Here is a 285,976-nt window from a genome sequence, read left to right on the forward strand (position 1 = left end):
GGTGTACATGGGTCTGTGTGCATGAGTGTGTGTACATGTGTACATGATTGTGTATGCATGAGTGTGGTGTACACGTGTGCATGTGTGTACATGTTTACATGTGTGCATGAGTGTGGTGTACATGTGTGCATGCATGTGTGCATGTTTACGTATGTGCATGCGTGTGTGCATGTGTGCATGAGTGTGTGTTTGGGGTGGGACTGTGCACTTCTTCCTCAGCTTGGCTTTGAAGCTGCCACCAAATCAGCAGTCCCTGTCCGCACTGTGTCCCTGCATGTAAAGTGCTTTGCAAATACGACTTCAAACCTCCCTCTCTTCCCAGTCAGCCCCCCCCAAGTCCCCTGTGGAAACCCACAGTAGCTGCATGGGCCCGCCAGGTTAGATGAGGTGGCAAGTGTCTGGCACTGGCCCATGGGGATGCCAGTGCGATTGAGCCCTGTCCGTCTGCATTGGGGAGGGCTGGCAGTTCTGCTGGTTCTGTCCACCCAGGAGCCCAGACATGGCCGAAACGTGTGGTTTGGGCACAGCCGGCCTCAAACTCTGCTCCACTGCACGTGGCTGCTCCACTTCAGAGCGCATAGTGACCAGAAAGAAAAGAATGACAGCAGTAGCCCCTCACACGTGTGCGGCACTTTGGGGTTGCGAAGCCTGGTCATGTGCAGTCAGAGCCACTGACTGCTCAGCTCTCCTCTGAGCAGTTTACAAGCTCATCCATGTGACGTTCACACCAGCAGCATCGTCAGCTCTTTCTGGGCCCTTTCAGCCAAAGACAGCAAGGGAGTGGGCCCTGCTGCCCTCCAGGCTGGGTGCTGTGTGGGAAGGGCTGGTGGCAGGGTCAGCCAAGGGGTGGACAGACCTGCGCCGGCCTTTGGGGCATGTGCTCAGCTGTCCTCCAGGGAGCTGCCCTCAGCGGTCTGAGGCTCCTAGTGGCCATGGCGAGGGCTGAGGATTTTCCTCAGAAGGTGTAAGAGTGACCGGGGTAGAAAGACAACCGTCTATGAGTGAGCTGGATGGCCAAGGCAGGCGCAAAAGAGGGAAGGACCTCAAGCATCTGCATGTCAGGCTGGGGGAGGGAGGGAACCTGCCTTTGCACCGCCCGCCCCCAGGAGAATCCTTCTGCAGCTTTGATTGTCCCAAGTTTAGTGTGGGATCCCTGGCTGTGCATGTTAGGGGTTGGCTGGTATAGCATACTTAAGACCTTCTGAGGATTTGCTCCATCGCCTTGTCTTTCTTCATGGGTTTCCTCAGCTCCCCTGGCCTGGGGGTGTCACAGTGCATGGCCTGGCCAGGTCCCAGGCAGTGGTGGAGGGCTGGTAATTGGGAGAGGTGCTACTGGGAACTGTCTGGGAGCCAGATTCCCAGCTCGGGGTCCCTGCTATAGCAAAGGGGTTTCCTCCTTAATGTACATTTTAATGGTTTGTTTATCAACATTTACATTCTTGTATTTTCACCTTAAGATTCTCCTCATGGGTCTTTGATGGCAGGAGTCAAACACCAATAAAGTAGAAAGAGCACAATTGCAAACCAATGACATAGATGGACCCTAATAAAATTGGGGGCCCCTAGTAAATAAGGGTGTGGCAGGCTGAACTAAACCTGTGCCCTCACCCTCTGTGTTACAAAGCTGTTCTACTCATCAGATGTCTGTGTGTTTAAATCTTCTCCACGGACACAGCTGGACATGCTTATTTATGTCAACAGAAAGTTTCACCTGACCCTAATCAAAGAAGAAGCAGGAATTAGGAGTGCATTTCAGACCATTAGATACATGCAGGCAAAGCAGGGGTGTCTACTCACCCCCACATTCAGCCACACAACTTGGGGCACATTCTTCTGGCAGGAGTCAAAAGCCTTGTGTTTCCGCCCAGGCTCTTCCTGCTGCCAGAGTGGAGGGAGAGAGGGTGGCCCAAACACAGGAGTTCTCACTGTAGAGCCTCAGTGGTGCCTCGGCCCATGGAGGCGGGCTGGGATTTTCACCCACCCAAAGTTCTGGAAACAACAGGAAAGTCAGATGACCCCAGTTATGGCTGCTCCTGCGAAGTGTGAGCAGATGTGCTTCTTTTCAGAGACCAAAAAGAAGGCAATACCCCCTCCTGTTTATGCAAAATGTTAGAAGCCTTGCACATAAAGAAAGCTAAAAGTGGGGCTGCTCGCTGGCAGTGGGGAGGGCCCCAGAGCCTGACAAGTGCCTAGAGGCCTGGGGCTGGCTGGAGCAGCTTTCTCCCTCCCTTCCTCTGTCTCTCTTTCTCTCTCTCCCTCCCGCCCTCTCTCACTCCCTCCTTCCCTCTCTGTATCTGTCCCTCTGCCTCTCTACTTCTTCCTGCATATCTATCTTGGATACCCTGTCCACATCCACCTTTCCTTCTGCAGCACATTTCCAGCATTACCATCATCCGAGGGCACCTCAGAGGTCTGGTTGGCCATAGCTTTGTTCCCTGTGGGACCTGCCCATGGTGGCTTAGGAGCTGTTCCTTCAGCAAGTGGCTTCGGGGGCTGGCACGGGAGGGGACCCCTTGATTGCCCTGCCTAATCGCAGTCAGATGCCTCAGCAGCTGGTGAAACAGATCAGGTGCTATCTTTTGTTTCTGACATCACAGCCAGACACCTGTGTGCATAGACTGGTGTACCTGCCTTGGACTTCACTGCACCACTCTGCCTGTCACGGAATCAGCTCTGCGCTCAGAGACCCAGCCCTGTCTCCCCAGGCAGCTTTCTGTGAGGACAGTGGGGCAGTGCTGGGAAGGAAGGCAGGCTGGTGAGACTTTAGGGGCTGCCTGGGGGTGTGGTCCTATGCAGAGGGCTTCTGCCTCAGTGTTTTGTGTGTGTGTGTGGGCATTTTAGTGGCAATGCCCTGTTCCCCACTGGGTAAACTGTGTCCTCATGTTTTAGAGGAGCAAAAGGGGTGATTGTGACAACAATGTGAGTTCTCACTGTGGCAGACCAACGTGGGGTGAGGTCCTGCAGAAAGCCAGCAGGTACCCTGTACCCCACAGCAGACCTCTCCCTATAGCAGGGCAGAGGCGGCCCTCTGCAGTTGGGGTGCTGGGTGCCGCGTGCCAGGGAGCCTGGGGGAGGCCTACACACCTGGGAAGACATGACACTAATTACCACTGGGACTGTTTCTGCACACAACTATTTTCCCGGCCCTCTTATGCCATCTATTACGGAGCCAAAAAGGCTCCTGCCCCACCCCTCCAGATGCTCCAGCCTGTGGTAACTGACCACCTCCAGTTCCCTGGTGTGTGTGTGTGATAATAGGCAGGCCTGCTCTATGAGACTTCTCAGGGCTTGATCTGACATCATTCCAAGCAGATAATTATGAGGCTCCTTCCTTCCCCCGCTCCCTGCATCCCCCAACAAGACACCATGGAGTTATTTATAAACGCGGGCCGCTGGATGCACTTCTCCCAGGAAGGGCTGCAGTGACAGCGGTGAACGCACAGGCTCCCATGGCGCTCATGGAGGAGAAGTGCACAACCGGGTGGTGGAGCCTGGAGGCGGGTCGGTCCTGACGGGGCGGAGCACAGGCCCGCTGCGCCCGGCCCAGCTGCTGCTGCGCGGCCCGCAGTCCGGCTTTCAGAGATCTGCTCGTTTAGGATAACTCGCCCGCACACGCGGGCTGTCGTGTGTGTCAAGGGCGGAGGCTGGAGATGAGCTGCTTTTTTTCCTCCGAGGCTTGGCAGGAACTGGAAATAATTGAAAGTTGTTACGGTCCAACATGCTGTCCCGGAAACACTATCATTACTTTCCTAATGACTAACTGTGTCTTTCAGGAGATGAAGGCAGCTGAGAGGCCTCGGGCTCCTGGAGAGGACCAGGACGTAGGAGGCGGGCAGCCTGTAATCTGCGGGGAGGGTACTGAAGGCCCTTTGCCTGTGCCCCCGCCCTGCACTCTGGCCTTGGGAATGGAGAGCCAGGGTCCCTCTGGCCTCTTTGCCTGCAGAGTCAAACGAGGCTGACAGCCAGACACCAAGTGTGGACACTGCCGATCCGTGGTCTCTGAGTCAAGGCCTACGGAAAACGCTGCCACCATCCCTTCTTCTCTTTCCAGCATCGTGTTCCGTGTCCCCACTCTGGGACCTCCCAACCAGGGCCTCTGCCTCCCTCTGTGACTACAGCCCCCTCCCTACCCCCAGAGCTGTCATCTAGAGCAGCCGTTAGCCAAGTCTCCCTGCTTGGAATGTGGCAGGTGCCACCCACTGCTGGGACGGTTCCTGTAGCCCCTGCTGCTGCCTTCGAGGTCACCTCACCCTCAGCTCCTTCTTACCCTCCAGCCCGGGCCCTTTCTTTTTTAAAGATTGTCTTTGAATTACACAAGTTACATGTGAAGACAAAGGAGCAGGCAGCTCTTTGTGACCTCTCCCCACCCCCATGTCTTTCCCCATCTGGTGTGGATCTTCCAGAACTTTCTCTCTGGGTGTTGCCCAGTCTCACCTGCCTCTGGGTGCTGGGGTTCCCTGTATACTGCGGGTGAGGCTCTAGTACTAGGCCCTTTCTAATACTTTCAAAAAAAGGTCTTGTGTAGATGCCTGACCACTGCACTGTACACCTGAAGCTGAAGCTGAAGAATAATGAATGTCAAGTATAATTTTATATACGTATGGTCACAGGATGTGGAGGACAGCATAGAGAATAGAGTCAGTGGAATTGTAACAGTTACGTATATACCATGTCAGAGCGGTAGTAGGTTGGGGGAGGGCGGTTATCACTTTGTGAGGGGTGTAAACATCTATCACATTGCTTTGTACACCCGAAACTAATTAAAAAAAAAAGAGGTCATAATGGTGAGCTTTGAGTGGGTGGGCTTCCTGCCCCTCTCCTTCTGCCCTTCACCAACCACGAAGCTGTAGGTTCTTAGAGGAGAGGCTGGGGACATGCCTCCTGTCCCCCGCCCCCCAGGAGCAAACGGTGCCAACAGGCCCTGAGTCGGACTGCTTGCGGGGGACACAGCTATTCCCAGGTCCTCCCCAAGCCCTAATCTGGTGGCCCTTGCTCCGAGGCCCAGGAGGCAGAGGAAACCTGGGCACCGTCCGGGGGTCCGGGGTCGCGCGGGACCGACATCACGGGACTCCGCCGGGTCCGCTGTCCTGCCCCCTAGAGACTCCCGAGGTTCCGAGAAATCCGCGGTGCTTGTGACCTGGCTAGTGCCATCGATGTTGGAGTGGAAGAAGTAATCCTCGCTGAGAATAGGCCACGATGCACAAACGGGACACGAGGGTTCCGTGCCACGAAATGACCGGAAAAGAAACAAGACAGCAGAAGGCAGTGCAGGAGGTGTGGAGAAAGGGTTATGACACGAAGCACGCGGACATGGTCTGTCCCCGAGGACAGTCCAGCTCTTCAGTCTTCCTGGGTCCACCGTCCTCGGGTCACCTGCGAACATCTGTGCGCAAGGCCACCTTCTTCCTGGGTCCGCCAGGCGGGCAGGCGGGCATACGCCGGACACACGGATTCCGGGGCGTGGAAGGAAGAAGGGCCACCTGCGAGGTGCCGGGGGCGTTAGGGCTCAGCCCCTGAGGGGCAGGGGCGGTGGCCGGTAAAGGGGACCCGGACGAGGTGTAGGGACCAGGTCCAGAGGCCGGCATGACTGACTGCCTTACTGAGTACCCAAGGGCCCCGGCCTGCGGGAAAGGAGCATGCAGGCGCCGCGCCCGGGCAGGTCCAGGTTCACACCGCGGGTCCGAGCCTTGGACTGCCCAGGCCGAGACCGCCCAGAGACCCGCCCCTTCCAAATCCGGAGGCCCACCCCGGGCCGCTCTCCGGGATAGCGGACCGCCTCCTACCCTGCCCGAATGTGTGGTCTGGCCCCACCCCTACTTGTGGTCCCGCCCCACCCCCGCCCCAGGCCTCTCCCCGCTCCTCCCCATTTACGGCCCCGCCCCGCCCCGCCCCGAGACCAGCCCTCCCAAGACCCCTCCTCCGCCCCGCCCCAAATTTCCGTCACGCCCCCATCGCTATTCGCCCCATCCAACCCCCGCCCCCGGGACGCTAATTGGTTGCTTTCGTTAGAGCTTTCCGGGCTCCGATAGGTCGTCCCCGTCGCCGTTCCGCCATTCGATTGGCCCGCGGCGCCCGCTTTCGCGTGCCCTGCACTTTGGTGGGGGCGGGGCCAGGGGCAGCGGGCGGTGCGGGATTGGCCGGCCGCACAGAGGGGGTGGGCCCACGCAGCGCGCTGCGCCTCGGCTGGAGCGCGAGGAGCCGCTAACGCCGCCTCAGTCGCCTGAGTCGCTCCGGTCTCCTCAGACTCGGTCACTTCAGGCTCCGCCGTCGCCGCCGGGATCTCCGCGTCCCCACCGCCGACCCCGCCCCGGCCTCCCACCCGCCGGCCCGGGCACGGTCTCTGGTGAGTGAGTGGTCGCGGGCCGGGGGCGGGGTCCAGCCGGGGGCGGGAGGCGGCGGCCGCCAACTTTGCCCGCGGGGCTCGCGGGCGGGGGCGCTCGTCTGGCGCCGGCCGAGCCCCCGAGAGGCCCCGGCCAACTCGGGCGGCGGCTGCGCGCCGGGGGCGGGGTCGGGCCCGGGGCCCCGGGGCGCCGGCCGGTGACGGGCGCTGCCGGCCGCGCGGCGCCCCAGCCCCGAAGTTGTCGCCGGCGGTGCCTCCGGGGCCGGGCGCGCTCGGGGAGGACGGCCCGCGTCTGGCCCTGGGCCGGGGTGCCCGGGGTGCCCGGGGTGTCCGCGCCTTGGCTGCCACGCGGGGGGCCGGGGCTGCCTCCGCACGCGCGCGGCCACCGAGCGCGCCCCCGGCCCCGGGGCGTCGTGGACTGCCCGCTCCGGCCTCGCGCGTGGGCCCCCCGTGCCGGGGCGGGGCGCGTTCCGGGGGCCGCGCTCGCTCCCCCTCCGGGGCACTAGTTCCTCGTCCTGTTGGGGGCGGGTCGCGCGTGCCTCGCGCCGTTCCCACGCGTGTCGTGCTCCGGAGCGCTGTTCCGGGAAAGTTGGCGTCTTCTGCTTGCCCGGGGGCCTTGCTGACTGTTTCCTTCCTCCCGGGAGGTGCGTTGCTCACGGGACAGACCGGAGCGGCACCGAAAGGCCTCCACGGTGCGCGGGGCTCTCCCCGCCGTCCCGCCCCCAGGCAGCCCGGCCGATGAGGACTCGCGGAGGCCGGCCGCCGAAGCAACGCCAGGCCCGCAGGCTCCTGGAGACCCGCCCGCGCGTGCACGGTCCTCGGCTCCCACGGGCCTGGGCACCGGCCCTCCCACGTCCTCTCACCCGCCCTTCCGGGATTTGACTTCTGGGGGAGAACTGCAGCCCCGTCTGGTCTTGGGACCTGGCTCGGCTGTGGGAGCCAAAGGAACGTGCAGGGCAGCGTCCCTGCAACAGCCGGGATTCCGTCCCGAGCTCTGCAGCAAGCCGTCATCGTGAAGCGTCTCCGAGACGCCAGCTTCCGTCCAAAGACACAGTTTGCACAACAGGGGCGCTCCGCAGGGCTTGGTGGCCAGGTCCCCAAAGACTTCATTGATCCTCACACTGGAGGAGCTGGAACACTGTGGATGGTGTGTTCAGACGCGGAAATGCATCGGAAACAGAGGGGTCTTCATAGATAAATGCGGTCACTGACCCACTGATGGCGGTCACCTTCAGGCCCGCTGGCTTTCACGTGCATGCGGGCGCTGTTGCTTTTGCAGCGCAGCTTCATTGCAAGTGTTTTAAAATTTATGTAACTTCACGTATTTTCTTAGTTAATACTCAATATTATAAAGTTGTGGAAAGTTTGGATGGTAAAAAAGGTGAAAAAAAAATCTATAAGTGAAAAGCTTGGGCACCCTGTTTAGAATTCAGGGCTTTGTGACTGGCGTTGCCACAGGTGGTACTGGTTATGGGTGACATTGCACCTGAGAACATCGCTTTTCTAGTTATCGTTATTAATACTGACAGAGAAAATGAACAGCTTATGGTGACAGTTTTTAGGTATTTAGGAGAAGATTTCAACATATGTTCGTTTTTAAACATTTCGATGTTTAAAAAGCAGCTGTCTTTTTCCTTGTTGTTAGAGGGAGACTCAGAGCAAGCTGCGTTTATACTCGCGAAGTCCCCTGAGGTCCTTGAAACAATCGAGCCATTCAAGGCTGGACACTATGTTTCAGTTTCAACAATTTCATGTCCTTGACCTGCATAGTCAGTTTCTGGACCCATAGCCCTTCTCGGTGGCAGAGTCATTCCTAATTGCGCAGAAATCTCAGGGCTTTATTGTAAATGTGATTACTGAAGGAGATTTTGGTAGATGGAAGTTGTATATGTCTTTGGTGAAGAAGGCTGGTCCTTTGGGCCACAACAAAGAAAAATACCTGCTCGTGTATTAGGACACCCCAAATTTAAACATTAGAATGAATACTGTAGATTTTGGGGCGGCTCTGAAGTCTCTTACGCCCGGTGGCAGGGACTCTGACAGGGAAGTGGTGGGTCCACTGTCCATGGTGCTGAATATTTCATCTTTTTTTTGTCTTCAAATTTTCTTTCCAGTGTGAGAGTGGTTTTTGGAATGTGTTTTAAAATGAATCTCAGAATTCAAACTATTAAAGAAAAGTTGAACTGGGAGTTCTGTTGAACCTGAAAGGAAGTGTGCATTTTAAAAACTCAAGCCGTGTTATTGTCTTTTTTTTTTTTTAATGGATAATGGTGCCAACTCAGCATTCCCTTTCCCTTGCTTTGTCTCCTCCCTAGCTGGGAATTTTCTTGCAAGAGTATGAACATCAAGTAACAAACCACTGAAATTAAATGAGACTCTGTTTGATTAACAACCATCCTCATATAAAAATGTTGCTTTATTGTAATACGTAGATGTATACCTATTTGTGCATAGAAGCAATTTCTTTTTCCCTAAATGGAGTTGATTGTAGCACCCCTCACGTCACCGGCATGGTACTTCCCAGCCTTCCTGGAGAAGGACCGGAACCCCTGACGAGTATGTGGTGGGGTTGTGGGCAGCTGCCAGGCGTTCCCTCCTCATAGAAGTAATCTACTCTTCTCTAATTCTGAGAACATGTTTGTAAATCATGTTAGATAAGTCCTTTATTTCTCTTGAGGTTAATTTTGCCTGTTGCTTTAGAACTGCCCCCAGGTTAGCAGTAGAAATAATGGGTGTTACTTGTGGCACAGAGATTCTTCCATGTGATAGTAGATTGTGCATCAAACTAAGCAGTGGATTGTTGAAGTGTTTTGTTATAAGCATTTCAACTAGTTCTTTGGCCCCATCGGTTGTACACTTAACCCAGGTTCCCCTTTGACATCTGTTTTGTTGAGAGAAACCCAGGGCAGCTTCCTTCTGCCTCCTTCCACCTCAGAAACACTCTCTGAGGGCCTGCTGTTTGCCAGGCCCTGTGATATGATCTGGGAACCCACAGGAGAATGAAGCAGGATTCTTTTTTTTTTTTTTTTAAATTAGTTTCAGGTGCACAAAACAATGTAATAGACATTTATCATTTATATCCCTCACACAGTGACAACCCCCCTCCCCCCATTCACTACTCCTCTGACATCGCACACAGCCATTACATTTCCGCTGTCTCTGTTCCTAATGCTGCACTCCGCTTCTTGTAAATACATATGTATATATGTATATATATGTGTATATATATGTATACATATATATGTAAAATTGTAGTTGACATGGAGCAGGATTCTTATCATTGAAGGACTCACCACTTTGGACTGAGGAAAGGACATGTAAATGGATGGTGACAGGGGGCCACGCTCAGTGCTGCAATTGGGGTACACAGAAAGCTGGGTTAGTGTGTTGAGGAGGGGTGATTCATTTAGGCTGGGAATCAAGAGAAGACTTCAGAGAGGAGGTGGCCTTTGGGCTGAGCCCCGGAGGATGAATTGTAATTATTTGGGCATGGATGGGTATAAATTGATTTGAAAAAGATAAGATGGTTGTTGTAACTGGAGAATGGTGTGTGGTGGTGCTGAGGCTGGAGGTGTAGGGGTATGGGGCTCCACTAGAAGTGTGTGTAGGGGGGATAGTTGAGAAGAAGTTGTGTGGTATACAAAATAATGGCCTTCTAAAGCGCCCACATCCTACTCCCCAGAACCTGTGAATATGTTATATTACCTGGCAAAGAGGATTGAAGGTAGCACATGGAATGAAGGTTGCTAATTAGCTGATTTTAAAATAAAGAGATTCTCCTGCATTGCTTTGGTGGGCCCAAAGTAATCACAGGGTCCTGAAGTGTGGAAGAGGGAGGCAGAAGAGGCAGTGTTCTAGTGATGCGAAATGAGGAAGATTTCCCATCAGTGCTGGCTTTGAAAATGAAAGGGGTCATGAGCCAAGGAGTGCAGGCAGCCTCCTGAAGCTAGAAAGGACGAGAAAATGGGTTTTCCCCAGAGCCTCCGGAAAGGAGCGCAGCCCTACCGACCCCTGGCTATAGCTCAGTGAGACCTGCATCTGACCTCTCATGTCCAGAGCTGTAAGGTCATTCATGTGTGCTGTGTTAAGCCACTAAATTGTGGAACTTTGTTAGAGCAGCCACAGAATGCAAGGTTGAGACTCTACTCTAGGGAGTGTTAGCTGGGGAAGTTTAAGGAGGGAATGACTTGATCAGGCTGGCTGCAGAAGATAACCTGATTCAGCGGCTGTTTGGGAGGAGGTTGCCCCAGGTAAGCACAATTCTGATCCCCAGTTTCATCTGGCAAGACTGGCATGTGATACTGTCTCACCTGGCCTGTGTGCTGCTTGCAGTCTTCCTCCCGGCAGCCTGCTCAGCCTCCCTGCTAATTCCTCGTCCCACTGGCCTACCTGCCTCTGTGCTGGGCACTCAGGAGACAGTGGACCTGGTGAACGTCTGCACGTGGGATTGTGGGGGCACAGGGAGGCACAGGGAGGCACAGTTCCAACCGCAGAGCTGTCGTCAGAGAATTTTCCGAGGGTTTGTCATCCTTGCTGATCCTTTATGTGTTCAGATGTTGTAATTGTTGTCAGTCTAGGAGATATGAACTGTCTCACTCACTGTTTTAATTTGCATTTCCTTAATTACTAGTGAGTTTGAAGACTTCTTATCCATTTGGGTTTCCTCTGCTATAAATTGTGTTCTTATATTTTGTCAATTTGTTGCTGGGGTTGTCCTTTTAACAGCTTTTTAGAAGTTCTTTATGTATTCTGGATTCTATTTGTACCCTATTTTTATCCTTTGAAAATGCTGTTTCGGTGAACAGATGTTTAATTTTAATGTAGTTATTTATCAATCTTTTCCTTATAGTTTGTAGTTATTAAGTCTTATTTAAGAAATCCTTTGTTACCACAAGGTTACCATAAGATGATAGCCTTCTCCTTAAAAAAAAATGTTTGAATATTTGCTTTTAATATTCTACTTTGAACTTATTTTTCTGTGAGGTGTGAGGTAGAGGTATAATTTTAGAATTTTCCAAATGCATAACCCGTTGTGCCAGTGCCGGCACTGAGTGCTGTCCTTCCCCAGTGATCTTCTGCGTTACCTTTGAAACATACCAGATGTCCCAGCTGTGTGGATCTGTTTCTAATTTCTCCTTGTAAATAACGATAACGTCGTTTCTTCCTTCCTAGTCCTTAAATCTTTGTTTATCTGTTTATTTATTTTCTCTCTCCCTTTGTTTGGACCACTAGACAAAGTTGTGATAGGCTATCCTAATAGTGATTTTTAAAAATCATTACTAGATTTTGAATTTTATCAAATGGTTTTCTGTATCTATTTATATTTAGATGATTTTATGTTTTTTAAACTGTGACTGAGATGAAATATTTTAATCTTTTAATTTTAAGCCATCATTGATTTCTCAGATTAAACTGCACTTTGTCATGATGTACTATATTTAATAATTATATGGGATCCAATATGGTAATGTTTCATTTAGGATTTTGGTACATATGCTCATTAGAAGTATTGGCCAATACTAATCCTTTCTTGTATTGTTCTTATTCAGATCTAATATCAAGGTGATACTTCATTATCTTTGTAATTGTTTCTGAAAAGGAGGGATTTTTGTTCCTTGCAAGTTTTGCAAAATTGCTTCTTAAATGTCCTAGATCTGGGTCCTTTTAGAACATGGAGTCTCTTGCACCAGCAATTAATCGCTTTAGAAGGGTTGCTGGTCCATTCCGCTCACATTTTTGGCCAGAAGCAGTCATTCTGGCTACTCCTAGTTTCAAATGGGGCAGGGAGGTGAGGTCTTCTATGTCCGGGAAGTTTAGGACAACTGGATACTGGTAGATATTACTAATATTTACCACACTATGGAGGCTACTTGATGACAGTGCTACAGAATTAGCCAAAACTCACACTGTGTTTCTCTCTAGGTCTTGTTTGTAGATATTGCAAGTTATTGGTCATCAAGAGACCAATGAAAAAGTGAAGTTAGACATCATATCGGTTTGTGTTTGTTGTGAACAAACTGTCCTTACTTTCTCTAGAACTCACCGTGAGTATTTCTGCCTCTCTACCTCTCCTTATTGCAGAAGCGAAGTCTCATTTTCTCTTTCCTTCCCACTGATCTGTCTTGATCATCCTTCAGGGCTGGCACAGGACATGTTGAAATTCGCTGTCAGCTCTGATCCGTGGTGAACTCTTCAGTTTGTACATTACTATACCGCCTCAGCAGGGCAGAGAGCAGGGTTCAGTTGTGTTTGGATGGGTTGATCAGAAGAAGAGTCTTCAGATCCACGTGCAAGCTTTCTTCCCTCCTTTGCTTGGGCTCTGCAGTAGGAAGCTAGATATCGTGGAGAGACTGTGAAGGTGGCCCCACCATGATCCCCACCTCCTCGTATCCATGCGCTTGCTGATTCCCTTCCTTTGAAGTGGGACCTGTGACTTGCTTCAAACCAATGGAATATAGCAAAAGTGATGAGATGTCACTTCTGTGATTATGTTACATTATATACAATTTCATCGTGCTAGAAACTTATTTAGAGACTCTCTTAGCTGGCTTGAGTAAGTGGCTATATTGGGGAAGCCCACACAGGAAGAACTGCAGGTGGCCTCTAGGAGCTGAGGGTGGCATGGGGGGACAACCAGCAGGAAGCAGGGGCCCTCATTCCTGACTACAGCAAGGAAACAGCTTATGCCAGTAACCTGAGTGAGGTGGAAGTGGATTCTTCTGCAAATGAGCCTTCAGATGAGAGCACAGCGACTATAGCCTTGTGAGACCCTTAGCAGGGTACCAGTTAAACCTGCTCAGACCCCTGACCCCCAGAAACTGTGAGACAACAAATGTGTATTGTTTTAAGTTCCTAAGTTTCTGACGGTTTGTTATGCTGCTGTAGAAAACTAATGTCAGGTCTCTACTTACCTCCCAGTTACCCTCATTAGAAGTGGGTTTGGGTTGATGAAGGGTGTTTAAAAACTTTTTTCCTGTATATAAAATAATACAAATATTTGGTGTAGAAAAATTGGAGCAAGCCGAAAGTATAAAGGACAAAAGGAACATTCTCCATAATCTTGCCACACAAAGATAGCCAATACTTTTTTTCTACTTTTATGTGTATGTGATATCCATATCCTATGGGATTCAGTCCATAACGTGTTTTATGAACAACATTTTCCTTTGTACGAGATCTCGAGCATGTCCTGTCATATTCTTGCCACAATATGGTTTTGAAGGGCTGTATACTATTCCAGTGGTTGTCCCAGTTTGTTGAACCACTTCGCTGAGCTGGACACTTAGGATGCGTTCAAGTATTTACCAGTATAAATAACGCTTTGATCAATGTCCTATGTAACAGTCAGTGTGTGTGTCACTGATTATTTCTGAAGCATAAATTGCTAAAGACAGAATTATTAGGTTAAAGCTTGTAGATGTCTTTAAGCCTTTTGATATTTAACCATCCAGCATTCCAGTGTTTCTAAAAAATAATATAAAACTCAAACGTCTGTTTCTGTAACTCACCAGGTTGGGATAGGACAGAACTATTGATTTTTGAGCATTTAGGTTTCTGTTTTCTTAACCCTGTTTGCAAAGTGCTCTTAAATTATTCATTAAAGTGCAATATGGATTCTATTTATAGACATGTTTGTGTATGAGATTGCTCCCTTAATGTCTGGGCAAAAAGCCTATGAATTGCTATTATCACATCTCTGTCTTTGCAAATCCTTTCTGCTCCTCCCCACCCTTTCTTTGTTCTCAACCAAATGGAGACACTGAGACACATAAGGTCTTGTAGCCTTGTGATTACTCGGATGAACTAGCGGTGCAGCGGCTAGCCCTTGTTCTTCTTGTCACTCACTCACTAGTTGACTTCATAAAAATTAGAGAGCAGCTGAATGTGAATTAATTCAAAAATATTTTAAATTTCTAAAATAAAGATTATCATAAAAATCTTTAATTCTACCACCCACAGATGACCATTATATAACTATAACTTGTTCATACTAGTTTCTTCCTGTAATAGGTTGATTAGATTCCAATGACTAATATTTTGTTTGGGATTTTTGCATCTATGTCTGAGTGAAATTGGCCCATAATTTTCCTTTCCTGTAGCTGTTCTCTCTCTAATTTGAGGTGAATACTTAATTTATTAATTTGTAGCTTTCCTCTTTTACTAACCTGTGCATTTAAGGTGATACATTTCTTTGTAAATAATGCTTTAACTGTGTCATACAGAGTTTGATTTGAGGTGTTTTCATTAGTGTTTAATATATGCTGTACCCTGAAGTGCCGCCTAACAGCCATAGGTTGAAGCCCGAACCCCACTGTGGTGGGACTTGGAGAGGGGCCTTTGGGAAGTGACGAGGTTTAGATGAGGTGAGTGTGAGGCCCTTATAATGGGGTTAGTGCCTTATAAGAAGAGACCAGAGTGCTTGCTTTCTTTCTCTACCATGTGGGGATCCAGCAAGGAGGCGGCCATCTATCCGCAAGCTAGGAAGCGGGCCCTCACCAGATCCGCCCTGCTGGCGCCCTGATCGCGGCCTGCCAGTCCCCGGAACTTCGAGAAAGAAATGTCTGTTGCACATAAGCCACCCAGGCTGTGGTGTTTGTTACCGCAGCCCGAACAGACTGTGACAGTGTATTTTCTGCTTTACGTTATGAATTTTTCTTTGATTTGTAGGTCATTTAGAAGAATATTTTGAAATTTCCAAACATATGCATATTGTCTTATTATATTCTTCTCCAGCACAATTCCGCTGCCCAGAGATCTTGGTCTTTGTGATTTTAATCCTTTGAAATGTGCTGCTGTGCCTTATAACCCAGAATATGGACTCTCAGATGTTCTCCGGTGCTTGAAAAAATTAGATGCAGTGTGCTGTATCATCCTCTCACTTGATAAGCATATTACTCACATCTTCTGTTTTCTTACTACTGTTTTGGTCTGGTTGTTACATCCATTACTAAGATACACAGATTCCTTATGATTATGGATTTGTGTGATTTCTCCCTGTAGTTCTGTCAATTTTTATTTATATGCTTTGAGACCATGGTTTTAGGGGCATGGAAATTTACAATTGTTTTATCTTCCTGATAAATTGAGACTTTAATTATTATGAGTGGTTCCCTTTATCTCTAGAAATGAACCTCTGCTTTGTGGTACAATATGTCTGATGCTAATAATGCCATTTGCCTTATATCTTTGTTTTTTATCACTTTACTTGTGACCTTACTATATCCTTAAACTTTAGATATGTCTCTTGCAAAGACAATGCTGTTAGATTTTTGTCACCCAGTCTGATAATCTTTGTCTTCTAATTGGAACATTCAACTCGTTTACATTGAATGTAATTACTAACCTATTTGAATTTAACTCTACAATCTTATTATATATTTGTCTTGTCCCACATTTTCTGTGTTTATTTTTCTCTCTTTTCTCATATTATTTTAAACTAGTATCACGATTCTTAAAAAAACCATTCTACTTTTCCACTCTCCCCAGTACATTGGAGATTATATTCTATTTTTCTTTCCGTGGTTACCATGTGAATTAGACAGTGTATTATTAACTTATCCGGATAACCTGTACCTTCCTCCTGGGCCATGCAGAGATCATAGTTTCTTACAATACTTCAACGCCATTCACCCCCTCCAGATTTATATGTGCTTGTTCTTGTGTATCTTAGTTCTGTGTGCTCTTTTTAACAGTGTTATTATTTACCATCATACGAGTTCGTTTAGATTCATTTACACTCTTACTTGTTCTTTGCTCCCTGACACTTGTACCTTCATTCTGGGGTCGCTTCCCTCCTGCCCACAGGACCTTCTTTAGACATTCCTGTATTGCAGGTCAGCTGCTGGTAGACACTCCCTATTTTTTTCTTCCTGTAAGTATTTTGATTTCACTTTTACTCTTTTAAAAATTATTTCAATTAATGTTTTTTGGAATATAATTTATATGCCATAAAATTCACCCTTTTAAAGGTTATGGTTTTTGGTATATTTAAAAGGTTGTGCATCGATCATTAATATCTAATTCCACAACATTTTCATCACCTTAAAAAGAAACCTCATACCTGCTAACAGTAACACCTCACTCCTCCCTTCCTCTCGTCCCTCCCTGGCCAGCATTAATCAACTTTCTTTTCTCTAAGGCTTTTTCTATTATGGACATTTCATACAGATGGAGTCGTAAATATGTGGCGTTTTGTGTCTGGCTTCTTTCCTTAGTAGAATATTTTCAAGGTTCATTGATGGCTGAATCATATTACATTGTCCATACATTACATTTTCTTTATTCATTCATCAGTAGGTAGACATTTGAGTTTTTTCCACTTTTTTGGTTAATATGAGTAAAGTGCCATGAATAGTTACGTGCAGTTTTTTTTTAATGCGTACATGTTTTTAGTTCTCTGGGCATACACTTGAGTGGCATTGCTGGGTCATCTAGTAGTTCTCTGTTTAACTTTTTGAGTAACTGGCAAACTGTTTTCCACAGAGGCTGTATGTACCATTTCACATTCCCACCAGCAATGTACGAGGGTTCCAATTTCTGTACCTCTTCACCAACACTTGTCATTCTTTAGTGTTTGGTTCTAGCCATCCTGGTGGGTGTGAAGTGCTATCACATTGTGGTTTTGATTAGCATTTCCCTAACGTCTGATTCTGTTGAACAACTCTTTGCATGCTTATTGGCCATTTATGTCATCTTTGGTGAAGTGTCTATTTAAATCTTTTGGACATTTTTGAATTGGATTGTTTGTCTTTTTATTCATTTGTAAGAGGTCTTGATATATTGTTTACTAATCCTTTATCAGAGATATAATTTGCAAATATTTCCTCTCCAACTGTGAATTGTCTTTTCACTTTCTTGGTAGTGCCCTTTGATTCTTAACAAAAGGTTTTAATTTTGATGTAGTCCAGTAGCTATTTTTTCTCTTGTTGCGTGTGCTTTAGGTGTCATTTAAGACAACAATGTCTAATCTCAGGTCACAAAGATTCACATTTGTGTTTTATTCTAAGGGTTTTATAGATTTAGCTCTTGAATTTAGGTCTTTGATACATTTTAATTTTTACATATAGTGTGAAGGAAGAGTTTTACTGTATTCTTCTGCAAGTGGCTATCCAGTTGTCCTAGCATCATTTGTTGAAAAGACCATTTCCTTCTCAAATGGTCTTAGCACCTTTGTTGAAAATCAGTTTTGACCATGAAATACGGGTTTATTTCTGGCCCCTCATTTCTATTCCATTGATCTGTATGTCTGATCCCTGTATGACAGAACCACATAGTCTTGATTAGTGGAGCTTTGTGTTAAGTTTTGAAATTGGGAAGGGTGAGTCCTCCATCTTTGTTCTTCTTATTTAAGATTGTTTGAGCTGTTCCTGGTTTCTTAACATTTTCATATGATTTTTAGGATTAGTTTGTCAATTTCTGCATGAAAGGCAGCTGGAATTTTGATGGAGATTGCACTGAATGTTTAGACCAATTTGGGAGTATTACCATTTTCACAATATGAAGTCTTCCAATCCATGAGCATAGGATTTATTAGCTGTAATAGTTTGTAGTTTGTTGTTTTTTCAATTAAAAAAAAATTTTTATTGGGGAATACTGGGGAACAGTGTGTTTCTCCAGGGCCCATCAGCTCCAAGTCATTGTCCTTCAACCTAGTTGTGGAGGGCGCAGCTCAGCTCCAAGTCCAGTTGCCGTTTTCAATCTTTAGTTGCAGAGGGTGCAGCCCACCATCCCATGTGAGAATTGAACCGGCAACCTTGTAGTTCAGAGCTGTGCTCTAACTGAGCCGTCTGGCCGCTCCTCCGGCAGCTCAGTGGTAGCTGGTTGTCTTCAGTCTAGTTGTGGAGGGTGCAGCCCAGTGGCCCATGTGGGAATCGAACCGGCAACCCTGTTCAGAGCTTGTGTTCTAACCAACTGAGCCATCTGGCCACTCCAGCTGTAATAGTTTTTAATGGATTCCTGAAGGTTTTCTATGTACTGTATAAGATTATATCATCTGCATATATAGATAATTTTACTTCTTCCTTTTTGATCTGCATGCCTGTTATTTCTATTTCTTGTGTAATCGCCATGGTTATAATCTCCAGTACAGCATTGAATTGTTCTGGCAAGGCTGGATGTCCTTGTCTTGTTCCTGATCTTAGTGGGGGGAGGTTTCAGTCTTTCACCATGAATTATGTTGTTATCTGTGGGTTTTTGTAGAGGAAGTTCCCTTCTATTTTTATTTTGTTGAATGTTTTTATCATGAAATGGTGTTTTTGTGGTCAGATGCTTTTTCTGCATCTATTGGGATGAATGTGTGGCTTTTGTCCTTTATTTTATTAATGTCGTACATTACATTGACTGTTTTGTGTGTGTTGAACCAACCTTGCATTCCTTGGATAAATCCCATTTGGTCATGGTGGATAATTCTTTTTTTGCCCCCCTTTGATATCTCTGCTCTTTTTTTTTAATTAAAATTTATTGGGGTGACAATGGTTGGAAAAATTACATAGGTTTCAAGAGTACAAGTCTGTAATCCGTCATCTGTATATCACATTGTGTGTTCACTGTCATGGTGGATAATTGTTTTTATATATTGTTGGATTCAGTTTGTTAGTGTTTTGTTGAGGATTTTGCACCTGTATTCTTAAGACATATTGGTCTATCTTTTTTTTTTCTTGTGATATTCTTGTCTGGTGTTGATATTGGTAATACTGACCTTAGAATGAATAAGATAGTGTCCTTTTCAGTTTTTTGGAAGAGTCTGTGAAAAAGCACGTTAATTCTTCTTGAATGTTTGGTACAATTCACTAGTGGACTTTTTCTTGTGGGAAGTTTTTCAGTTACTAGCTCAATATCTTTATTTATTTCAGGTCTATTCAAATTTTTCATTTCTTGTTGAATGAGTTTTGATAGTTTGTATCTTCCTAGGAATTTGTCCTTTTCACCTAGGTTATCTAATTTGTCGGCTTCAGGATTTTTATTTGGTTCCTTTTTATAATTTCTACTGGGGGAGCCAAAAAATATACATACACATGACTTGTATTCAACTTTTGTTATCTGTATATGTTGAGTATTACAATTTTAATACAGTTTTTCCCTTTCTTAAAATGTGTATACTTTTTTTTACACTCTCTGTATATTAATCTTTTTTTTTTAAAGATTTTTTTTTTATTGGGGAGGGAACAGGACTTTATTGGGGAACAGTGTGTACTTCCAGGACTTTTTTCCAAGTCAAGTTGTTGTCCTTTCAGTCTTAGTTGTGGAGGGTGCAGCTCAGCTCCAGGTCCAGTTGCCATTTCTAGTTGCAGGAGGCACAGCCCACTATCCCTTGTGGGACTTGAGGAATTGAACCAGCAACCTTGTGGTTGAGAGGACGCGCTCCAACCAACTGAGCCATCCGGGAGCTCAGCAGCAGCTCAGCTCAAGGTGCCGTGTTCAATCTTAATTGCAGGGGCCAGAGCCCACCATCCCTTGCAGGACTCAAGGAGTTGAACTGGCAACCTTGTGGTTGAGAGCCCACTGGCCCATGTGGGAATCGAACTGGCAGCCTTCAGAGTTAGGGGCACGGAGCTCTAACCGCCTGAGCCACCGGGCCGGCCCCAATAATCGTTATTTAGTGAGACATTGTCATACTTTCCTTTAATCCTTTAGACATGATTTCCTTTAGTTTTAGTTTTTTGAACATATTTAAAATATGTTATATGAGGTGTGATAAAAATATACAGTGAATGCTGCTGCCGAGTGCCATCCAGCAGAAAGGCAGTGATCTTCAATATGAGAAGTGGCACATTGAATCTTAGTGACAGTGTGTGACAAGTTTCAACTTGTTCAGCGCAGTCAGTTGGGTGTGAACTATGGTTGAGAGAAGGTGTGTTTTAAAATTTGCTGTAAATCATGCTCCATCATGACAATGCCCCGTGTCCCTTCTGGTACGGCAATTTCTGTCGAATAAAAACATCACTGTGTGTCCTCATCCACCTTACTCCCTGGATCTGGCACGTGTGACTTCTGGCCCTTCCCTGAAGTCAAAATGACTGTGAAAAGTAAACGTTTTGAATCGATTCAGGACATCGATTCAGGACACGACAGCACAACTAAAGACACTCACGAAAGAGGACTTCCAGAACTACTTCGGAAAGTGGCAAGAATGATGGGATAGTGTGTTCGAAGCAAGGGGGAGTATTTTGAGGGGGATTAATGACAATGTGTCTTTTAGTGTACTATTTTTTTTTAAATTTAAACATTCACTAAATTTTGATCACACCTTGTAGTCTTTGTAAGTCCAACGTAGAGCTTCGTCAGGGACTATCTATTGATTGCTTTTTTCCTGTGTATGAGTCATACTTTCTTGTTTTTTGTGCATCACAATGATTTGTTAAAAACTGAACATTTAAATAATATAGTGGCAACTCTGAATATCCATTTCTCCTTTCTCCCCTGGGATTTTTTTTGTGTGCTGCTGCTTGTTTTAGTAATTTTTATTTGTTTAGTGACTTTCCTGAACTAACTGTAAAGTCTGTATTCTTTGTCATGTGTTTCCACTGAGGTCTCTGATTGGCTAGCTAATGATTGGACAGAGATTCCCTTAAATGCCTGGCATCAGTGAGTGTCCCAGTCTTTCCCACGGGGCTTTGTGTATACTGGGGTGTACCTCAGCTGTAATCAGGCAGTTTACAGCTCTGTCTCAGCCTCACGTCCTGTGTGTGCACAGTCCGAGAGTCAGTGCGTGGGAACTCTCACAGCTTCTCAGATCTTTCCTGGGTGTTCACGCAGCCTCGCGTGTATGCATATGCGGCCTTCCTGATCCTAGGAAAATGTTCGAGTTTTCAAATCCCCTGCAGACACTGCATCCCCCAGCTTTTCCTTTTAAGCTTTTGGGTCAATGTGTTTATTATTTACCTCAACTGTTGTCTGCTGTCTCAGGTGGCTACAAAATTAAATAGCTGCTTCTAACGTTTTGACATAAACCTGTGAGAAATAAGCTCTTTTGCACTTGGTAAGCTCTGACTCAGATAAAATAAAGTGGAACCCATCAGCTGTGTCAAATAATGACAGTTATCTGGGAGTAAGGCTTTGTTGGAGTTCCAACCTCCTTCTGCCCCTTTCTGTGGCTGCCAGGCTTCTGGGTGTCACTATGATTGCAGGTGTTGGTTTTCAGGACTACTGTAGAGTTGAGGTGGAACTGGGGTAGTGGGGTGGAGGGGGGGTAATAGAGCAAGTTAAAATACCACGAATTTCTTCTTTTTGTGGAGATTCTACTGTTTTTCTTTAACAAATGCTCACCGGATTGCTGCAAGCCTTTGGTTAAACTCCCAGATTTCTGAAAAAGTTGAGTCTGACAATTTTTGCTATTTTTTCATTGCTTTTACAGAAGACGGAATTTTGGAAGTAGTTAGTTTGCTATTTTCACTGACATCACCTTCTCACCTTTATTTTTAAAAGAATTTTTCCTGTTTGTTGAATTTTATGTTGGCATTATTTTCTTTTTGCACATTGGAGGTCTATTTCCAGATGTCTGGCTTTTATTTTTCCTGTTCAGAAGTCAGTAGGTACTGTACCTGCTGCTCCTCTGGAGGTAATCCAGGTGTTTCCTCTTGCTTCTAGAGGATTTTCTCATTGTTCTGGGTTCTGTAGTGTCAGAGGCCTCCTCCCTAAGGTCTGTTGGCTTCTTGTATCGAAGGCACAGCTCTCACCAGCCTGGAAAATGTCCTGCCATTGTCTCTGCTTCAGCTTTCCCCTTCTTTCCTTCCAGGACTCTAATTAAAGGTGTTTTAGATTTCCAGCCCTATATTCTTATGCCCTCTCTTTTGTATTTCCCAGATTTTGGTTTCTCCACGCTTTTAGTTGGAGTATTTTCTTCTGACTTAGTTTCCAGTTCACCAGTCCTCCCTTCAGTAGCACCTAATCTGCTTTGAAACCTGTTCACGATTTTTTTACTTTTCATTTCTAGATTTTAAAAAAATGTAAAACTGTTACTTTTTATAGCTTCTAATCTCTCCTTTATGTTTTTGACCATAGCAAGTGTAGGGTTTTTTTGTTTTTCCATTTTTTAATTGCAGTAAAATACATTTAACATCTTAACCACTTAAAAACGTAGCTTAGTGGTATTACGTACATTCATAATGTTGTACAGCCCTCCCCATCATCGTCTTCATAGCTCTTTCACCTTATAAAACTGAAACTCTCTATTTAACAATAATTTCCCATTCTCCCTTTTCTCCAGCCCCTGGAAACCAACATTTTACTTTCTCTCTCTGATTTTGTCTCCTTTATAAGTACCTCATATTAGTGAAATCATACAGTGTTTGTTTTTTTGCGACTGGCTTATTTCACGTAGCATAATGTCCTCCAGGTTCATCCGTGTCATAGTATGTCAGAAATCTTTCCTTTTTAAGGCCTAATAATACCCCATTGTGTGGATATAGTACATTTGCTTATGTATTCACCCATCAGTGATCAGTGGACGCCTGGGTGGCTTCCACATTTCAGCTCTTGTGAATAATGCTGTTATGAACATGGCTGTACAAATATCTCTTCAAGACCCTATTTCAGTTCTATTGGGTGTATACCCAGAAGTGGGATTGCTGGGTCATATGGTATTTCATATTTAAGTTTTTGAGGAACTGCCATATTCTTTTCCACAGAACATAGTGTTTTTTATTGTGGTAAAATGTATATAAAATAGACTTCACCATTTTAAGTGTACAGTTCAGTGGTATTGAGCACATTCACATAGGCCAGCCATCACGACCATTGTCTCCAGAGCTTTTCTTATCTTGCTGATTGAAACTGTCCTCGTTAAGCAATAAGTCCTCCCTTAGTCCCCTGGCACCACCATCTACTTTCTGTCTCTGTGAATATGACAACCCTAGATAACTCTCGTAAGTGGAATCACGCACAGTATTTGTCCTTCTGTGACTGGCTTATTTCACTGAGCATAATGTCCTCCAGGTTCATCCACGTAGTAGCATATGCCAGAATTTCCTCCCTTTTAAGTCTGAATAATATTCCCCGGTGTGCAGCCCACATTCTGTTTATCCGTTCATCTGTCCGTGGACACTTGGGTGGCTTCCACCCTTTGGCTGTAGTGAATCATGCTGCTTAGAATATGGGTGTACAAATATCTGTTTGAGTCCCTGCTTTCGCTTGTTTTGGGCATATACCCAGAAGTGGAATTGCTGGGTCACATGGCGATTCTGTGTTTAATTGTTTGAGGCACCACCGTACCGTTTCCCATGGCAGTGGCCCCATTTTACCTTCCCACCGATAGTGTACCCAGATTCCAGTTTCTCCATGTCCCCCCAGCGCTGGTTATTTTTCTGTTTCTTTGATACTGGCCCTGCTAATGGGCATGAAGTGGTACTTGACGGTGATTTTGGTGAACATTTCTTTTATGATCAGTAATGTTGAGCATTTTTAATGTTTTTATTGGCCATTGGTTTATCTTCTTTATAAAAATGCCTATTCAAATCTTGGCCATTTTTTTATGGGGTTGTTTGTTTTGTGTTATTGCAAGTATAGTTTCTTTTATGGTCTGTGTTGGGTAATCCTAACTTCTCGTGTCTTTCTGGGTCTGTTTTGTTTCCTGTGATTTCTACTGTTTCTTGCTCATGGTGCTAGACATTGTACTTGCGAATTATTCTGAGGAATAATTTGAGAACTAGGACGATTGTCTCTGTTTCTAGTCAGGGTAGCTGAAGGCATGGCACAGAATGGGAGAGAAGCCATCATCTAATCTGTGTGTACAGCTGCGCCTGCGTTTCCATCGAGGGGGTCTTCATGGGCTTGTGCTTCTCACAATGCTTTCAGCCTTCCGTCAGACTCTCGGGGTGCAGAAGGAGTGGCGTTTCCTACTAGGTGAGTCCCATGTTTCTGGACTGTCGCTAGATACTTTCCCGTCTCTCTCAAGTCAGCGAGTTCTGGCCTCCGCTCACTTCTTTCTGTAGCGCCCGGTTAAGTATAGCAGGCAGCCGTCGCCCAGACTGTAGGCACCCCTTCTCTCCTCTCCCTGAGCTGGGGGCTGGGCGTGAGTGTGGGCTGCCTTCAGGTGAGCCCTGGAGATGCTGGGCAACGCATCAAATAAGGCTTCCTTGTTACCAGCTGCCTGGCGAGGCCTGACTGTGGTATCGCCCCTCTTCAAAGAATCCATTCTGTCTTAACTCATCTCTGTGGAAATGTGTATTTAATGATAGAGAAGTTAAAAGAAGGAAAAACCTGATCTAAACTCTTTCCTTGGGAATTATTTGACCCATTTTCTATTTCTCTTTCTCCCCCACTTGGAAATGAAGCTGTGCATTCGTGGCAGCTTTCTGGGCGGGCGTTACAAGGGCATGGCATGGTAGTCCATCTTTCTTGTTTGTAGCTTTGCTCACTCGGGGAAATCAAGCCTTTTCTGATTTCCTTCAAGAAGGAAAAATAAAACACTTCAATTTTTCAGGGAGTAAGTTGGGATATAAATAAGATAAATGAAATCGGCGAAGAAAACCATTTTGAGTCTGAGTTGCAGTGTGACGCAGAAGACTCCAGGGCACCCCTCTGGGCCCGGTGGCAGGCGGGGCCGGGGCCGCGGCGCAGGGTCCGTTCCTTGCTCTGAGTCTGTGTCTGCTTTGAAGAAAGGAGGGTATGAGAGCACTGTATTTCCTTTCAGGATATGGGCCTGTATTTCTCTTGGGGCCATTGTGGAAGCGAAATGAGGTGATAGATACGCAAACACGCTCAGTGGTAAAGCTCTCTGGTAGATAAGGCATTATTATTTCATCCTGAAGTGCTCGTGGGGATTAATAATTTATGTAGCACACTAACTTCATCCTTTGAGGCCAGTGCTCCTACTGTACAGTGCCGAAGCCAGCACTGGGGACTTCCAGCCTCACAGGGAAGGGGCCAGTGAGCACGTCCCTCTGCGAGTGTTACTGAGCCGGGGGCTTTTTCCGTGTTCTGAGCTATGTTCATAATTACCCTCCAAGCACATAGGAAACAGTCCGGGGTGGCAGCCCTTCGTAGGGTGCAGGTGACAGTCACCTGCACTGTGACAATGAGTAATCAATCGCCTGTAAGACTTTGTGTGCCAGCCTGGCAGTTGGAGTTTTCTTGGAATTTTAAACACGGGAGATTCTGTAATAGAACCATGTTTCTTACTAAGGTCTTCCAGAACCTTTTTTGATCGAACTGTTGCGTGAATTTTCTAGACTTGATGAATTACCTCCTTAATTAAATAGCTAACAATGATGCAGATTGTTTACATACTGAGAAATTGTTCATCTTAAGATACTTTTCTAGGTCTATTTAGGAGGTGGACAGTTTTGGTTTAATGGTCAGAGTCGTGTGTTATCCGTGTGAGTAGCATGGAGGTGATACTGAGAGAAGGTGGAATAGCTGCTCTTGTCTCAGGGCATAGGGATGACTCGTGCGCCACTGGCCCCTGCAGGGCCGTGTGACTCTCACTTTGGCTGCCTCTCTTCTCCGTCCTGCGGCTCCTGAAGCTGGGCTCCAGCCCCCACCTGGCACCTCACGCCCTCTGGCACACTTGGGACCCAGGAGCCTTTGGTTTTGGACACACAGAACCAGTCATTTCTGTTTCCCTTGCTCTGGGCACTACGACATCTCATGGGCACAGCTCCTGGGCCGACAGGGGTGCCATGGAACCAGTGCAGTGTCCCCACTGCCTGGCATTCTGCAACAAGGTCCCAAGAGACTCTCCCCTCTGCAGACCAGAGCCTGGCTGAGGCGGGGCCCTGTGCTCTCCTGGACTAGCTGAGGGTGGCCTAGCTTCAGGCCTCCGTCCCCTCGGGCCCAGCAGTAAACGCACGAAGCAGCAGGCACGAAGCAGCAGGCTGTGGGGTCAGTACGGTGAGTGTGCACCGTGCTGCGTCACTGCTCTGCCTCTTGCTGGGGCCTGTCTGCCGCTGACAGGTCTTGTTCGGGCCGGCGTGCCCCACAGACAGGCCCGGCGTAGCTGGTCCACCAGGGGGCCCGCGGGTGAGGCCCCAGCGCTAGGACCTGCAGTGCCCGTTCGGCCAAGGACCAGACTGGAATGTGGAGCTCGAAGGAGTCACAGTTCCTGCGCCAGAGGGAGGACCAGCTGACACGTGGTCACAGGGCTCTCAGTTACGGGCCGGTAGTGGTCGAGCTCAGGCGAGGCCGGCACACGTGTTGCTTCTCAGCTCTCACCCCCGGTACACCCTGGGCGCTGGTCTGCGGGCCTTCAGAGGCCCGAAGCCTTTGCAGGGCTTGGGGAAATCACAGTATTTCCATGATGCTCCTGAGGCATCCCTTTTTCCTGGGTTGGCGTTTGAGCTGATGATGCAAAGGCGAGTGGGTGGCAGCACTGCCGACCCCTCCCTCCTGTTGTCTTGGTGGCCTTCACCGCCACCCTGTCGCCTACGAAAGCCAACATCATTTAACAATGTCCTGGAGGAGGCAATAAGAATAATTAGCTCTGTTAAATTTTGACCCTTGAATGCATGTCTTTTTAATATTCTGAGAGACAGAATTGGAAGTTCGCATCCTGCACGTCTGCGGGTGGAGTTGCAACAGTGTTTTGAGGAAGCGCACTTGTGCTTTTTTGGGATTCGGAGCTGAACTCGCTCCTCTTCTCATAAAACACTACTCTTACTTCAAAGAGTAACTGACTGGCAAGCCATGGTTATTCGGACTCGTGGTTTCGGCAGGCAACGTCTGAAAATTGAACTAAGTGAGCTGTCACTTCAAAGGAAATAATTGCCTATATTTGTTTCAACTGACAAAATTTGAATTTTTAGTCAAAACTTAGACTTTTGGAAAACTCGTACCTGCCATGGTGAGCTTGACAGCTTCCCAATACTTAGATGTTTTGGATGCTCTCAGGTGATATTAACAAACACGAGCTTTTGACATCGTACACTGAAATGTAACATTTGGGAGAGCCGCATAACTCAGTGAACCACTGCTTTCCAGGTGAAATGCATGATGTTACAACAATCGTGATGAGCAAAATACCTGTTCAAGTGCAAGCCTGACAGGTGATGGGTTTGAATGTGATACAGCCGTCCACGTTCACCAGGAGGGCTCCGGATCCCACGTTGCGCTTACCCTTCAAGAAATGACCGCTTGTCGGGTTTGATGTCTGCGTTTCTCAGAGGAGGATATCCACAATGATCTGATAACCCTACTAAAACGCTCCCCCTGTCTCCAGCCACGTGTCCGTGTGAGGGTGGGTTTCCTAAACATACTTTCACCAAAACAACAATCACAGACTGAATACAGAAACAGACGTAAGAGTCCAGCTGTTGCGCAGTAATCCTGACATTAAAGAGTTCCAGACGTTCTTCTCACTAACTTATTTTTATTTTGGAAAATATGGTTATTTTTATAAAAGTGTTGTTTTTGTTATTATGTCATGGGTTTATTATTCATTGTAAACAAATTACTGAATAATTATGAAATATCTATGTTAATTTCAAGTATTGTCAATCTTAATAGATAGAACCCACTTAAGAATAATTTAAGGAAATGAAAGGGGTCCTGAGTTGAAAAGTTTGAGGACTGCTGGTCTAGTGTCACATGATACTGTGGTGCTTGAGTGGAAACACAGGTGGTTTTCGTGAAGAACCTTGGAAAACCGATTTGGTGAGCTGTCACCAAACACTGAGTCAGAGAGAAGACTGAGTTATCTGTTTTTAGGTGAATGCTAACAGGAAAGTAGGTTCAACGGAAAGACTGACATTGGAAGGAAATTGCCTGAGGGATTTATTTCAACTTCAGTATTGTAAATAAGTTTAGAAATTGATGTCAGAATTTGACATCGGCTCAAAAGCCCTGCAGGTGGTTCTGCTGTGTGAGGAGCTTGACCCCGACCGCTGTGTTACTGGCAGCGTCTGTCAGCATCACTAGTGGGGTGTAGACCTCTGAGCTGAACGTCAAGTCGGAGAGCGGAGGTGCTGCAGATGGCTTTACTGTCCTAAGGGATTGTTTCCAGTAGTTTCTGAGGGAGAGAAGGCTGGTAGGACAAGCCCACGACTGAAAAGCTGCCTAGGAAGATACAGTGCGCCCTCCTTATCTGCGGGTTCTGCAGCAGCGGATTCAGCCATCCGTGGATCGGAAGTGTTTAAAAAGTCATGCTGCTGTTGCCGTGCGCTGTGATCAGACCCACGATGCTGCGTCAGTACTGAACAGGTACAGACTTTTTTCCTGTCGTTATGCCCTAAACAACCCAGTGCAACGACTGCTGACACAGCGTTTATCGCGTATCAGGTGTCATCAGTACCCTGGAGGTGATTTCAAGTACCCGGGAGGGTGTGTGTGGGTTACCTGCCAGCAGCTCCCCGTTTAATAGAAGGACATGAGTGTCTGTGGACATTGGTCCCCTCGGCGAGCCCTGGAGCCCGTGCCCCGCAGATACTGAAGGACGACTGTAACACAGGAGGCCGAAAGTTGTGGCTGACCTGGGGGCAGAGGAGGAGGGCATGAGCCTGGCTGGTCCAGAGCCCCGGCAGCTCAGACCCCTGGGCAGGGTGTCACTCATGCTGCTGTTCGGAAGCAGAGCATGTTGGCTGGCTCAGTCGAGCTTACTGGGGGCCAGTGGGGGAACAAAGGTGAAGAAGGGTGTCTCTCAGACCAGCGAGGCCTCTGTCGCTGGACTTGGCGTGCGCAGAGCAGGGACACAAGCCACCTGTATGCAGAGGGAGCACCCTGTGCTGGCCCTGCTTGACCTCAGCGCCTCTCCCTGGGCAGGACTGTGGGCTGGTGGCCGTGCTCTGCGTGGAAGGGACAGTGAAAAGGGCTGGTGGCCGTGCTCTGCGTGGAAGGGACAGTGAAATGGGCTGGTGGCCGTGCTCTGCGTGGAAGGGACAGTGAAAAGGGCTGGTGGCCGTGCTCTGTGTGGAAGGGACAGTGAAGCGGGCTGGTGGCCGTGCTCTGCGTGGAATGGACCTTGCAGTTGCTTCTGAGGGCAGGCAGGTACACGCAGGCTGATAGCTGCAGATCCCTTCAGTTCCCCGGTCGTCCTGAGGAAACAGGTTAAACGTCAGGTGGGTTTAGAACTCATTACCTGTAATGTGTTAACCGTGATTGAACCTTTACAAAAAGCCAGGAACGGCAGCCCTTAGGGCATCGTTGCCCTTGGAATATTAGTGATCTCAGTGTCTCCTGCCTAGGATCACAAGCGCCTGCAGGGGCCACACTGCTGCTGTCTGCGTGGGTCTTGCTCCTGTTCCTTGCGGGTAGAAAGGAAGTCAGAAACGTGCTTCTTTCCCGTTTTGACAAGCTGCACGTGCCTGTGTCTCTCTGGAAACTGGGTGCCAGTGAGGGCGCTGTTAGTGACCAGCAGGAAGAGGTGTGGGTGGTTGAGACCTGGCCGGACGGAGGGGAGGGCGGGCAGAGGGAACGTGGGCTTACCTGTAAGTGCCATCGTCACCTCTTGCTGGTTAAGTTACTCACAGCAGTCTCCAGAAGGAAAGAATAATGGAAATGTGGGAAATGATGTGGGCTTGTTAGCCCTCGGTGAGTTGGGAGCATGCCTGCCTGGGGGCTGATTTTCTGACGCCCTCAGAGGGGTGCAGTAGGTGGTTTGGGCCAGTGTGGGTACCCTCTGACACCTCCGTTTCCTTCATGTTTGGATATTGTCCTCGGTTTGTGGCCCGTATTTGAATTGTGCCATACGGTGCAGAGCTGTGGCACATGACGGTAACAACAAGCTAGCAGGTCTTTTAATAGCACAGCTCCCAGAAACAGAATCACCTGTTTCATAGCCTGATGGTGCCGACAATTGCTCCGGAGGATTCTGAATGGCTGGTAGGACACTGGACAGGCACTGAAGTGCTCCTCACCCCCCGCCGTGAGGCATGACTGGCTGAGAACACAGCCCCACTTCAGAACCGCTGCTGGGACTGGGCCGGAATCATCCGTCACCACACATTAAACTCAGGTTGCATCAGAATGAAGGATGGCCACGCCAGAATCTTCTCCTTGATTCTGGGAAACTTAGTCATTTGTTCTCTGAGTCAGCTTCACGGCGGGTAATGTCACATCACATTCTTTTGGGGCTGGGCCAGGAACCAGCATGCTTGCCAGCTCTTCGCGATGAGCTCATCAGCCTCTCGGCTCCCACATTCCTGGCCAGGAGCTGCCCTGAAATTAATGCTGTCACTGCAGCAGCCCTGAGCCCTCACCAAGATTGCTCTTTCTTTTCCTGTGTCTGTCATGTGCTGGCCCTTGCTGTCACCAGGCGAAGCCTAAACCTTCTCCTTCAGGAAGCCTTCCCAGGCTGAGGCTCTGAGATGTGATGCTAGGAATTCAACCCAACCCACTGTTGCCTGAAAAGCCTTGTCCCGGGACTGCTGAGGATGTAAACACAGGTGAGCGACGGCCCTGCCCACAGGGAGCAGGTAGCTCCCAGGGCAGGGGACAAGGCAGGAACACCTTAAAGTGTGTGCAGCGGGCATCAGAAGAGCAGAGGGAGGGCGCGGAGCTCCGCAGAGGGAGAGAGGAGGCCCGGAGAGGACGGGCGTTCAGCTTGCCCTTGGATTCTGTGCAGTAGGGCTGGCACGGAGTAAGTGTGTCTGAAAAATGCGATTGACTAGGTTTTCCATCACCAACAAGGATGTGCTCGGGGAAAAGAAAGGGTTGCAGCTCAGTGCGTGCAGACGTGGCAAGCACACTGGCCAGGATGGAGGGGTATTGATGGAAGAGGAAAGGCAGTTAGAACCACAGAGCTCGATTCCGCGCAGAGTTCTTCCTGTAGCGCTGTCCCCGTTACCCAGAGGCGGGACTCGCCTAAGTCTCGCTCCCCCCACAGACCCTCTGACCAACTGTTTGCTCCGGTCTGGCCACTCTGTATCGCTGTGTGATGGGAATGGCTGTGGTCCTTTGTTTGCTAAGTAGTCAAATAGAAAAAAGGTCATCTCCACATCTCCCAGATGAGGCGACAGGCTCAGATGCTTGGGAGGCAATGTGGGGAGGGCAGCCAGGCGACGTGGGTCCCTGCTGGTGGGTACACGATGTCTGAGCCTGGTGACGTCCACTCTGCCTCCTGCGGCCACAGGACGGAGGAAACAGCTCTGGCTTTCATGGAAATCAGTAGTACACGTCTGATTAACAACGAGGCATGGCTGCATTTCTGTCTGACGAGGAAGCCACTGCAAGTAGGGCTTTTTAGAGTGTTCAGTGTGACAAAGGGAAAAAGTTAAAAAAATCAATAGGGTGTTTTCAACGAGTTTGTGCCAGAGCAGGAGTTCAAAGAGACGTTGAGAGGAGTTTGGATTTATAGCTGTGGGACTGTGACGGGCCTTAACCAAGACAGGCCTGGGAGGGCGTGGGAGGAGCCCTCCGTCTGAGGGGGTTACCCCCGTGAGTGCAGCAGCCCTGCCCTTGAACTTCCGCTTCCCGGGAAAGGGCTTCAGGCCTGGCCCACCACAGCGGTCCTGGCAGGATTACGGCCCTTCCCCTTCCGGCTTTGTTTACAGCCCACGTGGCTGGTCCTGTCCCAGCGCTCACCTGTAGCCCCAGGTGCCTGCTGCTCCAGCTGTTCTCCTCACATGGGCACTTGGGACATTTCCAGCTCGGGGCTCCTCAGATGAAGCTGCTCTGACTTTGGACCCTGATGTCCTTTGGCTGACGTGTACACACATTTCTCCGTATATCCAGGGAGGAATGGCGTCACAGGCCTGGTGTGTACTTGCTTTAAGCACATAATTGCCAGACAGTTTTTAACGTGGTTGACCCAGTTTGCAAATTACCCCGCAAATGCACGAGAATTGAGTTTCGAGAATTGAGTTTCTCTTAGTGTCTCCAGCACTTGCTGGTTTCTGTCTTTTTCACGTTTGCCTTTCTGGAGGTTGTGTGTTTTTAATGTGCATTTTACTGAGAATGTGTGTTTTTTTCCACACCAGCAAGCAATTCACTGACACCGGTAGGATCTTGGTTCTGACGCCAGCTTCCTGGGGTGAGCTTCAGACCCAGATCCCACAGGCTAAGGGTTCAGTCCCACAAGACTGCCCCCCCCCTTCAGATGCCAACCGCAAGTCCAGGTGGTCCCTGTGCTTCTGACATACTGCCTATAAATTGGATGGTCCCAGAGCCCCCCTCTTTGGGTTCAGTTAGTTTGCTGGAGTGGCTCACAGAACTCAGAGAAACATTTACGTACATTTACCAGTTTATTAGAGAGGAGAACATACAGGACATTGATGAACAGCCAGATGGAAGAGGTGCACAGGGCAAGGGGTGGGGGAAGGGGTGGGGGAAGGGGTGGGGAGCTTCCGTGTGCTCTGGGTGCACCAGTCCCCCTGAATCTCCAAGTGTTCACCCACGTGGAAGCCCCACAAAGCTGGTCCCTTTGGGTTGTGAGGGGGGCTGCATTACCTAGGCATGATTGATTACATCATTGGCTATTGGTGATTGAACTCAAACTCCACCCCTTCCCCTCCCCAGAGGTCTGGGGGTGGGGCTAAAGGTCCAACCCTCTAATCACAGGGGTGATTCGCCCTACCCTGAGGTCACCTAGCACCTTTCCCAAGTCACATCAGGAAATCCCAAGGCTTTTAGGATCCCTGTGCCTGGAAAAGGCAGTGTCTTGAGGTTTACTTCAAGTATACAAATCTTGGACATACTTGGTTAAATTTATCCCCTCAAATGTTTCATGTTTTTTGATACTGTTATAAATAGTAGTTTTAAAAGATTTTTCAATACTTACCTGGCAGGGGAGATACCCTGATCACCAAGGTAGTTTTCCCAGGGCGAGGCTTGTCCATTGTACTCCGGATGCGCCGACCCCTGCGATTTCCCCAAATGTGGGAAACTCGACTGCATAATTTGTGGTGGTGGGGGACTGCGCGCGCGCTCTCCCCTATCAATTAAAAAAAAAGATTTTTTAGCTAGTGTAATTTGTTTTTGTATATTGAACTTATATCCTCAATTTAGCTGATGTCATTTATTAGTTTTAATAACCTTTGCCCCATGACCTTGTCATATGCAAATATAGTTTTACTCACTCCTTTCTAATATGTGTGCCTTTTAAAATTTTTTTCACCTTATTGTCTAGAACCTCTAGAATACTAGTGAGTAGAAGTGGTGAGACTGAGTCTTCTTGCCGTTCTTTATCTTGTGGGCAAGACATTCAGTCATCCACCATTAATTGTATGTTAACTGTAGATTTTTCATAGATCCCTTTATCAGCTTGAGGAAATTCCCTTCTTTTTCTTGTTTCCTAATTTTTTTTTTTAAATCATGAATATGTACTGAATTTTGTCAAGTGCTTTTCTTGTATTTATTGAGACAACCATAGGTTATTTTTCCTTTGTTTTGTTAATTTTTTGAACTGCATTTATTGATTTGAATGTGAAACCAATCTTGCACTCCCCAGGCTGAACTCTGCTTGGTCCTGATGGATGTTTTTACCTATTTACCTGTCTATCCATCTATCTGTCTGCCTGCCTACCTAGTATCTACCTATCTTCTATCTTCCTGACTTTGAGTTCCTGATACTTTTGAAAGGACTGTTATTTATATCTAGGATCATGAGGGAAGTTATTCAGTCATTTTCTCCTTGTACCTTTGATTTGGTTTTGTGATGGAATAAAGCTGGTTGCACTAAATGTACTGGGCAGTGTTCCCTCCTCTAGTTTCTGAAAGAATTTGTGTCAGATTGCATTATATTTTTCTTAAATTTTTTATAGAATTTATCCAGCCCCTAAGTTTTCTTTATGGGAAGATTTTAAATTAAGAATTTAGCTTTTTAACACTTTTCAGATTTTTGTGTTCTGAATTTTACACAGTGAAATTTGTGTTTTGTGAGGTATTGATTTTTTCTTGTTATCAAGTTTAGTGACATAAGGTTTTTCTTTACATTGATCGTTACCCTTATCATTATTGTGTGATTTATAATGATGCCTTTTTTTTTTACTATGGAGATTTGTAACTTATATTTTTTCTCTTTTCTTGATCAATCTAGCTAGCCGTTAATCAATTTTATTGACTTTTCAAATATATATAGATTTTACTTTCAATCTATAGATTTTCTCTCTTTCTCTCTTTTTTTGGTCCTTTCTTTTTACCGATTTTCATTCTTTATTGTTTTCCTTCTACTTATTTTGGATATACTTTGCTGGTCTTTTTCTAGCTCCTTAAGGTAAAAGCGGATTGATTTTGTTTTTGTTTTTTCATTATTGATATTAGCATTTAGACCTATAAATTTCCCTCTAAGGGTTTATAGCTTTATGCCACATATATTTAAATCTTTTTTTTTGAAATAATTACAAACCCATCAGGAGTTGCAAAAATGTAGAAAATCCCAAGGAATCTACAAAAAAAACCCCACCAAAACTGGAATTAATAAGTGAGTTTAGCAAAGTTGCACAATTCAAAATAAACACAAAAATTAGTTTGATTTTTGCAGATTAAAAATACCATACAATCCCCCCAAAATAAACACAAAAGCATGTAGGTGTAAATCTAACAAAATATTTATAGGACTTTTATGCTGAAAACTACAAAATCCTGATGAGAGAAATCAAAGTAGACCTAAATAAGTGGAAAGACGTACCATGTTCAGGGATTAGAAAATTCAACATAGTAAAAATGTCGCTTCTCCCCAAATTATTATATCAGGTTAATGCAATTTCTGTTAAAATCACAGCAAAAACTTTTATAGGCATAGACAAGCCGATTCTAAAATAAATGTGGAAAACAAAGGAACCAGAATAGCTAAAACAATTTTGAAAGTGAAGAATAAAGGGAGAGGAATCAGTGCACCTAATTTCAAGATTTTATATCCACAGTAATAAGACTGTGGTATTGTCAGAAGGGTAGACACAGTGGAGGGAACAGTGTGGGAACCTAGTATAGAAAGTAGTGTGGGGATTCGCAGCAATATGCCCACATGATTTTTGAGAAATTATCTTCTCAAATGATTTTGAGAATTGCAAAAGCAATTCAGTGGTGGAAAGTTAGCCTTTCTAGCAAATGGTCCTGGAGTAGTCAAACATTCATAGGCAAGAAATGGACCTTAATCTGCCTTGCACCTGATACAAAAATTAACTGAAAGTGATGACAAATTCAAATCTACTAGAGAGAATAAATGTTTCAGGGCAAAGACTGGACAAAGTTCTCAGACTTTACACCAAACAACAACGTAAGAGGAAAACTAATAATTTGGACTTCATCATTATTAGAAACTTTTTCTCAAGAACCCGTTAAGACGATGAAAAGAAAAGCTACAGGCTGGGAGAAATAATTTGCAAATCACTTGTCTAAGAAAATACTGGTAATGAAAATACACAAAGAACCATCAAAACTAACCCCCCACCACACACACACACAAAAAAACAAACAAACAAAAATATACCGAGCGGCCAGATAGCTCAGCTTGTTAGAGCACGAGTTCTCAACAAGGTTGCCGGTTCAACTCCCGCATGGGATGGTGGGCTGTGCCCCCTGCAACTAAGATTGAATACGGCGACTGGACTTGGAGCTGAGCTGCGCCCTCCACAACTAGATTGAAGGACACCGACTTGGAGCTGATGGGTCCTGGAGAAACACTGTTCCCCAGTATTCCCCAATTAAATGTATTTAAAAAACAAAACAAAACAGTTCAACTGGAAACTGCACAAAGACACGAAGAGACATTTCATTGAAGAGAAGCTACAGGTGGTGGATAAATTCATGAAAAGGTACTCAGCATCATTGCCACTTAGGGAATGCCAATGAAAACCACAATGAGATGGCACTACACACATGGCAGTATCGCTGTGACGAAAAACTAGTGACACCAGCAAAGGCTGGCAGGGTGCACGGGCGGGCTATCACACGTAGGGGATGCAAAATGCAGTGGCCACTCTGGAACCGGCTTGCCAGATTCTTATAGAATTGGACTTGTAGCTACCACACAACCCAGCAATGTGACCTGGGTATTCATCGCGGAGAAATGAAAACTGTTCACACAAACGCTATTCAGGATGTTCATTGGGGGTTTATATGAAACAGCCCCAAACTGGGAATAGTTCAGATGCTCCTCAGTGGCTGGACAGCTGGACTGTGGCCCCCCATGGCATGGGACACTGCGTGGTGACACGAAGGAACACACTACTAACACACGCAGCGACAGACTCGGGTCAGGCTCCGGGGAATCAGCCGGGTGACAAAAACCAGTCCCCGAAGGCTACACATGGGGTGGCCATCATGTGACATTGTTGAAACGAGGAAATGGCAGGAACAGAGGACAGGTGAGTGGTTGCTGGGCTTAAGGGGGGTGGTTGTGGTGGAGGGAGAGACCCACGGGTCCTTGTCGGGTGGAAGGAGATCCCTGTGCTCAGTGTCTGGTGGGGTAACATGCTGTACATTTGCAAGATGCCGCCATCGGGGAAACGTGGGAGATCGCGGTCTTTCCACAGCTGTGTGTGTCTACAGTTATCTCCAAATCAAAAGTTTACTTAAAAATAGGCTGATCAGCCATCCTTCCGTCCAGAAACGTTCAGGGTCTCCCTTTGTCCCTCCTACTTTCAGGCTACGAGCTGCACTCGACTCACCTCCTGCCACTCGCCCTGGCTGACTTTTAACCACATCGTCATCCTAGCTCTTCCTCTAACACCGAGCACATCTTCCACACTGCACCTCATTTCACTGCCCCTTTTAGTTTGGTTTCCAGAAAACTCAGATTTTGAGACCGACAGTTTTTAATTCCAATTGATGGGCACCCACCAGTGGCAGGCCCATTCTAGCCGCTTGGGTGATGTCAGTGGATAGAGCAGGTAGAGACCTGGCAGGCGGGGGGCCTTCCAGCCTGTTGGGGAGACAGGCAGCATGAGCAGGAAGTGTGGTAAAGGAGCAGCTTGTGATGGCGGGTGTGCAGGGTAGGCAGGCTGCCCTCATTGAGCAGGTGCCATCTGAGGACAGACGTGGAGCCGGTGAGGGCGTTAGATGCCTGGCTGCCTGGGGAGGACCGCGGGGGGGCGGGTACAGTAGGGGGGTGCTGGTGCAGTGGAGCCTCCTGGAGGTGATGGCGGCTGGGCCCGGGGCAAATGGGCAGGGATGGGGTGAGCTTGTCTTGGGCTTCGTAGGCTGGGGGAGAATTTGACTTTTACTCTGCAGGAAGCAGGGAGCCATTGCAGGGTTTTGAGCAGAACAGTGACATGAGTGGACTTAGGCTGTCACAGGACGACCCTGCCTGCTCTCTGGGGTCAAGGATAGAAGGAGGAGCCTGTTAGGCGGTCATCCCGTTAACCTGGAAAGCTTGGTGGGCTGTGCGTGGCTGGGCGCACTCAGGAACATAGACGTGGGTCGGGGGAAGCAGAGTCATCGCGGGTGACACCTGGCCTGGCGGCCTGGATGGTGGCATGTGGTGTGCAGGGGTGGGATGGGGAAGCCCTCAGCGCCCAGCATGGGTGTCACCCTGGAGGCAGGAGCAGGTGCCTGCGCTTGAATTGGGATGGCGAGCGAGGACTAGGACATGGAGATGGAGGTTCTGGACGCTGTGCATTGAGGGGGTGGGCAGGGCTTCTGAAAGGGGTACAGACACCCGAAGACTCAGCACTGAGGCTGGGCCCTCCCATGTCGAGGGGCCAAGAGAAGACACGCTTCCATAGGAGCGAGTGAGAAGGGCAGCGGTCAGGCTGTGGGGAGGGAAGGGAGTGTTGAGCAGGGTGAGGAGGGGCTTGTGGCTGGGGGAGGGGCAGGCAGAGCCGTCCTGGAGTAAGAGGAGGAGGCAGCCATGATTGTTCACTTGTCCACACTGCAAAACAAAGTGTGGGCACGTGGTGGGGGTTGGCAGCGGAAGCGGGACCAAGAGCAGGAGCTCTTAAAATGCAGGACGTACTGGCTGTATGTGCTGTGCTCAGCCAGCTTGCTGCGAGCCCGGGGCGGCAGTGACTTCTCTGCCCGCACTTCCTCCGACACAGGCGCCCAGAGGGGCTGGGGGGAGAGCTGTCTGCAGCCAACGAGGTAATCGGATACGGGGAGAAGGTAGACATGGAGACATAAAACACTGTCTAAATGAAGGGCAATCGTATTTAAAGTAATTTGAAGATTGACAGGAAATTCATAAAGGGAATATGGACTTCCATCTACCACCGCGGGAGATGGCCTGTCCACAGCGTCCTGACCTCTGGAAGAGCAGACGTGGCTGCTGGCAGAGTGCCAAAACATGGAAATGCGAAATGCAATTGAATAATCTCTCCTAAATCAATTCTGTGAGCCAGCTGACCCAGGGGGGATGAGATGCGGGGCAGGCCCGACGCGGAGGGCTCCTGTTTGCTGCGTGTGTCATGACAGTTGATTGGGGGACAACCACATGCTGCTTCCCTTGGTTTCTGGGGGCCTGTGTGGTGCTCTTCAGCCAGCCTCCGCCAGGCCGTGTTAGGTAAACGTCTCTGGTTTTGGCTGGAGGGGGCTGTGGCAGGCCCAGCAGGAAGGTCCCTGCCGACCCCCCGTTGGTACCTGGGGCTGCCATCTGCGCAGCCTGGGTCTACACTTTGCGTCCCAAGTGTGAATCATTCCTGTGTCTTCATCCCTCCCAGTACCAGCCAGTGCTGTGACTGACCGCGAGCCCAGCACGGACATTGCCTGAGTCCCACGAATGTCAACTCAGGGCTCACTTTTGCTCGGCAAGGTTCTCTGTGGGAATCTTGGACTTTGCACTGGCACAGCAGGACGCATCTTGGGGGTACGGGGGTAAGGGACCACCAGGGCCTCACCACCCACGTGCCCACGGAGACTTGTCCTGAGCTCCCCCTGCTGGCCCGTCCCCTCGTGCATGCGGAGACAGGAGCCTGTCCTGCGCCTGAGGGAGCTCGGCACTTGGTGGCTTTGCTTTTTCCTGAGATTCCTAGGATGACTGAGCATGTTTCCCCTGGCTGCAACTTTTCAAGGCATTTCAGGTCTTTTTTGGCTGTGAGGTTGGCAGAGGAAATGCCCGCCAGTGTGGACCTACGCTGGTGACATCTGGGCACGTATGGTGCCACAAGTCAGGCGTCTGAACGTGTTTTCTGTAAAGGTCCACACAGTACATATTTTAGGTATGTGAGCACACATGACCTCTCTTATCTATATATATTTTTTCTCAACCCTTTAAAATCACAGAAACCGTTCTTAGCTCACAGACCTATGAAAACCACTGTTGTGCCCTGAGCCCTGCACTAGTCCGGGAGGCAGGAGTGAAATGTTGGCCGGACTGTAGGTTCAGCAGTTTGATCCACTTAGAGGTGGGAGAGGACAGAGGGCGTCTAGTGTTGGGACGGACTCGCTTTTGTGCGCGTGCGTTTATGTAGTGTGAGCGCCAGCCGGTCTTGGAAAGGACCTTCGTCTTCTTAGACTTCCACCACTCAGGACCCCTAGTCGCCAAGCGGTCCCTTGCGCCATCACTTAGCAGTGCTGTGGTTTAGAAAATACCCCCGTAGCTGCAGATGCCGGTGGTGATGAGCCCCGGACCCTGTAGCCCCTTCTCCTGGAGCCGCGCTACTCCACCCCAACTGCACTTGAGAGTCACCTGGGGCTTTTGGCGAGCAGCTGCGCCAGGTCCCCAGTCTGCAGTCCAGGGGGCAGGCTGACCCTCTGTGCTCTGCTGCCTGGGTTCCAGGTGGGCTGCTTTCTGGCAGCCAGAGCCCAGCTCAGTGGCGTGTGGTAGAGGGCCTTACTGCCACTGGTGCACTCTGCCTTTCCCTCCCCACGCCCACTGGCTCCCGCCCCTCCGCCCCCCATGCAGGAAATGCTCCAGGATGAGGAAAGATTTGGGCTTAATCAGCAAGAGCTGGTTCAGTTAACACAGGTCCCGGATGGCAAGAGAGCCCTTTCATCCGCTTAGATGGAGGCCCAAACCGGCTGAGGGAGGTGGCGCGGGGCCACGGGGCGAGGGCTGAGCTCGCCAGCTTTCCGGGCATGTCAGGAAACGGCAGTGGCTTCCTCTTCTCCTCCTTATTCAGTGAGACTATTCCAGTTCCTGGTGGCTCTTACATCTAGGAACTGGGTATTTGCTTCTGTAAAAAGTCAATAGTTATCTCTGCTGACTTTGATCAAACAGTACGAAGTGCTTAGAAGGAGGTTGGTGAGAAGATGGCAGGGAGCCTCATGGTTCTGAGGCTTGTCAGCACACTTATTTTTTCTTTTTACAACTCTTATTTCCAGGCCCTCGGAGCCAGTCTCTGTTTACTCTTCATACTGACTGAGTGTGCACACACGTTATTAATAGCAGGATTGGGGAGGAAAGAATGCTTTCTAGTCTGGAGTCGTCCCTAACAGAAACCTTGCAATTGAAATATGTTTGGTCTCTAGGGATCGAGACCCGTGCTTCTCCAGCTTTAGTGTGCACGTGAATTACTGGGACTCTAAAACTGCAGCTTCTGACCCAGGAGTGACGCCAGGGACTCTGCATCTCCAGTGAGCATTCCGGCCCTGTTTTGAGAGTCTGTGGGCCATGGCACACGGTCCACCTCCGAGGCATTATCAGGCTGATCCTAGAGGGCAGTTGGACCGTACAGGTTGTATTATTAGGAGCATGGCATACAGATGGTGGAGGTGACAGTTCTCCTCAGTGTGCTGCATACTTGTTGTTAGGCTCCTGGGGAGGGAGTCAGAGAGTGGGGCTGTCGCTGGCATGTGCAGACAGGTCTCCAGTGTCAGGAGCGGGGCGCTGATCCACCTGCCCGGCCACGGTGCTGAGTACTCACTCACCTGTGCTGCCCTGTGACTGCTCATGCAGCCCCGGGAAGCAGGTGGCTCACACGCGAGGAGGACACTGAGGTTTAGAAGAGTCACAAGGTCGTTCCAGTGGTAATTGTGCCTCGACCCAGCTCAGACTTTTCTGACTGCCGTGCAGGATCAAGGAAGGCCAGTCCCAGTCGGGAAAGGCTGTGCCCGGGAGGAGGCGCCGGCAGTGCCCTGCCCTCCTAACCCCCTTCCCGATCCCCCCGGTGCTACGAGTGCGTGCTGTTGGAAAGGCTCAGATTTGGAAGAAAGATTGGACTGGTTCTGTGTGACAGCAGACACTCAGGATCGCAGTGTCACGTGAGGGAGGGCATTGGGTTACCCTGAGGTGGGGCAAGCGGGGATGGGGCTCAGGCTGCGGCAGTGTTCCACGAGGCCGGGACCACCTTGTGGGAGGAGGGGGCAGAGGGAGGCTGGCCGACAGGAGTCCCCAGGCCTGGGCAGTTAGGTTAGATGACTTCTAAAAACCCCTTCCAATTCTCTGGGGAGACTTTGGGACCCTTTGGGAGTCCTTTGGGACCCTGATGGTCTCTGACTTTCCAAATCTTCCAGGGACCCGGTTTTTGATCAAGAAGCCTGGGAGGGGAACACCACTGTTTTTGCTGCTTGATGTTGTGGAGCCACTTTTGGAAACTGAAAGGGTCCTCCTAATATTCTGGAAGTAAAGTGAGAGGGATCACTTGCAGATCATTGCTTTATCTAAGTAATGTTTCTATCATGAAGGTAGAAAAATAAAATCAGTGTCTCGTTTATGTTAGAAAGAGAAAGCCAGCAACTGTAGCTGATGGGCGGGGGGCGGTTTAATACGGTAAAGGGTTAATCCTTCAAAGGTTCAGGCGATACTTTTAGGGAGTTAACGTCCAGGATCTAATGGTGTATTGATGACTGAGCTGCATGTGGTTCTGTAAAAGCTTTTAGACCCTGGCTCTGTTTCAGGGGCACAGATTCACCATGGCTCCTGATCTTTCTCCATGTAGGAAGAATCGTTGTTCCCCTGGGAACATTTGCAGTGTTCACAGAACTGTCCACCTGACCGGCAGGCTCTGCTCATCGCTGGGCAAAGCCCTGGCTGGCAGGCCACCTCGCTGTGCCCTGGCTGTGTGCAGAGGCCAGGGGGCTCAAGCAGGACCTGGCCTGAGAGGGACACACTGGCCCAGCCTCAGTGCCTGGCGGGCCGGAGTTCAGAGACTGGCCCCCTGCGTGCCATCCACACAGCTGGTGGACAAAGCACTTAGCCTTTCTGGGCATCAGTTTCCACATCTGGAAAATGGAACTACTAGTCCGTCTTGCTGAGTTGGTGTGAGGAGAGTGGCCATGCTCACGAAGCACCTAGCGTGTCGTGTCAGAAGGGCTCAGCAAAGGGGGTAGACGGCTGCTGAGGGGTGACTAGCAAGTGTGAAGACATTTTCTCATGTCCAGAACTGGGAGTCTGTCTTCTAGAATATTCAGTTTCCCATGCTGAAATTCAGTGTAAGAATTAGAAATATTGAGGCAAAACTGACACTTGGTTCTGCTTTTATTATGAAAGCAGATGACACATCTGAGTCTGCGGGAAAACACTTTGCCTCTTAGATGGTCCACAAGTTACATGGCGCCCCAACAGGAAGCCCTGGGGCATTTCCTGTGAACTTAGACCTTCTAGCACGGACACCTTCACTCAGGCTCTGCCATATCGACATCTGAACATGCATCGTCGTGTTTCTGGACTTGGCAGCGCTCTGAGGAAGGCGCTCTTTACGCACTGTGAACAGGCCACTGAGGACCTGGTGACTTTGCTCGGTTTTTCCTTTAACTGTTGGTTTTCTTATAAAATAAGCTTTTTATTTTAGCACAGTTTTAGATTCACAGAATTATTGTAAAGATAGTACAGAGAATCTCTGTATACCTCACACCCAGTTTCACATTTGTCATAATTAACGGATAGATGTTCATACATTACTATTAATTGAAGTTTATCCTTTAGATTTCCTTAGTGTTTTTCTAATGTTTCTGTCCCAGAATCACATCTTTTTAGGTTCCTTTGGGTTGTAATAGTTTATTAGACTTCGTTTTTGATGACCTTGACTATTCTGAGGACTAGTGGTCAGGTATTTTGTAGTGTGCCCCTGCGTAAAAATTTACCTGAGGTTTTGCTCATGAATAGACTGGGCGTGTAGGTTGACGGGAGGGAGGCCACAGCGGTCACGTGCGTTCCCATCACACATCAAGGCTCCGTCTCATCACCATGACCGTCCTTGGTGCTGACCGGGGCCCCAGCAGAAGGGAGTCTGTCCAGCCCCTCCACTCCACACCACTTTTCCCCGTCCTCTGTGGCCGGAGGTCACCCTGCACAGCCCACACCTAGGGGGACGGTGTGCCCCTCCCGGAGGACGGGGCGGCCACAGAAGGCACGTGGAGTGTCTGCACGGGAGTTTCCTCTTCTCCCCACGGACTCGTCAGTCGTTCATTCACGTCTGTGTGACGCGTGGATGTTGATTTTAGACCTGGGGCGGGACCTGCTGCAGCTTCCGTCATGGGAGGCTTTCAGTTGACTCCTGTAACTCTTTGACGCCCCCCATCAGCCTGGGGCATTTTGTTTGTGAGTGTTTAGCACTTTCCTACTTCCTGGCCCCACAAGCTGCTCCAGGCTCATTTGCATATTCCCTGCCCTTTCCCAGAATCTGTCACTTCTCCAAGGAGCCTGGTTCCTCTCAGGGAAGAAAGGTGTTCGAGAACGGAAGAAAGGTGGGCGCCGGTGTGTGTGTGATTTGCTGCCGGGTGGTGTTGCTTCCAGGAGCTCTCAGCTGACAGAGCGGGGAGCCGTGTGTGCGTGCGCGCCTGTGTCTACACACATCCCTCCGTGCTCCTGTATGCGGCTGTCGGTATCTACGCTGAGCCAAGCTGGAGCCACCGCACAGGGACCATCCAGCCTCCTGCCCTTGCTACGTGCAGCCTCCCCTCCCACAGGAGACACCTGGCCCGTCGCCATCCGCTCCCTCAGGTGCTCGGGTCCTGCGTCACAGGCACAGCTCACGTCTTGCGCAGTCCCTCTTGCCTTTGCTCTTACAGAATCTGCTCATCTCCGGGTGACTCGGGGCAGCACCCCGCCCGCCCGTCTCCCCACGTTGTGTCCTGCATTTGTAACCCGTTCCATCCTGAGCGTCCCCTGGCATCTAAGTGACCTTTTAAAAAGTTGCGGACACTAAGGTTTGCTTTTGTGCTTTAACGTTCTTTGGCTTCTGAGAAATGCTTACTGTGTTACTGTCACCATCGCCATAAAACTCCCTTGGGCTGCACCCTGTCAGCCCCTCCCCCGAGCCCAGGTAACCACTGACCTGTTTGCCATCTGCACCTTTTCCAGAATGTCATGCAGCTGGAGTCATACAGTATGCAGCTTTCTTATTCGCTTCTCGTACTCAGCAATGTGTATTTAAGATTCATTGGGAGTGTTTTGTGGTCTGGTAGCTCCTTCCTTTTATTGCTGAGTTCCATTGTGTGAACATGCCAGTTTATCCGCTCACGTATTGAAGGACATCTTGGTCGCTTCCAGTCTTTGGCAGTTATGAATAAAACTGCTGTAAACATTTGTGTGCGGGTTTTGTTTGGGCATTACGTTTTCAACTCATTTGGGCAAATGCCAGGGAGCAAATGCTGGATCGTGGTAAGGCTTGTTTAGTTTTGTAGGAAGCTGTCAGAGTGGCTGCTCCATTTTCCATTCCCATTAGAAATGGACGAGAGTGACGTCCTGCTGCCCTGAGCCCGTGTCAGCATTCGGTGTTGTCGGTGTTTCGAATCTAGTCAGTGTGTAGTTGTAGCTCGTTTAACTTGCACTTCCCGAAATTCCCAAATGTTCAACTTTGCTGTGGTTTTCATTTGGCAAGCCGGTTTGGAAGACTGACTCTCCTGTATCTCTTTCAAGTCAGCCTTTTCTTTTCCGAATGACTTGTCTCCGAGTCTTCCCTTGACAGCATAAGTACTGGTGTGGGGCCTGCGTCTTAGCTGGAGCTGTTTTCTGGATCTCCATCTATGTGCACACGTTTTTAGTGAGGGTTGTTTTGCTGTCACTTATGTGTCACCTCCCCGCAACCCCTGGGCATCTGGGGATAAATGGGTCACCTAGACTTTAGGAAGTTACTCTAGTAGTGATGTGATTTCAGGTTCAGCATGTCCCCACGGGGCTGAAGTTGTCCTTGGCAACCTATTATCTTCTGATAAAGCCGGAGGGAGCCAGTCCTTCCGCCGCAGTCTGGTCCTCTGGCCTTGGCCTGCGCTCGGCTCTCCGGCTCCACCGCCACCTCTCCTGCTTTGTACCCTATGTTCCCACCAGACTGGGCTGAGCTCCTGAGCTGGTTCTTGTGTCCCGTCCGTCGGCACCGCCCCTCTGCAGACTCTGCGTGGCCAGTCGTGCCCTCAGGGCCGGGCACAAACATGGCCCAGCCAGGAGGAAGCCGTGTCTCCTTGTCCATACTGTACACTTGTTTACCGTACGAGGCAGAGGGTGACGAATTTGCCCTGCCTGGCATTACGGCGGTCGGCACGCAGCTCTCTCCTAAGTGTGGGCCCCTGGGGGCTGTGCCCACCCTGTGGACTCCTGTTCTGCGTGGGCTCTGGAGGCAGGACCGTGTTGGCGTGCTGCCGTGCCAGCTGTGCCAGGAGGGCGCACGGGGGGAGGGTCTGCATGAACCCAGTTTGTGGGCTCTGCCTGATGAAGATGACGGAGAGAGTGACAGTGCAGATATGCACTTGGGTGGCTTCTCCCCCACCCTGACGTGGCCCAGCCAGCCCCAGCCCACAGTTCTCCTGGGGGCACAGGTGGAGATGTGCCCTTCTGAGTCATACGCAGGTTGCTTTTTTCAGGGCCTGCTCTGTCTGCTTCCGAGAGGGGCTCCTCTCACCTGGCCGTCTGGCTCAGCCTCTGGTTTCTGTTCGCCTCCTGCATGTAGTGGTGGCCTCCTTGTTGGCTTAGGGAAGGGGGCCTGTCACCAGGACAGCTGGGGGTGGGACGTGCACAGAGCGCTCGATCAAACTCCTACTGTGTTTGTACTTTGTCTCAATTTGGGGGGTTTGTTTCTTCCCTTTGCTTTGTCGTTCGCCCCAAAGGGCTGGTGGTCTCCGCACATCGCCTGGAATGCACTGGACGATCCTGTGGCCGATGGTGCCTGCTCCTCCCTCGGGGCTCTCATCTCCCCCCCCCACCCCCGTCTGTTCTGATGATCCCCACCCCGGGTGGGCCTCTCCCATCAGCACTGGACAGGTTTGTCTTTTTGCCTGTTTGTGCTCTCTAGTCGATGCCAGGCTGACAAGCATCTTGGATGTAACAGGTCCAAAACTGGAGTCTTGAGCTTCCCGTTGAAACTCCATGGCCTAGTTGCTAAGGCCAGCAGCCTCAGAGCTACGCCCTCCCACTCCTGTCTTCAGCCCTGCGCCACCAGCCCTCCAGGAGGTCCCGTGTCTCCGGGCACCCAGCGAGCTGAGGAAGTCTTAAGATTGGACTTAAACAATACAAGATCCACTCAGCTGCTTTCAGTAATATTATTTGGGAGCGTGTCTGACAAGAAATATAAAGTAAATATGCTAGGCAGTTAACACCTGCAACCAAACTGGCATAGCTCTGTTAATACCAGATGAATGCATATACACACGAAGCTTTTTGATGTAAAATATACTTTCTATCTGATGAGAAAATGGTCATGATAAAGATAGAATAATTCAGAATTTATGTATACATACACAGTATCTCAACCTCAAAATGTATAGAAAAATGGGGTGATTTACAAGGAGAAATGAATAAATCTGCAGTCATATGGGTTATTTTAATTCCTTTCTCAGGAATTGATAGATCATATACAAACACATGAGTAAAATACACAAGATTTGAACCAGCTCTCTCTCTTGGTCATATTAAAAAAAAAAATGCAGCTGACTAGGGAATACATATTCTCTTGAAGCATGTGAAACATTTTCAAAATCTGACCTTGTATTTGGTCACAAAGTCAGTCTAATTCAGACCATGCCCTCTGACCCAGTGAAGTTGAGTGAGAAATCAACGATAAAAGCACAAAGTAGGAAAGTTTATATATTTGACATAAAAAAAGAAACACCCCACTAAAAATCATTCTAATTAAAGAGGAAGTCACAACGGAAAAACCTAGAACTGACTGACTAACAATGTAAATTAAGGCTTGTCAATTGCGGCGGTGTTTGAGGGCAAATTTATATCCTCGGAGTTAGGTATTTGAAAAGAATAAAGGCTCAAAATTGGTCAGGTAAGTCTCCACGTTAAGTTAGGAGAGCAAAAGAAAGCAGAAGGAAGGAAATTACAAATGTAATAACAGAAATCTGTGAAACGGGGAAGAGAGAAAATAGAAGTAGTAAAATAAAAGGCTGGTTCTTTGTAAAGAAAAACAACATTGTCAAACCTTTAGTAAGATTGATCAAAAAATAAAAAGAAGACGTAAACAGTGTTAGCTCTATTTTGTTAAGGATGTGAACAATCGATATTTAAAGATGACGTTTGTCAGTTAAGCTCAAAACCAGATCCTGTCAGGGCTTCTCATGGGTTTTGAGAAGCTGATCCTAAAATACAGATGAACAGTAAGGGACCAAAATAGGAAGTAATTTTGAAAAAAGGAGACTTGCCCTTTCAGATGTCAAAGCTTATAGAGGTGTGATATTTAGGATTTGTACTGTTGGCCTAGGGACAGACAAATATGACAGTGCAACAGAATTAGGGACCACACCCCCCCCCACACACACCCATACCCACAACCCCCCCACACCCATACCCCTATCTACACCCATCCACCGATACACCCCCCGGCCCTCTGCCCCCCAAAACACCCACACTCACACATAGGAATTCATAACTCTGGAGATTGCATTACATGTCCACAGGGAATAGACCTTTTGGTAAATATTGCTGGGATAATCTTCTACCCATAAGGTAAGGAAAGTTAGGTCCTCACCTACTGCTTCATATGTGAGAATGAATTCTAGATAGGATAAAACCCTGAGTGTGAAAGGCAAAACTACAACTTGCAGAAGAAAGACTATCAAAGGACCGAAGAATGTCAGTCTTTGGCATTGGGTCTTTGACAAGGCTGTCTGGGTGCAGGTGAGTCTCTTAAACCAGGCACAAGAAGCACAAACTGTAAGGGAAAGCACTGCTTTATTTGACTATATTAAACAGCAAAATCATCTGTATGGTAGGTAATATTTATAGAAGTGAAAGACAGACTACAGACAAGAGGATACATTTGAAAGTCATAGACTAGATCTAGAGATCTGTAAAAAGGCCGAGTGAAATGAGGAAACCAGAAAGGTTATAAATGTATGAAAACCGGTCGATTTTTCCTATTAATCCGTGAACCATGGATTTAAACAATGAGAGACCGTTCCATATTTATCAGATTGGCAAGCATGAAGTCAGTTAATAGGTATCGGTGAGGTGTGGGACAGTGGAAACCCTTACTCCTTGCTCTCGGACCCTGATTGGTGTAACCGTAAGTGAAGTTGATAATGGGCCTGTCATGTGAGCCGTCAGTGCCGTTCTCAGGCATTTGCTGAGGAAGAACTCACAGAGCCTGAGGGGTGTGGTGCAGCAGTGTTTGTGATGGCAGCGCAGTGGAAACGGCCTCGCTGGCCTCAGTACGGGAGCCCGGACACTGGTTTTACTCATATAGTCGAAAACCATTCAGCACTAGAATTAATGAATTAGATCGATGCGTTTCAAGATGCGTAAATCTCATTAAAAACCAAGTTGGGAAAGTGTGGGCGCGTGTGGTGTTGTCGTTGGGCCTCACGTAGCCAGTGGTGGTGTACTCACTTATGTGTGGAGGACGGCGCGTCTTTCCCTGCCATCATTACCTACCTGTGGGGCACTGGGGTACGGGCGCAGTCCTTACGGACTGTTAATGGAGACCAGAGGCAAATAAAGCAAAATGTGACAACTGCTTAGTCTTCACGGTACGACTTCCATACTATAAAATTCACCCCATGAAAGTGTGGAACCGAGTGGGTTTTGGTGACGTCACAGCGGTGCAGAACCCAACTGGAAGCCCCCCAGCCATTAGCAGTCCCTCCCACTCTCCCCCCGCCCCTGGCTGCATTAGTCCACTTTCAGTCTCTATGGATTTGCCCATTCTGGACGTTTTATATAAACGGAATCAAACAATGTGTGGCATTTCGTGCCTGGTGTTTTTCACTTACCAGCACGTTCCTGAGGTTCATGTACGTTGCGGCATGTGTCAGGGCGTCATCCCTTTTACGGCTGAATGATATTCCATTGCACGGTGGACTGCGTTACTTTATCCATTCATTCTTTGACGGTCATTTGGGTTGTTTCTACTGTTTAGCTGTTATGAACAATGCTGTTAGGAACATTTGTGTACAGGCTTTTGAGTGGATTTCTATTTCCAATTCTCTTGGGTAAACAGGTGGAATTACTGGGTCACAAGGCAACAATATGTTTAATTTTTTGAGAAACTGCCAGTGTGTACCCAAATGGCTGCACCATTTAGCATTCCCACCAGCACTGCGTGAGGGTTCCGCTTTCCGGACGTGCTCATCAGCATGCGTAACATTGTTGGTCTTCTTGATTCTCGCCGTCCTGATGGGTGCGAAGTGCCGTGTTACTGTGGTTGTGATTTGCGTTTCCCTGGTGACTGGTGCCATTGAGCACCTTCATGTGCTCACTGGACTTTTGTGAGCATCCCTGGGGAAATGCGAATTCAGATCCTTTGCCCATTGTTTGAGTTATTTGTCTTTTTATAGTTGAGTTACAAGAATTCTTGCATGCCAGGTCCTTATCAGATTGGTAGAAATTTTCTCCCATTCTGTGGGTTGTCTTTTCACTTTCTTGGTAGTGTCCTTTGAAACCCTGAAGTTTTGAATGTTCTTGAGGTCCAATATACATTTTTTCCCCGTTTGTCACTTGTGCTTTTGGTATGACATCTAAAAAACCATTGCCTAATCAATCCAAGGTAATGTCTTCACGTTTTTCACGTTTTCTTCTAAGAGCTCAATAGTTTTAGCTCCTACATTTGGGCCTTTGATCCATCTTGAAATAATTTTTGTACATGATGTCAAGCAGCGATCCACATGTGTTCTTTTGCATGTGGGTATCCAATTGTCCCAGCACGGTTTGTTGAAACAGTCTGTCTCCATGGAATTGTTTTGGCACCTTAATCACACGAGCCGTTGACTAAGTGTAGGGATTTATTTGTCAGTTTGTGATTCTCTTCTGTCAAAATAGTTAAATCTGTATCGATATCTGTGTCTATTCAGATTCTCTATTTCTTCTGGTTTCTGTAGTTTGCATTTATTTCTAGGGATTCGTTCATTTCATCTAACTTATCTAATTTGTTGATATAAAATTCTTAAGACTTATTCTTAAGACTTCCTTATAATCCTTTTTATTTCTGCAAGGTTGGCAGTAATATTTCCTCTTTCATTTCTAATTTTAGTAATTGAGTCTTCTCAATTCTTCAAAATTCTGTTTTTCTTAGTCTAGGTGAAGATGTCAATTCTGTTGATCTTTTCAAAGAACGCCCTTTTGGTTTGTTTTTCTATTCTCTGTTTCACTCCTTTTTGCTGTAGGATTTGTTATTTCCTTCCTCTGCTTACTTTGAGTTTAGTTTTCTCTTGGTTCTCTAGTTTCTTAAGGTGGAAGTTGAGGTGATTGAATTGGGCTCTGTCTTCTTTTTTAATCAGGTGTTCCCAGCTTTCCAGTGTCGCCTGCCCCTTCCAAGGCCAGTGGGACAGCACTGGCGCTGGGAGGAGGGGCTGGGAGGAGGCGAGTTAAAACCCACATGCTGACTGTTCTCACCAAGATCCAGTTGCTTTTCTTGAATAAATAAATGATCCATGGATCACTGCAGGCCTCTGATTAATTTTCAGTTTTTAAAAAGTTCATTATGAACGTTTTACCATTGTTCTCATTGCTTTATTGGAGGAGTGAGCTGTCATTGGTTATGATTCTGCCATTCCCAGTGATGTCATCTACCTACCATGTTTTATAATTACAACTTTTCTAAAAATGAATGTGACTGCAACAGGATACTTTATGGAAATTGGTTGCTACTTCTAAATGTCACGAGGAAACACAGTGTATCAGAGTAGCAGCACGGCTGCTTATCCCATTTGCTATCAGAACATCCTGGAGCACTGCAGACATCAAAGCAATGTGGTAACGGTGCTGAGACAGACAGACAGCTCAGCAGAGCCAACTAGAGAATCTGGAATGTGACTCCTAAAAGGCGGAGCCGTGGGGAGAAGTGTGGGTCCCATCCGGCTGGGGGGCACACGACCCACACAGAGCACAGCCTGTCTGTGGGAGTTGCTCCCTTGTATCTAGCTGCCTTCACAGTTTCTCACCTTGAAGTGGGGTCGACTTTGCCCCCCAATTGGGGGCGTGCTGTGGAGCTGAGTGACCGGAGGCTGTGGGAGGGGGTGACGTGTGCCCCGCCTTTGGGTGTCCACGCGAAGGGGAGGGGCAGCCAGTGACTTAGGGTGGCCGGTGTGCCATGGTCGGGAGGGAGAGGTGAGCAGACACCTCTCAGGGCAGAACACGCTGCTCAGTGTTTGTGCTGTGACTTCTCCATTGTGACATGAAACCGGGAAAGGGGAGAAGGTCAGAGTTCCAAATTGCTGTAGGGAGGGTCACTGCACAGCAAATGCAGAGGCCAGTGAGGGACATGGGGCGCGTGCTGGACATCTCCCCATGGGTCAGAACCAGAACCCAGCCCAGGGAGCGTCCCCCAGGCTTTGTGCCAGAGGAATGCTTGCTGTTTGGATGGTATTTAGGGCTCAGTATGTTAAGTAGGCATTGTAATCAAATGCGAAACAATTGAAGCAGTTAGAAGTTATTCTTTAAAATACATTAGCAGTAAAGGCCTGTAGAAATATAACGATTACACAGTTTGTTATTACATGTCAATCTTAGAGAATATATGCAGAATAAAAACCTTAGAGAGTAAACCTTAGAGAATATATGACTTCTCCAGCACTGTTCCTTCCCCTCGCGGGGTTACAGTGGCCCCCAGAGACTACCTGCGCCCCAGCGCAGAGGGGCGCTCCAGGCTGGAAGGCGAAGCTCTGCACTTCAGATGAGCCAGGTGGGCGGATGGGCGGCGTGGTCATGATTTGGGCCCTGTTTCATTCTCTGTTGTGCCAGCCGCCCGCAGCTGGGCGGGGCCCTGCGGCACTGCCCCAGACGCCTGCGGGCACTTGCTTTCTGCTCAGAACTCTATCTCAGGCCCTCTGCTTTCTCCTGCCTCAGGTCATGGAAACAGCAGCTTGGCAAAGGTGTGCGTGTGCGCTCGTGAGAAAAGCAGTATGGGAGGCTAAAAGCTTGGCTCGGGGCTGCACATGTTTGTGGTGGCCTCTGTGTCAGTGAGAGGACCAGAGACAAACCTCTCGTGGCCCTGAGTTCACAGGGATTTCCTCCCACTTTAATTAGATTGTTATTAGGGCCGTTGAACATGTCTTATTCTAATATAAAAACACCTGAATTGGTTCTTTTCTACAATATATTTACGTGTGTTTGTTGAGCCTTTGGCCAGAAATTAATTTTGCGTCCTCCTTTCCTACTATCCTCATGTGTTTCATGGGCTGTCACCTGGTGACTTCACTGGTGGGTACTGAGCAGGCAGGTCACCAAAGGAACACGAGTACCAGCAGGCGGAGGAGACGCGAACTTCATTGCTACTGAATAATGCATCCCGTCGTTCTGGGACCGTCTCCTTGGCGTATATTTTGAGAAGGTTCAGCATAGGAGTTTGGCAAGGAATCAGGGAGATTGGACTCTCACATGGCAGAGAGTGACTGGAGGGAGATGAGGTTCTGGAAGGCTCTTTGTCCTGGTGGATCAGAAGCTTTAGAAATAATCAGGCATTTGGGCTGAAAATTCTACTCTTTAGAACTTTTCTTCAGGAAAATAGAGGTAACCACTAAATTTACATACACAGAATGTTCATGGCGTCATGAATTCAAATCATTAGCAGTTGGAAGCAATCCGGATACCTGGTAGAGGGTTCCGGAAGGCAGTGACCGCTTTCACAGCCAGTGGAGTGTTAGGCGGAATGGTTCCCAGTGCAGCAACCCACCCAGCACGTGAGGTCAAAGTGCACATATGTGATACCAAACCCAGGCAGGTGTGTGCGTTTCAAAGGCCTTTGAAGGAGGTATTATACAACCAAAGGCTTATGGTGTCTCTTTCTGAGAGCTGGAATCACCACTAGTATTTGTTTACACACACTCTGAGTTTTCTCAGTTTTCTTAACTGAACATACATCACTTTTATTCTCATAGGAGAAAAAACACATTTTTCTTGTAATTAGAGAAGAATTACGTGAAAATTAGTCTGATCTTTGATATGCAGAAGCAATTTTCTAAACAAAGACAATGTAAGTAATTTCAAATAATAGATAAGTTTGATTTTCATAGGTAAATTTCTTTGAATATCAGTAAATGTTAGTAAAAGGCTAAAACTTTGCTGTTATGGACATTTTCTGCAACCATTACAGACATGGATATATTGCATTGTTTTGAAAGAAAGCACATGTGATTGATCTCATTTTGTTTTAAAAAATAGGTAAATGTTACAGTGAGAAACTACTAGAAGAAAACACACTGATGCTGTCAGTACTTCTGTCTGGGAATTGGAGTTGCTTCTAAATATATTTCTTGCACTTTTCTGTACCTCCCAAACTGTACACCAGGAGCAGGCTGTGCTCTGCAATCACGGGACACGCACTCGTCGTCCCCGGGAGCAGGGGCTGAGCACCCAGCCTGTGCGGGGCTGCCCCTCCGCCCCCCGGCAGCCTGCTCTCGGCGTCCCAGGGCAGGGTGCGCACAGCCAGTGTCCACCGCTGATGGAGAACCGCTTGTGTCTGAGGAGTTGTCCAGTAGGCGTGTGGTGGGCAACCTCGGTGCCCTGTGAGAGGCCAGCCAGGTTTCCTGGGTCCGATTCTGCTGCGAGAGTGATCCACTCGGAAAACCGAGAAGGTGAAAATAGTGAAGTTTAAAATTTTAATTTAATAAGTCCCAGTGCTGAGATGGATACAAAAATCCTTTTATAAATGATTGTAAATTGATAGTGAATAAAGGATTTTATAATTTAATAATAAAAATTAAACAGTGTAATTTCAAAGGACTGAAACACTGGTGTCCTATCTGCAACCACTCACAGAGTGTGACCTGTCTAAGTAGGAAGTGAAACTGTGTCCCCTCTGGGCCGTGTGCGCAGGACCTTGAGCTTCCGGGCGGAGGAAACTCGCTCCGTGCGTGTGGGAGGATGGAGGGCAGCCGGCAGGTCAGGCGTGGCTCCTGGGGCTGTGTTCCCTGGCCTTGTTGCCATGTCCCCACCACACAGATTGGCCTCGAGATGGTACTTTTTGAGGAATGAAGCAGTCCAGCTCCTTTCCCGCTGTGGCCATTACTGAGAATGTGATTTCATAGAGACACTACTACACGGGGGTGGGGGGTTGTGGTTTGTGTGGGGCTGGAGCTGGGTCCTCCTTGCCCGCCCTCCCCCCACAGAAGCTCTCGGGAACTCTGCGGGCGCTGCACAGCTCTGACTTCACTCCACGCAGGCTGAGTTCAGGAGACACTTGGTCCCCCAGGGCGGGAGGCATTTGGAGTCCAGGCTGGCCTCCTGCAGTCACAGGTCGCGGTGGCCTGTTTTGTTTTGGGCTAAAACCATGGTATTTGCTTTTCTTCCTTGGTTGAGGTCTATCAAAGTGTGAGCGCCCATTTAGCTCACATGGGGCCCCCAGGGCAGATGCCCCCGAGCTGCCTTTGTGAGTGTGCCCGCTGGGCAACCAGTGCCACCCGTCATCATGAAGTGGTCTTAGAAAGTCTTGGGCCAGCACGTTCCGTGTGTGGCCCCCGCCACTGCCCGGCTCCCTGCAGGTCTCTGCTTGTTTGTTCTCTCCCGACAGAGGAGCCCCGGAAACCAAGACTTCGTGTTGGAAGGAAAGAGACGCTCCAGTGGAGCCCTTGGGGTGCCAGCCCTGCCCCTGCCCAGCAGGTGGGCAGCCCCTTCTGTAAGAGAATGCCTCAGTGTAAGTGCCAGGATGACAAGGGCGGCTGGCACCTGTGTGGCTCTGTGTAGGTGGCTGGGTGGGGCAGGGCCCCGGGGCTGGGACAGCTGCCTCAGTGGGGTCCAGAGGAAAACACTCCCCTTTGCCGGCTGCCGGCAGTTTGCAGGCTGTTGGGACACGGGCTGGGGAGTCTGGGGGTCTGAGAGCGGTGATGGGAGGACAGCGCTGGCCCTGAGAAGGGTGGGAGGGCATCTGTTCCGGTCACTCTGGCTGCTGTACTAGAAGATTCCTCTGCGCCTGGAAGCAGGGAAGTTACAGGGAGTGGCTCAAACCAGAGCGAGACTATCAGTTCACGGGCGCTGCGTTCACGAAAGGGATCAACTCGTGTGGTCATTTTCTCCTTTCTAGTCTATGCTTCCCAAGTGTCTTCCCAGTGGTAAAATCTATGGCGAGTGTGGTTACAACACAATGCTGCGGTGTCGCACTCAAACCCATGACTGCGGAGCCTGGCGGAGTGGCCAGCGGCAGCTGTCACCTGGGACACGTGAGCACGCAGCGCCCGGGGTGGGGGCCGGCTCAGCAGAGTCCGGAGTGTGCTTTTCCTGAGGAGTTGAAGTACAAGCCTCCTGTGGGGACAGGGACTTCTCCTTTCCCATCTCCCGTTACTGCGTCCTGTGAATATTGAAGAGAGAGTCCGCCGCACGCGGGTGGGCCTCCCAGCCACCTTTCCTTACAGCTCTGTGACCCCTCCTGGGAGTCCTGCCACTCAGGGACAGGGTCCCCTTGGTGCAGCTGTTTGTCCATTTGTCTCTTCGAGCGGCCACCTGTCCAACAGGTGCTGCGGATCCGCCTCCCACCCAGCGCTTTTCTAGGCGTGGAGGGGGTGGCAGGGCACAGTCTCTACCACCATGTGGCTCATTTCTAGTGGGGGGCAAGAGACCAAAACAGGGCATGGCTTAAAAACACAAGCCAGCACGTGACAACTGGATTAGAACAGAAAGACTGACAAAAAGGGTGAGGGGAGACTCCTGGCAGGTGGTCCAGGGAGACCTTTCTGAGAAGGTGGCTGTAGAGCTGGTGGCCACACACTGTGTCACCAGCTGGAGCAGCGGTGGCTGGAACAGACCCCAGGTGGAGTAGAAAGCGGGAGGCAGCTGGCAGGTGGGGAAGGGGTGGGTGGGACGCGCAAGAGAGCTGTGTCACCCTCCCACCGAGAGTTTGGGTGTCATCTTTATGCTCTGGGGTGTCAAGTCCCATTCCGACCGTTTCGTGAAGCTCACTGGCTACAGCCTGCAGGGGAGCACATGGTAGACTGAGGTGGGGGTGGTGGTCAGAGCTCAGGGACTCGCTGGAGGAGCGTCAAAGAGGTGGGCTGAAGAGGGGAGCCAGGGGCCTGAGTAGCTCAGACAGGGTGACCTGGAGGGTCAGGATTGGGGTGGGAGGAGTCAGGACTGGCCTTGGACTTGTGGTGTAGACATCCAGGTGGCTTGGTCAGGGGGGTATACGGCCGGGATAGGAAGGTCGCCTTGGGGAATTAGCAGGAAAAAAGAGTATTTATGGCTGTAGCCTGGGTGGACTCACCTAGGGAAGTGAGTGTGGTCAGTGGGGAGGAGCCGAGGACCCAGGGCCACCCCCAAACCTGTGGCACAAGCCGCCTGTGGCCCCGGCGCTCCTGCCCAGGTCCTACTGTGCTCGTGGGCTTGGCGGTGTCCACACACTCACGTCCCCCCAGGCCTGTACTTGCTCCCATCAGTGCATTGCCCGCCCCAGACCTGCACTTGCTCCCATCAGTGCATCTCCCCCCAGGCCCGCACTTGCTCCCATCAGTGCATCGCCCCCCAGGCGCGCACTTGCTCCCATCAGTGCATCGCCCCCCAAGCCCACACTTGCTCCCATCAGTGCATCTCCCCCCAGGCCCGCACTTGCTCCCATCAGTGCATCTCCCCCCAGGCCCGCACTTGCTCCCATCAGTGCATCTCCCCCCAGGCCCGCACTTGCTCCCCTCAGTGCATTGCCCCCCCAGGCCCGCACTTGCTCCCATCAGTGCATCGCCCCCCCCAGGCCCGCACTTGCTCCCATTAGTGCATCGCCCCCCAGGCCCGCAGTTGCTCCCATCAGTGCATCTCCCCCCTCAGGCCTGCACTTGCTCCCATTAGTGCATCGCCCCCCAGGCCCACACTTGCTCCCATCAGTGCATCGCCCCCCCCAGGCCCGCACTTGCTCCCATCAGTGCATCGCCCCCCCCAGGCCCGCACTTGCTCCCATCAGTGCATCGCACCCCCAGGCCCGCACTTGCTCCCATCAGTGCATCGCCCCCCAGGCCCGCACTTGCTCCCATCAGTGCATCGCCCCCCAGGCCCGCACTTGCTCCCATCAGTGCATCGCCCCCCCCAGGCCCGCACTTGCTCCCATCAGTGCATCGCCCCCCAGGCCCGCAATTGCTCCCATCAGTGCATCGCCCCCCAGGCCCGCACTTGCTCCCATCAGTGCATCGCCCCCCAGGCCTGCACTTGCTCCCATCAGTGCATCGCCCCCCCAGGCCCGCACTTGCTCCCATCAGTGCATCGCCCCCCAGGCCCGCACTTGCTCCCATCAGTGCATCGCCCCCCCCAGGCCCGCACTTGCTCCCATCAGTGCATCGCCCCCCCAGGCCCGCACTTGCTCCCATCAGTGCATCGCCCCCCAGGCCAGCACTTGCTCCCATCAGTGCATCTCCCCCCAGGCCCGCACTTGCTCCCATCAGTGCATGCCCCCCCCCCCCCGCGCCCCCATTTGCTCCCATCAGTACATCATCCCCCCAAGCCCGCACTTGCTCCCATCAGTGAATCGCCCCCCCAGGCCCGCACTTGCTCCCATCAGTGCATTGCCCCCCCAGGCCCGCACTTGCTCCCATCAGTGCATTGCCCCCCCAGGCCCGCACTTGCTCCCATCAGTGCATCACTAGCTGCCAGCTGCAGGGAGCACCGGAGCTGACCTGCCCTCCCTGGCCCTGCCCATTGCACAGCTTGGCTGTGGCTGCAGCTGCGGCTTACATTTATGTCTCCCTCTTGGAGGTTTGTGTGTCTTAGATTTCTTCCACCATGGCATTCAGGGTCGGGGATGGTGTCTCCTTGCCCCACCCACACTCCACTCTTGGGCGGGGCTCTGGCCTCTTTCTGTGCTAATTATTTGCCTGCCATCCCTATGTTTCCTTTGGTGAAGTACTAGATGAAACATTTGCTCATTTTAAAAATTAGGGTGTTTCTGAGTTTTGACAGTTCTTTATACATTCTGGAGAGTCCTTTATGGGGCACTTGTTTCGCAAATATTTTCTCCCAGTGTGTAGCTTAACTTTTCATTTTTGTATCTTTTGAAGATCAGAAGTTTTAAATTTTGATAACATTCAACGTATCAAGTTTTTTCTTATATACATCATGTCTTGTATCATACTTAAGAATTTTTTGTGAAACTGGAGGTCTGTAAGATTTTCTCTTATTCTTTCTTTGGGAAGTTTTGTAGTTTTGGCAATTACATTTAAGTCGGTGTTTTATTTTGAACTAAATTTATATAGGAGTTGAAGAAAATGTCAAGGGTTTTTTTTTTGTTGTTTTTTTTTTTTTTTGGTATATGGTGTCTAGTTGTTCCAGTACCATTTGTTGGAAAGGTTATCATTTCCCCTTTCAATTATGTTGGAACCTTTGTCAAAAATCAATTGACCATGTATGTGTATATGTTTTTAAGGGTACCTAGGACTTGATTTAATCAGAAACGGTGAGACCTGCACACACGGAAAGGACTGTCATGAAGGAAGAAGTGTGTCCTCACAGGTCCCTAGAAAGAGAAGGCAGGCCACCTGATGCAGGCTGCACGGGAAGCACCAGGGTGGGTCAGGAGGCAGAGGTCTGAGCACCGGGGGCAAGAGGTTAATTGTGGGTCAGCAGGTTTGGATGGGCAGGCTCTGGGACAGAGGGGCTGTCCCTGATTGGTTCCTGGCCCTGTGTGACCGGGGCAGGAGGACAGTGGCCCAGAGCTAGGGCCCGTAGAGGAGGGGGGTGGGCTGTGGGCTCTGATTGGTGGGTTTGCATGTTAAAGGAGCCCCCTCCCAGAGGGGGGGCATTGTTTATCTTCTCTCTAAGAATTGGCTGACTCTAGGACAGCCCTCCAGGGTCCTGAAGGCCCAGGTGTCCGAGCAAGAGAACACAGAAAATAAAGACACACTCAACAAAGTGTGGACTATTTTTGGGTCTTTTCTGATGCTTTGATCAATTTGTTTATGACTAGCTTCATCATGAAATAAGACAGTGTAAGTTCTTGCACCTTGTTCTCTATTTCAGGGTTGTTTTGTCTGTTTTAATCCCTTTGTGTCTCCACACACATTTCAGAATCCACTTTGCCTGCTCTGCTTTGACTAGATTGCCGTGGACCCACGGATCACCTTGGCGCGGTGGGCATTCTGCTGCCTAGTGCCGAGAGGGGCATCCTGGCTTCGCCCTGGTCTTAGGGGTCAGCGTCCGTCCTGCACCCTGTGCATGTCAGCGGTGTGTGTGAACCCGAGGTCCTTCATCTGGTTCAGAAAATGCGCTTATAGTCCAAGTTTGCCCAGATAGTTTTTCATGAGTGATACTGAATTTTATCAAATGCTTTTTCTGCATCTATTGAGATGATCATATAGTTTTTCCTTTTTAGTCTGTTTATATGGTCCATCCATGTAAAAATAAATTACATTGATTTCTAAAAAAAACATTAAGCCAATTGTATTGCTTGTCGAAATCCACTGTCATGATTTTTTTATACTGTAGGGCTTGATATGCTAAAATTTAAGAATTTTTTATGTTTGCATCTGTATTTATGAAGAATATTGGTGTATTTACTTCTAGTGTCTTTTTGTGGTTTTGGTATCAAGTTTAATGTTTGCTTCCTAGACTCAGTTGGGGAAGTGTTCTCTTATACTCAATTTTCAGAACAAGTTAGTAAGGAGTCGGTATTATTTTCTTCCTTGAATATTTGGTAGAATTCACCATCGAAGCCATTTGGATTGGTGCTTTTAATCATGGGAACGTGTTTAGCTTGAATCCAATTTTTTGAAATGATATATGGTTATCTAATTCTTCTTGAGTTTTGATAGCTTGATTCTTCTAAGAATTTGTTTCATCTAAGTTGTTAAATTTACTGCCATGTAATAGTTTCTAGCATTCCCTTATATTTTATTATTTATTTTTTATTGAAGTAAAATTTACATAACACCCAATTAATCATTTTAACACGTGCAAATTCAGTGGCATTCACAGTGTTGTGCAACCACCACTCAGTTTCAGAATTTTTAAAAACTCACCCCAGAAGAACACTCCACATCCATTAAGTAGTCACTCTCCATCTCTCCCTTTCCCCATCACATGGACACCGCTCACCTGCTTTCTGTCTCTGTGGATTTACCTATTCTGGATATTTCATTTAAATGGAATCATGTGGTAAGGTGACCTTTTGTATCTGGCTTTTTTCACTTAGCACAATGTTTTCAAGATTTATCTGAGTTGTAGTGTGTGTCAGCACTTCATTCCTTTTTATTACTGCAGATTATTCCATTTATAGCTGTATTACAATTTGTTTATCCAGTCATCCGTTAATGGGCATTTATTTGGTTGTTTACACCTTTTGGCTATTGTGAATAGTGCTGCTGTGAACAAGCATCTGATTGATTCCGGTTTCATTTATTTTGGGTATATACCTAGGAGTGGAGTTGCTGAGTCATAGGGTAATTTGATGTCTCACTTTCTGAGGAACTGGCAGACTTTTGCACAGAGGTTGCACGATTTTACATTCATACCAGTAATGTATGAGGTCCCTGTTTCTCCACATCCTCATGTTACCTGTGATCTTTTATTTATAGCCACTTTAATAGGTGTAAACTGGTATCGCTTCATGGTTTGACTTCTTTTTAATGTCCTTTGTATCCATAGTAACATTCTATTTATAATTATTGATACTGGTAATTTGTGTTGTCTCCCTTTTTTTCCTGATCAGTATGGCTAGATGTTTATGAAAGAACAAACTTTTGGTTTCATTAATTTTCTGGTTTTTCTTATTGCTTTCCAGCAATAGATTTCTACTCTTTATTTCTTCTGCTGTCTTTGGGCTTAATTTGCCCTTTTTTCTTTATAGTTCTGTAGAGTAGAAGCTTAGGTTATTGATTTGAGATCTTTTTTCCCCCAACCTAGGCATTTTAGTGCTATAAATTGCCCTGATAGTACTGCTTTTGCTGCATTCCACACATTTTGATACCTTGTGCTTTCATTTTTACTCAGGTCAAAAGCTTTCTAATTTCCATTGTGATTTCTTCTCTGACCCATGTGTTATTTAAAAGTGTGCTATTTATTTTCATGTAGTTGGAGAATTTTCAAGGTATTTTCCTGTTATTGACTTCTAATTGAATTCAGTTGTGGTCAGGAAACATTTTCTGATTTAAATCTTTTAAGTTTTATTGGAACTTTTTTTAATGCCTTAGATGTAGTCTTTAACAATATTCCATAATCACTTGAAAAGAATATATATTGTGCTGTTATTGTGTAGAGTGCTCTATAAATGTCATTTAAGTCATGTGGGTGATAGTGTTGTTTGAGTTTCCTGTATCCTTTACTGACCTTCTCTTTAATTAGTTTGACACCTTCATTATTATGTAATGCTCTTTTAAAACTTCTGATAATATTCTTTGCCCTGAAACCGACATTTTTTCTGATGTTAATATAGCCATTCCAACTTTCTTTTGATTACGGTTTGCATGGTATATATTTTTCCATCCTTTTTCTTCAAACCTATTTGTATGTTTATATTTCAAGTGGGTTTGTTATAAATAATATATAATGGGGTCCTTTTTTTAATCCAATCATAAAATCTATTTCAATTAGGATGTTTATACCATTTATATTTAATGTCATTATTGATATGATATGCTGTTGGTTTTCTATGTGTCCCATTTGTTATTAGATCCTCTTTTCCTGCCTAATTTTGGATTGAGTATGTTTAATGATCAGTTTTATCACCTTTACTAGCTTATTGGTTATCACTTTGTTTTTAGAGATTGTTTTGGGATTCATTGTATATGTCCTTACTTATCACTGTCTGTCTTCAAGTAATATTATACTGGTTTACTTGCAGCATAGAACCTAACAACATTAACTTCTACCTCACTTCTCCTGGCCTTTATGCTGTTGTGTTGTCAAGCCATTTTACTTCTACATTGTTATAAACCCCACAAGACATTTATTTATGCTTTAGTCTGTTACCTCTTAAAAATTAATAAAAGAGGCATTTCTATTTATTCATGAATTTTCTGTTTCCAGTGCTTTTTATTTCTTTTGTAGATCAAGATTTCCTTATATCATTTTCCTTTTGTATGTTGGACTTAGTTTAATGTTATTTGTATGGTAGTTCAGGTGTGTTAATGATGAATTATTTCAGCTTTTGTTAGTTGGAACAAGTCATTTTGCCTATGTGTTTGAAAGTTATTTTCACTTCTGTGGTATTTCAGGTTGACAGTTTTTCCTTTATTACTTTAGAGATGTAATTTCATGAACTTCTGCCTTGCATTGTTTCTGAAAAGCCCCCTACCCAAGGTGCCTGTGCTTGTCCCTCTGTGTATGTTTCTTTTTGCTCTGACTGCGGTTGAGATTTTTCTCTTTGGGTAAATCGATTATGGTGTGCCTTGCTTTAATTTCCTTCATGTTTTCTTCTGAAGCTCAGGGATTATTGACCTCCTTGGATCTATGGGTTCATAATTTTCATCAATTTTTGAAAAATGTTTATCATTCTTTCCTTTTTTTTTTTTTTTTAACCAGGCCTCAGACCCAATTTCTTTAAATATGTTTTTATCTCATTCTGCCCTCCCCTGTAAGTCTTCAATTTCACATAAATTTCTTTCTTTCTTTTAGAGGAAGAGTGGCTCTTTCCTTCTCAGGTTCATTTTTTTTTCTTTTTTTTATTTGGGGAAGGGGAACAGGACTTTTTTTTTTTCTATTGGGGAATAGTGTGTACTTCCAGTACTTTTTCCAAGTCTAGTTGTCCTTTCAATCTTAGTTGTGGAGGGCGCAGCTCAGCTCCAGGTCCAGTTGCCATTGCTAGTTGCAAGGGGCGGAGCCCACCATCCCTTGCAGGAGTCGAGGAGTCAAACCGGCAACCTTGTCGTTGAGCCTGCGCTCCAACCAACTGAACCATGTGGGAATCAAAGCAGCAGCCTTTGGCATTAGGAGCATGGAGCTCCAACCGCCTGAGCCCCCCGGGCCGGCCCCCTCAGGTTCATTTTGGACACGTTCTGTCTGAGAGATTGTTTTGCCTGCACGTTGACTCATCTTCCCTTTTGTAGTGTCTGATGTAACAGTAATCCTGTCCAGTGCCTGTTCATCTCTAGGGGTTTGATTTGGGTCTTTGTAAATGCTTTTCATGTCTCTCCTTAGCATGTTATGCTTTCCGCTCTTCTCTTAAACATATACAGTGCATTTACAACAGCTGTTTTAGGGACCTTGTGTACTAATTATTTCCATGTGTAATATCTGGATCTTTTTCTTACTGATCAACTATTCTCATTATGAGATACATTTTCATGCTTTCTTTGCATACCTGGTAATTTTTGAATATATGGAAGACATTGTGAAATTTATGTCGTTGGGTTCTGTATTCTTTTACATATTTTAAACTTTCTGTTTGGAATGCTTTTAAGTTTGCTGGAAAGTTTAGATTCTTTGGTGGGTTGTTGTTAAATGTTGTTAGACAGTTACCAGTTTACTCCACCAGTTTTCTACTTACGTGGCCCTGCTGTAGTCCCAAGAGGTTGGCGCAGCAGCCCATGTCATAAGGTTCCCTGGCCAGTTGTTGGGCATGAACCGTTCCTAGAGACAGGGACCGACAGCCACCGGTGTCTGTTTCTTGCTCTTGGCCCTTTCTGGCGGCAGGTATATGCTCACTCACACGTGCTGGTCCGGTCCAGATGAAGACTCAGGTGGCCCCCCCACCCCACCCCTTCCCAGGTCTCTGGAACATTCCGCTGTGGCTCTCTCCTTTCTGCCCTCTGCCTGGCTCATTCCAGCTGCTGTTGCCTTCCTGAATCTCAACCCCGTTTCCTCATCTCAGGCCTCCTCTGGCTTTCCTGGATTCCCCCTTCCTGCACTATAGCCTGGAACTCTCCCCATACTGCAGGCTGGGCGATCAGGATGTGTCACATTGTTTCTTTCCCTCGGGGGTCACTGTCCAACCGAACACACTGTCTCAGGTCTTTTGTCTGTTTTTTCACTGTTTGATGTGGGAGAGTCAATCCGATCCCTTCCTTTCTGTCAGATGGAAGTGGACATCCTCCTGTGGTGGTTTCTGACACCCCTCGCCTTTAGTGCTCATGCACAGAGGCCGTGGGCTCCTGCAGACGGCGCTGGCGGCGCTGACCTGCCTCTGACGTCTTTGCCTGGCAGGGCTCCTCGGCCCTGTGTGCTAAGCAAAGCTCTGTTCAGGTTGGGGCTGAGGCCAGACCTAACCAGTCTTCTCCACCATTCCCCACAGATTGAAACGCTTTGCGAATCCCCTGCCCCAGACCTCTGCGGCTTTAGGGCTGTGGGTCAGGGTTTAGGGGAGTCTGGGACTTGGAGCGCTTATCGCTGTCTCTGAAGTTCCAGACTCAGTTTCGAGTCTCACCACTTTTTGAGGAATTCTTTCTTTGGGAGACTGCCTTTGACCCTCCAAGTAACTGATTTATGATTACATTTTTAAATCCATGACTTTGGTTTGATAAAATCTGGTATCTAAGGTGACAGGTCATTCTTTGTGTTGTCTACCTATGACAGTTACAATTTCTCTAAGCCGCTTACAGGGCTCTCGAGCGACCTTTAGGTGGCCCCAGGGAAGCAGCGCCTCTTACAGCTGGTACCCAGCTCAAGTCTTTAAACCGAGTGATTCTTTCTACAGCCGTCGATGTTTAAAGTCTTGCTTGTGTATGAAGCCACATGTCTTGCTGCCCCTCCTTGTGGCCTGGTTTTGTCACACAAGGGACCTGTTAAAGGTCAGTGTGCAACAAGAGTGTCAGTGCTATGCACGATTTCCCTCTGGTTTCTGTGGAACCAAGATTTAAAGATTCCTCCTTTCCTATTAACCTTTCTTCCGAGTCAGCCTGACCACTGTCCGCAGGGGCCCGAGGGCCGTGAGTGTGCACTGAGCAGACGCTCGCGTTGTTTGCCCGCTGCTCCTGCACGTCCCATGAGCTCGGCAGTGATGAGTGTGCACTGCGGCCGCGCTGTGCCACAGGACACCTCTTTTGTGGCTGTTACTCCAGTTTTGCAAAGCCACCTTGAAAGGATTCCTTTTACGTTCATCCTGAGGGTGTCTTCGTTTTCTCCAAGTCACAAGCACTACTGCCTACGGTGTCAGCCGTGCCGTGGGCAGCGCTCAGGTGGTCACAGCAGCAGCTCAGGTTCACGGAGCGCCTGGCTGTCGGCCGTGATGGTCAGGACGCCTCGCTCCGCGGCGGTGTCCACGCGCGGGGAGGTGACGTCACTGCTTGGCAGCGGTGACACGGTGGCGTGGTCCGGCCTGCGGCCTCCGGGGCCGGAAAGCGGCTTCCCGGTGGGCGCGTGGTGGCGCGTGGTGCGTGACGCGGAGGGCGCGTGGTGGCGCGTGGTGCGTGACGCGGTGGGCGCGTGGTGGCGCGTGGTGCGTGACGCGGTGGGCGCGTGGTGGCGCGTGGTGCGTGACGTGGTGGGCGTGCGGTGGCGCGCGGTGCGTGACGCGGTGGGCGCGTGGTGGCGCGCGGTGCGTGACGTGGTGGGCGCGCGGTGGCGCGCGGTGCGTGACGCGGTGGGTGCGCGGTGGCGCGTGGTGCGTGACGCGGTGGGCGCGTGGTGGCGCGTGGTGCGTGACGTGGTGGGCGCGTGGTGGCGCGCGGTGCATAACGCGGTGGGTGTGCGGTGGCGCGTGGTGCGTGACGTGGTGGGCGCGTGGTGGCGCGCGGTGCGTGACGCGGTGGGCGCGTGGTGGCGCGTGGTGCGTGACGTGGTGGGCGCGTGGTGCATAACGCGGTGGGTGTGCGGTGGCGCGTGGTGCGTGACGTGGTGGGCGCGTGGTGGCGCGGTGCGTGACGTGGTGGGTGTGCGGTGGCGCGCGGTGCGTGACGCGGTGGGCGCGTGGTGGCGCGTGGTGCGTGACGTGGTGGGCGCGTGGTGGCGCGCGGTGCGTGACGCGGTGGGCGGGTGGGCGCGTGGTGCGTGACGCGGTGGGCGCGTGGTGGCGCGTGGTGCGTGACGCGGTGGCGCGCGGTGGCCGGCGGTGACAGCCGCCTAGTGGCGGACGCCTCCATGTGCTTCCGGATGGGGGACGAGCGGGAGCTGCGTGTTGGGGGGGGTCCAGAACTGAGCGTCTGCCCTTCGCCGTGGTCCTGACGGCCCCGTGTGGCCGCCGTGGGGAGCCACGCAGGCCCAGCGCACTGGCTTCCACAGCCACGTGGGCAGCCCAGCGGGAGAGCTGGCGGCGGGACGCGTGCGGGACGTGTGGGCTGGTGGGTCGGCGGCCTCCCGGGCGGCGGACGGGAGGGTCCTCGCCTGACAGACGGCGTGGGGGACGGGACGTCGTCCGCTCTCCAGGCCGCAGGTCCTCGCTGGTGCCGGCGACGCCGCGCTGTCCTGGGGTCCCGTGGGGCCTCCGAAACAGGACTGTGAGGAGCGGCTCCGCGTGGCAGGCGCTGGCGTGTGCTGCGGAGGAGACGGCGCGAGGCTGTGGGAGCGCTGCGTGGGGTTCCGCGTGGACAGCCTTGCGGAGCTGCGCGCCAGCGGCCCGGCGGCACGAGGCCAGCGCGGCAGGAGGTGAGGTCCCAGGGCAGCGGGACAGCCGGGCCTGGAGGGTGAGCCCGAGGCCCGCGGGCTGGTCCTGTGCTGGGCCGGGGCGGGGCGGGCAGCCCGGCGCTGTTTTCTGTCTGCGTGGGGTTGTTTGTCCCAACTCGCTGTTACACAGAGGTCACCCAAATCCGTCCTGGCGTGGGGCCAGTGTTGTAATTGTGCAAATCTCCATCCGGTTTTCCCAGAGCCGGACGGACCGGCCTCTGGAACTCAGGCCTATAAACGAGGCCTTGTGAGCTGGGCCTCTCCCCTAGGCTTCGGTGTTGTCCAGATGCGTCCTCCTGGCTGCAGTTCTGGGGCTGAACCGGGTCTGGGCTGCAGCCACCGGGTCTGGGCTGCAGCCACCGGGTCTGGGCTGCAGCCACCGGGTCTGGGCTGCAGCCACCGGGTCTGGGGTGCAGCCACCGGGTCTGGGCTGCAGCCACCGGGTCTGGGCTGCAGCCACCGGGTCTGGGCTGCAGCCACCGGGTCGGCGCTGCACTCTGCGGGCCCCGTGCCAGGGAGACAGAGACAAGCCGTGCGTGTGGGCCACCGAGACCGCTGTTCGGAGGGCTGCAGCGGGGATCTGGGAATCCCTGAGGCTCGGCTCGGTGCAGGCCGCCAGCTTCTTAGAGGGCGCCTGTGGCTGCTTCTGCAGGTGGGGACGGAGGGAGCTGTTAGGAGCACTGAGCTGCTGGGAACAGAAATGGCTCTGCTTCCCTTAGCAGTCTTGGTTGAGCCCTGCAGTGTCTTCCCTTGGGATGCCCCCGGGAGAGAGAGTGGGGGTGTGACGAGCAAGAACAGAGCTCATCTCCAGTGGATGGTGCCCAGGGGAAGTGGTAGTTTTGGAAGGACTTGGATTTCATTTGCACGTCTTGAGAGCTTTCCACACTTCCTTAGACGGAGATGAAGGGCGGCCCAACATAGGGAACCCAAGACGGCCTCCAGCCTCTGTGCGGGGCCTGGCTGGACCCAGCTGGGTATGTTTGGCACAGGGGACTCCAGGCTCTGACAGCTGGTTGGTGGAGCAGCCCACCCCGGGCCCAGCTCAGGACTGGCCTTCGACTACACCGAGACAGGAAATTAAGAGACAAAAATAACAGAACTTGGTTGAAACTTGTACTTACTTGGAGGTCTTTTTATTCTTTGGAATACTGAATTGGTTATTTGCTTTTCACAGTTTTTCCCCCGTCTGTTTCAGTAAGGTAACAGCTTTCACTAGAGAATTGGAAAATTCAGAAAGTATGAAACAGGACTTTAAAACTCACCTAGAGTGAGTAGGGACGGGACATGCAGAGCTCCCTGACCAGGCTCCTCGTCAGGGACCTTCCTGCTGTGTCCTCCTTGGTGACGTCTCAGCCCACAGCCGCACGTCACAGGCAGCCCTGTGATCACATTCTCACAAACGCCTGGGCTCCTTCCTGTGGTTGAGTCTGCTGGGCACAGTCGCAGCACGGCTCTTCCAGGGGACCACGCAGCCCCTGCCATCCCGGCCACACCTCCCTTGGGGGGTGGTGGCTTTATCTGAGGCCATTCTGGTACATCTCCTCTCCCTTTCTCAGATCCCAGTCTCAGCTGACCACCACGGGCTCGTCCCGCTCCCTTGGAGCTTCCAGGGTGGCCCCCTGCTTGCTCAGGGACTTGCTTCTGCTCCTGTGGGCCATCTCCCCTGGGCTTCAGTTTCTTCTTCCTGGCAAATCGCTTCTGTTAGCGTCCAAGTTGACTCAATAGTTCTCATCTTAAAAAATTTCTCCCTTGATATTCCGCCAAAATGGCAGATTAAATTCACCGTGACCTTGCTTCTTTTAAAAACCCACGAAAAAGGTACAAGCCACTAATAGGTTGAGAAATGACAGAATGTGGGAAGCACACAGATGAGCAGAGGGACCTTGCAGATCTGAAACACGGAAAGCGAAGAGCCGTGTGTGTGTGTGTGTGGGGGGGGGGGTGGAGAAGGTAAATGCATTGCAGCCGGTCTTGCCCCCACGTCTCAGGAATGATGTTTCCACATATCCCAGAAATTGGGGCGGGGAGTCAGTAAAGATCGGCTGAAACAGGAAATGGGTGGAAAGCCTGTTGACAAGTAGTCAGCTGCCCAGCTCCCCGCCCTGCCAGCCTGCAGCCCCTTCGCAGCCTGACTGAAGACTGCAGGTTCCTCCCCTGTGGGGTGGGGGGTCCAGGAGCCTGCTGGCACAGCAGAGGGGACTGTCCTAAACAGGAAGTAGGGCCAGCCCCTGCCCTGTTGGACCCAGAGCACTGGAAGCCTGGGATGGACCTTGGATGTGAGTGAAGGGTGCCGGCCTGGGAGCAGGGAGAAGTGGCCCAGAAGGGGCTCCTGGGCTGTTCCCTGCTGTGTTTGGGGGATCCCTGCTGTAAGCACGCAGCCTGCAGAGTGCTCAGGACACACATGCCTGGAGCTGGTCCTGGTCCAAGAAGGGGGTGCACCAGGAGGAACGAACCGGGTCCCAGAGCTCTGCGTGCACCCGATACTGGTGGAGGGAAGGAGGGAAGCGTAACACTGAGAGGACCAGAGCGGGCAGAGGGGCAGGAGGGGAACGTGGGCTGTCATAGGGGAGGTTAGCCCCTGACTGGAGCGGAGGGCTGGGGAGGCTAGAGCACGGCGAGCCTGGGAAGTAGGAGTGTGCAGACAAAGGGCAAAGAGGGTGAAAGAACCCGTAGGGGTGCCTGTGGGAGGGGACCGTTTCCACCTAAGCTCGTGGAATTCTTTGACGTTTAAAACGTACATTGATGATTTTCTTAAAAACAAAATGAAGAGGTTGTACAGCAAATACTGTTTTACCAAAAAATAAAATTACGGAAGGCAGGGTCCCGCCTGCGATGGCCAAGCTTGGCTGTGCGCCATCTGGTCCTTTCCAGAGGGACTTCCTTCGCACCACTGCGCACCACTCGGCCAGCTTGGGGGCCTCTGCCCCCCCAGTCTGTGGGAAGTGTCCCCCCCAGCTCGAGAACACTGTAGCTTTAGTCCATAGAGCGACCCCTTCCTGTGGTGTGTTCCTTTTCAGGTCCCCCAGGTTTGTTGTGTGTCATCTCCTCCTGCATGCGCCACCCCCCACCCCCCAGTGTGAGTCGCTCCACCACTGTCACAGCCCACCTTGCTGTATGGCTGGTGCACGGGTATCTGGGGACCATGGCACGGCTGCAGACATTTCGGTCTGTTTCACTCCAGCCTGTGTCAGGGAGTAAGATGCCTACACACTCTGTGCCCTGCTTTTAAACTGCATGCTGTGCTGCAAAATGTTCCACGTTTCCCGGGTGAAAATAGAATACCATTGTCTAAAGGTTGCATAGTTTCCGCTGTATGGATGTAGGTATTTATTAAATCATTCCCTTTTTGTTTTGCAATTTGTGTTTTTCTCAGCTGTTGCTAATACGGGTAGTGGAGAGGCGGGCGTCCTTGTGCTCAAGTCAGCCTCCCGTCTCCGTGAGGCGGACGCCGTGTTCGTCCATGTGGAGTTCCTGGGTCAGAGCACGTGGGTGTTAGAAGCGGCATAACGTGTAACCGCCAGACTGACCTCACGATGGCCAGCTGAGACCAGATGAGGTGCCTGTGTTCTGTATCCCCGAGAGCACTGGAAACAGAACAGTGGACAGCTTTCCTTAGGGTCAGTCTTTTCCTTACTTGTGAAACAGTCCAGTTTTATTGAAGACATTGTGCTTTTAATTCCATGGCACATATTTTCCCCAGTCGACTCATTCACCTTTTAGTCTGCTGTTGGCGTTTGGGGCAGTTACATCAATATTGTCCTTTGTGATGTCCTCTTCTGTGTGTTCACCTGCAGAAACCTTCCCTATCGTGAAGTGTGGGTAGTCGCTTACATTTCCTTTCTGCTTTAACTTTTTGTATTGACCTGTGTAATCCGTTTAGGATTTATTAATAATTTGATATATGCTGTTAGGTGAAGATGTAAGTTATTTTTTCTTCTAATTATGAAAAACACTATTTGTTGAAAAATACTTTATTTTCCTAGTGATTTATGCTGCTACGTTTATCCTATATGTGCATCTTACATGAATATATTGTATATATGGTGTCTGTTTCTAAAGTCTCTAATTGATCTGTTTCTTCTTGTGCTGGTACAACTATTTTAATTATTTTAGTTTTATGGTATATTTATTTGCTAACCTTATTTAAAAATATTTTGGCTATAGCTGGCTACTCATTTTCTAGATGAAATTTAGAATAATTTTTAAGTTAAAAAAGTTAATCAGATTGGAATTTCATTTCAGATGGATCAGATTTATAATTTAAATTGTAAACAGCTGAAATTTTAACAATAATGAATTTTTAGTGTAGAAAGATACTATTTCTCCATTTAGTATGTTATTAGCTTTCAGTTACATTTTATAGCTTTCATGCTATAGGTACATTTTCTCTTTTGAATTCATTTGCTACTTATTTATGTTATCTGGTTACTGTAATTGGGACTTTCCCTATTACATTTCTTAAATATTTAAGAGTGTGTACAGGAGAGCTGTCAATTTTTATGCATTTGGACCTGCCTGCCGTTAAAATGCTTTTAGTTGCTGTAGGTTTCAGGTTGGGTTTTGACTTCTTCCGCACTCGATCCAAATGCTTTCACCAGGAAGCGTGCTTGCTGTCTGGTGAGTGCTCTTCTTCTAGTAACAGAAGTCGTCTTCTAGTGCTAGTCTCGTAAGTTGTTTGATGTTTTTACTAAAGGAGTTCAGTGCTGCTATTACAATAGTCACGTGATATTCGCCTTTCATCTCCTGATAGAGAATTCCATTGATGAAATTCTAAGTGTTGATTCTTGGAATAAATCCTATTAGTTCTTCGTTGATGCTTTTTAATAGTCTTCCAATTGTAATACCCTCCCAATATTTCATTTAAACTGGGGTAAGGGTTAGTAATAGAATTAGGGCTGGAGTTCAGGTTAGGGCCAGGGTGGGGTTAGTGTGAGGGGTAGGGTTAGGGCTGAGGTGGGTGATACTGCCCTATACGTTCGTTATTTTCCCTGATTTTTAATTTATTTCGGTGTCATGTAAATGATAGCATGCTTCTATAATACGATTTGAGAAACTTTCCCTATTTTTGTATCCTTTAACACATTTTTTGTCTTCTGTTTAGGAAAGCAAATGTTGTTGGTCTAACATAGGATGGAATTTCTCTATCAAAGCCTCTAAGCCTGGAGCCTACTTTGGAGACAGAGTTTTGATGCCTGTGCAGTTTCTATCATGGGTATTGATCTTAACCATCGACATTTTTTCCCTTAGAAAATAGTCCATTTCAGGGACGTTTTCAGGTCCATGGGTACAGATGTTGTGCTCTTACACTTTTTCAGTCTTTTCCTTCTCTCTTGTTGTGTTCTCTTCATTTCTAATACTTAGTTCATCTTTTTAGTCAGATTATCAAATTTGTCTTCATTTTGCACTTAGTTATGTTTTATTATTTAATAGCTGTTAGTCATACTGATTATAATTTTGTTTACAGTTTAATTTGTCATCTAATGCGCATTGTCTTCTTTTCCTTCCTTCAGGGTTATACTGTTATCTCTCTAGTCTCTTGAATTGTTCTTTGGGACATTTTAACTTGTTTTCTACTGAATGCATCTGGCTCTCAATTTTCTTTTAAAGAACTTGAAACTCCACCTGTTGGTTTTGGTGTAACCTGTTCTCATTCAACTGCTTGTCATTCCCAGTCTTTGTTCTAAAATGTTCTACGTGATTTTCCTCTGTTGAGGAAGACTGTGCTTTCTTTTGTTGCTAAGTTTCCGCTCTTATAGCTTCACATTCAGAGAACGTGGCCTCTCTGGCTCAGTGAGGGTGAGCACAGGGAGCCTGTGAAGCTGTGCTTATCACATAGGAGCGGTGACCCAAGCCTGGCCAGGGGCTGGGGGCCTGTAGAGGAGGACACCGCATCAGTCATGAGGGTGAGGGTGGTTCGAGAGCGACACCCAGGGAGCGTCACACCTGGGCCCCTGGGAGAGGGTAAGAATGCATGCAGTGGGAAGAGATCTGCAGTTTGGGAGCAGATTCACTTCTGTGTAGGGTCTCAGGGAGCGTGTCCCACGGGCTTTTGGATCCCTGCACGGAGTGGGGGGCGGGGGTAGCTAGAGATGCGAAGAGCTGCATGTGCCGACCCCATAGCCCTGTCACCGGGCTGCACTAGGGAGAGGTCAAGCTCCCGAAACACGGTTGTTTTCATTAGGTTAAGTTTGTCTCTTGGACATACAGCCCTGGCTCTGGGTGGCCTGCCTTTCTGTGCGGTTCTGACAGTCTGTTGGCATGACCTCTGGTAGACCAAATGCACATGCGTTCCCTGTGGAAGTGGAGATGCCATATGGAGAGCAAACGACAGCAGTTCACGGATGTGAAACTCAAGTTATGCCAACTTGTGTCATGGTATGCAGACCACTGCCACCAACTGTGTTACACAGACCACTGCACGCCGACGGCGTTACGTAAGACCCTTGTATACCAATATGTGACATGGTTGCCCCTGGCTTCCCTGTGGCTGGGCCATGCCATCTCCTGGGTGGCCCTGTGCTCAATCCCAGCTGTTGTCATGAAGGAGGGAGAAGGGATTTGGGGACAGCTAGCTGTCTCCCCCAGGGACAGAACACGCATGCAAAGCTTGTTGTCACTGTACTTCAGGGTGAGGGAGGGGATGAGCGGGAGGGCTGTTGTTTGAAAGATAGGGGTGGAGGTAGGTGTTACCCATGCTGTTGGGCAAGGAAGTGACAGACTTGGGGTGATACTGCTTCTCGTACCACCTGAGGGAGCACTACCAGGGCCCTGGCCTCCTGCCAGCACCGTACTGGCAGCAGAGCTGGCATCTCACTGCCACCCCACCCCCCAGGATACCATCTCATTGTTATAATGTGGGCCCAGGACTAGGAAGGAGAGTAAAGGTGTGGAGGTTGTGGCCTCAGGAGAGGAGGACACTTTTACCTCCTCTCCATAGAGCGGTGGTGACGTGCAGGTGGCATTGGTGCCCTCCTGAAGGTCGGCCGTCTCACCCTTCATTATACACTGTGCTCACTGTGGTCCTGGGCCCCGTTGTGCAGCTCCGAGAGAGCCGAGCGCCCAGCTGCCCGGGCCACACCATGCCACAGGGCCCACAGCGCCTGGCTCTTCAGCCCTACTCCTCTAGCTCCCCCGAGTTGAGTGACATTTGTTATGGGCATTTGTCTTTCTTTGTCTCTTCCCTTTTGCAGGGACGTGGGAGCATGCTGTGCTCCCAGAGGTTTAGACCGTCCTGCAGCCTGGCAGGAAGGGGCTGGTCGCTTCCCACCACATGACTCATTCTGTCCTCCCCTGCTGCCGCTGCCAGGCTGTCTGGTGGCCCCACGCGCCGAGACAGTGATGGATCTGAGAATTGCGTCACTGCTCTGTGGTAGCCAGGGAGGGTGTGCGGGGGTGGGGAATGCGTCCCCTCCCGGAGACAGTCAGACAAGCCCCAGCCAGCCTGTCTGTGCACTGCCAGTCAGGACCGGTGACTGCAGTAGAGCGGTTGGGGCGCCCCAGCCTGGACGGCTGCGAGCCACCTTATGTCCTCCCTGGGCTGTCACGGGCCCAGGATGCGCTGCGTCTGCCTGAGCCAACTCAGTAGTCTGCTAACGTCAGGCCTCCGTTTCTTTCTCCAGAAGTCCAGTGGCACTTCCGGTTGCACCATTCAATTAGTGCCTACCTCGTGCCACCTTGGGTCCCGTTGCTTGTATTGTGGAGGCCGCCTCAACTTGGGTATGAGGGCGACAGTGACACTCCAGCCACACCGAGGTGGAAAGGGGCATTCGGTGTGGCGTGACCTTTCCGGCGCTCTGGCTGTTTCGCTCTTTCAGGGCACAAGACTAACCGTACAGCTTCATTCACCCCGTAACTGAGGAAATGTGCCCGCTTTGAGCACGTTGTGAGCCACTTACCCCACTGAATTTGCAGGGCCTGGGCCTCAGCCCAGGGCCAGCAGCGCTGGTCGCAGCTGGAGCGCTGCTGTTGTCACCAGCCCCTTGTATGCGTTTGGCAGAGAATGAGCAGAAATCATGGGAGGAGAACTTTCTGGTATGAGCCCCGCGGAACCAGCGGGTCCAGAGCCGCATTCTGCTTCCGGCTCTTGCCCAGTCACCCAGTAACCGTGGCTCGGCCCTTCCCGTGTGCGGCTGCCGCATCTGAGCCCGGGTCTCCCGACTGTCCTGCGCCCCGAGGGCAGGCTCCTGTGTATGGTCCTGGAGGGCCGGGCGTCGGGGTGTTTCCAGGAGTAAAGGTGTGGCCCTCTGGGAAGGCAGTCTCCCGTGGCTGTCTGTGCTCCCGCCCCATTCCTCTCTCAGTCCCACATTTCCAGGGTCTTCGATGATCCTGCTTTATCAACAAGGAAATTGAAGTCAGCACCAGAGCAGAGTCAAGTCGGGAGCTCCCGCACTGCTCTTAGCCCTTTCGCTTCCTTCCTGTTACATTGTACCAAGTTCAGATTTCAAGTGCTCGAGGCCGAATTCCCTTCCAGGAAACTGGATCACTTCCCACGTTCACAGCAGTTTCGCAGAGGGCCTGTTTCCGCGTGCCCTGGGTAACAGCGTGCATCGTTGCAAAGTGCTTTTTTCCTTCTCCAGGTTGAGAAGGGAGGGAAGTGCAGTAAGACGAGGACTGGAGGTGTCCGTTGGCTTTGGCAGGCTGCGCGGGAGCCCAGTTCAGTATTGTGGGAAGACAGTGGACTGCACGGGCCTGTGGGCGCCGTTCTGTTCACGGGTGTGAACGTGGGGATCTGGCAGAGAGCTGCTGTTTGTGCGGTAGGAGCAATGTGAGTATGTTTACGACCGGAAGAGGCTGTTAGCAAAGAGACAAAGGTTGAAGAGTGAAGCGACTGAGTGTGGGACACGCTTGGACGTCGGTGTCCGAGGAGTACGCAAAGTTTGGAGCAGAGGACGTAGCCTGCTGTGCGCTGAGCCGGCCCTTCTCCTGCTCTTCCGTCCTCGCTGACCCGCGCGCGCCCTCTGTCCTCCGTGTCTCCACTGCCCAGTGGTGGGCCTCTGGGGCAGGGGGTGGCCTGCAGTGGCCTGTGCCTTTGGTCTCCTTCAGTCTGGACCGTGTTCGCAGCCTATCTGTCACTTTTATGACATCGATGTTGTGAAGAATACGGTCCCTCCCTTCCATTGGTTCCTCATGCTGAGGTTCCAGTTGTGCGTTCCTGGCTGGACCCGCTGTGTGTGTGTGTGTGTGTGTGTGTGAGATGGGCCGCCTCAGGGCCTCATGTCGGGACACACAGAACGTCCGTCTGCCCGTTGGGGACGTGGAGCTGTTTGCTCGGCCAAGGACTTGCCTAGTCGCCCAGCCCCAGCCCTGCACACATGCCTGTCAGCGCCTGGCACCTGCTATGAGCAGGTCCCCCGTTTGTTTTCTTATGTTATCACTGGGTTGCACGGACTCCTGGTGTTGCCTTCACCGCTCTTCTACTTTGTAATTCCTCACTGTTCTCAGTGGCTTTGGTGCTCATGTTGTCCCCGGTCTGCGGCAGCCCTCCACTGTGTCTCCTGGCCCTGTGTGGGTCCCTGTCACTTCATTCCCGCTCCGTTCCTGTCTAGGTCCTGCCTCAGTCTGTTCTGGCTGCGGTCCCGAATGCCACAGACTGGGTGGCTTATCCGCAAGGGACAGTTCTGTCTCCGCATTCTGCGGCTGGCAGGCCACCATCAGGGCGCCAGCAGGGGGCATCTGGCCTAGCTCGCGGATAGATGGCTGCCTTCTCCCCTAGCCCTCCCGTGGTGTGGAGAGCCGGAGCTCTGTGGGTCCCTTTGCTAAGGGCAGAATCCCACCAGGAGGCCTCCAGCTTTGTGGCCTAACCAGCTCCCAAAGGCCCCGCCTCCTAATGCCATCACGTTGGGGGCTAGGTTTCAACACAGGAATTGGAGGGGGACGCAGACATTCAATTCATAGCACCCTTCTTTCCTCCTTCCCTCTCTCCCTTTCTTCCTTTTCTTCTCTCTTACTGTTTTTTTAAAAATTTTTATTTTTAACCTTTCCTGTATCATGTTTCAGGCTCATCTTGACCTAACCTGCCCAGCTGTGGAATCAGCATTTCTTTGAAGAGTTCTGCTTCCTTATGGTAGGGAAATGTTACGACACCCCAAAATCAAGGTAGTTAGGTATGCTGGTTGCTACCCTGGTGTCTTTGCTTCTAGCCCCTGTCCATGGTCAGAGATGGGAAATCTGTGCGGTTCCCCTGCGTGGGTTCCCTGAGTTTGTCGTCAGTCCCCGTGATGCGGGGTGCTTAGCAGTGGACCTTGATCTGCAGTTGCAAACAGCTGTGAGGACAGCCTGGCCTACATGTATTTCCCTGGTGTGTCTTCTGGGCCAACCCCCAGGATTCAGTGGGACGTGCATGTGTCATTCGCTAGGTATTTTCAGATGCCCCCTCAGCAGTTGTCGCATCCCCCATGCCCGCCCCCAGCAACACAGCTGCTTTCGCACTGCGGCCTCACCTGCCTCCGGAGTGTGTTCTTAAGGTCGTCGGTTTTTGCCAAAATGACGAGAGGAGAGCAGGGATAGCTCAATGTGGTTTTAATTTGCATTTCTTTTTCTATGCATGAAATGGAATGTCTTTTCCTAGGTTTAGACACAGGTTTCTATCATTTTTCATATCTTTTGTTTATTTTAATATAGGATTTTTGGTCTTTTATTGCCTGAATTTTAAAAAGTTTGGTGTTTTTTTATGTTTCGTTTTTTGCTTTGCATATTAGGATTACTATTTTTTTTCCTGTGACACGTGCAAATATTTTCTTTGTTTTATTATTTGTCATAAATATTTTTGCATGCCAAACAGTTTTATTTTTTATAAAGTCAAATTTATCTATCTTTTATTGCATCTGGATTATTTAGTCATGGTTAGCTAGCCTTTTTCTACACTCAGATTAAAGAGAAAACCACTCATGTTTTGTCTTAGTACTTTCGTAATTGTAATGAATGACGAGCTGGAGAAAACAAAGGAGTACACACACACAAGTTTAAAAGGTTTTAGTGTATATATATATATATATATTACTATTGATCAAACTCACCTGGCTAAATGTACAAAGGTAACAGGGTGCACCCAAACCCAGTAATAAATTCTGTAGGATGGCAGCTATTACCGTAGGTGCCAAAAGCTCATCACACCGCGGGGAACAACACTGAGCAGCCCTCACCAGGCCACAGCTGGGGATCAGGGCGCCCCCTGATACTGCAGGCTGCACACAAGGTCCCCATCAAGGCACTTAAGACTGAACTATACACGTTAATAACTATGTTATGTCAGAGAAGCTCACCAAACCGTGGGGAACAACACTGGAGAGGTCGGGAACCAGCCGTCCCTCACCAGGTCTGCGGCTGGAAGTCAGGGCGTCGTGTTGTAAGCTGCGTGTTGTATACGAGTTTCCAAAATGTTAGACTGATGAAGACTCACCAATGACAAGTGACAAAATGACACTGCCAACTGAGGTCTGTCTTACATATTTTCTTAGATGTACCCTAGAGCCAAGCTCCTTGTCCCTGCCGCCCCCTCAGGGAATGGCCAGTTCCGGGAGGGTTTGGCAGTTACTGTGATAAAAATACTATATGTGGCTGAAGGGCCCGTTCATTCTGACAATGCGTACTGGTCTCGCCTGGGTCCATCGGCCTAAGGCCTTCCAAAGCCTGGCAACGTGCCTGTCACGTTACTCTATGATATAACTTGGTTCCTTCTTCACCTCACCTACTGATGGTGAAGCAGACAGAAAGCAACACCATCCCATATCTCTCCTGCCGGGAATGAGATGAGGGAGAATTTTCTTGACCCTAAGCTAACCATCACCTCACATGAGGGAAAAACAACAGCACCCCATGTGAGGGAACAAAAAGCTGACAAAAGTCAACATCAGCCAATGAAGGAGAATTTTATTAACCTAACATCTTTCTAGCCTAACATCTTTCCCACGATAGTTTAATTTTCGGTTTAATTTTTAACTAAAATTTTCAATGTTGAGTTTTCATTTTCCTATTAATTTCTGTTTTCATTTTTTCCTTTTGCTTTTCAGGGTTCATTTCGCCGGTCTTTTTCTAATTTATATTGGATGTTTGCTCGTTGATATTCAGCTTTCTTTTCATATAATAAGCATTGGAAGTTAAATATTTCCTTCTAATGTAGAGCTTGTTCAGGCTCACACATGTAGATACCTAGTACTCTTATTATCCTTCACTCATAAACGTCTGTTTCCACTGTGATCTCTTTTTTGAGTTAGGAGTTATTTAGGAGTTTCAGTTCCAAACACACCAAGTTTAAAAAACATGTTACGTCAAAAATGTACTTACATTTATATGTACAGTATTTTCAAATATTTAATTTCTTGGTCACCACATTTTCTGCAAGGTGGTCTGTGTGTGTGGTTTTTGACAAGCAGGTGGCTGGCTGTGTGCGGCCAAGCGTCCCTAACTGTTCTGTGGTTCAGAGTGGAACATGCCTCCTGGTTTGGAGTATAAACTCTCATGTGTGTAGGGACACCTGGTGATCTTGTTTAAAGCTTTTCTGTCCTTACAGATATGTTTCTCTGACACATCGCTCTCTGTGACAGTTGTGTTCAAACCAGCCTGTGCGATTGTGGATTTGTCTGTTTTCTTATATTGCTGTTCATTTGTGCCTTACATAAAATGTTGGGGCTTTGTTTTGGGTACATGTAAGTCTGGAATTGTTGTGTCTTGCTAATAAGTTGAATCCTTTTTTCTTATGTGCTGTGGTCTGTATGTGGTAATGCTTTTTTGCCTTAAAGTAAAATTTTCTGATGTGTTTGCCCAGGATATATTTTTCTTCCCCTTTCTCTCAGTCTCTCTGTATCTGTATGCTGTAGATGTATCTAATGGCATTTTGTTTTATCCTCTCTCACAGTTTTTGTCTTTGAAAGACTGGAGCATTCAGTTTACTTCCATTTGCTTTAATCACTTATAGATTTGGACTCCTTCCTACAATCTTACTTTGGCCTTTCTGTTTAGCTCAACTTTCTTATGTTTATGTTTCCTTTTCTCATTTTTTGATTAACTAATGATTTTTTTCCTCATTCAGTTTTCTCCTTCATTGTATAAACGTGGTTTCCGTTGTTTTCCTGTTGGTCAAACACGTAGACTCGCTTTATCGGTGTCTAGAGTCAGTATTTAGCGATGTCCCAAATGATACTGTGTTTCCCTGAAAATAAGACCTAGCTGGACAATCAGCTCTAAGGCATCTTTTGGAGCAAAAAGTAATATAAGACCGGTGTTGTATTGTATTGTATTATATTATACCTGGTCTTATAGTAAAATAATACCGGGTCTTATATTAATGTTTGCTCCAAAGACGCATTAGAGCTGGTTGTCTGGCGAGGTCTTTTTTTTGGGGAAACATGGTAGGAGATCTCCCAATGCTGCACCCCTGGGTACCGCCTGTGGCCTCTGGCCCCCACTGCTGTGGAGAAGCCACCTTTCAGCCTGAATGATGCGCATGTCAAGGAATTTAAAACCCCTGTTACCTGTAAGATGCCCGTTGTGCTGGTGCTGTTTTACCATGTATCTAGGTCACTGCATTGTCTGCAGTTTTCTCTATATTTGTCTTGCTTGGGATTCTTCATATTTTTTTTTCGCATTGTTTATTGAGGAATGATTTATGTAGTATAAAATTCATTCTTTTTAGGGATATAATTTTATGAGTTTTGATAAACGTGCAGATATTAGCTGTCAACAAATCATGGTACAGAATACTTCACCACCCCACCAAGTTCCCTCATGCCCCTTCTCCCTGGCCCTCGCGCCCCTGACGAAAACCCCCTGACAGTCCAGTTATTGTAACTGGGTGCTGCTCCCTCAGTGTCCGGACGTGGACTCACTGTGCAGGTGCGAGTCCGCCTTCACCTCCCTGTCATGCTTTGAGATGCGCCCTATTGCAGTCGAGGGACATTTAATGAATGCACATAGTGGTTATTCATTTACCAATTGAAGAAAATACGGAGTTTTTATAGTTTTAGAGATTATAACTAAAACTGCTGTAAGCTTTCCTCATTTTTCATAGATAAATACCTAGATCATCTGATAAGTCTGTGTTTAATTCTGTAAGCAACTACCAAGTTGTTTTCCAAAGTGACGGCACGATTTGCACACCTACCATTTGCAGGCCCACTGCATACCCACTGTGTGCACACCCACCAATTACACGCTCAGAGCCATGTGTGAAATCCCGTTGCTCTTAGAATGGCTTGCACTTGAGGTCAGTTGTGAAATTGTGTTCTTTCTGGTGGGTGTGCAGTGTCACCTCGTAGTTGCCCTTTGCATTTTCCTGATGACTAATGACATTGAACATTTTTTCCTGTGTTTCTTTGCCATGTTTGTCTTCTTGGTGAAGCATCTGTTCGAGTATTTTGCCTATTACAAGTTTTGTACTATTTGTGTTCTTATTGAGTTGTGAGTGTTTGTTACACACTTGGGATACCAGTCACTTATCAGATAAGTGTTTTTCAAATATTTTATCCTAGAGTGTGGCTTAAATATTAATTTTCTTAACAGTGTCTTTCAAAAAAGCAGAAGTGTTTACCCTTAATAAAGTAAAACTTGTCAGTTTTTTTCTTTTATGGTTTGTGCTCTGTGTCCTAGCCAAGAATTCTACATTTTCTCCAAGTTCCCAAACATTATTTCCTATGTTTTCTTCTAGAAATTGGATAGATTAGGTTTTATATTTTGGTCTCTGATCCGTTTATTTTGCCTCTGATCCATTTTGAGCTAATTCTTTACAATACACGTTATGGGGACCATGCCCCTGTGGATGTAATTTCAACATTGTTTATTAAAAGACCATTATTTTCCCATTGATTATTTTTGTTTCGTATTCAGTCAACCACATATGGCTGCATCTCTTTCTGGACTCATATGTTTATTTGTTCTGTATGCCTTTCTCACCAGTTCTGCAGGATTCGGGTTACTGTGGCTTTAGAATCAGCCTTGAAATGAGGTAGGATGAGTCCTGCAATGTTGGTCTTCTTTTTCAAAATTGTTTTCCTGCTCTGAGTCCTTTTCCATATAAGAGGTAGAATCAGCGTGTCAATTTCTACAAGAGACTGTTGGGGTTTTGCTTGAAATTGTGTTGGATCTTTATAGACTAATTTGGGGATAATTGGCGTCTCTTTTGTTACTATTTGTATTGCTATCAAGTTCACATATCATAACATGCACTATTTTAAAGTGTAATTCAGTGGTTTTCAATATATTCACAGGCGTATGCAACCATCACCACTATTTACAGAACATTTTCATTACCTGAGAGGGAACCCCGTACCCATTTGCAGCCACCCATTCCTCCCAAACCCCAGCCCCTGGCAACCACTAATCTGCTTTCTGTCCCTCTGGATCTGCGTATTTGGGACATTTCACATAAATGGAATCATGTAATACTTCACATTTCGTGTCTGGCTTCTTTCACCTGCTATGTTTTCAGGTCCATCTCTATTATAGCATGTATCAGTCCTTCATTTCTTTTTTTGTGGCTGAGTAATAGTCCGTTATATGTCTATGCCATGTGCTTTATCCATGCATCAACTGGTGGGCGTTTGAGTTGTTTCCACTTTTTTGGGGGGGAGGGGAACAGGACTTTATTGGGGAACAGTGTGTACTTCCAGGATTCTTTCCAAATCAAGTTGTTGTCCTTTCAGTCTTAGTTGTGGAGGGCACAGCTCAGCTCCAGGTCCAGTTGCCATTGCTAGTTGCAGGGGGCACAGCCCACCATCCCTTGCGGGAGTCGAACCGGCAACCTTGTGGTTGAGAGGATGTGCTCCAACCAACTGAGCCACCTGTTCGCCCCTGTTTCTACTTTTTGGCTATTACGAATATTCATGTACAAGTTTTTGTATGAATATGTTTTAATTTATGTTGGGTTTATTCTTAGGAGTAGAGTTGTAGAATCATATGGTAAATCTGTGTTTCACTTTTTGAGGAAATGCCTAACTATTTTTCAAAGTGGCTGGAACATTTTATATTCCCACCAGCAGTGTTTGGGTGTTCTGATTTCTCAGTATCACTTGCTATTTTCTGGGTTGTTTTGGTTGTTATTTGTTTGTTTTGATTCTAGCTATCCTAGTGGTGGGGGGGAAGTGGTATTGATTGGCATTTCTCTATTGACTAATGATGCTGAGCATCTTTCCAGGGGCTTATTGGCTGTTCCTGTGACTTCTCTGGAGGAATGTCTGTTCATATTCCTTGCCCACTTTTTAAATAGGATGTCTTTTTATTGTTGAGTTAAGGAATCTGTACATACTCTGGATACTATTCCCTTAGACATATAATTGATATAAGCTTTCTTCCATTATTTGGATTATCTATTCACTTTCTTGGTAGCGTGCTTATAGTTCTTATATTTAGGTCTGTGACCCATTTTGAGTCAATTTTTGTATATGGTCTGAATCAAGGGTCCAAATTCATTCTCTTGCACGTGGACATCAAGCTCTCCCAGCACCACTTGTTAGAAACCTGTTCTTTTTCCATTGAATGGTCTTGGCAACCTAGTTGAAATTTACTTGACCACAGTTGTATGGGTTTATTTCTGGACTCTCAGTTCTCTATCTGTATGAATATCCTTAGCTAGTACCACACAGTCTAGAATGCTGTAGATTTTGTAGTAGGATTTAAAATTGGCAAGTGTGAGTCCTTCATTGTGGTTCTTTTTCAAGTTTGTTTTGGCTTTTTTTTTTTCAATTCCATATGAATTTTAGGGTCACCTTGCCCATTTATATAAAAAAGGGCAGATAGACATTTGACAATGATTGCCTTGAATCTGTAGATAAATTTGGGAAATACTGCGTTGTTAAAAATATGAAGTCTTTCAGTCTAGGACCGCAGATGTCTTTACATTTATTAAGGTCGTCAATAATTTCTTTCAATGATATTTTGTAGTTTTCACAGGGCAAGTCATGCATTTTTGTTAAACTTATTCCTAAGTATTTTATTATTTTTCCTGGTATTGTAAATGTAATTGTTTTCTTAATTTCAGTTTGAATTTTTCTTGCTATTGTGTCTAAATGCAACTGATTTTTGTATATCGATCTTGTATCTTGCCACCTTACTAAACTTATTAGCTCTGGTATTTATTTATTCATTGCAGATTCCAATCCATATGCTCTTCATTTCTTTCACTTCCTTTATCACATTTACCCAGTATGATGGTGATTAGAGATGGTGAGAATGGCCATCTTCCCCTTGCTTCTGATCCTGGAGGGGAAAGCATTCAGTCTCTCAGCGTTAAATGTGATGATAGCTGTAGGTTTCATAGATGCTGTTCACCAGGTTAAGGAAGATGCTGAGAATCTGGATCATGAATGCTTGTTGAATTTTGTCAGTTTCTTTTTCTACATCTATTGAAGTAATGGGCTTTCACTTTTAATCTATAAAAATGGTAAATTACATTGGCCGTTTTCAAGTGTCGAACTAACATTACTGGGTTAAATCCTACTTAGTTATGATGTATTATATAAAAAGGGATTTTTGTTAGGGGTGTTTGCATGTGTATTCATGAGGGATTTGGGTCTGTAGTTTTCTTTCCTTGAAATGGCTTTCTGTGGTTTTGCTGTTAAGGTAATTTTGACCTTATAAAGTGAGTGGGGAAGAGTTCCCTTCTTTTTCATTTTTAGGAGGGGATTGTATAGAATCGACATTTTTGTCTTTCTTAATTGTTTATAGAATTTTCCAGTAAAGCCAGTGAATGTGCTTTGTTCGACAGTTTTAAACTGTCAGTTTAATTTCTTTAATTGTTACAAGATTCTTCATTTCTTTGTGTGGATCCAGGTTTCCGTTTGATATTATAATCCTTCTGCTGGAGAAGCTTCCTTCTCTGGTCAAGTATTACCTCTGCCACATGGCCTTCTTCACAAACCCAATTCCATTGTGTCAGACTTTCTTACTCCACACTTCTCATCACTTCTTTTCACCATCTTTCCATGTTTTTTTTTGCTATTATATAATCTGTGGTAATCATCTACAATGCAGCACCGAGAGACAAAGCAATATGGACAGTGAAAGAGAGAATAGGAGACTTGGAGAGAGATTGGAAAGGCAGGATGGGGCTCACCGGTGCCCCAGAGGAGAAGGGAGAAGACGGGGTAGGAGTGATATTTGAAGGATAATGGCTAACAGTTTTCCAGAGTTGATAAAGCCCCCATTGTACAGTTTCAAAAACCCTAATAAATCCCAGTTCAGTGCAGTGAAATGTATCTGTGTCTAGCCATACTATGGTCAATCTCCAGGATGTTAAAGACAAGTAAAGGATCTCAACAGAGAAAAAACATTGTCCGAAGAAGGAACAGTAGTCCATCAGATGGCTTTCAACTGCACCAATGGAAGAACAGGAGGATGGTTGGATCTTCCACGTGGTGGGAGAAGAGAAGTCACCCAGTATTCTGTACTTCATGGGTAAATCTTCCAGGAACATGGGCAAAATAAACGCATTTCATACAAAGAAAAACAGATAATTTGATACTTATAGACATTTCTAAAGAATCTATTTCGGGAGGAAAGAAAGTTGTCGCATATGGAAGTTGTAAGATTTAAGAAATTAAAAACAGAAAATTGTATGCATGTGAGTTAATCCAAACACACATTTAATGTTTAAAGCAATGAGGCAAATGTCTTCCGGGGTTTACAACAACCAGTGGAACTAAAATACACGAGCACAGTGTCATGTCCGTGGGGAGGGGGTAGATTTCCACAGATTTAAGACCTCGCGGTTGCCTGGGTGAGGTATAAAGACATTGGCCTCTGAAAAGTTAGGGATGCAAGTGATTGTGTTTAGTCTGAGAAGTAAAAAACAAATGTGTAAAGAAGTGGACAGGAAATCTAAGAGAAGGCCAGAAAGGAGACTTATAAGAAAATGGAAAACAACATACGATGGTGCCTAAGTCCAGATCTGTCAGAAATTTCTACAAACATTAATGGTCTACAGGCATTAAGTTCCACGGAAAGAATTGTGCTCACCACTCCATCGTCCCATCGATCGCGTCATCCTGCTGAAGTTGGGCAGCTCGCTCTTCATCCTGGGATTTTATAAATGTAACCAAAACGTTCACTGGAGCCTGTGTTCATTCCTTCTGGAAATTACGGACCTTTGGGTATCTTTTACACCTTCTTTCTCTTTTTTTTCACTCTGCACGTTGGAAAATTCCTTGACTTCTTCTCTGTCTTTCCACTTTGCTGTTCAACTGCATTCGTGTACCTTTATACTCGCATATGTGTTTTTGCTTTGAGAATATTTTGCCCTCTCCAGGTGTCTGCTTGTTTCTCTCTCATGTATGGGATGGATATCATGTCCATTATCTTGAACATATAAACTAATGCTATTGTTTGCTTTACGATTTCTCAGATGACCTTTCTTATTTTGCATTTGGTGTCTCTCTTTCATCACCTTGTTTTCTTCAAATATTGTTTCTTCGCTGGTGGGTGAGGTTTGCATTTTGAGAACGCCTGTCTGGTGACGAGGGTAGGAAGTGGGGGATGTGGCTAGCGAGTTTGCTGGGTGGCTTGCCCTGTGGGGATGTGTTGGGGCCGTGTCTCAAGGGGCGCAGGGGTGGCCGCCTCTGAGCGCCTGCTTTCACCTGGGGACACTGGTGCCCAGTCGGGACGTTGCTGCGCTCATAGCCCCCGTGGTTGGTCCTAACAGCAGCTCCCTGCCCCCCGTGCAGCTTGGGTCTGGTTTCCCCCATTTGCTTCCCTGAGGCAGTCCCTGGCTTCCTGACATAGGCTGGTCCTGTGGTTCTTTACCATCGTGTCCCAGGGATCCTCCCGTCTGCTCTCTGGCTGGTGGTGTTCTCTGTTGCTGGGTAACAAATGAACCCACACCTGAGTGGCTTAAAACCACAGATACGTATTATCTCATTGTTTTTGTGGGTCAGGAATTGAGCAGTGGCTTAGCTGGAGGTCCCGCTCAGGGTTTGTCATGAGGTTGGTGGATCTGTGTCGCCTGAAGGTTCACTGGGGCTGGAGGAGCTGCTCCCATGCGGGCTCCTGTGTGTCTTTGGGCAGGAGGTCGGTTCCCCACGTCAGGCCTGCCCACAGGGCTGCTGGAGTGTCCCTATGGCATGGCCTCTCTCTCCCCCGAAGTGAGTGATCCCAGAGAGGGAGCAAGGAGGAAGTCCCATCTTATGTCCTAATCAATGCCAGCGCACTAGCTACGTGTGTCACCAAGTACAGGTCCCTGAGGGGCAGGAGCTATGCTCTCATGACAGAACTGTGACGTAAGGGTGTCATAGACTCTGGACGTACCTGAAACCACCTCACTCTCACAAGGACTTCCTCCAGTGGGACCCCGGTCGGAAGCAAGGAGGTGGCCCTGGAGGTGCGTCTCCCCTGTGTCCCGGCAGAGCAGCCCCGTCACAAACCTTCAAAGCGTCAGCATGGGCCTGGGCTTTTCCATGCCTTAGAACTGGTGTGGTTCTTTTCATCATCTTTTGTTACGGGCTCCTGTCTAGGTAATGTGACCAAACGACAGTATGTGTCTCACTTCTTTCGTGCTTGCCTTTTTCTTGCTTATTACTGAGTTTGACACACATTGCTTAGAAGTTTCCAAACTGGGTGACTCTGGGACAGACAGCGCCCTCCCTCTAACGGACCGCTTAGCTGGCGAAACAGTAACCCGTGACGGCTTTTCTGATATTGGGGCAGTTCGGCCGAGTTCGTTGCACTGTGTGAAGTCCATTCCCGTTTGTGACTCAGCTGGCATTTGGACACTAACTTGTTCATCCACCATTCACTCAGCTTCGCTGGGTGCGCCACAAGGTTTCCCGACGGCCGGGGTTACCGGAGAGGACAGACGCTTCCGTGTTGGCGCTGTGATAACCACGATGTGTGGGGAGAGCCGTGAGGGTGTGCACACGTGGTTTGCCACTGTTTTCCTTTCATTTTTGCTCTGATGTCCTTTCTTCCTGTGAATCCTCTCTGCATAGAGTATTTGAAGGACAGATGGGTGGCAGGTGACAGAATTAACTGCAGAGAAAGTTTGGTGTCAGAGAGGAAGAGAAGGAAGGGATGTTCCCAGGTGCAGAGGGTGTGACAGTGTCAGGCCTCAGCCGTGGGCGGTGGGGGGCAGTCCCCCCCACCCGCACAGCATCCTGCTGGGACTTCCTGACCTCGGGAACCCCCGGACTGCTCTGCACGCGTGGGACATGTCTGTTAAATACAACCCCTTTTCGCCCTCCACCCGAGGCCTCCTGCAGGACACCCACTCTTTCCTCCCTGGTCATCATGCTCCTGGGGGCCGTGTCTGGTCACCGGCTCATTTTGGTCAGTTCCGCCTTGCTCGGATTTGCTCACTAACATGCTGGATTTTCTCTGCTCTAACAACCAGTTAGTTTAGTTCCTAAGCACACGATGTGTGTAACACTGTACGTGGCTTTCGTTATTGGAATAAGGGCAGAAAATAGCTTTTTATTAGGAGTGTAAAAGTCTGGCTCATAAGCCTCCTCCCCCTTTTTTGTCATTGAAATGATTGTTTCTGTAATGCAGAGTTTCTCGGATACCATTGAGCAGTAGCAGAACCAGCTGGCTGTCTGCTCGTTACCTCACGGGTGGCGGTGTGGGGGGTTCCCCCATTTCTGCCTGTGTCAGGTCATCTCACGGACGTTGGGAAGCCCCACGCGGAAACCCACCTGTAGGGGAGGCAGGGCAGCTGCGGGGCAGCGTCTTTTGGCCGTGGACGTGCCCGGCGGACAGGAGCCCGGGGACAGTTTGCTGGGTGGGGGCAGGCAGATGTGGTCAGTACGTGTGGGGGACACGGAGTCAGCCAGCTCAAGGGGATTTTCATGCTCTTCGTTTAAACAAAGTCACAGAAGGTAAAAGTGAGGCTTAAAATACGTTTTCTGTGCTGCCTTCTGGGGTTGGAGAGAGCGGTGTCACTGTTTTCTTTACCAAGTGATAATTACAAATGTGGGGACAGATGGAGCTTCCTGGGAGCGATGGGGTGTGCACACCCACTCGGGGCAGGGAGGAGGTGTGGCGAGTGTGGCCGGCTGGCTGGGACCGGGCCCTGGGGGCTTGGAGCTGCTGGTGGGCACGGCCTGGCCTGGCCGGAGCACCTCTGCCAGACGTGGCACGTGCCCGCGCAGGAGCCCCCAGCCCAGCGCAGCCGAGGACTGCAGGGAGGGGTGTGCTCCCCCAGAGGCCTGGGCTGCTCAGGCCTTCCTCCCGCGTCTCCACCTGCCATGCTGCTTGAGAGACTCGGCCTCGGCCCTCGCGGGGGGAATGCTGTGGAGGCCCCCAGCCGCCTCCTGGGTTTGGGGAGAAGCCAGAGGTGCCCGCGCCCTCCTGCACAGGCGCGCTCGGAGCTCACTCTGCCCGGGGCAGGTCTCCCTCCCAGTGAGCAGGAGGGGCTGATCGGAATGGGGCCCCTGCACCTGCCACCCTGTGTGACTGGGAGCAACTTGCCTAGTCTCTCCTGTGTGGGAGGCGGGGGCCGGGGTGGGGGCGGGTCAGGCAGCTCAGGCAGGTGCCTGGCCCAGAACCTGGCCTGCAAGGTGCCTTCAGTGCGGCCCCGCCCTCCCTGCCCAGGGCCACTGTCGTCACAGCAGGCCTTCCAAATAGAACAGGCAGTGTCCCAAGCCCTCTGGGACCTGGCTCTCCCTGGGGCCCCTCTGCGCGGCTCTGTGAGCGTCATCTGCTGGCAGCGTCCCGTGTGCCTGCGGCTCCGAGACCCACACGGGTGGCCCGCGTCTTGGCGCTGCGTGTGGCTGCGTGAGCAGTCAGCGCGCTGCTCCCTGTGAGTGCTGCTGCTGCTGCTGCGAGTTAGTGGTTAACCGGGGCAGGTCCCTCCCTTTCCGCCTGGCTTACCCACGTTTCCTGGTGACCTTGACCTGTTGTCCAGAGTTTCCATCCCCAGAGGCCCGCATGACAGTGCCTCCTGTACAGGCCGATGCCAGGTCCTGCAAGCTGCAGGAAGCTCTTATCATCTTACAGGAGTCCTTTTTAAAGAAGAGTTACGGGAAACATTTAGCACGCATGTCTTAACGTGCGTTTCATGGATGAGCTGACGCGCGTTCGAGATTTAATCAGCTTTCCAGATGCTGGCTGCAAAGATGTGTGTGTGCTTGGTATCCTGTGTGTAAAATAAGACGTGAGTGTGTGTGAGCTCCATGCATGTCCCTCGCATGCACGTGCACACACACTTCTAATAGGCACCCCAGCACGGGTCCATCGTGGGCCTGGCCATGCACAGCCTGTGCCCGATCAGTTTGGGGGAGCCATCTGAGTTATTTCTCTATCTTTAACGCTAAGTCAGAGGCCAACTGATTTTGCTTGAGTCTGGGATGGTCCACCCTCGAGTGGGACTGACCAGGCTGCATGACTGCATGCAGTGCTGGGTCCCTCCTGCTGCAGAGTTGTCTGCCAGGAGATGGTGGCCTTCTGGGCGTGGTGACGGGGCTGTACTCCAGGTAGGCAGAGCAGTCAGCGTGAGCAACTGCATGTCGCGGCGACTCCTCCAGGGTTTGTGGGGTGCCTCTGTGGGGCATGGGTGCTCGGTTCCAGCAGCAGCACCTGCACTCCAGGTGGGTATAAAGCAGGGAATGACTGGTCAGGTTCTTTTATTTTAGAACAACTGTGTTCCCGAAATGAAGAAGTTGGTAGAAAGAACAGCTTAAACTGGAAGGCCAGCACAGGTAGACGGGAAATGCCCAGGTTAGGCCCAGCTCCGCAGCTGGGACTCCAGCCGGCCTGCATCCCCAGGACGCTCCGCTGAGGTGCTGCGCTTAGGGTGTCTGCCACCCCGGCTGTCACAGGGCTGCCACTTCCACGCTGGTCACCAGTGTCTCCCTCACTTCTGGCCCAGGCACAGCTTCAGCCCTCTAGGGACTTGCATGGGGACCACGGAACTCCCTTGTCCAGAGTTAAGCAGTCCCCCCAGCGCGTCCCCCAGGCCTGCCCACCAGTGTTTCTGCCTCTGGCTTGCCTGTTCTTGACGCTCGCATGGGATTTCCTGTACGGTGCCTGGCTGCCTTCACGGAGCTCGTTTTCGGGGGTTTTCTGTATTGCAGCAGGTGTCAGAACTGCACTCCTTTTTCAGGTTGAGTGATGTTCCCGTGTGGAGACGCCCCGTGTGTTCATGTTCAGGTGCCCCCCCCGCGCCCCCCCCTGCTGACCAACTGGGGTTCTCCCCTTTGGCACCGAGAACCCTGCTCATGGATAGTCTCCTGCAGGCTTTGTTTGCACACCTGTTTTCACGTCTTTGGGGCCTATCCCTGGGGGAACTTCTGTGTCTCGTGGTAATTACGTGTCTCACTCACTGAGGAACCACTAGATGCTTTCCCAGCAGCTGCAGCACTTTCCTTGCCCAACGGGGCACTCTCTTCCAGTTTGGATAAATGGAGGACCTGGCGTGTGGGGGGTGGGAGGACGGCCCAGGATAAGACAGCCCTCCGGTGAGAGAGAGGTCTGTGTTGGCCTGTCACCAGAAGGCCGTTGCCAGGCCTCTGTGCCCTGCAGGCACGTCGGTGCCTTGCAGTCTGGGGCTCCCAGGGAGGAAGCTTGACCCTGCTGGGCTTTCTCGGGACGGGGGCGAGTGGCCCTCCAAGGGATGAGCAGCACCGGAGTTTAACGAGCTCCCGGGTTCAGGGTGTTCAGTTGTTTAATAAGGTGCCCATACTTTCCCGGCCCTGCTGCTACCCAGGTGTCCTTGCCAAGATGTGCCAGCTGTTGTCTTTCAGGCTTCTCCCTGACACCCTGGTGGGATCCTCTTCTCCCCTTTATAAGGGGGACCCCCAGGCCGAGCCCTGCGGAGAGCGATGCCTGCCCAGCCCTGTGGCTCCCTTATGTGCACACAGCCCTCCGCAGGGAGAAGGGTCCTGCCAGGGGGCCACCAGCTGCCAGGGCCGTGGCTATTCCTTGGCTTCGCTCTGACTGGCACTCAGCTGCTGAAGGCGTTTCAGTTACACCGCGCAAACCATTTGCAGAAGTCGTGTTATTAGCATCAGACTGGGATTTAATCGTGGGCTCTTAGGGGTGGCAGAGCAGATACATAAGAAGGGAGATTTATTCAAATTTTCCAGCATATCATTATCACATCCTGTGTGATAGCTTCCTGGTAATTCCACTTGACTGAGTCTAACACATCAGCACGACTTCTGTATACGTTGTGGAGATTTAAATTGGTTCAGCACAGGAAACACTCAGGCCGCGCAGACACTGCCCGAAGGGCTGATGGCCTCACCTCCTGGAAGCGCACATCCCGTTGCTGAGAGGACAGAGCAGGCAGAAGTGCACTGTGTGGACGGGCCGCCTCCTCCCCTATGCACAGCAGGCCACTGCCACCGCCCGCCTACTCGGTGTCACAACACCAGCACGGTCCTGTGTGAGCAGGAGTCTGCAGGAGGCAGCGGCGGGCTGTTCCAGAACAGGGGCGTCGGCACCCGTAGGCCCAGGGGTGCCTGGACTGACTTGGGCACAGTCTCCCTCTCTCCTTCACTCACCCCCACTAGCTCCTTGCATGTGCTCCCTGCTGCAGCCCCTTCCCCAGCTCCCCCTGCAGTGCTGTCCTGCGCGCTCTAACTGGAGTCCAGTGCACGTGCGTTTCCACTGCTGAGAGAGTTCTGAGACTGGCTTTTCGGTGGGGAGCTCCCAGAGCTGTGCTGGGGTTCAGGGGTTCAGGCACTGTGGGGCTGCTGTGTGGCCTCCCGGAACAGCCTCCGCGGGTTGCTACCCTGGAGTCCCCTGGAACCGCAGCTGTCTGTCCCCATCAACAGAGAGGGAACTGGCGCTTTGATGGCGGAAACCTCTCAAATGCCCCAAAATGCAGGTGCCCCAGTGGAATGCAGGTGGGCCCGGCTCTGGTCACCCCGTCACAAGTCCTCCCTCGTTCCCAGAGGCCTACATTTCCTTCACAGTTTGTCCAGACTTGACTTTGTCTCCAGCTGTTTTAAATTTGATTGTAACTTTGTTTCATGATGTCCTTATTTCTCTTTCCTTTCAGATGGCCAGTTTATGATTTTTTAATCTTGTTTCATGAGTTTTTGTTTTCTTTCTCTCTGAAAGCACATGGCAGTGTGCTGACTGAAACCACTCATGTCTCTCTTTGTACATATTTGTGAACATATGTTCTGCTTTGCCTTCTGCTGTGTTTTCTTTATGTGGCAGGATGTTTTCATGGCTTCTGTGTTTTTCTCCCTTGGCTCCTCCCTGAAGGGGCATCCTGGCCTGGTCCCCCTGGACCCCGAAGTGTGTGCGCACACGTGGTGATGCCCTCGGACTTGGAGCTGGGTGACAGTTCAGTTGGGCCGGGCCTCTTGTCACTTTGGAAACTAGCAGTCCAGGCAGGCTGCTGAGAGGAGGCTCCGCTGCGCCCCATTTGGCTGGGACCCGCATCTCCCACCTCCCCCAGCTCCCTTTGGGGCACTAGCAGGTCTTCAGAGGGACCTCGGGCTCCCAGCCGTCCATGCTGTCATATTGGTGCTCACGGCGCAGCCTCCACGTCTGTGGCCGTGAGTGGTTGCTTTTCCTGATTTCTTTGTTTGACTCGTTGGAAGTTTGGGCGATGGAGGGTGAAAAGCGTGTGCTCGGGCCAGCGGCCTTCCTTCCCCAGCCCTCCCGTCCTGGCTCAAAGCGCCTGCTCTCTCCTCGCCCTCAGCTGGGGGCTGCGTGGCCGCCGTCAACAGGACTGTGCCTTCCTCCCGACACTGCTGTCCTGTGGCCACTAACGAGGCTTTGGATTTTGTAACATGAAGCTTTTCCTGTGTTTGTGTCCAGTAGACGATGTCGTTTGAGGCCAGGATGGGCTACCTAACGTCCGCGCAGGATCCCTTCAGTGACGTGAATGAATTCCCTAACCTTTGGTGGGTGTTCAGTGAATCATAGAGGTTTGGGTTGACACGCAGCTTAATGCGCAGTGTGATGTGGTCAGTGAGAAAAAGTAAGTTTCAGCTGTGAGCGTGCTCTGAGCAGCATGGCGTCCCAAACCAGGCAGGGGCTGTGTCACTGGGACAGTGTGCCCATGACAACAGCCCTTGTGAGTGCAGCCTCCACCCACATGGGATTGGCCAGGTCACAAGCCCTGTGGCTTAAACCCTGCAGAGTGGGGGCGAGGCTGGGGCCGCGGGCCGGCCCGAGAGCAGGGCTGACAGCTGGGCTGTACGCAGCGTGACTGGAAGCCTGGTGGAAGCTAAGGGCTGCATCATGTGTCGTAATGGGTGAAAAGAACATGTGCATTCTAGAATTGGAAGATGCAGGCTCTGACACGAGAAAGGCATGGGCATGTGTAACCCCACAGAGCGCAGGCTTAGTGAGGGCAGCCGGGTTGTGCAGCGCGTCTGTACTGAAGCAGGGACAGAGGAGGCGGCCACGAAACGGTGTGAGCGGCCCGTGGACTGGAGGAGGGTCGACGGTGGGGCCAGAACAGCTCCGTAGATCAAGGCCAGGCGTGTTCCCAAAGCACTGGAAGTTACCCAGACTGGATTCGTGAGTCAGCTATCCGGCAGTGGATGAATGAAATGCGAGATAGCAAACAAGAAACACTGCTCACATCTGGGCACATCATTGTTTGGTGGCAATTAGAGACAGAGTCTTCAAAGCAGTGGGAATTCAGGGTGGCCCTGGCTCGGAGTGGGTTGCCACCCGTGGCCTGCGCACGTCTGCTCTGCTGGGCGAACGTTCTGGATCTTTCATAGTTTGTACTCGGACCAGGGAAATGCAGACAGTCCTCCCGTAGTGACTGTTCAGGCAGCCGCTTTTCTCCATAATCGTTCTTTAAAACTACACCAAATTTTAGAGAGCAACATCTTTTTCTCCCTTCTATACGATGACATTTTTAGCGCAAAACAAATTAAACAAACTACCGTATTTTGCTGTGTATCATGCGCACCCACGTTTTTGGCCCAAACTTTCAGGGAAAAAAATCTTTCATTTTAATTCAAAATTTTATTTGTTTACATTTAGGTACTTGTTTTTTGTATTATAAATGAATTTTAGTATTTATTTTTTGACATATTATGGTACAAGAAATTGCATGTACTGGTAACAAATTTATGATATTTACGCATCATAGGAGGCCAAGAACTCTTTGTTGTGGCAAGTTCGTCTTAAGTTCAAAAAAACTGATTATTATAGTCCAGGGTATTATTTTGCATATGGATATTATTGATTTCTAGAGTTACTCTTTTAACTCATAAGCATAAGTAAAAGAATTAAAAACATTTACGTAGGTACAGAATTAGTACTACCCATGTATAATGCACATCCTTACTTTTCTCTCACAAATTTGGGCAAAAAAACTGCATATTATACATGGCAAAATACAGTTTATAGAGTGATATATGGCCTTACGGTTTCCAAAAAGAGACACTTACCAGTTTCTTTCTTTCTTTCTTTCTTTCTTTCTTTCTTTTTTTTTTTTTTTTTTTTTTGTTTAAGATTTGATTGGGGAAGGGGAACAGGACTTTATTGGGGAACAGTGTGTACTTCCAGGGCTTTTCTCCAAGTTAAGTTGTTGTCCTTTCAATCTTAGTTGTGGAGGGTGCCGTTCAGCTTCAAGTTGTTGTCCTTTCAGTCTTAGTTGTGGAGGGCGCAGCTCAGCTCCAGGTCCAGTTGCCATTGCTAGTTGCAGGGGGCAGAGCCCACCATTCCTTGCGGGAGTTGAACCGGCAACCTTATGGTTGAGAGGATGCGCTCCAACCAACTGAGCCATCTGGGAGCTCAGCGGCAGCTCAGCTCAAGGTGCCCTGTTCAATCTTAGTTGCAGGGGCCGGAGCCCACCATCCCTTGAGGGACTCGAGGAATTGAACTGGCAAGTGGTTGAGAGCCCACTGGCCCATGTGGGAATCGAACCTGCAGCCTTCGGCCTTAGGAGCATGGAGCTCCAACCGCCTGAGCCACCGGGCCGGCCCCACTAATTTCTTGATATAATCTTTTCCACCAGGAACTATGGGACGAATGTCATTGTGAACAGCGTACACAATGGGTGAACACCACACAGTTTCATGTGACATCGTGTGAGGCATCTCCCATCACGCTGTTCTGTTGCAAGTCTCTCCGTGTGACGCTGTGCCGTCCCTTGTCATCACGGTGCCGTGCCGTGGATGTACTCAGAGTACAGAGTAACCCAAGCCTCAGACACACGTTGGTGAAGGAGATGACGGCGCAGGAAGCAGAGTGGCCACCAGAGGCGGGGCCCCTCCCCCGGCGCGCCCGCTGTGTTGGTCTCCTGAACGTCTACCACTTTCATAAGTTGGTTTTCACGGTTCAGTTGGTGGATTTTTCTACCCGTGAAAATTTTCTGGTTTCCTTTGCTTGGGACCGAACACATGATTTTCCGTTACAGCGAGTGGCTCCAGTTCTTCCTGTCTAGTAGACGGGTTTTCAGAACCAAATAATAGTCTGTGACAAGAAGGGGTTAAGCCCCATGAGTCCTTGGCAGACTTGTATTTGAGGCAGTCTAGTGGGTGTGTATTTACATCTATTTTTGGTTTTAATTTGCATGTCGTTGATCACTAAAGAGACTGAGCACCTTTTCTTGTGCTCATTGGCCACTTGGATCTCTTCTTTTGTGGAGTGCCTTCCTCAGTTTTTACCCGTTTTTCCGCTTGTGTCTAGTGTAGAGCAATGGGCTGCCCCACAGTGATTTTCGTGCTGGATGAGTGTAGCAACGCGTATGGAATCTTAGGAAAGAGGCATTTTCTCAGTCCTACATTGTCAAACACGTGAAGACCTGGGCAAAGCGATGCTCACGCACCTCCCGAAGAGACTCCTCGACGATGGATGGCACCAGGCTCCAGAGGAGCCAGGGCGCAGGGGTGACAGTTCCGAAAGACCGCACAGTGGACACGGAGTGTTGAGAACAGGGTGTGCGTGTCCCAGGAAGCAGCAGTACCAGACGTGACTGACGGAGGAGGGCGGCTGGGGGCAGGCAGGCAGAGGGGACCGAGGGCACCCTCCACCTGTGCTGTGCTCTTTCAGGCCACTGGACTGATACCCGGGGCATTGAAGGGCATCACTCGGGTGGGTCATCAGTAACAGAGCCAGAGCTGTGGGCCTCACCCCAGGTGTGTGTGTGTATGCTAGAGAATCCCAGACAAAGGCCACGGGCAGGCCTGGCCCACACACACGGCGTCCACATGGTCAGTTACCAGAGAGCTCAGCCCCACTAAGAATGTTGACAGTTTTAAACTCTTAACAGTTAAACCCACGAGGTCACCTTTCACCTTTCCATCTGTCAAGGATCAAAATATGGGGAGTGAATGTCGTGGGCAGTGGCTGCAGAGAGCACCGTGACCTTGATGGGCTGGGATTTGCAGAGAGCTGCCTGCAGGAGAGTCTGCTTCACGTCTCTGAGATTCACCTTGTGTAGTATTTCACTTGTCGTGCCGAGGTTCCCTGCATGTGCGGATTCAGGAACCACTGAGACGTGTCCTGGGCGGACCGCAGGCGTGTTGTGTGTCTCCTCCACGTGCAGGACACCCTGGGTGGCCCCCCAGGTGGGGACAGCAGTCATAGTGGGACAGAGTCTTCCTTTTCTTGGTTCCTTTCCATTTGTGCGTTTTGTACTTAAATATCTATCGTTTTGAAGAGCTATAGACACCCGTAAGACCAGGAAGAGTTTTATTAGTTATTACTGCTAAAAGGAGCTACGTGTGTTGCCAAGCTTAGACAGACTCATGGTTCATTACTATTATTTAATAACTGAGAAAACCTGAAACATGGGTGAAGTAATTCACCCTCCCTCCCCCCGCCTTTGGAGCATACAGAGCACAGAATGTTCTGGCATCATCACGGCTCCTGCGTAGAAGGGACACAGAATTACAGTCATTAAAATCCGTAAATAGCAACGTGTCCTGAATTTACCCGCAGCCTCTGAAGGATTCTCCAGCCTGCTCCCTGCACAGCAGCCCGCAGGGGTAGCGTGGGACCTGCCCACCTGGCGACCCTGACAGCTGCGCCCCCTGCCCCCACCAGCCTGACTCCTCCTCTGTAAAGATGGTGATATCGTACTTGCTCCCCATACTGGGTGTGGGAGCATGAATATGGAGGTGCTCGGAGGAGCAGTGCTTCCGATCGTCAGCCCCTAAAGACCGCGTGTCTTCCTACCCCGGCCTGTTTCTGGAAGCTAACTCGTCAGGCGTGGTAGGATAATGACTAGATCTCAAGTGTTAGCACCTGAGTGTTTTGGAAGTGTGGCCCTGCCACCCAGTCGAGCCCACTGAGAAGCCGCTCCCAGGACGGCAGGGCTGCCGGCCCTGGGTTCCTTGGTGACAGTGTGCACGGGCAGGGCCGCCTCTGTGAAAGGTGACAGGGCTGCTTGGCTGGGGTCCGCAGCACGCCTGGCAACAAAGCCGCCAGATTTCTAAGAACCTGTTTTTGTGTGAGTGAGGGCACGTGCTGTCCCCGCAGGAGCTGCATGGGACAGCTGTCGCTCCGAGGTGCAGCCGGGGTGTGCTGGCTGCGACGGAAGGTAAAGGTCTGAGCGACCAACGCACAGCAGGAGGGAGAGCACCTCGGGAGACAGTGGGGACACTGTGTGGGGCGTGACAGTCAGGGCAGTACTGTGACATGTGGGATTGTGTGACAGCTGCTGATGGACGCAAACCAAATTTCCAGTCTATGAGGTGTCCCGTGAGCCCCAGATGTGAGAATGATACGGCCCAGGAGCCGAATGGGGTTTCTAGTGTGCCATAACGTTGGCCTTGCTGAGTTTGTCAGGTAACGTGACACTTTTCCCTTGCTTTTTGGTAGATGGACAGTATCCTCACCCTCGGGGGAAGCAGGTGGGCTGGCAGGACAGGCGTCTACAGGCCGGGAGGAGGAGACACTCCCAGGTACTCTCGTCTACCCTGCTGGTGACCTGCCTGCCCGGCCCCCCCTTGCAGACAATACTCACCTGTGACCCCGGCCTTTCCCGCTCTGCCCACCTGCCCTGCCTGTGCCCCATCTCTGTGCCTGTTGGTTGACCCACCGCAGCCCAGACCTTGACCCCGTTCTCCCACCCGACTTGGGGCCTGGTCCTCACTTCCGGTTGCTGCCTTTGCTTGCCCACTTCTTTTGAGGTTCTTGACCCTGAATTGCTCTTGGCTCCCAGTAACCCCTGATAGAGTGAGTCCACCTGCTGGTGGTCACATTTGTTGGCTGCAGACCTGCTCCTCGTCTGTTCATTTCCTTTAACAGGGTGATGTGTAGTGACACGAGTACAGCCCTCGGGAGTGCCACCTGCAGTGTGGGTGCTGTTGCTCTGCGCCTGCGCGAATGTTGGCGCTGTCACCCACCACAACGGGTCTCTTCAGGTTGCAAAGAGTGGAGGGAACGAGACCTTCCGAGTCAGAAGTATTTCAGGAATAATTCTAAAGGAGGCTGGGAAAACTAACTGCTCTCAGATTCAGCTGATCCACTCAGCAGACAGATCAGACACATGCTGTGTGCTGGGTCCAGCAGCAAGCACAGTGACAGGCTCTGTCCCCAGAGACGGCCGCCAGAGGTGGACTGCACACCTGAGAAATCAGGTGATGAGCTCCGTGGAGAACGGGAAAGGGAACAGGAGTGAGTGCGTGCGTGTGCATGCAGTGGGGGTGGGGGGGTTGCCTGTGATCAGTAGGGCCACAGGGTGGTCCTCACCAAGAAGGTGATGTTTAAGTAAAGGAGAGAGTGAGTCATGGATGGAGAAGCATTCCCGGCAGAGGGAACAGCCGTGGGAGCGTGAGGCCCGCTGGAGAAGAGCCAGGGGCCATTGTGGCCTGCTGCTGAGCCCGGGGAGAGGCAGGCGGGCAGCTGCGGCCTCGTGAGAGCTGTCACTCAGCTGGGAGGGGAGGCGCCAGAGCTGGATTAGACTCTTGCCCAATTGCTCTGGCTTCTAGGTGGAGAAGAGACTCTCAGGGACCTAGGGTAGAGGAGGGCCCATTCGGGGCACTCTGGGGCCCAGGTGAGGTGCTGAGAGCAGCTCAGATCCGGACATGTTGGAAAGCAGAGGCAGTGTGAATTCCCGACCGTGGAAGTGATGTGAGGGACCAGGGTAGCGAGGGAGCGTCACAGGGGGAAGAGACCTGACAGGCAGGTCGGGGGCGGGGCCAGAGATCTGTGAGGGAAAAGCCGGGCTGAGCGGACAGCCTTGTCAGGGGCGACGGTGAGGTCTGAGTCCGTCCCTGCACAGGCTGGGGAGGGAGAACAGGGGTTCCTGCAGGTCGGCAGCGGCTTGAGTGTTTTCAGTGCCCTAAAATGAGAGCAAAAGAGGAAATGGGCAGCGGGGACAGGGTTGTGAGAGTTTGCTGCATGGGGGACGACAGCACTAGGGGCCAGGCCATTGGGAGCAGCCGTGGCTGTCTTCTGTGCTGATGTCACCGGCAGCGCTGTGGGGGGCATCCAGTGTGGCTGCAGGCCTGCAGCCATGGGTTCTGTCCCAGGAAGCCCTCCTGAGACAGGAATTGGAATGACATATACATCGTCCTCCGGAACTGCCAGTATCCGCACATCCTTTCCATCAAGCGGAAGGTGCCATCGTGTGGCCCACTTCCAGCCTGTGCCTTGCTGGGACATTCAGGAGTGGGGCCGGCAGCGGCGTGGTGGCCAGAGTGAGTGGAGGGCGTTTGCGTTATCTCCAGCGCCGGCCGCTGCCCGGGTGTAGGCGGGGGCTGGGCAGTTAGTTTTTCACAGGGTCGTTGGCTCTTGCCAAGCAAAGACGGAGCCGAGCACCCATGCAAAGGGCAATGCTGGTAACTCCCTCCGGTGCCATGCGGAGAGTGGAGCAGAAGGTCCCCAGGGAGGAGCGGGGGCAGCAGCAACAGCAGCTGGCCACACCTGACCTTCTTTTCATGTTGGCGGCGGTTGTAAATCAATCCCTTTCAAAGTAGAATACAAGTAAGAGTTTAAACAAATACTACTGCCTTTAGAGAACAGTACTTGGTCCCCATGGGAACTGCCAACCATGTAACTCCGTGGCACAGGGTACCTATAGACAACAGGGAAATTGTGGGTGCGTTCAGTCAGTACAGAGCACTGCAGGGTGGGCTCTGCTCCTCAGGGAGCGTATGTCTCATTTGTGCCTCGTCTGCTCTGAGCCCCACCTGTGCCCTGCACCAGCCGGGCAGTGCCTGCTAGCAGGCTGCCGCCGCCTCTTAGGGTCAGTCCTGCTGTCCTGTCGTCTGCACTGGGGCCCTTCCTGCCCTGTGCTCTGTGGGGCTGTCCTTCCCAGGGCCACGCTGGGGGTTCCATGCTGTGGTGTTGACAGGGATTTTATCGACCAGAACCGGTGCCATGAGGAGAGCAGTCACCTGTACAGAGCCCCCCAAAGACAGACGTTCTAAGACAGCAGCAACAGCAGAGACTTAGAGCATTCGTGGGATAGTGACAACTGCAGGCAGAGGATCAGACGTTCTGATCACGCATGGAGGGATAGAAACACGTAATGCGTGTGGAATCCAAACATCCCAGAACACACTGGAGATGCCTAGTGTGCTAAGAATGGGAATTCGCACACTCAGCTCAGGGTCAGTGGACACCAGAGTGGACTGGCAGCCCCTCGCACCCCCTGTAGTGTGCACAGCAAGCTCTGGGTGTGCCCACTGCCAGGTGCACTCAGGGCCAGGGCGGCCGGCGGGGTGTCCTGGCCAGCCACCAGCTTCAGAGATGTGCTGGGAGCTGCTCCAGAAAACAGATCTTGGCAGGGCAGTCTGAAGACCCCCACCTCTTCTCGGTAACACCGGAGGCAGACCAGAGAACGAGCTGGCTTCCATGGCAGGCAAATTCACCTGTCAAAAGCAGAGAGCTGTGGGTATAGCCAAGAGCAGTCACGGCTCTGAGCAGAAGCACCAAATGCGGAAAAGAAGATCCTCAGGATGAGTTCATGGCACGAAGAGAACTCACAAGAGAAAATATCGCTCCTTCAAAAAAACAACCAAAGGTTTTGAAAAGAAAAGTTAGTCAAAATGAAACATTCAGAATGGCTTGAATCACAGAACAGACAGAATGAAGACGGAATAGGTAATTGGGCAAATGAGCCAACGATTAGTCCCAAATGCAGACCTACAGGGTGAGGCCAGAGTGAGTTTGAGGAGCTCCATTTTCTGTTGTGTAAGAGTCTGAAAAGAAGAGAACATAGAATGCTGAGGAAGGATAATGAGAAGCTACTAGAAGGACCCTTCTCAGAGCATAGATGTCAGAGGGCTGCGTGTGGAGCAAGGGAGGTGAGAAACCACAACTGCCCAGAACATCGGGCCACGTTTAGGACACTACCAAACATGAGCAAACCCCGCAGTGGTCAGCGGGAGCAGTGAAGGCCTGGCTCGCAGTTGGCATCAGATTTCTCTATGACACATTTGTCTTCTAGAATTCATTGGATCAGCATTTTCAAAGTAGTTGGGGAAAAATGATTCCCAACCGGGACTTTTAGATACAGCCAGGCTCGAATTCACATCGAACGATCAAGGAAAGGTGTTTTCAGATACTCCAGGACTCAGAGGTTAGCAGCCTCATCCCAAAGATTCTGACAAAACTATGAAAGGACAGCTGTCTGTAAAGCGGAAATGTTTGGTTCCACTAATAATGGTGGGGAAAGAATCCTGTAATCCATGTAGCTAGTTCTAAAGAATTGTTGATGCATATTGGGGTGCAAATTCAAATAATGGCTGAAAAAATCTGATGTATGTACGTTTTCATAGTGGCGAGGAGGAGAAAAGTTCAAGTCCCCTAGTCTGTGGGTCTTTCCCGGGGAATGTGTATGTGCTGCTCCTACAGCCTACGGGTGTAACTGCAGTTAAACAGTGACGTTTTACAAGAAGTGCCTGTCAGGCACAGATGGTGGGTGCGCTTTCAATCTTGTACAGGAAAAACTCTGGAGCAAAGAAAACCTGACTAAGTCACCAAAGGTAGTGTAGAAGGGAAAAAAAATAGAAATCATAGAACTACGTAAGGGAAGACATCATATAGACATTATTCAAATACATGTTAAATGTCTATTTAAAGAGGCAAACTCGGATTGTCTTAAAAATGACACAGGAACAGAAAATTTATTCATGGGAAGAAGCGTACTAAGCAAATGCTAATCACTGGCAAGCAAGGTCATTTTCAAGGAAAAGATGAAAAGCATTAAATGGGACAAAGATCCTTCATTTTGATAACTTATAATCCTCTAAGAAGATAGGATATTCATGAACTTTATGTGCATAATTACATAGCTGTAAAATTTATGAAGGAAGAACTCAGAGGACAGGAAATGGACAAGTCCAGTACCATAATAGGAAACTTTAATTGAAAAATCAAGAACACAAAAAATGCAGATGGTTATGAAGGATTTGAATAGCATTCTTAACAAATTTTGTTCCCAACATAGAATATACTTTTCTTTCTCTTTTTCCCTCTTCTCTCTCCTTTCCTCCTTCCTATCTTTCTTCCTTTTTTTTAAACATACCAGGTCCATCCACCATGTTTTTTTCTATTGTTTTTTAATTTTTAAAATCCATTTACCATGTATTTGATTTTAAAAAAATCTTATTTTTCAACAGCAGAAGTCATTAAGTATAATAAAAATGGGAATTAACCACAAAATGATAACCAAAAAGACTTTATACTCCGTTGTATACTTGGAGATTTGGGGATGCTTTAAATAAAGCATAAACGGTTTAAAAAGTAATGAAAATGAGATAACACTGTATATCAAAACATGAAGGATGCTGCCAAAACAATTCTTAGGAGAAAATCAGAAAACCAGAAACACTGAAAACGAATGAACTGGCTCTGGACTCTAAATGTTAGACAGAGAATTTCAAAATAATTTAAGATAAAGTCGGAAACATTAATGAAGATAAAGTAGAGATGAAAACAGTAGCTCCTGAAAACTTGTTGCTGGTGTAATAAATTCTGGAAGAGGACCATGAAATCCTTAGACTGTCAGCAGCTTTGATCGGCTGGGGAGAAAAAGCAACACCGGAAAACCTGGCTGACCAGAAAGCAGCTGTGACTGCGGATGTGGAGGCTGTTCACTTTCAGAGGCTGCTGTTCACAACTCTGTGCAGAGAAATGGCAGAATCTAGATGAAATGATTAATTTTCTAGAAAAAGGTAAACCGACCAAATTGCCTCAGTATGATGTAGAAAGCCTAAATAACCCGTCACCATGGAAGTGGCAGATGGGCTCAGAGATCTGCAGTCCCCGTGCTACCAGCCGTGGTCCTGCAGGACATGGGACTGTGTCGTGTGCACGTTGTTTATGAGGACAGAAAAGACGGAAAGTCCCCATGCCATTTATGAGGTCAGCAGCCTTGTGACATCAAAATTGTGCAAGGAATCTTCAACTAATCTATAGAATACTCTGCTTTCTGAGAAGACGCGCCACCCAGAAATAAAATGTTAGCAGACTGAATTCGACAGTGCATTTCGTCTTAAATATATTTCTAACTTAAGGCGAGTTCTCTGTGTGGACGTCTTTCTGTCTTCTTTACGTGTCACGTTTCTTGAATTCTTCTCATTGCTTTTTCTTTTTGATTTTTAAAGGTTTTCTCTTCTTCCATTTTCCTCTGTTGTGTTTATCTGAACTTGTGTCTTCCAATTTAATCTTGGCATTGAAATATTTTTTTCTTTTGTTCCTGATTATTTCCTGAGTTCTATGACCTCATTCTTGCCTTTTTCTAATTCTGATTTATGTCTTTTTCATCTTCTGTGTTATTATCTTAATGCCTTTTAATCAATTTAAAGATATTAGATGATGGCTTTTCTATTTTTGTTCTCATGTGTGTTTATTGTCAGTAGGGATGTCATTTTGATTCATAATTTCTTTTCTCTTTTAAAAAACCTCGTATAGGCTTTGATTTCACATGAAAATTGTTTTCCTGAACTTAGTAGGGCAGCATGTTTTATAGTAGCATTTCTAATTTCACGGCTCTAAAATGCCCTCTCCTGTTATTTTTATGACGGGTTAAAATGAAGTTAGAGTGTGTCTGGTGGTGGGGTGAGGTGAACGGGTGGCCAGGAAATTGGGTAATAGTCTTGTATCGATGTGAAATGCTCTAGTTTTGGTCATTGTACTTTGTTTAGCTGGAAGTGCTTGGTTTTAGGAAACACACACTCAAGTATTTGGGGTTAAGGAGCATGACGTCTGCTACCAGTCTCAGGTGGTGCGGATCCATAGGGAGGATGAATGAGTGAGTGAGAGAGTGAATGAATGAATGAATACATGCACGGCAAACGGGCGGGCCTAAAGAGGAACAACTAAGGATATAGAGAAGTTCTTTGTATTGTTCACACCACTTTGCTCCAGATTTGAAATTAGATCACAATCAAAAGCTGTCCACTAATAAGTACTCCTCAGTGGGGAACGCCTTGGCTGTCCCCTCTCCTCCTCCTGATGGGCGTCCTGCCAGCCTGGGGAGGGGGCCTGCTCAGAGGGGCTCTCCGGGGTGCTGTAGTCCGGCTTTCTGTGTTAGTTTCTTCATGTTTTCCTCAAGCTGGAATTTTAATTAACTGCCCCAGAATATGGTAAATCTGATGAGAAAAGAACATGCAGCCACTTGGCATATCGTTAGGGTCCCGAGTGCAGGAGGGCGGTTGGCTTCTGGTGGCAGTGTTTCCTGTCGCTGAGCCTCATACTGGCACTACGGCCGCTTTTCTTCACTGTCAAGTGTAAGACAGCCATTGCCCACAGTTCCCCATGGCGCGTGGTGCCCACACGGAAGCAGCACTGACGGCTGGGTGGCAGGGAGGCCCCAGGGCAAGGGGTACAGCGCGGTGGGCTGGGCAGAGCCCCAAGGCTGGGCCGGGCGCTGGGCACTCAGCGGCTTCTCACACAGAGCCAGACGTCGCTGGGGCCGTGCCTGCTGGCTGGTGGGCTCTGAGCTCCATGGACCAGGTCTGTGAAGTGGCGATGACGTCTCCTCTAGGCACAGGCTACAGTAGGGGAAGAAACCCATCAAAACTGAAGAAGCTGCAGTTCCCACCGGCAGAGGGTGAAGTGGGTGGTGCGCCAGGCACATTGTGTGCTCGAGCCCCTGACACGGGGCTCAGGCCTGGTGCCCCGAACTATGCGCGTGATCGTGCCCGGAGGCCAGGCCTCTTCCACAGACACAGCCAGCCCTGGCCGCCTCCTGCCCGGCGCTCCGCTGCCCGTGGTGGCCGGCCCTCTGCCTGTGCTGCCGTGCACACAGCTGTGTTTCCGCCCGTGCGCCGCCTGGCCGGGTCCTGGCGTCCTTCTGGGACGTGGCGTGGGTGAACCCGGAAGTCCTGGCCCCGGCCCATTCTTGTCACCATGCCCACTGACCTGAGCCCGGAACGCTGTCCAGCTCAGCCCACGGCATGGCCTTCCTCACCCACTGTCTTTGTCACCCCCACCTGCAGAGGCCTCACCCTGGACGTCACTGCTGCAGGAGAGCTGTGTGGGCTGGAGCATATGTGACTCCAGCCTTTGTGGGCGCTCGCGCGGCCCGGCTCCTCTGTCCCCGTCTGGAGGATAGCTAGTGTCCCCGGCCAGCAGGCCGCAGTGTCCTCTCCATGGGAAAGGAGGTGACGGGCGAAGGGGCGTCGGCCCCGCTGGGGTCGCACACACACGCTCCACGTCCTCGCGGCATCTGCTCACCTGCGCGGTGTCACAGGGAGGTAGGTGACCCAGCCCTGGCAGTACGTCGTCACTGCATTGTGTTCACCTCTCCGACTTGACGGCCACACCTTTCCCAGCATCTGCCTGCAGTAGGCCACGCTGCTTGTGTGCATGCACGTTGTCTGCTTCCGGAAGGACTTTCCTTTGGAGGGATCCGAGACTGTGCGCTAATCAGGCCCCTCACTGCGTTCACTGATCCGCTGGTCCCTTACCTGGACAAGACGTTTGTCTCGTGGAACCAGAAGGGAAGCAACAAACCCACATGCTTATAACGCCGGCGATCTACCAGAGCTGAAAGTAATTGTATCATCGGACCCGATCGTGTTTGTAATTCTCGCCCTGTGTCCCTTCAGTGTGTCTGAGTGACGTTACTGAGCTGACCAGTTGCCCTGTGGCGCTGACCGTCCCTCTGCCAGCTCCCCTCCTGTGCCTTGAGGTGCCTCTAGGCAGGGGCCTCTTGCTGCTCGGTCCTCACAGGGCCCCACCCAGGACATGGCAGGCAGGCAGGCCGGCCGCACAGCCCCAGCTCTGGGCCAAGGAGGGCCGGGGCCCCTCCTTGCTGTTGTCTCGGAGCCATGGTCCTGTCCTCTGGGATCAGGATGAGCTTTCAAAACACAGACCAGCTCTGATGGCCTAATCTCCATTCCTTGCCTCTTCTTGGCTTAATAGTCCTGAAAGGTAATTACAAGTATCTGTATTGTCTCCTGGGCTGAGAGCTCGGCATGATGGGCCAGCCCTCAGGCCTGCGCAGGGCTTGGAGGGTGGGGTCAGCAGGGTGAGGGAAGGGGCCTGGAGCCTGAGTGATGTGGGCGGGTGTGGTGGGGGCGGAACCCGCTGGGGGACTGCTATTTTCTCCCCGGGCAGATCCCTGTGGCTTCAGAGGGAGCAGGACCCCGGGGCAGGGCTTCCGGGGAGCAGGCGGGGCATGAGAACACAGCAGAGGAAGGTCTGGAGGGCCAGGTGCCCACCACAGGGACACCTGCGTAAGCCACGTAAGGATAAAAGTTTTACCCTCCTCACGCTCTCAGGATCAGCTCCTTTGTTCCTTTTTCTTGTTTTCAGTAAAGAGTAAAATCTTCTGTCTGTATTGGACAGAATTATAATTTGAAATCAAGTCTTTAGTTTGTTGTGAAGATTTTTGTTCTGATTCTTTATTCCTTGAAAGTCCCTTGCAGAGCCCCTCAAAACGGCGACTGGGGCGCGTTTTCCTTTCCTGTAGCAGCCCTGCTGGCAGCCGAGGGGCAGAGCCGCCTTTCTCTGGGTGTGGTGACGGCACAGGGGTTTTTGTGCTTTTTGCTTGTGTGCTGGCCAGACTTTTCAAATAATCTTTTTATAAACTTTGCTTATGATTTTTCACTTACTTTGTTTTTCTTCTGTTATGTTTTTCTTTTATCGTTTGCCCCTCAGAACTGTTTGGCTGAGGACAAGAGTCGTGCTTTGTTGTTGCTTCCTGGTGTAGAAGTAGGGTGCTGCTGCCACCAACACCGTCCCGCAGGAGGTCGGGAGCCCTGGTTGGTTTTGTCCCAGGAGTGCCGGAAGCACAGTGCCAGCTGTCATCACTTGTCCCCAAGAGGTTCCATATGTATAGGACGGGAGGCCGGGGTTCTGGGGGTGAAGCTCAGTACTCGCTGGGCCAGACTCTGAGTTTCGCCCTCAAATCCCTCGGGCCAGCCGTGCCCGGTGTCCAGGTGTCAGCAGAGGAAGGGGTGGAGGGAGCCGCCGTCAGTCTCTGCCAGTGGCTGGCTGGGCTGCGTTCTCAGCTCTGGCTTTGGGGACACCCCCCATGCCCTGTGCCCGTGGCAGGGGAGGGTTTTGTCTTTGTGTGAAACCCCCCCGCCCAGCTGGATGGGTGATGGGCAGGGCAGGAAAGTACTTGGAAGAATGTGAGGGAGTGGGAGTAGCAAAAAGTAGGGTCACCCCCACCCACAGAGCTGGACCTTGGGAGGAAGCCAAGGTCAGGTGCCCCAGCCAGTCCCAGTGTGAGTACAGAGCACCCCCCCAAGCCACTGCCTCCTCCTGTGTCCTGCTTCCAGTGGCCCTCCCAGCCTTGTGGGGTCTCTTGGGGCAGCGTCGTGGAGAAGGACACACAGAGCTGGTGGCAGCTGAGCTGGGGACCTTGAAGGTAATGCTGCCTGCCTCCTCTTTGGTCTCCATGAGTGAGTGAGGGCATTTCCGTGGAGGTGGAGGTGACCTGGCAGGAAGGAGCAGCTCTTCCTGCTCCCGGCCCTGCCTGGTGCTCACGCGGGAGTGCTCAGGGGACCTGTTTCCAGAGACCCGACCCACCAGCAGAACGTGCACCCGGCACTGTTTGGCCGGGGCACCTTCAGAAACGGTGCAGTGAGTGCACTCCGCATACTCGGTTCCCTTCTTACCTCCTGCTCTTACTCTCGAATCATCCTGGGAGACTGAGGCCTGGCATTCTTCCCGTGTAGCCCTCTGCACGTTGCAGAGTACTTGGCAGCGCGGGGCGGGTGGTGGTGTTTTCTGTCCTTATTCAGAGTGAGGGGCTCAGGCTGACAGCTGAGTCTGGGGGTTAGCCCAGCGGTCTCTGCACAGCACACCCCAAGGGCTGGGGTCACAGACTGGAACCACCAAGCCCCAGGGGGTGTCCCCTCACCTCGAGAAGCTCCCCCAGGCAGTGCTGGTGGAGATGCTGAAGGAGCCACTTCTCAGCAAAGGAGGTGCCTCTGCCAGGGCCCTTCCCACCGCCACACTGAAGGGCAAAGGCCAGGCTGCCCGTTGGGGAACAGACCCAAAGCCAGCCCTCCAGGTGTGGTGGGCAGACTTCCAGGATGGCCCCCGAGACTTTCACCTGGTGTGCCAGCCTCGCTTAATCCCCCCTCCTGAGTGGGCGACACGTGGGACATGGCCTTGACTAGGTAGTGTTGCCTGGCAGAGGCATTTTGTAGATGACATTAAGGCTCTAGTTTGTGGTCTTGGAGTGGGTCAGAGGCTGGTGATCTGGGTGGCCTGACCCCGTCAACATGGGCGACAAGTCGGAGATGGAGGAAGCCAGAGATTGGCAGCCCGAGAGGCACTGGGGATGCTGGCAGCCATGGAGAGAGGACGTCAGTCCTGCAGCCACAGAGGGGAGCCTGGCCGGGGAGAGGCTGGGCTCCAGGTGGGCACGCAGCAGCCGCGGAGCCCCGCATGGCGGCCTTTGCCCTAGAGAGCCAGCTCCCCGTGTTGGCCTCGGTCCCCGGGGCTGTGAGCTGTGGGTGGGCGCGGTCGGAGCCCTGAGTGGTGCCCATTTCCTGTCCCGCCATAGAGAAGCTGAGCCGGGGACCTTGGAGGCGGGTTTGCAGGCGCAGCCCCAGCACACACGGCAGTGCCGCCCGCCGGCCCCTGGCCTCTGTTGCCTTTTGTTGTAAAAGGACCAGCCAGGTGTCTGAGGGCGTGAAAGGACCGGCCAGGTGTGTCAGGGTGCGACAGTCAGTTTCCCTGCTGCGGGGAAGTGTGGCTGCCCGTTAGCCCGCTTGGACACGTTGCATCTCACGGGTATCTGTCTGTTTCTGCAAAACAGCCACTGTATTTCCCATTTTACCGTTTGTTCTCCAACACTCTAGTTGATTTCGCTTCTCTGTGCTTCCAGGCGAGCGTTAGAGCCCCTCGGTCAGATCTGAAAACCGCAGTTGGGTTTGGGTTGGCCCGCCATCAAGATGGCGCATTTCTCTTGGGAGGGAGGGTCTTCCAGTTCAGGGAAGCGGCGGGCAGGGCTCGCGGCCCGGTTCCTCTCCAGGCAGGCGGTGCAGTTTGACGGTGTTCTTGTGAAGAGCTTACGCACTCCTTATTCCTGTCATCCTTGATCATTTTATATTTTGTATTCTTGGTTTCCATTGTAATTATTCCTGATAGATAGTAAAGATATTTATTTTTACCTCCTTACTTTATCTGCCATCAGTAAACTGTGTTCTGTTGGTTCTCATAAGTTGGGACATATTAGGTACCGAATCACATTATCACAAATAATAACTTTAATTCCTTTCTTTTTAAGTATCTGTGGCTCCTAGTTACCTTTAATGATTGGCCCAAAGTTTTAGAAAAACGCTGATCTGCAGCCTTGTCCGCATTTGGCCAGACTCCCACCTCGGGACACAGCTTATGCACCACCTGCCGAGTTTTCAAGTCCCTGAATTATTGGCTGTTCTGTTGCTCCTTTCTGAAAACCTTTCCTCTCGTGGCTGATGCCACACCAGCCCCGCCTTCCCCACCCCTGGGAATGCTCCTTCCTGGCCTCACGTGTGCTCTTTTTCTTGTCCGCCATTGAGTGGCGCAGTGTTACTCACCTGCTCTGCCAGGCTTTCCCCTCACAGGGATGTGGCGTGGGCACCTCTCTGCCGAGATGCGTTTGGCCCAGCCAACTGCCCTCCACAGGGTCTTCTTGGGCACCTAACAGGAGCCTGAGCCTGAACCTACCCCTGACCTCCAGTCTGCAGGCTCCACCAGCCCTCCAGGCCTGTCCCCAAGTGCCTCGCCCCCCCACACCCCCCACGTCCCAGCAGGAGCCCAGGGTCCTCAGTGTCCTCTGAGCACCTCCTTATGTCCTCAGAGGCTTGGCCTGTGTGCAGACTGGGTAAAGAAGGCCACTGATCAGGAAGGCAAAGGAATAATGGTCCTTGAAAATGAGGCAGAGGATTACTGGAGCCACAGAGGAGGAAATGCTGGCCGGTGTCCAGTGAGGGGCCCAGCCTCCCTCAGCCCCAGGAATGAAAAGGGGGACCGGGGAGGGGCCGCTTCATAATGTCGCTAGCAGATGTGGGCTGAAGATATGGAAGGGCAACCAGCATGCTGGGGGGGCCTTTGGTGCTGCTGGGGGAGCCAGGCCAGGCTCCCACCTGGGAAAGCAGCCTGGCTGTCTCCAGGGAGGTGGAGGATTGCTGTGTCCCCAGGACCCCGCAGCCCTGCTGCTTGGAATATACATGAGGAAAACGAGGCACCGTGCACGAGGAGACACATCTGAGCAGGTGCCTGTGCAAATATTCGGAAATGTCCAGTTTACATGGGACTAGATACAGCAGTCCCCCCCACCCATCAGGGGTCTCTCTTCCTGTGGTTTGTTATCATGGATTACCTGCAGTTAACCATAGTTCAAAAATATTAAATGGAAAATTCCAGAAATGAATAATTCCTGAGTTTTAAATTTGGTGCCGTTCTGAGTGCTCCATCCCACCTGGGACGTGAGTCAGCCCTTTGGTGTCTCCGTGCCGTAGATACTGGCTGCCCGTTAGCCACTTAGCCATCTTGTTGTCAGACTGACTGTGGGCACCGCAGAGCTTGTGTTCCCGTCACTCTTATTTTTCTGAACAGTGGCCCCAAAGCACAAGAGTAGTGGTGAGGGCAGTTCAGATGTGCCACAGAGAAGCCGTGCAGTGCTTCCCCAGTGTGACAAGGTGAAAGCTCTCGACTTAACGAGGAAAGGAAAAAGTTGGGTGCTGAGCGTGCTGAGATCTGTGGTAAGAATGAATCTTCTATCTGTGAAAATTGTGAAAAAGGAAAAAGAAACTCGTGCTAAATTTACTCTTGCATCTGAAACTGTAAAAGTTCCAGCCATGGTGTGTGATAAGTGCTTAGTTAAGATGGAGAAGGCATTCAGTTTGTGGGTGGAAAGCATGAGCAGAAAACGTGTTCTGGTTGATGGCAGCGTGTTGTTACAAAGCATTGAGCTTCTACAAGGACTTTAGCAAGGGACCCCCTGAAACGGGAGACACCAAGCCATGTACTCCCTGGAAGGGATTCAGGAGCAGGTATGGACTGGAAAGTATACAATTACTGGAGAGAGAGACCACATTCGCATAACTTTTATTACAGTATATTGTTATTGTTCTGTTTTACTATTAGTCGTTGGTCATCTCTTACTGTGCCTAGTTTGTATATTAAACTATAGGGATGTATGTGAAGGAAGAACCTAGTTAAATAGAGTTTGATACTATCTGGGTTTCAGGCGTCCACTGGGGCTTGGTAGGGGGTGCTGCGTATAAACACACAGCACACAGAGTGAAAACAGGCCCGCGCGCATCTGTGGGGTCCGTCCTGACAGAAGCAGCACTAGGACATGTGTGGTGTGACGCATTGGTGCCGAGGGGCTCACGCAGAAGCCAGCTGTGTGCGGGGTGGGGTGGGGCGAGAGAGAGAGGGAGCGAGAGGAGGCTGCTGGGCCAGGGCTCTTCAGTCTTGTGTTTCATCTGTTTGAAAACAGGCGGAAGCAATTAGAGCAATGGGAACATTTGTTGCTTCTTAGGGTCGCGTACACTGGTGTCATAATTTTTAGTGTTTCGGGGGTGAAATAGTTCACAGCGAGAAACCAAAGCTACTTTTTCATTCTGTAAATCCAAGGGCCCCTCTCGCAGAGGGAGCTGCCTTCCAACCCACCCCCACTCGGTGCCCAGATGTCCTCGGTCGTGAGGCTCAGAGCGACCCCACAGGGCGTGCGGGGCACCTGGGCAGGCACATGCCCTTCTCCTGTGGGGGGAGCAGTCACCGGGAACCCCCTGGGCCCCGCTCAGTCAGGCGTGGGCAGGCAGTGTCGGGGTCACCCAGCTGGCTGGCCCTCCTCCCTTCCTCAGAGGCCAGTCAGATCGGGGTCTCCAGAAGGTGCCTGAGGCCACCATGTCACCATGTTACCGAGAGAAGCATAGCGGCGTGCCCCTTCCTCTCTAAAAGATAGGCCCGCAGATTAGAGTTTCTCACTCTCCTTTCCTGTCTGCCGTCCACGTGAGTGTCGCTCTGAGCGGCACTCTGTCAAATGATTTTTCTTACATCTGTTAAAATGATAATGTTTTGCTATATCCTGTTAATGTGGTGAATTATATGGATAGATTTTCAAATGTGGAACCAATTTTGGGTTGCTGGTATAAATCCTACTTGGTCATGATTCTTGGATTTTTTTTTAACTGATGTTTTGGTGAGTTTTACACCTGATTGTCACAATAGATACTGGCCTGCAGCTTTCACTTTGCTCACATCCTTGTCAGATTTTAAAATCAGACTTCTGCTTGCTTTATGTGACGACTTTGGATTTATTCCCTCTTCCTCTGTTTTCCTCAAGCAGTTTGTGTGAGATTTGTGTCATCACTTCTGTACACGTTTGGCAGAATGTCCAGGGCCAGGAGTCTTTTTGGCGGGAAGGTGTTTTACAACAAATGCAGTTTTTTCAATATCTGTAAGGGCATTCAAATTCCTTTCATAGTTTGTGTCAGTTTTGGAAGTTGTGTTTTTTTTAAATTGTCCAGTTCATCTAAGTTGACATATATGTTGGGCTGATGTTGTTTGTCATAATATCTCACGCTATCATTTTGATACCTGTCGGGTCTGTAATGACAACTGACCTTTCATATTTGTCATTTGGGATTTTTCTTTTCTCTCTTTCTCTCTTTATCCAGGAGTTTTTCTCTTTTTTTATTATATTTCTAGATTACTGTTTTCCTTTCCTTTATTGTTGTCTATGTTTTCATTCATTTCCATTCATATTTGTCATTTCCTACTGTGTTCATTTCCTATAGCTGCCTTTAAATATTACCACAGACTCAGCGGTTCAAACAATACAACCGAACTACCTTCGAGTTCCGTAGCGCGGAATTCCAGCACAGTTCTCCCGGGGCTACCCTCGGGGGACGCAGGCCTCTGCCTTTCGGGAAACTCGGGGGGAGTCTGCTTCCTGGCCCATGCCGCCCCCCCACTTCCCGCCTCAGCAAGGCTGCTTGCCTCTTGGACCCTCCATCCAGCTTCCCTGTCCTTTCCACCCGGCTCAGAGACGTTCTTCCTTTAAAGGCTCCTGTGACCATACTGGCCCGCCCGCTAGTCCGCTAGGTAGTCTCCCATCTCAGGTCTGGAAGCTCAGTCACAGCTGCAGAGTCCCTTTGCCAGATGAGACCACATGTTCACAGGTCCCAGGGGCTACGGCAGGGGTGTCTTTGGGGCAGGGACGTCACTGTGCCTGCCACACCTGCCTTCTTTACTTGGGACTTAATGTGTTGTCTTTTTTCTAGCTTCCTAAGGTAGAAGCTATGTCATTGATTTTGGCCTTTTCCAATATAATCCCACATTTTTCTCCAAGCTCTGCTTTAGTTGCACCCCACAAATTCTGATGTGTAGTTTTTTTCAAAAGTCATTCTATTATCAAAATAGTTCTAATTTCTCTTACAATTTATTTCTTTGAACTGTGAGTTGTTTAGAAGGTATTGCTTAATTTTCTGGTATTTGGGAATTTCATGACACCTTTCTGTTGATTCTTTTTCTTTTCTTTTTTTTTAATTGAGGAATATTGGGAAACTGTTTTTCCAGGATGTCAAGTCGTTTTCAATCTAGTTGTGGAGGGCGCAGCTCACTGGCCCATGTGGGACTTGAACCGGCAACCTTGGTGTTAGGAGCACGTGGAGCACGCGCTCCAACCACTGAGCCAGCCAGCTGCCCACCAGCGGCTCAGCTCCAAGCTCTAGCCGTTGTTTTCAGTCTAGTGGGGGGCGCCATTCACTGGCCATGTGGGATATGAATGGTAACCTTGTTGTTAAAAGCTCACACTCGAACCAACTGAGCCATCCGGCCACCCTGATTATTTTTCATTTAATTCTATTGTGGCCACAGATACCCCTGTGTGGTTTCAGTCTTTCTGAATTCTTGTATCATTCTCTGGGCTAGAAGATGACTATAGTCTGCAGCATTTTCAGACTGGCTTCTGTCATTTAACATGACACGCTTTGTGTTCCTCTGTGTTTTTTCACAGCTTGATGGCTCATATTTTGTCACTGAATAATAGTCCATTGTCTGGCTGAGCTTTTTTAAAAAATGTATTCTAGCACGTTTTGTGGAAAGAATTCCAGGAGTTCTGTACACCTCTGCCACCCAGATTGTGGTCTCTAGGCTCTGTTTGTTTACTAACAGGGCACGTGTCTTGGAGATGTGATTTATTACACAATCAGAGAAATGTGCACGACGGGCCTGGAACAGCTGGTTTTGGCTAAGAGTAAGGTAGCTCACAGGACTGATGAGGTCATTTCAAAATCACACATGGGCCACCTTAACGGCTCTGGGTACCAGAGATGTGACATTGTGACCTCAAAAATAACTGGACTGACGTACAGCACATACATAATAATCCGTGAGTCCTAATGAATCTGCGTGACAAGAAGAGAAGTGTGGTGCTTCTGATAAACCTCCTCACTGTTTTAATCAACAGTAAGTAACAGGGAAAGAATCCATCACACATCCTTCTTTTTCTGCGAGACTGAGTTTCGAACAGTGGATGAGGCACAGTTCTTACTTACAGAAACGACTGGTCACAGAGAGACCACAGAGAGACCTCCAGCCCCTCGTCAACAACAGCACCAGGAGAGGGGGCCGCCTGCTCTGACCGTGGGAAGTTTACAGAAATTCTAGTCCAGGGGACGGACATTCAAAATCTGAGCGGGCTCTCAGCCAGATGTAGAATTTGGAAGATTCTAAGATGACTTGTATGTTCAACAAATAAAATGCATGTAAAAAGGGAGGGGGCAGCTCCAGAATAAAATGTCAGAAAAGCCATCTGGAAATCTGATTTAGTTATTACTGAGCAGAGCGACTGTGAAAAGGCATCTGTGGGGCAGCTGGAAACGTGAGCAGAGACTGGGTGTTAGGTGACATGGAAGAATCCTTCTTGATCTGGATATGTATGAGAACTGCATGGTGGTGACGAAAAGTCTCCAAGATTAAATGTGTACCTAGCATGTACGGGTGAAGTGGCTGCGGTGAGAACCTGCCAGCCAGGCCCCACGCGTGCGTCTCGGTTCAAGGCTGCTCTGGGTTCGTCTGGCTTCTCTCCTGGTGGCTTGCAGGAGCCCAGGACGAGCCGCTGGCAGGAACCTGTGTCCGGCCTCCTCGTCCGTGAAGGGCCTGCTGGCCTGAACGGGTCACACGACCAGGCCCAGGGCGGGCGGTGCAGGAGTGTCGGTCACGCCACTGCCCAGACCCACTGCTGTGCTGCGTGGGATTCCCTGGGGGGGGCACCTGGCACAAAGTGCCACAGATCACAGCAGAGCAAAAGACGCAGGAGGCGCCCCCAAGCTGAGCTGGCACATTCTGACGATCCTGGTACTTGGGGTACTGTGCCAGCAACTCTGTATTCGTTTTCCTCTGACTTCTAATCCGTCTGGCTGTGCGTGTTTAAGCTTGCTCTTCTGTGAGGACGTGTCCTCTGTGCCACTAGAAATCGCATCCTTGTTGGACTCATGACTGCCTCTGGTTTGGGCGGGTTGAAAACATGGCAGTCTGGTGTTCATTCGCTTATTTTTTACTCACTTGTTAATCTACCTATCCTCCACTTTCAGAGAGAAGGTTTAGACTGACTGTCAACCAGCCTAAGAGCAGGTGCTGGGAGGCTGCTTAATCGCCGATGTCCAGATTGACTGGCGATGACGTGAGACTTAAAGCGGACCAGTCACCAGCCACAGGTGCCGGGGATGGGAGTTGGGCACCATTCGGTGCTCCTGTAAGACGCAGGCAGGGAAGGGGGAGCGGCCAGCGCGGGGCCTCTGGAGCAGAGGGTGGAGGGGCGGGCGGGCCCCGGGCCTGCAGCCTGACTGGCGGCCTGTGCACCGTTAGCCTTGCACGCAGCCCCTACTCACCCTTGAGGCAGGTCACGTCACATGTCCGGGCTTATTTCCGGTCATAATAGCGACTGCTCATTTGAAGAGTTGCCGCGGACGAAGTGCGTGGCCCGGCGCCTGGCCAGGTGTGGGGCTGGCTGCAGTTGTCACAAGAGTTCCGTGCCCGCTCTTACAGTTGGACGCTGGGGGAACTCCAGCACGTTCAGCACAGCTGCCCGCCTCACGTCTCCCAAGGAGAGGAGAGAGGTCAGAGGAGTGCACGGCTAGCTTGCTGTGGTGACTGAGAGGTGGGACAGGCCTTGTGTCTTGGGACTTACAGGTGTGGGGGAATCTGAGCTGTGTTCTGAAGGATTTTAAGTTGAGGCACTAGCTTGAGTGAAGTGGACGAGGTCTGACAATTAGTTTGCGAACTTGCCACCGTGCGCTTCCATCAGCAGCACTGTACTAACAGCTCGGGAAGGTTTCATAACCTCGGTCTATCAGTGGCCCACAGCTGTGTTTGCGTTGCCGTGTGGCGGTGTCTTGCCGAGTGCTGTTCATTATTGTTGTTGCGTGTTTTTGTGTGCAGTTGCGAGAATGTCTGAGCTTGAATTAGAGCAGTGACCAAACATTAAATTTTTTGTTAAAGTTGACAAGAGTGGAAGTGAAATCAGTGACGTTAGTGCAAGTTTATGGGAATGATGCCATGAAGAAAACGCGGTATACAAATGTATTAAACGTTTTTCCGAGGGAAGACAACCCGTCACTGATGAAGAGAGGTCAGAGCAGCCAGTAATGAGCAGAACTGATGAAAACATTGCAAAAAATTTGTTGAATTGTGCAGCAAAGTTTTCGGCTGTGAGAAGCATAGTAGACCAAGTAAACGTCGATACAGAAAAATAAAAATCTTAACTGAAAACCTTGGTATGAGAAAAGTGTGTGCAAAAATGGTCCCGAAGGAGCTCAGCGATGAACAAAAGCAAAGGAGAGTCAAAGTTTGCCAGGTCCTTTTGGAGAGGCAAGACAATGTTTTGGGCCATGTTATCACTGGTGAAACATGGGTGTATCAATATAACCCTGAAACAAAACATCAAAGTGCACAATGGAAGTCAGCCAGTTCTCCATGGCCAAAAAAGTCCGTCAGTCCAAATCAAGAGTCAAAACGGTGTTGCTAACTGTTTTTGATATCATAGAAATTATTTATTATTAATTTGTTTCAACTGGACAGTTAACTGAGTTTACTATTTGGAAGTGTTGAAAAGGCTGCATGAAAAAGTTAGACGATCTGAACTTTTTGCCAACAATTCATGGCTCTTGCATCACGACAATGCACCTGCTCACACGGCACTGTCTGTGAGGGAGTTTTTAGCCAGTAAACAAATAACTGTATTGGGACACCTCCCTACTCACCTGATCTGGCCCCCAGTGACTTCTTCTTTACCTGAAGATAAAGGAAATATTGAAAGGAAGACATTTTGATGACATTCAGGACATCAGGCATAATACGATGACAGCTCTGATGGCCATTCCAGAAAAAGAGTTCCAAAATGGCTTTGAAGGGTGAACTAGGCGCTGGCGTTGGTGCATAGCTTCCCAAGAGGAGGACTTCGAAGGTGACCTTAGTGAAATTCAGCAGCGAGGTGTGGAGCACTTTCTGTAGGATGAGTTTGCGAACTTAATTGTCAGATGTCATATTCGTCAGTACTGCCGTATAACAAGTGACCTCAGGGTACAGCAGCTCACAGAAGCAAGGCTGGCTCATCGAGGCTTTAAGCGAGTCCTCCTTGTACTAGGAGCTGCTCGAGCCATGCTCTTGAGGGACTAGCAGGAGCAAAGAGAAAAATCCCACACTCACAGGCTTGTTGAAGCCTCTGCTGTCATCATGTCAGCCAGCATGCCAGTGGCCAAACACCATCAAGCCAGTGTCAGTGGGGCAGAGGAGAAAGTGCAGAGGAAAGGGGCGAGGGTTCAGGAGAGCTGGAGAATTGGTGACAGTGGTGCATGCATGTGTGGGGACAGGTCTGTAGTCCAGCATACCAAGGGACAGACTCTGTGAGCAGGACATGGTTCAGAGAGGCTAAGAGCAGGCGGCATGAAAGTGGGTGACAGGAAGAAGGTAGGTAGGGGACAGATGGTGCAGAGCCACGATGGGAGGTCTGACGTGACCACAAACATCAGAAGAAAGACCCACCACAGAGGGAAGGAAGCGGCCCAGCTACCTCTCGCTGCTTTAAAACGCACTCAACAGGGAGCAGTTTCAGTAACAGTGTATCTGTCCACGTTCCGAGCGTGGGCAGTTCTGAAGCCCCAGGCAGTGGACATTCGAGACGGCCGGTGGGCAGGACCCTGGCTGGTGCTGGCTGTTGGCTGGGAGTTCAGTGTCATGTGATAAGTCCTCACCAGGCCCTGGTCCTGCATTCATGAGGTGAGCAGTGCGGTGGTCGGCGTACGTACTCGCTGCCTCAGGATGTCCAGTTACTCCAGCATCATTTGTGGACAAGACTGTGCTGCCGGTACTTCGGTGCTTTTGCTCTTTTGTTCAGAAACATCTGGCGGCTGTTCTGTGGGCGTGTCTCTGGGTTCTCTGTTCTGTGCCGTCCACCTGCGTGTCTGTCCTAGCAGGTCCACACTGTCCTAATCGCTGTAGCCGCATGGAGAGTCTGAACAACAAAGTGATTTCTCCCACTTGGGGTTTTCAAAGTTCTTTTACCTATTCTAGTGTCTTTGCCTCTTTATGTACATTTTAGGGGAATCCTGTCTCTACAAAAATTATTACTGGGATTGGGGTAGGAAATGCATGAGACTCATAGATCCGTTTGGGGAGAAGTGACATTTTCGCTGTGCTGACTCTTCCATCCATGATCATGATGTGTCTCTACACTCATTTAGATCTTTTCTTTCTTTCGTCAGTGCCTGGTAGTTTGCAGCATATCAGTACTTGCATGTTTGTTAGACTCAACACCAAAGGATTTCACATTTTTAAGTGGGTTTAAATGGTATTGTGTTTTTGTTTCCATATGTTCAGTGCTTGTCTGTAGAAATACAATTGACTTTATATGTTGATCTTGTATCCTGTGACCTTCCTAACACTTACTGCTTATAAGAGACTTTTTGTAGATTTCATGGGATTTTCTACATGGACTATCCTGTCATCATCAAATAGAGCAGTTTTATTTCTTCTTTTACCATCTGTGTGCCTTTTATTTCCTTTTCTTGCCTTATTGCAATGGCCAGGGCTCCAGTGCTATGTTGGACAAGTGGTGTGAGCAGGACGTCCTTGCCTTTCTCCCGACCGAGGTGGGGGTGGAGGGGAGGAATGTTCAGTCTTTCACCTTTAAGTGGGATGTTAACTGTAAGTTTGTGTAGATGCTCTTTGTCCAGTTGAGGAAGTTCTTCTCTATTTCTAATTTGCTGAGAATTGTCATGAATGTGTGCTGGATTTTGTCAAATGCCGTGTTTCTCCCAAAATAAGACCTAGCCAGACATTCAGCTCTAATGCATCTTTTGGAGCAAAAATTCACGTAAGACCTGGTCTTATTTTACTATAAGTCTGAATATAACATAATATAATATAATATAACATAATATAATTAATATAATATTATATGACATAATATAATATATATAATATAACAATATAATTTACTATAATTCCGGGTCTTATTTTGATTTTTGCTGACACATTAGAGCTGATTGTCTGGCGAGGTCTTACCTTCGGGGAAACAGGGTGCTTCCCATACACCAGTTGGTACAATTATGTGACTTCTGCTTTGCTGTTAACATGATGGATCACATTGATGAATGTTTTGAGCAGTGAACCAGCCTTGCATCCCTGGTATAAATCCCATGTTATCATCATGTATGATTATATGTATACAGTTTTGGATTGTATTTGTTTATATTTTATTGAGGATTTTTGCATCTATGCCCATGAGGAATATTGGTCTGCAGTTTTCTTTTTACTTTCTACCTTTGTCTGGGTTTCTGATTAGGGTAATACTGGCCTCTGGAAATGAGTCAAATGGAGTTCCCTTGTCTTTTATTGTTTGGAAGAGATTGTATAGAATTGGTGTTAATTTCTTTAAACATTTGGTAGAATCTCCAGTAAAATCAGCTGGGCCTGAATATTCCTTTTTCGGGAGGTTTTTAAGCCAAGTTCAATTTCTTTAATGGGATAGGTTTATCCAAATAATCTATTTCATATTGGGTGAGTTATGATAGTTTGTAATTTTCAAGGAATTGGTGTATTTCTTCTGAGTTGTCAAATTTATGTGTGTAGAGTTGTTTGTAGCATTCTCTTGCTTGTCTTTTTAATGTCTGTGGATTCTGCAGTAACAGTCCTTGGGGCATTATAAATATTGGTACTGTGTCTTTTCTCTGTCAGTCTAGCTAGAAGTTTATCAATTTTGTTCAACTTTTCAAAGAATCAGCTTTTTTCCCCATTTATTTTCTCTACTGTTTTTCTGTTTTCAATTTCATTGATTTTTACTTTTATAGTCACTATATCATTCTTCTGCTTGATTTAGGGTTAGTTTGCTCTTCTTTTTCTAGTTTCTTAAGATGAGATCTTAGCTTCCACATTTGAGGCCATTTGTCTTTTCTAATTTAAGCACTTTGTTCTAAAATTTCCCTCTCAGTACTACTTTAGCTGCATACCACAAATTTTGATATATTGTATTTTTATTTTCATTCAGTTCAATGTACATTTTAAATTTTTCTTGAGGTTTTCTCTTGGCCAATGGATTACGTAGAAGTGTGTTATTAATTTCCTAGTGTTTAGAGACATTCCTGTTATCTTTCTGTTCTTGATTTCTAGTTTGATTTAATTGCAGTCAGAGAATGTACTCTGTGATTTTAATTCTTTTAAGCTTGTTGAGGTTAATTTCATGGCCCAGGGTATGGTCTGTCTTGTGAACAGTCCACGGATGCCTGGAAATAATGTGTTTCCACTGTTGTAGGGTAGAGTGTTCCACAAATGTGAAGCACCTCATTCTGGTGGATGGTCATGAGTTCTTCTGTATTGTTGGTGATTTTCTGTCTAGTTGTCCTAGCACTTGTTGAGAGTGGGGTGTTGAAGTCTCCAACTATAATTGTGGATTTGTCTGTTTCTCCTTTAGTTTAACTAGTTTTTACTTCATGAATTTTGTGGCTTTGTTGTTTGGTGCATACAGATTTAGCATTGCATGCTTTTCATGGAGAGACTTTCATGAACCATGTAGTGTCTTGATTGTGGAGTGAATTGAAGTATATTTTTTCTGACAGGACTTGAGAAAGAACACGTCTCTATTAGAATTCACATCGCCAGTATAACATGGAGCGCCATGAAGTGATGAGCAGACACACGCCTCTGCACCCACGGGGCTTAAGGGGTCTGCGTGCCTTCAGTTCCTGCAGCACGAAAATGATTTCTAAAGTGAAGGTAGAGACACACCAGAAGTCCTGTGAGTGTGTGCGTGGATTTGAAAAGCTGTGAGGACGTCGGCGTCGTGGCTGGGAGGGAGCTGCGGCTGGTACAGTGGAGTCACAGGACCCTTGGCACGGGTGCCACAGAGGATTACTCACCTGTCACCTGTCAGCCGGCCTCACAGGTGGCCTCCTGGCCATTCAGGTGGCAAGAGCTAACCTCCTAGGGCTCTGAGAGCCTGATGACCTAAGAGGAGAGCCCACATTGGGAGGGGACGATACCCAAGGGGGACTGCCGCCTGTGGCGTGTGGGTGCCTAGGGGTCCAGGGGGGTTTTGGAGGGGCCTTGCTTTCGTACCTGTCTAGACTTGGGTCCTGTCACATCTTGCCTCAGGGCCCAGGCCCGGCATGCTAGCAGCTTAAAGTAGTGAGCCCTCACCCTGTGACATGGGCGAAGAAGGCCCTGTCCTGGGTCCTTTCTGTGGCTGAGTGTTAGGGACACTTCCTACCCAGTGGATGGCACTGGGCCCTGGCTGCGCCAGTGTGTTTGGCTGGTATCTCTGGGGAAATGTTAATTTGAACGTTATCAGTGGGGTAAGAAAGACTGACAAAGAGCGTTTCCATATCATCAAGGTGTTTCATTTCCTTGTTGAATTATGTGGAATGTTGTCTTTGGAGACGGCCTGGCACATGGTAACGGTGAGCACAGATGTCCTGCTGGCCTTCCCATGGTCAGAGTGCGTCCTCATGCGTTACCTCCCTGCACGCTCGCCACAGACCTTGGCGGGAAGACGTCAGAAATGACCATTTTCCAGATAGGACACTGCTGCTCCTGGGGCCTCAGTGGAGGTTGGTGGGGCTCTGACCCTGCTCTGGGTGCCGAGTCCCCATTTCTTCCTGTCACCCCAGTGCTTTGGGGACGTTCTGGAAGCGCAGGGGCGTCTGCAGGTGTGGTGGGGCCATGAGGTGGCCTGTGGGCTCACTCGAGCTCAAACCCACCCTCATCTTGAGCATTTGCAGAAGCTGCGTTTGGAGAGCAGGTTCTGCGGCTCAGAGACATGTGCAGACCCCGCCGCGTGGGGGAGGGCTGCCTCGGGTGACCAGCTGCGCCCTCAGTCCTGGGGTCGTTTCTGTATGAGCACCCAGGGGCCGCTGTATGTGAGGGGAAGTGAAGGCGAGCTCGGTGGCTGGGTGGCCAGGTGGACATAAGCCTGACACCCAAGGGTTCAGTGAGCAGGAGCAGGTTTGTCACTGTCGTGTGACGGAAGCTCTTGGAGGCCAGGCCAGGGTGGCACCCAGACCCCAGGCCGGTCGCTGGGACATGGGCTTGGTGTGTCCTGGGTAACAAAGGGTGGAAGTCCTGAACGAAGGCTGTGGGTCCGACCCGAGAGGCCGCCGTCAGACAGGCTGACCGTGTTCTGCGTGGGGAGGTTCCGGGGCGGCTCGGAGGGCCTGCCTGTGGGCCGTGGCGCGCTGCTGCCACCCAGTGGCCACAGCCTTGCCACACAGTCAGCCCTCTTCCGCTCCCGCCGCTAGAAACACCCTGATGGGAAGTGTGGTGCCCGTCCTCGTCCTCCTCGTGGAGTTTGGGACATTCCTTTGGCCTCTTGGAGAGGACCCGATGGGAGGTCCCCACGCTGGCACGCACCACTTGCCCTTTGTCCCAGAGCCACTTCCTTTTGGACAAGGAGTCATGCTGCAGAGCTGGCAGGTCGCCCCGCAGGGCAGGCCAGCCATGGTTCTGGTGCTCGGGAAGCGCGGGCCTCCCTCCAGAAAGCGCCTGGCCCTCCTCCTCGCTCCTTCGGCTGCTCGCTGGCTGGGCTGGGCGCTGCCTGCGTCGCCCTCCTCCTCTGCTTCCCGCCGCCTTGTCCTGGGGCCTCGGGCCTGGTGGGCCTGGTGCGCCTGGTGCTCCCCTCCGCCTCATGTCGGAGCCTCACCTAGGGAGCACCTCGTCCTGTCAGCGCCCCGGGTCTGACTCCTGCCCGCTCACCCTGAGCTCCTTCTGCCTGTCAGGTCCTGCCCGTGCCAGGAGGGGCCAGTGGCTGCCCCCATGTACGCTTCCGGGGCTCACCTCCAGCTTCTTGTGCTCGCCCCGCACCCTGCCCCTCGCCACTCTCATCCATGGCTGGGCTGGCCCCTCGTGCACTTGACCTCTGCAGGACGTCTTGTGTCTGTGGAGCACCCCCAGCGCTCCAGACAACTCTTGTGACTGGTTTCTTCGTCACCACCATCACACACGCCACACGCCTGTGTGCGTTCACACGGGCACACCAGCCGGCAGCACGCCTGGTGGGTCCTCGTCCCTGGAGACGTCCGCCGTGTCGCGGAGCTGTGGTACCGCCTTACCCAGTGGCGCCCTGCTGACTTTCTTCACCTCTGCTTCTGCTGTCAGGGTGATCAGAGCCTCACAAAACAAGTTGGGAAGTATGTTCCTGTTTTCTCTAAAAGATTGTCTAGGGTGGTGGTCATTTTTCTGAAGATGTTGGTGAAAATTCTCCAGTGAAACCATCTGGGCCTGGAGATTTCTTTTCCTGGAGCTTTTCCGAACAGATGCAGTTTCTTGAATGACTACAGGGATATTGAGATGATCTGTTTCATTTTGACTGACTTGGGTAGTTTGTTGGCCATTCTTCGTATCTCCTGTTTCTTTGTGAAGTTTGTAGAGACTTCTTACAAATATGTTCATAAAGCCTCTTTGAAGCATTTTTACGATGGCTGCTTTATGCTTTAGAGTCCTTGCCAGAGAATTCTAACTTCTCTGCCCTCTCAGTCAGTGTTTAGCATTTGTGTGTTTGGATTTTCTTTGCTCTTTCATATTTCCTTCAGAGTTAACACCCAGAGTTTTTAGTTGTACTCACCAGAAAGAGCAGGGAGACTCACCAGAAAGAGCAGGGAGAAACACGTCTACGTCGTCTTGTCCAGAACCAGAAGCCCTCGTCTTCCTTAGATTACTAGTATCATCTGTACCTTCTCGATTATTCTTCTTGATCAGTGTCGTGAACGGGGTGTGTATCTTTACACCTTTTTTTTTAAGAACTAAATTTTATATTTGTTGATTTTCTCAATTGGCTTTGTTTCTTTTCTTAGTTTCTGATCTATTCTTTATTATTACCTTCTTTCTACTTTCTGTGGGTACTTTCTGTTATTTTTCTAACTTGTTAAATTGAATTTTTTCTACTCACTAATTTTTGGCCTTTCTCTATTTGTAATGTAGGCTTTTAAAAAGCTGTAATTTCCTGTGAGTTGTCTTGGAGCTGCTTGCCTCAGATTTAGGCATGTAGTCATTTTGTTACTGTTGTGGTCTGATTATTTTCTAATTCCATTATGTTGTTCCTGTCCATTTCTTATGGTGAAGCATTACAAAGAGATCTGTCCAGGGGAATTAGAAAGCTATCTTTTGCTGATGATTTCTAATGTAATTGCCTAGTGGGTGGAAAGCCTGCTCTGTTGGTTTCCTGTCTTTGACATTTGTTAAAACTTGCACCGTGAGCTAGGAGCTGCTGCCTCTGCTGTCTGAGAGCTGAAAGGGGATGAGCCGTTCAGCGGCAGGTGCGGTGTCCCGCACACACAACACCTCAGTTTTGTGTTGGTTCTGCGTCATTACGCTTTCACCAGGTTGCTTGTGTTAAAACATGATGTAGCATGCTTCGTGTTTTCTCAAAGCCCTCTCCTAGCCTGCTCTTCTGCAGATTTCCACCTGCCCCCATTCTTACGCTGGCCTAAAACACCCCAGCCAGCACGACCGCTCTTGCAGGAGGGCGTGGGGGAGCCAAGTGGGAGCAGGTAGGACAGCTCCCAGCTTCACGATCGTGTGAGGTGGAGCCGAGTAACCATGTGAGCTGCTCGTGCCCTGTGGGCATACACGTGCAACTGTGCGCATACACGTGCAACTGTGCGTCTGCCTGTGTGTGGAGTTTGCAGCTGAATGGGCTGTACCCAGGGGGGATTGTCATGTCCTTGGGGACACGTCCTTTGAAGCTGATTTGTTTTGGCAGCCTGTTCAGCAGACGTTGGAAACCATGGCTTCTGCTGTCCTGAGGGGCCAGGCAGCCAGGGAGGGCCAGACAGGAAGGAGCGCGTGGCCCCCTCAGCCTCTCGGCCTCCCTCCCTAACCGGACTGTGTCCTGATCAGAGAGCACCAGAGCCTGTTACTGGTGTCTAACTCCACGGGCTGTGGCGTGTCCCCGGCTCCCTGAAGTGTGTCGGTGATGCCAGAAGAAGCGGGTCATTGCATGAATGTGTCTGTCACATCACTGTACAGATTTCTGGTCTCATGTTCTTTACTAATTTAGTGACATATCAGGGCCACTTATGTTTAGTAAACTAGTTCCCTTTTTAGTTTCTAAAATGATGTAAATTGCCCGTAGGATCAAGTTCATTAATTTCTGCTTTGATTGCATTGTTATCAGAGGCTGCTGTCGGTACTATTTCCATTTTATGTGACTTACTGAGAACATAATTCTGTCTCTGGAATTCTGAGAGCCTCCTGGAGAAGGGGCAGGAGGTCTCATTCTTTGTTTTCTCCCGCGGGACACTGGTTTTCATTTCAGCACTGCACGGCCGTCAGCCCTGCTTGTTGTCATTCCCTGAGGGAAGCACCCCTTAGGACGGACCCTCCAGCTGTCCACCAAAGAGGAGGTGCTCGCCTCGTGACCACATGTGCACCAGGGCTTCTGGGGCGCTGGATGCTTCCTTCCAGGAAGTTGGAATTATGACTCTTGCTGACTGCCTGACCTCCACCTCCTACGTGCGGAGCCCCACGGCAGCATTCTAGAATGCGGGGATTGCGGGGTACGCCCCGCCGGTTTCCTGCCGCCTTCTCCTCAAGGCCAGAGTCCTTGGCTGATCGCAGCTGTCACCACTTCCCTGCCCACTGTCCAGAGGCCAGGGCAGTCGCTTCTGCTGACTTTTTAGTGCTTGTGAGTTTGTGCCTTTTCATCTGGTGTCATTTTAGTGCAGTTTCTGTAAGGTGGAGGTAAACATGGTAATTCTGCCACGTTTGTTGGGAGGTTTCTTCCATTGCTTTTTGAAACTTTTGAGTATTACTTTTGTTTTTACATTCAGTATAATTCACATACCATAAAACTCACACTTTGAAAGTGTGTGTTTTAGTGGTTTCTAGAATAGGCACAGAGCTGTGCAGCCAACACCACTGTCTAATTCCAGGGCACGTTCCTCGCCCCAGAAGGAACCTCATGTGCCCGTTCCCCCCGATCCTCGCAGCCCAGGAACTACTGCCCACCCCTCTCCTTCCCGTCTCTGGATTTGCCCGTCTAGCACATGTCACGTGAATGGGGACAGAAACTCCGTGCCTCTCTCTGTCTGGCTGCTTTCCCTCAGCATCGTGTTTTCTAGGCTCCTCCACGCTGCATCGATCAGGCCTTCATTCCTTTTCTGTGGCTGGGCCACTTATTGTTCATCCATTCATCAGATGCTGGGCATTTGGGTTGTTTCCACGTTTTGGCTGTTGTGAATCATGCTGCTGTGAACATGCGTGTGCGAGTTCCTGTGTGAACATAGGTCTTCAGTTCCACTTAGGGGTGGAATGGCTGGGTCACACGGTAACCCTCTCTTTAATTTTTGTGGAACTGCCAGGCTCTTTTCCAGAGCAGCTGTACCATTTCATATTTCCACCAGCAATATATGAGGGCTCCACTTTCTCCACATCTTGCTGACACGCTATTTTCTGCATCTTTTTCTCTCCCCTCCCCTTCCTGTCACTACTGCTGTTATTGCCATCCTAAGAGGGTGTGAGGTGGTATCTCCTTGTGGTTTTGATGTGCATTTTTCTGATGACTGATGACGCTGAGCTACTTTTCATGTGCTTATTGGCTGTTTGTGTGTCTTCCTTAGAGAAATATATATTCAAGTCCTTTGCACCTTTTTTTAATTGTTGAGTTGTGAGAGGTCTCTATGCAGTCTGGATAGCCGTCTCTTCTTAGGTATATGATTTGCAAATATTTTCTTCTATAGCTTATATTTTCACTTTCTTGTTAGTGCCCTTTGCTGCACAAAAGTTCTTAATTTTGAGGACGTCTAGTTCATCTATTTTTTTGTTTGTCGCCTGCGCTTTTCGGTGTCATAACGATGCAATCATTGCCAAATTCAATGTTATAAAGAGTTTTTGCAATGTTTTCTTCTAAGACTTTCGTAGTTTTAGCTCATAATAGGTCTTTAATTCATCTTGAGTTAATTTTTGTATGTGGTGGGAGGTAATACACCCACTCTTTTGCATGTGGGTGTCCAGTTTCCCAGCACCATTGTTGCAGACTGTTCCTTCCCCGTTGAATGGCCTTAGCTCCCTGTTACATGTTCTCCCATTGCTTTCCGGTGGATTCCCACTCGTTGACCTTAAGGCCTAACTCCACAGTCCGGGCCCCTCGGACCTTCCAAGCAGCCCATGTTGAACTTTTGAAGGCACTTGTGTGACTGTCCCCCAGGAGATGCTGTGTGCCCATGTGAGGAGGGAGTTTTACTCAGCGATATCTTTCATGGTTTTTCCTTCCATGTGGCATTTGCTCACGTAGTCCATTTTGATTCTCGGCGTATTATATGGATAATAAGAAAGTTCAGCTTGAAATAAACTCAGCCAGTTCTGTTGCTTGTTGCCTAAAGTGGTTACCCGAGCGACTCGGAGAAAGGCAAAGACATTCATTTCATAGAGGTTTCCCATGGTTTTTGGTGCTCAGACCTCCGAATTCCAAGTGTTGGGGTGCTGTTGTAAACAAGCCCTTTGCCATGTCTACAACAATAGTTTTAGGTGTCATAAATAAACGTCTGGGAGAGAGTAACACACAGCAAGAAGGGTCATGTCACGAAAATGGGTGCTCGTGACTGATGATTACATTTCCAATTTGAGAAACCAACATGAATTCAAAAAGTAAAAAGTCAGGAAATTTAGACCAAAGTGAAAATGGTGCTCTGGAAAAACACTAGATGGTACAGAAGATAGCTGTTTGGACAAAACGACTTAAAGGGAAGGGTTTCAATTAGATGATTACACCAGCTATGAAAGTGGAAAACCAGCAATGCATTTAAATTGACATATAATTTCATAAAGGTTATTTAAAATTTAGTACTAAATATTATAAGTAGCAAGTTAACTGTTTTATTTACAATCTTGAAAGTTTGTACAGTTTTACCAAAGAGCTTTTGGACCCGGCACTGGGGAGAACGGGCAGCGTCCCCAGGCGGGGCTCTCACTGGCTTTTCATCTCCTTGCCCGCACGTGTCTTGTGCTTGAATGCTGAAGACACGTGTGCTGCCCTGTTGAATCCAAGAAAGCCGTTGTGTTGAAGCTCGGTCCTGATGGACCGGCCATCCGTTTGTAAGCTCATGTCCCCTGTGTTTCTGTTTCAGGTGGGTGGGCGCCACAGCAGGCCTCCCGTGAATCAGCGCTTCGGGGATGCTCTAAGCTCCGACAAGTCTGAACGTTGGTGTCTATGAATCTGCTCTGACTCCTAGAGCCTGCTTATGGGGGAAGGTGAGTTGCTACAAAGGATCTTTTGTTTGCTCCTTTGTTTTGTTTTAACCAAGAGTGTATATGACAGTCAGCCTCACCCTCGACAATGATTCCGATGATTCCGCACGGTGCCGTCTGCATTTTACCCTCTTCAGTCTGTGACGTGGTGTCAGCTGGGGGTAGTGCCAGGGAGAGAGTGCCAGGGAGCAGTGCCGCGGAGAAAGGCAGTCGGCACCGTTTTGTGATGACATGGGAGCCCCGTGCCGTTGGCTCCTGAGAATCACGCTGCGTTGAGTTGGCGTTTGAAGGAGCTGGTCTGAGTTTGCAGGACAGGTCTACGGAAATGCTTTTCCATGGCTCTTTCCTTTGAATTTTTGAGGAGCGTGGGAACCCTAAGAACTGTTTCCCCCTAAGTGTTCCCCGTTTCTACCCCTCTAGACCTTTACTCTGCCCTTTTGTAAAACGTACTGGCTGGAGAAGCTGTTGTCAGTGGCTTTCCGGGTTCCCTGTCAGTGAGCACGAGGCGCTGTGCGCCTGCCTGGCCTGTGGACAGGCCTGCCATGTGTGCAGGGTGTACGTGTGGCTGTAGGAGTGTGTGTGCATGTGTGTGTACCTGTGTAGGCAGGTGTAGGAGTGTATGTGTGGGAACATGAGTGCACGTGTGCAGGGGCGTGTGCAGGAAACCGTGTGTGCACGTGTTCCGTGTGCCCCTTCGTGCTCCCCACCCTGACACCCGCGTGCTGCGCGCCGGCCTCTGCCAGGCTCTGAGCCTGCAGGACTGCCACTCTCCAGCCTCAGTTGCGTCCAGGTTGTCCGAGCGCGGTCTCCTGCGTCTTCTGTTAGGAGGGTGCTGCCACAGCTTCAGCGTCCACCGAGGGTGCTGCCCTCACCGGCGGCCACAACGGGGGCACGGAGCGCCTGCTGTCAGCTCTCTCACGCATAATCCAGATCACAGGCAAACTTCTGTAGCTCTGAGTTCACACGCCTCCCCAGGGGTTGTCAGAGAAATACTCGTATCTTTAAAGAGTCACCAGACTTCATAATAAGGGACACTGGCCCCCGGCGTGCCGACTGAATTGTTCGCCGTCCTCTGAGCACCAGCGCCTCACCTACCCTGCCCAGATGTTGTCTGCTGGTTTGGGCTCCACATTTGCAATCCCGTGGTGCTTGACCCAATTCCGTAAGCCCATGTCCTATGCTGTTTTGATCGTTGGTTTGTTCTTCCTTCCACAGAGAAGGTTAAAACCATTTGAACCTCCAGGAGTCTCTGTGGGCTGCATGTCACGTGAGGGCTGCGTCACAGCAGACATTGGGTCTGCTCTGGGCTGGAACGGGAGCTGAGGCAGCAGTGTTTTTCACATGACTGGCGCGTCCTCAGCTGTGGTCAAGAGCAAGGCCAGTTATGGAAACCAGAGCTGGGACTGACCAGGGTTCTTCGGTCACTTGGGAGGAGGGTCCGGGGGCACCCCCAGGCCAGGCTGCGGCTCACCCCAGGCAAGAGCCAAGGGGCCCCTGGCTGGGCTCCCTGCCCGCTCCCTCTCCCGGCCCCTCCCCCACACCTGCGCCAGGAGCCCTGCGTTGCTTTTCGGCCTCCCCTCTGCCTGGCACCCACGTGCCCAGTGGTCTGGGCGTCTGCCCCCATGTACAAGCCAGGACATGGCCACAGACAACCCACAGCTGTGGGCGAGGTGACCGAGCCCTGAAGTGCAGTGCATCCCAGGGAGCACGAGGCCACGAGCGCCAAGTGCTGGCTTCTGGGCGGCGCAGGGCTCCCCGGCCTCCCGCCCCCAAACTGCCCACGTCACGTCCTCACTTCTTGCCCTGGCCTTGGACTCGTAGCAGCGTTCAGCTCAGTGGCAGCTTGCCTCCCTGGATGCCACCATCCCCCCATTCTCTTCGGCCTCGGGGCCGTACTGCCTCATCTCCCTTGGGGTCCCTGCACCCTGCAGCACCTCATCTCCCTTGGGGTCCCTGCACCCTGCAGCACCTCCCTGCACCCTGCAGCACCTCCTCTTCAGCCGGTGACCGTGGTTCCTCGTGTCCCCCGTGTGCTGCTTCTTTTCCTCACCCCTTCAAGGGTTTGGCTCCTGCCTTGTCCCCTCTCTCTGCCTCCTTCTGCCTGCGCATGAGCAGGAAGCACACCCCTTGGCAGCTCGTTCCCTTGCAGTGACCACCCATCTCTGTCCCCTTGACCGCTGGCCTTGCTGTCACCACTTGCCCACCTTGCACCAGACCTGCCTTGTCAAGCCCACAGACCTGTGCTTGCCAGACCCTGCGGTCAGTGTCCTTCCTCCCCACGTTCTCTCAGGACATTTGATCCTGTCTGTCACTTGGTAGGCGAGCGTGGGCCCTCAATGACCCGGGCGTTACGCGTATGAGCAGCAGCCACAAGTGCCTGCTGCCCCTTCCTGAAGAATAGGACCGGGTCCTATGCTGAGAGCTGCTGGCAGGGGCAAACTGGCAACAGTGCCAGCCACAGCGGACGGGCCGGCTTCCCGTCCACCATTAGCACCCTCCCCCTGGACACTGACTGGTGACGTCCAAGCCTCTCGGCGCCGTCGGGCACCCATGACAGAGCCTCTCCGGGGAGGGGTCACACCCGGGGAGGGTGTGCAGCTGGCTGAGTATCTGCACTGTGGGTCAGAGCTTCCAGAGTGTGTGTGCTTTGACCCAGAAATTTTATCCATAGGCTTGTATTCCAGAGCGGGACAGGAAGAGGCACCCCGAAGTTTGTTGTTAAAACACTTTAATGGAACAGCTCAGAAGCTGGCACTCAAGCATGGCAGATTGGTTACATTTTTCTGTGCAGAAATGGGGGTTTGGTCACTATTATGTAGATTTAAATATACTGAGATAGAAAAACATTTTGGATGTAATGTGAAGTGAGAAAAACCGGACAATAATGGGTGATTAGGTCTTATTTTTGTTAAAAATACAGTAACACACACCTACTGGAAAAAAGTCTGAACAGTCACTGTCACTGGTCGTCTTTCTGGATAATTACGGGTTAATTTTTACACATTCTGTGCTTTTCTGTAAATAAGCGTCTAGTACTTGTATTACTTATTTTTTTCCTATAAGGAACCGTCAGGCTGACTCATCAGTGCAGCCTGCGTGAGCCCCTTTCTCTCTGCGCCTTTGCTGGCGTTAGAAAGCCGCTGCTTGTGCTGTGGTGCCGCAGGAGCCAGCTCGGTGCCCCCGGCAGCTCGCTCCCTGGCTTCCTGGCCAGCGGTGGCACTCTGCACCGTGTTTTTACTGTTCTCCGCTTGTGTTGTTGTTTACCGGCACCTACCTGATTTCACGTGAGGTGCTGAGGTCAGGGGGGCAACTCCATAAAAGTAGAGCTGAGGGCGACTTTCTTCTGCTTGGGGACAGAAGTGCCGGTGCTGGTGAGTGGGCCAGCGAGCATTGTGCACGTTTGTGCACGTCCTCTGGGGCTGCGGGGTCCTGCTCCACTCTTCCGTCCCTTGCTGTCCAGATCAGAGCCCTCACACCTGAGAGGTTGGCTGTCAAGGACGCATGGGCCCCCCCGTCGAAGCTTATGTGTGTGGCTGGCTTCTAGGGCTGGACCCCGAAGCTCCGGATCACAATGGCGAACTGGCAGTGGGGCCATTTCAGGCACCTCATCCTGGTGGGAGCAGTGTCCGCTGCATTCCCAGGACCGAGCCCGCCGTGCGTCGGGTGGCTCGTCCACAGGCAGGCAGCTGACAGCACAGTGACATTAAGAGCTGCACTTTGATCAGTACTGGCCCTCAGGTTCCCCCACCCACCCCTTCCTTTTCCAAGGGCTGCATGTCCCGCAGACATGCCGATTTGTGCAGTGGCCCCTTTTGGGGAAAGGACACATTGAAATGACAGCGCATACGTGCCAGGCGCACCCATCAACAGCACGAGGGGAGCTGGGCGAAAAGTAGGTCGCATGTGCCTGGTCCCATGTCACGAGGTTTCCAACCTGAGGCCAATGGGATTTGTAGCCTCCTTCGGTTTAGAACAAAACACCACTCTAATTCTCTCCTTAGCATTCCATCTTCTCTAAACGGGAGAGTGACCATCTGTCTGGTAGCCCCTTCCAACCGGCCCTGCCGGACCTCCATCCGCTTTGTTCTGAGGTAAGAGGTGCTGGGGGCTGGCCGAGCCTGCCCTGGCGAGGGGGACAGGCTGAGTCTGGGGTGGGGACAGGTCGTCGCAGTGCGCAGTGCTTTCTTGGGGACAGGAGAGTGGAAATGGTGTTGTGCTTACAGATTTAGACATTCAGGTGACGGCATTTACATTAGGCCCCTGTCTTAGAAATGTGCTTCCTTTCAAGGGTCAAGGTCAACTGTTAACCTATAATAGAAGTGTTACTATGGAAGAAAATGAACATTAACTTCTCAGATGTTTGTCGTCGGTGATGCTGGGGCAGGTGTGGGAATGTGATTCTCATCCACAGAAACGTGGGTCACCCGCGGGGCCCTGAGCGCCCAGCATGACTTTTGGTTGCCAATGTTGACCCGTCAGGTAAACGGGTGAGCTGCTGGCTTCCACTCGTGAATGCCACGTGTCAGGAGAAGGCTAATACTTGCGTATTATTACTGTATGGAGAACATGCCCTTTTGGACTTTGATACTTACTTAAGAAATAACATAATTCTTTTATCTTTGGGAAGGCCAGCGAACATGATTCCTTCTGGAAAAGCAGATGTGGAATGAACATATACTAGTTTAAACATGTTTGTAAAACTCACCTGCGTTTTGCAGCTTATAAATAACACGATCTCGTTTTTTGCCTGCCTTACAAATGATTAAGGTGTTCCGTGAGCTGTGGATCCTTCTGGTGAACATACTTTGAACAAGTAATGAGTAGAATATCAAATGTGGGCAGTATCTGTGCGGCGGGCTGCCCGCTGGGGCCGTATCTAGGCAGAGTCTGTGCGCCTGTTCAGATTTGCTGGGAAAATTGTTTCCAGGACCAAAGCCATAATGGAATTTGATTTCTGTTCTATTAGAAAACAGTCTTTTGCCCTTCATAGATAAAATATTTAATATTTGTATTTTAACTAGCTTTCCAGGAAACATGGGTCCATGGCCATGTTCACTGAAGTAAATGTAAACACTTCAGATTATAAATTATTTCGCATTTTAGAATAATTTCTTACCAAACTTCCCCTTTGGGAACAAAAGAAGCCTTTTTCTTTGTGAAAGTAATTCCTGTGGAGTGTTCCTTGCTTAGGTTCCAGTTCATTCCAATTGCAGCCTTTGCCTGAGTCTCATGACATTTCTAAAGGGCTCTCTCTCTCACCCACCTTCCAGTATGAAGAAAGGGAAATTTTTTTACCATTTCATTAGGATCGGACATTCGAAAATTTCAGTGTTTTTCACATTTATGATTATAAACATTTCTTTTATGCTTGGACAAAGTCCCCATGTATTTTGATACAATTTTTAACAGTCTATTCCTGTGGCACCTGGCATGTGACCCCGTGACAAGGATAATGTCACCACTCGGTCACCTTACGTGGTAGCCAAACTGAGACGCTCAGGCGTGACCACCATGCGTGTTCCTGTTAGTAAAAGCGTTGTTACACCCCACGTACTGCCCTGAGGGGATGAGAAACACTCTCCGGCCAGTGTCCTGGGATGTGGATTTCCCTGCCTATGAGAGCTGACTGGAGTTTTTCCAGAAGTAACATAAGGACCACGCTGCAGAGGCAGCTGGTAGGAGCCCTTTGCATTTCCCAGAGGAGCGTCCTAACACAAAGCAAGGGGCGTGTGTGCCGCCTGTCCCCAGTGCGCACGTCCTCCTCTCACACTGACCTGGCCGGGGAAACACCGGGCTGGCCTCCTAACAGCATGGCCGTCGCTTTTGGCCTTGAGTCCTCTGGGAACGGAAGGCCACACGATGGGAGTTGGGCCTGCCAACTTCCTGCAGGTGCCCTCTGACCTCGCCGCTCCCGTGTCCCTGGCTTGTGCAGTCTGTGTGAGGCCCCAGGCTCTACGTGAGAGCAGAAACCCAGCGGCTACAGCAGATCGTCTCCATGCGCGGAAGGTTTGCGGTCCCGAGCACCCCATGGCTGGGGCTCTTGAAGACGCATCTTCACTCTGGCTCAGGTGGGGGCCTCAGAGGCCAGTGCTGTGAGCGTGGCTGCCAGGCCGTTCCTCAGGCAGAGCTGGCACTGCGTGTGCCACACAGAGAGCACAGGGCTGCCTTCCCTGAGCGCCACTGCAGTGTTTCCTGAGGAGCACAGGGCAGTGGGTCTCCGGACGGTCCTAGACCATCCGTCCCACCTGAGAACTTGCCGGAAAGGCAGATTCTCAGCAACCCCACCCCAGAGGGCCCTGGTGGGGCGTGCTCTGTGACTTCCCAGACCTTCCAGGTGGTGCTGATGGCACGTGAGTGTGACAGCCCCTGGACTGGCTGCAAAGTGTACGGCGGGCGATGGTCACTGGCTCCGGGTGCAGTGGCGTGTGACCTCTGGCCACGGCGGGTGCAGGCTGCGCGAGTCCTAGCTGAGTGATTGCTCGTGCGCGTATCCGCTGACGATCTGTTAAGTCAGATGGGAGCGTGTGGTGCGGCCTGAGGGCTGGGTCTGTGTGTGCCTGCACACCCAGCGACACCCCTTCGCTAGGCAGTGCCCCTCCGCCCCACTGCCAAGCAGGAGGCTCAGGAAAAGCAAAAGGAAAGGGACCTGGTGAGACGGGGCCTGCTCGCGGGGGCTCAGGCGGCGAGAGGGAGCAGCGGGGAGAGGCCCAGGCGGCCGATGCCTCAGGGCTCGCTCGCCCGAGACGGGGTGAACACGGGCTATCTGCGGGGGGGCCAGGGGCTGTGTCTGGGCCCCCCCCAGGGGCCTGGCTGGGGGCAGGGGTCGAGCTCCGGAGACCGTGGGTGGCCAGCTCAGAAACCGGCTGCTCACGCCGCGTGTCCAGCCTGGGTTCAGGGGCTAAGTCCCCTGAGCATGCAGCCCCCACACCAAGGTGTGTGTATGTAGCAGGGGGTTGCCTTCATTGAAAACAATCCAACAGGCTCTAAAAGGGAAAAAAACTATGTAAAACACATCCTCCTGTGTGCGAGGTGGGTGCTGGCCGGGTGGGGAAGAGGCCTGGGGGAGGGGGCCTGGCCTTGTTCTGTGTCCTTTCCTACTAGTGCTACGTGCGGCACAACTCCGGGAGGGGAGAGTGCTCAGCAGTGGTGCGCCGGCAGCTAGTAGCCATTGAAAACACCCGATTTAGAGCCTCTGCTCACACCGAACACGAACACGGTGTATTTGAGACGGAGTAACGAGAATGCACAGAACCGAATGTGGAGTTTTTAAAAGTTTTTTGGGAAAGGGCAGTCCGTGCTGCCCACCTCCACCCCTGCTCTGGACGCCAGCACTCTGGGCCTCGGTGTGGGGACGCGGCAGCCGGATGACAGCAGCGTCTCTGGGCACAGCGCACGGTGCTGCCACGCTGGGGGCACAGCCCCGTGGACACACCTACAGGTCTTATGTGCAGAACAGGAGCAAACCGGGCGTCCCAGATGACAGAGCTGGGAAGCACCTTTAGGGGCAGTGAGGCATGGGGGGTGGAGCTCTGTGCCGTCCATGGGCGTGCGTGCTGTGCTGTGCGTCTGGACGTGCGCAGAGTGTCCGTGCGCAGACTTGTGAGACCGCATGTCCCCTTGCAGACGCAAGGTGCTCCTCAGCCGGTGAGACCCCATCGACAGGAGAAGGGGTCACCCCGTGGCCGCACCCCTGCCAGGGAGCCCCCATGGCAGTGTGGGACCCGCTAAGAGCCTGACTGTGCACTTGACAATCTAGTCACGGAACACACAGTGCGAGACGTTGGCAAAACGAGGCGGTCGGGTGTGTCTGGAAATGCTGAGAAGGAGCCCGCTGACTGCAGCTCCTGCCCCCGTGCTGGGGGTCTGGGCAGGGGTTCTGGGTCCTCTGTTCCCCTGTCCGCGCGTCTTTCGGAGCCTCTGGGGTCCTGTGTCCACCTGTGCGGTGTGTGAGGGGCCGTCCACTGCTGCCAGCACTTGCCTTTTAATTCTGTGCTTCCTCCTGCTTTTCAACAGCATCCTGCTGCTGCTACAGCCGCGTGTCTTACAAGCCGCCAGTCTGGGCGACTGAGCACTAACTGTCTTTCGCTTGCTGAGCTTGAAATTGCCCCTGAGCCTCTAGAGTGGCGTCTGGGAGTAGACAGCTGGCTCTAGCAGGCGACACCCTGGGTTCCAGAGCTCCCTGCCTCAGGCTGGGCTGGGGTCACTGCAGGGGCGCTGGCCTGTCCCCTGGCTGCGTCCACAGCGACTGTCTCCAGGACAGGTGCCTGGCTGGGCTTCTCCGAGCATCACCACCTTCCCCGCGCCCCTCCTGTCCCCGTCCCCCATGTGCAGATCCCAGCCCCTGGCGCTGAGGATCTGGGAGGCGTGCTGAGACGGTGACTGAGCGGGGTGGCGGGGAGCCTGGGCAGGTGGGGAGCCTCTCGGCCATGAACTTCAGGCCCCTCTGTAGCCAAGCCCCTTTGCCACAGGACCAGATCTCTCCGGATGTCCTCTTGGCCTCCGCCTTTGTAAGGCCCCCTCTGCGTCTTGGCGATGGCACTACCATCTGGGGGGTGTGGGGGTCACACACTGTCTGTACCTTCCTCCAACACACAAGTAAATGAAAACGAACCAAACCCATTGCAAGTAAATTAAATGTGTTGGCCGCTGCAAGGTTTTCGGATTAAGGGTCCATCAGGAGATTGAAGTCAGGGGATTAAATCTTATCTGGAGCGTCAGCTGGGAAAAGCATGCCCCTCCCCCACTAGTCAGTGCGGTCACTGCTGCGGGAAGGTCATGACCTCGCTGCTCCCCATCTCCTCTGCTGAGTCTGCTGGGACCTCTCCTGTGCCCAGGGCTCATCTTCAGCTCTCCCCTCCCTCCCCCAGGGTGTCTGGCAGAGGGAGGGGATCGCCTGGGGGCTCACACTGTGCCCAGGGCTTCTTCCTGCAGGGTGACACCTGACTACAAGTTCAAACCCTTTAGCGCAGTTGGGGGCACCTGGGAATGGGCCCACCACTGCCCCCTCGCTGTCCCCTGGCTCTTCCCACTCCTGCCTCGGCTTCCCTCCCAGGACACTGTCAGTGGGCAGGGCAGCTCGCACCCAAGAGGAGACAGGGTAGGGCCTTTGGCAGGGGGGCCGGGGGGGGCTTTAGCCCTGCCAGACCACAGGTTTGAGCGTCTTGGTTTCTGGAGCCTGTCTGTCCCCAGGCCCAGACTGACCTGTGTCCACGATGGGTCTTCATGGCCCCAGTCCATCCAGAAGGCGAGGCCCAGGCACCAGCCTTCACCCCGCTTTATCAAAGTTCACCCCAATTTATCAAAGCCGTTTTCACATGGTGCTGGGCCCAGTTCCCAAGTCATGGTAGTCTCAGCTTTTTAATCTGATTTTTTGTAGTCTTTAGGCTTGAATAAAAGGTCTTTTTAGTTTATCTAAATTGTCTTGCTTTTCCCCCCTGAATTTATTTTAATTTTCAGTTCTCTCGTGCTGTCTCTACCTTCTTAACCTTTATAAATTGTCCACTTTCAACTACTTGAATCACTTACTTTTTCTGTTCTCATTTTTATTCCCCTTAGAGTTACTCACATTTGTTGTCTTTATTTTTATTCTCCTTTTTTCTCAATTTTATTGTCCTTTATTTGGGAAGGTTCTTAATGGTTTTAGTTGCTTTAGCATCTATTTTTTTAAAAACTATTTTATTTCGAGCAGATGCCACTTGTCAGTGTCGTATAACATGATTATTCAGCTATTACTTCACTGAAAGACATGACCCGCTGGCCCAGGCCAGCCTGCTTCCCGACGCGGCCAAGAGTCTGTGGGATCTGCCTGTGCTGCCGTGGATCCGGTAGCACGAGGGCCCACGCCTCCAGGGGACCTGCCAGCAGGCAGCTGAACTGGAGCGTGTTGTACGGTCCCCACCTGTCACAACCGGACCCCACAGAAACACGTGTGACCTGCACACTCGATGCCTGTGCTGTGGGCAGTTGCACAAGGACCGGCTGGGCTGGGAGCAGTGTGGTCTGGCTGGAAGCTTCTGGGCCCTGCGGTCACAAGGCTGGACCACGAGGCCCTGGCCCCTGTGCATGTGGCAGGGTGGGCGGGGAGGCTGGGGCCTGGGCCGGGCTGCCTAGGGCTGCCAGCGCGTCCTCAGCCCTCCATGTGCTGGGCAAGCCACTCGCTGTCTGGCACTGCGTCCCAGCTGCATGCCGTCACTGGGCTGTTCTGTTGGCAGTGCTGCCACATCTCTGTGTCACGCTGCTCGTATTCTAGATGCCGAGATGACCCTGTGTCTCTTTTAGGAAAGAACCCCCTGACTCCAGAGGGGCTCTCACCTGTGCGTACCCCGTAAAGACACCCACCAAGGACAGGGCCCTGGGCCCATGCCTGGGAGGGCGGGCACCCGTGACGGGTCCCGGCCTCTGCTGCCTGCGCTGAGTCCCCTCACGTGAGAAGACCACTGCCGAGGTGCCTGAGCGCAGGAGGCCGGCCGCGTGCCTGCCTCAGCTGCCCTGACTGACTGGCAGACCCGGACGGTGGCCAGCCTCCTTGTGGCTACTCCTCGTGTGTGAGCTCTGGGCTCACTGTAGCACCCACAGCCCCACGTCTGCCAGAGGGACGGTCCCGGGCAACCCCTGGTCGCTGGCCTGCGCCTCTTGGCCAGGGAGCAAGGGGCGGTGGCCTCTGCAGTGCTGCACGGGGGCTGGGCGCATGCCCGAGGTGACCATGTTGGTCCTACTGCTATGTGAGCGCCTGGTGACACATTCCCAACACGCAGCAGCGCTTGGCCCCTCCGTGGGCGCGGGAGTGGATGCAAGCGAGATCAGGTCCATGCGGGGTCCACGCAGATGAGAGCGGCCCCGGCCTAGCCGGCTCCTTCATAGCCGGCCAGCCTTTGTTTCTCCTTAGAAATCTCATGTACTCAGCTCAGCTCAGCCTCCTTTGCTTTCCAAGCTAATGGCACAACACCCTTTCTTTCGTTATAGTATTTATCTACAATTCTGAGTCCCACATTTCTCTTGGCACAGATTACCATTTATGTTCCTTTGTTGTCATAAAAGCCAGAATTAAGAGCTCTCTGCATTCCCCACCCCACCCCCAGTCCAAAAGGGTCACAAGGACAGAGTCAAAATCAATGCTTTGCTTTTGGGGTGTAGACATCTTTACTCAAGACCTTTCTCCTCTCCCTACCTCACCTCACCTTACCTTACATCATCTCCCCTCCCTCACCCCTTCCCTCTTTTCACCCCTCACCTCCTTCCCTCCCCTCCCCCCTCTTTTTCCCCTCCCCTCTCCTCCCCTCCCCTCCCGTGGTGGCTGTGCAGTTTTATTAAGTGCCTCTCCAGCAGCTGTTGAAGCAGCACGTGAGTGCTCAGGGAAGGGCTCCCAAGCCTGCCCCGAGCTGTCCCAGTTCCCCACTTCCCAGCCGTGACCCCCGGCCCTGTGTGTGGGGGTATGCCTTCCTAGCAGGGCTGCGGGGGGGGGGGGACTGTACCTGGCACACGGTACTCACAGTGTCAGCGTTAGTTTTTGTTTCTTATTATTTGTGTGCTTGAGTTCCTCCGCTAATTGACTAATGATGTGGACAGAATTCCTGACATGAAATCACGCATGCATTGCAAAAACCACCCTCCTTACGGTCCTGTGTATTACACTCCTCAGACATGCTGATGCTGTTAGTGTCTGATCAGAGTCTTAGTTAGAATTTCTGCTCTGGAGCTGGGAGCACGGGCTCCAGTGGGCATGTGGCCGACCTCGGGGACCAGTGTGAGCGTGTGTGTGAGCAGTGGCTGAGCCTGGGGGTTTCGCGGTGAGGTCTGTGTTATGATGTGTGTCAGCGTCCTGGTGTCCAGCCTGTGACTGAAACCTGCATTCCCTCCTCTCTGATGACGGCAGCTGCCTTCAGGTGCATTCATCGGCCGCTTGGTGCCTGGCCAGCACTCTGCCCGCTTCTCCGTGGGCAGTCTACACCGAGGACTAAATGAAGGGCAGATATCCATGCCTACTCTCTAGGCCCCTTTTCTCTCCTAACAGATCTTCCTTGTAACGCGCTGCAGTATATCAGTCTTTTTGGAACGTGGAGATTTTCACGCCAGGTCAGTCTGTCCTGGTCCCACGTGATGCATAGTGTCCTGTCGTCTTGTCGCATAGACCCCCAGTCCACTGGAACTGATTTGGGGGTGGTCTCCATGGGGCAGGGCTCGGGGTCCCTTCCTGCACCTGCCAGCCCCTGACGAGCACCGCACGTGCCCTCATCTTTGTCTGCCTGTCCTGGCCTTAGTTGCTGGTCTGTTCCTGTGCCCCCGTCACGCGTACTGACTGCCCTCGCTGTCGGTAAATAGGTCTTCTCACTTGGTTCTTTCTCCCAGGCATGTCTTGGCTACGCTTGGTCTGAGGAGTTCTTTTTTTTTTTTTTTTAAAGATTTTATTGGGGAAGGGGAACAGGACTTTATTGGAGAGCAGTGTGTACTTCCAGGCCTTTTTTTTTTTTTCCAAGTCAAGTTGTTGTCCTTTCAATCCTAGTTGTGGAGGGCGCAGTTCAGCTTCAAGTCCAGTTGCCCCTGCTAGTTGCAGGGGGTGCAGCCCATGGGGAGTCCAACTGGCAACCTTGTGGTTGAGAAGACACGCTCCAACTGAGCCATTCGGGAGGCAGCTCAGCTCAAGGTGCCGTGTTCAATCTTAGTTGCGGGGGGCGCAGCCCACCATCCCTTTCCAGCAACCTTGTGGTTGAGAGCCCACTGGCCCATGTGGGAATCGAACCGGCAGCCTTCGGAGTTAGGAGCACAAGGAGCTCTAACCGCCTGAGCTACCGGGCCGGCCCCCCTGAGGGGTTCTTCACGTGCATTTTAAAACCACTTTGTCTGTGGGACTGAGTCTGCCGGTCCGTCTGGGCAGAGTTGGCATCTTCAGTTCCTAAGGGTCCAGGTCCACGGGCATGGTGCGTTTCTCTAATTCTTAGGCCTTCTTTAATGTCTCTTGAAGGTGTTTCACAGAGTTCTGATAGAGATTTTACCACCTTTCCTTACATCTGTCCCACCTCTGATTTTTTTTTGAGGTTCTTGTAAATTGAATCTTTTTTTAAAAATTATATCTTCTAGCTTTGCTGTATAAAGATGTATAATTCTGGTCCCCCTGCTAAGCCTGTCCCTTCTTATAATCATTTGGGGTCCCGAGTGCCTGATTCTGGGTCTTGAGTGCCCGATCCTGTCATCTGCACCCGTCTTTGCTGGCCTGTCGCTGTGTCATGGGGGCACTCGCCTGTGGACAGCTGGTGGGGGCCCTGAGATTTAGGGAGCGCAGACCCACAGTGGGTCTGTGCGTCCCCACACGGGAGTTTATAGGAGGCGGATGCAGTGCGGGAGCGTGTGGTCACAAAGTAAGTTACTAGACCCGGCGGCTGCCATCATAACCCTGACTCAGCAGCTCCTTTTCTCAGCATCTCCTAGCTCATTGGGGGCATCTCAGGAGTCACTGTCACGTGAGACCCACACAAGCCTCTGCGAGTGCAGCAGCGTCTGTCCCCGGGCTGCCCCTCCTCTGTTGTGCTGCCCGCCTAGCTCCCTCTGACACCCAGGGGCACCTACGGGCAGCGTGGTCGGCGAGTCGTCCTGCCCTCACCTGGCCCTGCGGTCGGGTAGCATGTTTCTGTGCCCGCTGTCCATCAGCTGCGTTGGGCCAGGACTCAACGATGCAGCGATGCAGCAGCAGGCCCCTTGGTGGGTGGCCCGTGTTTCTGCCATTCTCTCTGACTCTTGATGACTGGCCCACACCTGGCTTTCCCCTGTGGCCTCAGACGCCTTCCATCCAGGGCGAGGGCAGTGCAGTGGACACGGGGACCATGCCCCAGCCTCTCCCCTCTCGTCTTGTCGACGCCGACCCCATAAGAAGCTCTTGTTTGCTTCCTTCCAGTAGAGGGACTGTTGGGCACCGACTTGTCGGGAGCACGTGTCTGGGGCTGAGCTAGGGACGGTGGATTTCCAGCCTGGTAACTGGCAACTGTCCCGGCCTGCAGTCTGATTTCTCTACCAAACTGAGACCGCTGGGATGTGATGACCGTGCTCCGTCGTCCTGTCCCCCGGTGCCAGCCTCCTGGTAAGATCCGAGATCGGCCCGATGGTCCTCCTGTGGTTGGCCTCCCACTATGCCCACGGGTCCTCCAAAAGATACTGTGCATGCAGACAGACAGGGCCCTGCCGGGCACACGAGCTCGTCAGCACAGCAGCGGTGGGTATTAGAGCCAGGACCTGGCCTGGTCGCAGGAGACCCGCCTGTCTCCACAGCACAGCTGCTGCTCCTCTTGAATCCGTGTTTGCAGTAACTGAAAGGTCTGTAAAAGACACCTGTGACTTGGTCACACCCTGGACCCTGGGCACTCCCCAGAGCCAGGACTGGGGACGACTGCTCCTGCCAGAAGCAGGAAAGCTCCGTGGGGGGGCAGAGGGGGGCGCAGGCCGCTGGCTCCCCAGCCCCCTCACATCTGTGCATACAAGTGACAAGCCAGCAGGCTGTAGAGAAGGCTCACTGAGTCAGGCTGTGTAAGGCCTCGCGAGGTCTTGCCGTGCTAACCGAGACTGGCAAGGGCATGACAGGACAGAGCTGTCCCCTATCCTCCATGACCCCAAGGACACAGTGTGCATTGTGAAGCTCTGAGGGAGCGGGCGGAATGCAGCTAATGCGCTCTGGCAGTTTCTGCCACCCTGACCCCTGCAGCCTGATGGGGCACTGAGCTGTGAAACACGACAGAGCAGGTCTGGCTCGCCCTGAGGTTCCTGCCAAGCCGCGTCCCCCACAGCTGAGGGCTGGGGCGCAGCCCTGGCAGAGCACAGCTGAGGCCTGGGGCGCAGCCCTGGCAGAGCACAGCTGAGGGCTGGGGCGCAACCCTGGCAGAGCACAGCTGAGGCCTGGGGCGCAGCCCTGGCAAAGCACAGCTGAGGGCCTGGCAGAGCCCGCTGCAGCGATGTGGGCCTCGGACGGCACTTTGCTGGCAGGACTCCTGCTCCCTTCTCTGGGCGAGAAACCTCATGTCGGAGAGAACAGGCTGGAACACTTGCAGAGAGTGTGACGCTGTCAGAGATTTCATAGATAGTGGTAAAAATACTTGTACTTTAATACCCAAATCTGTTTACTCCCACCCCTACCCCCACCCCAGAAAAAGCCTCACAGCTTGGAAGTTACATGCCACTTTCAACCACAAGACTCTCCTTGAAGCCTGAAACAATGTCGTCCTTGGTTTTTGTTTGACTAGCATGGAAATAGAGTTTACCTGTCTGATTGTCAGGAGCTTGACTGGAGCTAGCCCGCTGGTCGTCATTCACTGTCACAGGCCCTGGCCCCCTGCAGTAGGACAGAGGGCACTTGGTATGTGAAAGTGCCAGGTATGTGCTGGGTGCTGCTCCCGGCTGCTGCTTACAGTGTTCGTTTATCTTACTAGAATTCTGTTGATTTGAATATTCTTTTCAAAAAAGAATGATTGGAAAATGTGTTTTATCAGAATTTCACTAAGTAGCGCTTATTGGTCATAAACAGATTTTGCCAGCTGAATCATTTTGGTGGTCAAAATGGAGTCAGCGCCCCTACAGCTTGCATTATAGTTCGTGGTGAAAGACCAGTGCCTCCTGCTAAAATTGTTAACCAGGACGTCTGCCCACCACTGCTGCTGAGCGGCGTGCTCCAACTTCCGGCCAGCTCAGGAGGACACGGAAGGAAATAAAAGGCAAACGGACTTGGAAGGAGGAAATAAGCCTGTCTCTATTTATAGATGACATGATTGTCATTGGAAATCCCATTATTATATTTAAAAAACCTCCTAGAACTAATAAGCAAGTTCATTTGTTTAAGAATGCGAGGTCAACACACAAAGAATAACACTATTCTATATACCATCAGTGAACAATCAGAAACCAGAATTCACAACAAAATCATTTACAGGAATTCCAAAAAGTTATATACTTGCTGTCCGTCTGGTAAAATATGCACAGAGTTTGTATGCTGAAAACTGCAAAGCACTGATGGGAGAAATCAGAGAAGACTGGAATGACAGACATCCTGTGTTCATACATTGGGCCACTGGGCATAATAAAGATGATAATGCTTCCCGAATAGTCTGTGGGTTCAGTGCAATTCCTTTCAAAATCCCAGCAGGGCTTTCTTTGTACATACAAGCAAGGTGACTTGAAGTTTACACTGAAACTCAAAGAAACTAGTTAACCCAAGAGGATTTTGAAAAAGAATAAAGTTGGAATAATTTTAAGACACAGTAGTGGAGACGGTGTGGTATTGGTACGTAGACAGGCACATGCATGAAACCAGAATACAGCCCAGGATTCACCTGCACAAGTGTGGACAACTGAATTTTGACAGAGGTAATAAAGCAATTTAATACAGAAAGGGCAGTCTTTTCTAGAAAGGATGTTGAAATAGTTGGATATCTATATGCAAAAAAAACCCCACAAAAACCAAAAACAAACAAACAAACAAAAAAACCCTTAACTTTATACTTTTACAAAAATTAACTCAATATTTAAATGTAAAATATAAAACTGTGAACTATTTAGTAGAAAATATAGGAGGAAGAGTTAAGCACATCTACAAGATAAGAGTTTCTTTTTAAAGCCATAAAAGTTAAAATTGATAAATAGCACTTCATCACAGAAACGTTTGCTCTGTGAAAGATCCTGTTAAGATCTGAAAAGACAAACCAGAGATTCAGAGAACATCTGTGACTCACATCCAACGAGGCCTGGACTTGCCATGTGTAGTAGGGAATTCTTTAAGCTCCACAGTCAGGAAACAGTCCAGTTAGCAAATGAACAAAAGACTGGGGCAGACACTTTTTCAAACAGGACGAGTGAGTGGGAAATGAGCCCATGAATACATGTTGGGCATCGGTAGCTGTGAGGAGAAAGCAAACGAAAGCACAGCAGACATCACTGCAGGCTGTTAGCCGGCTAGTGGGAACACTGACGACCCCGAGGCTTGGTGCAGAGCAGCACAGCCAACGTGTCTGCCCTGGTGAGGACGGGAGGTGGCAGCGTCTTACAAAGCTAAAGGCACACCTTGCCTCCAGCTCAGTACTCACAGTCCTGGGTATTTATTTATCCCAGAAAAATGAACACTTAGGCTCACACAAAGGTGTGTACTCTGTTGTCCCCAGCTGCCTTCATGTAACTGACAGACCTGGACTCCACCAGGTGTCCTGCCTGGTAGTCGGCCACACACATCGTGATGCAGCCATTCCGTGGAAGGCACCTGGGCCACAGAGAGGGGCACGCGTTTGTTCTGCGCCACAACTTGGTAGCTCTGAGAGCGCTATTACATTGAGTGACAAAAGCCACTTTCAAAGAATGAAACTGGACTGCTATCTGTCACCATGTACCAAAATTAATTCAAAATTGATCAATGACTTAAGCATAAGACCTGAAACAACAGGCTTCATAGAAGAAAACATAGGTAGAAAACATAGGTACTAAACTTATGGACTTTGGGTTCAAAGAGCATTTTATGAATTTGACTCCAAGGGCAAGGGAAGTAAAAGCTAAAATAAGTGAATGGGACTATATCAAACTTAAAAACTTCTGCCCAGCAGAAGAAACCATCGACAAAATGAAGAGGCAACCAACTGAATGGGAGAAGATTTCTGCGAACAGTGCCTCCGATAAGGGGCTGATATCCAAAATATACAAGGAACTCATACAAATCAACAACAAAAACACACACATCCCAATTGAAAAATGGGCAGAGGACCTGAAGAGACATTTCTCCAGAGAGGACATACAAATGGCAAATAGACGTATGAAAAAATGCTCAACATCACTAATCATCAGAGAAATGCAAATAAAACCACAATGAGATATCACCTCACCCCAATCAGAATGGCTGTCATCAACAAAACAAATAGTAACAAGTGTTGGAGAGGCTGTGGAGAAAAAGGAACCCTCATACACTGTTGGTGGGAATGCAGACTGGTGCAGCCGCTATGGAAGGCAGTGTGGAGGTTCCTCAAAAAATTACAAATAGAATTACCATATGACCCAGCAATCCCTCTCCTGGGTATCTACCCAAAATATCTGAAAACATTTATACATAAAGACACGTGTGCTCCAGTGTTCATTGCAGCTTTGTTTACAGTGGCCAAAACATGGAAACAACCAAAATGTCGTTCGATAGATGAATGGATCAAGAAGTTGTGGTACATATACACAATGGAATACTATTTGGCGGTAAGAAAAGATGATATAGGAACATTTGTGACAACATGGATGGATCTTGAGAGTATAATGCTAAACGAAATAAGTCAGACAGAAAAAGCAGAGAACCGTATGATTTCACTGACATGTGGTATATAAACCAAAAACAACAAAAGAACAAGACAAACAAATGAGAAACAAAAACTCATAGACACAGACAATAGTTTAGTGGTTACCAGAGGGTAAGGGGGTGAGGGGTGGGAGATGAGGGTAAGGGGGATCAAATACATGGTGATGGAAGGAGAACTGACTCTGGGTGGTGAACACACAATGGGATTTATAGACGATGTAATACAGAATTGTACACCCGAAATCTATGTAAATTTACTAACAATTGTCACCCCAATAAACTTTAAAGAAAAAAAATCCCATGTATTTGATTAGATTTATGTAAAGTTCTTGAATTGACAAAAGTGCAGTGATGCAGAACAAATCAGTGGTTGCCTGGCATTCAGGTTGGGGACAGTGAGTGACTACATGGGCTGCTCTTCACGGTGATCCTGCTGGTGCTGGTGGTTCCAGAAAGCTATACAGGTGATAAACAAACGAAGACGCATAGAGAACTGGTGCTGTTAACAGTGTACCGCCTACGTCAGTCACTGGTGCTGATCACGTCCCACAGCGAGCGTGTCAAGCGTACACAGAAACAGCATGGTTTTCACAAGTACTCAGGGGTCTACAGTTACTGCAAAATTGCACACACACCTATATGCACCATACATTAGAATCAATTATTAAATCTGAGAATATAAGAAAAGTAAATTGTGTAAACAGACCGATTCAAAGTGAGAGATTATCAGACTGGATTAAAAAAGCAAGGTCAATCTATGTGTAGTCAGCCAGACACCACCCTGAAAGCCAGTGCTATTAGCTGGTTAAAAGTGAAAGGACAGAAAAAGATACATCATGTGAACACTAGTCCAGAGCAAACCTGAGTGACTACTTGAATGTCAGATGACGTAGGCTCAGGACGAGGAAATTGACCAGGGATAAGGAAGGACACTGCATGCATCCAAAATGATCAGTTCACCAGGAAGACGTTTCAGCTCAAATGTACGTGTATCTATCAAATAACAGCTTTGAAATACGTGAAACAAAATCGGACAGAGGGAAAGAAGGAAAGGATGAACTCACAGGTTCCAGCTCCCCTCGCTCGGTCACTGATGGAACAAGAAGACGGAGAATCAGCAGGATGAGAAGTGATGAGGAGCACAGCCCCCGACTGGGTCCTTTAGGATGCTAACCTCACAGCAGAAAGGCCCTCGTGTGCACAGGCTGTTCACCGCGGGAGGCCATGGTCTGTGCAAGAAACTAAATGCCTCATGAAGTCAAAACAGCTGACATCATAAAACGCCTATTTCTGTCCAGTGTGGAAGTAAACTAGAAATCAGTAACCAAAGATAACTGGAAATTGTCCAAATACTTGCAAATCAAAACACACGCCTCTAAATCAGGTGCTGGTCAAAGAGGGGGTATCAAAGGAAATGAACTGTTTGAGCTCACACTTATAAATCTGTAAGATACAAGTAAATCAATGCCTCTAGTGAAATTTATACATGAAATGCTAGAATCTAACAGAGAAGATCTTCAAACAATAATCTAGGCTTCCACCATAAGGAACAAAAAGAAAAGGAGTAGAAAGAGCAAGCAGAGGTGAGGTACTAGTAAAATAAGACCAGAAACTAGAAACTGAAAACAGAACCAAGCCCTTTCTCGTTGGACCAGCTCAAATAAAGACAGGAAAACAGTCCCAAATTTCGAGAACTCAGAGAGAGTGGCAGTCGTTTGTTTTGCTTTATGAGGCGGGATTCGGTTCTTTTTTTCTCGATGTTTTCCTGCACCCTTTAACTGGCAAACAAGATGTGTTTCTTTTTTTTTTCTTTTTGGTTTAGGTGTACAAAGCTATGTAATAGACATTTATACCCCTCACAAAGTGAAATAAGTCAGTCGGAGAAAGACAAATACCACATGATTTCACTTATATGTGGACTCTAAAGAACCGACCAAACGAGCAAACTAAACAGAAGTAGTCTCAGAAGTGTAGAGAAAAAACGGACCTGTTCCTCTTTGAGTGTCTCCCACGCCCTCTGCTGGGAACTGGTGAGCTTGCAAATCAGACTGAGCTGGGAGGGAGAGGGGAGGGGATGGAGGGACGGCCTCCCGCTTGGAGGTGGGAACAGGTCCCCTTGTCCCTGCCCTGCCTGTGTCTCTGGCTCTGCCTGGCTAGCTGGGCCTTCTGTCCCGCAGGGATTCCCCTCTCACCCCAGTACACAGCAGGCCCCCAGCCCACCCTCAGTGACTGAGCGATGAGTGAGGAGACGAGTGGACTGGGAGCAATGCAATGTCATCTTGGGTGTCACCTGAGTGTCCGAGTCTGGAAATCGCTGGGTTCTGGTCCACAGTGGCTGTGGGAATGGAGGTGCGGCCGTGCTCAGTGTAGGTGCTCACGCAGTCTTTACAGCCATACTGAGTTTGGACTGCCCTCCTGAGCTCCAAACTGGGGTTTCAGTGTTGAATGAAGGCACTAAGCTGGTCCTCTGCCTACAGTGCGGCAGGGTCAGGGCTGTGGGGAGAACAGGGCCCAGGAGGAGGAGGCGCTGGCAGTTCCGGGGTACAGGTAGAGCTGGAGAACGCTGCCTGTCCCAGGGAGGGAGGCCAGTGGGACCACATGGGGTTTGGAAGAGCAGGTGGTGGGGGCAGCGTGTGGGGAAGGCTGGTTGAATTGCTTAGGCCATGGAGAGATGCCGGAGGGTTTTAGCAAGGGAAGAATAGCTCGATTTGAAGTTCGAAAGGTCACTGGTGATGGGAAGCAAGACGTACCTCCGACGTGTCCAAAGCGAGCCAGGGCCACAGAGTGTGGCTGTTGGGAGGCCGTGTCCTCTGAGCACTGTGTCCAGGCCCAGCGCGCACCACACAGCGCTGCTCTGTCTGCTCTGGAAAGAACAGCTGCAGAGTCTCAGCGTCTCCCGTGGGCCTGGGGCTCAGCTCCTACGGTGGGGCTGCGAGCCCTGTTTTCCTGTTTGGGAAGTTAGGAGGCACCGCCACATTCCCACCACAGACTGGGGCGAGGTGACGTCGGCCTGCGTGGTTCTTAAGAGTTGTGGGTACCCTTGTGTGTCCCCTAACACTCCATCCACACGCACAGGCCCTGCCTGTGCAGAACGGCCGACAGCACACGGAGTCCCCTGGCCAGACCTGCACAGAGGCCATGCCCTGTACTGCTGGGCCCCCAACTGACCTATGTCTCCCTGGGACAGGCTGAGGCCAAGTTGTTACTAGAGGTTCTCAAGGGACACGCCTGCCGCAGGTCCCCCACCCATCCAACCTAAAGAGGTGCCGGGAAACACCCATGTGTGAGACTGTGAGTGTGCACGTGTGAGTGGGTGAGTGAGGGCGGGGCTGAGTGAGTGGGTGTGCGCATGTACGAGTGGGTGAGTGCGAGTGGGTGAGGGCAGGCGTGGGCCTCTGGCAGCATCAAAGTAAGAACCTGGTCACAGTGCTTTCCCTCGGAGGGGCAGCTGATGCGGGCTCTCTGACTTGAATGTTTAAGTAATTTCCACATCTTCGTACAGTGTGAGGATGGTTATTTTGTTTTTGAATTATCAGAAGAAATATTTGGCTCCTTTACTCTCTCGTGAATTGCGAGTTGTCTGGTACAATCTCAGGTTTGTAGTGAGTGGCTGCTTTTTTAAAATAAAATTTTGTATTTCGGTAACTGTAGGTTCACATGCATTTGGAAAAACAGTACATTCCATGCACCTCGTTTCCCTCAATGGTGACATTTAGAAAACGACCAGGATGTTGACCCTGATACCAACAAGATCCAGAACATTCCATCCCCATGAGGTCCCAGTGCTGCCCTTTCATAGCCACAGGCATTTCCCTCCTGTCCCTGCCCCTCCCAACCCCTGGCAGCCACTAACCTGTCTTCCGTTTCTGTCATTTTCACATTTCAACAATGTCACACAATGGCCATACCGTGTGTTAAGTCTTGGGGACTGGCTTTTGTCACTTAGCCGATTCCCTGGAGACTACCCCGATTGTTGAGTGCATCAATAATTTGTCCTATTTTATGGCTGACTGGTGTTCCATCGTAAACCCTCCAACCTCCGCTCTGCTCTACACCATGTGGTCATGAGTCTCCCTGTCCCCCACTTCTCACCCCATCACCTCCCAAAGTGTGCAAGCCCTCCCTTTTTCCCCAGCCCACTGCCCCTCCCGATTTCTTTCACAGGACAAAAGCAGGCCCTGAGCACCCGGTCAGTGGGTTCTGTGGTCGTGGGTTCCTGTCACTGGCAGCCTACTGGGATTCCTGATGGATAGAGGCGGGAAAAAACTGGATGGGAATTAGGGCCAGAGGTTCCCCAGTGTGGCTTCACCCAGGAGGAATCTGGACAAGCTCAAAATGCAGTTTCTAGGGCCACCTGGGTCTCCTGGATGAGGCCGTAAGGGGCACACACCCCATCCAGGTGACTCCAATGCCTAGGCCTCCCTGCTCTGTCACAGGATGGCCAGGTGAGCCCCGGGCCACCAGGTGAGCCCCGGGATACCAGGTGAGCCCCAGGCCACCAGGTGAGCTCCAGGGTACCGGGGAGCACTGGGCAGGGCCTCCCCTCCCAGACTTGAATCATTCAGTTGCACCACCCTCCGAGGACAGGGTACCTGTGTGGCTGCTGTCCTGGAAGCGGTTCTGGGAGGCGGGTGACAGGCCTTCCTAGAGCTTCCCCAGGAGCCCTCATAGCCCCAGGTGCAGTTGCCTGAGCCTCATCCCAGAGGCTCCACATGGGGCAGGGCGTCCCCCATGTGAGCCCTGCGCTGTGGGCCGTCCTCCTGCTGCTCTGGCTGTCACTGTTACCATAGTTGATCTGTGGACAAGGCCATCCTGTTTGTCAGTCTTTGTAGGACAGCACACTGCGTACAGCTTACTAATTGCCAAGGATATGCTTGGTGAATTAACAAAGTCACTAATTACCAGTCGCCTCCATGCATTTATGGGTTCCTGGAGGAAGGGCGCAGTCTCTGGTCCTGGTGTTTGGCACCCAACTCTGGTCCTGGTGTTTGGCATGCCACATTTACAGAGGGCGGGGAGGGGCTATGCCATAATAGCCACAATTTTCCAGAATCGATAATAACTCTAAGGTCACATATCCAAGAAACTACGGGATGGTACATCACAATTAGACTGAGCAAAGGCAAAGCCAGTGATGAAGAGAAAAACCTTTAAATATGGTAGCGAAAGGCACACGACCTATGGCAGACCAGGGTGAGACTGGAGGGGACTTCTCGTTGGAAACAAGATGAGTGAGGGGTGAGGACAGAATCTTTCCAGGACCGTCGACCTAGAATTCACTACCCACCGAGGTAGCCTCACAACCGCAGAGAAAGGACAGGCTCTTCAGACAATCAAAAGCTGAGAGAATTCATCACCAGAAAACTTGCACTACCAAAAATATTAAGGGACATTCTTCAGGTAGAAGAAAAATTACAGCAGGTAATTTGAATCTCCACAGAGGAGTGAAAAGCTGCATGATAAGAATGAGACATTTTCTTATTAACTAAATCCCTTTAAAAGATAATCAACTGTTTAAGTGAAAAATGGTAATGTGTTAAAGGGCTTATAACAGGTAGGACTTACACGTGTGACAGTGACAGCTCAGGCTGAGCGCGGAAGCAGAGGCCGACTGCTGAGTGGCTCCTGTACTTTGTGAAGTGGCAGAGACCACTGGACATTGCACTGTAGTAAGTTCAACCTGAAAGCAACCACTGTGATGATGAAACAAAGAGTTACAACTAGTAAGTGGACAGAGACAGTCACGTGGCATCATAATATGATGCAGTTATTACAAAAGATGGCAGAGAAAAACCCATAGAAATGGGGACAAAGAACAGATGGTGAATACAGAAACTAGAACGATAAATTGAAACTCAGCCATCTCGGCAACCACTGTAAATGGTCAAAACAGCCACTTAAAAACCAGAGATTGTCAAATAAGATAAAAGGAAAGCAGGCCCAACTGTAGGCTGCCTACAGGAAACTCACTTTAACTACACAGGCACAAATAAAGTAAAAGGTGGAAGGAGATACACCATGCTGCCACTAACCAGAAGAAAACGGGTTGCTGTAGTAATAAAGTGACTTTCAGAACCAAGGGAATTACCAGAGGTGAAGACTGATCTTTCATAGTGAAAAGGAGTCGTGCACCGACAGATCACAGCAGTGCCAGATGTTCCGAGGCCAAGAACAGCTTCAAGATACACGAAGCAAAAGCTGGTAGAGTTGCAGGAGAAATGGCCACAGTGACGGTCTGAGATTTCAGCGTCCTGCCTGTGTTCCACAGAGTAAGTGGGCAGGCCCTCCCAGGACCCCAGGGCTGCGGGAGGCTCGGACAGCACAGCCCTCCAGCATGCTCTCGCGGATGCTTGTGGAACATTCCACCCTCACAAAGCATCACACTCACCAAGATGGACCCCATTCTGCTCTTTCAGCAGCTCTCCATAAATTTAAACACACTTTGAAGTAGCCCATGAATCAAAGAAGAAATCAAAAGGGAAATCTGAAAGCATTTTGAAATGAGTGAATAAAAGCACAAACACCAAATTGGATGCAGCCAAGACCATACGTAGAAATGCACAGAACGGAACTCCTATATTAGGCAAGAGGTAAGGTTTGAAATGGATGCCATCGGCTTCTTCCTGAAGACACTAGAAAAGGGCGCAACTTTAAACCCTGCGTCCATGCAGCAGGATCTACGAATGGGTGGGATGGGGGCAGAGGAGAGGGGTGTGGGCCTAAACACTTGGGTGGCAGACAGAGGGGTCACTGGGGAGACACGTGGGGCAGGAGTTCCACGGGTCGCATGTGGGGCCTGTGGGTTTCTGTTAGAGACCGGGGTGGCGGTGGGAGGCAGTCTGTGGGGGTCTCCGGGGCTGAGGAGTGTCCGTGGATTTGGTCAGCACAAAGCGGCATTTAAACTGCAGCCTGGGCGGGCAAGAAGGGAGGCCCCTGCCAGGACCTGTAGGAAGACCAGGCCTGCGTCTCGCCCCCTTCTCTCTCTTCTCTCAATTAATGAATTGAAAATATAATACGTCTCCAGCACTAAAGAGAACAGAAGGAGGTGAGAGAGATCGGCCCGTTTCTGGGACCCCTCTGACTTCTTGTGGGTGATTGTGACCACGGGAGTCCAGCAGCTGAATCCCCATGCATCCCGGGCAGCCGCTGCCCCTGAGGTGGGGGCGAGGCCCAGGTACGCCAGGGGTTCCCTGGGATGAGGGGCTGTCCTGGGGCCTGGTGGGACTGCCAGAGGACGACCCACGCCTGCTGAGAGCCCACGATCCTGGGGGAGCCACCTGCCCAGTGCCACTCACAGACTGAGGGTTCTTCAGGGTCAAGGGTGACTAACCCCTACCGAGGACTGCTTGTTCCCGCCGCCCTGCAGAGGGCTCTGGGTGCTCACGCTGGACCGGGGTGAAGGAAGGTGCTGGCCTGTGTGACTGAGGGCACTCGCTGACCCACTTTTTCCACGCAGCTGGACACGCTTACATAACAGCTGGCCACGGGGCCCTGCCGTCCCCCGACTTAGAGGAGATGCCCCCCACCCCCATGTGATCCAGTTCCTTGGTGCTGATAGCGGGGCTCAGCTTTACTGCGGTGGGAGGGAGACCCGCTCCCTGGGCCACCTGTCAGTCTGGGCCCTTCCTCCGGGCCCTCTGGGTGACAGATGCTCTCTGCCTGTGCTCCTCCATAGGCCACCAGCCCCCTGAGGCTGTTTACTCAACACTTCCGTGTGACAAGTGACATTTTTGCTTTAGATGTAACTGGCCCCTTTGGCTAGTGGCTACCGTACTGGGCTGAGAACATGAGGATACAAGGGCAATCTTTAAACCTCCATTTGCTGGGTACTGTGCCTTCGTGCTAGAATGCTTGTTACTCACATGTGTCGTTGTATTTTGAATAACTAGAACTAATAGTTTGTGTTGAACTTACCATAAATACTTTTATAAATGCGAGTGATTATTGCAGAAACGCAGTGGTAGCTGTCATTTTGCCCATGTCAGGAGTCACCTATCCTGGTCCTGTGTAGGTGTCCCCAAACGTCACACAGGTGATGGGATGCACTTTGATTCTGCTTTAGTTTCCTTTTAGCATGTTTTTCAGCAGAAATATCTTGATAAGAAAACCAGTTTTTTGCCCCCAAAACCTGTAAGTTAAAGGAGAAGGTTGCTTTTCTAACCTGTCGTCTCCTGTGTACAGACACAGCCTCTCACCTTTGCAGGGCGCGTCACAGGGCCAGTGGACAGACAGCCTGGGGGTTCATGGGGGCACACGCAGCTTCCATAGGACCTTTGTTCCTGACGACTTAGGCAGCCACGCTGGCACTGTGACATTGTCACTCATTAGTGAAGGGACTGAGTGTGGGCTGGTGTGCGGGCGGCTGTTACAGTGCCGGCCCGTGGGTCCTCTCCCGGCTCGCAAGGCCTCGTCCCTCATTGTCCCAGCAGCTCCGCACACTCTTGGGTGCACCTGGGCAGGTGGCGACTCCCGGAGGCCTCTCGTGGAACCCCTGGGCCCCCAGGTCACCTGGAACCTGCCTCCAGCCAGGCCTGTCTTGCCTTTCTGTCTAACAAAGACACTCCGCTGTCAGACCCTGGTGGCCCCACTCCCCGCCCTCTCCAGACTGGTGGGTGCCCTCCTCCCATGGGGTCCGCTTGTGCCCTTGTGCCCCCTCCTCTCTACTCTCTGCGGACCCGCAGCCCTGTAACATCCCAATACACATACCCCGCTCCCCGCCATGTCCCGCCCCCCATTTGTGCACGGCACAAGGGGGCTCCCGGAGACTGCCTACTTGCGCTCCCAGAAAGGCCACACAAACACGCACTCCCTTGTGACCCCTGTGACCCGTAGAGTGAAATAGCGCCTCCCAGTCCTAGAGTCAAGGTCTGGTACACCCCTGGCCACCCCCCATATCTGGCAGTTCTCCTAGATGTCTCCTTGGCTGGTCTGAGAGTCCCCTCCCCTCACTGTGCACTCGGCCTTCCCGTGGCCTCACTGGCGCCTGTCGTGTGAGGCTGCCCCATGCTCCGCTGCAGGGGTGACCTGTGCCTTGGAATCTAGCCCCAAGGAGGCCCTGGATCCTCCTGAGAAGGGACTTTGGCAGACCTGGGTGGGGGCTCGGACTCTGTCCTCCACCCTCCCCCTGTTGAGGCCAAGTGCCGTGGACCTGAGCCACCAGCGTGTACCCGGGCCACGTGGCACTGGTCCCCATGCTTGAGCTCACTGCCTGCCTCAGTCTGGGCTTGTGTCTCACAGCAGGGCCAGCGTTTTGCCTGGTAGACTGAGCACTGGACCTGCAGCAAGTCTGCCCCACACACCAGTGATGTGGGTATGTGAGGGAAGCTCCTGACGGGGAGGGGACGCTCAGCTCAGCGCGGCGGCAGTTTTGTTGATAGAGACTAAGTCCCCTTAGCAGTGAAGATTGCCAGGGAATGTCAGCAACGAAACGGGCATGCCAGCAGCTGAAATGGCCTTGATTTTCAGGGTGCGGGACTCATGGCGGGAGAGAATGGGAGGGACTGACCTCATAGCACAGCAGGCACGCTGGACGTGCACGAAGCCTGGGCTTACCCACTGGGTGACCTTCCTCTCCAGCAGCTGCGAGAGCATTCCCTGTTCCCCTACTTACAGAAGCGGGAGCTGAGGCAGAGAGCTGGATGACCTGCCAGGCTTTCCCCTGCCCCGCAGGTTGCTCCACTCATGCACTAGCCTCTCCCTGAGCCCCTGCCTCACCTCGCCAGCAGCCTCCACTCCCCCAGAATCCAGGACGTCCCCGTGTGTTGGTGTTCCTGTCAGCAGCAGCTATGCCTTCTCTTTGCAGGTGACGCCTTCTGGGCCCCATCTGTCCTTCCTCACGGCATCCTCAGCACCTTAAGCCACCACCCCCAACTGCATTTTGGGAGGAAGATGGAGTCCAAGGTCTCGGAAGGTGGCCTGAATGTGACCCTGACAATCCGCCTGCTGATGCATGGAAAGGTACAGAAGCTGAAGCCCTGCCTTTGTCACTGGGAGGAGGGAGGCAGGACATGGCCGCTCCTAGGGCCCTCATATTGTATATCGTTTCCTAAAACTCTAAGCAAGCTCAGGTGCAATGCAGCCTAAACATTTCTCCCAGAACCTTCGAGACTAAGTGACCGAACTGATACCCTATCACCGAGTACCTCAGAGTGTATTTCCCACGCGCTCCGAGGTACCTCAGAGTGTATTTCCCACACGCACCCAGGTACCTCAGAGTGTATTTCCCACGCGCACCGAGGGACCTCGGTGTATTTCCCACATGCTTGGTGTTCCACATCACCAAGTCAGGACACTGACGGAGATCCGTTGCGGTCTCCTGACCGCACCCCAGCCTCAGTCGCCTGTCCTCCCAGCACTGTCCTTCCTAACAGGTTACTCAGGGTGGGCTCACATTCCATGTCCTTGTCACATGTTTAGTCCCCTTGACCCTGGACGACTTGCTCTGGTCTTCCTTTGCCTTCCACCTTTGAAAGTTTCTGACCAGTTCTTTTTTAGAATGTTCGTTGTGTTGGCTTTTTCTGATACTTCCTCACCGTGGGCAGGAAAAGTCACAAAAGCTTTCCTACAGGTGGCCCAAATATCAGGGTGTCCCATTACCAATCACCTAGTTGATCTTCTAGTTGTCTCCACCCAGAGCTGCTGTCCCCCAGGGTTACTAGATGGTCATTGCCGGGGTGCTTAGACGCTGTGTAGATGTTCCATTTGTCACCAAGCTTTCAGTGCATGCATTCGTGTCTGTGGACTCAGTGTTTGCTGTTTTATCCATTTTATTCCCATTGTGTCGTTACTCATTTTGATGCTCGTTTTGTTCCTGACGTGGCCAATGGGGGCCCCTCCAGGCTGGCTCCTGTGTCCTTGTTTAGCTGGAAAGCAGCTGGCCGTTCTCCTTTGCTCGGCTGTCGGTCAGAGGCGGGGGTCGGCCATGGCAGGTGGGCACGGAGGCAGCCTGCAGCTGCAGGGCCTGCCTGCATACCCCTCCTGACCAGCTAGCTCCCCTTCCTTACTCACAACAGACAGTGTTTGGTCCTTCTGCTGTATGACGTCACCTTTCTGTGATTTTTTCCTCCAGGAAGTTGGAAGCATCATCGGGAAGGTGATTACTGAATGACCTCTCTGCCTCTGTCGGGGTCCCTGTGCTGGGGGTGTGCCCACGCACAGTGGCAGTGAGAACCCCAGAGGTATCCTGCATCTCGGGCCAACAGCATCCTGTTCACCAGCTCTGACAGCCTGGGAGGCCCCAGTAGTCACCTCTGCAGCCCCACCGCCCACTGTCCCAGTGGCCAGTCCTTCCTCCTGGGTGTGAGAGCCCAGACAGGGTTTCTTCCCTTGCACCCCTCTGAGCAGTCGTCCCCTCTGGCCAGTGAGGACTTTTGGTCTCCTTGTATTTCCTTTCAGAAATAGAAGGACCGTTCCCGCAGGGAAGTCACAGCCAATTTGGGAGCCCGTGACTGTGGGAGAGGCAGGGATGAGGCATCACCCTCCCGTTGGTTGCTTTGTGACTACCTTCGGGGTTCCAAGTGGTTCCTGTCCAATGGGGGCCTCTCCTGTGCTCAAGCCCAGCTCTTTGCATAAGTGCCTCTGGGGGCCGCCATGGTCCTGCCCGTGATGGCCATGGGGAGAGCTGGTTCATTCCCGTCTCCACACCGTAGAATAGGTGCCCTGGCCAAGTGTGCTGCCCAGGCAAGTGCCTGGGTCCCAGCCCTCCCACCCTCAGTGCCGTGGGCCCCTGGGCTCACATGCCAGGTGTGCTGAGGGCTCATTGGAGGCACAGCGTGTGTCAGGCTCCCGACAGCCTAGGGCGCTGGGGGGAGGTGGCTCCTCACACTGCACAGTGCCACTCCGAGCCCTCTGTGTGCCTGACCTGTCTCCCTGTTGTCTAAATCTTTATTCCAGAAAGGAGAGACTGTGAAAAAGATGCGTGAAGAGGTGAGTTGGGGTGTCCTCAGCAGCGTCCTGTGTCCTGCGGGTGGAAGGGCCTCCAGCGGCTCTGCGCTCGGACCAGCTGGGAGTCCTGCACAGGGAGTCAGGGCACCCCCATGCGGTCCCCTCAGTGGGCGCGGGGCACACAGTGGCACAGAGGCTTCTCCCCGGGCCAGCTGCCCTGGACCCGCTGGGTCCTCTCGTTAAAATTTCCCCGTAGAGGGCAGTCTAGGAGAGGGTTTCCTGTTGAGTGCCGAGGTCTGCACATCACGTGCCCCGGGACACATCTGCATTGGTTGTGTCGGGAGGAGAGCCAGCCTGTCACTGCCCCGCGGCTCTAATCCAGTGTCTGGGCTGTGCTCAACTCCCATGTAGAGTGGTGCCAGGATCAACATCTCAGAGGGAAACTGTCCAGAGAGAATCGTGACCATCACAGGCCCAACCGACGCCATCTTCAAGGCCTTCGCCATGATCGCCTACAAGTTTGAGGAGGTGAGATCACCACCAGAGATGGGTGGGGGGCCAGGTCACAGCCCATTCCACCAGGAATGCCTCAATTCCTGTCAGCTCCTGTTTCCCAGGACTCTCCACACCCCTCAGGCCAGCGTTGGGCCCGCCCACCTCGCTGCCCACCCCCCCAGCAGCTGGCTTGACCCCGGGTGGACCAGCTTGGCTTAGGAGTGAACAGATAGAGCACAGACACATGACCAGGTCCCCTCCGCTGGCACACATGCATGCGTATGCGTTTGTGTGTCTGCTGCAATTTTCAGAATCACATCTGTGTTTTTATGTGTTTTTAATTTTTTTGAAATTGCCAGAAATGATTTAGAGATGCATTTAGAATTTTTATTCAGAGGGTGATCAAGCTAGGGAATTATTTTTTCTGTCAAGAGTCCCCCTGTCTGTCCAAACCCCCCGTGCCCTGCCACGCCTGTGGACAAAGGTGAGGCCCTGTGTGTGGGCGCCCTCTGACTGGTGCCCTGCCCCGTGCATGGCAGTGCCATGGCCGCTGTGACACGTGTGTCAGTCACTGCTGTCCGTCCAGCCGTCCCTTCCTTGTCCTGAACCTGACCTGGTCTTCCAGCCTCTATGACCCCACCTGGCCACTGTGTCCCTTCTCTGCACGCTCGGCCGTCTGCCGGGGTGCGTGTACCTCGCTCCAGGCCACGTGCGTTTCTACGCTTGTCCTCCTCCCGTGGGCGTGGCCCCTGCCCCCCACAATCCCCGAGGCCTCTCGGAGCTCATCACACGACTTTCTCCCGGAGCCCCTCGCTCGCTCTCTTGGTGTCCAGACGGGCGTTGTCGGCCAACACGTGCCCCCTCCTCCCCCAGGACATCATCAACTCCATGAGCAACAGCCCCGCCACCAGCAAGCCCCCCGTGACACTGAGGCTGGTGGTCCCTGCCAGCCAGTGTGGGTCCCTGATCGGCAAAGGCGGCTCCAAGATCAAGGAGATCAGGGAGGTAACAGGACCCCCCGCCCATTGGGGGGAAAGGAGGTGCACGCGGAGGTCATGTGGCTCGAGGGTGAGGGGGCCCTGTGCACAGGGGGTTGGGTCCCTGCCCCCCGTTTCCTGGGAGAACACGAGCCATCCCAGCTGGGATGGGGCTGGCATGAGGTGCACCCTCGACAGCCACAGGTGCACTCATTTCAAGGAAAACCTGAGCCCTTCCAGCCCAGGAGGGTGATTCCTTCTCGTTTAGGCCCATCGAGAATCCATCTTTCTTTATGACCTAACCTCCACAGAGCGCATAGAGTTTCACGTGTCAGAAAGAAGTGACTCCCTTTCTGTCTTCTCTCCTGCAAATGCCGATTGCCGGTTAAAACGCTCCCTGGGCAGCCCTGTTTGTCCTGTGCCAGCTCTGTGCTGGGCAGACCCGCCCACAGGGCCTCCCCAAGGAACAGGTGGAGGGGGTGCCATGGGGTGACGTCCGGGTGGGCTTTCCCCAGCACACTGCCTTCCAGCACGCCTGCAAGCGAATCCGGAAGCGCAGCTCCAGCCTTGCGGCCTCCTGGTCCCTCTCCTATGCCCCTCCCAACTTCTGCTTTCTCCAGTCCACAGGTGCCCAGGTCCAGGTGGCCGGGGACATGCTGCCCAATTCCACGGAGCGGGCGGTGACCATCTCTGGGACCCCCGATGCCATCATCCAGTGTGTCAAGCAGATCTGTGTGGTCATGCTGGAGGTATGGTCTCTGCATCCGTGCTCGTGGCCGGCCTGCCCTCCCTCCACACTGACGGTGGCTTCTCAGTGTTGGTGGCGGTGAAGGCTTGGGTGCCTCAGCGAGGTCAGGGCCGTGTGGGGGCCAGGCATCGGGAGCGTGGCCCAAGGCCACCTGACTGGGAGCCATGCTGGGTGTCTGGGTTCCGTGGGAGGGAAAGGGCTGCTGCCTGCCACCTGCGGGTCTGTCGTCGTCACTGGGGAGCCAGGAGAGAGAATGTATGGGGAGACACGCGTCCCTGCCTTCATTTCTGGAACTGGATGTGGTGAGGGGCCTTTAGTAAATGGTTGGGCCTTAAAAACAGTGCAAGTCTGTGCTGAAGATAGGTCTGCCCAGGAGACGAGCCTGCGTGGAGAGGGGTCTGCGTGGAGATGGGGAAGGGAGGTGGTAGGCGACAGTGCTGGGCGGTCGAAGGCATCAGAGCCCCCCCTCCAGGAACAAAGGGCAAGACTTAGGAAGACCACTCGGAAATGGCCAAATTGTAAAGACAGAAGGAAACAAATGGATTAAAAACCGACAGAGAAGCAGAGATGGTACAGCTAAGCAAGGCGAAGAAGCCTCCTTTGAAATTTTTGGGGATGAAAGGCCCGAGATTTAAATTTCAACCAGTGCCCCAAGTACAGCCAGACGCGTTGAAGCTAGTTACTGGTCAGTAGTTACTGGTCTCTTTAGCTCAGATGAAGTGCTGCTGCCTCAAATGAAAGGTTCCAACAGCTGTGCTGGGGGCCCGGCCGCCTGGCCCCTGAGCCCACGGCTCTGCGCGAGTGACCTCCACGCAGTGCGAATGGAAGCCTCGCTGGGCAGCTGTGGCTTTACCCTTCTTTTTCACTTGACTTGGTGTTAAAACCCATGTCCTTCTCTTTAAAGAAATTTATGTCGTCTTATTTTCCTGAAGTACGATATTTTGTGAAGTCAAAAGTAGTTTCTTAGATGTTATTCTGAAGTTGCCCCAACCACTGGTCATGGTGCCAGTCGGCACTGGCCCACGTTCCCCTCCGCCCCCATCTGCTGGGACCCCAAAGGGCTGCATGGCAGATGGTGATGGGCCTGGGACTCTTGAGTGCTCCTGGATGCGTGGCAGCAGTGGGCACCTCAGGGTGGCCGAGAGATCTGAACGGTTCCCGTGGCAGGCGACGCAGCCCCCACCCACATCCTCCCACGCCCTCCCGTGATGTCCTCAGAACTCTTCCCACGGGGCGTTGTCTGCACCACGTTGGTGGCCAGACGGCCCCCAGAAGCAGGTCTGACCATCGTGGGCTTTCAGGGGCTGGCGCCCCCGGGGCCATGACTGGGACAGTCTCCTTCCTGACGGCCGCAGGCTCATGTGGATGATGAATGTGGAAGTACACGAGGCATATATGAATAAGCGTTGGGCTGAGGTGACGCCATGTTCATTGCTGTCACGAAGATCTCGTGGTCAGGAGCAGCTTTCCTACGTGAGAACAAGGATTCAGCGCAGCTGGGAACAGTCTGGTCCACGTCGAAGTGGAGAGTGACTGGGCAAATAGAGCAGAGGCCCTGGGGACTTTCAGGGGTGGCCGTGGGATAGGCCTCACACCCTTGAAGTCACGGCCAGGAGGGCTGAACCTCGGTGTCGGCGAGCCGGGCGGCCCTGTGGAGAGCCAGGCCTGGCCACGGCCTGCCCGGGAGGAGCGCGGATGGTGCCTGTGCTTAGGCATCCTGGCCTCTGTCGGGAAGCCGGGAGTCACAAGCCAGAGGCGGCAGGACAGGCCGGCAGCGCTCGCGGTGCCGGGATGGCAGATGCTGCCATCAGTGGGGTCTGAGGGCACCATGGAGTGAGGTGACAGGCTGAGGAGCATGCTGCCCGGCTCAGGGACAGGGCGGCAGCCAGACTGAGTTCTCGGCATGACACAGTGCAAGTGGTCACTCGTTCGCTCTCAGATTGGTCACAAGTTTTACTCGGTGAGCCCTGAGTCGGGTCTGAGATCATAGTGAACCCTGGTTTGCACAGAGACGTTTCTAGAGGCGCTCAAACATAACCCCAGACGTCAGCCAGGATCAGATCATAGGCCTTCTCAGCAGCCTTTCTGCTTTACAGCAAGGTCACACAGCCCGGCCAGGGTCACACAGCACAGCCAGGGTCACAGAGACCAAGGTCAGATAGCACGGCCAAGGTTGCGTAGTCTGCTCAAGGTCTCACAGTGTGACCTGGGCTGCAGAGTTGAAGCTGCTGCCCACTGCTGTCCCCATCTGGCTCTGTGTGTCTGAAGTCCCGCCCGACTGGCTGGGGCGGGGGCTGGGCTTGAATGGGCCGTGGCCTCCATAAAACCCAGCAGGGACGGCTGCCCTGGCCCCAACCCACTGACTCGGGGACTCCCAACTCAGTCGTTGGGCCTGGCCTGTGGCCTCTGCAACCAGGGAAAACCACCCAGCATCCCACCCCCCAGAGGACAAGGAGAGCCTGACTCTGACCAAGGGGTCAGGCTGACTTTATCAGAACCTGGAATGGGACAGTATCATTCACCAAAAGATAAGAATTCACACTTCTGGACACAGAATATTGAAAGGAAATTATAGTAAACCTCACTGTGACTGGAATATCTCATTTGGACTCGAAGCCACCTCGGGCTGACGTGTGTATAGTGACAGTGCCACAGTCTGTCCGTCTGTGCAGCGTGTGGGGTCATGTGCTCCCCTCTCACCCGTCCTGGGCACCATCCTGCTGTGTGACCGACGCCCATGCGGGGCGATCTGAGGCAGTGGTTACAAGGAGGAGAGAGGTGGCCCCCAGAGGGAACGGGGGGCGGGGGTGCTGAGGCGTGGTTCTCAGCAGGTGGTCCTCCGCCCTGGGGTGTCCCCCCAGCACTGCTGGCCTGGGGGACTGGGGTGGGCGGGGGTGCAGTAGGGGGCGGGCTCAGGAAGAGGCTGCCCACCCCTCACTACTGTCGCGCTGTGAGGCTGTCTAACCTTCTCTCTCCCTCTCCTGTCCCTTTTCCTAGTCCCCACCGAAAGGTGCCACCATTCCCTACCGCCCAAAGCCCGCCTCCACCCCTGTCATTTTTGCAGGTGGTCAGGTAAGAGCAGACCCGCTCGCGGCCTCCACTGCCAACCTCAGCCTTTTACTGCAGCCCCCGCCGCTGCCCGTTAGTGCACTCAGGTTTTCTCCCTTCTCACGTGCACGTCTCCCGCCCCTTGCACACTGGATGCAGAGCTCTCTCCGCCCACTGCCGGGGGGAGGAGGGGAGCATGGGCTGCTCGTGAGAGAGGCCGGGCTGGGTGGTGTCAGACAGGGCCCAGGTGGATGCCCTGGGTCCCAGCAAGTGTTCCCCTTGACCTGGCATGGGAGGACCTCGTTCCCTGCTCACCCAGGGCTGCCTGGGCCACGCCTGCCCAAATCTAGTTCTCCAGGGTTTTTAATTCCCATTTAGGTAGCAGGGCCCGGAGTATCCCAGGTGCCTGTTCGGGCTCCTGATGGAAGCAACCAGGACTGGAAGAGCTAGGGTCCCATTTTCCAGAAGCACATGCTCCTAGCGTCCCTTGGGTGAGTCCCAACCAATAGACAGCCTTTCTGTTCACGGCAGGCCGGGACATCCACTCGCCACACCTGTCGTTTTGGCTGGAGCCGCTACCCTCCTTTCTCTCCTACCAGGAAGGGGCCTGAGAGGCCAGCGGCCACAGAGAAATTTAGTCTGAGGCCAGCAGTTCACTTAGTAGGGCCTAGAGAGAGCAGAGTGGAGAAGCTGTGCCCCATTTCCTCACAAGTGCCACCTCCTGCCATGAGGTACCTGCCCCAGAGCATCCCACAGGAGCTTGGCCCGCCCCACCACCCCAGCGTCATGGAGCCGGGCAGATGGACTCTGCACGCACCCAGCCAGTGGTGCCTGGAGGAGCTCTGCGTCCAGTCGGCAGTGATGTGTGTCTTGTTCAAGGGAGAGTTAAGACAGACTTGCCACAGGGGACCCAGGTCGGGAGAATGGCCACGGCGTTTCACTTTATCACTAAAAAGAAAGAAAAGGGGCAAATAACACATTTGTCCATGCTTTTCTATACTATGGAAAGGAATCTTACCTGATCTTCGCCTTAACTTACATGTTAGGTAAAGGATGGGGCACTGTGGTCCCACGTCTTCAGTAGCATTTGAGGGACGCAGTGGCTCTGTGTGGCCTGCATGTTCCCCCGGCTTCCCTGTCTGACGCTGCGGCCCCAGGGGTTCCACACTTGGGGCATCTCTCCCACCAGACTCACGCTAAAGTCTCCCGACAGCCTGACTTTTGTCTTCACATCCGTACAGTAGCCCCAGGACATGGACACGTCCCCATGTGACAGGTTGGAAAGCAAGGCTGAGGCCGGGACCAGAGGACCCGCGGCCATGCCCCACTCTGCCGACCTGGGGGGTGGGGAGGCCAAGTCAGAGTCCCAGCCGACGCTGCTGAGAGCTCCGCTTCCTCTCCCACAGTTGTGGTTAGCTGGCACACTTACCTGTGTGCTCTCCACCCTGAGAGGGGACAAATCCATGACACCGTGCAGTCAAGTGTGGGACTTTGTTCCAAAGGGAGGCACGTTAATATTACCACAGATGGGGGCCTGGAAGCTGCGTGGTCAGCGCCCGCCATCAGCTCCTACCCTGGAAAGCAGGGCAGTTGGCCCACCGCTCAGTCACCATCATCATGGGCACCTGTCCCGAGGCTGTCACCAGGCTGTCAGCATCTTCACCCAGTGCCTGTGCCCTTGGGACAGTCTGGTCCAGCCAATGGCTGGTCTCGGTCATCTGTGAGAGGGGTGAGTCACAGGAGAATCACCGCTCCTGCGGGGAGCCGGGCAGAGGGCACAGGGCACACTCAGGACGAGGGTGTGGATGGGACCTGGCGTGGCAGCAAGCCTTCCAGCAGCCCGCATGACACGCCTCAAAGCCTCCCTGCAGGGACATGTGGCCGGAGAGGCTCACCCTGACTTTCCTCGGTGACGATGCTGTCCCTGTAGGTGGTCTGCCTGTGCTGGCAGCACGTGCCCCTGGAGGTCCGGGCCCCGGGCACAGCTCAGCCGTGGGTGCGGGCCGCCTGCTTCTCAGGGGGCTCAGATGGTGCAGGTTTCCTCCTCACACACCGTCTGCCTGCCTGCCAGCCTGCCTGCCTGCCCAGAGGGACTGTCAGGCAGCTGAGGACCACAGCCACCCAGCGAGTGAGAGATGAGTCAGCAACCGGAAGTGTCGGGCCAAGAGCTCCAGGACGCACATGCTGTCCACTCAGAAATGCAGGCTGCACGTCCGACCTATCACGGACCTGTCTGGCTCGGGGTGGGGGGAGGGCAGCATGTATCCAGAGCCTATCACCTTTGATGACGCATTGGAGCATGGCCCAGTGGCAAGTCCCCAAATCTGAAGGCGAGGTCTGGATGCAGCCTCTGTGGGCCCTGTGGAACAGTGCCTTGTCACCAGGACACCTGTCACATCTGATAAGATTTCCTTTCCTTCCTTGTGAGATGCCAGTGGGCAGGCTTAACCCAGACTGGGACCCCTCCTCCCGTGGTCCCTGGCCAGTGGCTGGTTGTTTAGGATGAAAACAGCAGACTCAAGCCCTGTGGTTGGCAGGACTGTGGTAACCATGCTTGGTTTGAGGGCCATAGGAGTAATTCGTGGACTGGCCTGAAGTTTCCCTGTCAATGCACAGGGGCCCCCCGTGTGTGGGCTTGGGTGGGTGTCAGCTGTCCACTTAGGATGTGACTTAGGGGTACCCCACACGGCTGGGTGCTGGAAGCCATGCCCCTGCACACGTTGCAGGCCTGGGGCTGGGGTGCGCTTACCACGTCACCGAGGCTGATGGCAAGTCTTTGGTCTTGACTCTTCCTTGACTCCGTGTGGTTTGTTTGTTGGCCATAAGTTTCTGGAAGCATCTTAGCTGATGGGTTGTTGAAGCAGGTAGGGGTGGGCGAGGCCTCTGCCTGTCAAGTGGGGTTTAGATAGTGTGGGTGGGAGAGGCAGCAGGGCCCACACTTGCTGTGACTGGTCCCGGTCACTGTCCCGGAGGCCAGTGAAACTGTGAAGCCACAATGGGGCCTCGGCACCCAGCTCGCCCCCCTGGGAGCTGTGCTGTGAGCTGCCCCCAGTCAGAACAGCCAGCCTGGCGTCAGGCTGGGTGACGGACGGGTCGATCCTGTGACTGATTTGGGTGCATTTCTTATTTAATTGTCTTTTGCAAAATTGGTTTGGGGGTCACCTTTTAAAGGTTTCTCTTTTGTTTGGTTTTCTTGGAGTAAATATTTTCTAAAAGTGTTTACTCTCTTGGTTGATTAAATTTTCAAAAGGTTAATACTTAGTGATTCTGTAACGGGGGTCAGAACATTCATAGGTAGTTTCTTTTAAGAAACTAGGGGAGTGGGAGTCGGAAGCATTGGGGGTGAGTCATTTCCCTCCCTCCCCGCTGACTTGGCCAGTCCCAGCTTCCTGCAGCCCTGGGAGGAAGTGGGGTGCAGCTCCCCAGCTCATCAGTCTGGTGGTAGCTCTGGCCAGCCCAGTGAGGGGTGCTGGCGAGGCTGGTGTCCTGGGAGGACTCCTTTCCTGCACAGCTGGGCAGTGGGGCTGCACTGTGGGAGGGGACAGCTGTAACCAGAGGGCCCGGGCCTGCTCACATCAGAGCCCCATCCAGGAGGGAGGCTTGCTGAGAGGAGGGCCCCCTTCGTGAGCTGACAGTCTCTCTCTCTCTAGGCCTACACGATCCAGGGACAGTACGCCATCCCGCACCCAGATGTGAGTTTTCACTTTGTCCCCTTCCCTCTTGTCACCTTTTACTATCTGCATGCTGCTGTGAACTGCTAAAATATTAATATTATGCAATAATATTAATACCGTCCTCTCAATGTTTCTGACCTCTGTCGTATCCATATGACCTTGAATAACCTTTAATCTCTTAGCACTAATTCTACTCACATGGAGGACTTGGCCTGATGTCAAATTGTTCCGACTGTTGCAGCAGTGGGGCTTTCCTCCACACACGGGGCCTTGGGCTGTGACCGCGGGACGGCCCTGTCCCCGGCGCCTGCCCACCTCATGGGCAGGAATCGCACAGAGCCTTCCATGCACCTGAGTGAGGAGAGTGCTGACAAGCAGGTCTAAGGGATCAGAAAGGGCCTTTGCATGACCGTGAGGCTCACTCTCCTCTTTCAGAGCCCAAGTAAAAACACGGTTCACACGTCTGTGAAAGCCAAGGGGACAAGCCTTGGTTTTCATTCTAGAGTTAGTGTGACAGCCATGAGGCATCCAGGGGACTGCTGGGACCTCTCCTGTGCTGCGTGAGAACAGAACGGCGGTTCGGTGGACGGGGATGTCCCAGAGCACTGCGGGGCCTGGGGTCCAGGGGACAACGTGCGACTCTCGGGGCCGAGGTAGATACAGGGCAGCGACATGAACACAGGGCTCTCTCCTTGGGGCTCAGGGCCACGAGTGCAGAGGCTGTGCTGGTTGGTCATGGGAAAATGGGGGGCAGGAGGAGAGGAGGGGAGGAAGCAGGAAGAGAAGAGGCCAGTGGGCGTGGTGCTGCTTTGCACAGCTGGGGCGAACCTGCAACTATGTCAGGAAGCCTCGTGCTTCTCTAACCCAGCTTTGCCTCCTCTGCTGAGAAAGCGTCTCCCAGCTGAGAGCCGAGACACCATTCCCTCAGGGAGGTGCCACCAGGCCTGGGTGCTTGGGTATCTTCTGCAGATTGTGTGCTTTGAAGTGGGCCGCTGAAGGGAGGGTTGTCTGAGTAGGATCCAAAGGCAGGACAAGAAGGCCCCGAGGTTACTTCATGCTAAACTGTGTGTGTCAGAAATGCGGACGTCAGCCCACTCGCACTGTAGAACAGAAATACTGATGGTTTTTCTCTTTTTGAAAAAAATCCTCATTAAGCAACACACATGGAAATCGGATGATAGAGGACGTGGTGAAGAGGAGCCCCTCCTCCCATCATGCCCTGGGCACACACCTGCCTGTCTTCACTGGGAAGCCGTCCTCTTGCCCAGAACACGTCGTTAGGGCTCCACGTGTTAAGTAGAAGCTGACGGGGGAGGGGGAGCACAGCTGGCCTGTGCCAGGCAGTTGGTGGGTGGCGCCCAGTTCTGTCCCCAGCTCACTGCAGTCCCCCCCACCCACCCAAGCCCACTGCTACAGCTGCCCACGGTCACTTCGGCCTCCCTCTGGCGGACAATGTGACACCGGCCCTGCTGGTAATTGCCCCCATACCCCATTCTGTTATTGGGGATGCTCGTCACCCTTCTATGAATTTATTTTAATCATATCTCTGGGAGGTGGGGGTGAACCCATTCTGCCTTCTCAAAAGAGCCACAGCAGCTCTGGGAAAATGCTGGTGTCTCGTACTCCCAGGTTGATGGCGTTGTCTGTGAAAATGAGAGCAGTGGGACTAAGACCCCAAGAGCGGGTGGGGTGGCCCCATAGCTCTGGCACATTTGGGAGCCCACACGGGTAATGCCTGGACCACATCCTCTTATAGCCCACGGGACTGAGGCACATGTTAGCACCTGGGGGAGGGCTGCCCGTCCCCACATGCAGGAACACTGGGCAGGGTGAACGCAGGTGGGGCTGGGGTGGCGGCACCGCGCTGGGCAGCTTCCATGGCTCCTAACGGGATGTCCAGAGTGGTGGGGACGGGAGATCAGCCTGGGGCCAACAGTCCGTGTTTCTGGGGTGACACAGCCTTCACTCTCTCCGGGACAGGGTGGCCTGTGCCTTCAGAAACGCGTGTATGCAGAAGCGGGTTCACAAGCCTGGTTCTTTGACCTTTTCGAAGCTGGAGAACTCGGCAGCTGCCTGGCCCTTAAGCATCAGTGAGTTGCCCCAGAGCAGCTGTAGGTCCATGGCCAGACCCACAGGCCCACCAGTGAGGAAGGGTTGAGGTCTCCGGGCGCCTCTGAGCTGGCACTGTCCCCAGCTGGCACTGTCACACACGTGCACGTGTGTGAGGATGTCGAATTCAGATTGGCTTGGAGGATAGATTTTGAATATCAGTCGGTTGTTTTACTCTTTCCATGTGATTCTCTCAGTTTGTCTTAAGAGTGGGTACTTTAGCAGGCTCTTTTCCAGATAGCTTAAACTAACATAACTTTCCATAAGTGCCTCGCTCGTTGCGCTTGGTAGAGATCTGAAGTACGTGGCTGTTTACTGTGAAGTGCTTTCTATGCGGATGGTCTGCTCTCTGGGCCACCATGGGGGAGGGGCAGCTGTCATGACCTGGCTGGCCAGCGGGAGCTCTCAGAAGTGCTGCTCCTGCAGGCACAACGAGTTGAAGGTGCTTAGATAACCCGTTCAAAATAAAAATAAAGTGACCTTTTGGGGACAGAGCTGATGATGGCCAGGAAGGCAATTTTTATCTGAGCCTCGAATTCAGTAGTAAGTTTTAAAGCTTCATTCCTGGGAACGCAAATAAAATAACTACAGGAAGCACTAGTTTATACTGTACATAGTGTAGCCACAGTTCTGACACGTGGTATGCAGCCACACTCGTCTTTCAGCAAACCAGACCTTACCTGAATCAGACCCAGACTATGAGAAAATACACTTCTTAGATCTGAGTGTTTCTTTATTAGAACTAAATTACACATATGTTTCTGTGCCCAACTTTAAAGAATGCTTTCGTTTGTCCTTAAGAATCATTGCCCAGGCCCACCAGTTTCCCTGCAGGTTCTAGCATGCCACCTGCATTGTTTTATCGGCTCCTCTGGAAGCTTACCGCTCTGCCCATTCCAGAGAGGCGTGGGGACTACTAACCGCTAGAGTGCTGGGGCGGCTGTCTGTCCGCTTCCATGGGTCCTCCCCAAGGGGTCAGGCAGAGTCTCAGACAAGAGAAAGGGGGGCCTGTGGTCGTGGGGGCAGAGGCGGACAGCTGCCAAGCCTGGACACAGTGCAGGAACCACCCAGTCTCTCTCTCACTGACATTTCTGCCACTAGTTAGGGTAGTGTGTAGGGTTTCCAGGTGGGAATTCGTGCCCATTCTCAGGAATTTTTTTCGCTTTTCCATTCCCGAATCCCGAGAAAAGTTGGTCAGGAAATCAGGAAAATCAGCTCCTTGAACCTAGGTGGGTGGCAGTGTCAGCTGTCACTTTGTGGAAACGATTCATCGTGGAGAACAGAAAACAGTTTATATCTTGGGATTCAGGAAAAGGAAAGCGAAAAAAAATTCTGAGAATGGGCGGGAATTCCCACCTGGAAACTCTAGTAGTGTGATTACACCAGTAAGTACTTGTTTTCTTCTGGAAGAAATTAGCCCACGTCAAGCATCCCCTCGTGTGTGATCTTTATTTCCAGTTTGCAGTTTCCACGTCACTTCCACTTAATACCCCCTGAAATAGAGGTGGTGCTGATGTGTGAAGTGACAGCAGCAGGATTTGTTGAGGTGACAAAGGACTGGCCATCCTTGCTTCCCTACCTGAGCCCTGCACTAGCGTGTGAGGTCGCTGCCGGCACCATCGTCCAGTTGTCACACCAGGAAGTGCCTTACATTAGCATGTGAGGTCGCTGCCAGCACCATCGTCTGCTTGTCACGCCAGGCATTAGAAACGTCAAGAGGTCCCTTGCCCAGAACTGAGGAGCCAGTGAATAAGGGAGCAGGCTCACTCCCCACGCCATTGCATTTGGTAGAGGGAGTTTAGAAACTAGCAGTCAGATGGGCGCCAGTGTCTGCCAGGAATCTCCTGTGGAGAGTCTGCAGTGGGAACTGCAGAAACGTGAGTCACAACAGAAGTGGAGAAGTCTGAGAATGTCATACGGTGACATCCTTGTGGGGCTGCTGGGCTGTGCAGCGCTTTGTGAACAGGAGGGGAGCCTCTTCCTTCATGTTTGTGGGACTTGGCGCAGAGGCTGCTCATCACGTTTCACAGGGACCGCATGGAAAAACAAGCCAGCACTGTGCTCCATATCCACCAACTGATGGCCACACATCTGGCTCCATTCTTTCCAGATTGAGTAGCTCTGAGTGAGAGAGGTGCCCCTGGCCCCATCTGCTGCCAGATCAGGGCTGCTGCAGTCATTGCCCTAAAACATGAGGTCCGGGTCAGTTGTCACCTTGGCTCAGTTAACTCTTCCTTTCTCTGTCCCCTTTCCCTGGGATTAGACAAATAGATCAGCACCCTCCTGCGGAGCCAGCCGTTCAGTGGTGGGGCTTCGGGTAGGCCGTTCCTCCCAGCCAACCCCTTTACAGTCAGAATTGGCATTTTCACAAGACGTGGGTGACCTGTTTGCACATGGGAGTCTGAGAAGCTGATGACAAGGACTGTGAAGGAAGAACACATTCCAGCTGGAGCCCCAGGAAGAGATTACAGAATGGAATGAGGAAGATTCTAAGAGATAACTACCAATAATTTTTCAAAGTTAATAAAAGAAACTGATCCTCACATTCAGAAATCCCCAAAAATTCCAAACAAGATAAATAAAAAGTCCACCTTAGAGAATTCAAAGCAAAATCACACAACACCAAAGACCAAAAGTAAATGTTCAAAGTAGTTAGAGATCAAAAGAATATTACAAAGAACAAGAGTGAGCGAATGAGTTGACTTGTCACCGGCAGCAGTGGGAGCCAGAAGATGGCATAATAAAAGTAAGTAATTGTCAACCTCAGATTCCACCTGAAAAGGGACCCTCCAAAGGCCTAAATATATTCAGACAAACAGCTGTGACAAACAGGCTTCTCACGGGTGCCCTTCTGGAGAAGGTAAATGATCCCAGAAGAAAGGCTAGAAAGGCAAGAAGGAATGGGAGCAAAGACAATTACCATTTCTTTCATTAACACAAGCACAAACTGTAAAGAAAATATTGATTTCGACTACCCTAAAATACAAGCATTTGGGTAAATGAAAACAAACTTTGTCCACAAAATCAGTGCCAAGGCTGTCTAATTTGTTGGATTAACATACCAGAACTAAATGGACAAAAATAGCCTATGTAATATTAAGATGGGCTGAGGGGAATTCAAACATTCTGTAGGTCATTGTATCATCACAAAACAGATAAAGATGTTGAATTTAGGCTTTAAATGTACATGTTAAAATTTCAAAGTGACTAATAGAAAAAAGTTCATTTATACGAGGCATGATCATAAAATATGGTGAATGTTTAAATAAAAAAATTTATTAGAGTAAAAGACACATTGCCATTAATGCTCCTCAGAAAACTCCCCCTCGCTTCAAACACACATTCTTGCCAGTGTCCTTGCCACTTTCTGAAGCAGTTCTGGAAGTCCTCTTTTGTGAGTATCTTTAGTTGCGCTGTCGTGACGGCCTCCATGTCCTGAATCGATTCAAAACGTTTACCTTTTATGGTCATTTTGACTTTGGGGAAGAGCCAGAAGTTGCATGGTGTCAGATCTGGTGAATAAGGTGGATGAGGACACATTGTAATGTTTTTATTTGACAGAAATAGCCGTACCAGAAGCAATGTGTGTGTGACACATTGCCTTTCTGTTGTGATCACAAAATACAGTGAATGCTGCTGCCAAGTGTCATTGAACTGAAAGGCAAGGATCTTCAATACAGGAAGCGGTGGGTTGAATCTTAGTAACAGTGTGACAAGTTTTAACTTGTTCAGTGCAGTCAGTTGGGTATGAGTTACCGTTGAGAGAAGGTGTATAGTAAAGTGTGCCATAAATCATCCTCCATAATGACAACACTCCGTGTCACACTTCACTTCTGGTACAGCAATTTCTGTCAAATAAGCACATTACGGTGTGTCCTCATCCACCTTATTCACCGAATCTGGCACCATGCGACTTCTGGCTCTTCCCTGAAGTCAAAATGATTCAGGACACTGAGGCAGCCACAGCAGCACAACTAAAGACACTCACGAAAGAAGACTTCCAGAACTGCTTCAGAAAGCGGCAAGAACGATGGGATAAGTATGTTCAAAGCGAGGGGGGAGGTATTCTGAGGGGGATTAATGACAATTATCTTCCACTGTAATAATTTTTTTTAAAACTTGAACATTCACCATATTGTTTGATCACACCTTGTATAAATCCTATAGAGGTACAGAGGGGAAGGTGAGTGAAGGGGGGAATTATTAACCATTACAAAAAAAAGGAAGGGAAAAGAAAACAAGAAAATCAGGACAATTTGAAGTGAAAAATAAAACGGCAGACATTAATCTGCATCTTGGGTAATTGTGATCAAAGTAGAAGAGCTTTTCCAGTTTAAAAAAAAACAAACATTTTTGTTTTATGTTTTGTTTTTTGTTTTGTTTTCAAGAGACACACCTAAAGAATAACCACCCAAATAAATTGAAAGAATAGAAAAAGCTATTCTAGGAAAATTCTAACCAAAAGAAACCCAATTTACAAATATTAATATCAGTGGGGGGAAAAACAAGACTGTAAGGCAAATTTTTTATTTCATCATTACACACTGATAAAAGGTTTAGTTCCCTAGAAGATACAACAATTAAAAATTTATATGCACCTAAAACATAGCTTCAAACATATATAAGAAAAACATTGACAAACCATAGAGAGAATTTGATAGTCATCATAGTGGCACCTTAACATACTACCTCTCTTTCAATAAAAGTCAAGTAGACAAGAATGAAGGAGATATTAACAGTACAATCAGTGAGACTGATGAGATTGACATATGTGGAACTCTACACCCAACACAGCTGTAGAATTCATGAAGACATTTACACAACTTGATCACAAGACTCTGTCTCAGAAAACTGGAATCGTATAGGCTGTACTTTTACCACAAAGCAGTTAAGCTGAAATGAATAACTGGAAGATGACTTTTAAGAAACATGTCTTTATTGGAAGTTGGAGATGAAAACACCAAAACAAATGGCGAGACATACCTTGTGTGTGGATAGGATCGTAATTATCTTAATTCTTCCCAAGTTGAAGTACAGATGCCGTACAATCGCAGTCAAAATCCTGACAAGCTGTTTTAATTTTTATGTGGAAGAGCCATGGCCAACGACCATCAGTGTATTTATGAAGAGGGTATGTGATGGGGTTTGTCCTCATGAGGAGGAGGCCAGAGGAAGGCTGTGTGAGCCAAGACACTGGTTTGGCTGCAAGGAGAGACCATGGACCAGTGGGTCTGAGCAGAGAGGCCGGGCTCTGACCCGTGTGGGTGAGGAAGCCTAGTTTGCGAGAGAGACGCCGGGACGATGGCCATCCACATGAAGAGATGGATCTTGACAGCGTAAACAGAAAACCACTCCGTGTGAGTCTAGTACTCCAACACCACAGATGCACTCAGCACTCTTAGAAGTCACAGTACGATGTCTCCGTACACAGCTCAGGGATGGCTTCTTAACAGGACATGGGCAGAAATAACATACTAATTAATGTTGACTACATTAGAATTTTCTGTTTCTCTGAAGATGCCATTAGCAGAATGGGGGACAGATCTTTTCAGCAGATGTAACTGAAATACATAAGGAGTTCTTGTAGCTCGACAAAAATCAACCCAATAGAAAAACGTCAAAGACACAAACAAGCATTTCACTGAAAGGAGACATGATTGACTGTCAGACTGCCATGGTGGTCTGTTCGCGCCTTGGAGAGGTAGCTGCATGGCGTGTTCATTTTGTGACAACTCATTGAGTTATTTACTTATGGGTACTTAGTTTCGGTAATTGTCTATGTTTAGCATTAGTCTATGTTCTTGTATTCCAACACAATGTTGAGTGGAAAAGGCAAGTTACAGAGAAATATGTAATAGGATACCTCCGCTGGTCGTACTTCCCCACCCCCATCCTCCTTTCTGCCTCCCATCCTCGTGATTTGTAGGCACTGGTGAGCACTGGAAGTCTGATTTTTTGATGGCAGAAATACCTCAAAAAGCAGGAATTCCCCTTAGTACTTGTCTTTTCCTCCTTTAAAAAATGTAGAAATTGAGTCCCAAAGAGGTGACATGCTTGACTAAGGGCAGAGGCAAGACGGGAGATGCCAGTTGATACCCGTCCATCCGCCCCCTCGCTGGACAGGTGTTTACCCAGGCACCACGGTGCAGGTCCTGCACTTCCCTGCATTCATGGGTGAGTGGGGATGAGGGTTTGTCTGCTGGTGTGGCCATTGCTTCGTAGAAAGCAGCCAGTGCATTGCAGGGGAACTCACTGCCTTCCCCGTGTGAGTGCAGCTACCCCACATGCACTGTGAGGCAGGTGGTGAGAGGTCCAGGGGCCTCTCAGCTCGCATCCTGTGCACGTTGGGGTGGGAAAGCCCCTGGCAGTTTCCATGACTGTTCACCCAGCTAATGTGGACAGCCCGACACAGCCTCCATTTGTGCTCACAGATTCCCCCACTGTGCAGATGGGGACTGGCAGCCCACAGAGACCAGCCAGACAGCTCTGTGGGGACAGAGCTGTCAGGGTTGGAGCCCACTCAGGCCGGTTCTCCCGCCTCCAGAGCTCCCCTCTCCCGCGCTGACCTGACCAATGCACAGCTGTGCACTCTTGGGGATGCAGGGTCTGCCCCCATGGGGTGCGTGCCAGCTGGGCAGCTGACAGGGTGAACTCAGGGACCAGGAGCAGAGAGCAGCCAGTCAGGGCTTCTTAGGCCTGCCGGTGCCAGCAGGCCTTACTGCACCAGGCCTCCCTGGGGAGGGGAGAGCCCCCAAGGGCTGGCCACGCAAAGGCCACGCTCCCCTCTGAGCACCCTGTCTGCATGGAAACCCCAGGGCTGGTCCGTGCATGCTGCGTGCCCGTCCTTGACCAGGCTGCCTGGTCGTCGCTCTACAGCTTCAGTGTGTTATCTCCAGAAGCGGTTTCCTCCGAACCCTGGGAACCTCACTACCTTAGACCCAGTCCCTCTCCCATGTGGGTGGGTCCAGAGCACAGCCCCCCAGGTGCCCGTGACTTCAAATGACGTGCCATGCACAGGGCTTGTGGCTGCCCGGCTCCAGGCCCACCACATGGTAGGCGGGGTTTGCAGGGTCAAGTTTGCAGCTCAAACCCCAGGAGGCCTCGAATGGGCTGGTGCACCCCACCCTCACGCTGCAGCACCCCTTTGGGTTCTCACTGTCTTTCTCCAAGGCGCCGCTGTGTCCTTTGCTAGGCCGCCCAGCCCCCTTTCCTGCAGCGTCCCTCGGCCTCCGCGCAGCACCCCCTTTTCCCCCTGAAGGCACAGGGTGTGTAGCCAAGTCTCACTGCTTGTCCCGTGTCGGTGTCTCCCAGGCACGCTCTGCTGACAACCTTGGTCAGGGACTTCATTGCCTATTTTCTCAGGTCACACTGTGCTCAGTCAGGTTAGGTCAAGGGGCAGCAGGTGGCTGTCAGCCCAGCCCCCGTGGTCTTGACCAGCACCCCCCCCCCACGCCACTCTCCACCTCTACCCCCGGGGGACTCAGAACTGAATCTGAGCCCAGGTCACCAGGTCACCTAACTTCCTTCCCTCTTCGGGACCCCAGGCACAGTGGCTGTGCCTGGAGTGGCCTTGTGGATGGAGCCTGGGATGAGCAGGCCCACCTGAGTGTGCAGGCCAGGAGGCCAGCCCGAGAGACGGGAGACACCTGGGCGGAGAGGGCTGCTTTTCGGCTGCTCGCAGCTTTCAGGAGGGAGGGAGGCGCGCATAGCTCTGATGCCGACCAGCCCAGGAACACAGACCCAGCACCCCAGCCAGCCGCTCGCACAGGGAAGGCTCCTCCAGGTTGTGACCAGCGCACCCCAGACTGGTCATGGCCCTGCTTTGGGCTGCAGCCATGGTCCTCACGCCTCCTCATACCGAGCCCCCGACCCGTGGAAGCAGGAAGAGGCTGAGATGACCGTCCAGCACACCCCAAACCCCTGTCCCCAGAGGCTGCTCCCACAGGGCTGGAGGACGAGGACAGGGCCTCTCTGGGGGCAGAGATGTTCCTCAGTGACCTGGACAGGGGCACTTGGTGTTTAGCTGGGCGCCCACTAACTTGTTAGGAGAGTGTGCCCGGCTCCCAGGAGGCCGACAGCAAGCCGCTCATCCATCATCGAGGGCTTGTCTGGAGGCGCTGGGACATCGGAAATCCCAGTGCACAGCCACTGCCTTGCCGAGACTTTCGTGGAGCCGCAGGAGCCCAGGTCCTGCGCGGTGGGCTAGGTGGATGGACGGTCAGATCCTCACATCCCCTGGGGATGCCAGCTTCACTCCGAGTGCCATACCTGCCAGCCTCCAGGAGCTCTGCTGAGGCCCCCATCCTCACCTGCTGAAGGGTCCCCAGGGGCTCTGGGAGCCACGCTGGGAGCATTCGGGCCAGCTTTCTGCTGGGAGATTGGGAGTTGAGGACATTTTCCGGAATGTGCTGTCCCACCCCCTGCGGCACCTGGAGGCTTGGACCCTGTGGGTGAGCCAGGCCTGAGGACGTCCAGCTTGGCATCACCAAAGGGTCCTGAGCATGTGACCAGCCACCTTTGGCCCCGGATGTGGCCAAGTGTCACCACTTTTACCTTTCTGTTACGTTTAGTTTTCCTTAAAGCAATGAGACTCAGATAAAATAACCAACTGTTTGTTAAAGGCACCCCAAAGTCTAGTGGCTGAGTGTGGGGGACAAGAAGACATGATGGGCATTCTGACACACGCCCTCCATAGACCCTTCCAGCACTGCTTTCTAGAATCCTGGCGGTGACAAGAGGCGGCGTGTGAGGCAGGGCTGGGCAGGCGAACTTTGCAGAAGAGCATTGCAGGGGTTCCCTACAGACGTACGCAAGCTCTGAGGACCGCGTGGCTGACACTCTTGGAAGCCCGGTCAGGCCTGTTCTGTGTCTTCCCCGACGGCCCGGCAGCCTCCTCACTGCTGCCCCCGCCCAGGCCCCTGTGACCGGGGAAGCCTGGCTGCTCAGACCTGGGAGCCGGGGCGAGCAGTACTGCGCCCGCCAACACGCCCATTGGTTGTCCAGGCCAAGTCCTTGAGTCTGCCGCGTCTGCCATGTGTCCGCATGGCCCCTTTACTCTGTGTGTACAAAGTTCTGTTACTGCCTTTTTAATTTGGTGTGACTTGTACTCAATGACAATAACCTTCTTAGCTCTCGTGTCCCTCCTACCCCAGCAGTTGACCAAGCTCCACCAGTTGGCCATGCAGCAATCCCCCATTCCTCCCCTCGGACAGACCACCCCCGCTTTCCCCGGTACGTACCCAGCTCCCTTCTCACCTCCTCTCTTCTCACCTGGGGACTTTTCTCTTTCTGAACTATCTTTATTCAGGGCAGTGAACAGAGCAGGTACAGCCTTAGTTAACACACGGGCGGGTGGCCTGTCTGTGTCCCCGAGGTGTGTCGTTGCCTCCCCACTGGCCATCTTGTGGAGGGACGTCTGCCCCTTGAAGCTGCGTGCCTGTTTTCCCTGCTCACACGTGTCCTGGGGGCTCTTCCTGCTGGACGCATCCCCGCCAGCCCTCACCTCTCCAGGAGAGAGAGCTCAGGCAAGCCGACGGGGCTGGCCTGCAGGAGGCCGGTGCCCGTCCCAGGAGTGACAACCACCCTGGATGGCACCTGCCTGCCCCTGGGAGCCAATAAGCCAGTCCTCAGCCCAGGGTGTAGCGGCCATCAACTCCCCACTTGGCACCAGACTGGTGGGCCTGAGTGCAGCTGTGTCTGGCCAGTGGGTTCTGTCTGATGGCAGTACTGCCTTGGCCGCTGTGGCCGGTGAGCCCGCCAGACGCTGGTCTGCCGCCGCCAGTCAGATTTTGAGCTTCCCTAGTTGAAGTGACCTTGCTTATCTCCTTGAGGGCAAAACATTAAATCTGTTTCTTCTTTGCTCTCCAGGAGAAAAGCTGCCTTTACACTCCTCCGAAGAAGCTCAAAATCTGATGGGCCAGCCCTCAGGTAAAACAAAGCGCTCTCAGGGGAGAGTCAGACCTGGGCTCCCGCATGACTGGTGGGAGGGGGGTGGCCGTGCCTCAGTGAGGGGACAGAGCCCACGGGCCAGCACCAGATCTGCGCCGTGGTCCCAGATGCTGCCCCGGTCACTACCAGGAGCGTGGTGGTGGGTCGTGGGCTCCAATGGGACGGAGATCAGAGCACGCTGCCCGTCATCCAAAGTCCCTGAACATGGCACAGCCACCGTCTGCTGTCATTGATTCCCGCTGGGGTGCAGCGTGTGGGGACCCACAGTGCGGCATTTCCCATGATGGGGGCAATCCCAGGATGTGTTTCCTGGGCGACAGGAGCACACCCTCACGGGAAAAGCCACTCTGGGTACCCCTCTGACCTGCATTAAAAAGGCGCTGGGACACCGCAGGCAGGCAGAGATGTGGGGATCCGTTACCCAGGCGTGGAGTGGTGAAGCCACCGGTTCCCTCTGAGAGTGGCCCCTTCGCTCTCCTGTCAGAGCAGAGCAAGGGGTGTCCAGTAAAGGGACACGGGGGGAGGAGCATTCCCAGTGGTGTTGGTTGTCACCCAGTGGGAGGCCCTGGGCCCCAGTGGCTGAGGCTGGAGGAGTCCGAGGACTTGCTCACCGGGGCTGGCGGGTGTGGAGGCTGAGGCGCCAGCTCTGACGCCCCGTGCACTGGCGATGGGCTCTGGCTCAGGGGCCTTTAATGAGTCACTGCAGGATAATGAACGAAAATTAGAGGAGGACATTTATAGAAGTTTCCAGTGTGAGCATGGACACTGACCCTTACAGGGATTATACCTGGTGGTACACAGGTGTCTGTCTGTACAGCTCCTTGCGGTCTGTAGTGCGATTCGTGTGGTTACCCAGTAATGGGTTCCTGGACATGACTTGGGGACCCCTGGGGCCCAGGCCACACACCCCCACCTGCCCCACCTGCTTGCACAGCCCCTCCCCCATGGCCTGCAGGCCTCAGACGTGGGACTTAACTCCCCGTGACTACCTCCTACCCCAGGGCCCCGTGGGACCTGAGTTCTTGCGTGCACGCACACATAGACACACGCACACGTCCCACCACCGCAGCAGGTCTAGCTGGGCCGTGAGGACAGGCAGTAGTGGTTTGACGGGACCCTGGAGGACAGTGGTCTCGTTGCTGCCGACCCAGGTTCGGGTGGTGTCGGGAGCATTGTCTGTCCCGGAGTGTGGGGTGTCATCACCCAGACAGACGTTCGCCACTGGGCTCAGGGCCCTAACACAGGAAGCTGAGTTTAAAAGGACGTGCCTTCACATTCTTAGTTCCATTTAGCTTCCCTCCTTCAGAATACACCACGTAGGGCGAGTGTGACTCGGGCCAGCTTGTCAGGGGCTCCTGTGCGGGGCTCAGACAGGACTGAGGAAATTCCTTAAATGACATTTTAAGTGTCACTGTGAACTGTGTACAGATGGTTGTACAACTAAATCACTGTATTAAAAACAGCTTTCTTAAAAGGTAAAGAGCAGAGACTCTAGGTTGCCTATGCAGAAGAGAGACAGCAGACAATTTGGGATGACTGGTTCACGTAGCACCTGCCCTCTGACTCCCCGTGTGGCTGGATGGGCCCCAGGAGAGCCCGCCCTCACCCTCACGGGCTCTCAGGGCAGCGATACCACGGCACGGTGTGTCTGGCTGCGGCGGGGCACAAGTGCTGGAGGAAGGAGCAGCTAGAGGGGTGGGGGCTGTGGGAGGGCAGGAGGTGAGGCTGCCCCTGCTCCAGGTCAGGTCGGGGTGCTGGGGGGAGGCTGAGGGCACAGGGAGGCAGTGGGAGCCTTTAGTGGGTTTTGAGTCTCCAAGGCACGTGATCTGCATTTTGTCAGGACGTCTCTGGGCCACGTGACGATTAGACTGAGGGGCAAGGTTAGAGGCAGGGACCAGCATGGAGTGGAGAGGGGGCTCAGGTTCTGGAATATTCTGAAGGTATATGAGCCCAGTCTGCATAGTCGGCTGTGGGTGGAGAGAATGGGAGGAGCTGGGGGCTCAGGGTCTGGGCTGGGCTGCAGGATCCGTGATGCTGAGACCGTGTGGGGCCTGGGAGCGCGAGGGGCAGGATCTCAGCTGTGGGCTCTGGGTTTGAGATGCCTCCCGAGAAGGCAATGACAGCGCTGGGTACAGGGAGCCTGTCTGCCGTGGGCCATTGTCCCCACTGATTCCCCCACAAGTCTCCTGTGCGTTCTGTTGTCACTGTTTGCAAAGCAAGAGTAGATCTTGTCCTGGACCTTGAGAAGTCGCCTTTGACGTGGGGCGGTTCTGAGCCGGGATTTGTCAAGAGAAAGATTGGGGCCTGTGCCTTCCTGTCCAGCACAGGACACCATGCAGATGTGCAGCCCCACAGCGGAAGAAGCGCATGCAGTGGGGTGGCCTTGTGCAGCACAGGGCCAGAAGCGACAAGAGGCAGCTGACACCGCCGTGGGGCCCGGCGGTCCTCAGAGGAGGCAGAGCACTGTTGGGTAGGGGAGAGGGAAGAGCAGAGGAGACCAAGAGCTGAGGGAGGAAAGGACCCAGAATCGGAGGGAACCATGTGGCCCGAGCCCCATGGAATCCCCAGGACAGCCGCAGCCTGAGAGTCACAGAACAGCTTCCAGGTGTCTGCAGGGCCTCGAGAGAGATTCTAGCACCTGGGATGGAGTGTGGCATGGAGCGAGGTCCTGGTGTGCCCAGAACGGAAAAGTGAACCCTCATTCCGCTGCAGTTTCTTTTCTTTGTCTTGAGAGTGACGGGGACTCCGCAGCTGCACTGCAGTTGGGCTAAGAGCTCTTAGGGCCCTGACCCTCCCCCTCGGGCCAGCCCCCGCCCTGCCCTGCCTGTGTGGGCTGGGCACTGGGGTGCGATGTGAGCAGCCGTCTGCCAGCCTAACCATGTCCGCTTGCTGTGCCTAGGTCTGGACGCCAGCCCCCCGGCCAGCACTCACGAGCTCACCATTCCCAATGATGTGAGTATCCCCCAGCCCTGACCCCACCATGTGTGACCTCCCTTTCCCTTCCCACGTTAAATGGCTTAATGCACAAAAGACCCTGAGGTGCCAGACAGAAAAGGAGCCAGTGGGGCTTCAGGGCTCATTCGGAATTCAGATGTGGGAGCTGGCTGGGGTCAGGTCCCCCTGAGCCTGGGGAAGGCCCTGCCCTGGCCTGTGGTCGGCCCTGGAGGAGCGGGTGGCCAGGCTCCCTGGGTGTCTGCAGGGGGAGGGGACCTCACAGGATGTCTGGACTCCTGCATCCGGCACTCAGAGTCTCGGCTCAGCTGAGGGGTGGCCTTACGAGCTCCCTCCACGCCCAGTCCCCCCACCATCCCGAATTCTTGATCATCCTGAGAACGTTGCCTCGGATCCCAAACCAAGACATGGGGGTGGGGTTCGGCCATGCGTCGTGCAGGGGCAGCTCCCCGAGCAGGACGGACAGGCCGCCGGGTGGGGCATGTGCCTCTCCTGCCTCAGGAACCTTCGCTGCTCTGCCCCTCCCACCAAGCTGGCAGTTAGCACCTTGTCTTCCCTTCAGTAGACGAAGCACAGGGAGCACAGACTGTGGCCTGGGGGTGGCCGGCCTGCATGGAAGAAGCTGGAGAGTGGGGCAACTGGATGGGAGGGCCCTCCCGGAGAGAACACCATGTCTGGCCGGCGGGGCTGCGACCGGCATGGGGTCACGTGGCCCTGCGTCCTCAGCGGGAGAGGGCTTCTGCTCTCAAGGGCTCCCACACGCGCTCCCTGCTGGGCCCTGAGCAGCGGCCCCGGCATCCTGCCGAGTGTTCTTCGCCACGTGGTACGTGCAAGCCGCTGCTCTGCTGTGGGCTGCCACCTTAGTAGACTTTTCCTAAACCCCAATTTCTCCAGCACCAGACATCCGGCCTTGATCCGGCCTTGGTTTTAAAACTGAAATGAACCTATCTTATCATTTGCAGCAACATGGATGGATCTAGAGAACATTATGTTAAGTGAAATAAGTCAGAAAGAGAAAGACAAGTACCATATGATCTCACTTATATATGGAATCTAAAGAAAAGACTATGTGAATAAACTAATCAGAAACAGTTTTGGGGACACAAAGGAAAAACCGAGAGTTGTTAGATGGGTGTGTGGGGGGGGGGTTGGGGATAAGGGGAAAGGTGAAAGGATTAGGAAGCAGCTGGTAACCACAAGATGGCCTCAGGGATTTTTTGAAAATTAATTTGGGGAAGGTATTTTATAATGTTGTAAAGATTTTGTTGGGTATCCGATGGACATGCGTCCTATTTGGGAGACCACCTCAGGGATACAGTGGATACCTGATCATGGCATTGTACACCAGAAGCTAAACATTAATGAATGCCAACAATAATTTTATATATATAATGTGATGGTTCAGTATGAGGTCGGAGGGATAGTGGATGGGGGTGGGGGGTTCACAGTATGAGGGATATAAATGATGAACGTCTAAGTATTACCTTGTCTTGTACACCTGAAACTAATAAATAAATAAAAATAAATAAAAAAAGTAAAACTGAAATGAACCTAAAAAGCAAGAGGATAAGCTTGTTTGGAGAGTTGGCATGCCTGTTTCCCGGGGCCCCTCCCAGAGCATGGCTGCCAACCTCCTGCTGGGGGCGCTTCTCGGAAGAGGGGTGCCTTCTTGGACCTGCAGGAGCACACCACTCCACTCTTCCTGGTAGAAGACTCCTGCAGTGGACGGCGTCTGTGACCCCAAGGCCTCCTGCCACCGTGGAGAGAAGGAAGTAGAACCATGTCTGTTAGGACACTTGCCTATCATCTCGTTCTTCTCTGTCTCTTGGTCGAGTTAGATCAGACACAGGGAAATTGTGTCAGCAGCCACATGTCACCACAGGAGGGAACTCAGGATGAATGTGGTGACCTAAATGACACACAGGTTTCACAGCACAGCCAGCCTGCCCTCCTGTTCCCAGGGCCCCAGGCTCGGCACTGGCTGTGCCCTCACTGCCTGTTACGCAGCTTGCCTCTCTCACGTCATTGTGACTGTGATGACGCCATGCTCAGGCCCCTTTCCCTGGTCCTAATCCTGGAATCCCCTGGGCCTTCTGCTGGGACAGGGACCCTAAGGGCTCGCACAGGCGACTCCAGGAGGTGTGATAGGGTAGGTAGGATTTGGCTTGGCTCTTGGTCGGGAGGGGCTGTGTTATTTGAGAGTACCTCTGTAGCCTTTCTTTACATGTCCAGTGGAGGCACGAAAGGTGAGGAGATCTCATCCCTGGGCTGGATGTCTGAGGGCCCGGGATCCTGTGAGGCTGGGGAAAGGGCAGCCCAGCGTGCCTCCTGCTGGAGGAGCCAGTCCCGGGCAGGGCTGGGCGCCAACACGGCCTCTGCCCTGGTGCTGGCATCAGGCCTCCCAGGCCCCCAAAGGCCACTGGGTAGGTGACGCAGCCACATGACGCTCTGGTCTCATAATTTGTCAGGACCATTCGCAGTAGGGTACCAGGCAGGACCCAGATGCCCACAGCTCCCATCCCTCCTGCAGAAAGACGGGCACATGCTGTCCGCCTCCCTCCTGGGGTGGGCCGCGTCGCCTCCTCCTGGAAGCGTGGAGTTGGTGGCGTGGGGTGGAGACGAGGCTGGGCCATCCCCACAGACTTTCCCCAGGGCTCTGCATACTCCACTTGAGGCTACCATGGGCTCTTTAAGAAATTCCTTCTCCTTCTTTCTAGCTAATAGGCTGTATAATTGGACGTCAGGGGACCAAAATCAATGAAATTCGACAGATGTCGGGAGCTCAGATCAAAATTGCCAATGCCACGGAAGGGTCGTCAGAGCGTCAGGTCACCATCACGGGGACCCCAGCCAACATCAGCCTTGCCCAGTATCTGATCAATGCGAGGTGGGTGCTGCTCAGGGACGCCGCTGACACTGCCTCGCCGTGGGCATGGGTGTGCTGGGCAGTGCGCAGGTCTGCACACCCGCAGGGCCTTGCCCGTTCCACCTGTCACCCTGAAGGATCTTAGCGAGGGGCCCGCAGCGCTTCCATGGAGGTGGTGGCCAGCCATCCGAGCCTGGGGTCAGCCACACCCCCTGGGCTAATTGAAATTTAGTGGAAAGGGTTCTGTAGTTTCAGAGATGTTACTAGATCATTCTGCTCTCACACGTCCTGTGGTTGTAGACACCCACCACCTAGACACCGCAGAGCAGTACGTCAGGGAACCGTGTGAGGGTCCCAGGTTACGTGCTGCAGGAGGGGAGGTCCTGCGGCCTCCCCCCAGGACATGGTGAGGAGCCCAGGGCCCGGTGGAGAACACGGTGTGACCACAGCCAGGGAGGCGGGACCTCACCTGAGGGCTGGAAGAAGTGCTGCCTCCCCTTCACAGGGCCAGGCCCTCCTCCATAGCCCAGAATGCTGAGGTTGCTGGAGGGGGGCGCAGGTGGGCAGAAGGCAGCCCCCGCACCCAGTGGTTGCCGTACAAACAGTTGTGGCCGCCTGTGATTGTCCAAGTGGTTCTCGTCATGTCCCTGATATGGTGGCAGGCATGTGGGCCCCTGTGGGCAAGGAAGGAAGACCCCATGGGTTTGGTCCCTGGTGGGTCATCCTCCCTTTGCTGGGCTTTGGTCTTCAGCTCAAGGCCACTGAGCCCCAACCTGGGACAACTTATTCCAACAGAGAGGGAGACGGACGCCAGTGCCATGAGGGTGCCACAGAGCAACATATTTCATGTCGAGTCCCATTTGGTGAGAACACTGTGACCTGTCTGCCCTGTGCCTTTGTCTCTTCCAGGCTGACATCTGAGGTCACTGGGATGGGCGCGCTCTAATCCTGCCCAGCGTCCTCCACGCCGCGAACCCTGGCGTCCAGCTGGCTCGCGCGCTCTGTACAGACAGCCCACCCTTCGTCACGAGTCCAAATAGAGGTTTTCTTTACTAACAGTGGTCTGTGCCGTAGAGGTCCACACAGCAACCAAGCAAACCCTGCACTGTATGTGAGCTCCAGGCCTGGCCCTGCCACCGCTCCCATCTGTCCATTGCATGGTCATGCACTGTCACTTCTTTTCAATGCTTTGGGTGTTCCCATCTGTGCCATTTTACCAGTGTTGTTCCTTAGTGTCAGTGTAACTGTTCAGAGTTGGTTTGACGTTTTGACAGCTCTTCCTACAAGCCGTCCTCTCTTCAGCCATCTAGAACTGTGACTGCCCGTCTCATCGGCCCCACCTGCTGACTTTGTTTCCCCTCTCAGCCTTGCTTGTATTGGCCCATGTGTCCATGCAGGTCCCTTGCTGGGGTAAGGGTGCACCCTTCCCCTTGTTCCAAGGAAGGAGAAGGAGGGTGCTGGGGCCCTGACTTCACAGAAGTGTCACTGGATGGGGAGACACGGGGCCGCTGAGAAGCTAGGGGTGCAGACTGGCCAGGAAGCGCCTGTGCACCACATCAGAGGTCAATAAAGGTCGTGGGCTGCCCGCACTGGCTCTGGCTCCTCTGTGCCCCTCGCTCACGCCCCCTTCTCGCATGCGCATGTGTGTTTACAGCCTTGGAGACCGGCTCTGCAGTGGCCCACTGTCCAAAGAAGCTGACTCCACACAAATTCCGATTTTGTTCCCTCTAAAAAAATCAGCCCTTTTTTAATGTTTGATTTGCACAAGTTGTTCTAGTTTTACTTTTGCAAAACTACTTAAAATGACAATAATAAGAACTCAATTTTTGCCCTGGCACCAAAGTGCCAGTTTCTAATTTGTGGAACTCACGTCTCCCACAGCCTCCGCGGGCATGGTGCCCCCAGCCACTTCCCAGTGTTCACAGCAAACCCTCTCTGCGAACTCTGCTCGGCTCACCTGTGCTCACTCTGAATGCGCCCAGTGCCCCTTCTGGACACTGAAGCCCTGAGGGGGACACAGGCCCCAGGCAGAGGAGACCAGGCGGGGCCAGCAGAGACTGGTGGCCTCTTCCAGAGCCTGCCAAGCATCCAGTGGTCCGGATGGCCTGCCCAGCACGCCTGCCTCTCAGCAGGAGCTCCTGCCCACCTGCCCTGTGTGCCCAGGCTGCCCGACACTCCCCTCACCATCCCCATAGTCCCCTGGTTGAGGGGGGTGTGCACACCATGGCAGTACCTGGCCACACTGCATACCTGGTGGCTTAGGGCCATGAAGTCCACTCACCCACTGGACACAGGCCTTCCTCTGTGTGACATGGGGGCAGCAAGTGGCCAGCAGACAGGGTAAGTGCCTTGAAAGCGATAGATGCAGGGGTGAGCTGACCCAGCAGGGGAGGGCATCAGAAGTCCCGGAGTAAGTGGGTGGGCAGGGTAGGCTGAGAATAGGTGAGGGGCGCTGGAGCCAGTGCAGGCAACGGGGCAGAGGCACCAGCGTGATGCGCGGGGTGCCCGGCTGGCTCTGGAGGAAGAACCAGTGGGGTTCCTGACAGATGAAGTTTGGGCTGGGAGAGAAGGCGGGTCCGGGCAGCCCAGAGGCTCAGGGTGTGGGCTCTGGGGAGGGTGAGGTGTGCCAGCCCACGATGGAGATGTGAGCTCTTAGGGCTGTGACTGGAGCAGTCACGGGGGAAGACGTGGGGAGCACCGAGGGGGCTCCACACAGGACACCCGGCAGGAGTCGGGAGTGAACCAGGCGGCACCTGGCATGGGGGGGCAGGGAGCACCCTCACCCCAGCCAGGAGGTGTTGGTCGGTGCGGGCTCACGCTTGAGCGTGCGTGCACACACAGCTGCTGTGAACGTTCATGCATGCATCCGCGTGGACGCCTTCCGTTCCTCGTGGGCAGGTACCCAGGAGTGCGATGGCTGGATCACACGATAGGGGTGTGTGTCACCTTTTAAGACACTTCTGTTTTCTATACTGGTCGTACCACGTCACGTTCTTTGCATGTGTTCTCTGTTTCCTTTTTCTTCATTTTCTGACTTCGGGATTCACCTACTGTTTGTACGATTCCAGCAGATTTTAGTTAGCTTATTAGCTATAACTTTTGTTATTTTTGACTTGGGGTTTGTAAACTTTTCAACTTTTCACAATCTACTTCTAGCGATAAACTGCTTCACACAGTGTACGAACCTTAAAGTCATATCCTTTGCTCGAGTCCTTTCTGTCCACACATGCGCTGACCAGGACTCTGCTGAGTACTGCAGAGGGGCCCTTGGCAGACCTGAGGGTCGCTCTGCAGCTTTGCCCCTTCCCGTACGCGCTGCTGCCCTCGCACTGCAAAGCCCTTAGAATGTAGGAGTCGCGACAGCTCACGTTTCTGGATATTGTTTGTGTTCCTCAGGCCTGAGGTGCAGTGCTGCCTTGTTTGGCTTGTGTGCCCGTGTGTGCTGACGGCCCCGGGTGTGCCAGCGCATGTAGGGGCCAGCCCACCTTCCCACGGATCGGCTGCCGGCCTGCTGCGCGCAGCGAGTCTGCCGGTGGCCCTGGGCCAAAGGCCGCCTGTGAGCTTGTAGGCTTTACAGCGTCACTCCCAGAGCCGAGACCCTCCTTCACACTCCTTTTCCAAGGCGTTTTCCTCTGTGTTCCATGTGAACGTAGAATAAACCTGCTTGTTCCAAAACAAAACCGGTGGGTATTTCTATGGGAATTGTATTAAATGTATGACTTCAGGAGAATTGACAGCCTAATGTGCTGTGTCCACTGCCAAGAGCACGCGTGTCGCTCACTTGTCTTCTGTGCTGCCGTTGTGTCCTTCCGTGGTGTTGGCTTTTTTCATCGTGGAGATCTTACACGCTTCTTGTTAATTGTATTCCTAGGCGGTTTTTTCCTTTTTGTTGCTGTTATAAATGGGGTCTTTGCTTCCATTATGTCTTCTACATGACTGCTGCATGTCTAAGTGAAAGCTAGAGATTCTTGTGTATCAATTTTGTGTCCTGCCATCATGCTTGGTTTATCATTTGTAGTTGTTTTTCAAATGACTTTCGAGGGTTTTCCCAGTGTGGGCTGTGTTGTCTGTGGCTCTGGGGGCAGACTGCCAGGGTCCAAGCCCAGCTCTACTGGCTGCGTGAGCTCGGACAAGCTATTTGGCCTTGTGCCTCAGTTGCCTCTTCTATAAAATGGTGAAATCACAGCACTTCCCAGGCAGGATTTTGTTGAGCACCAAGTGAATGACACGCAATGCACGTAAGACAGTGACTGACGCAGCAGATGTTGCGTTCAGTAGTGTTTCATAAAACACACAGTTGTTTGGTCTTCAGGTAGGGTGGGTTTTACCTACTGTGTTTCAGTTTTTATGTCTAACTTGCTTCTTTCCTGATTTCATTGACTAGAACCTCCAGTACACAGCACACTGTAGTGGTGGGTGGGGGTGGTCTTCCCCGGAGCACGGGGCTGGCCCGCGGGCCGAGGTAGCGTGGGGTTTTTCAGTATTAAAAAGGACCCATTTGAGTGGGCATCACAGTTTCGGGTAACCCCTCTCGTAAGCCAGCTGTACTTTTGTTTAATAAAAACGTTTGCTCCTCTAAAAACAAAAAGTATCCATTTGTTCCTGTTTTGTTTAGTCAGTAATAGCTCTTGAGTTTTGTTAAATGCTTTTTAAGCATCTATAGATATAATCTCCTGATTCTTCTCCTTAGATCTATTAATATAACGAATGCTACTGATAGATTTCCTAACAATGAACACTCTTTGTGATAACTTAGTTCTTAGGTGTTCTTTTCTTTTTGGTTTATTGCCTGGCTCTATTTTCCAACATTTTATTTGGGATTTTCGCACTGATAGTCATAGGTAAAGTGTAATTTCCTTTTATAGTTAGTCTTTGTCAGGTTTTGGAATCAATGTTATTCTCACTTCTTTAAAAGAATGTGAAGGTTTGCCCTTTTTTTCTACAGCTGGGAGAGTTTCATAGCAGTAGTGCTATGTGCTTTTGGCAGTTTTAGACAGTTTCCCCATGAGGCAAAAGTGATTACTGATGACAAGTCGCAATATGATTTTTTAAATTAGAAATAAAAGTGCTATGAGGAGAAAAGAGGGAATTTTCCTGTGCAGTGTTTTGGACCTGGTGTTTGGGGAAGAGAGGTAGTTCAAATGACTCTGCGTGTTTTATAGAAATCAGTCTATTTAGGTTTTTTTAAAAAAATCTCTTTTGTGGTCTGTTTTGGTAAATTATCTTTTTCTAGGAAATTGTCTATTTTGTTGAGGATTTGAAATTTCTTTGTACAGAGTTTTGTTTTTACTTAAATAAACAGCAAGTGAAGGAGGAGAAGAGTGATGCCCAAACAGCCTGGGAGGGAAGTAAATTTCACCTGCACGGGAAACAAACCAGACTGGCAGAGACTCTAAGAAAAGGAGGTGCTTTCTGAAGAGTTTTGTAAAGGGAATATTGTGATTTAAATGGTATCTTTTTAACTATGTTTGGTGCCCAGGCAAAATAGGCCGTTCATAAATACATAAGATTTCAGAGAGTCCACAAACCATAAAACTTCACCATCCAAACCACTGATGGACATATGTCACCCAACAGTATCTTAATGAACTGTGAGGACAATGTGTCGCTAACGAAACGACGCCAGTCAGTGGGCCCGGGAGAACCTGTAGGGGACCGAGGGTCCCGTGTGTCGGTGGTTGACATTCATGAGGACGCAGAAGGTTTCTGGGAGGTGAGAACCTCCAGCCCAGGCCCCGCCCACCGTGCCCTGCTGGTCCCAGCCACAGCCACCGTCACAGTACTAAAGCCGCCAATGTGGTTGTGTCCTGGCGTCACTGGGAATCAGCATGTCGCTGATCTTCAGAAAAGTTCTGTGCGTTGGGCTGTGAGGCTAGAGGGTCCTGGCAGGAGGCCTGCCGAGCATGTCTGGGTGGGCACTGATGGCTCACCCCCTGCTCCTCAGGGGACCCCTAGGCCTCTTCCATTCCCAGGAGGCTGCACAGTGTGGTGGGCTGTGTACTGGGCCCAGAGGGGTGCTCACCAGGTGTGTGCCCTGAGCCAGCTGCTCCATCACTTGGGCCCCGTCTTCCGAAGGCCCCTCCCCTCACCGGCTGCCCAGGTGCTGCTATGGAGAGAAGGTACCCAGCAGGGGAGCTCCCTGCCCTTCACCTGGTGGCCTGGCTTTCAATGCCTCGAAGCAGAGCCCCATGTCAAGTGAGAACTTGCAAGAGGTAAACCAAGTCCATGGGATCTGTGTTGGCTAGCACGGTCCCCACATGTCCCTCCCCGGTAAGGACCCAGCCACTTCCAGCTCCATAACCCGAAGGCCTGCCAGCCTGAGTCTTCCTTACAGTTCAGGAATGTCCCAGCACCCTGCTTTCCTGGTTTCTATGGTTTGACTATAATTGATAAGAGATGGTGTCTGTCTATTGATAAATATGCCTCCAATATTGTGTGTGTGTGTGTTTGTTATGTGTGTGTGTGTCTGTGAAATTTAAAGGTCATTTAGAAAACATGTTTTCTTACGGATAATTGATTTGCAATAAAAGGAAATCATTCAAATTGCACACTTGAAAACAGACATTTACGAGGTAGGACAATTAAGTTCGCGAACTCATCCTAGGAAAAGTGCTACACACCTCACTGCTGAATATCACTACGGTCACCTTCGAAGTCCTCCCCTTGGGAAGTTATGCACCAACTCCAGTGCCTCGTCCACCCTTCAGAGTAATTTTTGAACTCTTTTTCTGGACTGGCCATCAGAGCTGTTGTCATCCTGGATGTCCTGAATGTCATCAAACGTCTTCCTTTCACTATTTCCTTTATCTTTGGATAAAGAAAGAAGTCATTGGGGGCCAGATCAGGTGAGTAGGGAGGGTGTCCCAATACAGTTCTTCATTTACTGGCTAAAAACTCCCTCACAGACAGTGCCGTGTGAGCCTGGTGCATTGTCGTGATGCAAGAGCTAGGAATTGTTGGTGAAAAGTTCAGGTCGTCTAACTGTTCCACGCAGCCTTTTCAGCACTTCCAAATAGTAAACTGTTTGTCCAGTTGGTACAAATTCATAATGCATAATCCCTCTGATATCAGAAAAGGTTTACATTGTTAAAACAAATTTGTGAACTTCATTGTCGGACCTCATATATGTGGTTTTGCAATCACTGGTGAAATTTAAAGAAAACAGTAAAGTCATTGGTCTCTCCATGTCATTTGAAATTCAGAAAAAAAATCATCCTAAATTCATAAGAGCCAAATGAAGTTGAATACAAATGGGAGGCTGGTCAGTGGGTGGTCAACACCAACAGCTCTCACCATGCTCAGGTCCCTGTGAGCCCCCAGGTTTCCCACCGTGTGTCTCGGGATTGAGCACTGGCCTTCACCTGCCCCCTAGGTGTCCGTCACGGGCCCTGTCCCTCAGGCCACCTCCATACTTCACTTGGGTGTCCAGGTGACAGCTGCAGCTACCCAAACTCCTTGCAGTAAGGACGGTGCAAAGGACAGAAGCAAGGCTGAGCAAAGTACATTCTTGATTCCATTTCTAGAACTTTCCAAACAGATGCAGAGCCTATTAACAAGGAGCACAGCCATCCAGCTTGGAAGGAGCAATTGGAAAACTATTCTTTCAGCTTAGGAATTTAGAATTTAATTTCAGTCCCAGATGTTAAGACCTGTCTAGTTATTTTCCTCATGGCATTTAAAAATATACTTTTATTATAAATTTTTAAATATAAAGAAAATTTGAACAATTATACTATTTTTGCCGGGGTTGCTTTAGTTCTGCCTCTGAACCTCATTCTCTCTCTCTCTCTCTCTCTCTTTCTCTCTGTCCCCCCTACACCCCTTTCTCTCTCTCCCTCTCACTATTTGTAAGAAATCTGCAGACATGTTGGCAGTGCCCCCTGAGTATGTCGGTGTGGGTCCCTTTTAAGAACAAGGGCATTCTCTTACAAAAATGTGGAATCATCGTCACACCTAAGCAATGTATCCTCTCATACAGTTTCTAGTCTGTATTCAGCTTCCTCTGCTTATCCCCAAGCATGTCATGTGTGGCTGTATTTTTCTGAAACGGGGGTCCTGTCTGGGTTCATACATCACGTTATTTTTATGATTTTTGAGTTCCTTTAAAACAGCTCTCCCGACTTCTCCCCCAGGATGTGGACTTTTTACATTTTTGTTTTTAGTTTGTGTTCTCCCAAATTCACTCTTCGTGACATTCAGTTGTGTGGGTTGGACAAAGGCAGCACCAGTCAAGAGTGCTGGCCAGGGCCACCACCGCCAGAGTGTCCTGGTTTCCCTCTAGTCCAAGCCCCTCCCACATCCACGGAGCCACGAATCAGCTGGTCTCTATAGTTTTGTCTTTGCCAGAAAGTCATCATATGGGATCACACTACATGGAACTGTAGGGGTGGAAACACTTCCCTCCCTTCTCAGTTCTTTGGCTGGTCTAATAATTGACACAGGTCAGGTTCACACGAGAAAAACATTTAATTTCATAGTATGGGAGACCTACAAAAATAGGAGACCAAAGGCAGCCAGGAAGCCAAGGTCTGTAACCACCAGTGAGGAGGAGGGGGTGGGGCCCCTGGGAGGGAGGGAAGGTGAGTCACGGGACCAGAAGGGCAGGTGTCTGGTAGTTGGCTCTCTGGGCCTGCCATGCAGGTGAGTCTTCAGACAAGAAAGTTACCTCTGGTGATAGCTCTGCAGACCCCTCTAAATGCCATCAGGCGGTTAAGGGAGAGGTGACAGTTTTTCCTGCGTCTGATGGGCCCCGAGTGCCTTCAGGTCACACAAGCCACATGCAAAGTGACAGAGCCTGGTGTGGCACGTGCTGCTGCTTGTGACCTTGGAGACTGGCATCTTTGGCTCGTACTTGGGAGACGCTTCCATCATTTGCGCCCATCTTCTGGCTGATGCTGGTGCTGTGTGCACACCATGGGTGCTGAGGCGCCCAGGACATTTGGGCTGTCTGGAGTTGGGGCCACGCAAAGGAAATCACTGAACATCGGATCCAGGCTCCCATGTCCCTAAGTTTTCATTTCTTTAGGATAAATTCCCAGGAGTGTGGCTCGGGGTCGATGCTAAGCATGTTTCATTTTTAAAGAAACTGGCAGAGTGATTTTCAGAGCAGCTGTGCCATCTCACGTCCCCTGGCCACGTCAGCGAGTGGCACTCAGTTCCCAGCCCTGTGTTCAGCGTGCTGACATGCTACTGGCATCTTACCGTACTTCTAATTTGCATTTCCCTGGTGATGAGCATCTTTTCGTGAGCTTAGTGACCACTCATACATCTTCTTTGTGACGTGAGTGTTAGAATATTTTGCCTACTTTTTATTGAACTGTTTGTTTTCTTATGTTGTGATTTAAGAGTTCTCTGTATATTCTGGGTACAAGTCCTTTGTCAGAAATATGATTTGCAAGGCTTTGTCTGACATTTTATTTTTTAGTTCTAAAGTTTCCATTAGGTTCATTCTATAGTTTCCTTTTCTCTGCTGAGAACGCCTGTCTTCCCATTCATTTCGTGTCCACTCTCAGTTATCACTGGTGTTACTATCTGACAGTCCCATCTTCTGGGGCTCCTTGGGGCTCCCACCCGCTGCTGATTTTTTCAGTCCTGCTCACATTTGCCTGGTTCTTTGAGTGTGGAGCGATTTGGACTGGCCTGGACACTAGACTGTGTCTGACACTCTGGGTCCTGTTGAAGCCCTCTGGGAAATGTGCCTCCCGTGGCTGTGTTTAGCAGGTGGGGCTCCCACCGCAGGTTCTGTCTCACTGTCTGTGTGTGCTGCTCCCAGCTCGGTTCACTTTCAAAGCCTGTGCCCTGCAGTCTGAGTCTAACCAGCAAATATGCAACTTGGGTCGGTCACCTCGACTCCGGGACAGGGACCTCGTAGGAATCCCCCCGTCCTAGCTCTGCCTGTTTGATTCCATACTGTTAAAACACAAACACTGAAGGCCAAAAGGTGAGAAAGGAATGAATTTTCAAAGATGTCTGTATCTGTGTGTTTCCTGGCCTCTGTTTTAGGTCCCTCAAGCAGCAGGAAAGGGGCGGAGCTAAACAGTGATGGCTGAGAGCTGGTCCTGGCACGAGCAGTGTTCTCCAGTCACCCTTTGACAAAGCTGTAGCCCTGGTCACTTGGTGGGTGGAGACTGTCTGAGTGTGAGCACTGGGCTGCTGGTGGGCCAGTCCGTTCAGCTCAGTGACCCGGGAATGTGTGTCACGCGGTGCTGGAAGCGCCATACTGCTCGGCGAGCCAGCGCACGCCTCGTCCCAACTCCACACTCAGTGACCTCACGTTCAGGGCATCACGTCAGCCGTGGGGGGGTATTTATATCCCAGAAGCAGGCGCATGTTGTAAGTCACCCCCTCTCCAAGCCGGTTTAAAGCAGTTATCCATGGGCCACAGTGGCGTGTCCCCTGAGCCATCCCAGCCTCTCAAGTAGGGGTTCAATTACAGCAGGAGAGGCCATGGCCACTGACAGGGCACCCCGCACTGCTCCTGGAATGGTCACTGTCTGCTACACTGGTGCTCAGCTTATTTTTAACTTTTAAAGTTTTGAAAGTGATTTTTTTGTGGTAAAATACATATATAGCATTAAATTTACCATTTTAACCACCTTTATTTTTTCTTTCTTTTCTCCCCCTTTCTTCCGTCTCCCCCCCAACTCCGGTTCAAGCCATTGTTTCTCATCTAGTTGTGTAGGACACAGCTCTCTGGTCTATCTTGGTGCTATGAGCCTTCGACCTCGGCGTTAGGAGCACTGTGCTCCAACCACCTGAGCCACCGGGCTGGCCCCCATTTTAACCATCTTTATGTGTACAATTCAGGGGCATTAAATGCACTTACATTGTTGTGCAGTCATCACCGTCATCTCCAGAACTTTCCATCTCCCTAAATGAAAACTCGGTCCCCATTAAACACTACTCCCCACCCCCGCCCCCAGCACTGGCACTACCGTCCACTTCCTGTCTGGATCTGACTCGCGGGGACCACACGGAAGGGGCCTCATGCAGTGTTTGTCCTTCTGTGTCCGGCTTGTGTCACTCAGCATCATGTCCTTTAGGTCCACCCACATCGCAGCACGTGTCAAAATGTCCTCCTTTTTAAGGCTGAGTGACATTCTACTGTGTGGACGGACCACACTTCGTTTGTCCATTCATCTACCGATGAACAATTGTTACTGTATTTTATACTGATTTTTCCTGGAAAAGTAATACATGTATGTAGGTTTCTAAAAGTCAGGTGCCACACAATGAAAAGGAAGCCTTCCCAGTACACAGACCCTGACCCTCACAGCAGAGACCACGTAAGACACAAAGCGGTCACGCTCTGCCCGGCCCCGCAGCAGGCATCCATGTGCCCGCCCCACAGTTTGCTGCCACAGATGGCTCTGCAGTGAACAACTGGCCTCTGTGACTCCCAAACCCAGGACTGTGGATGGTCGCAAATTGGAAACTGGGTGAGATGTTTTACTGGGGGGAAGAACCCTCCAGTGAGGCTCTGCTGCAGAAACTGACTTGTCTCAACTTCCTTTTTTCTGTGGATCGGTTTTAGCTATTTCCGTTTTCTCAAAGATTATCCATTTCATCCCTCTGTCTCGGAATAGCTAATCCTTTCATTTCCTCTATTTCTACACTTAATTTCCTTTTCTCTTTTCAAAATTCTATGTTTGCTTTCTTTTCTGTATTTCTTGATGGAGTTATCTAGTGTTTGTATCTATTTTATTGTGTTTCCCCCAACGATCCCCTTGTACATTTATTCATTAGCCCTATTATTTTTCTATTTCAAATACTTAATGTTTAATTTATTCTTCTTTTCTGATTTGCTCCTTTTAAAATTTGTTTTCTTATCACATTAAAAACCAATTTGGTTTATGTCTGTTTGTCTCCACCTCTAGTAATGTAGCTATTTTAGGATACATGTTTTCCTGTTTACCATATTGTGCCGGCTACATATCATGCACCATCTTTTTATTTTTATATTATTTTCTAATTGGCCTGTCTTTGGGTCTATCTTTGGGGTTTGTTTCTTTGGGGTTTCTTTCTAGAATCAAGGACTGTTGGAGAGTTTGGAGACTTTTCCTGGTAGTGTCTTCACCCTATTTTCATTATTAGTGCTTTTGAAAATGTTTACATTTCAACTAGAGAATGTGGTCTCTAAATTGACCGAGGTTTTCTTTGTCTCCTTCAACACTTGAAGAGCACATGTTTCCTTTTCCTCTGGGTAAGGAATTCTCTGCTGAAATAATAGCAAAGGTCTGATGGATTATTACCATGAGTGCACAAAGGTCTCCTTGCTCTCGGCAACCATAGGACTAACTAGAAAGACCTGGGTCAGGGCTCTTTGCCTCATTTGTCTCAGGCTGAGTGGGAATCGGAGCCTTGTTACTTCCCTGTTTCTATCCTTTTCAGGTATCATTTCGTGAATTTTGACGAGGTTACTGGTGCTCTGCTGTCCCAGAGCTAAATCTTAACGTGGCTGTTCCTTTGTCATGCGCGGTGTCTCCCTGGCTGACTTAACATGATGCCAGTGCTACGGCCCCTTCCTTCCTGGCATGTCCAACCGACCTCGACCAATTACCCCCTTCCAGATGTGCTTCCTGTAAAGATTTGCTTTTCCACACTTCCCTAGAAATGTTTTCTTGAACATAAGGTGGACAGGAGAGGAAGGACAGCAGCAGGGGTCCGGAACCCCACCGACTGACCAGGACACACTCAGCTCCCTATCAGGGAGCTGTGCCTGCTCTCTCCTCTCAGTTCTGGGCCCCACATGGGATGTATGTCCACTGCCTGGGGCTTAGTGGGGTAGTGGGGTGCTGAGTCAGAGAAGGAGCAGCCGGGAAGGGGAACTGCCCCCTCAGTGTCTCAGCCCGGCCAGGTGCTTCCACCCGCCCCACCAGCCCCGCCTGGTCCCCCCCAGGCCCCGCACAGCCCCAGGCCTGTGTCCCCACCTCCCTTGCTTGTGGACCCATGATGTCCTCTGAGTTGGCTCTCCCACACTCTCCTCCCTCGGCTGAAACCTTCAGCTCGGGGAGGACCTGTGGACAGTGCTCTCTCCCTGTGGCCCCTGGCTGGGTCTCCTCCCACATCCCGGCCCTTCATGTTTCTTACTGCTCCTGGGGGTTTTAATGCCAGTAGCTCTTGTTTGTGGGCGTTCGCTGAGACTCACTGCTGTCACTGCACAGCGAACAGAGAAATGATGTTTATTCTCTTGCTTTGTCAACTGTGTTCTTTCCTCTCAGCATGAGAGGTGGGCTTGTGAGGTAGACAGACATCCCTCTAAGACCAAGGGCACCTGGTGGCCCCTGGCTCTGGACCAAGGCTGCCCACAGGCAGGACCTGCCATGTCCACGTGGTCTTGAAGGTGCAGTTGCCATCTTGTCCTGTCCTACCCTGAAGGCCTGAGAGCAGGAAGGGGCACAGGAGAGCAGGAAGGGCCAGGTTGGGGATGGGGAGATGGACACCCCCGCCCTACATCAGGCTTGGGGAGGGTCCTCAGATTCCAGGATGCAGAGTTGAAGCAGAGGGGCTGGGGGCCGGGACCAGCATCCCCTCTTACCCCCGAGGCCCAGACACTGTCAGGGTCCCTGCTAAGGACTGGGTGAAGCTCCTGGGCCCTATCACCCTTAGGGTGAGGCCAGTGCTTGGCTGGGTCCCTTTGTCACTGGCCCCTGGGGAAGGCTGGTGGAGAACTCATCATCTGCCCCCATTAGCAGGGCCTCCCTGTGGGCGCCAGGAGGCGGGGGCCAGAGTGTGCTCTGTGGGACTTTTCTGAGGACCTGGTAAGGGGCCACCCACTCAGAGGAGCAGCCGTGTCTCTTCCCACTTGGCCGTGTGTTTCCGGCAGCTGGGACATGGGCCCAGACTGGCTCCACGTCCTTAGGTGACCTCCCACCTCAGCTCAGCAGCCCCATCATTGGGGGATGCAGTTCACATTGTCTAGGGGGTCCTTATTCAATAAACGGGGCTCTGGGACGTAGGATGGGACCCCCAAACACAGGCCGGCAGGGCCCATCTGAGAGCCACAGGGCTGAGCCACGAGGGGTGGGGGTGCCTGGCTGCCTGCACTCTGGTCACCCCGTGTCTCCCGCAGTGCATGATGGGCCCTTTTCCCAGGCTGGCTGTGCGCCCCCAGCCCCACTGTGTCAGGCCCCACATTCCACAGACAGTGTGGAAGGGTCTGCTCCCTCCTGGCACACCCCTCCTCAGGGCCCTCCATTCCCTTCCGGCCCCCTCCCCAGATGTTTGATGATGTGGGAGGGGTGGTGGCTTTGCCAGAATGACTCTCCATCGTTTCCCTGGGGCCCCATGAGCATGACCCCAGGTCGCTGGGAGGGGCGAGGGGGACCATGCCACTGACGGGAGCAGCTGCAGAGGGAGCTGGCGTCTTGTCAGCCCTCTCCAGCCCTTCCCGCAGTTGCACTACATGGCCCTGCCACTGGGTTCCATCTGTCTCATCCTTAAGTATCTTTAGCAGGAAGTTGAACACAGCCACATGGCACTGGGGTCACTGGTCTGGTTCTCAGGTAGGATGGGCGCCTTCCGTGGTTTACAAACATCCTGGTTACTGATATCAGAGCACATGCTCCAAGAAGCCCAAATATGCTGCTGGCATTTGTGCCAGGTCCCAGTTTAAATAAGAGTGAAGTGCTGTGTCTGATTCCTAAGCTGCAGGCTTCCTGACGGCTCTGAGCTCCGGCCACATGCACGGTTGGGGAGCTGCCAAGGCCCCAGGCCCCGTGTCTGTGGGTCACCATCCTGACAGGAGTGCTGCCAAATGTGGCTCCGCTTTATTTTTCAGTTACCTCTTCGTTTGTACTCCATCTTCCCGACGTCGGGAACCAGCCCCTCTTGGGCCACCTCACGTTCCTGCTCAGAGCTGTTGGCCCGATGACCACCAGACGTGCTCCTCCGCTGCCCCGACCCCTCGGTGTTGAGGTTTGGTCCAGTGAGCCCTAACCTCCGGACCCTCAGACTGTGCCTCGGCCGGAGGCCACAGCACCACCTAGAAACAGCTTGTCCACTCCCAGGAGTGCCAGCTCCCAGCAGGGAGACCCCTCGGAGCTTTCCTCAGTCCCTTCCCTCTGGAAGGAGCCGGCCTCCTGAGGCAGGCCACCACCACATCACATCACAGAGCATGTGGAGGCCCAGGGACCAGGCAGGCCATGCTCAGCTGGGTACCCTGTGAGGGGCAGAGAGCGCCCCACACAGGAAGCTGTGAGGTCCCTGCTGACCTCGGCTGCCACCAAAGCTACTGTCGGGCTGGCTTCTCTCTACAAGCAGCGGTTGGACTAATTCAGGAGATTCAGAGGCCGACAGGAGCCGGCGGGCCCAGGTGTACACTCATCAGGTACAGCCTGGACTCGGATGTGAACACAGCAGGTATGGCCTGGGCCAAAGGATGTGCCCTCAGCAGGGGGGGTCTGGACTCAGGTACAGTGGCACCTCGGTTTTCACACGTCATCCCTTCCGGGAGCCCATTCGAGTTCTGAAATGTTCGAAAACTGAGGCACTGTTTCCCCATAGAAAGTAATGCAAAATGGATTAATCCGTTCCAGACCTTTAAGATCAACTCCTAAAACTGGAAATTTAGCATGAATTTTATTATCTAATGATACCATAGATCCATAAAATTTACAGCATTTGTAAATCAAAATGTTCATCACCAGAAACGTTCGAAAACCAAGGTACCACTGTGTATGCATTCAGTGGGTGGGGGCTGGGCCCAGGTGTGAGCACAGCAGGTGGGGCCTGGGCCCAGGTGTGCACTCAACAGGTGAGAGCTAGGTCTTCAGAACATATTCATGGGGTGGAAGCCATGCAGTGCTAATTTGTGGAGATTGGGATTCTTATGTGAAAACTCATGTTGGCACATAATTGAATATTTTTACCCCCAGCCTAGGCCACCTGTGGGCTACGTCTGTCCCAAGGGGCTCTGCATGCCACCTCTAAACTGGGGCCTGAGGTGTGCTGGGCCTGGCCAGCAGCTCACTAAGTGTGGAGGTGGCCCCATCCATGCACAGGCAGGGCCCAGCCCTCATGCCACTTGGTCTCATGGGAGCAGGGTGGGACAGGGCAGTGACCACCGTGTGGCTGGGGCTGTGGCATCTGCCTGGGGCTGCTGCGAGGAAGTTTGCGTGCCATCCAGGAGACGCTCCCAGAGGTAGGGCACCCAGCGGGGCCCCTGGAGAACGGCTGGGCTCTGGCCCAGGACCAACTCTGGAAATAACATCCAGCCAGTGCTGCCAGCAAAGGGCTGGAGAAGGAGACGGAGTCACAGGGACATCTGTGTCCTCCCTCTCCTAGTAGCAGCCATAGGATGGGGCTGGCGCCGAGACCGGAGAAAGCCCGCCGGGTGGGCAGGGTGGTGGATGCGGCCCCATCTCTGGGCGGGCAGGAGACCAATCCAAGTGGTCAGGGCAGGGTGCCAGGCCTGGCGAGCAATCTGACTGCTCACAGCAAGGCCCAGCTTGGGGGTTCCAATGGATCTGGGGCAGGCGCAGGGCAAGGCCCTGTGGTGGGCTCACAACCCTGCTGAGTCAGGCTGTGGTCTTCCCGCCTCCGGGGACAGCCACAGTGGTCAGCCACACCACCCACATGGCTCCCATCCCCACGCACTTGGGGGGCCGCCCAGACCCAGACACGCCCAAGGGCCCCCTGCTCCCCCACAATAGCTCCTCCCTGCCTCCCTGTCGCCTCATCTGGTCTTGATTACACGCAGGGGCTTCCTCTCTCTGACTTGTGACGGATGGGGTCCAGGTCCCACTTGCGCTCACGGTGTCAGGAAGGGGCACAGAAGGCCGTGTGCTGGGCCAGGCTGACCAGGCGCCTTCAGAGCTGACCCCTGTACCCCACCCATTCAGGTGTAGCACATGCTGACACCCTGCAGCCCCACACCTGTGAGCACACGTGCACGCATGTGCATACACACACACTCAGGCCTGACGCCACGCTTGTCACAGTGGGAGCCTCAACCCCAAAGGGGCTTTGATATCAAGTGGGCAGGGACCTGGGAAGGTGACCTGTCATCTCAGGAGCAGCGTCTGCAGCTCCCCTCCTGGTGTGGTCCAGGCTTGGCCCAATTTGGTAGCCACCTCTTAAGGTCACGCCACTGTCCTGTCACCAAGCCTCCTGCACAGTCCTATGTGTCTGCTGTGTTGTAGACTTTCTGTCACACAGCCCCTCACAGGGGGTCTCTGGCCACATTTCCCAGACCCTCTCCCACCTCCCAATGTCAGGTGGACGCTGAGGCCCATGGAGGCCCCCTCAGGAGCTGCCCCTGGTGTGGGGAGCAGGTACCCACGAGCCCCGACCCTGTCCAGGCCTGACCACACGTGTCCATCATGTCTGAGGACAGTGAAAAGGGGAGGGTGGGTCCGGGCGGGATGGAGAATCGGCTTCCAGGAGGCGGGCATCACTCTGAGGCCACCAGGATGAGTAGAGTCAAAAGCCAAGCATCAAGGGGACTGAGCACTCTGCCTCACAAGAGGCCACCAACAAGCCAGGAGAGCCAGGAGGAGGGTGGGGACCCAGACCCATGATCCTCGAGATCGTGGGTGGGGGGTGGGGAGCCCCTGCATGACGGTATCGAGGTCGGGGACAAGTGCTCAGGGCAGACCGCTCCCCGTGAGGGAATCTGCACTTCAGCTGGGAGCACAGCACCTCCACACACAGGAAAGGAGCGTGACCATCAGTCAGCACTGTGCACACAGCCTGTGGAGCCCTGCAAGGGCCCAGCTGATTATTGCTTTCCAGTTCAGTCACGGTGCCCTGGACGGTGCTGTCAGCGGCCAGGCTGTAAAGTCGCGGCTTTCTGCTTAAGTCACCGAGCTCACAAAGAATTTTACAAAGTCATTTAAACCCAGGATCATATATGTTCACAACCTCTGGTTCTATTTGTGCCCTAACAACTATCCAAAATGGCATCCAGCCAGTGTGTGAATTTGGGTCTGACTTTGAAAGTTTGACAAAAACCAGCCGCCCCCATTATGCTGCACAGGCTCACAATGGGGTTTTGTGCACTGATGGAGGAAGGAGGCACCCCACATCCCTGTCTCCCCGGGCGTGTTTCTAATCTTTGAATAAACAAGGTCTGAAATGCATGTGGTAAAGACCAAGAGAGAGAATATCGCTGATGCAGAACCCAAGTGAAAGGGGGAATTGAAGACAGGCGGCGGGCGTGGCTGCTGGACCCAGTTCAGATGCAGCCTGAGCCCCGGCCCTCCCTCCATGGCGCCACCCTCATCCACATGCTTTGTGCAGCTTCCAGATGGGGCTCATTCCTGCTTCCGGGCGGCTCCCAGCCAGGCAGATCCTGTTCACTGAGGAGGGGGAGTTGCCTTTGTTCTGGAGGGAGAGAGTGAGGACACATGGTGACCGTGAGGCACGTCCACACACACAAAGAAACAGGCCACTCCATTCCTGGGAGCCCTCACTCTCCCAGCCTGGGAGGAGGAGGCTGCATTGTTGGTTCCTCACTGGAGCCCCAGAAAGCAGAGGAGCCTCCTGGAGGGGGCCTTGTGTCCCAGCACCAACCACAGTCGAAAACGCACCTGTAGCTGATGGGCACTGTGGAGATGTGTCAACCTGACTTCAGGTCCACCAAGGGGAAGGACCACATTTGAGAGACCTACCTGCTGACAGAGAAATGCCAGGGACACGCAGCAGCTTGGAGGACAAAAATTATGAGGAAATGTTACCATTCCCAAAATAAGGGCTGGAGTGGGGAAGGGTTGTCAGGTGTGGCAACCTGTGACAGCAAGAGGGAGAGCCACACCAGTTAAATGCAGGGGAAGGTGGGGACAGCATGGGCTGCTTTAGTACCATGCAATCTAACATTTGTGAGTGAGATTTCATAAAATAGAAAGAAGCAAAAAAGAGAGAAACTGGGCTAAATATTACCCCTCACCCAGAGATCACCCATTCTTTGTTATGTTTTGCTTTGGTTTGGTTTTTCTTCCTTTTAAAAATATATGAACTGGGGGAAGAGGACTCCTGAAATAACAGTGTGAGGAGCTCAGCAATACCTCTTCCCCCAAAAAATACCCAACGCAGTAGTCAAAATTAGCAAAGGCAATCATTTAAAGTCTTTGCAGATTAACCAAAAGACCCAACTGACAAATTTAGAAGCATTTGTTCCACAAAATGTATGGAAACTCATTAGGAGCAGGGGAAGGCAATGGCATCAGAGCTTTGGATACAAGCACCCTGCTCTGGTTTGTGTAAAAGCCACTCTGGTAGGCTCAGCAGGTCAGTGACAATGTCCATCTCCCCAGGTCCTAGGGTGGAAGAGCCAGCATGGCAGCCAGTGGATGTTGGCACACTCTGCTTCTCCACTACGTGCTGTGGGGAACTATATTGTGTGGGTGGGGCAGCAAGGTAAGGGTGCCCATCTCCCCCACCCTCATAGCTCCCACTCCAAACCAAGCACAGAGGTTCTGCTGAAGGAAGTGGTCAGAACAGACTGCAAACATTTCCTCCCCCACCCAGCTTTTTGTTTGTTTAGTGACGTGGTTGGACTAATTCAGTGACTAAAATGTCCAGTTTTCAACAAAAAAGTATGAGACATGCACAGAAACACAGTGACCTATGCCTATACATAGAAACAGAAAAGTGTGAAAAAACAGGCAACAGAAATTGTCTTTGAGAGAGCCCAGGTGTTGAACTTAGCAGACAAAAATTTGAACTATTAACATGTTCAAATATCTGTCTGCGATCATATAAATGGAGCCACTTTAGAATGGACCCGGGCTGCCATCCCACAGGAAATGTCTTGCATGTCTTACTCATCAATCTTTGTAATGTTCTACTGGGGTAAAATGACCTTTGGACTGGGACTAAAGCAATCTTATGCCCCAACAACTGTTTGCAAAGATAACAAGAAAGCAGACATTCCGACGACTGGACTGACGACTTCCAGACTGAAAATGAAAAACAGTGTTTAGAATTAGCATCACTATGTTGTGTGCACTATAGCGCTGCTTCCTTGTATTGATGGAATTGTCTTCCTTCCCCTCCTCATAAACACCCCTCTCTTTTCTCTCCGCATCGGAACACTATTTGGGTTCTGCCTGAATCAGTGCTGCCCAAATAGCTATTCTTAATGATCTCAAATAAATGCTCATTGCCCCTCATTTTGAAAGGCCTTCTTATGTTTAAAGTTAGTGGAACTAAAGGAAACCACATTTAAAGAAGTAAAGGAAAATATGATGCCACTGACTCATCAAATAGTGAATATGAATAAAAATATAGAAATTATCAAAAGGAACCAAATGGAAATTCTGGAGTTGAGAAGTATAATAACTGAAATAAAAATTTCACTAGAGGGACTCAAAAGATTATTTAAGCTGACAGAAGAACAAAATGAGTGAACTCGAAGGTAAACATCAATAGAGATGGAGAACTGAAAGAAAAAAGGATGGAAACAGAACAGCGCTTCAGGTAATATGGGACACCATTAAGTGCACCATGTGCATAATAGGAGTACCAGAGGAGAGTAAAAAAAAAAAATCAAAGAAATAATGGCTGAAAACCAAATTTGATGAAACAACAATAATCTACATATCCAAGAAGCTCAACAAATTATTAATAGGATAAATACAAAGAGAGCCACATCCAGATGCATTAAAGTGAAAATATTAAACATAATGAGAGCATTTTGAAAGCAGCAAGAAACAAAAGACTCCTCACATACAAGGAAACCCCAATAATAGTAACAGCTGACTTCTCATCAGAAACAATGGAAGACATGTTCAAAGTACAGAAAGTAAAAAACTCAACCAAGAATCTTATATCCAGCAAAACTGTTATTCACAAATGAAGATGAAATAAAGATATTGCAGGAAAACAAAGACTGAGAAAGTGTATTGCTAGTAGACCTGCTGTACAAGAAATACTAAAGGAATTTCTTTGAGATAAAAGCACATGACCCCCAAACAGTAATTCAAATTCACACACTCACACACGCATACACACACTAAATAACTCTGATAAAAGTATTTACTTAATTATAAAGACAGTGTGTTTACCTACATCTTCTCCTAACTGACTTAAAAAGCAATTGCACAAGACGTCTGTAAAACTGTATTGGGAGAAAATAAACGTCTGTTTTTTACACCACCCAGTCTGTGTATTTTGTTGTCACAGCCTGAGCAAACTTATACACTGATAAGGGCATCTGTGAAAAACCCACAGCTAACATCATACTTAATGGTGAAAGACTAAATGTTTTCTCCCGAGACCAGGAGAGGACAAGACGTCTGCTCTCACCACTTGTGTGCACTTGTACTAGAGGCTCCATCAGGGAGGGCATTTAGGCAAGGAAAGGGAGTAAACATCCATGTTCAAAAGGAAGAAGTTAAACTATATTTATTCACAGATGATGTGATGTTATAAATAGAAAATCCTAAGAAAATCCACTGAAAAAACTTGTAAAAACTAATAAATTAGTTCATGCAGGTTGCATAGTACAAGATCAATATACATGAATCGATTGTAATGTATACACTAATAATGAACAATCGAAAAATGGAACTAAGAAAACAATTCCATTTATAATAACATCAGAAAGAATAAAATGCTTAAGCTGAATTTAACTGATACACTGTGTACTGTGAACACTTGAACACTGAAAACTACAGAATGTTGTTGAAAAAAATTAAAGAAGACCTAAATGCATGGGACAGCACCCCCTGCTCATGGATGGGAAGACTCAATATTGTTAAGATGGCAATACTCCCCAAATTGATCTACAGATTCAACTCAACACCTATCAAAATTCCAGCTGGCTTTTTTACAGCTATTGATAAACAGCCCTAAAATTCATATGGGAAACAACCTTCAAAGAGAACAAAGTTGGAGATACACACATCCTGATTTCAAAACTGACTGCAAAGCGACAATAATAAAGACAGTGTGGTGGTGACGTCAGGGCAGACATGCAGTTAATGCAATAGAATTAATAGTCCAGAAATAACCGCTTGCGTTTATGGTGCATTGACCTTCAATAAAGTTGCCAAGATGATAAAAGGAGTAAAAAGACAGTCTTTTCAACCAACGGTGCTGGCCAACTAGGTACCCAAATGCAAAAATGAATCTGACCCCCACCTCACACCACACACAAACTAACTCAAAATAGTTAGCAGACCTGAATGTGAGAGCTAAGACTATAAAACCCATAGCAGAAAATATAGGAGTAAATTTGTGTGACCTTGGATTAGGCAATGATTTCTTAGATACGATACAAAATCATGTTATACAAGAAAAAACTCAATAACTTGGACTCCAACAGAATTAAAAATCTTTGTGCTTCAAAGGACACTAACAAGAAAGTGTAAATTCTACCTATAGACTGGGAGAAAATATTTGTGAATCACATTTACAATAAGGGATTTGTATCCAGAATATATATAGAACCCTTACAACTCAACAATAAAAAACAAATTACCCAATTTTAAAATGAGCAAATGATTTGAATAGACATTTCTCCAAAGAAGATACACAAATGGTCAATAAGCACATGGAAAACACAATCAACATCACTGGTCAACAGGGAAATGCAAATCAAGACCACAATGAAGTCACTTCACACCCACCAGGGTGGCTAGAATCAAAAAGACTGACAATAACAAGTGTTGGCGAGGATGTGGAGAAACTGGGTTCCCATACCCGGCTGGTGGGAATGTGAGATGCAGCACTCACTGGGGGAGACAGTTTGCAGTTCCTCAAAAGATTAGCATGGCATTTCCACATGACTAGCAATTCCGGTCCTAGGCCTGTCCAAGTGAAGTGAAAAGGTGTCCACACAATATTTGTGCACAAGCGTTCATGCAGCATTATTCATAACAGCCAAAAGTGAAAACGGCCCAAATGCCCTTCAACTGATAAGTGCGTAAAGGAAAGGTGATGTATCATACAGTGGAACACGATTTGGCAAGGAATAAAGTGCTGACACGGTTACAGCATAGATGACCCTCAATAACATGCGAAGTGAAAGAACCCAGGCACAAAAGGCCACAACATTGCATGGACCCGGTCACGTGAAACGTCCAGAACAGACACATCTTAGAGTAACGTATGCTGGTGCTCACCAGGGCTGGGAGGTGTGCTGGGGAGTGACTCGATGGGTAAAAGGGCTCTTTTTGGGACAATGAAATATTCTAAAATTAGATCGTTGCACAGCTCTGTGAATATACTAAGCACAATTGAATTGTACATTTTAAATCAGTGAATTTTATGACATGAAATCTAAATCTCCATAAAGCTGTTAAAATACAGGAAAAATGCACGACTGGCTCCTGCTCTGAGGGACAGCACGAGAAGGTCAACCCCCACATACACACCCCAGAGCCCCAGCGCCGGCACGGTGACCTTGTTTGCTTACCCTTTCCATCTCACCTCATCCATGTATGCATATACATGCCGACACACTGCGAGCTGCGTTTTGCCTGTTTTTAAGTGTTGACAGTAAGTGCGATCAAGCTGACTGCCTTTCCTCGGGCTAGCATACTCCAGTGAGTTTACGTGTGGGGGCTGACGCTGCAGTCCATCTTCTCAGCCAAGCGGCGCTCCAGGGCATGACCACACGTGTGCACTCCACTGCAGATGGATTGGGGCTGCCCGTTTCTGCTAGTTTTTTGTTGTTATATGAAGACTGCCGATGTGAACGTGCTCCCGGGTCACCCGGTACGCAGGCACGGGGGTTTGCACGTCACAGATGCACTAATGTTTGGACTGTCCCCACGCACAGAATGGATTGCCCATGGCAACAGGCCCTTGGCTGGGCCACGCAGCTGTGCCTGGCCGCCTGGCAGAGGTTCTATCTCAGCTGCGCGGCTGGGTCACTCTCCAGGTGTGTGCCTCTGGGGACGTGCATGTGGAGCTGACTGAGTCCTGCCCAGTGCTTCTCTGAAGTGGCTGTGCCATCAGCAGGGCTGGGTGTCCCTGGGACTAGGTGACTTCATATTCCTCCCCTGTGGGTGTAAATACCGCTTGTGTTTCTGCCTTTCCCTGGACCTCGTATGGCCGGGCTTCCCTTCATCTGATCTGCGACTTGTTTCCTGTGGTGAAAAGTGTGTTCATGGCTCTGGCCATTCGCTAATGACTGTCTCGCTCACCCCATTTCAGGAGCTCCTTATGTATTCGGGGCACTGTGTGTGCCACCGTCACAGGTCTCAGTGTGCGTTCGCGCTAGGACAACGTCCAGCATCTGTGGATGGATAGCCCAGTCAAATCCACCTTCCGCTTCTCCATGGCTTGTGAGTTTTTGAGTCTTGTTTGAGAAATTCCTTTCTTACCCAAAAGACATCCCCCCCCCCCCGGGCCATAGTGACAATGGGGACGCCATGCAAGGCAGCGTGGTCAAGTCAGAAATGGTTGTAATTGGTCCTACAGGACCCCCCAGGTGGGGTGTGGGCGGGGTGGGCAGCAGCCCTGAGCGGACAATATTTCTGCAGTCGTGCATTTCAGACCTGTGTTAGTGCTTCCTGTGCTCAAAACCATAAACGACTAACGTCAAATCAAAATAAAAGAAAGGGGAGGGGGCCAAACTGAAATATACACCTAATTATATTTCCAATTAATAGAAACACACTGAAGGTGGGGAAAAGGGCCAGAGCTAACCTTAGAAACTTTTGCAGAGAGTGTTGACTGTATATTCTCAGGCTAAAGACCAAAAACGTACACAAATGTTAAACTCTGCTTAATAGGTTTGCTTTTTCATACACAGATGGATTACAAGTCGGAGGCTACTTGTGTGTGTTCTAGGACTGACCAAAGAGGTACACATGTCGTGTCTAAGGGGAGCCGCGATCCCCACAGTTGGAGAAGAGGACTGTAACTGTGGAAATGAGCCGGTCAGAAGAACCTGATGGACGATAGATATGTACACAGACAGGTGGGTAGACACATAATAGACAGACAGACAGAGGTAAAGATGATCGATAGACATAGCGATAGGTAGGTGATAGAAGATCAATAGACAATATATAGATGTAGCTGAATGACAGCTGGATGGTAGGAGACAGCGACAGAGAGGTAGACGGTAGACGTACACAGAGAGATGACACGTAGACAGACAGAGATTCGTAGATGGCAAAGGAGCACAAGAACTCACAGAAGCCACCCCCCCAACCCAGCCCCGGCTGTGACCCTGGTCCAGGAGCAGGTGGGGGGCTCACCCCTCTAACATCCTGGGTGCCCATCTGCCCCCCACAGTCTCCAGGCCAGGAGTGTCCCCATGGTCCAGGGACACCTGTCCTGGCCAGGTCAGGGCTCATGAGCAGAGTGGAAGCTTCCAGGCAGTGCCTGGAGGCTGGGAGCAGGGCTGGCCAGGCTAACTAGAGCTGGACACTGACCCACATGTTCTCTGCTCCTCTGCTGAGACTGCTGACCACTGACCCCTGGTGGGCTGGGGTCAAAAGGCCCCGGTCGTGCGGGGCGGCCTGCGGGGTCTCAGCTCCCGCTCCCCACACAAGAACGCAGGACATGGTGAGGCCAAACAGGAACACCCCCGGAGCCATAAGTAGGGAAGTCATACCACTATATTCTCACCGGCGGCATCCACCTCTCTGCAATCCGCTCTTGCTAGCCCCCATTTTTTGCCAGTGAAGCCACAGCAGTTATATTAGTGGCCAGTGGCTTACGGGTTACAGCTGACGGCCAACTAGCCACAGCTGCTGGCCATCCAATCACAGTTGATGGCCATTTACTACCTGAGCCAGCACCTTTCTATATGAGGCCGAGAGCCTGGAAACTGCTCTCTGGGGCTCTGTCCCCACACTCCACCCCTACAGGCTCTCACCTCACAATCTACGCAACAAGCGTCTTCTGCGAGGGGCCCTGTGCGAGGAGCCTGGAGGTGAATGCAATATCCTGGACACAGCCAGGCTCTCTGAGCACAGCCAGGTTTTCTCAGGGCACCACCAGTACTTCTTGGCACAGCCAGACTTCCTGGGCTTCTTAGGGTACCACCAGTCTCCCCGGGCACAGCCAGGGCCTCTCAGGGCACTGCCAGTACTTCTGGGCTCAGCCAGACTTCCTGGGCTCAGCCAGGCCTCTCAGGGCACTGCCACTCTCTCTGGGCACAGCCAGACTTCCTGGGCTCAGCCAGGGCTCTCAGGGCACTGCCACTCTCTCTGGGCACAGCCAGACTTCCTAGACTCAGCCAGGGCTCTCAGGGAACTGACACTCTCTCTGAGCCTCTCAGGGTACCGTGCTGGAACAACACCGGCTCACATCAAGGTGCTTACATATTATCAATGGCGGCCAGTCAAGACAAAAGCAAACATCCGCCAGTCCCACTACATGGTGGTATGTTCCCAAACAGTCAAGCGTCCATTAAATCAGGGATGGAAGGCAATTCCCCATAGTCCATAGTTATTCGCCAGGGCTGTCCTGGGGGTGAGGGATGACCTTGACCTCACCCTCATCTCCCAAGGAGGACTCAGCATGCATTTCCTCCTGGGACAAGTCCTGCATCCGGGCTGCCTCAGCAAGCAGTTCTCAGCCCACAGGGCCGCAACTACCTTCACTTTCTCAGGCCTATGCTGGTTGGGGAACCGTCCACGTCTTCCCACCCCTCCATGGGGATCCAGCTCTCAGGCAACTGCTCCTCCTGGTCTTCCTGAGACTGAGTGTTCATACGCACAAACTGCTCCACTGCCCTTTGGAGAGCTTTGGCCAACACCTATCCTGCTCGCTGCGCCATTTGTCATTCAGGGCGGCCTGCGGGGTCTCTGCTCCCGCTCCCCACACAAGAACGCAGGATATGGTGAGGCCAAACAGGAACACCCATGGAGCCATAAGCAGGGGAGTCATACCACTATATTCTCGCCGGTGGCATCCGCCTCTCTGCAATCCGCTCTTGCTAGCCCCCATTTTTTACTAGTGAAGCCACAGCAGTTATATTAGTGGCCAGTGGCTTACGGGTTACAGCTGACGGCCAACTAGCTACAGCTGATGGCCATCTGATCACAGTTGATGGCCATTTACTACCCGAGCCAGCACCTTTCTATTGTGAGGCCGAGAGCCTGGAAACTGCTTTCTGGGGCTCTGTCCCCACAGTCCCCCTGCCCGAGGCCTGGGGGGAGGACTTTGACGCAATACCTGAGCCAGCCACACTGCGTCTCTGGCAAAAGTAGGGCCGGCGGCGGTCACATGAGTCCCTGTCCCCAGTGGAAGCCGTGTCCCACCTTTGTATCTCCAGGGCACCAGCTGATCCAGGCCTGGAGGTGGTCCCAGGGCGGCCCTGCCCCTGGGCCCAAACTGTCCAGTGTGAGTGCCCCGCTGGGCAGCAGAGGGCGCCCCAGGCCCTCCAGTGCGTGAGTCTAGGTCTCAGGGAGGATTTGAAGGGAGGGAGAGGAGGGTGCGGGCAGCTGTGCAAGCAGCGGGCACTGCCACCGCAGGTGGGGCTGTCCTGTCTGATGGAGCAGAAATGGGATGACTGCACCCCTGGCCCCTTGCACCCTCTGCCCATCCTCTGCCTTCCTGTCCTGTGCCACAGAGCCCTCTCAGCCCCTACGTGCTGCCCCTGGCTCCACTCAAGAGCACAGTCCCACACCTAACGGCCAGTTCACTGTCCTGGATAGTGGCTGTGGGTCCCACGGACAGGCACGGCCTGCATTCCCCATTGGTGGCTGTGTCCCTGGGGCTGTGGTTCCAAAGCTGGGCTGCCTATAAGCACCTCCCACAGTCATCCAAGCCCTGCTGTCCAGACCTGTGTTCTCCTCTCACCGCAGGGCCGCCTGGCTGGGACCCAGACGGGAGAGGTGCTCCCTGCTGACCCAGTGCCTACCACAAACCCACCAGCTGCCTGGCAGGGGGCCCACATTCTTCTCAGCCTCCTTCTCTGAACCCGACTGTGTGGGTTTCTGTACGGGAGGACCCACGGAGACCCCTCATCCTCGTGCTGACTCTGAGGGGGCTCAGCCTTTCAGGGTGGAGGTCAGAGGCCCAGGCACCTCATTCTTCACTGACTCCTGAGACGCCAGGTCCTATGTCCACCTGTGGCCCTGCCTGTCCAACACCCCAGGGGCACACGGAGTGTCCATGGGGAGCTTTAAGATGCTTCTTTGAGTGATAAAGTCCCCAGAGGCCATGGGGCAGGAGGTCACCCCTTCTCTCTGGGACAGCAGTGTTCTCCCCGCGTACTGTTAGGGTCCGCGTACTGTTAGGGTCAGACTGGACGGCGGAGGCGATGCAGGCCACAAGCTTGCTCCAGGGGTGGCCCGAGGGACCTTGTTGCTGGCCACCCCTGGAGCCGTCATGGGGACATAGGTGTGGTGCAGGTTTGGACTGATGCCTGCATGGCTCTCGGCCTGTGGAGAGCCCAGCCTGGACACCGGGAGGTCACCCTGGCCCCCCCACCAGCTTCTGCTCCCTGAACACGTGTCAGGATTTCTCTGGTGCTTCTGGGAGCTGATTTGCCTGAGGTCCCACAGCCAGTAGGTGACAAAGCGGGGACCTGACCCAGCCTGACTGCTCCCGCTTCACTGGAGTACCGAGTCTTGGGGTACATGGGGCAAGATGCCATTCGCTCCCTGCACTGTGGTGTGGCAAGGCTGAGGGACAAGTCTGGGCAGGTCTGAGTGGCCCCCTGCCCATACCAGGCTCTGGAAAGTGTCAGGAAGGAGGTGAGGGACAGGCTTGCTGGGCTGCAGCCGCAGTGACAGGGCTGAGGTCACTCAGTGCCTGTGCCAGCAGAGGAGGGTACTGCCTCTTATTGGGTCCTGTGGTCTGGAGGAGGCCCCCTGGGCTGGGGGGAGGGAGGAGGACTGCTGGGCTGGGGGCCCTGAGGACCAGTGTGGGGTTAGGGCAAAGTGATCACTGCCCCGTCTTGGAGGAAGCTTGGGGAGGGGAGGTCCCGAGGTCCTGGCTGAGGAGGTCAGCTTGTGGAGCCAGCCCAGCCCCCGTGGAACCACCTGTGGGAGAAGAGTGGGACCCCCACCCCAAAGGCCTTCTGGGCAGAGGGGCCCCGGACCTCGATTTAGGAGTCTCGATGTACCTCCCTCCCAGCCCTGGGCCGGCCTCACCGCCTCGGGAGCTCAGCCCTCAGGGTCAGCAACACAGGAAATGACTCTTGTTCTTAGGAATGCTGGCCTGGCTGCAAGGACCCGTGGTGGGCGGGCTGTGGCTGAGGCTGCCTGGGAAGCCCCCTCCCCCAGGTGCTGGCTGGGCCTCCCACTGGCTCCCCAACCCCCTGGAAGTCTGCACTGGGGGAAAGCAGCCAGACTCCCCCCGCCCCCCAGGCTCCGACAGTTAAGGAAATATCACTCCCAGATGCTCTGCTTTTTCCACAGCACCAGAGGCCAGTGTGAGGCAGCTGGACAAAGATTAACCCCTCCATGCCCACAGTGGAGTCACACCGTCTGGGCTGCGGGGTGGGTCCCCTTCCAGGGCGCCCTGCGAGGGCCTGAGCCACGGCCTCCCATGGACACGCCCCGTGCTGCAGGGCCCACGCTACCCACACACCTGGCACACGACAGCCCCGTGGCGCCTGGAACCGCCTGCTGGCTTCCCTGGAGGGTCCCGCACCACCTCTGAATCAGGACCAAGGCCTGTCCTGAACCCACTGGATACATCAGGGCGCCTGGTGAGCTCGGGGGGCCAACCCCTCCCCCAGCCCACTCGGTACAGAAATACCCCGTCTTCACAAAGGCGGGTGGGGCGCCCTCCCTGAAGACACCACGCTGCCAAGCCTCTGGGAACTTGATGAAACACACAGTTGTGGGGGGTCGGGGCCTGACCAGCCTCTGACAGGCATGGGGCAAGTACCCCTGTTGTATGCCAGCCCTTTTCCACACTGTCAGGAATGTCCTGTGTGACCTGGTGAGGAGCCTGCAATCCCCTCAGGCCCCAGGTTTCCACCTGTGATTAGACCAGGAGTGGCTGCCGTGCCATCACCCAGGACAGTCGGGTTGGCCACTTACGTGACGTCCATCACCCCATCCCTGCCTGCCTGCCTTCTTTTTCAGTGTTTTTTTCAAATGATGGTGCTCACACCACAGCGTCCATGTCTCATCCCGACCAGAAAGTAACTTAGCTCTTGGGCAATAGAACAAGAATAAATCCAGACCATGTGCGAGGCCTGGGACGAGCCTGGATGCTGGTGATGGCTCCCGGCCGCTGTTCCCAGAGGGCGGGGAAGAGGGCTGACATTTCAGAGCCGGTTCTCACTGAAGTAACATGGGCATAAGAGCAGAAAAACAAGCAGTGGGCCAGGGACACGGGTCCGTGGTGAGAACCAAAGTCCCCTCCTGGCCTTGGGCTCACCTGCCCCCAATACCAGAGGTGTCCCTGGCACACCAGGAGTCCTGCTGGCCCTGCCACGCTCTGAGCTGACATCACCGAGCACCCGTCACATGCTCTCGTGCCTCCCAGCTCCTGCTTTTCATGTCAGCCCCCAATTTGCGGAGCAATCCCATTGCTGACTGCCAAAGGCTGCAGTCCTGGCGATGAGCCTGGGTCACCCCCACCCCCACCCAGCGGCCCCGGCGGCCGAGGCCACAGCCAGGACCGTCCCTCTGAGCAGCAGGCACACGTGGATGCCGTGGGACCCGCCCTCCCAGGCTGGCCTGTTTCCTCTTGGTTTGGGCAGCCTTGTTGCTGACTGCAGCAGGCTCCTGGTCAGTTAGGACCTGAGTCCTCCCCTGAGGGGTCTACCTGCAGGACAGTGGACTCAGAGGCACCCACGGGCCTGGCCTTTCCTCCTGGGTGGCCACCTGGCTGTGACCGGTCCACCCCAGGGCTGGCCCCGCCGACCCCAGCAGGGGCCCATCCAGTTGACTCATTGTGCAGTAGGCTGGAGGACTGGGCCATCCTCTTCTAGGAGCCCCAGGCCAGAGCACCGGCCCTTGCGGCTGGCCCTGAGGGGCTACCTGGAGAGGAGAGAGAGTCTGAGGGGAGGGACAGAGCCCACCTGTGCCCTGAGGGGTGGCAGTGGGGGAGGGGGGGACTCTGGCATCTGCCCACTCCAATGCCCCAGTCACTGGCATGGACACCACATGTGTAACCCGTGGAAAACATGATTTTCCTCGATGAATCATGTTCTAAGTTGGGAAAATTCACTCAAGAGTTGAGGCATTAAAAAGAAATCCAAAAGGACTTTGTTCAACAGATGCTAAGAGGGTTTGGGTCTTTGGTGTTTATAAATGAAGGTGGCTTTCCATCATGCATGCCCCCAGGAAAAAGTGGGACGTTCCAGAAACACCCTCCATGCTTCAGGAAGGCGGGCTCCTCACCCTGTGTCACCCCATCCTCCGGTGCCCCTGTAACCCACATTCTGGACCCCATGTCACCCTGTCTTCTGGGCTTGGAATCTGCTGCCCACAGGCTCAGCTGTTACTGCACCCTCCCTGAAGGCACATGACCAGAGAAAATTCAGGCGTGTCCACTGTCAGAGCAGGAGAAGGCACCTGGAGGGGCCGTGACCCTTTGGACACATGTAGCAGGAGATTCAGTGCTCAGGTCCCAGGCAGGCTAATGTTGACATGCGCCTGTCCCTACCCTGGGGTGGTCCAGGAGCTAGGAGCACTGTTCCCCCACTGAGTGTGCCTTCCTTGTCTAGAAAATTCTATCAGGTGGATCCCGTGTCGTTGGAGCCAGAGGAGGACGGCTGGCACATGTCCGAGCTGCCCTGTGGGGATGAGAGGGCCCGCTCAGCACAGGGAGGGCTCAGCAGAGGCCAGGAGCCTGCTTCCGTCTCCAGTCTGATCTGCCATGTGGCTGTGAGTGCTACACCCCCATTTCTCCCTGTGGACGGTGGTGAACCGTGCTCTCCTATGACCCACAGCTAGGGAAGCACTGAGCTGAGAAATGTAGGTGAAAGCCCTTTGCGAGCTGCAAAAACCTGTTTGCAGTTGTCAATGTACAGTTTTAACCCAGAAACTTCCATTTCAGAGCGGCACCCTGCAAAGGGCCCTCTGTGCTGGTGGAGGGGTCCAAGCCACTGGCTGCTGGGGACGCTCGCTCCAGCTGCCGGCTGAGGGGGGCTCTCAGGGTTCCATTCACGCCAATTACTTTAAACCACAGGCCTCACTGCATGGCAGCCTGGCCAGCACAGGAGCCCACATGGGGTGTAGGACAGGTCACACTGGCAGCCACCTTCTCTGTGTGGGCACAGAGCTGCCAGGCCACAAGACATACAGGGGACCTGGTGAGTAGGGGGAGAGGAGGCATGGGCACCACTACTCTCGTCCTCTCTGGGGGGCTTGTTCTAAGAGAGGCCTGCCAGTGTCCCCGCTGCACACAGGGGCGTCCATGGGGCCCCTGGCCTGGAGAACTGAGCAGGGTCTGGTGAGATCCCCTCCCCTGGCTCGGTCCTCACCCCTGGAATTCCCCTCAGTGCCCCTCCTTAAGGCCCTCGGTCACTGCCCTGCTGTCCTGCCTGCAGTGGGACCCTGTGTCTGTGGAACCTGGTCCTGGGCTGGGGGACAGTGGGGTTCTGTGCAGGAGAAGCCAATAGGGGCCTGAACCATCCATCCTGTCTTACTTGCTGCCCAGAGGGTTCCTTAGAGCAAAAAACGGGTGGAAGGAGGGGAGGGTGTGGGGGAGGGGAGCAGGAAAAGGAATGTTTTTAGAGGAAGAAGGCCCTGCCCTGGGGCTGGGGGCTGGTCTGCGTGTCAAAGAGGGCGCTGTTACTCCACGGAAAGAGGAGGGGAGAGACGGGAAAGGAGGAGGGGCAGGGGCTCCAGGCTGACTCCAGGCTCCCCCCATCCTATCCCACCCGCCCCCCGTGGTGGCACCACAGTCTCCTATCACTTTCTGTGGGGACACAGGCGAATTTGGTCAGGACATCTTCCCTCCCAGCTCGCAGCCACTTTCAGTTTCAAAGCCCTAACAGCAGAGCTAGTGGGTCACTCCTCTTTTCCTGCACTGACTTTTCCAGATACCTCGAGTCACAGGGACATGGGATCAAGGGGGAGAAAAGGAGGTGTCCATTCACTGGGGCTCCTGGAGGGTTCCTGGAGGGAACCCCAGGGTCCCAGCACTCGGAGCACCCAGCCTGCCCAGCCGCTCAGAGGCAGCCTGGGACCAGAAGTGAATGGGGGACTGGCAGGGTGCCAATCTGCGCATGGGCACCATTCAGCACACAGGCATGTGCACACACAGTATGCACACGCATGTGCAGCACACATACACGCCTGTGTGTGCAACAGGCACCAACACATGCACACGCATACAGCACACACACATGCATGCTCGCACACACGCACTGCAGCCTGCACGGAAGCCCTGCCCATGCCTGTGGCACCCCACGTGGCCCTGACACAGCCGTCCAGCATTGGGAGATGAAGGAGGCTTCTCCTCATCACCGGCCCCACCCTTCCTGCAAGTCCTGGGGACACCCTGTCCCCCAGCGTCCTGGACACTGCCAGCCCGTCTCCCCTTGCCTCCACCGCCTGACTCCTCTCACCTAGAGAGCTCACCTGCCTGGCCAGACCCTGCCAGGGTGCCACCAGTTGCTCCATAGGGTCGCTTCAAATCTGCAATAGCCCTGTGGCCCCCAAAGACCCCTGTGCCCCCCAGCCTGGTCCCTGTGGCCCTGGCTTCTCTCACCAGCTCCCTCCATGCAGATGTCCGCGCAGCTTCTGGGCTCCCAGGAAGAGGGGGCAGGTTTTCTGCACGAACACTGACGACTGATCGGCCTGTATGTGGGGGTGTGGGGCAATGTGCACACTCCCAGAAGCCACCCCACCCCTCAGGAGGACCCCGAGTCATACAGCCCCCTGCAACCTGGACGTGGGTTCAGGAGGGTTTTCTTTCCTTTATCCTGTGTTCTTTGGGGCGTATGCCTCACTTTTATCGTCAGAAAGGGCCATGGACAAAGGTGTATAAGCAGGTATGTACCAGGTAACCACACACCTGTAAAACTGTTTAAGCAGAAAAACTGGTAAGAGCCACAAAAGTGTTAGTTCTGATTACCTAGCAGTGAAACGAGATGATGTTTTCCTATATTTGTAATTTTTTATGATGAGCACACACCCGTTTTGTAAGGTGAAAAATACAGTTTTCTACAGACATCATCGCTGAGCCCTTGTGAGTCTAAAGGCACCACTGGTCCCACCTGGGGCCGCAACCCCCCACCCCTGCAGCCCCAGCCCTGCCCTGGAGATGCTCAGGCCGGGTGTGTGTGGGGGGACGTGGGGGGAGCTGCCGGACAAAGTGTGGCTGCCCACCTCCTTACTGTGGAGCGGTCACACTGGTCACACTGGTTGGTCACACACTGTGCGAGACTCGCTGGCGTTCAGCAAACTAGGCCTTGAGGCCCTATACACCTGTCCCTGTGTGAGCAGGGTTGCCTTTGTTCCCATTTACAGAGGGCGTCAGCTCTCGCCTGCTGTGTAACACCCACCCAGCCACACCTGCCCTCTTGGGGATCCATGCACACCCCGCTGGGCCTCTGCCATGTTTCTAGTTCTTCTCCCAAACCTGCAGGGACACCTGTGCAGACCTGGAGCAGCCACGTGAGCAGGTAACAGCCTTGCACACTGACCTGAATCCCGTTTGTTGAACTGGCCGCCGCAGCACCAAACCCCAGAGCACAGGAGACATGCCCACGGCACACAACTTGGTTGGATTCAGTGGTAGGCAAAAGTACCATACAACTACTTCATAAAAACCCCATAAAGTAAGTGGGGAAAACGAAGAAAATAGTGGGAAAAGTCCTAGAATAATCACAGGGTAGTACGACTCCTGACATTTCTCAAGTGTCCTTATGATGGTTATACAACATGTGTATGTTTTTAAACTAAACCATTTAGGCTGATACTAGACAAATATCAACAGCTCCAGCTCCAGGAAAGGTCTTTTGGAACCTTTTATGGGACAGGAGTAGGTCTGGCCACATCTGGAACCCACCCACGCAACACCTCAAAGATATACAGAGGGTGTCCCCCAAAAAACGTACACACATTTTAAGAAAGGAAAAAATTATATTAAAATTGTAATACTCAGTATATACCGATAACAAAAGATGGATACAAGTCACGTGTGACTTCCGCAATTACAAGAGGTGCTCCAAGTGGTGACCATCAGCATAATTTTAATAGTCTTTTCCTTTTTTTAAATGTGTGTACATTTTTATGGCACCCCCTGTATATTTATGTATTTGTTGACTTGGTTTTCCCGCAGTAAAAAATGAAACAACTTTTGCAAATATGTATTTGCCTAAACTGTAAAGAAATATATATATATATGAAAAATAACTCAGAAACCCGACAGAGCAATGGATTTGAAACATTTAATCCCACAGCATCGTCATTTGCAGAAAGAGGAAGCTGTGGGGACGGTGAACACGCAGATCACCCCCACATGAAGGTGCAGATTGGAACCAGCCAAAAACACGTCCAGGGACATTCATCTGGGGTTACAGTCTTTTGCAGACATCTTAAACTCGACTCCACTTTCGTCCTACTGGGCATGAGAAGCACAGTCCCCACGGACAGGAAATAAATCCTTTAGCGGAGAAGTGTCCTGGGCTCAAAGCTGCTCCAGACACCAGAGACCTTCCTTCAGTGACTCACTCAGGGCGGGAGGAGACCCCGGCCTCTGCAGGATCCTCGCCACCCAGCCCCCCCCCCCCCCCCCCCCCCCCCCCCGCCCTCCGCCGTCCCTCACTCCCTCCGTCGGCCCCTCCCTTCCTTTCTCCCGCCTACCCTCCCACCGAGGCTATACCTCTGGCTGCCGGCAGCGTAGACTTCTCTCTCTCTGGTCATCGTCAGCCCACCCTGACCCCTGCCCTCGCTCGATGGTGACACGCAGGCCAGTGACATGAGGTTGGCCCCCGCTCTGCTCCCCCTGCTGCTGCAGGGCTGCTGGACCGCTGCTCAGGACCTCCCACTAGCTGAGAGGGCCATCGCCTTCCAAGGTGAGGGGACCTGCCGGCTTGGCTTGCGTCTCTGACTGCTTTTTGCTGCGGGGAAGACGGGCTGGGGACCAGACGCAACCAGCTGTGAAGTCCCAGCAGGACTGGCCCCTTCCCTTGACGTGAGAGCTGCAGATGGGGGGCCTGATGGGGCTGCTTGAAATTCCCTGGCTTGCTGTCCAGACGCCCCAGCTAGGCCCCTGGGCTCCAGTCACCTCAGGAGAGTCGGGAGTGTTGGGAGGCGCCCTGCTGAGGAGGGTGAACTCCACTCCAGTCACAGGGTCTCAGCCTGGGGGGGGGGGGACCAGCGCTGTCCCTTCTCTGCCTTGGTTAATTCCATTTGACTGCATGCCTGGCAGTCAGTCAAGATGCATGGTTACCTGCTCTCTCGCACCTTTTTCTGAAGCTCATGACCGTTGGTAGTTTTTAATTCAACTTAAACCATAGTGAGAAAGCAGTGTTAGTTGTCCAGACCAGGGCGGGGCTCCCTGCCTTCCAGGAGGGCTGGGGAATTCTCAGGACCCATGCAGGGCTTTCATGGCCACCCCACCGCCTCGCTGGGTGCCAGCTCTTCCGGATGAGGGCGGCTCTATGCAGCCATGTGGCTGGGCCAGCTCAGCAGCCCAGGGAGGTGGTTGGTGGGGGCTGAGGGCGCAGGGCATAAGAAGCTAGCCTCTCTCATCCTTGGCCCAGACTGCCCGGTGGACCTCTTCTTTGTGCTGGACACCTCCGAGAGCGTGGCCTTGCGGCTGAAGCCCTATGGAGCCCTGGTGGATAAGGTGAAGGCCTTCACAAAGCGCTTCATCGACAACCTGAAAGACAGGTCAGTGCTCCTTGACCTCTCCCTGCATGTCTGCAGGCCACTCGGGGGAGGGCACCGCCCACAGGCAAAGCCTGGCCTCAACTTCCCCATCTGAGAAGAGACGTGCTGGCCTGGCCACTTGAGTCCCCTCTCCTCGTCCACAGAAGTTCAGATGGGCCAGAGAGGGACTTGAGATGGAGCCAGCTGGGAGAAGGGGGGTAAAGGCACAAGCCAGCATGGAGAGCTGAGGGGACAGTGCTGTGATGTTGGCTCCCCGTACCCCAAATGCAGACGAGGACCTGCACCTCCCCGCCCAAACTGAACAGGTTTAGGGAGTGGCCTGAGGCCCTGTCCAGTGCCTGGAGGGGGCGCCCCTCACTGACCACATGGACACTAACGGCCTCCCAGGTGGACTATCAGAGCCTGTGTCTGGACCCAATGTCCCAGCATCCCAGCCAGAGGGGCCTGGAGGGGTCACCAGCTTGGTTCTCGGTTTGGGCATGGCATACTTCATTCATTCATTCATGTGTCTGATGACTGAAGCACTGGGAGGGTGGGTGGGGAGAGCCCCCAGCAGTGGGCGTGGCCGAGGACTGGACACACCCACAGTCGAAGGCAGGGCCATGGGGAAGGGGCACAGGTCAGAACCCAACTCCCTCACCTGTGCAGGGCCTCGTCTCTAGTCCCCCCATCCCAACTAACCCACTGACCCGTTCACCCGAGCCCTGAGTGCCCCCTCCAAATGAGGCCCCAGGGACAGAAGGTACAGCTACCCAGCGCAGTGATTTGGGACCCAAAAGCCCAACGTCGCTTGAAGTGCCCAGGTCCACGGGGCCACGGGACAGCAGGGGCTGTGGAGACGGTGTCTCGAGGAAGGCTCACTGGGACAGCCATGTGGACCAGCATCCCCCTCCATGTACCTTTGGCCCCTCACTCAGCCTCCTCGTGCCTCAGTTTCCCTACCTGTGAACTGCTCCTCTTGTGATGGCTGCTGTTAGCATTACCACAGGGGCCTCTGTCACTCCATCTTCCAAATGGACTACCAGGCAAGCCACCTCCAGGCCCTGGCAGAGCAAACCCCGAGAGCCTTGGGCTCAAGTGCACCGGGCAGAGAGAGGCAGCCAATCAGGTCCATGGGGACCCCTCCCGTGTCCCGCTTGGAACTGGCCTCTCCCGGTCCTTCTACCCCCATCAGCCCACCGCATTGCAGGACCTGCCCCCATCGCCCCCCCCACCGTCCACGCAGGGTCTGCGGCCCTTTGCCACCCTCCCCTGCCCGTTACCCCACCTGCTTTACTGCAGCAGAGTCGAGGTGATCCCGGGCTGTCTGGAGCCCGGCCCTGCTGACGATGCCCACCTGCCCTCCCACACGTGGTCCCCAGGCCAGGGACCGGCGCCTTTGGTCGGCACAGGAAGTCCAGCCGGAGGCTGGCCCGTTCCTCCTCTGTGGTGGGCTAGGGCCCGGCCGCCTGTCCTCCGGTGAAAGGTGGCCATCACGTGCTGGATGGACAGTGCCCAGGGAGCGGGAGGACTCCCGGGGTTCCCGGGGAGCACCCGGCTCACCCACCGTGCCCGCAGGTACTACCGCTGTGACCGCAACCTGGTATGGAATGCAGGCGCCCTGCACTACAGCGACGAGGTGGAGATCATCCGTGGGCTCACGCGCATGCCCGCGGGCCGCGATGCGCTCAAGGCCAGCGTGGACGCGGTCAAGTACTTCGGAAAGGGGACCTACACGGACTGCGCCATCAAGAAGGGCTTGGAGGAGCTGCTCGTGGGGTGAGCACCCCCGGCCCGAACGCGCGGCCCCGCCTGTGGCCTCTGGGGGGCCCGAACAGGCCCAGAGTCCCTGGGAGGCACTCCACCTCCCTGATCTATTCGTGGTTACCCAAGCTCGCCAGACCCCGGGGCTGTCCACTGACACACCAAGCTCTGGTGCCCGTGAGCGGCAGAACCAGTCCTAGTGACCACTGCCCGGCCTGTCCTTACGGCCGCCAAGCGTCTCTCCCAGAGCTGGCCACTGTCTCCTCATCCAGTGACAGTAGAAGGGACCTGAAATGCCCCATCACTGCCTCCCCTTTGGCCAGGCAGAGGACACGTCTGCAGTCAGAGGCAGAGAGGGTGACACAGAGGGAAGGGAGCCCTGTGAGAGCATCAGTGTCCCCAGTGCTGGCTCTGCACATCACCTGGAGTCTGGGTAATGCTGAGCAGCCAGCAGCTGCCATCTTTAACCCACAGACAGTTGGCTCCTGGCGGTGGCTTAGCTGGGCCACCCAGTACCCCCACTCACAGGTGGGCACATCTTCAGCCGTCCCCTCCCACTGCCTGTGATGGGGGTCCTATGTCAGGGCGCCTCAGGTTGGGTGAGACCCGTGCCTCTCCCCAGGCTGAAGGTGCATTTTCCAAGATAGTCTTTTACAGAAATGTGACCGCATACAACTTTTCTGTTTGATGTCCATTTTTATGATCCCACTTTATAGCAGGACCAACAAAGAGAAACACTGTGCAGTGTGACAGGAAACACCGCTTTGCAGAGCGGTGCTTGGGTCTGGGTCCCCTGCGGGAGTCTGGCCCCCGCCCATCACCTCCTATCTCCAGGTCTCAGCTCTAGGGTTCCAAAGGGTCAGAGATGGCCTGAGGGAGCCAGGCCGGGTCTCACCGCTGCCTGCGCCTCGCAGGGGCTCCCACCTGAAGGAGAACAAGTACCTGATCGTGGTGACTGATGGGCACCCCCTGGAGGGCTACAAGGAGCCATGCGGGGGCCTGGAAGACGCCGTGAACGAGGCCAGGCACCTGGGCATCAAGGTCTTCTCGGTGGCCATCACGCCCGACCACCTGGTAGGAGCCCCATCCTGGGCCGTGTTGGGCGGGCGCAGGGCACGGCCTGTGGGCACAGAGGAGCCAGGGGAAGGCATGGGGCGGGGGAGGGGCTTGGGCTCCCAGGGGGGCATCCTCGAGGTCACCCTTGTTCCCGTGTCCCCCCAGGAGCCTCGGCTCAGCATCATCGCCACAGACCACACCTACCGGCGCAACTTCACGGCAGCTGACTGGGGGCAGAACCGCGACGCGGAGGAGATCATCAGCCAGACCATCGACACCATCACCGACATGATAGTGAGTGGCCGCTGCACCCTCCCCTCCCACGTTCGGGCCGGCAAAGCCTGTGTCTGGGAATATAAACTAACTTCACTTTTTCATCTCATTTTCAGAAAAATAATGTGGAGCAAGTGGTAAGATCCCCTCCCACCCCTCCCACCCCCAACTGCCCAGGGCGTCCCACCAGCCCCTTCCTCCCACTGGGGACTGGAGCCAAGCCCTCTGAGCACTTGTAGGCATGCGGAGCCCGGTGGCCATGCCCTGGCGTTCTGACGTGTCACTCTGTCCCTTCTCCGGCAGTGCTGCTCCTTCGAGTGCCAGGTAAGTGTGGGCCCCCCCCCCGGCCCTGGGGCCTCTCTGGACGCTGTCTTGGGCTGACTGTTGTGTCTGTCTTGCAGCCCGCCAGAGGACCGCCCGGACCAAGGGGTGACCCTGGGTATGAGGTGAGTGGCCGTACCCTACCTCTGCTTATATCCAGGAGGGAGAGAGGTGTCAAGTAAGCCACAGATGTTAGGGACACAGCAGGACCCCAGGCAGCCATTCTGAGCACCCACCACTGGGCTGGGTGTGGGTACAGTGAAGACATCCCTTTGATGGGCAGATGCCCCGCCCGCCAGCCATGGGGAGAGTCCAGCACCGTGACCTCGAGGCCAGTAGGGTGGCTGAGGGCTGGCGTTCAGGGTGGGGGCCGGTCCCACAGCACCCTTGCCCCCTCCCTGTAGTAGAGGAAGTGGCCCTTTCAGAAGGCATCCCCTGAGTGCTTGGCTCCAGGAGATGGGCCTTCCCCGGGGGACGGGACGGGCATGTACTTGGGACCCAGGCCAGGGTGGCTCAAGCAGGGAAATTTTGAAAATCAAGATGCATTGCCAGTATTTACAACTTGGGACATTGCTAATGAAAGTCCATATTTCTGGCTTCTCCTAAAAAATGTCGGCTCCAATGGCTAAGGAGCTCATAGCCACTGACCACTGGAGTGGAGTGGCCTCTCCCCACGGGGTGTTTGTGCCCACACAGCAGCAGGAATGGGGCACAAGACGCAGAGAAGAAAGATTCAGGGACGTCAGTCTTGCAAGCGGGATAGTGGCTTGGCCTGGTGGGGTGTGAGGGAGGGGACACATGGACCTGACCTTGAAGACACCAGACGGGCCACGGGTGCTGGGGAAGGTACCTGAAAACCATGTGAGCAAGTAGGGGTCCCTTTCGCCACCTTTTCAGGAATACATAGGAAATTGTCCCCTAACCTTGATCTGCTTTGTGTTCCAGGGAGAGCGAGGGAAGCCGGGTCTCCCAGGAGAGAAAGGAGAAGCCGGAGACCCTGTGAGTACTGAGCACCTGGCCCCGAGGATGGGGACCAGGCTGAGGAAACTTCCAGAAGGATGGCTGGTTTCTGAGCACCATGGTGCCAGTCCTGAGAGGACACAGTCCCATGGGCAGCAGTGAGAGGGAGCACTGCACAGCCGTTCCTCCCAGCACACTTACCAGGCGGGACCCCCAGTTCCCCCAGGCCTCCACACAGGCCCAGCTGCTCTCAGTGGGCAGATGGGGGTTGGACCTCTGCCTCGGCCATCGCCAGTCTCCCCACAACCCAGCCCTGGCTCCTCCTGGGGACTCTTGTGACCTCAGGAGGCCCCCAGGAGTGGGGGTGGAGCCTTCATAGCAGGGCTTCTCCCTGGGGCGCCAGCGAGCAGCAAGGCCAGGTCCAGTCTCGCCGGCTGACCAGGCCTGAGTGGAGTAGGGGGCCAGGTGGGCTGAGTGGGGATGCCCTGGCCACGACGGTGTCTAACGCCCCTCTTCCTTTGTGTTCCAGGGAAGGCCTGGGGATCTGGGACCTGTCGGCTACCAGGGGATGAAGGTACGTTTCCGTCCCACTCCACAGCAGGCTGAGCCTGGGGTGGATCCTGGGCATCACAGCTGTGCCAGGGCCTGGAGCCCTGGGGCACCAGTGACAGCCCCCCTTTCCTCCTGTTTGCGGTGTAGGGAGAAAAAGGGAGCCGAGGGGAGAAGGTGAGTGAGGAAAAACTTTGGAGCGTGTCCCTCTGGGCACAGAGCTGCCCCTTCACCAGGACAGGGACGACCTTGCCTGTCCCCAGTGTGGGAGGAGCAGCGAGCTGGTGGGCTGTTGGCTGGCATGCCTGTCCCAAGGGGCCTGGGAGGACATGGCCAATTTCCAGGGAATTCTCTCTGTGTTGGGGTCCCCCCCTCACCCTCCCTCCTGTTTCTGCAGGGCTCCAGGGGACCCAAGGGCTACAAGGTGAGTATGGCGGTGGGGACATGTGTTCTGCCCCACGGGTGGGTGCTGTCTGACCTTCGTCTGACCCTCTGGTCTTTGCCCCTCACAGGGAGAGAAGGGCAAGCGTGGCATTGACGGCATAGATGGCATGAAGGTAACCCAGGCTGGTGGGGGGCTGGGGGTCAGGGAAGGGATGGTGCGCAGAGCCAGGCACCTCCCCAGACATGGTGGATGAGGGCTGCGTGTGTGCACTTCCGGGCACTTGAAGGTAGTGGGAAAGGCAGGAGGCATTTCCTGCCAAGCCTGAGGTCCCAGTGGCCCCCAAGCTGCCTGGCCAAGCTCAGCTCATCTTCTGCAATGGGGCTTTCCTGGGAGGGGAATGGATGACCCAGGGCCTAAAGGCTTGACCCTTAAATCTGCCTTCATCCTTCCAGGGGGACACTGGGTACCCCGGCCTGCCAGGCTGCAAGGGCTCGCCTGGATTCGACGTAAGTCACTTTCTCTCATGGGTATTTTAAGACTGTAAGTACTCAGTTGTGAACATGGGCTCAAACCCTTCTTGGGACGCGCTGAGAAGTCCCCAGAGGGCTGTGCCACGTGCAGACCTGCCTTTTAGGCACTTGACTTACATTGGCGCGTGGCCTGATGGTTCCTTTGGACTGACCTCGGCCATCTTCTCACCAGGGCGTCCAAGGACCCCCCGGGCCCAAGGGCGATGCTGGTTCATTCGGACTGAAGGGAGAGAAGGTTAGTGATGGAGCCCCTGGGGCTGGAGGGGTGGCTTTTCCACCTACTGAGTGTGGATCAGAAGTCCTTGGGAGCAATTCGCGGGTCTGAGGGTCAGGCCCTGGGCGAAACATCCCCACCGATGGGCAGCACATTTGCCCAAGGGGCGCGCTCCCTGCAGCCCCAAGTCACTGAGCCTCAGACCCGTCCAGCGGTCATCACGTCCGTGTCTGCAGTGGGCAAGGTGGCCCACGGTGCCCCAGAGATGTCTGCCCAGCCCCAAGCTCGGTGTGGAGTTCCAGAATCCATCTGCTCCATTTGGTTACTAAGAAATCAAAACTAGGGGATCAGCAGTGACACTGTAGGTGGCACGTGGGCTGGACAGTGGAGCAAGGACATAACTAACGGTCTGGGTCCAGCTGGAAGCCGAGTTGTCAGCTGCCTACGTTTTTCTGGGGACTCTCATCGCCTCAGGAAGTGCTGGGGGAGGCAGAGAAGCAGTGTGGGCTCTGACCCCGGGTCCTAACCTCTGTTGCCTGGATTGCGTTTTCATCTTCCAGCCCACAGATTTCAGCGCAGGCCCAGAACTGAGTCCGCCAGGGAACTGGGCCTCACTAGTGACAATGACAGTCCGCTGTCCCTGCCAGGCATGGGCAGCAAGGGAACCATCAGGGGGCATGTGTGTGGAGATGTGGGTGGTGGGGTCACTGGTCCCCCCAGGATAGGCCGGGCGTGGCTGACCTTTCTGATTTTTCCAGGGTGGGTCTGGAGCTGACGGGGAGCCTGGGAGGCCGGGGAGCACAGGGCCCCCTGGAGATGAGGTAAGCATACATGTGCCCCCTCACACACAGTAGGATGGGGTCCAAGCCCCGGGAGGGGCCGTCAGGACCAGGGGCCAGCCGCAGCCCCGGGCCCTGGCAGGGCCAGATATGGACGTGTGTCCACTTGTCTCCTCAGGGAGAGCCGGGAGAGCCAGGGCCCCCAGGAGAGAAGGGCGAGGCTGGCGATGAGGTAAGCACCTCATGGCCCCCTGCTCCCCGTTCCTGACATGGAGGCTGGGTTTCTGCCCAAATTAATTAATGCGTCTGTCATTCCTCCCCATCCCAGGGAAACGCGGGACCAGATGGCACCCCCGGAGATCGGGTGAGTCTGCTGGGGTGGCGCCCTGGGCCTCCGTGCTCAGGGGTACACGTGGCTGTACGCCCGCTGGGCTCGTCCTGGGGACGGTCGGCCCTGCACTCAGCCTTGAGCCCCCTTCACGCCACTGTGGCCAGGGCTGCAGCCTCCCTTCCCCACTTCTCTGCACACAGGGCGGCCCTGGGGAGAGAGGACCACGGGGGACCCCAGGTGTGCGGGGCCCGAGAGGAGACCCGGTGAGTCTGGGACCCCCCCCTCCGGGAGGGACAGAATGAGGCCAGGCAGGGGTCAGGCTGTCAGAACCACAGGACACATGCCGCCAAGTCCCTTTGGTCCCTAGATTGCAGGTGACCCCCACCCTCGCCTTCTGTTTTCCCAAAGAGAGTCCCCAGTACAGGAAGAGCAGTGCCGGTCACCTCAAGGGGTGCAGGGAGCCCAGGCCAGCAGGGCCGAGCACCCCGGTCCTCAGTGAGACAGCCCTCGGGAACTCACACCGACACGCAGTGGATTTGCCCTGCAAGGTCTTGTCCCGTGTGAACGCATTTCCTGTGGGACTACAGTCGTCGTGTGTGTAACGCCCTTCACAGCGGCTCGTTCTGCTTCTAGCCTCGCGTCTTGTCAGGCTGCATGTCTGTCACTTGTTTAGCAGCAGGGCTTTCCGTGTGACACGGCTTCCTTAGCCGGCCCCCAGGCCCACACACCTGGCTCTCCTGAGTGCTTGCCTTGCCGCCCCCCGAGCCCCCAGTACATGCAGACAGAGCCTGGGCTCTTCTCTCGAATGACTCCGTTGCCAAAGCTCCAACGGCAGGAAGGTTGGGAAGCTGTGGCTGCACAAACCTCGAAGCTGAGAGGCTGGTGGCCCAGTGGCCGCACTGGGCTTCCTGGGCCCGTGTCAGTGGGAAGGTTTTGCTGGACCCAGAGGGTGGGCACCAAGCACACTGTTTGCCTGGTTTGGGGGTATAGGCCCCACCACGCTGCTCCAGAGTTGGGGGAAAGGATGCTGACCTCCCTCCCAATGACAGCTGCCACCACAGACCCCGGGAGGGACATCAGAGCAGGAGTAACGTGGCTCTGAGCCCCTGGCAACCCCCTCCCCCCATTAGGAAATGGGACTGAAGGCCAGGCCCCGCCACCAGCACTCAGCCCTGGTGGCTGGCAGTCCCCAGCTCCCATGCACCCCTAATTAGCCCCCTGGAGGAGACGCGCTGCCTGGGAGCTCGCCTGCTCGGGGAGCTGCTGGCCTCATTGCTGGGCCTCCTGAAACCACACAAGCCACTCGACGGCCGAGCACGTGGCCACATTGTGGTAAAAACGTGGGAAAGTGTAAGAAGGAAGGACAAGCCGGACGCACTGCGGGTAGCGGCTCTCCCACCTCAACAGTGTCTTTCTCCCCAGGGTGAAGCTGGACCCCCAGGTGACCAGGGACGAGAAGGCGCTGTCGGCGTCCCCGGAGACCCGGTAGGAAGCCCGCTGTCTGGGAGGGGCATCCATGTGGGGCCAGGCCAGTCTTACAGCATAAACACGCCTGAGCCTGTGGGGAGGTCTCTCTCCCGCAGGGGATGTGACGTGGGAGACGGCAGGGGTGTGGGGCCCGGAGCCAGCTGCCGGACCCTGGGGATGGCTGGGGCGACGGGGTGTGGGCTGGGGAGGGCAGGCCCAGCTCCTGTGCCCCCTGGATGCCCAGCACTCACAGAGGGACCCCTTTTTCATCTGGTGGGCACTGGGCAGGACACGGAGCTGCATGAGCAGACCCCATCTCTGTCCTCAGAGGGCATGGGGGTGCCCTGACCTGGTGCTGTTAGAGCAGGGCTGTGGGGGCAGAGCTGGCAGCAGCAGGGGTGTGAGGAAGCCTGGGGGGTCCTAGGGACTGCCCCACCCGCGGGGCAGGGTCACTGAGGTCTGAGCCCTAGACAAGGCACCATACATTGGAGCCCCCAGGAGATACAGGGGCGGGAACTCGCTCAGCATTTGGAGCCCAGGTGTGAGATCCTGGCTGGAGGTCAATTTGGGTGTGTCAGTGCATGGAAAGTTCCAGGATTCCTGGGTGTGACACCTTCCAGAGGCCATGCTGGGGGACGGCCTGAAGAAGCAGAGTGTTCCTCATGTGAACATGTGAACAGAAACTAAACAGTCTGTGTGGTGAGGACGTCCTGGTTGGGAAGAGGGCCGCGCGCCCACTCCCACAGGCGGGTCCAGCCCGGGCCTGGCTCCATCCCGCTGCCACCACGGGGGTGTGTGGGCCACTGTCCCCAGAAGGTGGGGGTGGTACTGCCCGCAGGTCCACGCTCCACGCTTTACGTCCAGCCCCAGGTCTTCAGTCACTCGGCTCTGCTTTAGCACGGGAACGTCTCCATTCTCAGTGCTTTCTTCAGGCGGTGCTTTCCTGCCTCTGTCGCTGGGTGACTGTGTTGTCCCAGGCTCCCTGCCGGGACGTACTGTCCAGAGGGCCGCTGGCCTCTTGCCCTGGCTGTGCTGAGGTGGGCCCGCAGGCCTCAGGCCCCTGGGTGCAGAGCGGGGTTGGTGCTGGCGTGGCCAGGCGCCTCCAGGGCTGAGGGCCTCTCCCCACTGAGGGGCCCAGGTGGCAGATGGATGCAAGGGGACCCTCGCTCTAGAATCCCCCGGTGCTCTCAGCCCCACCTAACTCCCCTCCTGGGTGCCGGCTGCTCCTGTGATGGGGGTTTGCCGCATGGGTCCCATTCCTTCCATCACATTCCTATGTCCCTCCTGCTGAGGGGTGACAGGTCCAGGCAGAGTGGGACCAGTGGTGTCCGAGCTGGGCCTAGGGACTTCCCAGTGGGCAGGGGGAGGGGACAGTGGGGTCACAGAGCGCCAGGCAGTGGGCTATGAGATAGGCCGACCTTGGACGGCCAAGCCTTAGGCTTTGGTGGGGCTTGGCTTATGGCTTTGAGTTTTTGGTGGCTTTTCTTTTGGAGAAAATTTGGAATTGGAGTTTTAAGAAAACAGAAGAATTTAAAAGCTAAGAAAGCAGCAGCATCCACAACAGGGCAGAGCTGTCTTGCCAGTTCTCCTGAGGGAGTGTTAGAAGTGTGTCAGAGGTGTGTCGGGCCCACTCCCGGGGGGCCGGAAGGGGCAGGCGAGGCCATGAAGGGATAAGTGGGCTGTCTCCAGGCTAAGGGACCAGCTGAGCGGAAAACTTTCCTCGCACTTAATCCCACGTTGAGCCTGCTGGGAGCCATGCGTCTGAGGAGCACAGCTATCCCCACAGGCCTGGGGACCCCGTGGCCCTGGAGCAGGAGGCACCTGACATATGACCCCCTTAGAGCTAGGCCTCCACGTTATTGGGGCCACAGACAGAAAGACGGGGGCTGTCCCACCTGTTTTTGTCTCATGAGAGAGAAATGGTTAAAATCCATGACCAGGTGGAAAAGCAGATCTCTGTCCCTCACCCCACTCCCAGCAGTCATCAGTTTTTAGTTTCTTCTAAACTCTAGCTTGTTCTAGAACCCTAGGAAAAGCACAGTGTGTGAGAGTGGGTGTAGGCCTGTTGTTTCCACCAGCAGCACCAGACCTGACACTGTCGTCCGACGGGGCCCTGGGGGTCAGGCAGCCACACAGACCGCCACGCCTTCTCAGATTCCTGCTGTTCCACTGGGTAACACTGAATGTCCCTGTCCAGTCCCGTCAACACACACCTGGACTGTCCCCAGCATTTTGCTTTACAGAAAAATACTGTGGTAAATACCAACAGAATGTATGCCTGTCCGCTCCTCTGTCTCTGCAGCTCTGTGACACGTCCTACCTATCATCTATCATCTGTCATCATCTACTGTCATTTACCTCTTATTCCCTATCATCTATCATCTATCTATCCACCCATCGATTATCTGTTTATTATATCATGTATCTGTCATTTATCATCTATCGTTTATCCACCGTGATTTAATTATCTATCCATTTACCCTGCCAGTCACCCATCCGCCCATCCATTCATCATCTAGTTGTCTCCGTCATTTACTACCATCTCTCTGTCTTCTGTCACCCATTATCCATCCATCCATCCATCCATCCATCTTGAAATACTTACCCAGAATGTAAATTCTTAGCAGCAGAATTTCTTGGCCGAATGGTGTGTGGTGTGTGTGTGTGTGTGTGTGTGTGTGGTAATTGCCAAATATTTCTACTTCTGTAGCCCCAGCTTGTATTCCCCCCAAGAGTGTAAAGTAGAGACTGTAGCCCCACCTTTGCCAATATGAGACATTACCAGACTTGGAACATGTGTTTCATGTCCTCAGGTGAAAACCGTGTCCTCTCGGGAAATGCCGAGTGTGGTCTCAAGTGTCACTGTCCTAGGCTGTTCACACAGTCGTTCATGTTCCACTGGAGTCCGTGTCCCACGCTGAGTACACGAGGCTCTTCTCTGCACTGCAGACATTTTTTCACGTTCACGTGTAGGATGTCCTGCTCTTTTACAAGATTGCAAACACGTCCACCCCTTGTGCTGCGTTTTGGCTGATACCTTTGCTTCGTTTGAATACATATTGTGGGTCAGAGTGAGGTGGGACCCGGCGTGACATTTTCTGTGAATAGCAAGCCCATTGTCACAGCATACCTTCTCGCAAACCTGCCGACCTCATCAGGGCCCTCATGACTCCAGACCCAGCTAGCTCATGGTCGCTCCCACACCAGGTGTCTGTGTAGAAGTTTCTGGAAAAACATGTTTTGCCAAATCCCAAGAAAAAGCAGTTGAGAAACAAAGACTGTGGAGGAAAGGGTTCCAGGTCTGTAGTATGTCCACCGCATAGGGGCGCCCCCCTCCCTGCCCGTGGGGACACCAGTGCTGCCCACAGGAGTGGGTGTGGGGAGGCCGGCTGGTCCCAGGAGCCTCCTGTGACACAACTCTGCATAGACGCTGCCCAGAGTTTGGGGGTCGTTTCCTGTTCCTGGGGGAGCTCTAGTGGAGACCTATCACACAGCCCCCAGCCTCCCATCGGCCTGGCCTAGGGCCTAGACAAGCTATTTGCATCCACCCCGTGCCCTTTTTCGTGTCCCCTGGGGGGCAGGGCCCAGACTGTGACCCTGAGTTGGGGCTGATGGTCCTCGCGGCCAGCATCGTGGTGTGTGACGCTGACGCTGCCTGGTCGTGGCTGCTGGCTGGCTGATGGGACAGTTGCGAGGGACCGCATCCTTGCCAGAAGCACCAAGCTAAGGGCAGGGCCCACGCACAGGCGGCTGAGTGCAGGGTCACCGTGGTCCCTGAGTGGTGCCTCCTCCCTCCTGCCTGGCTGGGGGCGCCTGGAGGCACCCGACACAAGACCCTGGGCCAGAAGGGCCGGTGTTGGCCTCCAGCGAGGGGCAGAGATGCAGCCAGACAGCAAGTGGGGTCAGCAGGGCTGCGTCGGGCGGGCAGGGTCCAATGGGGAATGTCCATTTCTCTGCAGGGTGATGCAGGCCCCCCTGGACCTAAAGGGTACCGAGGTGATGAGGGGCCCCTGGGGCCCGAGGTGAGTAATCCCCCAGCCCCCAACCCCCTCCCCTCCACCAGCGCTGTCGTGGGACAGGCCCTTGTGTCACTGTCACATAGAAACTTTTCAGTTCATCTTGTGATCTGTGTGACTTTTGAACATTTGGAAAATGCAGAAAAAAATAAGAGAATGCAAATCTAAAAGGGTACCTACCAGCCAGAGATCACAACAGGAACATTTGGGCTTATTCTAACTTCTTTTTCTGGTTTCGCATGTCGTGCCTTACAAATTTGCCTCACAGGTTTGTTTTTTTCATTACGAACATTTTCCTAAAACCTTAACAATTTTCAAAACGTTGACCTGTGCTTGGAACGGCTGCTCACGCCTGTGGGTGGCTCCACCCGTCTCTCGGAACACCTGCGTCAGGCTCCAGGCTGGTCAGGATGCCCATGGGTCCTCATTCATTTCTGGTCACACCCTGGGTGCCCTGGGGGTGGGGGGAGTCCTGGGCAGCAGGAGTGAACTCTGAGCCTCAGGGGTCCTGTTTTGTTCAGCCCAAGGACTATTGGCAATCTGCTTTTTATTTCATTCTCCCTCTCATTCTCCACTAAGAGGCATCTGAGCCAGCGTCTCTCATCACTCAGATGCCCACTTACTCTCCCCACACCCTCCCCTCTCCTCCTCAGGGTGCCAGAGGCGCCCCAGGGCCCGCGGGACCCCCCGGAGACCCCGGGCTGATGGGCGAAAGGGTGAGTGATGGGCCCAGGCCCTGGAGGGGCTGACACCTGGCTGCACATCTTGGGAAGCCCTGGGTTCGAGCCCCGGGCTCATGGGGTCTAACGGAGGGACTTGGCCGTGGTGACTGGACAGGGAGCACCCTTCACAGGCGGCTGAGTCCTCTGTCTGCGGTCACCACTGGTACTGAGCATGGGGCCACTTTACTACCCACCTGGCTGGAGGTCTGGGGAGAAGTGCATGGGACCCTCAGGGCAGTCCAGACTGGGAGACGCCTTCCAGGCTGAGGGACACTCGGAGCCACTCCTGTGCCCACACTGTCCAGAGGTGTCCCTGGCCTGGGTGGTCCCCAGAGTGACAGGACGGTCTGCTCCACCAGGGTGAAGATGGCCCCCCTGGAAACGGCACTGAGGGCTTCCCCGGCTTTCCCGTGAGTGTCCCCAACCCCTGCCCCTCACACCCTTTGTCCAGCTGGGCATACCTGGGCCGGCCGGCAGGTTGGACCTAGGCATTGGTGGCTGGGATTGTCCACTGGGGCGCCAGGTCACAGCCTGGTGTGACAGCCCTGCCTTCCCTGCAGGGCTATCCGGGCAGCAGGGGCCCTCCTGGGATAAACGTGAGTACAGTACCCCCCATCGGGCTACTGGTGCAAGCCCATACACGTGCAAACACCCATGCCCTTGGCCCAGGCTCTTCGCCAAGGCCCTTCCCATGTGTCTCCGTTGATGGGGTCTCCACACGGCCTGGGCTGCACCCAAACCCCCCCAAACCTCAGGGTGTCCTCTGGCCTGTCCTCAGCCTCAGTTTCTCCCCAGGAACTGTGTACCAGGGGTGGGGGTGGGGCAGACAGTGTCTCTTTTATCTTTTCCTTTTAAAACTTATGCTCCTAAAGAAGGAAACAAAATGCATATAAACGTGCCTCAGTAAATTCGGTTGAAAATAGAAAACTCTGAAGAAAAGGGGAAGCCAGGTGCCTTGGGTGGGCCCAGCTGCCCTGCCATCGAGGGGCCTGGCGGGGCGCCTGTGGAGACGTGGGCTGGACCCCAGGACTCTGCACCACATAACCGCATGCTCCCCTGTCACCTGCAGGGCACTAAAGGCTACCCCGGCCTCAAGGGGGATGAGGGAGAAGCTGGGGACCCTGGCGAGGACGTGAGTGCAGCCCCACCCTGGATGTTGTAACATACCGAGTCGGCCTCGGCCTCTGGGTCTGCAGCCACTGAGGGTCTGGCAGGGAGGCGGCCGAGTGCCATTGGACAGGAGACGAGGGGGGGAATGGACGCGTGGCTGTGGCTGTGACACGTGCTGTTTCCTTCTAGAACAATGACATTTCACCCCGTGGTGTCAAAGGTGCAAAGGGGTACCGGGGCCCCGAAGGCCCCCAGGTGAGTGGTGGCAGGGAGGCCCAGGCAGGGTGCGTGGGGTGCACCTGGGACTCTGAGGCTGCAGCGGGTGGAGGAGGGGGCTGGGAATTTGGGGCACCAGTCTCTGGGGAAGGCCTGGGAAGGTTGGAGCTTTGGCAGATGGTATCAGAGGGAACAGACAATTCCGAGGGGCGCACTGAGGGTGGTGAGCTGGGAGCAGACAAGTCACCAGGTGCCAGTCGCGGGAGCACAGAAAACCCACGTCTGGGGCCTCTGCCCGCTGAGGTGGTACCGTTGGATTGAACGCTCTACCTGGGTGGCAAGTGTGGGTGAGCCCCACACAGGTTCCCGGCCAGCCTACCCACTGGCCACCAGGAAAGGGACTGTGTTGTTGGACAGTTGTCACAGAGTGGATGGCACTTACTGGCTGTCCTCCAGCCCTGTAAAGTGCAGAAGCCTCGCTGCCTCTGGTGTTCAGAGGGCTTCTGATGGGAGGTGGGCTCACGAGGGCTGAGTGGGGGCTTGCCAAGACCTTGTGTCACACCTGCAGTTCAGGTAGTGACCAGGGCCCTCCAGCCTTTCTTCCATTCTTTCTCTAACAGGGACCCGCAGGACACACAGGACCACCAGGACCAGACGTAAGTGGGTGTCTGAGTGTCCTCAGGGATCGAGCACTCTGGCCAAGGGGTGGAAACCCATGACAGCCACATGATGGCCACATGTCAGTGACCACAGCAGGTGCCCATGCCCTGGAAGCAGAGGCCTACAGGCAGAGCAGGGCACACCCTGAAAGTGAGAGCCCCCGGCCCACCCCAAGCCTGGCTGTGGTCCCAGGAGAGAGTGACCCAGAGGGCGGGGCCGCCCTGGCTGGACAGTGGGCCAGTTCAGCCCATTGTACCAATGTCTTTTCCCCTCCCCAGGAATGCGAGATTTTGGACATTGTCATGAAAATGTGCTGTGAGTGTCCCCATCTTTGAATAAATGTCTTAATCGGACAGAGCACACCGCGTTGGTGCCCTCACTGGGGGAGGAGAACAGGAGGGGCGGGTGTGTCCCACTGCAAGAATCTCCCTGGGGATGGGCCACTCTCACCCCCACCGCTGGCCTCCTCCTCCCACCGGGCAGTGGCCAGGAACCGGGTCAGGGATGTGGGGGAGCTGGCGGGAGGGTTTGTGACTGGGGTCTCCATGTCACCTAATCTCCTCTTTCCCCTCTTTCCAGCTTGCTGTGGTGAGTGTCACTTTTTAAGCTTTGGGTGGATTGCCCCCGTGGGTGGTAGGGCCGTGCCCTCCTCTCAGTGCAGGCTCAGGACAGCCACGGGCACTGTCCCCACCCCCCTCAGAGTGCAAGTGCGGCCCCATCGACATCCTCTTCGTGCTGGACAGCTCCGAGAGCATCGGGCTGCAGAACTTTGAGATCGCCAAGGACTTCATCATCAAGGTCATCGATCGGCTGAGCCGGGACGAGCTGGTAAAGGTGAGCCTGGCCCCAGCCCCCAGCTCTGGGAAAGGGGGTTCCTGGGAGGCAGGGGTCTGTCCTGACACCAAGCTGGAGAGGGGATGGGTCCTGGAGCCATGGGAGATGGGCGCCATGTTTCTCAAAAGCCAGAACCCCAACCCAGCAGCATGAGTCACCCCCAGGTCTGGCCTGGGACACACAGTGGGTGGAGGGCAGCCGGGTACCTGAGGTCGTGCCTGAGCTCACATTGGTGCCTGCAGTTCGAGACCGGACAGTCGCACGCGGGCGTGGTGCAGTACAGCCATAACCAGATGCAGGAGCATGTGGACATGAGGGACCCCAACATCAGGAACGCCCAGGAGCTCAAGGAGTAAGACTGTGCCCTCAGCTGTCTGCAACACAGCAGCCCCGGCCTGACCCCTGACCCCAGCGCTGACCCTGTACCTGACCTGGGCCCCAGCCTGACCCCTGGCCCCAGCGCTGACCCTGTACCTGACCTGGGCCCCAGCCTGACCCCTGGCCCCAGCGTTGCCCCTGTACCTGACCTGGGCCCCAGCCTGACCCCTGACCCCAGCGCTGACCCTGTACCTGACCTGGGACCCAGCCTGACCCCTGGCCCCAGCGTTGCCCCAGTACCTGACCTGGGCCCCGGCCTGACCCCTGGCCCCAGCGTTGCCCCTGTACCTGACCTGGGTCCCGGCCTGACCCCTGGCCCCAGCGTTGCCCCTGTACCTGACCTGGGCCCCGGACTGACCCCTGGCCCCAGCGTTGCCCCTGTACCTGACCTGGGCCCCAGCCTGACCCCTGGCCCCAGCGTTGCCCCTGTACCTGACCTGGGCCCCGGACTGACCCCTGGCCCCAGCGTTGCCCCTGTACCTGACCTGGGCCCCAGCCTGACCCCTGGCCCCAGCGCTGACCCTGTACCTGACCTGGGCCCCAGCCTGACCCCTGACCCCAGCACTGACCCTGTAGCTGACCTGGGCCCCAGCCTGACCCCTGGCCCCAGCGCTGACCCTGTACCTGACCTGGGCCAGGGCCTGGTGCTGACAGTGCTGTGACCCCGCAGAGCCATCAAGAAGCTGCAGTGGATGGCGGGCGGCACGTTCACGGGCGAGGCCTTGCAGTACACCCGGAGCCGGCTCCTGCCGTCCACCCCGAACAACCGGATTGCTCTGGTCATCACAGACGGCCGCTCGGACACCCAGAGGGACACCACCCCGCTCAACGTGCTCTGCGGCCCCGACATCCAGGTGGGGCCACGCCCACACGCACACTGCCACCCGCGCAGCCTGGAGTGTGAGGCGCTCTCCACGGGCCCCACTGACGCTGTCTTTCCCCGCAGGTGGTCTCCGTGGGCATCAAGGACGTGTTTGGATTCGTCGCGGGCTCTGACCAGCTCAATGTCATTTCCTGCCAAGGCCTGGCACCTGGAGGCCGGCCGGGCATCTCGCTTGTCAAGGAGAACTACGCTGAGCTTCTGGAGGACACCTTCCTGAAGAACATCACCACCCAGATCTGCATAGGTGGGCAAGGGGCGGCGCCAGCCAGGGCCATGCAGGCGCTGACTGACAGGCGGGGTGCAGGGGTCAGACTTGGGCCCGCGCCCCACCCAGTGGGCGCGTGGTCAGCATCAGCGGGGGACAGCGTGGCGTGGACAGCATGTCACAGGGCGTCTGACCGGCAGACATTCCTTTCTCCTCTCTGGGCCTTGGTTTCCCCCTTTTCGGAAGAGTCAAAACTGCCGCACTCCTCACCGGGGTGGTGTGAGGACCACGAAATGGTGCTGGGGGTGGTCCCGTTACCTCAAAGCCCCGCCGTTGAATAAGGGCACAGGGGGCCCTTGTGGGGTGGACGGGATCAGGCAGGGGGCTGCCACGTGTCCAGGAGCGCCACCCGTGTGCACGGCCACGCCGCACCTTCCGTGGACACCGCGGTGTCACCGCGCTGGGGTTTCCCACGGAGCAGCGGTCCCTCCGATCCCTGGCTTCATGCCGAATGGGGGCCTTTCTGTTTTACAGACAAGAAATGTCCAGATTACACCTGCCCGAGTGAGTACCCGCGTGGTCGGGGCGCTGGCGGGGGCGCGCACGGGAGGGCGGGCGACGTGGGGGGCCGGGGGGGCCGGTCCGAGGCCCCGGGCGGCCCCACGAGCGCTCCCCCCCCCCCCCGCAGTCACGTTCTCCTCCCCGGCCGACATCGCCATCCTGCTGGACGGCTCGGCCAGCGTGGGCAGCCACAACTTCGAGAGCAGCAAGCGCTTCGCCAAGCGGCTGGCGCAGCGCTTCCTGACGGCCGCGCGCGAGGCCCCCGCGCAGGACGTGCGCGTGGCCGTGGCGCAGTACAGCGGGCGCGGGCAGCAGCGGCCGGAGCGCGCCGCCCTGCGCTTCCTGCGCAACTACACGCTGCTGGCGGGCGCCGTGGACGCCATGGGCTTCCTCAACGACGCCACCGACGTGCACGACGCGCTCGCCTACGCCACGCGCTTCTACCGCGAGGCGTCGTCGGGCGCCGCCAAGAAGCGGCTGCTGCTCTTCTCCGACGGCCACTCGCAGGGCGCCACGGCGGCCTCCCTGGAGAAGGCGGCGCAGGACGCGCAGCGCGCGGGCATCGAGGTCTTCGTGCTGGCCGTGGGCCGCCAGGTGAACGAGCCCCACCTGCGCGTCCTGGTCACGGGCAAGGCGGCCGAGTACGACGCGGCCTACGGCGAGCGCCACCTGTTCCGCGTGCCCAGCTACCAGGCCCTGCTGCGGGGCGTCTTCTACCAGACGGTGTCCCGCAAGGTGGCGCAGGGCTAGCCCGCGGCCCGCGGCGACCGACCGGACTGGGACCCACTTGGCTTCCACGGAAAAGCTTGAAAAGCCGCCGCGTGTCTCTCCCGCCCCGCACGTGGGGTGTCTGCGCCCAGTCCTGGCGTTCTGTCCCCCGCCGCGGAGCCCAACCCACGTCTCTCGCGGCGACTCACACGGAGCCTCCCTCCCGCAGGCCCCGCCGCCCACGCCTGGAGCCGCCTCGCGTGTCTCTCCTTCCCGGTGTCACTTGTGCACCGGCCCCCTCCCGGCCCCAGCCCTTCACTAACCCTACAAAACCCTTACTTACTTCATTTACACAGACAAAGTCCACTAGTTAAATTCACGTGAGGCCGTCCACTTCGGTTTGCTTCTGGAAAGCCAAGAGGACTCCTCAGACGCAACCGCATGAGTGGACGCCTTGGGAGGGTCTCCTCGCCCACCGCCTGGACCGTGGCTCCCGCAGCCTCGGCCGGGGACAGCGCAGCGGCACGAAACGGTGTCTGTCTGCTACCCAGCCCCCTGGGTCCTCGCAAACACCCAGAACAAAGGTGCTATCCTGTCGACCCCCACCCATCTACAAAGTGGCCTGGACACCCGGGCCACCCGGTGGCACAAAGTGATGTATTTTCTTGAAAACAAGCCAAAGCTCTTCTTCCTCAAGGGAGAGGGTGGGTCTGCATTTCATTGAAGACCCTTTGTTAGTTTTACTCCTTCCTGTGTTTTTTACTCAACCGTGTCTAAGTCAGCAAATTTTCCAAATAAAGGTTTTCACTCTTCTCTCCGTGGTCGTCTTTCCCAGGAGTTCGAGTCCCTGGCGTGTGTGCATGTCACGCCAACAGGAGGACTGAGGAGGTTAGGGGGCCACTGGGGTGCCCGCCTGGACAGCCTCCTAGCTTGGCCTGACTCAGCCCTTCCACGCGGCTCTCTGCGTCTGGGGAACATGAATGCCATCTGCAGATGGGGAGCAGCTGGAGAGGCCCTGACAGCCCGCAACACGGAGTCAGAAAGGGGTTTGGTCTCAGGCCTGGGAGACTTGGCCAGATCCAACAAGATAAAGCCCTGACAGCCACATCTGGCACCAAAACCCCGGGAGTTCTGGAGGGGGGTGGGGACCCAGGAGGCCCCGTGGGAAGACACCCTGGATATTTAGCCTCTGTCCGCCCCATCAAGGGGCGAGGGCCCCTGCCTCGGGAAGGGTGGGGGGGAGGGGGACTCGGAGCCTGCTCCGAGTCCCCCTGAGGAAACGCACAGCCATTGGAATCCCAGTGCCCATCACTCCCTGGCAGGGCTGTGTGGGGCACATCGGAGGAGATGGGGTCCAGCTGTCTCGGTCAGTGCGTAAAGGAGGGCACAAGTGCAAGACACGACATCCATGGCATCGACCAGGAGAAGTGGGCAGCGAGGCCTCCGTGTGGTCCTGGCCGGGAGGGAACCTGGCGTGTCCCTCGGGTGGGGCCACTGATGCCTGGGGGCTGAGGGAAGGGATGCCCCTCTCTCAAATGCTACACAAAATGTGGCCTTGAGAGCAGAGCTGCAAGAAAGCCAGCAGTGGGGCAGGGGACAAGGTGCTTGAGCCTCTGTGATTCCCGCGAACAGCAGCACTCCCACGTAGAATTCGTGCACGGCAGGCACCATCTCTGGAGGGGTGCAAGGGGACACCTCATCTCAGCCCCTGTATTCATGTCAAGCAAATGTGCTAGGAACCAGACAGAAACTGACAGTGGGGTCGGTTTTCTTTGGCTGGGCCATCATCCATGGGGCCTGCGCATGTGCCCAGCCACCCCTGTGAGCCCCCAGCCTGAAGGGTCCCCACAGCGGGGAGCAGCTTTCCCGACAGTTTTGTGACCTTCAGCCAGTCACCTGGCCCTTCACCTCAGTTTCCTCAACTCCAAAATGGGAGCATAGCAGCAGAGTGTCCGCCTGAGAGAGTTGTGGTGGGCCCAGTCTCTTCACCGGACCAGACATCACACCACTGTCTGTTTTGGGCCTCCACGATGCGTCCACAGTGGGAGGCCAGAGGGCTGGCAGGCAAAGGGCGTCTTGGGGGCAGCCTGGACCCCGCCACTGCCCTCAGGCTCCCTCCTCAGGTGGGAGTTCAGGTGGGTCTGGGGTTTCTCTGGGCCCGCCTTGGGGTGGCCACCCTAGGGACTGCTTCCTGAAGGAAAGTGAGAATCAGAAAAATAGCAAGTCCCCTTTAAGAAGGGGGGGGGCCACACCTTTAACCCAGCTGTGACTCATCTCTAACTGGAATCATTTCTCTAACTGGAACCAGCTGGCTGAGAAGGCAAGTCAGAACGAAATCAGCCACACTTTCCTCCATGCTGCCCTTGTCAGTGCCTCGCCTCCCCACACCCACCAGGAAAAGATAAGGGTCCTCTTCATTCTGCGGAACTCGATTTTTAAAACTATGCCATGAAGAAAACCTGTGGCCCGCCACACCGCGTCCCCTCCAAGTTTATAAAAGCAGTATTGTAGATCACGGCGCCCCCTTCGGCCCAACCCAGAATTGCAGGGGGCACTGACATCCCCTTAGGAGCCTTGAGCTGCATGCAGTTCCTTCCTCCTCCCCAAAGAGGAGTCCTCCAAGGGAAGGGGGACCTGTGGGGTCCCAGGGAGTGCTCAGGAAGGGCCTCCCACCCCCACCTGCTCCCCTATCAGGTCAGCCCCCCACTGAATCTGGAAGGTCCCCAGGATCCATCGGCCTGTCCTGGGGATGAGCATGGTATATTCAGTCCACCCCTAATCCATCCGTGTGTTAGGGGCTGTCAGAGTCCCCGGGACTGTTTGGTTAATGACAGCTTCTCCTGTACCTTCGTTTGCAAGTACAGGCCTGTGTGCTGGGCCCGGCAGGTCATGACCTCTGGCCTGGGTCAGCTGTCACCCAGGCTTTGCCGTGGGTTCTGGAGGACCACTGACCAGCTGCACCCTACTTTCTTTGCTCTTTGTGAACATTTGTCTGTTGTCCTTTCACTTTTAATCTCTCAAGATGCATCGTCTCAGGTGCATGTTTTGTAGACAGCCTGTGGCAGCATTTTTCACCTATTCTGATAGCCCTTGCTTTTTCTGCTAAAAAAATCAAATATTCCCACTTATTACTACAACTGATATTGGGTCTTTCTATACATTTTTTATGCTACGGATATGCAGGAAGGAACATTTTTCCACCTGTAATTTTGAAAGCATATGGGAGGTGCATGTGTGGGGGCTGTTGAACCATGCGGCTCGCTGGCCAAGACCCTCGGGAGCCAGCCCTGCCCGAGGGGTCTCCAGCCCAGAGTCCCACCTGCAGGTCTGGCAGCCACTTTCAAAAGAGATGCTGGTCAAGAACTTACAGTGGAGTAAACCCAGAAAGAAAACCACATAAATATGGACAGAAAATTTTTGACAAAGAAGCTAAAACATACAATGGAGGAAAGACAGCCTCTTCAATAAATGGTGCTGGGAGAACTGGATAGCCACGTGCAAAAGAATGAAACTGGACTTCTATTTGTCACCATGTACCAAAATTAATTCAAAATGGATCCAAGACTTAAGCATAAGACTTGACACAATAAACTGCATAGAAGAAAACATAGGTACTAAACTTATGGACCTTGGGTTCAAAGAGCATTTTATGAATTTGACTCCAAAGGCAATGGAAGTAAAAGCTAAAATAAACAAATGGGACTATATGAAACTTAAAAGTTTCTGCACAGCAAAAGAAACCATCGACAAAATAAAGAGGCAACCGACTGAATGAGAGAAGATTTTTGGAAATAGTTCCTCCAATAAGGGTCTAATATCCAAAATATACAAGGAACTCATGCAACTCAACAACAAAAAAACAAACAACCCAATTGAAAAATGGGCAGAGGACCTGAAGAGACATTTCTCCAGAGAGGACAAACAAATGGCAAATAAACATATGAAAAAATGCTCAACATCACTAATCATCAGAGAAATGCAAATAAAAACCACAATGAGATATCACCTCACCCCAGTCAGAATGGCTTTCATCAACAAAACAAATAGTAACAAGTGTTGGAGAGGCTGTGGAGAAAAAGGAACGCTGATACACTGTTGGTGGGAATGCAGACTGGTGCAGCCGCTATGGAAGGCAGTGTGGAGGTTCCTCAAGAAATTACGAATAGAATTACCATATGACCCAGCAATCGCTCTCCTGTGTATCTACCCAAAGAATTTGAAATCATTTATACATAAAGACACGTGTGCTCCAATGTTCATTGCAGCTTTGTTTACGGTGGCCAAGACATGGAAACAACCAAAATGTCCTTCGATAGATGAATGGATAAAGAAGTTGTGGTATATATACACAATGGAATACTAGTTGGCGCTAAGGCAAGATGATATAGGAACATTTGTGACAACGTGGATGGATCTTGAGAGTATAATGCTAAGTGAAATAAGTCAGACAGAAAAAGCAGAGATCCACATGATTTCACTGATATGTGGTATATAAACCAAAAACAACAAAAGAACAAGACAAACAAATGAGAAACAAAAACTCATAGACACAGACAATAGTTTAGTGGTTACCAGAGGGTAAGGGGGATGTTGGGGGTGGGAGATGAGGGTAAGGGGGATCAAACATATGGTGATGGAAGGAGAATTGACTCTGGGTGGTGAACACACAATGGGATTTATAGATGACGTAATACAGAATTGTACACCTGAAATTATGTAATTTTATTAACAATTGTCACCCCAATAAATTAAAAAAAAAAAGAACTTACAGTGGGGTAAAGACAGATATAAATGATGAACGTCTAAGTATTACCTTGTCTTGTGCACCTGAAACTAATAAAAATAAAAAAAATGGTGCTGGGAAACCTGGACAGACACATGCAAAAAAATGAAGCTGGACCACCTCATTACACCATATACAAGAATAAATTCAAAATGGATTAAAGACTGAAATATAAGACCTGAAACTGTAAAATTCCTAGAAGAAAATATAGGAAGAAAGTTTACAGACATTACCCAGAGTAATATTTTTACTGATATATCCCCTCATGCGAGGGAAATAAGAGAAAAAATAAACATGTGGGATTACATCAAACTCAAAAGTTTTTTCACAGCAAAGGAAACCATCAATAAAACAAAAAGGGATGCTACTGAATGGGAAAAGATACTTGCCAATGATATATCCGATAATTGGATATATCTGATATCCAATGATATATCCAAATTTATGAAAAACTCACTCAACTCAACTCCAAAAAAACAAATAACCCAATTAAAAATTGGGCAGAGGACATGAAGAGACATTTTTCTAAAAAGGGCATACAGATGGCAAACAGACATATGAAGAAATGCTCAACCTCACTAACCATCAGAGAAATGCAAATAAAAACCACAATGAGATACCACCTCACCCCAGTCAAAATGGCTATCATCAATAAATCAACAAACAACAAGTACTGGCGAGGATGTGGAGAAAAGGGAACGCTTGTGCAGTGTTCGTGGAATTGCAGATTGGTGCAGCCACTATGGAAAACAGTATGGAGGTATCTAAAAAATCTGGAAATGGAACTACCTTATGATCCAGTAATTCCACTCCTAGGTATCTATCTGGAGAAATCCAAAACTCCAATTCAAAAACCTTTATGCACTCCTATGTTTATTGCAGCACTATACACAATAGCCAAGACATGGAAACAACCGAAATGCCCATTGATAGATAACTGGATTAAGAAACTGTGGTACATTTATACAATGGAGTATTACGCAGCCATAAAGAAGAAAGAAATCTTACCATTTGCAAAAACATGGATGGACCTAGAGAACATTATGTTAAGTGAAATAAGTCAGACAGAGAAAGACACATACCATATAATCTCACTTATATGTGGAATCTAAAGAAAAATGAATGAATGAACTAATCAGAAACAGTCTCCGAGACATAGAGGAAAAACAGAGGGTTGCTAGATGGGATAAGGTGGGGATAAGGGGGAAGGTGAGGGGATTAGAAAGCACAATCAGTAACCACAGATTGCCACGGGCTTACGAAAGTCAATTTGGGGAATGTAATCAATAATGTTGTAAAGATTTTGTAGGGTATCCGATGGACACTTGTCTCATTAGGGAGACCACCTCAGGGATGATGTAGATGCCTGACCACTGCACTGTACACCTGAAGCTGAACAGTAATGAATGTCAACTATAATTATATATATATATATAGTTACAAGCAGCGGAGTACAGCATTAGGAATAGAGACAGTGGAAATGTAATGGCTGTGTGCGATGTCAGAGGGGTAGTGGATGGGGGAGAGGGGTTATCACTGTGTGAGGGATATAAACGATAAATGTCTAAGTATTACATTGTTTTGTGCACCTGAAACTAATTTAAAAAATGTTTAAAAAAAAAAAAGAGAGATGCTGGTGACGACAACCAGGGTGTGACTGGCTGCTAGAAAGTGGCGCCCTCCTCAGAGCAAGACTTGAAACTCAGGGGCTCCTCTGTCTTTTAGCTGAAGAGGTGGCAACACTAAGAATCTCGTAGAGACTGAGACCCATGTGTCCAGTTAAGACCAGACGCCTCCTACGGGAAATGCATGGTGAGCACACGAGAACAGCAGAATGGCTGCAACCAGGCTGCGAGCCCCCGGCGCCCTACACGCTGCTGGTGTGCTGGGAAACAACATGGCCCCTTCAGCCCCTCCAGCAGTCCCCAAGCCACACATTGCCCTCCCATCTCTGCTACCCTCCTAGGCACTGGCCAGGAGTGAAGAACAATTGCACCCCACGTTCAAACGAAGACTCAGAGGAGAAATTTCGGAAGTCAAAACGGGAAGCAACGTGACTCCCGTCTACAGGAGAATGGACACGCAAACTGGGCTGTAAACATGACCACAACAGCGACAGCAGGGAGCCGAGGGCTGCCGAGTGTCATGCGAGCTGTGCTGTATGAGAAGCCAGCTGAGGACACGAGTGTCGTCTGCAGGAAGCTGAGGACAGGTGCAACTAACCAACGGGTGCTGGTGAGAAGCAGGCAGCAGTGGGCTCTGGCTGGGAGGGACATGTCGTCCATCTGGATGGTGTGGGTTTCGTGGGCATGTGTTTGTCAAAATTCTTAGGGCTATATGGGCAAGATCAGCACAGACACTCTGCCCTAAGAAAAAGGGCTGAACTGCATTCTGGTTCTCCCAGCTATACCAGCGCCCAAGCTCTCCTACTCTCCTTTCTTGCTCCCTGCGGCCACTTGTCCAACCTGCCAGGGTGAGAAAGCTCAGTGAGAACCCCTCCCTCTGGGATTCTGTTAATGCAGCCACACCACCCTCTTCGTGGGTACAGGTAGTATTAATTTGTTGATCTGGACCCTACCCCCTGTGTACACACCCTCCTCACACCTCCCAAACGTGACTCGCATGGCATCACGTTATTGGCACAGGGATTGTGCAGTCACGAAGGTCCCGAATCAGCTGGCTTTGAGCTGATCAGATGGCCAACTCTCCTGAGTGGGGCAGAAAGTGTCAGAGATCTTCCTTGCTGGCTGTCCTGTGAGGTGCCCATGGAGAGAACCAGGCAGAAAGAACCTGGCGGTGGCCAACAGCCAAACAGGGGCCCAGGCCCATGACCAAAACGAACCGAACCCTGCCAACAACCAGCGAATCTGAAAGAGGCCCCAGGTCCTGGAGGAGATGGGCTGACAGCCTGGTTCCAGCCTGTGAGACCCTGAATAAGACCCAGCGGGTCTGCACCCCAACCTCTGACCCACTGGAACCAGCGGTTGGTCCATTTGAGCAGTTTCAAGCTGCTAAATTGGTGGTAATTTGTTATGAGGCTACATCTGTTAGGAAACTGTACACCCTGTCTGTACTTCTTACCCCCGATCTTGGTGACCTCGTGTCAAATTTTAATAGACTTCCCCGCTCTCCGCACTCCTCACTCCTGGAATCAGGCCCGTCACCCCATGCTGGCTGTGCCCCTTCCTTTCTCCTGGGAGGAGTGGGCCAGCTTCTTGCCCTTGGGATCGTCCTCTTTCCGAAGGTTCCCTTGTCACGGCCCCAGGACCGCCACCCTCTGGGTGCAGCCCGACTGCTGGGTGCCCCCAGCAGGGAACTCTTTATCGTGGGCTTCAGCGCCCCCCTGTGGGTTTCCAGCCTCCCTTTACAGTTTGGATCCTCTCCAATTGGGGGAATACCCAGGGATATCTGGGTGGGCCCAGTGTCATCCCAAGGGTCCTTGTTAGAGGAAGGAGACTGGAAGATGGAATGCTGCTGGCCTTGGAGGTGCAGGAAGGCACTGTGAGCTAAGGAATGCCGACAGCTTCTAGAAGCTGGAAAAGGCAGGAGACGGGGACTTCCTTGGAGCCTCTCTAGGAACCAGCCCTACCGATCCGTTTAGACTCCGAACTAAATGTAACGATTTTAAGCACATCTGTGTTGTTCAGGCCACGTTTGTGGTGATCTGCTATCGCGTCGAGAGGACACGCACATTCGCACTGCCCAGTGCAGCAGCGTACTTTCAACCTTGCCTCAACCATGGTCAGAGAGCTGGACACTCTCTAAACTCTTTCCCTCTTGAGCCTGTGAAAATCTACCAGCAGACGCAACATCGTGCCTGGTCAATAAACGATGGATTGATGTGTTTATAAGTTGATTTTGCTCCTCAAATCCTGAATGTGAGTTATATCACTTCAGCTCCAAACTCTCTCCTGAAAACACTCAGTGAAAACCACCCGAGGGACCTGCCCCCAGCGCAGCGTCAGCCCCGCGGTCAGTGCCCCCAGCCTGGCCCCAGCTCTGGGGCCGCATGGGTCCCTAGGAAGTCTCCGTCATCCACTGCTAGCCACCCAGCGACACGTGCTTCATTGGTCTATGAGCCGTCGGTTGTAGGGTACCCTTAGCTTATGTTCCACTAAAAGAGAAGGAGGTGAATTGTGACCTGCCAGTGACTGGTTTCTGAGATATTACAGTCTGCGTCTGAGACGTCACACGTGTCCCTCTGCCCAGGACCCTACGGGGGGGCCGCTTCCGAGAGTCAGAAGAGAGGTGCACCCAGATTTCCCTTTTCTCCTGGGAGCCGAGAGGATCAGCTGCACCATCTCCAAAGTATCCATCACGGTTTCCAGAAGCTGGGGCTGAAGGTGAGAGAGTCTGATTCATGGAGAAGGCTGAGCTCAGACTTGGGCTGTCGAGAAGATGGCTCCTTAGGAGAAGAGGCCTCAATAATTTGTTAGCTTTTTGAGGAAATGCTTTTTCGGGATAAAGAAAGAAGCTGAAAATAAGGGGTTGGGAGACAATGCCAGCTGCTGTGACCCAAACCCTTGCTCCTGCCGAGACCCGGCTCAGCCCCTTGCTCTCTCCACATTCACTTCTTCATTCTCAAGGATCAGCTTAAACACCCCCACCGCACGTATGAGCCCCTTGTTGAAATCAGATCCTTCTCGATAATTTTAAATTATCATTTTGATTTTCATTCAGGGACCATTTCAAACACTCAGAAGAGAGCAGTGCAGTGACTGTCCCTGTACCCACTTCCTAGGTGACCACTGTCACCATTTGCCACACTTGCTTTCACGACTTTATGATTGAAACATTTTAAATTACAGACATTATGACATTTGACACACACATACTTCAGCATTCATCTCTAGACACATAAGGCCTGCTTTCTACATAAACATAATACCATTACCGAATCAAGTTCAAAATATAATGCGCCAAGCTAAAAATAGCTCCCAAACACCATCTAATACCCAGGCTGTATTTGAATTTCCACAATTTTCCAAAATTGCCTTGTACAAGCTGTTTTCCCCCTAAACACTGAAGTTTAAGGCTTCTTTCCAGTCCTTTCTATCCTATGTCACACTAAGGATGGGAGGTGAAGCTATAGTGTTCTGAAAGTGCTCGAAAGGATTTTCTCCTTCATGGGGTTATGTTATCAATAAAATATGCGGGTTTACTTTTTCTCAGCTTGTTTGCAATATCAGGAATTTTTTAAATTTAATTGTTCAAATGTGTAAAATATTGACCCGATTCAAAAGTAAAAAATTAAAGGGTACCCTAAAGATGCTGTGCTCCCCTCTCCCCATCCCTCCAGCCTGGCTCCCGTCACCTCCCTGCAGAAAACTAATTTTCATTAGTTTCTGGTTAGTTCTTCCAGTGACACCATTTCTATACAAAAGAGAATGCACGATGTTCACAGGTCTGCACTTTCTGTTTTCACTGAACAACATAAGCTGGAGGTTCCTCTGTATGGTTCTTTGTTCCTCGCAGCAGCGGGATTTTCCATCTTGTGGGTCTGCCATGGCTTCAAGCAGCACCTCACCGTCCATCCTTGGGTGGCTTCCAGTCGTACGCTGCAGGGAGAACCCCCAAGCACACGTCATTTCCTGCTCTCACACATGTGTGCATCCTCGGGACAGATCAAGGGGGACACGTCTGTGACCCAGCTGTAACCCCCATCGGCTATGTTTTGTACGGTGGCCGACCTTGTCCACTGTGCCTCCCGCCCAGCCCCACTGATGAATTAGTGGTCAAACCTCTGGGCTCTGTCAGCCTTATGGCCGAGAACTGGCACTTCAGGGCACTGATTTGCATTTGTCTCACTGCAAATGATGCTGAGCATTTATGTGCTGAGGGCTACTGACTTCGTTTTTCCTGGGAAAAGGCATATTCATAGCTCTTGCCCATTGTTTCACTATTCTTGGTTTTTTCTTCTCCATTTCTGGGAACTCTTTTCGTATTAAGTAGATTAGCCCTTAGTGACAACTTGCAAGTGTTTGTTCTCAACTTATCAGTGGTCTTTTGTTTTTGTTTTGTTTTGATTTTTTTTGATCAGGGATGTTTTATATTTTAATATAGTTGAATTTATTATTTTCTCTATTGATACTGAATTTTGAACAGTATTTAGAAAAGATTTCCCCACACCCAATTATAAAGCAATTCACGTGTTTTCTTTTAGCACATATATGGTTTCTTGTGATATATTTAGATCTCTGATCCATTTGGAGTTTACCCTCTAGTGTATAGTGTGACATATGAATCCAATTTCATTTTTCCAAATGGCCATCCAACTCACCCAATATCATTTATTAAAAACTCCATCTTTCCCCCACATTCAAATGCTGCCTTTATCATCCTTCAGCTCTACATACGAGTATGTATGGGGGTGTATTTTTGGATCTTCTAGTTTGTTCCACTGATCAGTCTATTTGTGCACCAGAACCACACTTTCAATTATGGGTACTTTCTGGTATTTTTAACATCTGCTAGGAATAGCCCCATCTCTCCTGCCAGTGCTAATCGCCATCATTTTCTTTACTCTTCTTGTTTCTTTTCATATGAGCTTTAGAATCAACTTTTCTAGGCCCTGGAAGAGAGGAAGAACCCTGGTATTTTTAGTTATAAATTAATTTAAGGAGATGTGACATCGTCATGATACTGAGTCTTCTTGTCCAAGAACTTGCCTTGTATTTTCATTTGTTTGTCTGCTTCAGTGTCTTTCAAATTAAAGCTTTCTTCATGTAAGATTTGCATATTTATTAATTCTTACTTTATCAATTTTTACTACTGTTTGGTCATTGTCTTTATGAGGACTACTGATTTCTCTGTGTTACTTTTACATCCTGCTACATTAATGAGTTATCTTATTCTTTTAAGAGTTTCTCGAAGAGGAGAAAAATGGCGGCGTGAGGTGAGCCTCTGTAACGCTCCCCTGGAATTTACAACGAATCGGACAACAATAACTCCACAAAGGACTCCCTGCACAGCAGACAGGCAAGACGAAGAGGCCGACTACTGAATTCACCTCCAGGTGGGTGAATCGCGCGAGCGGGGGAGGAGGGAGAGGAGAAGTGCGGAGACGGAGCCGCGCGGGCGCAGGACACAGACCTAGCTCAGTGCTCAGAGCCCGCTGCTCCCGGATCTTCCGCAGCTGCTGCGGGAGAGGGAAGGACTCGGACTGCTAGGGCTCCGCTTACGGCCCACAGGGCTGAGGGGGCAGCATACAAAACCGCTGAACCCAACGCTCGCTCACGGCAGACCTCGGAGCAAAGACTGAGGGAAGAGGGCTGAAATCGGTGGTTTAAGCCCTCACTGCCAGCGGAGAACAGAAGCCTTAGGCACGGAGACTAGCCGCCCCCTCCCTACCCTCCCAGAGCTCGCCCCGCCCCCACCTGCCCGGTGCTAGAAGCGATAAAGTAGCAGTGTCGGATCAAAGGACAGAATATTTGCTGCTCTGAGAACTGTGGACCGCAGACACAGATTCGCAGCTCAACTAGTTCCGGCAAAGGGGAGGGAGCTGTGGAAGCAGGACTGGCTGTGGTGGTGGTCGCCGCCATTGCTCTGGGCCACCTCTCACAACTCACCCCACCCCTGGCCCCACCTATCTGGGCGGATCCCTGCAGGAGTAAACAGAACTGCTGAAACAAACGGGCTCTGAATCTGGTGCAGAAAGAGCTTTGGAACTCCAAAAGCTCTTCGCATACCTATCAACCTGTTGCAGAAGACACTCCTGTAGATGTCTAGGAAGAGAAATAGTAAATCAGTGATTGCCATGAATAACCAAGGCAACAAGATAGCTCAGAAAGAAAGTGAAAAGTCTCCAGAAAAGGAACTTAGAGATATGGACCTTTGTGATTTAAATGACAGAGAATTCAAGATCGCAATTCTGAAAAAACTGAACGAGATGCAAGAAAACACAGAAAGGCAGTTTAATGAACTCAGAAACACAATCAAAGAACACCATGAGCATTTTACAAAAGAGATTGAAATCTTGAAAAAGAACCAAATAGAATTTCTGGAGATTAAGAACTCAATAGAAGAAATTAACAATAAAATATCCAGTTTAGGTAGTAGAGTTGACCAGATGGAGGAAAGAATCAGTGACATCGAAGATAGGAACCTGGAATTTACACAGAGGGAAGAAGAAAGAGACTTGAGACTTAAAAGAAATGAAAGAACTCTTCAAGAACTTTCTGACTCCATCAGAAAGAGCAATATAAGAATAATGGGCATACCAGAAGGAGAAGAAAGAGGGAAGGGAACAGAGACTATATTCAAACAAATCGTCGATGAGAACTTCCCAAACTTGTGGACAGAACTGGATCCTCGAATCCAAGAAGCAAATAGAACACCTAATTACCTCAATCCCAACAGGCCTTCACCAAGGCACATTGTATTGAAGCTGTCTAAAATCAATGACAAAGAAAGAATCCTCAAGGCAGCCAGGGAAAAGAAGACGGTAACCTACAAAGGAAAGCCCATTAGATTATCATCAGATTTTTTCAGCAGAAGCTCTACAAGCTAGGAGGGAATGGAACCAAATATTCAAACTATTGAAAGAGAGAAATCATGAGCCAAGAATAATATATCCAGCAAAGATCTCCTTTAGATATGAAGGAGGAATAAAGACCTTTCCAGACATCCAGAAGCTGAGGGAATTTTCTAATACACGACCTGCACTACAAGAAATACTAAAGGAGGCTATTAGACCACCATCAACAGGGACAACTTGTGGCAACCGAAACATAAAAAGGGGGAGCGTAAAGGCCTGAACTGGAATATGGGAATAGAGAAAATAAGCGTACTGAAGAAATTGGAATACTCTAAATATCAAACTTTCTTTTACATAATCTCAAGGGTAACCACTCAAAAAAATCCAAATCTGAAATATATACTGTAATAAAAGAAGAAACAGAGGGAAACATCATAGAATACCACCACACAGAAATAACAGACAACAACAAAAAGGCAAAGAAACAATGGAGACACAGACTTACCAGAAAACTAAAGACAGAATGACAGGAAATCCTCACATATCAATAATCACCCTAAATGTAAATGGACTGAACTCACCAATAAAGAGACACAGAGTAGCAGATTGGATCAAAAAACTAAACCCAACCATATGCTGCCTACAAGAGACACATCTCAGCTACAAGGACAAGCATAGACTCAAAGTGAAAGGGTGGAAATTGACACTCCAAGCAAATGGTACCCAGAGAAAATCAGGTGTAGCCATAATGATTTCCGATGAAACAGACTTCAGGGTGAAAAAGATAACAAGAGACAAAGATGGACATTTCATAATGGTAAAGGGGACTATACAACAAGAAGACTTAACAGTCATCAATATTTATGCCCCCAATCAGGGAGCACCGAAATATACCAAGCAACTACTAACAGAACTAAAGGGAGAAATTGACCAAAACACAATTATACTAGGGGACTTAAATACATCATTGACAGCTATGGATAGATCATCCAAACAGAAGATAAATAACGAAATCGCAGCCCTAAATGACACCTTAGATGAATTGGACATAATTGACATATATAGAGCACTTCATCCTAAAACATCAGACTATACATTCTTTTCTAGTGTACATGGAACATTCTCAAGGATAGACCATATGTTGGGACACAAAATCAGCCTCAGCAAATTTAAGAAGATTGAAATCATACCAAGCATATTCTCTGATCACAAAGCTTTGAAATTGGATATCAACTGCAAAAAGAAAGCAGGAAAAAACACAAATACATGGAGATTAAACAACATACTTTTAAAGAACGACTGGGTCAAAGAAGAAATTAGAGGAGAGCTCAAAAGATACATAGAAACAAATGACAATGAAAATACATCCTACCAAAATTTTTGGGATGCCGCGAAAGCAGTTTTAAGAGGGAAATTTATATCATTACAGGCCTATCTCAAGAAACAAGAAAAATCCCAAATAAATAATCTCATGTTACACCTTAAAAAACTAGAAAAAGAAGAACAAGCGAAACCCAAGGTCAGCAGAAGAAAGGAAATAACAAAAATCAGAGCAGAACTAAATGAAATAGAGAACAAAAAGACAATAGAAAAAATTAATGTGACAAAAAGCTGGTTCTTTGAAAAGATTAACAAAATCGACAAACCCTTGGCTAGACTCACTAAGATAAAAAGAGAGAAGACACTAATTAACAAAATCAGAAATGAAAAAGGGGAAGTTATCACGGACACCACAGAAATACAAAGGATTATCCAAGAATACTATGAAGGACTATATGCCACCAAATTTAATAACTTAGAAGAAATGGACAAGTTCTTAGAAACATATAGCCTTCCAAGGCTGAATCATGAAGAACTGGAAAATCTTAACAGGCCGATCACCAGTAACGAAATTGAATCAGTCATCAAAAACCTTCCCAAAATCAAAAGTCCTGGACCAGATGGCTTCACCAGTGAATTCTACCAAACCTTCAAAGAGGATCTAATACCAATCCTGCTCAAACTCTTCCAAAAAATTGAAGAAGAGTCAGTACTCCCTAACTCATTTTATGAGGCCAACATTACCCTGATACCAAAACCTGGTAAGGACAACACAAAAAAAGAAAACTACAGACCTATATCTCTGATGAATACAGATGCTAAAATCCTAAACAAAATTCTAGCAAATTGAATACAACAATGCATTAATTTTAGTATATGTGCTGCCAAAGCGAGCACACAACAATGCATTAAAAAGATTATTCATCACGACCAAGTGGGGTTCATCCCCGGGGCACAAGGATGGTTCAACATTCGCAAATCCATCAATGTGATACATCACATAAACAAAATAAAGGAGAAAAATCATATGATTCTATCAATTGATGCAGAAAAAGCATTTGATAAGATACAACATCCATTTATGATTAAAACACTTACTAAAATTGGTATAGAAGGAAAATACCTCAACATAATAAAGGCCATATACGACAAGCCCTCAGCTAATCTCATAATTAATGGTGAAAAGCTGAAGCCCTTTGCTCTACGTTCAGGAACACGACAAGGTTGTCCCCTATCACCTCTGCTTTTCAACATAGTGTTGGAAGTCCTCGCCAGAGCTATCAGGCAAGAGAAAGAAACAAAAGGCATCCAAATTGGGAATGAAGAAGTTAAATTGTCACTCTTTGCAGATGACATGATGCTATATATAGAAAACCCTAAAGACTCCACCAAAAAGCTATTAGAAACAATCAATGAATACAGTAAAGTTGCTGGCTACAAAATCAACGTACAAAAGTCCATTGCTTTCCTATATACCAACAATGAAATCTCAGAAAAAGAGATAGAAAAAACAATTCCTTTTGCAATTGCAGCAAAAAGAATAAAATACCTAGGAATAAACTTAACCAAGAATGTGAATGATTTATATGCTGAAAACTATAAGACATTTTTGAAAGAAATTGAAGAAGACACAAAGAAATGGAAAGACATTCCGTGCTCATGGATTGGAAGAATCAACATAGTTAAAATGGCCATATTACCCAAAGCCATATACAGATTTAATGCAATCCCCATTAAAATCCCAATGGCATTTTTTAAAGAAATAGAACAAAAAATCATCAGATTTGTTTGGAACCACAAAAGACCCCGAATAGCCAAAGCAATATTAAAAAAAAAGAACAATACTGGAGGTATCACACTCCCTGATTTTTCCTTGTACTACAGGGCTACAATAATCAAAACAGCTTGGTATTGGCGGAAAAACAGACACATAGACCAATGGAATAGAATTGAGAACCCAGAAATAAAACCACATAAATATGGACAGATAATTTTTGACAAAGAAGCTAAAAACATACAATGGAGGAAAGACAGCCTCTTCAATAAATGGTGCTGGCAGAATTGGATAGCTACGTGCAAAAGAATGAAACTGGACTGCTATCTGTCACCATGTACCAAAATTAATTCAAAATGGATCAAAGACTTAAGCATAAGACCTGACACAATAAACTGCATTGAAGAAAACATAGGTACTAAACTTATGGACCTTGGGTTCAAAGAGCATTTTATGAATTTGACTCCAAAGGCAATGGAAGTAAAAACTAAAATAAACAAATGGGATTATATGAAACTGAAAAGCTTCTGCACAGCAAAAGAAACTATTGACAAAATAATGAGGCAACCAACTGAATGGGAGAAGATTTTCGCAAACAGTTCCTCTGATAAGGGGCTAATATCCAAAATATACAAGGAACTCATGAAACTCAACAACAAAAAAACAAACAACCCAATTGAAAAATGGACAGAGGACCTGAAGAGACATTTCTCCAAAGAGGATATACAAATGGCAAATAGACATATGAAAAAATGCTCAACATCGCTAATCATCAGAGAAATGCAAATGAAAACCACAATGAGATATCACCTCACCCCAGTCAGAATGGCTTTCATCAACAAAACAAATAGTAACAAGTGTTGGAGAGGCTGTGGAGAAAAAGGAACTCTCATACACTGTTGGTGGGAATGCAGACTGGTGCAGCCGCTATGGAAGGCAGTGTGGAGGTTCCTCAAGAAATTACGAATAGAATTACCATATGACCCAGCAATCGCTCTCCTGGGTATCTACCCCCAAAATATAAAAGCATTTCTCTATAGAGACACGTGTGCTCCAATGTTCATTGCAGCTTTGTTTACGGTGGTCAAGACATGGAAACAACCAAAATGTCCTTCGATAGATGAATGGATAAAGAAGTTGTGGTACATATACACAATGGAATACTATTCGGCGTTAAGGAAAGATGATATAGGAGCATTTGTGACAACATGGATGGATCTCGAGAGAATAATGCTAAGTGAAATAAGTCAGACAGAAAAAGCAGAGAACCCTATGATTTCACTGATATGTGGTATATAAACCAAAAACAACAAAAGAACAAGACAAACAAATGAGAAACAAAAACTCATAGACACAGACAATAATTTAGTGGTTACCAGAGGGTAAGGGGTTGGGAGGTGGGTGATGAGGGTAAAGGGGATCAAATATATGGTGATGGAAGGAGAACTGACTCTGGGTGGTGAACACACAATGGGATTTATAGACGATGTAATACAGAATTGTACACCTGAAATATATGTAAATTTACTAACAATTGTCACCCCAATAAAATTAAAAAACAAAAACAAAAAAAAAAAAAAAGAGTTTCTCAGTCGATGGCCTTGATTGTACGAGAACTACAAGACTGCCATCTGCAAGAGATCATTTTAGTTTTTCCTTTCCAATTCCAACTCTGATGCATGCGTGTACGCATGTGTGTGTCCTACATTTGACGATGCTCCCGATAGGATAGTAGAGGTGACGACAGTGGGTACTGGTCATGGTCCTGACTTTTGGTGGGAGCCTCAGTGCACCACATAAAGACAGTTTTTCCTACTTGTCCATAAAAAAATGAGGGATAGATCTTCTTTTGCATATGTGGAGATGACCATATACTTTCTTCTTAGCTCCCTTTGAAGCCTGGTAATTTGGGCATGGGAGGTGGAGGGGGCAGTTCTAATTCTTCTGTGCGAACGTGTCTGCTTACTCAGCCTGTATTTACTTACTCAGTTGTGATAAGTCATAGAAAATTATCTTTTCACCCAGGATTTCAAGTGTTTTAAGCAATCGCATGAGATTTGTTTCCTCTGTCTCAATGGTCATCTCCTCCTCCTTTTAGAATTTTTGTTATGTGTATGTATGTTTTTACTTTTTTTTCCAGATTAGGTTAGCTACTGATTTATCTATTTTGTTGGTTGTTTTCAAGAAAGAGGTTTTTGTTAATTCTCCTGTTTTTGTTTTCTGAGTTGTTAATTTCTGACTTTGTCTTATTAATGGATTTCAGTTTACTCAGTTGTTCTTACTTTAAATTTTTTCATTGACAATTCATTTGTTTTTCCTTCTTTTGTTTTTATTGATATAAATACAAGTCTGTAAGTTTGTCTCTGGGCACTGCCTGAGCTATCTGCCCTAGATTCGGATATGTTTTCACTATCATCATTTCCTAGCAATTCTAAAACTGGTTTGTAGTTATCCTTTGACACAGATTTTTTTTTCTGTTAACATTTTATTAAGTTGGCATTGTGTATTCTAATATCATTAAAGTTGTAAATCAGACTTCTTTGAAGGAAATACAGAAGGTCATCAGATAGTTATAGAGTTTCCAATAGTAGCAGATTGGACATTTCCTTACATTCACACAAATGTATTCAAAAATACTATTTTAAATCAATTCTAGGTGATTTCCCCCTCATCGTTTTCTTACTTAGGAAGGCCAATTTGTCTAAAGCATATCCTGTAATGTTTCCAATAAATTATTCACTTTTCACAAAAAGGTTAACAAAAGGGGATCTGTGAGTATGACTATGGGCCATCCCCAGAGAAAAGCATAGAAGGGGGAATTTCTTCTTAAAAGAGGCCTGGTCACAAAGAGTAAGTATTTTCAGTCAAAAATGGTGCTTAGGAACTAATGGAATTTTGTCAAGTGAGGAGGAAATAATTATACTATATTATATATTAAAAAAATTAAATTAGCCATCTGTATGTCCTCTTTGGAGAAATATCTATTCAGGTTCTCTGCCCATTTTTTTTTTAATACTTAGACATTTATCATTTAGATCCCTCACACTGTGTGAACCCCTCTCTCCCCATCCACTATCCCTCTGACATCGCACACAGCCATTACATTTCCACTGTCTCTATTCCTAATGCTGTACTCCGCTGCTTGTAAGTATATACATACATATGTATACATATATATAAAATTATAGTTGGCATTCATTATTGTTCAGCTTCAGGTGTACAGTGCAGTGATCGTCATCCCTGAGGTGGTCTCCCAAATGGGAGACGTATCCATCGGATACCCTACAAAATCTTTACAACATTATTGATTACGTTCCCCAAATTAATTTTCAAAACCCCATGGCCATCTTGTGGTTACCAACTGTTTTCTAATCCCTTCACCTTCCCCCTTATCCCCCCCCACCCATCTAGCAACCCTCAGTTTTTCCTCTTTGTCTCCAAAACTGTTTCTGATTAGTTCATTCACTTATTCTTTTCTTTAGATTTCACATATAAGTGAGATCATATGGTATGTGTCTTTCTCTGTCTGACTTATTTCACTTAACATAATGTTCTCTAGGTCCATCCATGTTGTTACAAATGGTAAGATTTCTTTCTTCTTTATGGCTGCGTATTACTCCATTGTATAAATGTACCACAGTTTCTTAATCCAGTCATCTACCGATGGGCATTTTGGTTGTTTCCATGTCTTGGCTATTGTGTATAGTGCTGCAATAAACATGGGAGTGCATAAAGATTTTTGAATTAGAGTTTTAGATTTCTCCAGATAGATACCTAGGAGTGGAATTGCTGGATCATAAGGTAGTTCCATTTTCAGATTTCTGAGATACCTCCATACTGTTTTCCATAGTGGCTGCACCAATCTGCAATCCCACCAACAGTGCACAAGCGTTCCCTTTTCTCCACATCCTCGCCAGTACTTGTTGTTTCTTGATTTATTGATGATAGCCATTTTGACTGGGGTGAGGTGGTATCTCACTGTGGTTTTTATTTGCATTTCTCTGATGGTTAGTGAGGTTGAGCATTTCTTTTTTTATTTTATTTTATTTTATTTTTTAATTTATCGGGGTGACAATTGTTAATGAAATTACATAATTTCAGGTGTACAATTCTGTATTACATCATCTATAATTTCTACTGTGTGTTCACCACCCAGAGTCAGTTCTCCTTCCATCACCATATATTTGATCCCCCTTACCCTCATCTCCCTCCCCCCACCCCCCTTACCCTCTGGTAATCACTAAACTATTGTCTGTGGGTTGAGCATTTCTTCATATGTCTGTTTGCCATCTGTATGTCCTTTTTAGAAAAATGTCTCTTCATGTTCTCTGCCCATTTTTTAATTGGGTTGTTTGTTTTTTTGGAGTTGAGTTGACTGAGTTTTTTATAAATTTGGGATATTAACCCCTTATCAGATATATCATTGGCAAATATCTTTTCCCATTCAGTAGGATCCCTTTTTGTTTTATTGATGGTTTCCTTTGCTGTGAAAAAACTTTTGAGTTTGATGTAATCCCACATGTTTATTTTTTCTGTTACTTCCCTCACGCAAGGGGATATAGCAGTAAAAATCTTACTCCGGGTAATATCTGTGAAGTTTCTTCCTATATTTTGTTCTAGGTATTTTATGGTTTCAAATCTTAGATTTAAGTCTTTAAGCCATTTTGAATTTGTTTTTGTATATGGTGTAAGGAGGTGGTCCAGCTTCATTTTTTTGCATGTGTCTGTCCACGTTTCCCAGCACCATTTATTGAATAGACTGTCTTTACCCCACTGTACATTCTTGCTTCCATTATCGTAGATTAAATGGTCGTATAGGCATGGATTTATTTCTGGACTCTCTATTCTGTTCCATTGATCTATGTGTCTGTTTTCATGCCAGTACCATGCTGATTTGATTACTGTAGCCTTGTAGTATAATTTGACGTCAGATATTGTTATACCTCCCACTTTGTTCTTATTTCTCACGATTGCTGAGGCTATCCAGGGTCTTTTATGGTCCCATATAAATTTTAGGATTAGATGTTCTATTTCTGTGAAAAACGTCGTTGGTAGTTTGATAGGAATTGAGTTGAATATGTATATTGCCTTAGGCAGTATGGACATTTTAACATATTAATTCTTCCTATCCATGAACATGGTATGTGTTTCTATCTATTGGTATCTTCTTTCATTTCTTTCTTCAGTGTCTTATAATTTTCTGAGTACAGATCTTTTACTTCTTTGGTTAAATTTATTCCCAGGTATTTTATAGTCTTTGGAGCAATTGTAAATGGGATTGTTTTTTTAATTTCTCCTTCTGATGTTTTATTATTGGTATATACAAATGCAACTGATTTCTAAATCTTAATTTTGTATTCTGCTACTTTACTAAATTCATCTATTAGCTCTAATAGTTTCCTGGTGGAGTCTTTAGGGTTCTCTATATATAATCATATCATCTGCATATAATGACAATTTTACTTCCTCCTTACCAATTTGGATGCCTTTTATTTCTTTTTCTTGTCTGATTGCTGTGGCTAGAACTTCCAGCACTATGTTGAATAGAAGTGGAGAAAGTGGGCAACCTTGTCTTGTTCCTGATCTTAGGGGGAATGGTTTTAGCTTTTCCCCATTGAGTATGATGTTAGCTGTCGGTTTCATATATGGCCTTTATTATGTTGAGATATGATCCCTCTATTCCCACTTTCTTAAGGGTTTTTATTATAAATGCCTGCTGGATTTTATCAAATGCTTTTTCTGCATCTATTGATATGATCATGTGATTTTTATTTTTCATTTTGTTAATGTGGTGTATCACATTAATCGATTGATTAATTGAATGTTGAACCACCCTTGCATACCAGGGATAAATGCCACTTGATCATGGTGTATGATCTTTTTAATGTATTGCTGAATTCTGTTCACTAATATTTTCTTGAGGATTTTTGCATCTATGTTCTATTAGAGATATCGGCCTGTAGTTTTCTTTTTTTGTGGTGTCTTTGTCTTTGGGTGTCTTTGGTGTCTTTGGGGATCAGGGTGATAGTGGCTTCGTAAAAGGTGTTTGGGAGTCTTCCCTCCTTCTGGATTTTTTGGAAGAGCTTGAGGAGAATAGGTGATAATTCTTTTTTGAACGTTTTGTAAAATTCACCTGTAAAGCCATCTGGTCCAGGGCTTTTGTTTGTTGGGAGATTGTTGATTACTGATTCAATTTCCCTGGTGGTAATCAGTCTATTCAGGTTTTCTGTTTCTTCTTGAGTTAGCCTTGGAAAGTTGTACGCCTCTAGAAAATTGTCCATTTCTTCCAGATTGTCAAATTTGTTGGCACATAGTTGCTCATAGTAATTTCTTAAAATTTTTTGTATTTCTGCGGTGTCTGTTGTCACTTCTCCTCTTTCATTTCTGATTTTATTAATTTGGGTCCTCTCTCTCTTTTTTTTAATGAGTCTGACTAAAGGCTTGTCAATTTTGTTTGTCTTCTCTAAGAACCAACTCTTGGATTCATTGATCTTTTGTATTGTTTTTCTGGTTTCTAGTTCATTTATTTCCACTCTGATTTTTATCATCTCCTTCCTTGTGCTCTGTTTGGGCTTATTTTGCTGTTCTTTTTCCAGATCCCTTAAATGTGAAGATAAACTGTTGATTAGTGATGTTTCTTGTTTCTTTAGGTAGGCCTGCAATGCTATGAACTTCTCTCTTAGGACTGCTTTCGTGGCATCCCATAGATTTTGGGTCATTGTGTTTTCATTTTTGTTTGTCTCGAGATATCTTTTGATTTATTCCTTGATCTCCTGATTGACCCATTCATTATGTAGTAACATGTTATTCAGCTTCCATGAATTGGTGTGTCTTCCAGTTTTTTTCCTATAGTTCATTTCTAATTTCATAGCACTGTGGTCATAGAAGACAATTGGTATGATTTCAATTTTCTTAAATTTATCAAGACTTGTTTTGTGGCCTAACATATGGTCTATTTGGGAAAATGTTCCATGTGCCCTTGAGAAGAACGTGTATTTTGCAGCATTGGGGTGAAATGCTTAAATCCAAGTGGTCCAATGTGTCATTTAAGACCGTTGTTTTCATATTGATTTTCTGTCTGGAAGACCTGTCCCTTGTTGTAGGAGGTGTGTTGAAGTCCCCTACTATGATAGTGTTACTGTTGACCTCTGTCTTTATGTCAGTCAATATCTGTTTTATATATTTAGGTGCTCCTATGTTGGATGCATAGATGTTTACTAGGGTTATGTCCTCTTGTCAGATCTATCCCTTTATTATTATATAATGCCCATCTTTGTCTTTTAATATGTTCTTCATTTCAAAGTCTATTTTGTCAGATATAAGTATTGAACTCCAGCTTTTTTCTCATTTTCATTTGCATGAAATATCTTACTCCAACCCTTCACTTTCAGCCTGTGTGTGTCTTTTGATCTGAGTCTCTTGTATACAGCATATACAAGGGTCTTGCTTTCTTATCCACTCAGCCACCCTATGTCTCTTGATTGGAGCATTTAATCCGTTTACATTTAAGTGATTATTGATATGTACATAGTTAATGCCATTTTTAAATTTGTAGTTAAACTGTTTTCATCTTTCTTTTATTTACAGAAGTCCTTTTAGTATTTCTTGCAATGCTGGCTTGGTGGTAATAAATTCCTTTAGCTTATTCTTTTCTGCGAAGCTCTTTATCTCTCCATCAACTTTAGCCTTGCTGGATAAAGCAATCTAGGTTGTAGGCCTTTGTTTTCCATCACTTTGAGTATCTCCTGCCACGCCCTCCTGGCCTTCAATGTTTCTGTAGAAAAGTTATTTGATAGTCTTATGGGAGTTCCCCTTGTATGTAACCCGCTGTCTTTCTCTTGCTGCTTTTAGGATTCTGTTTGTCTTTAAGCTTTGCCATTTTAACTATAATGTGTCTTGATGTGGACCTGTTTGGGTTTATCCTGGTTGGAACTCTCTGCACTTCCTGGGCTTGTATGTTGGTTTCCTTCATCAGGTTAGGGAAGTTTTCGGACATTATTACTTCAAATATGTTCTCAATCCCTTGCTTCCTCTCTTCACCTTCTGGTATTCCTATGATGCACATGTTGTTGCACTTGACGTTATCCCAGAGACCTCTTAAACCATCTTCATTGTTTTTTATTCTTTTTTCTTTCTGTTGTTCTGTTTGGGTGATCTCTGCTAACTTGTCTTTTAAGTCGCTGATTCGATCCTTTGCTTCATCTAACTTGCTGTTAATTCCTTCAAGTGAGTTCTTTATTTCGGTAATTGTGTTCTTTAGTTCGAACTGGTTGTTCGTTATGATTTCTACATCCTTCTTTATGTTGTCTCTAAGCTCCTTAAATATTCTTATCATCAGTGTTCTGAACTCTGTCTCTGATAGGTTGGTTACCTCTATTTCATTTGGTTCCTCTTCTGGAGGTTTCTTCTGTTCTTTTATTTGGGACATGTTTCTTTGTTTCCCCATTCTGGCTGACTCTCTGTGTTTGCTTTGATGTATTAGGTTGATCCCTAGAGTTCTTAGTTCTTGCTGGGTTATCTTATGTAGTATGTGTCCTTCATATTTGACTTGCACTGCTTCATTCTTCTCCTCTGCATGTGCTCCAAAGGTGACTCTTGTGTTGTGTGTATTGTCCTGTTAAAGAAGATTTTTAATTGCTTTTCGCTTGGGAGTAGGTGGGGTTTACTCCTTGGCTGACTAGTTGTGAGACTTGGCTCTGCCCACCGCAGGGTGTTCTGCTGCGTGAGGATTGACGGCTTAAATGTGGTTTGGCCTCTACGGGCTCTTGTGCCTGTAGAGAATTCCCTCTGGGTGTGTGATTTGTAGGTCAAACCCGGTAGTACTCTGTTTTGGGCCGGATTTGGCCTCTGGATATGTTGAATCTTGTGCCTCTTAAGCTGGGCCCTGGTAGGGTAATTTCAGAACAAATCAAATCACCAAGCATAACAACAACAACAACAAAGAAAAAATCAAATACATTCACATGTAAAAACAACCGACAACCCCCACTCAACACAGGCAAAGATATCAAAGATATAAAGACAAAACAAAGCAAAACAAAACAAAACAAAACAAAAAGCAGCACTAGTCTTGGCTTAAACCCACCAAGTAATTTCCAGGTTGTCCTCTGCTGTACCAGAGAGTCCTCTGCATATTGTGCATGCAGAGCCGGTCACCTGGTGCCCAGAGTGACGTTGGGACTGCAGATTTAGATGCTTGGGGTTGAGGGGTCTGAATGGTAGTTTTTACAAAGTCAGTGCAGTTTCTGCCCTTGCCTACACATATGCACACTGAGAGTAGCACCACCAGCCCTGTGTCCAGTTCTCCTGAGTCTTAGGGTACTTCTTCCGTGTGTGTGTGTGTGTGTGTGTGTGTGTGTGTGTGTGGCGGGCGGGAGATTTCTGAGCTGCTGAAAGCTGGGAGCTGCGTCTGCTTCTTACTGCTGATCTCTGGGAGTGCCTTCCCAGTTGTATTTGCCCTGCCCTAGGCAGGCCAGAAAAGGTGGTGGCTGGGAGTAGAGGAGTCTCTTCTCTCCTAGCCCAGCAAAAATCACACTCTTCCCAGCCTCTTCCCTGGGTCAGAGCTGCCTGCCAGTCTTCCCAGAGCCTAAGCACAAAGGCTCCTCTGCAATCTGACACGGTTCAGGGGCCACTTTAAGTCTCTGGAAGGGCGGAGGTAGGATTGGAAGAGTGGGGGAAAGGGGCACAGGTATGGAGTTTGCGTCCTTTGTCCAGCCTACAGCCCAACTGGAGGACCCAGCTGAGGTTATTGCCTCAAATGCTGGATATGCTGCCCCCTCGGCGGGAGAGATCAGCTGTGGGACGCAGGGAAAGAGCCCCCCTCCTGGCTTTTGTGTTCTCTGTTCCGTCCTGGGATCCCCTGCGTCTCTGCAGCTGTGGATGCCAGCCACATTTCCACTACCGCAGATGCGGGCCATGTTTCCACAGCCGCAGATGGGGCCGCGTTTCCACCTCCGCAGATGCAGGCTGCGTCTCCACTCCGCTCCCTTCCCTCTTCCCCTGCTCGCCCAATTTGCCCACCTGCAAGTAATCCTTGCACAAGTCACTTAGCTGTTCTTTGTGATGTGACACAGATTTTTAAAACAAAGTTTTAAAATACACAGGCAAAATGACATTTAAATTTTTTGCTTTGTCTCTAGTTTTATCATGTTGTTCCTTAAAGGACAGCTTCAGATGAAATGAGACTAAAGACATGACAACTAACTACAACGGGTGATCCAGGGTTGGATTGTGTATCGGGGAAAAGAGATAAAGGACATACATTATTGGAACAATCATCAAAATTTGAATATGGACTGTGGATTAGATGATAGCATTGTATCAATGTTAAATTTCCTAACTGTGATCATAGTACTGTGGTTATGTAAGAGAATGAATGGTCTTGTTCTTAGGAAATACACACTGAAGTATTTAGGTATAAAAATAATAGCAACTATATTCAGTGATGAAACTAGCTTTTGTTGAGGAGTTTTAATAAGCAACTTTTTCAAATATATTAATAACCACATAGTTAAAGTGTTTTCAACAAAGAGTCCATTTGGAATAAATTTATTAATGCCACTTAATTAAGCAAGAAAAACAGGGCATAGAAAAGAAAATCCTAATAAACATATAACTTATTTTAGTGTGTATTTCTATAGCAGTTCCATTTCTATTGTTTTCTCAATATTCAGAGCAACCCAAAATGTAACCACAAAGCCAACTTCACTCAAGCTGGGGACTAAGTTTTTCTTGGGAAAAAAATGACAGATGTTGCTGAACCACCTCCAAAAAAATGTGCAAAATGGAGTCCTCCTGACAGTGCACAGCCATGACTATTTCTCCACACATTCATCAGCTACGAAGATGTGTATATAAGTCCTGTGTGGACTTATATACTTTCATCTCTATTGGGTAAACACCAAGGACTGGAATGAGTGGATTATATAGTAGATATGGTTAACTTTCTAAGAAACAAACTGTTTCCGAGTGCCTGTACCATTTTACAGTCTCATCAGCAGTGTGTGAGAGTTCCAGTTGTTTCATATCCTCACCAACATTTAGTACAATCAGTCTTTTAAATTAGACTCGAACACAGGCTCGGAGGCCGACCACTTAGACTCAGATTTGAGCAGCTGGTGCCTCCGTATGCTCGTCTCTAATGTTGGAGCAATAGTGGCACCCACAGTAGACTGCTGTCCTGAGGGTTAGAGTGATCGTTGTAAAGCACCTTGGGATCCTAGACAGTGCCCAGGGCATAGTAAGTACAATGGGAAGTGCTTAAATTCAACCCAATAAAATGCCTATCCCATGGCTGTACAATGAAAGGACCAGGGAATTATAACTGCGACTTGTACTCCAGAAGTGCTCAGTGAGAATGAGCCAGTGCCATCCACTGCCTTGCCTGTTGCAGGACATGGTTCCTAGGTCAGAGTCCCACTACTTTTGCCTTCATGTGGTTTGCTGTGGGTTCAGTCCCTGTGTTCTGCACATTTGTTCGTCTTTTGCCAGTTGGATCTGGTGGGGTTTCCTTTCAGGCTTGCGTTTGATCTCCACTTCTCCCAGATGGTCCCCAAATGTGACAGGAGAGGCTGTCAGGGCAGTGGCAACAGTGTTGTTCAGACTTCCCTCTGAGGCAGAGCACGTGTGGCATGACTGGGCTGAGCATGGCAAGTTCTGAACTGCTCCAGGAGACAGAGTACCCATTTAAGCAAGAAGTCCCAGCGGCAAAATGGACTCTCCAGGTGTCAGGCCACACTCCACTAAGTGGGGGAGCAGAGAGGAGCACGCAGACTCAAAGCACAAGTTGGGCAGGGAACTGGAGTCAGCGTATGGATTCCACGGCTGCTGTCTCTTCCAGGGGACCCTCAGCCGGATCGCACGCAGTCTTCAGAGCAGAGGGTCTCCCCTGACTGCACATGCGCACAATGGCAGCGGTGGGAGGGGGCTCTAAATCTCTCTATGCCAGGCCCCGCCCAGCCCAAGTGACTCCCACCCTCTGGACTGGAGCCCAGGTGAGTGTAATGAGCAGCCACTGACTTGGAGAAGAGGCCCAGCATTCCTCACATGTTCCTGGAGCCACGAACACCAAACAAAACACTTGGTCCAAACGCCATTGGAGGACATGAGAGCCTCGCGACCGCATGCCAGCATTCCTTCGGCGAGGGCGGGGGTGGAAACGCTACGACGTGGGCTCGTCTCCCAGACAAGTTTCCCGGAAGATGGAAGTCCTCAGCTGTCGCCCCGGGCACGAGGCGCTCTACACCGGAGCCCAGAAACCAAGCGGACGGGGCTCCAGGAGGAGGGTCTTCCTGCTACAGAGGACGCTGCACTACCTACGCGGAGCCTGAGGCTGGGCTGCCGCATTTCCCACGACCCACTGGGCCCGGGCTCCCGCTGCACCCCGTCCCTAGGTCCCAACCTGATGGAGGCCCCTCACGGGACCCCCTTACCGGAGCTACCTCACGGGACTCCATCTCGGGGACCCCCTTACCGGAGCCACCTCACGGGACTCCAGCTCGGGGACCCCCTTACCGGAGCCACCTCACGGGACTCCAGCTCGGGGACCCCCTTACCGGAGCCACCTCACGGGACTCCAGCTCGGGGACCCCCTTACCGGAGCCACCTCACGGGACTCCAGCTCGGGGACCCCCTTACCGGAGCCACCTCACGGGACTCCAGCTCGGGGACCCCCTTACCGGAGCCACCTCACGGGACTCCAGCTCGGGGACCCCATTACCGGAGCCACCTCACGGGACTCCAGCTCGGGGACCCCCTTACCGGAGCCACCTCACGGGACTCCAGCTCGGGGACCCCCTTACCGGAGCCACCTCACGGGACTCCAGCTCGGGGACCCCCTTACCGGAGCCACCTCACGGGACTCCAGCTCGGGGACCCCCTTACCGGAGCCACCTCACGGGACTCCAGCTCGGGGACCCCCTTACCGGAGCCACCTCACGGGACTCCAGCTCGGGGACCCCCTTACCGGAGCCACCTCACGGGACTCCAGCTCGGGGACCCCCTTAGCGGAGCCACCTCACGGGACTCCAGCTCGGGGACCCCCTTACCGGAGCCACCTCACGGGACTCCAGCTCGGGGACCCCCTTACCGGAGCCACCTCACGGGACTCCAGCTCGGGGACCCCCTTAGCGGAGCCACCTCACGGGACTCCAGCTCGGGGACCCCCTTAGCGGAGCCACCTCACGGGACTCCAGCTCGGGGACCCCCTTACCGGAGCCACCTCACGGGACTCCAGCTCGGGGACCCCCTTACCGGAGCCACCTCACGGGACTCCAGCTCGGGGACCCCCTTACCGGAGCCACCTCACGGGACTCCAGCTCGGGGACCCCCTTACCGGAGCCACCTCACGGGACTCCAGCTCGGGGACCCCCTTACCGGAGCCACCTCACGGGACTCCAGCTCGGGGACCCCCTTACCGGAGCCACCTCACGGGACTCCAGCTCGGGGACCCCCTTACCGGAGCCACCTCACGGGACTCCAGCTCGGGGACCCCCTTACCGGAGCCACCTCACGGGACTCCAGCTCGGGGACCCCCTTACCGGAGCCACCTCACGGGACTCCAGCTCGGGGACCCCCTTACCGGAGCCACCTCACGGGACTCCAGCTCGGGGACCCCCTTACCGGAGCCACCTCACGGGACTCCAGCTCGGGGACCCCCTTACCGGAGCCACCTCACGGGACTCCAGCTCGGGGACCCCCTTACCGGAGCCACCTCACGGGACTCCATCTCGGGGACCCCCTTACCGGAGCCACCTCACGGGGACCCCTCTCGGGGATCCCCTTACCGAAACTACCTCAGAGGGACCCCTCTCGGGGACCCCCTTACCGAAACTACCTCAGAGGGACCCCTCTCGGGGATCCCCTTACCAGAACTACCTCACGGGGCCCCCCTTACCGGAGCCACCTCACGGGACCCTCTCACAAGACCACCTCGTGGGACCCCCACAGGAGGACCCCCATTTAGCCCAAGCAGCCCTGGAGCTCACTTCTCTCTGTGTCAGGAGGAAAGCCCTTCCCAGAAGCCCCTGGAACTTCTTCACATCTCATTGGCCAGAGAGGCATCACGTGTGCATTTCTAAGCTAATCACAAGCTGGGAAATGTCCGTCCCTAGCTCCGCAGTGGAGTCACCTTGTGACCCTTTAAATTAGGGTCTCAGGCTGGGCCCAGCGCTGACGAGGTATGAAGACTTCAGGGGGTTTTGTTGAGAACCCATGCCTGAGGCCACTCAGTCTGAACCCGGACCTGGCACAGCAGAGGGTGACTATCCCACCAATGTGGGGCTCTCAGAAAGGACGAGGGAGCTGGTCGGAGTCATCGGCCTCTGACCCGGACACTCTTGCCACCAAGTCTGCGGGCTTGAAGCTCGTGCACTTTCTGTAGTTGGTGCAGCAGTCATCGCCTTTACTGGAGGTTCCACAATGTGGTGCACGTTCTTAGCGGTTCCGGTATGTCAGGTTGTGTGACTCCACAGCAGCCCACGGTAACAGGCTGTAGCATGCCCACTGGACTGATGGCAAAACTGAGGGGCAGACTAACTGGGGGAGCAGAGTTGACCATGTAGACACATGGAGAGTCAGTCCATTGTATGTCTAGTTCCAAAACCTGTGCTACTGATGACTCGACCCACAGTACCATGAGCATTCTGTCCCTTCTTGAGGTCAGTCATATGTTTAGCCTCTCTCCCGAGTCCAGCACCATCATCCTCAGTGGAGATTCAGTTAGGGATGAAAATCATGATCATGTTGTTGTATCAGCATAACTGTGGGCTGTGGCTGGACACCGTGCTAAGTGCTCCCATACAGCCATCTTTTGAAGGGACTCTTATCCCTTTCTGTATTTAGCAGATGAGGAAAATGAGGCGTGGAGAGGTTAATCTTACCCAAACTGACAAACACGGTTAAAGAGCTGAGGAGCCAAGACTTGAATTCTGAGTACATCGCCACAGTCCAGAGTGGGTTTCAGAATGGTTCCTGGGCCAGGTGTGCCAGTCATTCGCAGTCATCTCAAGTTCGTCCTAACCTTCCAGTGTTTGAATGGACTCAAAGCTCTCTCAATATCAGGAACTTAAAAAAGGAGAGTCCCTCCAGGCTTAAATGTAGGAGACTTCCCTGATGTGATTGGAGCAAAGTAATAATCCCTGGTGAGGGAGGCTTCTAATTTCCATCTTAGCAGCATGAATCAGGTGGTGTGGACGAAGGACAGAGATTGCAAGACCTGAAATCCACAGGAGACTTCTAAGCTGGATAACTTTCTCTAGTGGGTTTCTGTTGCTGCTTGTTTGCTTTGCTGCTGTGACAGGCAGAAAAACTGCTTGGGTTATTTATTTTTATTTTTATTATTATTATGTTTTAAGATGCCTTGCTTTAAAGAGCATCAAGAAGGGAAATGCAGGGAAATAAATGACATCCTGCTGATGTCAGGAGGGATGGGGACCCCAGGAAAGAGCATTTCAAGAAATAGGAGATGAAAGCACAGCTTGAAAGTGGCTTTGAGTTTGGCATGGAGAAGGCCTCATGTTTCCATGATGTTTTGGTTAGGCTGCCGCATCCCCCAGGACCCCACTCTGCCTGGGCTCCCTCCCCACAATGTGTGGTGGGACAAAGCAGCATAATGCTGGACAGCTGGCTTATGGACAGGCTGTGAGGGCTTTGTATGACAGGCTTGTTCTCAAGAGCTTTATGATACAGTGTCAAGTGCCTGTGGCCAGAAATACTTCATGTGGGTCTAAGGTGTCAGTCAAGGGAGTATAATGCCACAATGTTTTAAATAATTAAAACTGGAAACAAAGATAATATCCATCAATAAGGAAATGGCTAAATAAGTTCTAGACCATTTGTTCTGGAGAATATCAAGCAGCCATTACAAATAATGGGAGAGCATCAGGGAAGTACAAGTTAAAATTTGATGAGGCTCTACCATACACCAAAGAGAATGGCAGAAATCTAAAAAGACTGAGAATACCAAATGTTAGTGAGGATATAACAACTGCTGGAATGTAAAGTGATCTCATTACCTGGGAAAACTGGCCATTTTTACTAAAGCTACATACTCATATCCCTTTGATATAATGATTCCACCCTAGGTAAAATTAGAAAAATTAGTTACACGTCTACTAAAAAACACATATAAGGTATGATCAAACAATATGGTGAATGTTTAAATTTTATTTTATTTATTTTTATTTTTTTTATTTTTTTTCAATGAATGAGCACTTTATTTATAAAAACAGGCAGCAGACGCACATGTTGTAGATTTTCACCCTTATTAGAAGAAATTAAGGAAAATATTTCTGACAGTATTAAAATATTTCTGAATAGTATTAAAGTACAAGAAACAGAAGGCAAAGGATAAAGATTGGTAGACAAAATTAGTATTTAGAATCTCTTTGGAAATCTTTAAAAATTCCTGCAAATCAATAAGCACAAGACAATCTAATAGAAAAATGAGGAAAGGCTTTGAATAGACATATCAAATAGAGAAAACCTATACGGCTCATAAACAATGGAAATTTTCCAACCCCACTAGTAATTAGGGAAATACAAAGTACAATGACAAGGTGAGACCACTTGGTAACCATATTGCCAACATTAAGTTTCACTCTATCAAGTGTGAATGAGGGTATGGAAAATATAACCTCCAACACACAGGTGCTGAAAGTGTAAATTAGCACTGCCACTTGGGAGTTTAATTTGGTAATTCTTCTTTTTTTTTTTTTAATTAATTAATTTATTAGTTTCAGGTGTACAAAACAGGGTAATACTTAGACGTTCATCATTTATATCCCTCATACTGTGAACCCCCCACCCCCCATCCACTATGAATGTTTAAATTTTAAAATTTTATCACAGTAAAAGACACTGCCATTAATCCCCCTCAAAATACTCCCCCTTGCTTCAAAGACAATTATCCCATAGTTCTTGCCACTTTTTGAAGCAGTTCTGGAAGTCTTCTTTTGTGAGTGTCTTTAGTTGTGCTGTCATGGCTGCCTCAATGTCCTGAATTGATTCAAAACATTTAGCTTTCATGGTCATTTTGACGTTGGGGAAGAGCCAGATCCAGTGAATAAAGTGGATGAGGACACACTGTAATGTTTTTATTTGACAGAAATTGCTATACCAGAAGTGATGTGTGACATGGAGCATTGTCACGATGGAGGATGATTTACAGCACACTTTAAAACACACCTTCCCTCAACCATAGCTCACACCCAACTGACTGCACCAAACAAGTTGGAACTTGTCACACACTGTTACTAAGGTTCAACATGTCACTTCCCGTATTGAAGATCCCTGCCTTTCCATTGGGTGGCACTCAGCAGCAGCATTCACCATATTTTGTGACCACAATGGAAAGGCTCCAGGTCACACATCACTTCTGGTACAGCAATTTCTGTCAAACAAAAACAAAGTGTGTCCTCATCTACCTTATTCACCGGATCTGGCACCATGCAACTTCTGGCTCTTCCCCAAAATAAAAATGACCATGAAAGGTAAACATTTTGAATCAATTCAGGACATTGAGGCAGCCACAACAGCACAACTAAAGACACTCACAGAAGAAGACTTCCAGAACTGCTTCAGAAGGTGGCAAGAATGCTGGGATAAGTGTGTTCGAAGAGAGGGGAGTATTTTGAGAAGGATTAATGGCAATGTATCTTTTACTGTAATAAATTTTTTATTTAAACATTCACCATATTGTTTGATCACACCTCGTATAAGAACATTCAATGTTGGCTTTGTTCATAGCAAACCAAACACTGGAAGCAAGTCAGTTGTCCATTAACTGAATATTGTATAAATAAATAAATTGTGGTATAATTCATCAGTGGAATATTATATTGCAATAAAAAATGACAGAGACACATGACAATATGCTGATTCTCGTAGACGTTATTTGAGCAAAAGAAGCTAGACACAATAATGTACATAGTATATGCTTCCAATTAAGTTAAACTCAAGAACAGGCAAAACCAATCTATCATGCTAGATATCAAAATGATGGTTATCTCTGGAAGGTAGTATTTACTGGGAAGAGTCATGATGTAAATGTCTTATATCCTGATCTGAGTGGTGCTCACAAAGGATAAATGTATATAAAATTCATTGGGTTGTACACTTAAGATTTGGGCACTTTGCTGTATGCAAGCTATTCCTCAACAAAAAGGAAGGCAAGGGGAGTTAACAGTAGTTAACTTAGAGATTATTTTTACTTTGTGTGTGTGCTTATAATACTTTACCAAGTTCATTACTTTTGGGGAAAAAAGTGTTTAAATTCTAAAATTATGAGGTAAATTTTTTTGTGTTCACAAAGATATCCATGACATTCTGTTAACTGGAGAAAGCATGTAGCAAAATGCCAAGTACAGGAGATTTCTGATTCAGATTAAAATGAGAAAGAACTTCATTCCCATGGGAAGAACATGAAAAACCTAGACAAAATAAAAATTGTACTTTTCTATAAAAGTAAGAAGAGGACAGGCCAGAAAGAAGTCTTGAGAACTGAATTCCAGGAAAAAAGGAAAAGAAAACAAACAGAGTGAGCAGAGACATGACAGCTCCCTGCTACCATACTGTGGTCTAGGCAGGATTGACCTGCCATGGGTGAGAAACTGAGGGAACAAAGGACTGTCAGCTGGATTTTGGATGGTAGTATGGGCTGATGGGACAAATTGGAATCTAAAAGGCAAGATTAGAGCACTCGACCAGAACAATTTTCCTCCCTTCCCCACTCCAACTTTTGCCATGAAACTGGCATAAAGTTCATATTTTCTTTTGGTTAATAGATTCTATGCCACTGCCTGAGTTGAAACTGAAGCAACCTGTTCCCAGCCCAAACAAAGACAAGATAAAAAAGACTAGAGCTCAGGATTTAAGGTTGGGCTAATCACAGATGAACTCAGCTTGAGGAAAGCTGCAACTTGTCTGGCTCAACTCAACATTAGGATAAAGCTGAGTTCTTATCTCCTCACCTTTACTACATTTGAAGGAAAGGGACTGCAATCTCTAAGGAACAAACAACATAACAAAAATACATCTGTCTTTATTATCCTTTTCTGCACAATACAAAATACAATAAATACAATTATAAAACAAACAAATAAGGAGAAAAAATATGACCTGTACTTAAGAGAAAATATGTTCTTTAAGAGAAAACATTGATGGTGCAGTTATTGGAATAAGAATAAATTAAAACAATTATTTCAAACATGAGTGAACAAATAGTATATTTTAGGAAATGAATGGAAACACTTTTAAAAAGTGGAAAAATAGAGTATGTGAAAGAAATAACAATCAATAAATGGGCTTAGATTGGATAATGCAGAAGAATGAATCAGTGAACTTGAAAAAAAGCAAACGGAAATTATCAAACTGGAGAAGAGAGAAAAAAATATTTTTAAAACATGACAGAATATCTGTAAAATGTAGGATTAATATCAAGTAGTCTGAGATACAAGCATTTTGGAGTCCAAGAGGAAAGAGATAAATAATGCAATAAAAATATTTGAAGAATTAATGGCCAAAATATCCCAATCTGATGAAAAGGATCAACCTATATATCCAAGAAGTGAGTGAATCTCAAACAGGATAAACACAAAGAAATCCACACCTCACCATACACAAAATACTGAAAGCCAAATATAAAGAGAATTTCTTAAATTCAGACAGAGAAACAATATGCATTGCATAGGAGAATAATGATTTTTTTTAAAGATAGCTGATTTCATTGGAATCATTGGGAGGAAGAAAGCAATGGGGGCAACATGTTTAAAGGACTGAGAGAAAAAAAATCTTCAACCTAGAATTCTATAACCAGCAAAATTATCCTTCAAAAAGGAAGGCAAAATAGGATGGCTATAATAAAAAGACAGACAATAACAAGAGTTAGCAAGAATGTGGAGAAATTGAAACCCTCATACACTGTGTTGGAAATGTAAAATGGTGCAACCACTTTGAAAATAGTTTGGCAATTCTTCAAAATGTTAATCATAGAATTACCATATGATCGAGCGATTTCACACCCAAGAGAATTAAAAACATGTCCACACAATGGCTTGTACGTGAATATTCATAGCAATATTATTCATAATAGTTCTCAAATGGAAACAACCCAAATGTCCATCAAATGTTGAATGGGTCACTAATGTGGTATATCTACATGCTGGAACATTATTCAGCCATAAAAAAGGAATAAAGTATTGATACATGCTACAACATGGATGAACCATGAAAACATCATGCTAAGTAAGTAAATCCAGTCACAAAAGACTGTATGATTCAAACTATATGAAATGTCCATAATAGGGAAATCCACAGAGACAAAAAAAGAAAGTAAACTAGTGCCAGGGGCTAGGAGGATAGGGATGGAGCATAAGTGCTGATAGGTATGGGGTTTCTTTTGGCGGTGATAAAATCTGATATTAGATCATGGTGATGATTGCACAACTTTGTGAATATACTGAAAACCACTGAATTATATGAATTATATCTCAATAAAACTGTTACTAAAAATAGTGGAATATTATGAATTACAATTTACATCAATATATTCAACAGCTTAGATGAAATGGATAAAAACCTTGAAAGACAAACCTTACCAAAACTGATCCAAGAATAGATAGAAATATAATTCATACCTTTAAACATTCCAACAAAGAAAAATACAGGTTCATATGACTTCATTGGTAGGTTATATCAAACATGTAAGGGCTAAATATTATTTTTCATTCAGAAACTTTCTCAGGAAAAAGGAGCATCGAATGCTTCCCAAATCATTTTGGGAGGCCAGAATAATCCTGATACGAAGTATTCTTCATGAGGATATTTAACAAAATGTTATCAAATCAAACAGAAATACATAAATAAATGATAATCCATCATGACCAAGTGAGATTTATTACAGGAATGCAACTCAAAAACCAATTAATATAATTCACTGCATTAACAGATTATAGACGAAAATTAATAAAATAATCTAAATAAATGCATTAAGAACGTTGTTACAGAATTCAAAACCCATTCATGATAAAAACTATCAAGACACAGGGACAAGAAAAGAACTTTTTCAGTTTATAAACTTATAGATAACATCATACTTTATAGTAAAATGCTGAATGTTTTCAACTTAAGTTTGAGAATAAGACAATAACATTAACTCTTACCACTTCTGTTCAGCATTGTACTGGAGTTCCTAGCTATGTGCACTAAAGCCAAAAAAACAAAAAAGAAAAAAAGAGAAATAGAATTATAAACACAGGAAAGGAAAATGTAAGCCTGTTTTGTTGTTAGAGGATATGATTGTGTGTGTAGAAAATCCTAAGATCATCAACAAAAATTTACAAGAATTAATAAGCTAATTAAGCAAGGTCATGGGATGCAAAGTCAATATATAATAACAAAATTAATTTTTATACACTAGCAAGAAACAATAGGAAAATGAACCATTTAATGAAAAATACCATTAATAACCAAAATTTAAAAATACTTAGTATTAAATTTAATGAAAGATATGCAAGTCCTATTCACAGAAAAATATAAAACACTTGAGAAAAATTCAAGAAAACCTAAATAAATGAAAATATATACCTTGCTCATAGATTGCTGTTAAGTCAATACTGTTAATACTGTTAATACTGTTAAGTCAATACTGAGTCAATACTGTTAAGATGCCAATTAATATATAGATTCAATAAAAATCTGAGCCATCTTAAAAAATATAGTTTTTTCTAAAGTTTACATGAAAATGCCAAAGGACCAAAAAATTTTGGAAAAGAGCAACAAAATCAGAGAACTTACACTACCTACCAGATTTCAAGATTTGGTAAGGCTCTAGTAATTAGAGAGTGTGGTGTTGATGTAAAGGCAGATAAATAGGTCAATGGAACATAATGTAGTCCAGAAAGAGACCAGCACTTATATACTCAATTTATTTTCAATCAAGCCACCAAAGCAACTCAATGGGAGAAAGAGTCTTTTCAACAAATTGTGCTTGAACAATTGGCTAATCACAAGGAACAAATATGAATCTTGATGCCAATCTTACACTAAACATAAAGATTAATTCACGAAATATCAAAAACCTTATCATAAAAGCTAAAATTGTAAAGCCTCTAAAAGAAAACATGGAGAATATCTTTGCAACCTTTGGACTGACATGCTACGTAGAAAGCACTAACCATGAAAGAAAATAATTGATAAATTTAACTTTATCAAGATTGAAAAGTTTTGATTTTTAAACCCATAATTTAAAAAAAAAACAGACAAGCTACAGAATGGGATAAAATATTTACAATACATATATTTGAAAAATGACTTGTATACATTATATAAAAAGAACCCCTACCACTCAATAATAAAAAGAAAACCTAATTAAAAGTGGGCAAAAGCTTTGAAGAATTGTTTCTGATAAAAAGAAGATACAAATACAAAGATATCCAATAATCACATGAATAGGTGATCAAAATCATTAGTCATCAGAAACATGCCAATTAAAACCACAATATAATACCATGTCATACTAACTATAAGGCTAAAATTCAAAAGGCTGACAACACCTAATGTTGGTGATGACATGAAGAGTTAGTCATGCATAGACTAACCATGATACCATGAAATAAACAAGGTTCGTGATTGAAAAATTCTGTGTCCTTAGGTTCCCTCTAGATAAGGTATTTTGGGCATATGCTATTGTTGTATTTTTCCCTTAAGTTATGCACTTGCAAATTCAGCCCTACATATGGAGTGTTTGGCATGTGGTCTCCCGGCCAGATGTGACCCCAGGAAGGTCATCACAGAACTCAGGGAACATTCTCAAAGCATGATCCAGGATCTGGCATCTTCTATAAACAGCTTTCGTTTCAGGGAAATCTGCTGGATGGAGACTGTCTGGCATGACAGGATTTTCATAAGAAGAGATTTGGTTTCTTCCTTTGCTCTGAGCCACATGTTTTCTTCAGCTTTGTTGTCATTAACCTAAGAAGGGTCACAGCACCAGTATTACAGAGAACTAACTAGACCAACAATGTACCTGAAATACTTACATCAAGAAGTTTAAGTCATTGTATTTTTAGTGAATTAATTTGTCTTTTCAGAGCCCTTCAATGCACATGCTTTGTTCTGAAAAAAATTTTTAAAGATTCTAAATTTTTTTTTAATCCACTTCAGCAGCACCCTGATTTTAAGCAATTACAAAGCCAACAAGCAATCATTCATAGCAGGGACCTAAATCTATTTGAAGACTGCCATTCTCCAACAAAAACACACCAAATACTAAAATGTCAGCCCCCTTCTTCAGCACTTGCTCAGAGACTTCTGGGGAACATTACTGGGAGGCTCTGGAATGAACTCACAGAGTAAGCCAGGGACTGGGTATCTGGCTTTTTTCCTTCTATAAATCTTTTTCACTCTCAGAAAAATAAAGATGGTGGTCGTCAAAAACAGCAACACCATCCACCTGGTGGTGCAAAGAGAAGCCTGACTCATCTCCTAGCCAGAAGTGCCCTCAAGTCTGCGCATGCTCATGGGTACAAGGAAGAACAAATCTCTCTCCTCTTATCTGTAGTCCCTTCTCCCTCCTCCTGACAATGTGGGTCTGGGTGGCTCTAAAGTTTGTTTTTTACAGTCCCCCAACACCAGCCTCAACCACCTGTTCACAGACTGGTACTGAGCACCTGCCACACATCTCCATATGACCTATAAGGAAGATAGTGATACCTTCAATTTACAAATGAGAAGATTAAGCCTCTGAGACAATAACAATTTATCCAAGACCACACAATTATCAGTGGCAGTTTGGATTCCAACCAAGGTCTGCCCAGCTCCAAAGTCTGTTCTCTTTCAAATAAGCATACATACCCCATGACACTGCATTGTCAACAAGGATAAGAAAAAGGGAAGAGAGAATCCCTGCACTCAGTGAAGGTACTTCCAATTAGGGAAGAAAGAACATCATCATGGAAGTGAACTCCCTGGTTGCTTGCCCTTCCACATTACCTAAGACAGCCATAGATGCAGAGAACAGACCACACTCACATGGGAAGAAGGCAGGACTGGAAAATCACTTCCTGGGGAATCCAGAGGCCTACGTTCTCATTCTGGCTCAGGTGCCAACATTCTGTGTGGTCTCAAGGGACTCACTCCCTCTCTTTGCAGAGGCCAAATTTCAAGCAGAGAAAATGTCTATCCCCCAGACATAACATAGTATAACTACAGAACTTCAGGGATGAAGACAGGAAAACTGCAAAGGAACAAACTAAAATCAGACTTCTCACCAAGATTAACAGAATCAAGAGAATAATGGAGAAACAGCTCCAACTAACAGTCTAGGATTTTATACCTAGCTAAGATTTTATTCAAGAGTGAGGGTATAACAAAAACAATCAGGTGTAGAGACGTAAACTAAAAGAAAGAACTGCTCAGTTTTCAGGTAGAATTTAGAGAAAAGAGTGCTCAGGACAATCTTTCCAGGCAGCAAACAGCTCTCAAAGCAACAAAGGGCCTTGGAGAAAAAGCTAAAGCCCAGGGCACTGCAGGGAACAGTCTGAAAGTGTAAAGATGAAACCGAGGGTGTGTCAACAAAATGCCTCGTTAAGATTTTCATAGTTGGAAGTTGGGTGTTGCTGTAACAAGATTAAAAGTTTGTTAACTTGGAGAGTAGGTATCAAGCATAACCCTTATGACCATCAAGAAAACTATTGCTTAGGGCTTCAAGGAAGGTGATAAAAATGTCCTTAGTAGCTGGAGGTAAGGGAACTTGTTGTATAGCATGGAAAGTTTGGCAATGCTCACCTGTAGTAACCTGGAAAATAGGATGTGTTCCTAATAAATGTGATGATCTAGCTAAGGAGATTTCTAGGCAAAGGGTTGTTGAAGGTTCTGCCTGAATTCTTCCAGTTGCCTATAAAAAAATGCAAAAGGAAAGAGATGAACTGAAAATAGGCTTTTTATTTTTCAAGTGAAATTTAGAAAAATTAGAGAAGGACAGTCTTCCTTGCTAGAAAATGACTCTCAAAGTAGTATAGATCTTAAAAATAAAGATCAAATCCAGGTCACAGTTCAGAAAATGTGGTCTCAGAGTAAAGATGAAGCCAAAGGTGTGACTATAAAATGCCTAGTTAAGGCCTCAGAAATATTAAAAGCAGTGTCTCAAAGACCATTTCAAATAAACAAACAGCTAAGGGTCTCACAGGTGTGCCTTCCAGAACTTCTATGTTAACCAGTAGAGATCTAAGAATTTTAAGGTCACTGTCCTATTAGCCTCACAGGGGGCTAAGGGACAGGAGGATCTGTTCTTAGGTATGGCTTTTTTTCTGATGCAGTTTATACAGATTGAACCCCACAATGTTTTTAAGGGAATATATTATCTTGGCCTGAGGGAACAGAGTGGTACAAAGTTAGAAGAGGCCTTGGGCTCCTGAACTTCTACAGGAAGGAAGCAGGCCAGAACATTCATCTGCAGACATTGGTCATTTCTTATAGAAGATGAAGGATGACTCAGTGTCAAGAGAGCAGAGAAGAGAGCTAAGGGAGTAGAGTCTCTCACAGAAAGAGTGTGGAGCCCTGATGGTGCCCAGCCCAGCGAGTTCAGACTCACTATGAACCAGCCACCTCTGAGTGCCTCCAATTTTATTGCTCTTTGACAAGAGTGGATGATCCTGTCCCTGTCACCATTGTATACTGAGTGTGCAGGGGGAAGATAATTTATCTATATCTTTTTTTGGAACAAGAGGAACTTTTACCAAAGAACCAAACCAGAGGAGTTTTAGTCACACCTGGACTTGATTAGAGAAGAAGATACTTGACTTTGAACATGTGCCTGAAACCATAATAATATGAAACTATCTGGGGAAGTCTTGGGAGGAAATGAGTATATTTTGCTTAAGGGAGGAATATAAATAACTTTTGTCTAGAGAAAGACTGTAGCAGTTTTAAAACATGGATGCAAGTTCTTTGGCACATCTTCCATCAGAAGGTGGCAGTTTGTGACCCTCTCTTCTGACTCTGAGTGAGCTTGTGACTCCTTCCACTGATAAAGGTACAATGGGAACGATAGATACCATGTGACGTCTGAGACTGGACCTTTATAAAAGGCTATGCAGCTTCTGCCTTGGAGCAGAATACTTGCTCTGGTCACCATGCGAGAACACTACCTCAAAGCTGCCATCTTGTGAGGAAGCCCAAACCACACGGAGAGACCATATGTAGGTGCCCCAGTCAACATGTCCAGTTGAGACCATCCTCTGAGTCACCCCAGCCCAGATACCAGGCATATGAGGGAAGAAGCTTCCAGGTGACCCAGACCTTAGCACTTTGAGTCTTTTCAGCAGAGATCCCAGACATCATGGAACAGACACAAGCCATTCCTGCTATACTGTGTCTGAAAAGATGGCATGAGTTATAAGAAAAATGGTTAAATTGTGGCATCCATAATAAATTACTGTTTGAAAAGTTTAGTTTATTAAAAAGGTTAAACTAACAGACAATAATAACAAGATGGGGCACAGTTCAATGGACAGTTAAATCATGCTAAGGTTTCATGTTCTGGAGAAGGTTAAAAATACTGAGTAACTTTAGACTTTCTTAGAAAATTTCTAGTGTATAATGTATAATAAAATTTTAAGGTAACCTCTGAAAGAACAGAAATCTCAAAGTAACAGAGAAAGGGGAAAATAACTTTTTAAAAAACAAATCCATCAGAAGTCAGGAAAAAAAGAAAAAAGTATAGGAAAAAACCCTAGTAAATAGAAAACCCAAAATAAGTTGGTAGAAAAAAAATGTATAAATATGTCTGTAATTACTATAAATGTAAATGGATTAAACTCATTGAAAGGATAAAGATCAGTAGACGATATGAAAATAAAATGAAATAATATTAGTTCTGTTTACATGACACACACCTAAAATAAACCACACTGACAGTCTAAAACTAAAAAGAAAAAATATACAGATCAAGTAAACACTAAACAAAAAAAAAATGTCTATATTAATATTAGTCAAAATAGCCTTTTAAAAAAATTACCAGGGATGAGAAAGGACAGAACAATCCCACCCTCTCTCACTCTCAAATAACCACATCCCTTCACTTGGGGGTTACTGTTTGCAAACAGTGGGATGGAGACCTTGTGGCATCTGGGAAGTACCCCAGCCTGGGTGGACAACATCCTCTTGCTCCTGACTGCAATGACATTTTCTAGTTTCACTACTAAGTTTGATGCTAACTCTAAATTTTTAACAGTTTAAGAACATTTCCTTCTATTCCTACTTGCTATTATTTTATGTTTTGAGTAAGTATTGAATTTTATTAAAT

At 50.7% G+C, this 285,976-nt stretch overlaps 2 protein-coding genes across 28 annotated transcripts; both read left to right on the plus strand.

Annotated features, from left to right (window-relative positions):
- Window positions 1-6,176: 6,176 nt before the first annotated feature.
- PCBP3 (poly(rC) binding protein 3) lies at window positions 6,177-188,350 on the plus strand. 27 transcript variants are annotated; one of them, XM_081066096.1, is made up of 15 exons: window positions 6,177-6,343; window positions 129,647-129,770; window positions 157,862-158,016; window positions 159,128-159,151; window positions 159,952-159,984; window positions 160,354-160,470; window positions 161,311-161,442; window positions 162,035-162,163; window positions 165,160-165,234; window positions 168,861-168,902; window positions 180,146-180,224; window positions 180,861-180,920; window positions 183,841-183,893; window positions 186,611-186,780; window positions 187,669-188,349. In XM_081066096.1, the coding sequence occupies exons 2-15, from the start codon at window positions 129,761-129,763 to the stop codon at window positions 187,703-187,705; spliced, it is 1,116 nt and encodes a 371-aa protein (XP_080922222.1). In that variant the 5' UTR covers window positions 6,177-6,343; window positions 129,647-129,760; the 3' UTR covers window positions 187,706-188,349. The 27 variants fall into 27 exon arrangements, with proteins under 27 accessions (XP_080922222.1, XP_080922230.1, XP_080922217.1 ...); XM_081066091.1 differs by having other exon boundaries at window positions 6,219-6,343; window positions 165,160-165,303; window positions 187,669-188,347; XM_081066092.1 differs by having other exon boundaries at window positions 6,219-6,343; window positions 165,160-165,303; window positions 180,149-180,224; window positions 187,669-188,347.
- A 34,022-nt stretch (window positions 188,351-222,372) lies between these two features.
- Window positions 222,373-243,135, plus strand: COL6A1 (collagen type VI alpha 1 chain). The gene is made up of 35 exons (XM_081067457.1): window positions 222,373-222,601; window positions 223,292-223,421; window positions 224,979-225,179; window positions 226,079-226,238; window positions 226,386-226,514; window positions 226,610-226,630; window positions 226,797-226,817; window positions 226,895-226,939; window positions 227,760-227,813; window positions 228,304-228,348; window positions 228,474-228,500; window positions 228,721-228,747; window positions 228,836-228,880; window positions 229,161-229,214; window positions 229,411-229,473; window positions 230,211-230,273; window positions 230,410-230,463; window positions 230,560-230,595; window positions 230,763-230,825; window positions 231,985-232,047; window positions 235,989-236,051; window positions 236,699-236,761; window positions 237,127-237,177; window positions 237,328-237,363; window positions 237,837-237,899; window positions 238,067-238,132; window positions 238,714-238,749; window positions 239,032-239,068; window positions 239,333-239,341; window positions 239,454-239,587; window positions 239,830-239,939; window positions 240,636-240,819; window positions 240,912-241,092; window positions 241,588-241,617; window positions 241,742-243,135. Exons 1-35 carry the CDS (start codon window positions 222,505-222,507, stop codon window positions 242,362-242,364), a joined length of 3,084 nt encoding a protein of 1,027 aa, XP_080923583.1. The 5' UTR covers window positions 222,373-222,504; the 3' UTR covers window positions 242,365-243,135.
- The last annotated feature ends 42,841 nt before the right edge of the window (window positions 243,136-285,976 follow it).

The sequence above is a fragment of the Rhinolophus hipposideros genome, assembly GCF_964194185.1.
Source record: "Rhinolophus hipposideros genome assembly, chromosome: 2".
In the NCBI taxonomy this organism is placed as follows: Eukaryota; Metazoa; Chordata; class Mammalia; order Chiroptera; family Rhinolophidae; genus Rhinolophus; species Rhinolophus hipposideros.

Excerpts from the sequence above, each read along its gene's own strand:
- PCBP3 (XM_081066089.1), top strand. Across the intron at positions 158,017-159,127 it reads GCCTGCTGATGCATGGAAAG|GAAGTTGGAAGCATCATCGG; the intron begins GTACAGAAGCTG and ends TTTTTCCTCCAG. Across the intron at positions 183,894-184,458 it reads AGCTCACCATTCCCAATGAT|ACGAAGCACAGGGAGCACAG; the intron begins GTGAGTATCCCC and ends TCCCTTCAGTAG.
- COL6A1 (XM_081067457.1), top strand. The coding sequence starts at position 222,505 with ATGAGGTTGGCCCCCGCTCTGCTCCCCCTGCTGCTGCAGGGCTGCTGG. Across the intron at positions 227,814-228,303 it reads AAGGAGAAGCCGGAGACCCT|GGAAGGCCTGGGGATCTGGG; the intron begins GTGAGTACTGAG and ends TTTGTGTTCCAG. Across the intron at positions 238,750-239,031 it reads CAGGACCACCAGGACCAGAC|GAATGCGAGATTTTGGACAT; the intron begins GTAAGTGGGTGT and ends TCCCCTCCCCAG.